Source organism: Lutra lutra, chromosome 16 (assembly GCF_902655055.1).
Source record: "Lutra lutra chromosome 16, mLutLut1.2, whole genome shotgun sequence".
Classification (NCBI taxonomy): domain Eukaryota; kingdom Metazoa; phylum Chordata; class Mammalia; order Carnivora; family Mustelidae; genus Lutra; species Lutra lutra.
The window spans coordinates 13,277,581-13,482,273 of record NC_062293.1 but is presented as its reverse complement, the minus strand read 5'-3'; the positions used below and the strand labels follow the sequence as shown (position 1 = coordinate 13,482,273).

General features: G+C 41.8%; 2 protein-coding genes across 2 annotated transcripts; one reads left to right on the top strand and one right to left on the bottom strand.

Moving 5' to 3' along the window:
• Positions 1-3,033: 3,033 nt before the first annotated feature.
• HELZ (helicase with zinc finger) lies at positions 3,034-172,452 on the top strand. Its single transcript, XM_047706136.1, is given in 39 exon segments — positions 3,034-3,130; positions 4,490-4,545; positions 5,505-5,597; positions 9,576-9,632; positions 31,996-32,222; positions 34,768-34,804; positions 46,797-46,921; positions 48,984-49,040; positions 54,973-55,024; positions 56,627-56,702; positions 58,791-58,989; positions 59,439-59,546; positions 60,595-60,892; positions 68,771-69,038; positions 81,318-81,651; positions 82,533-82,663; positions 88,653-88,832; positions 89,378-89,482; positions 95,666-95,844; positions 98,663-98,781; positions 99,935-100,080; positions 101,773-101,920; positions 105,632-105,815; positions 110,682-110,910; positions 118,511-118,715; positions 125,435-125,486; positions 126,239-126,429; positions 128,227-128,434; positions 134,816-134,895; positions 139,402-139,972; positions 140,388-140,395; positions 140,397-140,453; positions 140,456-140,631; positions 141,853-141,986; positions 141,989-142,018; positions 142,021-142,212; positions 142,215-142,366; positions 159,580-159,832; positions 165,751-172,452. Coding segments are annotated over 35 exon segments (5,829 nt in total). The 5' UTR covers positions 3,034-3,130; positions 4,490-4,545; positions 5,505-5,597; positions 9,576-9,632; positions 31,996-32,012; the 3' UTR covers positions 166,086-172,452.
• Positions 172,453-182,746: 10,294 nt separating this feature from the next.
• On the bottom strand, positions 182,747-194,347 carry CACNG1 (calcium voltage-gated channel auxiliary subunit gamma 1). The gene is made up of 4 exons (XM_047708268.1): positions 193,935-194,347; positions 184,942-185,016; positions 183,847-183,984; positions 182,747-183,513 (listed from the first exon to the last, which is right to left on the bottom strand). Exons 1-4 carry the CDS (start codon positions 194,167-194,169, stop codon positions 183,287-183,289), a joined length of 675 nt encoding a protein of 224 aa, XP_047564224.1. The 5' UTR covers positions 194,170-194,347; the 3' UTR covers positions 182,747-183,286.
• Positions 194,348-204,693: the final 10,346 nt, after the last annotated feature.

Here is a 204,693-nt window from a genome sequence, read left to right as displayed (position 1 = left end):
CAGAATGGCCTCAAAGGATGGAAGGCAGGGCCCTCAGCCCCTCATTCCATGCTTCAGCACTTTCACCACCACTGCCCTGCTCTGATAAATGTCTGCTCATTCAGGGGTACCTGGCTGGCTCAGTTGGTAGAGTGTGACTCCTGATCTTGGGGTCATGAGTTTGAGCCCCATGATGGGGGCAGAGGTTACTTAAAAAAAAAAAAACAACTTTAAAAAAATGTGTTGTCATTCATTCAGCATCTTATATAAGTGCCAGGCCCTTGTCTAGACACTGAGGGGACAAGCGAGATGAGGCCTGTGTCCTTGGGGAGCTTATACTCTAATGGGGTTGGAGCCCACAACAGACAGACATGATCATTTCTAATGCGGGTAAGAGAACAGTGAGTGACCTCTTTTGGTTAAGAGGATCAGGAAAGTCCTCTTGGAGGAGGTGACCTTGACTGGGAGCTGGAAAGATGATGCTTGTGAGATGCAGGGCGACCAGGTTCTCAATGGAAGGAAGTTTGGGGTGCTGCAGGGGAAGACAAGGCCAGCGTGCTAGATCACGGCAAGGGAGGGAGAGAGGCCGGACCTCCCCGCTCCTTACCCAAGAGTGTGTAGGCCACAGTGAGGGATTTGGATCTTCTTCCAGTTGTGAATGGGCCACCTCTGATGGGGTTAAGCAGAAGACTCCAGCATTAACATTTCAGACATGTGCCACGGGGTTGGTCAGAGGGAGAATGGATTGCAGGGGGCAGAGCGGAAGCAGGGAGAAGAGCGAGGAGGGTACCTAGTTCAGGCAGTGGGTCATGTCTTGTACAAGGATGGACCAGAAGGCACCCTGGAGGAGATGAATGGGCTGGCAGTTACACAGTGTGAACTTCTCTGGGTCAAGGCCTCTGCGAGGCAAGAAAACGTACGTACTAAAGAACCCTTGGGGAGGCCTAGTTCTTGGCCGCTCGAGCCTGCCCCCCATTCAGTGGGTAACTACAGACAACTAAGACCACACACCTAAAATGCCCTGTAAGGACAGAGCAACCATTACGTAAGTACATAAGGATGTCGCCAGTGCACAAGGAGAACGGGGAAATGAACAACTAGGATGCCCTGTGAAAAGGACACTTTGGAACCTTCTTTAGATGGGAGGAGCAGCCCATGTTTCAGGGGGCAGCAACAGAGGTCCTCTGAGTCCCCTCCCTCTAGTGCACAGGTCCTGCGTGGCTACATGTGCTGGAAGCTAAGAACCTGGCTCCAGGCTCTGGGTTTCCCAAGTGCAGAGAAGCGGGTGACTCAAGGGAGGTCCCTCCCCAGCATGCCTAGTTCTGTGCAGGCTAGGAGTGACTCATTACCTTGTTCCCTCCCTCAAAGCTAACCCTGGGCCAGTCCCTTAATGAGTCTACACCTCACTCTACTCCTCCGGTCTGCGGGGACAATTGCCTGGTGGATTTTTTTTTTTTTTTTTTTCCCTGCTCCCTGGGGGCAGGGCTCTGGTCAGCAACCATCCAGGTTCCTGGAGAGAAAGGCAGTGCAGAGGGACAAGTTGTCATAGGGTCTGGAGGGGAGCAGAACCTTAAGGATAGACCTAGGTCCCGGAAGAGGGGTGCTTTAATGCCCATGCATTCTTGTAATTTCAGAATCCTTAAACAACATTTAGTAGCGAACAGAGTTTCGCAAGCATTGATGTCCTAGAGGATTTTCTCTTGGACACCTCCTTGTAAAAGCTTGCTTGGAGGGAAGGCAACCAGAGCAGGCTCCCAGTCTGCAAAGCAGAGTACCAGAGTCCCTGGGAAGGGAGGGACCTGGGGGACTGACCAAGCGGCTCCAGGGGTCATGGGACCACTGCTGAGGGTGCGGGCGAGTGCTGTGCTCGCCCGGTGCAACCGAAAAGCCCGCGGCGGGTATCGGGGAGAGCTCTGCGCTTTGCAAAGGGCCCGCGGGAGGGAGCAGAGCGCCGGGCGGCGTGCGTGGACTGCGGGCTTGCTAGCCCCGCGTCTCTGCGCCCCCTACTTACAGGGTACCCCGTTGCAGACAGGCGACTCCGGGCGTCCCCCGACAACTCCCAGGCGGGAGTGGCGCGGATAATCCTCCCCTTGCCCAGCCCCTAAAGCTCGCCTTCCCGCCAGAATCCGGCAGGTAGACCCAGGTGGGCGCACCCTCCTCCCAGCCCCGCACCCTCTCCTCTCTCAGACTCTCCCAGGGCCCCGGCGCGCCTTCCCGTTCCCCTTCCCAGGATGCAGCAGCCTGAGCCCCCGAATTACCTGCCCCGGAAAGTCACAGTCCACATTCTGCCTGGAATGCGAACCGGTGGACTCTGCAGTGCCCAAAGCCACATTCCTAGGGGAGGGGCCTCCACCTAGAGGGTCGCGGATCCCGTTACCCGCGGAGGGGAGGAGCCAGCAGGAGGGCGATCAAATGGGTAAAAGTTGCATTTAGCTTGTTACTTCTTTCCCCAACCCCCAAACGCGCGTTGACGCCGGTTGACTCGGGGACAGTGTCCGCCCAGGTCCTGGAGCCCGACGGCCCCGGAACGCTTTGCCAGGGTAGAGGCACCTCTCCGCCCGCGGATGCGGGAGTCCGAGCGCCGACGGGTCTGCGGTGCTGCCCGGCTCCCGGGCCCTGCAGGCGACCCCCGGCTGCCCCGGGGCAGGGAGCCGGCCGCAGAAGCCCGCCGCCGGGCACTGAGGATCTAGAGCAATAACAGACGCATAAATGCGCATAAATAAATCAATGAGCAGCTCTCTGCTGCCAGCAGCAGGGAAACCTCGGGCTGATTAAATGCAGACGTGGGGTGTCTGCCAGGGCAGGAGGGCGGCGGGGCAAAGGGAACAGGCGTGGAGGCGAGGGGTGGGGGGAAGGGAACCCAGGGGCCGGAGCCAAGAGGAAAACCCAAAGCCACATTTTAAAAATGGGGGTGAATTTTAAATGCAAACAGCGCGGAGGAGGGGAGGGGGCCGGGCTGCAGGCGCCCGGGCCGGCCAGCCAGCCGGGGCAACTTTCCGGGCGGGAGGTGCGGCCGGAGGGGCGGCGCCGGCGGCGGGAGGCGGGAGTCGGGGGCCGAGGGGGGGAGTCACTTTAAAGGCTCTTTCTTACCCATAATGCTTTGTGGGGACGTTGACAAGTGGATCCAAGATGGCGTAGAAAGTAATGACAGGTAAGTCCTGACTTCCCCCTTCTCTGCTGCTGGGACCGCTCCGCGAGCTGCCGGAGCCCTCTGGGGAGGAGACCTGACTCCACTCCGGTCCCCGGGGCCCCGGGAGGGGCGGCCCTCGGACGGGCTGGGGACCCAGGCGGCCCGCGGCGGGGCCTGGGAAGCGGGGCTCTTCGAGGCGAGGCCCGGACGCTGGGGCTGTTTACAGCTTCTTCCCCTCCTCGGTCCCCTTCCCCTCCGCTGGGGGCCGCGGCGCCCGGGGCCCAGGCGGTGGAAGGGGCTTTGCAGACCCCGACCGCGGGCCTGCGGGAGGTTTCTCCAGCCGCGGGCACTCGGGAGCGGGGTTGGGGGGGGGTCGAGCCGCCCTGCAAGCTCCCCTTCTCCGGGTCGCGGCTGGGGGTGGGGAGGGTGCGGGCCTCCCACGCCCCGCCTGATCGCCCCCTCAGGGCTCGGACTTGCTGAGGTGGGGCGGGGGCCAAGGGTGGGCGTCAGCAAAAGTGGGTCAGGGGTGCGCCCCCTCTCTCCCCCGCCGGGGGCTGTTGCCAGAGCTTCACTTTTTCCCCCCTTTTCTCCGCCCCCTCCTCGGAAATTCTCATTGGCCCACAAGCGCATCAACAAAAATAAAAACAGACTATCTTTTTCTGGGAGATCTTTTAAGACTCCCCTTCTCTAGGGCCAGGGGACTGCAGTTTTATTTAGGGAACTTTGGTTCTTCTACCCCCAGATTATTTGAGCTTTCTGCACCCTCTTCTCTGAGGATCCTTCAGACAGGGTTGGAAGCCAGGGTCTTAGGGTTCTTGGATTGAGATCCTCAGGTTTTGTTTGAAACTCAGAATTGTTATTGCTTCTCTCTCGCAGCTTAGACTTTTCAGGCAAGTCGTTAATATAATGTGTATAACTCTAGGGACAGTGGATGCCGGGTGTGGGTGGGGGTGTGGGGTTGAGGCGGGGAGGAGTTGTCCTGGCTAGTTTGTTCTTAATTTTGCCCTCTCTAAAACTTATATTAATGAGGTTTCTTGTCCTTCATTTCTTTTCTTTTCTTTCTTTCTTTCTTTCTTTCTTTCTTTTTTTTTTTTTTTTTTTTGGTCTTTTTTGAAAGTAAGATCAGTCAGTGCTGAAAGAGATCGCTTTTTTAATGTTTTGGATCTTAAGAGCATTTTATAGTCTGTTCTTCCATCACACAGAAAGGAAATGTTTTTATTCGAAAGCAAAACAGTTCATTTACAGAACTGCATACTGTACCATTTTGGTAACTTTTTCCATTTGAAATTTAGAAGCCCTCTCACTTGGGGCTGATGAAGTATTTGCTACTGATTGTTATTGGTGTTGTACAGACACATTTTACTTTTCTGTTTGCCTCAGGAATTGGATGAAGTAATTGATCACTAAAGAACTACAGTGCTGGTGAGATGTGTAAGGTGAGACTGCAGTTAAGAATGATTTCCCTTTTTCCTTTCTTTATTTTAATCAATGCATAAGGGTGAGGCTGGGACTAAGTAATTTGATGGGACCGTCTTTATTTTCCAAGTATCTCAATCAGACATATGGGTCTGTGGGTAGGGCTAGCTTTAGAAAGGAAAAATGTGTCAAGCGTCCCAAACTTTTAAGTTTTTGCAATGGTGCTCAACCGTAGTGGAGCTCATCCAGAGCCGAATGTTATTTGCAGCTATCCTTGATCAGTATCTTCACTACCGGTAATTATATGTAAATTTCCTTGTGTAACTTTAATTGGATGTCTTAATTTCATATGTGTATTGGTGTCTATCACATACTCAATATTGAGTGTTAGTGATTGTTTATATGGATTTTCTATGTCCGAGTTACTGGGACTTGTTAAGAACACCCTTCCATTGGAAAGATTGATTATAGGCATCAGTCTTTCCTTTTCTTTTCTGAAAAAATGGAATAGTATTTGTTTTTCCCATAGTTATTTTGAAATAAGAATGATAGTGTTGAATTTTGTTTAATTGATTAGGGATAAGACGGATTTGTCATTCTTTTCTGGTCATGTGGTGTGGGGAATTGGAAGTGCTGCTTTAATCTAACTTCTAATGCTTTGGATTTGAAGGACATTATTGATAAAGTGTTAGTGTACAGTTAGTATTCTATAACGGGGAGGAGGAAGAGGTTTGCTGATTTTACATTTTTCACAAGCAATTTTCTCAGCTTTAAAAATATTATGATTTATTGAGAAAATGTAAAGTTACTAGGCCCGCTGCAGGGTGTGTGTGTGTGTGTGTGTGTGTGTGTGTGTGTGTGTGTGTGTTTTCCCGAACAGGTATGGGTAACCTTTGGATTTTGAAATCCTCTCACAAAATTTTCCTATTTATCGGAACATCTGATTAAGAAGAATATGCTGTGCTTTATTTTTTTCCAGATTGAGGCATTCTATTGACATTTGCCTTACCAAAAACAAAAAACAAAAAACAAAACTTGGGAGAGGAAAGTGGACGTAAATCAAGATCCTTTTGTAAGTGCATATGCCACATTTGCTTGTGTTTGAAACTTCAGTGCTTGTGTGTATTATATATTTTTATTTTTATTCTTGGCAGAGCAAATGTGGATTTTAAAATTTATTTATTTATTTCAGTGGCATATTCATGCCTTAGACCTTCCAATCAGAACCTTTTCTGTTTATTTATTTATTTATATTTACAGATTACTTTGTGGAAAGGAACCAGTGATCTGCTTCTTAGCCTATGGAGATGTTTATTTGTAGTCCAAAAATGAAATATTTAGAGGCATCTGCCTGGCTCAGTTGGAAGAGCATGAGATTCTTGATCTCTGGGTTGTGAGTTTGAGCTCCATGTTAGGTGTAGAGAATACTAAAAAAAATAAATAAAAACTTAAAAAAATTGAATATTTAGAAATTGGTAATCTCTTGTGGCTAGTGTTATTTGGGTTGAATTATGTCAAGATATTTTCCACATTTTTTGTGCGTGTAGACCATGTGAAGTATTAGTAGTCACTTGAAAATGAAGTTAGAGGTTGGTTATCAAACAAGTTTGTACAAAAGTATTCTAAAATAAGAAATACCATAGTATTAAAGGTTAGGGCTAGGTTGAAGACAGTGTCTTGTAGCCGAATAAAGACACAGCTTTTTTAGTCTATCCTTTTGGCTGAGAAGCTAGGACACTATTTTTAGGTAAGGCTGTAGTTTTGGGGCATTATTAAGTACCTCTCTGTCAGGTGGCAAACTTTGACTTTTGCCACTGTCAGGAAGATTTTTCATTTTCTAACATCAAAATTACTCAGTCCACATTGTAAAGGCAGCGTACATTTATGGACTGTCCAGTTTTTATTGAGGAGGGGTGTGATGCCAAAACAACAGGAGAGATCATTCCTACTTGCAGAGGGCCTTGTGTAGTTTAAAAATACATAGCATATTCATGAAAGGCTAAGAATATTGCAGAGGGATCTACAAATAAGTAGACCAGATCTTTTTTTTTTTTTTAAAGATTTTATTTATTTATTTGATATAAAGAGCAAGAGAGCACAAACAGGGGGAGCAACAGAGGGAGAGGGAAAAAGCAGGCTCCCACTGAGCAGGGAGCCTGATGTGGGGCTCCATCCCAAAACCCTGGGATTATGACCTGAGCGGAAGGTACAGGCTTAACCACCTGAGCTACCCAGGTGCCCCAGTAGACCAGGTCTTATACATGCATTTTTATTCCCTGTTTATGAGGTAGTCTTGGTATTAATATTCAATAAAAGTTAGTTTATAATTGTCAGACTGCATTTAACATTCAGATACTGGCTCAGCACAAGAAGTACGGTTCTTTGCCTGTTACTTCAGAATGCATAGAGGATTTTGGGTCAAGTATATCAACTTGTTGATAAACAAGATAGGGTGAGGAGCTACTTAAAAATTATAAGCAAATTGTTATGGTTATTTTCATAAACTTAGATAAGTGTACATTCAAATATAATTTGATTTCTAAGTAATAATTCGAAATGTTTTCTGGGAAAGAACTATGTTATATGTGGAGAATGTGGCCATACCAGCTTACAGTTCATTTAAATTGATGGGTGTAGTCAGGATTTATGTAGCATTGGCTAGAAGCAACGTAAAACATAGTGAACCACTTCAGGAGTGGCTGAAATAATACTTTTGAGTAATCCTGAATTCAACAGAGTTAATATTCCTCTTTTAAAAATAATACTGTAGATGTAACATGAAGACTTTTATATATATTAAATATATAAGTATGTATAATATAATTTTTTAAGGCTATCAGTTGTCTAAAACAAATTGAAAGTTTTTCAACATACTGCCAGATAGTCATACCAACTTGTTTACTTGTCTAAATTATACTGGGTCATTTTCTCTAAGAGCAGGAAGTTGTCTGGTAAAACCAGAGTTTGTATATTCATCTTGCTTTTGAGCCAAAAACCCCCTGATTCATCATTAGATCTTCAGAGAATGCATGGCATATTTTTTGACTGAACCATTCTAAAGTGTGAATGTTTGTGATTTTTTTGTTATTTCTGTGCCATATTTTAGGTGTTCTCAGCACATCTGAATTTGCCTTTTTCCTTTCTTCTGTGGAAATTCTCCTTGCGGTAAAAATATTCCTGTAAGGCGAGCTTCCTGTCACTAGGCAATATGTATAATTAATATAGTTTTAAACAATTTTTTTTTATTTTTAAAGATTTTATTTACTTATTTGAGAGAGAGTGAGAGAGATCACAGAGGGAGAGACAGAAGGGGAAGCCAACTCCCCGCTGAGCAGGGAGCCCAATGCAGGACTTGATCTCAGGATTCCAAGATCCTGACCTGACCTGAGCTGAAGATAGACACTCAACCAACTGAGACACCCAGGAGCCCCTTAAACAGTTGTGTGTGTGTGTGTGTGTGTTTAAGATTTTATTTATTTGACAGAGAGAGATCACAAGTAGGCAGAGGCAGGCAGAGAGAGAGGGGAAAGCAGGCTCCCTGCTGAGCAGAGAGCTCTATGTGGGACTCGATCCCAGAACCCTGAAATCATGACCTAAGCCAAAGGCAAGAGGCTTAACCCACTGAGCCACCCAGGCATCCCTAAACAGTTGTTTTTAATACAAAAACTGATGTATGCTATGGTAAACAAAATTGAACAGTACTTAAGTACATAAAATTAAAAATATTTATTATTTTTAAAGATTTTATTTATTTATTTGAGAGAGAGTGAGAGAGGGGAGGAGAAAGAGAGCATAAGGAGGGGGAGCGGCAGGCAGAGGGACTGAGCAGAGAACCCAGTGCGGGACTGGATCCTGGGATCCTGACCTGAGCTGAAGGCAGTGCTTGACCGGCTGAGCCACCCAGGTGTCCAGTAAAAAAAGATTAAAAAAATAAGACTTTGTTCTCCTTTCCCCATCTTTAGTTGTGTTCCTCTGAGCTGACCATTAGAAAACAGTTGGTGTCATTTGGCTTCTGGAGGGCCTCTCTGTTGTGGTGTACACTAGTATTAGTGAAAGCAGAGGGGGAAGTCAGGGAAGGCCTGGGCAGTGAACTAGTTCAGATGTTACACAGGGTCTATTCTGCTCCTATTTCCTACGATGTTAAGTAATATGATAATCTTAAACTGCCATCAGTTTAAGATAACTGTAATTGAGGGACTCCTGGGTGGCTCAGTGGTTAAAGCCTCTGCTTTCGGCTCAGGTCATGATCTCAGGGTCCTGGGATCAAGCCCCGAATCCGGCTCTGCTCAGCGGGGAGCCTGCTTCCCCCTCTCTCTCTGCCTTTCTCTCTGCCTACTTGTAATCTCTGTCTGTCAAATAAATAAATAAAATCTTAAAAAAAAAAAGATAACTGTAATTGAATTGTTAGTGAAACAGTTAATTCCATTGTCAGTTTGGTACAGGTTTGATTTGTTGATATTTTAATGAAATAAATATTTGATAATTGAATTCGTATAATCTTAGGGCTGGGGTAACAGTGGTAATTACTGTCTGTAGAATTTTATGATAAACTGCACAGTATGTTTACTATAGGCTTTTAATAACTCATTATCTCTCCTTTAATTCTCATAACAACCCTAAGAGAGTTGTTATTTCCGTTTTGCAGAGGAGGAAATTTAGGCCAAATGTGAGCTAGCTAACAAATGTCATAAAACTGGTAAGTTGTGGTGCTAGTGTTCTGTCTTGGAGAGCCTGTGCTCTTTCCATTGTAATGTATTCTGCTACTTCTGTCTGGTCTGTTTTATTTTCCACATGAGGAAATTTAGGCCTCCAGAAGTCAAGTGACTTTCCCAAGGTCACACAGCTAAGTAATAGCAACAATAAACCAAACTTCTATCTCTGGTCTCTTATCTCAGGACTTTTGGTCCAGCTGGCTATGCTACATTTTACTGAAATACTATGGACCAAAAGACCATATGCCGTGAATACTGGATACAAGTGCTTCAGAACTGATACATCAGCAGAGGTGTTTTCTACTATGTATTTAAAAGCTTCCTTTTCTCTCTTTCAGAAATTATAAAGAGCTCTGATGGGCTATTTGGGTGATCCCCAGTGCAGTGAACTGCAGGTGAGTAAGGTTTAGGAGAGCTTTATTGAAAACAAGACCTTGGTAATGCCTGAGAAGGCAACAGGAGAGGCTTAATCTAGAGGGTGATTCCGTCCAGAAAGAATAAGGTAGGGGTGGGGGGTGCCGGTGATGCTGAGCGTAGTGAGACAGAGAAAACCTGAGGATGCTGGTCCCTATGGATGGAATTGGCCACTCCTGGAACAGACGGGATGGATGACGATGAACAGAAGAGACTGTTTGCTGCTTTGTCAGAGTTTGTTTGGAGAGAAGTGAGGGCGGGTTAATCTTCCACTCGTGTTCTGCATGAGTAACCGCATAGGGGCTCATCCTATCTGCATATGATTGGATCTCGAGAGGCCCTTCAGTTTTTGTGTCAACATTCTGGAGTGGTAATCACCCTGTGCTCTGATGAACTTGGTTAAGTATGAATAGTTTGTTTACCCTGGTATCTGCTGCGTATGTATTGTCATGAATGATTGTATATATCTGCATTTTTGATACTGACTCTAGATACTGAGAACACAGCAATAGAAACAAAAGGTTAAACTTTTTCCCTAATGGTTATATTTATTAGTCCTTCGAAATTATTTATCTTTTGCTGAAATGCCCTTCTAAGAAAAGCAATTTAGTCTCTATTATTTCTGATTCACAGTAACTAATTTTTTTGGTCCATTATTGTATCTTGGTCTTTCATTATTAAACTTAGACAATGGTGATACTACAGAAAAAACAATGAGAAGACTTGCTTTAATATCATCCTTGTGGGACATCAGTGCTAAAAATTATGTTTTGATATGTTTTAATATTTAATAAAATGACTTGCCGTCCTGGCTTACGGACTCTGGCTGCATGAGACTCCTGAGACACGGCCAGCTGCTTTTTACCCAACTGCTTTGTAGTTAAAGTAACTTTTCTTTTTTCTTTTTAACTGTACCTTGGTCTCCTGGCCCTTAGTTCTTTGATTTGTCTGTGATTCCATACTGCTTTCTAATTCTGGTATAGTCCGCTACTCAGCAAGTTGGCTTTGAGAATCCCGGAAACCTTAATGTGACAGTACTATATACCTTCAGGGTTTATAATTGAATTTGGGCTTGGCTATTTGCTGATTGCTAAAGTAACACACAGTTGTAGGCATTCTTTGTTTTAGAGTTTATGTTTGTTTTGCATGATTTGGGAGTTCAAAACAGTTGAGGTGGTTTGTTGGCCTTGGAAAGCTGGGGGCTGAGGGTGTCATAAAGAGGTCATTGTGATAAGGAATGCATGAGAGTTCTCAGTTAAGGCCAAAACGAGCTGTAAAAGGGAGGGGTGAACCTCTTCTTGAGGCTCTATCAAGCTTGTATCATGGAACCCCTCTGTTTCCTCAATATGGTGGAACTTTCTTTTTCAAAAGTTCAGAAGAATAGGGCACCTGGGTGACTCAGTTGGTTGAGCGACTGCCTTCAGCTCAGGTTATGATCCTGGAGTCTGGGGATTGAGTCCCGCATCGGGACACCCCTGCTCAGCAAGGTGTCTGCTTCTCTCCCTCTGACCTTCCCCCCTCTGATGCTCATTCTCTCTCATTCTCTCTCTCTCTCTCTCAAATAAATAAATAAATAAATAAATAAAATCTTAAAAAAAATTTTCAGAAGAATACCTATTAAATAAATTGTTAAGATATTTAGATTATTACCCTAAAATAGTTGATTTTTTTGTTTTGGTTTCCATTAAAATACATAGTTTTATATGTAAGCATATATATGTATGTATGTATATACACATGTATATTTTTTACTCATGTTTAATTATGGTACATGTAATTTGAATTTTTTCTACTTACTAGATCATGGAATGTTTCCATGTTATAGGTGCCACAATTTTAATTTATATGCTTACTTTTTTTAAAAAAAGATTTATTTGTTTGAGAGACAGTGTGTGTACACATGTAGGTATGGGGAAGGGCAGAGGAGGAGGGAGAGGAGCAGACTCCCATTCATGTGAAGCCTGACCTGGGGCTCGATTGCACAGCCCGGAGTCACGAACCAAAATCAAGAGTCAGATGCTTAATCGACTGAGCCACCCAGGTGCCCCTATAGGAAAGGCTGCAAAATATTTCATCAAGTCATGCTCCCATAATTTACCTAGTTCTTTCAATGTTAGGTATTTATGTTGCTCCCTGGTTTTCACTTAATACTTTACGTTATTGTGGATACTACTGGTTTTATTTTTTTGACTCTTTATATTTCTGGGGTACATTTCTGAGTGTATTGTGTTAAATGGGATGAATGTTTTTATGGCTTTTTGTATATGTTGCCATACAGCTTTTCAAGAATGTTGTACCAGTTTTTACTTCTAACAGATACATGGATATACCTGTTTTACCATAGCTGGACAGAAATACAATTTTTCATAAAAAGTTTTTGCTCATTTAGTAGTGTAAAGTGGCATTGCATTTCTTTGTTCTGTAATGTTGAGTTTTACTTTGAGTCTCTTTGTGGTGCATTGTTTGTGCATATCCTCTGTTATTTTATGCACTATGGTGTTGATGTGAGCTCTGGATGGTAAGGCAAGTGTAGCCAGCTAATAAACCAGTGATTATTAAAAAGATAACCAGAACACATTCAGTGGAAACGTTCAAAGAGGTCTGGATGGTAAGTGATCTTGGAGATAGTGGTTGAAAGGGAACAGATGGGTTATTCTCACATTCAGTTCAGCAAATGTTTATTGGGTATCCACTGTGTACAGTGTGCTGTGTTGCGTCCTCTGAGTGCATCCAAGTTATCATTGCAGTGTGTACCTGGTTGAAGGAGGAAGCTACTTGAGAATGCTTGAGGGCCGGCCGAGATAGCTCAGTTGGGAGAGGGTTAGACTGGAGAATGCTTGAGACTTGACTGGTGGGGACTCTACTCTGGCTGTTGAAGGCCCTTTGTGACTGCTTGGAGGGTCGATTACGGCCTGGAACATCTTTAACTCATTCATTGGAGGCCACTGTGCCTTTGCACAGTCTTTGAGAAGCTCTCTTCTGAGGAATACAAAGATGAATAAGACGTATTTCCTACTGACAAGGAAAGAATTATCTAGTAGGGAGATTAAAGGCACCAGAAAATGAAAGGACTAATAGGTGCTAGAAAAGAGGTTCAGCCCCAGTGCTTAGTGGTTAAGTAGAGGGTGTTATACTGCCCCCTTGGGGAAATCAAGAAGCACTTCAACCGAAGAAGTGGTATTTAAATGGCATCACCTTGAAGATGAGAAGCGGAGGGAAGAAGAGGGCATTCTGGAGAGAAAGAGAGCTTGAGCAGAGGTGGGGGACTGGTGTCGGAAATGAGGTTGACCTCAGGAAACCGAATGTCCAAACCACTTGGACCCTGGGATGCATAGAGGAACATAGTAGATGTTGAGACTGCTAAGAGGTTGGGACTGAGTTTTGGAGGGTCTTAAGTGCCAGACTGAGGATGAGTAGGATGGATTGGCAGTGAGGAGAAATAGAGAGGGTTTTGTTTGTTTGTTTGTTTGTTTTTTAAAGATTTTACTTAGAGAGAGAGAGAGAGACAGAGCGCGCGAGAGAGCATGAGAGAGGGGAGGGTCAGACTTAACAGCTGAGTGGGGGGCCTGATGTGGGGCCCAATCCTGGGACTCCTGGGACTCCGGGATCCTGACCCAAGGCAAAGGCAGACGCTTAACTGACTGAGCCATCCAGGCGCCCAAGAGAGGGACTTTAGTTGTATTCATGGTAATAGTCCAAGTGAGGGGTGATGAGGGCCTGAATTGAATCTGTGGCCTTGGGTGCATTCAGGAGATATTTTGGAGGCTGAACAGAGAGACGTGGTGACTGATTAGGTAGGAGGGGAAGGGAACAGTCAATTCCATGTCTCAAGTCAGAGGTGATGTTGAGGTTTTCATGCTCGGGCTGCTGGCAGAATTAGGCATCAGGAATAGGGAAGTCAGGAGGAAGAACAGGTCTTAGGGGTTTGGGATAGAGGAAAGATGAATTTGGTTTTGTTTGTTGAGTCCAGGGAGTAAGGAGAAAGCTGAAATCAGAATTTTAATCTTAGAAGGAACAGAGGAGGAAGTTTGGGGCCCAGAGGTATTAGAGGAACCAGTGAGGTCTCATACTTAGTAAAGCCAAGCACGAATGAAGCTTCCTGATTCCCAGTCCGGTGTTCTCTTCCCTGCCTCTCATTGCAAAGTGCTGAAGGTTCTCATGTGGGGTGTTTTCCTCACACTGGGATGTGCTCAGTAGAAAGCTGGAAGTGGCAGAGTTTATGTTGCAGAATGAGGACTTTATCTTTTAATTAGAAAAATTTTTTAAAAAAGATTTTATGTGTCAGAGGGAGCACAAGGGATGGGGAGGAGCAGAGGGAGTTGGGGAAGCAGACTTCTGGCTAAGCGCAGAGCCCCACATGGGGCCACCTGAGCCAAAGACAGACGTTTAACTGACTGAGCCACCCAGGCGCCCCTTAGTTAAAATTTTTTATTATGGAACCTTTCAACGGTTCCACACGAAGTGGAAAAAGAGTATAATCAGTCCCGCTGTACCCATTGCCCGACTTCAACAGTTGTTCGTGTTATGTCATCTGTTTCTTCCCTCCCCATCAGTTACTTTATTTTATTTTTTTTTTAAGATTTTATTTATTTATTTGACAGACAGAGATCACAAGCAGGCAGAGAGGCAGGCAGAGAGAGAGAGAGGAGGAAGCAGGCTCCCTGCGGAGCAGAGAGCCTGATGTGGGGCTCGATCCCAGGACCCTGGGATCATGACCTGAGCCAAAGGCAGAGGCTTTAACCCACTGAGCCACCCAGGCGCCCCCCATCAGTTACTTTAAAGTAAATGGGAAGATGAAGCTTGTTGGTGACCTTGAACTTGGTGCATTTGCAGGTAGGGAGAATTTGAATAGTTTCGTAGGGTATGTTTTGAGCTACGCGGGTATGGTCTAGAGGGAAATGAAGTAGGATTAACTTCCAGAATTCTGTTCTGCCTCAGATTTTGTGTTTTTGGGCAAATCACTTAAGTCTTTTGACTCTTGGTTTGTCTGTGATATGGAGATAAATGATATCAGCTTTGCAGAATCACTTGAGATAAGGTAGGTGTAAAAAAATTCCCAAAATACTCTATGAACTCTAAACTTTGAAGCTAAACTGATGCAGGTTTTAGTTGTCAGTAATAACAAAAAGGTAGTGCTGTTTAACTTTGGGATTCTCTGTTGCTGGCATAAAATTTATCTCATTCAACAAATTTTTATTTTTCAGCACATACTTATGTCAGGAACCTGGGGCTTCAACAGGATGAATATGAGCTCATATTCCCATGGAATGAGCTCCCATGGAGCTCATATTCTAGATTTGTGAGCTAATGCTTTTTTTTTTTTTAAGATTTTATTTATTTATTTGACAGAGAGAGACACAGCAAGAGTGGGAGAGGGAGAAGCAGGCTCCCCGCTGAGCAGGGAGTCCTATTCGGGGCTCTATCCCAGGGGTCTGGGATCATGACCTGAGCCGTAGGCAGATGCTCAGTGACTGAGCCATCCAGGCGTCCTGTGAGCTAATGCTTTTATTATAGTGGGCCAGGCACTGTTCTGAGTACTTTTTTTTTTTTTAAAGATGTCACTTTTTTTTTTTTTTAAAGATTTTATTTATTTGACAGAGAGAGAGAGATCACAAGTAGGCAGAGAGGCAGGCAGAGAGAGAGAGAGAGGGAAGCAGGCTCCCTGCTGAGCAGAGAGTCCGATGCGGGGCTCGATCCCAGGACCCTGAGATCATGACCTGAGCCGAAGGCAGAGGCTTTAATCACTGAGCCACCCAGGCGCCCCAGTTGTAGTCTTTCATAGGAAAATATTTTTCCTCCTAACTTATCATAGGCTTGATATTATCACTTTTCTTGGTTTCTTTGGATACAAATGACTGACTCAATGGAAAGAAGTTATTTTTCTGCTGACACTTGGGCAGAATCCCTTCTTCAGTGAATCCCCTTCTTAGAATTCTCTTTTGCCTTTTCCTCCACTTCCCCTCCCTTATCCCTGAAAATTCTCTTCTCTGATCCGTCCTCTCCGTTATTCCCAGTTCTCACTCACCACTGTGCTGTCCTTACTAGTCTCATCAGCTCCCCTGTCCTGAGAGAGTCTCTGCTTTTTGCCTTTGCCTTCTCCTCCCTAGCCTGCCTCTAGCCAACTGCTCTAGACTTGGACCCATGTTTTGGCTTTTCTGAATTTATTTAGTGGGACTAATTTTCCACCTTTGGATTTGGCTCTGAGCTCTCAGTTCTTCAGTGGTGGGGCATACTGGGAAATGGGCAGTAAGGAGTCCTTAAGTTTGCATCTGGATTAGGATATGGGCCTCAGTGCTTATAAGGAGGGTATCAAGACTTGTGTGTTTGTTTTCTGTAGAAATTTTGGCTATATAGGCATAAAATTACCATGTTAGCCATACAGGTCAGTGGCCGGAGGTACATTCACGTTGTTGTGGGACTGTCCCCACCATCCGTCTCCAAAACTCTTTCATTGCCCCAAACTGAAACTCTGTACCCATTAAACAGCAACTCTCCATTTCCCTCTCCTTCAAGCCCCTGGCAAACCAGCATTCTACTTTATCTCGCAAATTTGGGTATTCTAGGTCCCTCATGTAAGTACAGTCAGACATTGTTCTTTTGTGTCTGCCTCTTCACTTAGCATAATGTCTTCAAGGTTCACCTATATTGTAGCATATGTCAGCATTTCCTTGCTTTCTGAGGCTAAATAATATGCCATTTTATGTAAACGGCACATTTTTAATCCATTCTTTTTTTTTTTTTTTTAAAGATTTTATTTATTTATTTGAGAGAGAGGGCATGAGCAGGGGAGAGGGAGAAGCAGTCTCCCTGCTGAGCAGGGAATCCCACCCTGGCTCAATCCCAGGACCCTGGGATCAGGACCTGAGCTGAAGGCAGAAGCTTAATGGACTGAGCCACCCAGGCGCTCCTCCATTCATTTGTTAATTGACACTTGGGTTGCTTCCACCTTTTGGCGGATGTGAATAATGCTGCTATGAACATGGATATGCAAGTATTTGTTTGAGTCCCTGCTTTTAGTTCTTTTGGGAATTAACCCAGAAGTGGAATTGCTGGGTCCTGTGGTAATTCTGTTTTTAATTTGTTGAGGAATCACCATACTGTTTTCCATAGTAGTAGCATCATTTTATGTGCCACTAGCAATGTGTTTCTCCACATCCTCACCAACACTTGTTATTTTCTGGGCTTTTTCTTTTTTTCTTTTTTTTTTTTTTTTTTAAGATTTTATTTATTTATTTGACAGACAGAGATCACAAGTAGGCAGAGAGGCAGGCAGAGAGAGAGAGAGAGGAAGGGAAGCAGGCTCCCTGCTGAGCAGAGAGCCCGATGCGATGCGGGGCTCTGGGGCTCGATCCCAGGACACTGGGATCATGACCCGAGCCAAAGGCAGCGGCTTTAACCCACTGAGCCACCCGGGCGCCCCTGGGCTTTTTCTTTTTGAGAGAGAGAGAGTGCATGTGCGAGTGAGATGGGGGCAGGGGTGGGGGTAGAGGGGTAGAGGGAGAGAGAATCTCAAGCAGGCTCCACACCCAGAGTCCACCTTGGAGTTGATCTCACACCCTGAGATCATTTCCTGAGCTGAAACCAATAGTTGGATGCTTAACTGACCTAACCACCCAGGTGCCCCTGGATTAGTTTGGGTTTCAAATCACTTTTTTTAAGTTAAAGAAAACCATTAGTTTAATTTATTTTATGGAAATGTTTATGCGTATAGGAAAGTTGAAAGACAAGTATAGTCAACACTCAGTTGTTAGCATTTGCCATAATTTACTTTCTCTCAATAGAGTTTTTTTTTTTTTTTCCCCCCAGAGCCAGTTGAAAGTTAGTGGCAGACATGTTGGATGGTCCTTCATTCATATGGGGTTGAATTGTGCAGCTCCATTTATACGTGGAGTGTTTACAGTAGAGTAAACGTATTCTCTGTCCCTTCTTCTTCTTCCTTCTTTTTTTTTTTTTTTTAAAGACTTTATTTATTTATTTCACAGACAGAGATCACAAGTAGGCAGAGAAAGAGGAAGGGAGAGACGGGAAAGCAGGCTCCCCGCTGAGCAGAGAGCCCGATGATCACGACCTGAGCCAAAGGCAGAGGCTTTAACCCACTGAGCCACCCAGGCTCCCCCTTCTTCTTCTTTTTTTAAAAAGATTTATTTATTTAAGTAATCTCTACACCCAACATAGAGCTTGAGATCAAGACTTGCATGCTCTACTTGACTGAGCCAGCCAGTTGTCCCCTCTTGTGATTCTATTTTTTTTTTTTAAAGATTTTATTTATTTATTTGACAGAGAGAGATACACAGCGGGGGAGTGGGAGAGGGAGAAGCAGGCTTTCCCCCTGAGCAGGGAACCTGATGTGGGGCTTCATCCCAGGACCCTGGGATCATGATCTGAGCCAAAGGTAGCTGCCTAACGGCTGAGCCACCCAGGCGCCCCTCTTGTGATTCTTTTATTTATTTTTTTATTTTTGAAAAGATTTTATTTATTTATTTATTTGGCAAAGAGAGAGAGAGAGAGTGTGTACACAAGCAGGCAGAGAGGCAGGCAGAGGTGGAGAGAGAAGCAGACTCCCTGCCAAGCAAGGAGCCTGATGTGGGACTTGATCCTACGACCCTGGGATCATGACCTGAGCCGAAGGCAGCGGCTTAACTGACTGAGCCACCCAGGCGCCCCACTTGTGATTCTTTTAATAATATTCTCTTTTCTCTAGTTTACTTAATTCTAAGAGTACACTATATAACATACAAAGTATGGATTAATTGACTGTTAGCAGTAAGACTTCTGGTCAGCAGTAGGTTATTAGTAGTTAGGTTTTTGGGGAGTCAGAGTTATACACAGATTTTTGACTTCATGGGGGTCAGCAACCTGAGGGTCAACTGTATCTCTTAAGTATGAGGACATTTTTCTTCATAAACATAATATCATTATCACACCTAAGAATTCAGTAATACTAACGGTTATACTATCAGATATCAAGTTTATAGATGTTTTCCCATTTGTCCCCCAAATGTATTTTATTTCTTTAGGTTACTATGTCTCTTTAGTTTTTTTTTTTTTTAAATTTTATTTATTTATTTGAGAGAGCATGTGAGAGCTGGGGGAGGGGCAGAGAGAGAGAGAGAGAGAAACCCAAGCAGAGCTTGGAGCCTGTTGGAGGGGATGATCCCAGGACCCTGAGATCATGACCTGAGCTGAAACCAAGAGTGAGACACTTAACTGACCATGCCAGCCAGGCACTCGTTTAGTTTTTTAAAAATCTAGAATAGTTACCCCTCCCCTTTTTGTTTTTCACAACAGTGAAGCATGGTACAGTGTTGGTGACATAGTGGTCAGCTTAGCTGCCTCCATGACAGTGAAGCGTGTTGCTTGTTGAAAAATGCAGCTGAATAGAAAAATCCATAATGCACCAGAGATACCCACTTCATTAATTTTTTACTTTATTGTTATTATTATTTTAAGATTTTATTTATTGGGGCACCTGAATGGCTCAGTGGGTTAAAGCCTCTGCCTTCTGCTCAGGTCATGATCTCAGGGTCCTGGGATAGAGCCTGCATCAGGCTCTCTGCTTGGTGGGGAGCCTGCTTCCCCCCCTCTCTCTGCCTACTTGTGATTTCTCTCTGTCAAATAAATAAATAAAGTCTTTAAAAAAAACAAGATTTTATTTATTAATTTGACAGAGAGAGACACAGTGACAGAGGGAACACAAGCAAGGGGAATAGGAGAGGGAGAAGCAAGCTTCCTGCCGAGCAGAGAGCCCGATGTGGAGCTTGATCCCAGGGTCATGGGACCATGACCCGAACCGAAGGCAGACGCTTAACGACTGAGACCCAGGTGCCCTCACTTAACTAATTTTTAAAATAAACTTTAAATTTTGGAATAATTTTAGATTGACAGCAAAGTTGTAAATGTAGGCCAGAGTTCTCATGTACTCTACCCAGTTTTTCCCATTGTTTTTTTTTAATTGTTTTTTTAGTTTATACTTGAGTGGAGATTGCTGCTTATCTAAAATCAAGGTAAATATTCTAATTCACAGTCACTGTTCCTGTTGTTTCTCTTTTGCAAGTCAAAATTTTCCTAAGAGGTAGTTCTCCCATTGTTAATATCTTATATTTCTATGGTACATTCGTCAAATCTAAGAAACCTTCATTGGAACATTAGTGTTAATTAATAACCAGATTTTATTTGGATTTTCCTAGAGTTTTTCCACTAAAACCCTTTTTCTGTTCAAAGATCTATCCAGGATCCATGTCGAACATAGTTTTCATGTTTCCTGGGCTATGACCGTTTTTCAGAGTTTCATTGTTGAAGAGTCCTGGTCTTTCCTTCTTTCTCCTCTCTCTCCCTCCCACCTTCCTCCCTTCTCCTTCCCTCCCTTCATTCCTTTCTTCTTTCTTTCTTTCTTTCTTTTTTTTTTTTTTTGAAGATTTATTTATTTGAGAGAGAGCGAGCACCAGGGGTGGGGGAGAGGAGAGGAAGAAAAAGAATCCCTAGCCAGCTCCACGCTGGGCACAGAGCCCTTCGAGGGGCTCCATCTCAGGACTCAGGTCAGGACCTGAGCCAAAGCCAAGAGTCCAACACTTAACTGACTGCGCCACCCAGGCCTTGGTTGGGCATTTCATAGAGGGTTGCAGAGTTTGGGTTTGTCTGATAGTTTTCCTCCTGGTTAGACTGGAGTTAAGGGTTTTGGGAAAGAAGGTAGTCACTTTTGATATATTGTGTCATATCTGGGCTTTTTCTTTTCTTTTCTTTTTAAAGATTTTATTTATTTATTTGACAGACGGAGATCACAAGTAGGCAGAGGCAGGCAGAGAGAGAGGGAGGGAAGCAGGCTCCCCGCTGAGCAGAGAGCCTGATGCGGGGCTCGATCCCAGGACCCTGGGACCATGACCTGAGCCGAAGGCAGAGGCTTAACCCACTGAGCCACCCAGGCGCCCCGGCTTTTTTTTTTCTTTTTAAAGATTTTCTTTATTTGAGAGAGAGAGAGAATAAGAGCGAGCGAGCACGAGGCAGGGAGGTCAGAGGGAGAAGTGGCTCCCTGCTCGGCTGGATACCGGGACTGGATGCCGGGACTCCAGGATCATGACCTGAGTGGAAGGCAGTCGCTCAAGCAACTGAGCCAACCAGGCGCCCCATATCTTGGCTTTTTATATAACCTATTCAATACATGTTTTATAAAATGGGATTATATGCTGTATTATTTTATAATCTCCTTTTTTTTTTTTTTTTACTTACCAAAACTTTTTTTCTTAGATATGGGAGTAGGAAACTCTGTACTGAGTTTCAATCATCGACTTGAAAATGCAGTTTTAGAACATAGACTGTTGGTAAATTAGAGACAGCTTTTAAGAAGGATGATGGTGGTGGTGGTGGTGGTGGTGGTATCATTTTGTTTTAATTATGCAGTTGGCTTTTTTTAAATTGATTTATGTTTTGTTTAAAAAGCTCAACTGTTTGGGATTATGATGTGTTTACAAGTCTCCACAGGTAATCTAAAAGGGAAAATAAAGAAATACAAAGAATAGAAAATGTTTTTAGTAAAATTTTCTTGGTAAGCAGAGAACTTTTCTCGAAAGTCAGTCTTTTGATTTGATTGCTTCATAAATATGGGATTTAAAATATATGCATTTTTATTGATTAGTAAGCATGTTAGATGATTTGGGAGGAGGCTCAAACTTTTTAAGAAATAATTTGGAATTATTGAAAGAAGTCTGTCTCCAGAATTGCTGGTAGTTCTGAAATATGGGTCAGGAGTGCCCTGGGTGACTCAGTTAGTTAAGCGACTGCCATTAGCTTAGGTCACAGTCCCGGAGTCCTGGGATCGAGCCCCGCATTGGGCTCTGTGCTCAGCGGGTAGCCTGCTTCTCCCTGCTCCTGTCCTCTCTTCCTCTCTATCGCTTTCTTGCTCTCTCCAATAAATAAATTAAATCTTTTTTTTTTTTTTTAGATTTTATTTATTTATTTGACAGACAGCGATCACAAGTAGGCAGAGAGAGAGGCAGACGGAGAGGAGGAAGCAGGCTCCCCGCTGAGCAGAGAGCCCGATGCGGGGCTCGATCCCAGGATTCTGGGATCATGACGCAAGCTGAAGGCAGAGGCTTTAACCCACTGAGCCACCCAAATGCCCCAATAAATTAAATCTTAAAAAAAAAAATATGGGTCAGGAAAAGTCAAACTAATAGATGGGAAAAAACCCCTCAAATTTAGCTGTTGATACAACTTTTAAAATTTAGTTTTTTGGGGGGCGCCTGGGTGGCTCAGTGGGTTAAAGCCTCTGCCTTCAGCTCGGGTCATGGTCCCGGTGTCCTGGGATTGGACCCCGCATCCGGCTTTCTGCTCAGCGGGGAGCCTGCTTCCTCCTCTCTCTCTCTGCCTGCCTCTCTGCCTACTTGTGATCTCTGTCAAATAAATAAAAAAAATCTTAAAAAAAAGATTTTATTTATTTTTTTGTTTTTATCATTTTAGTTACTAAGACAGATGGTAGAAGGTCCATTAGGATGTTTCTTTTACGTATTTAAAACATTTTGCTTTGCTATATTGAATTCCATGCATTCTGGAATTTAGGAAAATTTACCTCTTCATGAAAGAGATTACTCAAAATGGAATACGATTGATAATCTTAGTTTCTAGTTTTCTTCTCAATAGGCTTAGTCTCCCTTCTAATGCTTCTTGCATACTCAGAGATTTTATGAGTTTTAGAGAAAAATGCAAGTCTGGGTGAATATTAAATACAGTACAATGAATAAAACTTTCTTTACTTTGCAGAATATTTTGCTTATGTATCCCATAGAACCATGGCAGATTCCAGTTTTGGATAAAAACAGATAAATTTAAAGATAATATAACATTCCTCTTTATGACTTGGAATTCTAATGAGTACTGAATTTGGTACAGGACAGTTCAGTTCTTGGAATGCTTGGCATTCAGGTTATTTTAGGCCATCTCTTTGGGAAATTCAATTAAAGCATTTATTGAATGGCTTTAGTGAATTGAATGGTTGTCTTGGGGATATCAATGATATAAAATATGACCCTATTTATAAGATGGTTGTGTGGGCAGCCAAAGCATCTTATATATTTAATTCAAAATAATAGATGATTAAGAGGCGAAATCCTTCTATAAGAAGTAGTGCTGGTTTAGGAGGGAGAACATTTTAGAGAAGTTAAGTCTGGGAGCATTCATTTAAAGCCGAGTAGGAGTTAGGTTCAGAGAGAGAGGGAAAGGACATTCAGGCGGTGGGAAGGGGCACTGTCAGAGACTCAGAAGCTTGACTGTCCTTCAGGCATGGTGAGAAAATTAGGCTCTAGCCAGGCCGTGGGTGGCCTGGAGGTCTAGTAGTGAGCATGGACACTAATTTATCAGCATTTCAGAACCACCGTGCCACCCCTGGAGTAATGGTTCCGAACTTTTTGTTCCCCAAGGAAGCATAACGCACTTCTGCTGGCGTCACTGTCTCCCCACAGCTGGGCTGCTGGGTCTGGAGAAGGGGAGATGCTCTCATATGCTTTCCTCAATCCAAGGGGCTAGGTCATATGGGTTATTTTAATAATGTATCAATCTGGCTTTTCTTCTCTTGTCACAATACATTTACTTTCCAGTAGAGTCTTGTTTTCAGAGTAATAGAGTTTCTCCTGGGAAAATAACAATGCATGAGGCAGATTAAAGGCAAATTATTGACTTCGTAAAAAAAAGTGAATCTCTAATTTTTTCCTAGCAGTTTTTCCTTTGTTTAAATTTTTGTTCTGTAAGAAAAAAAATTTTTTTTTTGTTTTGTTAGTCGTGTAAAGAAACGTATTTTATTGTATGCATCTTTCAAGTTTTCCTATGGTTTTATTGCTCATATAGCTTAATAAATTAAGGCCAACTTGGAGTCTAATCGAGACCTGATTGTATGGCTGTTTGTGATTTCTGTCAGAGTAGATAGATAGTGATGATGTTCAGCACAGCTCATCAGTCTTCTCAGATCTCGACAGATCTTGACAAATGCAGTCCGATTCATTCTACCCAAGTTACCTATGAGGAAGATATATTTTTTTGTTTCCCATTTGATGGGAACAAATGTATAAGACAGAGATACAGAAATCCTCTTCAGTTGAGATTGAAGAAATTTTATTTACTACTATTTCCTGCTGTTTGCTCACAGTTGATTTTTCTTCTTTGAAGTCTGTTTGTAATCAAATAAGCTTTAGCTCTTTTGAAGTAAAAGAGGAACATAACTACATTAACAAGAAAAGTTAATTTAAGGAAGATAACTGATTTTTTTTTTTTTTTTCAGTAAAGCACATTTCATGACTTGATTTCATGGTCGGATGGTTATACTCATACAGTTACAGAACAAAGTCCACAGTGGGGAAAGAATGATGCTTTTAAAAATCACTTTCCTTTTTATCATCTGTTACTGAAAATGTCTTAATCCAGGCCTGTCTCCCTACCACCTTTGTGGTGCACTGTTGATTTCATTTTTCTTCCATTATTTACTTTTGGTCCTGGACAAAGTACCTGGCGATAACGGAATTCTTCATAAGTATCCTATTTGGTGTCAAGTGAGCTCAATGAGTGCTCCGTTTGGAGACTTTCTTTCTGAGCCTCCGTTTTTGCCTCTGAAACATACATGGATGGAAAGGGAAATGTGTGTAGGTTTTCCATTTATTAACAACACTATCCTTCCGTATCTGTTTCTTTACAGTTTTTAAAAAACATGTTAATTGTGACATTGCGATTCATATTTTAAAAGTAATTTTAAAATTTTACTTTTAAATCATCATACTGTAAAAGTGGCTTTTTTCTTTTGGTAAGAAAATTTTTTCAATTTAATACATGTCTAGTTTGTGCAGCTATCCCCACAGTCTGGATATACCCTATTATCATCCCAAAAAACTCCCTCATGCTCTCCTTGTGTAATTATCCATCCCCATCCCATAACCCCTGCAACCACTGACCTTTTTCCAGCCCTATAGTTTTGGCTTTTTGAAAATATAATACAAATGGAATCAAACAGTATTAAACTTTTGAGACTGGGCTCTTTTACTCTGTCTTTCAGATTCATCTAAGGTATTATATATATTACAAACTTATTCTTTTTTTTATTGCTGAGTAGTTTTCTATCGTCACTCATTAAGGGACATTTAGATTGTTTCCAGTTTTTAGCAGTTATGAAGGGAGCTACTATAAACATCTGTGTACAGATTTTTGTGTGAACATAGCGTTTTCATTTCTCCAGGGTAGCTGTCTGTGGGGAGAGGGGATTGCTGGGTCATATAGTGAGTATATGTTTAACTTTTTAAGAAACTGCCAATCCTTTTTCTGGAGTGGCTGTACCATTTTATATTCCCACTAGCAGGGTATGAGAGTTCTGGTATTCCACATCACTGATTATATCAATATTTGGAATGTAGTCATTCTTATAGGTATCTAGTAGTAGTGCCTAATCATGGTTTTTTTTTTTTTTTTTTTTTTTTTTTTTTTTTTTAAAGATTTTATTTATTTATTTGATAGAGAGAAATCACAAGTAGGCAGAGAGGCAGGCAGAGAGAGAGGAGGAAGCAGGCTCCCTGCTGAGCAGAGAGCCCGATGTGGGGCTCGAACCCAGGACCTGGGATCATGACCTGAGCCGAAGGCAGCGGCTTTAACCCACTGAGCCACCCAGGCGCCCCCCTAATCATGGTTTTAATTTGCATTTCTCTGGTGACAAAAGCCATTGAACATCTTTTCATGTGCTAATTTGCCATCATCATATTTTTGTGGAGTGCGTGTGGAAATTTTTTATCCAGCTTTTAATTTGGTTATTTTCCTATTATTGAGTTTTGAGAATTCTATGTCTGGATACAAATCCTTTTCCAGATATGTGATTTGCAAAAAATTTTCTCAGTCTTTAGCTTTCTCTTCATTCCTTTAACGTGGGCTTTTAGAGGACAGAAATGTTTAATTTTGATTAGGTCTAATTTATCATTTTTTTTCCTTTTTTTTTTTGGATTGTACTAAGAGTGATAGATTTTAAAACAAGTTTCTTTCCTATAAAGGTAGTGAAAACTAATTTAGTGTTAGGAATGGTCTCATAAAGTTGACTTTGTGGAAGGTGCAAATGTTATCATTTTACGGAAAGGTGGTGTTAATTAAAATACTCTGTAGTCTTAGGGACATCTGTGACTTTTGCTTAACCAAAAGAGTTGATTGGCTTAGATTTGGGAGGATTTTCCTACTTTCTTTTCAATGGTAATGATACTTTTATGATGCAGAACTATGTAGGAAATCAGTCATTAAGACTGTGAAGATATTTTACATTCACATTTAATATTTTTGGAAGTGCCTGGGTTTGAGTTTCCACTCTTGAAAAGCATGGGAACCTCCATTGTGGGTTCAGAGTCAGTGTCCTGGCTAAAAGCATGAACTGGGTCATACTGTCTGAATTTGAATCCTGCCTCTGTTGTTTACGGTATAACTGTGGGTAAGTAACTTTTCTGTGCTTCAGTTTCCTTCTCTGTAAATGAGATTGGAAAAATAATAATATCTACCTTGTAAGGTCATTATGGGGATTAAATTAGATTATGTAGCTCATTTTCAACAACATCCATCACACAGTAAGCGTTCAGTAAATGGTTCTTATTATTGCCAAAGTAGCTTTATGGTGAAGTCATTTAAACACGTTTTAGAATTATATTTTCACCAGGCAGAATAACCAAATATCACACCTTTTTTTCCTCTTTACACTTACTGTTATTAGTAATCAATAACTGTGGCCAGTGCTATTAGCAATCATGTGTGTAGATACTGTTTTATGAGACAATTACCAGCTCCTTCTGTCTTTCACTTCCTGTAAAGTACTAATTAGATGTACACATACATCAGTTAGTTCCAACTGCCTGAAGCATCAACCTGAACTGTCTTAAACTAGAAAGAAATTTCTTGGCTCACCTAACTGCAAAGTTCAGGCATAGCTAGAAGGAGTCAGGCTCAAGTAATTAATCAGGACCCAGTTTCTCCCCATGAATCAACTCTGCCTTTTTCTGTGTAAACTTCAGTTGTAGGCACTATATGGAAGAAAAATGGCTGCAGCATATTCATCCCCTGGAGCCTCAGATTTTAGGTTCAGCAGGAAAGAACACTTGTCTCTTTCCCAGAAGCCTTAGCAAAAGTCTCATGTCTCATTGGTTCTGATGGGGTCACATGTCTTACCCTGAGCCAATCTTGGTGTTTGGGGCTGTGAGGCTTGGATTGGCCAGTCATGGTCACATGACAGCCTTAGCTTCCTTGGTGCAGTCAACTCTTCAGGAGCCGCATGGATGACAGTAGGGGAGAGGTGAATTCTCAGAGGGAGAGTACAGGCTCCTATTACCAGGAAGAGGAATGGGTGCTGGGTGGCCAAACAACTAATGATATTAGTCTCTTTTATAGGTCAGCAGCGGATTGCAGGAGTTCATGGATTTGGATTGGAACCTTGGTTTCTGATTCCCGCTTTCTTGCCTGTGAAGTTACATACTCTCAAGCCCATGTTCCCCACAGGGGTCAGAGTTTGTAGAAAATTAGTGTTTTATGTTCTTTTTATGCAACTTGAATGTTTTCCTTTTTTAAGATTTTATTTATTTATTTGACAGAGATCACAAGTCGGCAGAGAGGGGAAGCAGGCTCCCTGCTGAGCAGAGAGCCTGATGTGGGGCCTGATCCCAGGACCCTGAGGTCACGACCAGGCAGAGGCTTAACCCACTGAGCTACCCAGGTGCCCCGCAACTTGAATGTTTTTAACAGGAAGAGAAGAATCAAGGCTGGTAGAGGGTAGCTCTCACAATAGGCAGATGTGGTGCTTCTTCCTGTATTGATGTGATTCATGGGACTCAGCTCCTTTTCCCTGGACCTCCCTGTCCCCATGGGAGAGGTTCTCCTAGAGCCAGCTTGGTCAGTGTCTGCACTTGGATAAGGCCGTTCTGGCCAGGCAGCAGATCGTGTGCTATTGATGAGGCTGTGTCTGTATCCCAGACAAGAGGGTCTGTCCCCCACAGTGAGGTGTAGCTGGGTGCTGGCCTCCTTTAGGAGAAGTAGTTCCAAATCTCTTCATACTTATTTTCTATAGTCCATTTTAGCATTGTCTGTGACATTGTCTCACTTTGACTGGCAGTTTTTATTTTATGTTTGAGAAAGCACTTCATCTTTAGCAGCATGTGTAGCAAGGTCATGCTGTTTTCTGAAAAACCAGAGGAAACAGTTGAATAAGACCTGCTTCGTCCTGATCCACTCTACAGCCAAGTACCTCTAGGAGGTTCAGGAAGGACTTAGGCAGAAACTAATGATCAGGACCTGATTAATGAAGGTATTTGTGGTAGAAACTTTCACATCCTCTTCTGAGGTTGGCAATTGAACCTAATGAATCAGATGTTAACTCTTTAAGTCATTGAGCCACAAAACTTCTGCCTCTAATCTCTACTTACATGTTAATGTTACTGAGATTTCCCTGGTGAAAATGTTTGGTGGCTAATGTTGGTAGGAGTCTTTGTGATCTCCCTTTGTAGTCCCTTTTAGGGGTTATCTCGTCTAAATCAGTGACATACAAACTAACTTACTTCTCCAAAGGCTGTTCTTCCATAGTCATTATCAGTTTATTGAGATGGATAAAAGGGATGAAAATAATACCTCTGTTAACAGTAAGTAAAGTAGTTACGTAGAGTGCTGTTTTGTTTTCTATAAATACATTATTGTATGTTGAGATCAGTGCAGTGATTCTACTTTATTTAAATTGAAAACTGGAATTTTATTTTATTTATTTAATTTAAAAAAAGATTATTTATTTGTTTATTTCACAGACAGGGATCACAAGTAGGCAGAGAGGCAGGCAGAGAGAGAAGAAGGGAAGCAGGCTCCCTGCTGAGCAGAGAGCCCCATGTGGGGCTCGATCCCAGGACCCTGGGATCATGACCTGAGCCGAAGGCAGAGGCTTTAACCCACTGAGCCACCCAGGCGCCCCGAAAACTTGGAATTTTAGGGAAATAACAATAGCTGGCACTTAACTGAGCACATACTGTGCCAGCTATTCTTATAAGTGTTCTATACGTATTATTTTACCTAATCCTGCACTAACCATAGCAGGTAGGCATCAGTTGTTTTGCCATGTTAGAGGTAAGTTGAGATACAGGAGGTTAAGTCACTTGCCCCAGGCCATGCAGCTGATGAGTGTCTGAGTGACAGAGTGACAGGACTGATGGTGAGTGAGGGGGTTGGTTAGCGACGGGGGCTGGTGGGTTTTGAATGCAAATCCTCTGGCTCAGCCTGTGCTCTGGATCACTGTGCTGCATTCTTTTCCTAAGAAAGATCTTTTTACTTCTTTTTGTAGTATTTTCTAGATGTGGGCTGAGAGTTTTATAGGAAGGATTTGCTCATTCTGGGGCCTCTGCCCCAGAACGATAACTGTGGTTTATCTATTTATTGTTGCTCTTTTCTGACAAGCAGACACTATATGCTTGTTTGTGTCAGTAGTTCTCAATCAGGAATGATTTTACTCCCCAGGGGACATTTGCTCCTGTCTGGAGACCCTTTTAGTTGTCATAAGGTGGAAGATACTAGTGGCATCTAGTGGGCAGAGGCCAGAGATGCCATTACACATCTTAACAAAGCACAAGGCGGTCTCCAGAAACAAAGAACTATTCGGGCCATAGTGTCAGTAGCATTAACTGAGGTCTGTATAGTAAGTTAGTGGTTATCTTGTCATGCCATTCTTATGCTTAAGGGGCAAAGTCACTGTAGTAATATAGAAATCATTATTTTTGGTTTTTGTTTGGTAATTGATTTTATCCAAATTAATGCATGCTTGTATAAGGGGCATGAATACCAACTATATCCTACATATTTCAGCTCCTCTAAGTCAAACTGGGTCTTGTGGTCCATTGAAGGAGGCCTGAGGTAGTTGAAAGGGAGGCAGTGTAGAGACTGAGGACACAGTACTTTAAATATCTATTGGATTATTTATTTATTTAAAGATTTAATTATTTATCTTAGAGAGAGAGGAGGAGAGGGAGAGAGGGAATCCTCAAGCAGATTCCCTGCTGAGTATAGAGCCGGACTTGGGGCTTGATTTCATGATGCTGAGATCATGACCTGAGCTGAAATCAAGAGTTGGACACTCAACCGACCAAGCCACCCGGGCGACCTTATTTGTTGGATTATCTTGTGTAATTCACAACAAATACGGGTGGTTTTTTTTTTTTTTTTTTTTTTTTTTGTGGTTCTTGGTAAAAGTTAGTTTGTTAAATGTAAACATTTAAAATATCCTGTAATTTTTAAACCATGCTTTGGTATTTTTTTACTTAAAATTTCAAATGGAGCAAAGTAGAGAATATTGTATCCCATGTGCATACCAGCCATTTTAACAAATGTTAACAGAGGCTGAAGTCCTTTTTGACTCTTTCTTGGTCCATTCCTCGGAAATTTCTACATTTTTTGACATACAGGTATCTCGAAGTTGAAGGGGCCCGGACCTCTGTGATGTCTGTCCCCCTGCCTCACTCGCTGCACCACTGTGTTTTGGGGACCCATCGGCAGGTGTCTCCCCTTGGCTTTCGCTGCTGCGCTGAGGCAGCATGTGGCCGAGGAACAGCTGGGAGAGCGTGGGGCCAGTGGTCATCAAAGCCGGAGAGGCCAGCTGGGCAGGAGCATACACGTGTGGGCTGGAGAGAGACAAGCGGGACAGAGAAGTCCCTGGGGCCACTTGGTAAGGTGGAAGGTGGGGAGGAGCAGGAGAGCGAGTAAGGGGGGAGCAGGCAAGAACAGCAATCTCCATGCTCCACGGAGCTGGCGGCGAGAGGTCAGCAAGACTCACCCTTGGAAACAGTATCGTGATTGTCAGGTCACAGGATTTTAGGTCTTGTCTGCCTGGCTTTTGTGCTCTTTTGTGCTCTTGGCGTGCATGTGGTCCAGCCAGGGAGAGGTTGCACTTGAACCCTCAGTCTGTCTTCCTTGGACTGCCTCCTAGTGATCCCTTATTCATGGCAGTGCCTGCTCGTTCTTCACATGACTTCTATACGAGAGAGTCCTTCCTTCCTTAATTATTTTTATTTTTATTTTTAAAGATTTATTTAGTTGAGGGGGTAGCCAGAGAGAGAGAGGGAGGGAATGAGCCTTAAGCAGGCTCTGCACTCAGTGCGGAGCCTGACACGGGGCTTGATCTCACGACCCTGAAATTACAAGCTGAGTCGAAACCAAGAGCTGGGCACTTAACTGTGCCACCCAGGCGCCCCAGATTCTTTCCTTATTTAAAAATCTGTCATGCCCCATCGCCTGTGGAATAAAGCTCTCACTTCTTGTGGCACGAGGTCATTCATCTCTCCTCTTCCTCTTTCCCTGACGCAGCTGGAGTTTAAATCACATAGTTTCTTCTCTAGTCATTTCACTCGAACTCTTCTCTCTGAAAAGCCCACATACACTTTTCCTATCATCTCTGTGTGGTGAACTTCTGTTCACCTTTTGAGGCCAGCTCATGCTTTTCGGCAGATGGAATAAGTCTTTCTTGTAATTGTTCATTTGTGCTTTGCTGCTCTTGCTAGAATCACAGTTTCTTGAAAGCAGTGATGCCATACTCCCATCCCTGACTTCAGTGCTCTGAGCACGGGGCTTGGCCTCAGGAAATCCTTGTTGAATTGAATTAATCAGCAGTTCAAACTTGGACTTTAGCCATTTTTTTATGTTGGTGGGGAAAATCCTGCTTGGTAGAGATTTTGATGCTCTGCAGTCACAGTCACAGAATTACAAGACTGAAATCGGGAGGTTTGGATTATGAAACATTTCTGTGCCTTCTGGCTAAAAAAAAAAAAAAAAAAAAAGCCTTCATGGTTTGTTGCCCTCTGTAGTATTCAAAGTCATGTTTCATTTATACATTTGCCTCATGTATACATTTGATGCATTGTTTGTATGATACGGACTTATGGTTGACATTTTGCTTGGATCTTGGTAAAGACTTCGTAAAATATAAAAGAAAAGTACAGATTTTGTGGTATCAGTCACCAGTGCTCAGCTGCAGCTTGATCAGAAGGCGGATTCAGAGTAACTACTTAGATAATTAAACCAGTGGAGGTAGGAATGAGGTTACAATTTACTAAGATTTTATTTCTTTTTAATTTTTATTTTTTTTTAAATAAAAAAAATTTTTTTAAAGGTTTTTATTTATTTGACAGAGAGAGAGAGAGCACACAAGCAGTGGGAGCTGCAGGCAGAGGAAGAGGGAGAAGCAGGCTCCCCGCCGATCCGGTAGCCCGACGTGGGGCTCGATCCCGGGACCACAACCTGAGCCAAAAGCAGACGGCCAACCGACTGAGCCCCCCAGGCACCCCTTTTAGTAAGATTTTAAAACCTTCTCTGACTTGTTCTTTCTTCCTGTAGGATTTTGTCCCTGAGTCATGGAAGACAGAAGAGCTGAGAAGTCATGTGAACAAGCGTGTGAATCACTTAAGAGGCAGGACTATGAAATGACCCTCAAGCACTGCACAGAGGCCCTCCTTTCTCTTGGCCAGTACTCCATGGCCGACTTCCCAGGGCCATGTCCACTGGAGATAGAAAGCATCAAAATCGAGAGTCTTCTTTACAGAATTGCCTCATTTTTGCAACTGGTGAGTAAACACTGTTGATAAGCCAGTTACGAACCATGTAAAAGGGACTTTTTCACCGAGTGGGGACAATTGTGGGTCATACTCACCTAATTTGGGGCTGAGGAGGTGAGTGACCTGGCTAGTGATTGCTGAATATGTTTAATTGCAACAGCAGTTTTTAAGCCTTTAACATTGTACTACTGTGTAACATTTTGGATTATTCACTCATTCAGCAAATATTTATTGAGTGTATACTATGTGCTGGACACTGGTCTAGGTACTTAGTATACATTGATGAAAAACAGAAAGATCTTCATGGTAATTTTTGTATTGGGGGACAGACAATAAACAACAGATATTATATGCAGGTAGAGACTTTAGATTATTAGAAGGTAGCACTCTGCTTGAAAAAAAAAAGATGGACAGGGCAAGGGTGATTGTGGATACTAGAGTTAGGGACAGGTTGCAATTTTAAATTGAGTGGTCAAGGTTGGTTTCACTGATGAGGTGATGTGAAGGAGGTAGGGGAGTGAGCCTTGTCAAAATCTGGAGGAAGAGCATTACAGGCAGAGGAAATAGTCCGTGCAAAGATCCTGAGGCAGAAGCCTGACTGGCATGTTTGAGAAATAGCTAGGAGGCCAGTGTGCTGGAGAAAAGTATATAATGGGGAGAGGGTAACAGAGCTAGATCTTGTGGGGCCCTATAAGAACCCCTATAAGGACCTGTTTTTCTCCTACTTAAGACAGGGAGCTCTTGTGGTTTTTTAATTTTTTGTTTTTTTATTTTTAGATTTTATTTATTTGTCAGAGGGAGGAGCACTAGCATGGGGAGTGACAGCAGGCCCCTCACTGAGCAAGGAGCCTGATGTGGGACTCTATTCCAGGGCCCTGGGATTGTGACCTGAGCCAAAAGCAGATGCTTAAGTGACTGAGCCACCCAGAAGTCTCTCTTGTGGGGTTTTGATTAGAGGAGTGGTATGATCTGATTTGGCAGGAATTCTTTGGCGTTTGTTTTGAGAATAGGCTATAGAGGGGTAAGTGTAGAGGCAGGAGGACCAGTTTAGAGGCTGTTGGAATAATCCCGGTCAGAGATGATAGTGACTCAGACAAAATGGTGGCAGTGGATTGAGAAGTGCTTTGGTTGTGGTTCTGAGATGAAGATAGAGCTAGTAAGATTTCTTAATACATGAATGGAGGGAGTGAGAGAAAGGGAGCAGACACAGATTCCTTACCTCAGTGTTGTTTTGTCTGAGCAATTGGAAAGTGGGTTTTCTTCAATTGCGATGACAAGGCTGAAGATGGGGAGCAAGTTTTGCTGGGGAAGATGGGAGCTCAGTTTTGGACCTACTGAGTCGGAGATGTCATTTAGATATGTAGCTAGAGATGTTGAGTAAGCAGTCAAATATGCAGGTGTGGATTTTGGCAGGGAGGTTTGGGTCAAAGACACTAACTTAAGAGTTGGTGGCCAGTGAGTAATATGTATGTAAAGTCTGGAGCCTGGGTGAGATCACCAAGGGAATGAGTGTACACAGAGAAGAGGAGAGGACTGAGGACTTAGGTCTACAGTGTTAGGAGGTTGGGGAGAAGAGGAGGGACCAGCAGAGCAGCCTGAAGGGTAACCCTTGGTGGAAGGGGAAGCTAAGGGAGGATGGTGTCCGGTAGCCATGTGAGGAAAGTGGATCCAAGTGAGGGAGTGTTGAACAGTGTCAGTTGCTGTGGATCGAGTAGTGAGAGTTGAGAGTTGGCTGGGATGTGACAGTGTATCTGAATGGGAACATGGAAATGTCGTTTGTGTCTAACTGGATACGGTTCAGGTCACTGGAGACCTCCATGAGAGTAGCTTCCATGGAATGGTGGGTGAACGTCTGACTAAAGAAAGTTTAAGACCGAGTCATGGGGAAGGACTTGCAATACATGAGTAAGACAGTTCTTGAGTTTTGTCCCAAAGGGGCACAAAAAGTGGGAGTGGTAGCTGGTGGGAGACGTGAAGTCAAGAGAAGATTTTTTTTTTAAAAGGTGGGTTGAAATAGCACTGTTTGTTTCTAGGACTGAACCAACAGAAAGCAAAAAAGCCAGTGATGTAGGAGAAATAGAGAGCTTGCCGGAGTGATGTTCCTTGAGTGGGCCATAGAGCAGGTATGCGCAAGTGGAATGATAGGCTCGAGAAAGGAGACCTGGATGGCTTGTCTGGTGACAGAGGGAAGGCAGAGTGTGCTGGGAAGCAGGAAGACCTGGTGTGACAGTTCATGGAAGTTCTCGTCTCATGGCTTTGGTTTTCTCAGTGAAGACTTTAGCTGAGGGTGATCATGAAGGTGGAGGTTCTGGTGATGTGGAGCTAGAGAAAGTGAGAAGTCGGAGTGAGTAAATGGACGGGGAAGTGCATTATAACGTTTATTTGTAGAGTGCTATGTAAACCTCAGAGAGCACATGACTTGTTTTGCTCTGTGAATGGTACGTTTGAAACATTAATAATTAAACTTTGAAACAAAGCTGAGCTTTTTTGGATAAAACCTGTGTTAAGCAGCCCTTGAACTACTTAATTTTATCTTGTATCTTTTATTTTGCAGAAAAACTATGGGCAAGCTGATGAAGATTGTAGGCATGGTATGTTTAAAATGGGACTGCTTTCTACTTTGAGAATTTTGAGTTACTTAAATTGAGCATTGTTTGAGATTTGATTTTTTATATGCTAATTTCAAGAGAGATTATAATATTTTAATACTCCACCTTACTGTGGTGCCTACTAATTCTGGATGACAATATCCTTGCCTTGATGGGTATACACTCAAACATTGTTCCTAGTCATGAGTGGGAACATTGATAGTGTCCTTTTCAAGTTTGTGTATTTTCAGTCAATAAGAGCCAAATTTTAAAACTGTTAACACACATCAATTAAATGTTAAGCTTGAATAAATTGAAATGCTTGCCTGTCCTTCCTAAATGTGTTTTTCCCTTCAGTAGAAAATTTCCCTTAGAGAGGAGAGACTAAGTAGGGTGCTCCTTGTGTTTTTTTCCTGTTTTCTTTGGGCAAGAAATTAATTAAAAAGATTCTTACTCTTCAGGTACTCATAGAATAGGAATCCTTTTCTTCGTAAGTGCTGCCAGTTCACTGGAGTGAATCGAGGAGTGAGTGGGAGAAGGGGTTGAGCCTACATGCTCACACACCCTTGGTGGGATTTTTTGCACAGCTCAGTGATTTGAGTAATGTAATGTTTCAGTTATCCAGAATTTGGGGGAGGGGGTGCTGAGTTAAACGGGAGTTAAGCTTTTTATTATGCTTTTGTATCAGAAGTTTTAAAAGTATTAACTGTTTTTGTTGTAAACTTGAAAGAACTATCTTACTCCTTTGGCATGTTGGATATAATTTAACCATTCATTTAAGAATGTGAACCTCCTTTAATAAAGTCTTTACTACCTGTGGACATTTAAAGTTACCAACAAGCCAGATAATAAGAAGTCAAATAACAGAGGACTATGAAGAAGGGAACCCTATCTCTCCCCTTTTTACCCCATCTGAAGAGGTCGTTGTTACTAGTTTGCTCTATCTTTAGTACTTTTCTCTATAGTGACAAACATAAATACTTAAATAATGTAGATACGGGTTTTCCTTTAAAAATTAAAAAAGATGGGGCGCCTGGGTGGCTCAGTGGGTTAAGCCGCTGCCTTCGGCTCGGGTCATGATCTCAGGGTCCTGGGATCGAGCCCCGCATCGGGCTCTCTGCTCAACGGGGAGCCTGCTTCCTCCTCTCTCTGCCTGCCTCTCTGCCTGCTTGTGATCTCTCTCTGTCAAATAAATAAATAAAATCTTTAAAAAAAAAAAAAATTCTCCCATTGGTGGGCGTTCAGCTGGTCCTAGTTTTCTAGGTTGTTCATTATAATTCATCCTGTAATGAACATATATTCTTTCTTACTGTTGTTTGTTTCTGTAGGATAGTCTTAAAAGTTGAATGTCTGGGTGAAGGAGGTTTTTTTTTTTTTAAAGACGAATTTAGGGGTACCTGGCTGGCTTAGTGGGTTAAGCATCTGCCTTCGGCTCAGGTCATGATCCCAGGGTCCTGGGATCGAGCCCCGTGTCCTGGGATAGAGCCCCAAGTCCTGGGATCGAGCCCTGCATTGGGCTCCCCGCTCAGTGGGGAGTCTGCTTCTCCCTCTCTGTCTGCCTGCTGCTCCCCCTACTTGTGCTCGTCTCTCAGACAAATAAATTAAAAAAAAAAAACAAACCTCCAAAAAAAGGAGGTACATTTATTTTTAGAGAGAGTGAGAGAGGGAGGTTGGGGGGGTGGGGGGTGGGTAGGGGCTGGGGTAGAGGGAGAGGGACAGAGAGTCTCAAACAGAGTTTCTGTTGAGTGTGGAGCCTGCCCTGAGATCGTGACCTGAGCCAAAATCAAGGGTTGGGCACTTAACTGACTTCGCCACCCAGGCGCCTCTGGGTGAAGGAGTTTTAAAAGTTGGATATCTGGAGATGCCTGGGTGGCTCAGTTGGTTGGGCGACTGCCTTCAGCTCAGGTCATGATCCTGGAGTTCCAGGATCGAGTCCCACATCGGACTCCTGGCTCCGTGGGGAGTCTGCTTCTCTCTCTGATCTTCTCCTCACTCATGCTCTCTCTCACTGTCTCTCTCTCAAATAAATAAATAAAATCTTTTAAAAAAAATTGGATATCTGGGTTAAAATTACATGCTTATAGTTTTTTATTTTTTTTATTTTTTAAAGATTTTATTTAATTATTTGACAGTGACAGAGAGAGAGAGAGAGAAGAGGAGAGAGGAGAGAGAGAGAGCACAGGCAGGGGAGCAGTAGAAGCAGGCTCCCTGCTGAGAAGGGAGCCTGACACAGGGCTCGATCCCAGGACCCTGGGACCATGACCTGAGTGGAAGGCAGCCGCTTACCCCACTGAGCCACCCAGGTGTCCCAATATATGCTAAGAGTTTTAACAGACATTGTCAGATTTGTTTCTGATGCACACATGCTGCAGCAGTATCTGAGAATGCCTGTGCTCATGACCTCAGTAACACTGGAACCCATCAGTCTTGACATTCTGCTAGTCTCATGTGTTAAAAACAGAGCCTCTTTAATTTTTACTCCCTTGAGTAGTGAGGTTGGTACAGTCTTCTCATTTTGGAGGCATACAAAGTCCCAGAAGGTTAAATGACTTCTGAAAAATCACAGAAGAGTAATTGCTGTTAATGAAGGAGCATATGGGAAATTTTTCTGTTGTTTTACTTAGCATTTTGAAGTTAGATACTATTTTACAACTACTGAATTCCTAAAATTAAATGTTTAGCCAGGAAACATGGATATGTTTATTACCTATGTCGTGATGATAGTAACATGTGTGGACATATGTGCTATTGCCAAATTTATACATTAACTATATGCAGTGTTTTGTATACCAATTACGATTACAATTATATGCAGTGTTTTGTATACCTCAATAATGTTGGGGGGAAAAAGTATAACTGATGTCTAGGATAAAGTTGTAATGAAATGAGTATACTCTTGTGTTCGTGGAGTGTGAGGGAGAACGCAGCTTGGTAATATGTTGATACCTTTGACCCACTAATCTCATTTCTGGGATGCTATCCCAAGTAAATAATCCAAAAGAAGGAAGAAATTGTGTGTGGAATGGTGTTCATTGCAGTGCTGTGTGTGAAAGTAAAAAAATCGGTTGGCTTCCAGTAAGGGAGGACATCTTTAATTAAATTCTGTGCATTCCTTGTTACCATTTAGGTGATATGGAAGAACATGGAAAATGCTTACTTTCATGTAAAAGCAGTATATATAAAGTTGTTTATTTGAAACAGATACTTGGGAATATTGGCCAAGTTTATATATATGTATTGCTAGTTGTAGAGTTCTGCTATTAGATGAATTTTTTTTTTTTTCCTTTTCAACTTTTGGTAATCTTACTTAAGAGAAAATACCATGGTTAGGCAGTGAGTTAGTAATAAAAAGCAAGTTAAGAATCTCAGGCTGGGGCATCTGGGTGGCTCAGTTGGTTGAGTGGCTGCCTTCAGCTCGGGTCATGGTCCTGGAGTCCCGGGATCAAGTTCCGCATCGGATTCCCTGCTTGGCAGGGGGTGTGCTTCTCCCTCTGACCTTACCCCTCTCATGCTCGCTCTCTCTCATTCTCTCTCTCTCTCTCTCAAATAAGTAAATAAAATCTTAAAGAAAAGAAAAAATCCCAGTCTGTTAGGTATTACACAGCTTTGTAATGCTGGAGAGCTCTGGACTAGCTCCTGTCCTACTGGCCCCAACCCTATGTTTCCCTTTTCTATACCGTATTGTGTTGATGTCTGTTCCCTTCCTGTCAGGCTGTCAGTTTGCATTCCTTGCAACTCTCAACATGCCTCATTGTAACTACCTTTTCCCTCTTTTCTGTTTGCTGCTTTGACTTTTGGATTTCACTTTCTCAGGCAGTTAGGAAATCAGCCAGCCAGTCTTTGTTACAGAATTTAAAAATATTAAAAGTTTTTTGTTATGAAGAAATTAAAATATTTTCCTATAGGAAAATAGATGTTTTAATGAACATTTGTATTTTCAAAACTTAAATTGTAAGATTTTACCATGTTAATTTTTTTCTGAGATATTTGAAAATAATGACAGACATCATATTTACCCCCAAATATGTTAGTATCATCTCCAAAAGTAAGGCCATAATTGTATAATCACAATTTTATTATTAACCAAATAAAATTGACAGTGATTCTCTAATATTACCTTAAGCCCAGTCTATAATCACATTTACTTGGGTTGTTCCCGAAATGTTTTTTATGGCTGATTTTTTTTCAAGCCAGAAATTAATTAGAATCATAAAATATAAAGTTGAAATTTTACTTCAAACTTTTTTTTTTTTTAAGATTTTATTTATTTATTTGACAGAGAGAGATCACAAGTAGACAGAGAGGCAAGCAGAGAGAGAGAGGAGGAAGCAGGCTCCCTGCTGAGCAGAGAGCCCGATGCGGGACTTGATCCCAGGACCCTGAGATCATGACCTGAGCCGAAGGCAGCGGCTTAACCCACTGAGCCACCCAGGCGCCCCTGAAATTTTACTTCAAAAAGAGTAAATAGACTCTGAGTAAGGACATGAGGGTATCTTAAAAATTAACTACCTAGGCTTTGAATTCATGGACCTTAGTTCGGAGTTTGGTGTTGTGCTGCAGAGAGTGACAGTTGCCACCGTTGTGAGCACTGGCTAAATGAGGTAGGCAAGTCTGTTTTCCTTATCTGAACATAAGTTGTATTTGGTGTAACAGGATGCCTGTGAAATATTGATTATATAGGAAACTTACAGTTTTTACATTAACAAAATAGAATAACACTGTATTTTAACTAACTGGAATTAAAATTAAGACTTAAAAAGAACCAAAATAGGGACGCCTGGGTGGCTCAGTTGGTTAAGCCACTGCCTTTGGCTCAGGTCATGATCCCAGGGTCCTGGGATTGAGTCCCGCATTGGGCTCCTTGTCTAGCAGGGAGCCTGCTTCTGTCTCTGCCTCTGCCTGCCACTCTGCCTGCTTGTGCTCTCTCTCTGACAAATAAATAAATAAAATCTTAAAAAAAAAAATAAAAAGAACCAAAATAGAATGAGATAAATGGCAAAAGTGAAATCAAAAGAAAATATTATCAACCAAAATTATGCTACAAATTCAGTCATCATAAACATCAATGAATGTTTTTCATAAGGTTGCCAGATTTTTAAACCCTAGCTGAGAATGTTATTATTGTTTTTTAAGTACTCCCTATATCCAGTGTGGGGCTCAAACTGGCAACTGTGAGATCAAGATTTGCCTGCTCTACCGACTGAGCCAGCCAGGTGCCTGGTTATTAACTTTTTTTTAATTGATGTGGAGTTGACGCACAGTATTATGTTAGTTTCACGTATATATAGCATAGCGATTCAACAGATCTGTATTGTGCTGACCACAAGTGTAGCCCCCATCTGTCACCATACAACGCTATTAGAGTTCCATTGGCAATATTCCCTATGCTGTACCTTTATCCCCATAACTTATTCATTCCATAGCTGGAAAGCTGTAGTGTCGCTCCCATACCCCTTTACCTGTTTTGCCCATTGCCTCTCACCCCCCAACCCTCTGGCAACCATCAGTTTATACTCTGTATTTATGGATCTGTTTCTGCTTTTGTTTATTTGTTTTTATTTATTTATTCATTTATTGATTTATTTTTAAAGATTTTATTTATTTTTTTGACAGAGAGAGACACAGTGAGAGAGGGAACACAAGCAGGGGAGTGGGAGAGGGAGAAGCAGGCTTCCCGCCGAGCAGAGAGCCTGATGGGAGGCTGGATCCCAGGACTCTGGGATCATGACCTGAACCGAAGGCAGCCGCTTAATGTGTGAGCCACCCAGGCACCCCTTGTTTTGTTTTTTAGATTCCACATATAAGTGAAATCATATGGTGTTTGTCTTTCTATGATTCATTTCACTTAGCATAATGCCGTCTGGGTCCATCCACGTTGGCACAAATGGCAAGCTCTCATTCTTTCTTTTTTTTTTTTTTTTTAAAGATTTTATTTATTTATTTGACAGAGAGAGTGAGCACAGGCAGATAGAGTGGCAGGCAGAGGCAGAGGGAGAAGCAGGCCCCCCACCGAGCAAGGAGCCCGATGCGGGACTTGATCCCAGGAGGCTGGGATCACGACCTGAGCCGAAGGCAGCTGCCCAACCAACTGAGCCACCCAGGTGTCCTGCTCTCATTCTTTCTTATGGCCGAGTAATATTCCATTGTGTGTGTGTGTTTGCGTGAGTTTGTATGGTGTGCGCACACGGCATCTTTTTTTTTTTTTAATATTTTATTTATTTTAGAATGAGAGAGCACATGCGAATGAGAGAGGAGAGAGGGGCAGAAGGAGAGAAAGAGAGAAAGAATCTTGATGCGGGGCTCAATCTCATGACCCTGAAATCAGGACCTGAGCTGAAATCAAGTCAGACACTTAACTGACTGAGCTGCCTAGGTGCCCTTGTTCTACATCATCATCACCACCATTGTCATCATCATCATCTTTTTTTTTTTTTTTTTTTAAGATTTTATTTATTTGAGGGCGTCTGGGTGGCTCAGTGGGTTAAGCCACTGCCTTTGGCTCGGGTCGTGATCTCAGGGTCCTGGGATCGAGTCCCACATCGGGCTCTCTGCTCAGCAGGAAGCCTGCTTCCCTCTCTCTCTCTCTCTCTCTCTGCCTGCCTCTCCGTCTACTTGTGATCTCTCTCTGTCAAATAAATAAATAAAATCTTTAAAAAAAAAAAGATTTTATTTATTTGAGAGAGAGAACAAGTGGAGGAGAGAAAGGCAGAGGCAGAGGGAGACGCAGGTTCCCCACTGAGCAGGGAGTCCAGCACGGGGCCCGACCTGAGGATCCTGAGATCATGACTTGAGCCAAAGCCAGATGCCCAACCAGCTGAGCCACCCAGGCATCTCTGTACTGCATTGTCTTAATCTTTTTTTTTTAAAGATTTTATGTATTTGATAGAAAAAGCGCAAGCAGGGGGAACGGCAGGCAGGGGGAGAGGGAGAAGCAGACTCCCTGATGATCAGGTATCCCAGTGTGGGGCTCAATCTTAGGACCCTGAGATCATCACCCGAGCTGAAGGCAGTTGCTTAACCCACTGAGCCACCCAGGCGCCCCTGCATCTACTTAATCTATTTTTATAGATTCGGCTGCTTCCGTATCTTGGCTATTGTAAAGAATGCTGCAATAAACATAGGAGTGCATTTTTTCAAATTAGTGTTTTTGTTTTCTTTGGGTAAATAGTCAGTAGTGGAATTACTGGATTGTTTGGTATTTCTTAATTTTTAAAAAAATGATCTTATTTATTTGTCAGTCAGAGTACGCATGCATGTGTGCACAAGCAGAGGGAGCGGCATGTAGAAGGAGAAGCGGGCTCCACACCAAGCAGGGAGCCCAGTGCAGGACTCGATCCCAGGACCCAGGATCATGATCTGAGCTGAAGGCAGTGGCTTAACCAGCTGAGCCACCCCGGCGTCCCTAGTTCTTATTTTTTGAGAAACCTCCACAGTGTTTCCTACAGTGGCTGCACTGATCTGCATTTCTACCAACAGTGCACAAGGTTTCCTTTTCCTCCACATCCTCATCAACATTTACTATTTTTTGTCTTTTTGATTGTAGCCGTTCTCATAAGTATGAGGTGGTATTTCACTGCAGTTTTGATTTGCATTTCCGTGATGATTAGTGATGTTGAACATCTTTTCATGTGTCTGTTGCCCATCTTTATGTCTTCTTTGGAAAAATGTCTATTCAGGTCCTCTGCCCATTTTTTATTTTATTTATTTTATTTTTATTTTTTTTTAAAGATTTTGTTTATTTTTTTGTCAGAGAAAGAGAGACAGAGAGAGTGCACAACCAGGGGGAGAGTCAGGCAGAGGGAGAAGCAGGCTCTCCACTGAGCAAGAAACCTGATGCAGGACTCAATCCCAGAACCCTTGGATCATGACCTGAGCTGAAGGCAGATGCTTAACTGACTGAGCCACCCAGGCGCCCCCTCTGCCCATATTTTAATCAAATTGTTTATTTTCTTGGTGTTGAGTTATATAAGTTCTTCTTATATTTTGGGTATCAACCCCTTTTTGGGCATATTATTTGCAAATATCTTCTCCCATTGTAGTTTGCCTTTTTGTTTTGTTGATGGTTTCCCTTGCTGCAAAAGCTTTTTATCTTGGTGTAGTCCCAGTAGTTTATTTTTACTTCTGTTTCCCTTTCTTGAGGAGGCATATCTGGAAAAATGTTGCTAAGGCCAGTGTCAAAGAGATTACTGCCTGTGTTTTCTTCCAAAAGTTTTGTGGTTTCAATTCTTGCATTTAGGTACTTAATCCGTTTTGAGTTTATTTTTGTGTCTTGTGCGAGAAACTGGTCCAGTTTCGTTCTCGTGCATGTAGCTGTCCAGTTTTCCCGACACCATTTATTGAAGAGACTGTGTTTTTCCCATTGTATATTCTTGTCTCCTTTGTTGTAGATTGAAAATTTTGGGAAAATACTTGATTAGGCTTAGCTTTTCTTTCTTTTTTTAAGATTTATTTATTTATTTTATATATATAGAGAGAGAGAGCGTGCGGGGAAGTAGGGGCAGAGGGAGAGAATCCTCAATTAAACTCCTTGCTGAGCACAGAGCCTGACTCAGGATTCAGTCCCAGGACACTGAGATCATGACCTGAGCTGAAACCCAGAGTTGTACACCCAACTGACTGAGCCATCAAGTTGCCCCAGCTTAGCTTTTCAATGAAAGATTTTAGAGATAACTAAGGACTTGTTGAAAGAAATCTTCTACTATAGTGTTGTGACTGAAAAGATACAGTTAGACTCAACATTTATTGTATTTAAGCCTTATTTTAAATCACCTTTCTCATTGCATGTAATTCTTTACAAGTAAAAGGAATTACATTTTAATTTTTGATTGTCTCCTTTTGACAGCCAGAGGCTATCGGACTCTAAGAGAGGCTATTTTGTTGAAATAGTTGAATGAATATTCCTTAAATATTACACATTTCAAGTAAGACATATACAAGAACTGAAGAATGAGAAGGGATGGAGACCTGACTATGTATAGTAACAGAGGTGAGGTGTTAGGTCTCCTCCTTAGTAACTCCCAGTAGGCAGGAAGGAGTTGTTCAGTTTGGGAATACTTGTGTGCTCACAGTAAAATCTCACAGAGTTGGTGGGAAAAGAATTTTTCTGCAAGGCATTGTAACATATTTACAGTGCTTGAGATTAGATTATATTTTTAGTGTCCTCTCTTTCGGCAAGTTCATTATTTGAGCTAAGGCAAGTTTAATAATACACAAGGCTATACTTTATTTTCTTTCAGGTTTTTTCAAGATATTACAGATAATGACTGACTAGATTGGTAATATCGCAGTTTAATTTTGTTACATGATGCAATAGCAGGAGAGCTTTTTATCTATAATTGTTGAGTATTTTTTGGTGATAATTCTTCATGTGGGATCCTGTAAGACAAACGCAATTGCATTTTAGGGCAACAGTTGGCAAAAAGTAAATCAGTACTGATTTTTGTCTAAAAGAGGGAAAGAGAGAAAAAGAAACATAATTTTGACAAATATTGAGGCCTTTAGACATCAGTATAATGCAGGAACTTTTGCAGAATGGAATTTGGCAAATACCTTGTACAAAACCAAAGATCTGCGAAAGGTGTTTGTAACTATGGTGTGATTTAATACTCTTTAAACATGACACAATTTCCTGATTTTGAAATATTCTTAGATTTTGTTTGTTTGTTTGTTTCCCTGAAACATTCTTTAATGCTTGAAAACTGGTTTCTTAATAGTGCAATTACTGAAAAGGAATTAGAGTATTTCCTTAGCAGTTCTCAACACTGCTGTATGATTTTTAGAAGGGGAAGGTAACATGCTGGGAACTTCTGTGATGAGACTGTGCTAGATACTTTACATATGTAATTAACACAATTAATCTTTACCACAACCTTCCTAGGTAGCTTCTGTCCCTTCCATTTTATAGGGGAGGAAGCAGTCTTAGCCGAAGTAAGTAGTCTAGCCCTTAGTAGGACTATTGTTTCTTCTTCAAAGCATTTTGTTATTCGATCCTTACAACAAATTTATGTGTGTTTCTGTTTTACAGATGACCGCACTGAGGGCCAGAGAGATAAAGTAATTTGCCAAAGGTCATATTTGAATAGTTTTAGGAATAGTAAGAGCCGAGGGAGATGTGGGCTTACTAGGGAATTTTATAAGATGTTCAAGACATTCTTAATGATACTGTGCTGGAGTTAATCACTTACTGGAATTATCTGGGGACATTGAGTAGATCCGTTATGTGGATGGAGTGAGACAACAGGTTGGCCCAAACTAAAACTAATTGAATAAAACCGTCTTAAATACAGAGAGACTGCAACTTTCAATTCAGTAATCTGCTTCAATAGGGGATATATACATAAAGATGTTTATTGCATTGTTAGTTTCGATAGTTAAAAATTGGGATCATTCTGGAGCCAGGGAGTAGTTAAGTAAATTGATGTACATACTTGATGGAACACCATATGGGCAATAAGATGAGAAACGTAAATACTCTGAGAATCATGGAAGATACTGAATGTGTTGAGGGGAAAATAAAGCAGAATACAAACTATTACATTTATATCAGTTACAGTCATGTAAAAATTACACAGATATTGATAAAAATTGGAAGCGAAAATGAATAAGTGAAGACAGTCTGTTTAGTTGAGTGATGAACTTATAGGGAGTTTTTAGGTAGAATTTTATTAGTGTTCCTGTAATGTTATTTGTGTAATGGAAACATTGAACAACATAACAAAAGGATGTGTTCAGTACAACCAAAATAAATACATTATGAACAGACTCAGTGGACTTTAAATATGCAGTATATTATACTGATATTTAAACATTTCCTTGGAAATAATTAGAAAAAAATGGGGGGCGCTGGGTGGCTCAGTGGGTTAAAGCCTCTGCCTTCGGCTCAGGTCATGATCGCAGCGTCCTGGATCTCTGCTCAGTGGGGAGCCTGCTTCCTCCTCTCTCTCCCTGCCTGCCTCTCTGCCTACTTGTGATCACTGTCTGTCAAATAAGTAAATAAAATCTTAAAAAAAAAAGGAATTTCCAAAATATTTTCTTTCAGCAAGTTACTTTCTTGCAAAGGAAGCTAAAGTGTGTTCAAACTAAAAATAGAATCTTGGACTTAGCAGTGAAGAGGAAGATACAGATTGTTTTACTAGTTGAGCCATTAGCAGTTGCTGTGAGAAATCATCTCAAATGACATGGCATAAAAATGAGGATATTCTGTATTGTTAGAAATGTGTGCTCCTGTGATTGTATTAAATCTGCAAACACATGCAGACAATTAGGTCAGCATTTTCTGTGGCCATGTGACAATTTGGTTCTTAGTTAATCTTGCTGGTTTTGATAAAAGCTAATTCTTAGCTTAGGAATACCACATGTGGAGATTTGCAGTTTCTGTTCTTACACATTTTAATGGCACTAGATCTCTCGTGTCACTGTTAAAAATGTGGAAACTTTATTCAGAAAATATCGGCGTTTTCATAGCCCTCACTTACCCAGGAATTACAGGCTGAATGGTGTTTTACACTGGAGAGAGAGGTTTTTTTTAAAGATTTTATTTATTTATTTGACATACAGAGATCACAAGTAGGCAGAGAGGCAGGCGGGGGGGGGCGCGGGGAGGGGGGGAACAGGCTGAGCAGAGAACCTGATGCGGGCTCGATCCCAGGACTCTGGGCTTGTGACCCAAGCCGAAGGCAGAGGCTTAACCCACTGAGCCACCCGGGTGCCCCACGGAGAGAGAGGTTTAAGATGAACTCATGTTCCCTGTGACTTTGATGTGATCCTACCTGGCTATAGGTCGTGGTGGGTTAGATATGTGGATTGACCCATGTTTCTTCTTGTCTTCGCGCATATCTTGGACAGAACTAAAACGTCACAGCTTTCTACCAGTACTTGGAGTTCATTCTTTTAGCACATAAGAATTCATCTTTGTGATAGTGTGCTAATGTTATTATCAAGACAAAAATGTGTATTGAACGTTACATGCTTGATGCTGGCTATTGTTTCCTAACAGTGCTGGGAGAAGGCCTGGCCAAGGGAGATGGGGCCTTTCAGGCAGTGCTCTGCTGTATGCAGCTGAAAGGAAAGCTTCAACTGGTATCCAGCATTCTTGCCAAGTCACTGACAGGAGAGTCCCTGGTACGTTGACGAGCTCTAATTCTGAATGTGTGAAAATGGATTCGTTCATGTGACTCCTTAAGCATATTGTGGGGGAGAAGTAATTAAGTTTGCATTTTTTCTCTTGCTTCCTCCTATTAGAAATCAAAATTCATGAGTATCTTCAGATACTCATTTCTCTTCAACAAACTGATGTTTAATCATTGGGTTCTTATGGTGTGTGATAATATATATATAAGAATAGCATGTACTTTTTAAAGCTTTGAACGTATAGGATAACTAAATGATTTTCTTTAAAGATGTCATTTTATTAGAAGCTGGGAATATTTTGGGGTTTTAATTAATTAATGATTTTTTTTGATGAGTAAAGCAATAGAAGTTTATTAAGTGAAGATATAGAAAAAGCTCTCAAGAGTGAGAGGAGTCCTAGGATGGTCGCCCTATTTATTTATTTAAAAAAGATTTTATTTATTTATTTGACAGAGAGATAGAAAGCACAAGTAGGCAGAGAGGCAGGTAGTGGATGAGGGAGAGCAGGCTCTTCGATGAGCAGGGAGTCCAATGCAGGGCTTGATCCCAGGACCCTAGAGTAACGACCTGAACCAAAGGTAGCCGCTTAACGGACTGAGCCACCCAGGTGCCTCTGATTGCTCTATTTAATTGATTTTTTTAAAAAATATTTTATTTATTTATTTGTCATAGAGAGAGAAGCGAGAGTGAGCACAGGCAGAGGCAGAGGGAGAAGCAGGCTCGCTGCCAAGCAAGGAGCCCGATGTGGGACTCGATCCCAGGACGCTGGGATCATGACCTGAGCCGAAGGCAGCTGCTTAACCAACTGAGCCACCCAGGCGTCCCTATTTAATTGATTTTATAAGCAAGCTCTAGACCCATTGTGGTGCTTGAACTCAACAATCCCGAGATCAGAGTTGTGTGCTCTACCAACTGAGCCAGCCAGGTGTAGTCCTTATTTTGGGCTTTACTTATTTATTTATTATTATTTAGTTGAGAAAGAGAGAGAGGGAGAGAACAGGAGAAAGCGGGGTGGGGGTAGTGGGGAGGAGTAGAAAGAGAAGCACACTCCACGCTGAGCAGGGATCCTAACGTGGGGCTCGATCTCAGGACCCTGGGATCGTGACCTGAGCTGAAGGCAAACACTTAACTGACTGCGCCACCCAGGCGCACCGATAGTTTTGGGTTTTATTTATTTATTTAGGGTTTTTTTTTTTTTAATTTTTAAAGATTTTATTTATTTATTTGACAGAGAGAGAAATCACAAGTAGACAGAGAGGCAGACAGAGAAAGAGAGGGGGAAGCGGGCTCCCTGCTGAGCAGAGAGCCCAATTCGGGGCTTGATCCCAGGACTTTGAGATCATGACCTTAGCTGAAGGCAGTGGCTTAACCTACTGAGCCACCCTGGTGCCCCTAGTTTTGGGTTTAAAAAAAAATTTTTTTTTATTATTTATTTGACAGAGATCACAAGTAGGCAGAGAAGCAGGCAGAGAGAGAGGAGGAAGCAGGCTCCCTGCTGAGCAGAGAGCCCGATGTAGGGCTCCATCCCAGGACCCTGGGATCATGACCTGAGCCGAAGGCAGAGGCTTTAACCCACTGAGCCACCCAGGTGCCCCTAGTTTTGGGTTTTAAAATGCTCCTGTGGACTGAGCATTTTAATCATACAATATGATTGTATAGGGTTCTTAAAATTGTAAGGGTTTCTTATAGTTGTGCTTACACTATACAATCTACAATCTGCTGATTGTATAGTGTTCTTACAATTTCTTAAAATTTATTTTTCACTTTGCATATCCGATCTTGCTCTTCAGTGACACCTTTTGTGAATATTTTATTGAATTGATTTTAAACTCTTATACAAGGTGAATAAAATGTTTTAGGCCACACTGTATATTTTGTCCTGTTAGCTTTTTAAACTTTTCTTACAGATAGATTAGCTTTATTATCACCATTAATGATAGTGGGATGGGAGGTGAGGACAGCATTGTCATTTTACAGATAAACCTTAGGAACAGTGGAGGAGTTGAGTTATGCCCCTTAGAACTAATACACTAACTGGTTTTTCCCTTTTCAGAATGGGATGGTAACAAAAGATTTGACAAGACTAAAAACACTTCTCACAGAAACAGAGGTAAGACTATTTCAGTGGATCTCTTTGGAAAGAGTTTAACTCAGTCTGGCTATAGTAAGTGTTCTGTATTGAAACGGAAAATCTTTCGTCATCAGCCAAGAAAGCAAGGCTATTACGGTGGGGTAGTGGAATTTCCTGGCCTTCTTTTCCATCATGGTCCCATCCCAGGAACTTTGCTTCTTCTCATGTATCCCCTGCACCCCAGGTCTTTTGTTCCTAATTCTTTTTAGTGGTCTCTGGCCAATAAGTGGAAAGATGATTGGGAAATTTTAGTGTTTAACTACATCTGGCTGTTAGAAAATACTGTCATTAAAAATGAGATAACCCTCAAGCCTTCTTTCTAAAGCAACTAAAGAGGTCTGTGATCGAAGGACCATTTTTAGGGAATGGAGTTTAGGAGATGGAAATAATGTGTATCAGGGTAACTGGTGAACAGAAACGTGCTCTGGTGAAGCACTTTAAGGGCACGTAGAAGGCCAGGGGACAGCAGTGGCATGGAACAGGCCCAAAGCTTTGTAAGTTTCAAATTTCTATTCCTCATAGAGGCATTGAAAGTATTTTTATTTAGATGTTGCTTTTTATTTCATTTATTTATTTATAAAAAGATTTTATTTATTTATTTGACACAGAGAGACATAGTGAGAGAGGGAACACAGGCAGGGTGAGTGAGAGAGGGAGAAGCAGGTTTCCCCCTGAGCAGGGAGCCCGACACAGGGCTTGATCCCAAGGACCCTGAGATTATGACCTGAGCCAAAGGCAGATGCTTAATGACAGAGCCTCCCAGGCACCACTAGATGTCACTTTTTAAATTTTTTTTAATATTTTATTCATTTATTCGACACAGATATCACAAGTAGGCAGAGAGGCAGGCAGAGAGAGAGAAAGGGGGAAGCAGGCTCCCCGGTGAGCAGAGAGCCCGATGTGGGGCTCCATCCCAGCAACCTGGGATCATGACCCGAGCCTAAGGAAGAGGCCCAACCTATTGAGCCACCCAGGCGCCCCTAGATGTCACTTTTTATTTTATTTATTTATTATTTTTTTTTAAAGATTTTATTTATTTATTTGACAGACAGAGATCACAAGTAGGCAGAGAGGCAGGCAGAGAGAGAGAGAGGAAGGGAAGCAGGCTCCCCGCTGAGCAGAGAGCTCGATGCGGGGCTCGATCCCAGGACCCTGGGATCATGACCTGAGCTGAAGGCAGTGGCTTTAACCCACTGAGCCACCCAGGCGCCCCTAGATGTCACTTTTTAAAAAACAGCCATTTCTGTCAGCTTTTATTATAAATGGAAGCCATGTAAAGTGATTGGTTTATTTATTTCTTTTTTTTCTTTTTCTTTTTTTTTTTGAGAGAGTACAGGAGGCGGTGGGAGGAAGGGCAGAGAGAGGGAGAGAGAGAATCTTTTTTTTAAGATTTTGTTTATTTATTTGACAGACAGACAGTAGGCAGAGAGGCAGGTGGGAGCAGGGGAAGCAGGCTTCCTGCCGAGTAGAGAGCCCGATTCGGGGCTCGATCCCAGGACCCCGAGATCATGACCTGAGCCGAAGGCAGAGGCTTTAATCCACTGAGCCATCCAGGCGCCCCGAGAATCTTTTTCTTTTAAAGATTTATTTATTTATTTATTTATTTGAGGGAGTTGGTGCATGCATGTGTATGCGGGGAAGGGCAGAGGGAGAGAATCTTCAAGTAGCCTCCCTGCTGAGTGCAGAGCTGGACTCGGGGCTTGATCTTACAGCCCTGAGATCATGACCTGAGCCAAAACCAAGAGCTGGATGCCAGGTGCCTCTGATTGGCTTACTTATTAAGGAAACTGGCACCACATAGGCCCTATGTGCGGTGCTGGGAATATAGCACTGACCAAGACACCCATAGTTTGGGAGGTTAAAGTCTTGGGGAAGAGAGAGATAACAAATAAATTGGACAACTATAGGTATAATTCACATTGAGTAAAGTTGGTATGAGGGGACAAAAATAAGCTTTCTGTGATGGAAACTATAACTGGATTGGGTGGTCAGAGGCTGAGATAGCTAAGCAAAGAACTGAGGGGTAAGAAGGTGCTAGTCCCTTGGGGCGCCTGGGTGGCTCAGTGGGTTAAAGCCACTGCCTTCAGCTCAGGTCATGATCCCAGGGTCCTGGGATCGAGCCCCGCATCGGGCTCTCTGCTCAGCGGGGAGCCTGCTTCCCTTCCTCTCTCTCTGCCTGCCTCTCTGCCTACTTGTCATCTCTGTCAAATAAATAAATAAACTCTTTAAAAAAAAAAAAAGGTGCCAGTCCCATAGTGAGTGAGAGGGAGGATGCTCCACGTGGTGCAGAGAAAGAACAGAGGCCCAGGCGTAGACTGTGACCTCCTGTGGATTGCTTTCCCATTCTAAATCTAATAATATGTGTCACATACTGACAAACGTTAAGCAAAGAAGACAGTCATCATGAATTGCATGAGCTGGATGAAGATACTGTTTGTTTTGCTGCAATTATAGAGGCTTTAAACAAATGTTATTTTCTTTGTCTTACTATAAATTGAGTATCAGTAAGCTCTAATTAACTTCAGAGCCATTTCCTTTCTTGTATATACGCAGTCTTTTTAATTTCTGAGGCTTAGAGGAGGACTGATAAATTTAGATTTTCAACATGGAATGTAAAATAAGATGACTTTTCATTTCATTAAAATTTTTGGCTGGCTTCTTTTTTATTGCCTTAATCGAATTATCAGCTTTACATCTGATAATCACACACAGAGATATATATTACGTATTTATATAAAAATTTTAATTTTTAATATTTATAATGCTCTCACATGTAAGGCCTCAAGTATCACTTGACTCCTATTTTATAACTGTACTTTTGGGAGAAGTGACTTAAGTTTTGTTTATAATTAACTTTTCTCTGTAACCAACAGTATTTTTTTGGCTAGTGAACTCATATTATTAAAAAAAAAATCCGTCTAGAAAAAGCTAACAAACAATGAAACCCTTATTATTGCACATGACGTATTAAAAAATTTAGAAACAATTTGTTTTAAAGATTGAACTGAGCTGGCGTTTAAGTGCTAGGGGATAAGGATAAAGACATGAACTCAAGGCTAACTAATGGAAACAAAACCTGAATATAAAGATTTAAAATATCAAATTAATAGATCTGTTGGTAAATTTATAGACATTCTAGCAATATGAAATTTGGCCGCTTTTCGTGAAGGTGTCAGTACAAATTAAAGATCGATCATAAACTAATTGATATTGCCTTTCTGTCTTGGGGTCTGAACATATAAAAAGGTGTTTAAAAAAAACCCCAAAACACAGTACTTTGGAACCTAAAAGCCATGGTGGCTAAATCCTAAGCCTGGGCCAAGCTTCTCATTCTTACGAGCCCTTGTGGGGTGGATGTGCTGTTCTCCAAACCTGTGAGCTGCGGTGTCCGCACAGGCGCGCCTACTCTCTTGTACATCACTGCAGATGCTGATCCGTGAAGCATGCCATGTCGTCTTCCCTTCTACCTGTTCTCAATGCTTTTAGCTTTGTCCTAGGACTGAAATATTTTATTCCTGTTTTTTTCTTGCATATCGGGTGAATTTATTTTGATAAAATTTTGACTTTTTAAAAAGTTTATTTATGTAATCTCTGCCCCTAACGTGGGGCTCAAACTCACAACCCCAAGATTGAGAGCCGCATACTACCATTGACTGAGCCAGCTAGATGCCCCTATTTTGATAAATATTTTAGAGGAGGTACTTTAAATTCACACATGAAGTGAGCTTTTAGCTTTTATATTTATAAATTTGATGAAGATGAAATGTAATTTTTTTACAAGATTTATTTATTAGGGCGAGGAGAGGGGTAGAGGGAGAGGGAGAGAAAAACTTAAGAAGGAGACTCCATGCTGAGCAGGGAGCCTGATGTGGGGCTCAGTCTCATGATCCTGAGATCATGACCTGAGCTGAATGTAAGAGTTGAACACTTAACTGACTGCCACCCAGGCTCCCCTGAGATCATATTTTAAAGGCTGGTGTGGGACCTATGGCACTTACACCTTGCTTGTAGAATTTAAAGAGATTTTTAAAAATGTGTCTTTTTTGTGAGCATAGCACCCTGGTAATGTAAACAATTACTCTTGATTTAGCTTACGTATTCTTTTTTTTTTTTTTAAGATTTTTATTTATTTATTTGACAGACAGAGATCACAAGCAGGCAGAGAGGCAGGCAGAGAGAGAGAGAGAGAGGAAGGGAAGCAGGCTCCCCACCGAGCAGAGAGCCCGATGTGGGGCTTGATCCCAGGACCCTGAGATCATGACCTGAGCTGAAGGCAGAGGCTTTAACCCACTGAGCCACCCAGGCGCCCCTAGCTTATGTATTCTTATAGTCAGTCCTCATTTTCCAGAAAGAATGGGTTGTCTTTAAACATTTTTAGTAAGTAGTTGGAGAATCAGGAGGCATCTTCCTATAGAAACAGTATTAATGGTGATTTAGTTCCAGCTCAGCATGAGAAGTCCAGTTAATTAATGATGTATTAATTATAGTGATATTATTGTTTCAGTTATACCCAATTAGCATTTAGACATTATCTCTACAGTATAGACATTCCAAATTTCATTTGGGATACTGTATTCTCTGATTCAGTTCCACGTTTACTGAGCTCCTGTGCTATTCAAGGTTCTCTGGGTTTTGAGAAGCTGAGGTATCTGTGAAAAACAAATCTGGTGGGCCAGTTGGAGATGCACATAGCTACTGTACCCATGGGGCAGGCTGCCTGTGGTCAGTAAGTGTGGCAGTGGAAATATAAGCAGGGAGAAGAGAGATTAACAGTCTGTGGGGAGACCAGGAAGACAGGAGATTAAAGGATGGGGGTGCTAGGTAAAGACCCAGAGGTGACTTGGTACAGGGTAGCATGGTAGTCACTTGGTTCAGGGACAGATGAGAGCCTTGGCCAGGATAGTGGCAGCGGGAGTAAAGAGTATGAGATAGGAGGGACATTCTAGACCTCGTTGGGCAAGATTTAGAGAATACTCAGGAGTAGGACAGAAGAGGGAGAGTTCAAGATGGCTTTCAGAATTTTAGTCTTGCTCTCTTTGGGAGTATTAACGCGAGATAAGGAGCATGAGAAGGACGATGAGATTTGGGATAAAGATGATGAATTTAATTTTGGACATATTTGTTTGAAGTGCATGGATGATCATCTCTCCATCCACCATCCCATCCTGGATGCATTTACTGGGCACCCATTATGTGCCTGGTCCTCTGTGAGCCGTGGGAATGTGGCAAGGGAGTCAGGCTGTTGGCAGTGGATCTGTGCGTGGCTGACAGTGATCCGGTGTATAAAACGCTGTTGGGTGTTAAGAAAAGTAAGAAAAAGTGCTGTGGCTGGCACTCAGGTGAAATGGGAGGTGTAAAGTTTAGAGTAAAATTAGAGCCAAAGGAGTAGATTGGGGATTTATGTGCACCAAGGGGACTTGAGTCAAGAAAACCAGGGAGTCAGAGTGAGTGGGTCCTCAGCTCCATCATGGGAGAGGGGCTTATCCCAGAGCGAGGGGGACTGGCAGGATATGCTCCAGGCCCCACAGTGGTGGCATTGCACTCGGTGCAGGAGAAAGGCACCTCTCTGGCTGGTCATTCTCTAGATGTTAGGAAGAGGAGAGTGAAATGAGTAAACGAATGGAGGCGCGACTCCGTGGACTTTATCGTTTACTATCAGGTAATTTTCATATAGGGAATCTCTATCCGTTTCCTTCATGAAGGCCACATAAGTACCTGCTTTCTGTATTTAAACATACTTTAACATAGAGCAGAGATGGATGCAAAAAATACTGTTTAAAATATTAATGTGTATTAAAATTTCGAAGTATTCAAGCTCAGCCTTAAAAAAAATGTTGAAAACATCCAAGTTTAATTCAACATCAACTGGTTATTTCTTATTATAAAAACATTTTCATTTGGAAAATTTCAGACAGCCACTAGTAACGTCCTGTCTGGATATCACGTGGAAGACTTGGAAGGGGGTAAGTACCACATTCTGTGTTACTTCTGCTAGCTGTAATTGCTGACGCCGCTTTGTTCTTGGTTATTGGGAGGACGTTTGCTGAGTTACAGTACATATAAGTGGAGGTTTGGAGAGAACGTACAAATTTAATTTCAAGAAGTAGGTGTAGATGAAAGCATTTTTTTCCACTGGCCCCTTCTCATAGCATAATGGAGTCAGGGAGGTAGGAAGTATCCTTTTCCTGCCTCCATGTAGCTCAGTGTAAGTAAACCTCATCGTTAGCAATGTCAAGTTGCTACATTCTCCATGTAGTGGGGAGTCTTTATCTTGTTCTGTCCCAGGGTAGTCCGATTACTATTTTTTGGAAGTCCTGATCTGTTAGCTAAGTTGTTCCTGCCACAGTTAAAATCCATGACCTCCTCTTCTCTTGCCAGAGGAAAGGAAAGAGGGACCAACATTCATTGAGTGCTTGCTGGATACTGTGTACCATGGTAGCAGCTTTCACAAAAACATGTGTTGGCTTCTCCATCTTTTTGATAAGTGATGAAACTGATGTTTATTAAGGTTTAGTAGTTTTTCCAGTCGCACAGCTGGAAAGGGATGAGACATGGCTTTAAACTCATCCTGGCTGAATATCTTTTTTTGGGGTGGGGGTGGGGGTGGTAGCACATGATTTGTGAGGAAATAGAGAATGGCTGTGAGGTCCTTGAAAACTTGGTGCTGCTCAACCTTTGTTGCTCTAGCCTTTTCTTTTTTTTTTTTTTTAAAGATTTTATTTATTTATTTGACAGAGAGAGAGAGATCACAAGTAGACAGAGAGGCAGGCAGAGAGAGAGAGGAGGAAGCAGGCTCCCCGCTGAGCAGAGAGCCCGATGCGGGACTCGATCCCAGGACCCTGAGATCATGACCTGAGCCGAAGGCAGCGGCTTAACCCACTGAGCCACCCAGGCACCCCTAGCCTTTTCTTTCTTAAGCCTTGTTTTCTTTGGTTTATTTGGAACTTTTACCTAAACGAATCAAAGCTCATTGTATTCAGAAGTAAACAAATGTTATTTTTCTTTTAGCTCTTATGTCAGAATTCAGTGTTTTGAACCTTATGTCAATTGTAAAAAAGGATTGATTACTTGATACAATGACATGTGCCAGACAAATCCTAAGGAACATGGGTAATAATTTGGAACTTTTCACTCAATATGCAGTATTGAATTTGTTCTACATAATTTCCTTCCAGGTTATGATAAGTTCCTCATTCCTGAAATCATTCTAATAGAGACACATTTTATACTTAAGAAATGACAAACATGCCAGCATTGCCCCCTTTAGTTGTTAGGGAAGAGACTGCATTGGAAATATATCCACCAGTTGCTAGGATGGAGTCAGGGTCATCGACCCGATTTAGTTGCTGGGTAACTACTTCAGTAATGTCTGAGTTTCCTGTGGTTAATTGAATTTAACTCATTTGATTGGTAGATTACTTTTTTGATAGAGGCAAGTATGTCATGTCCTTTTTACATCATCTAGGATGATGTGTGTGGAGGGTTTATAGTATTTCTTACACATTAAAATATCAGAATTATTAGCAAGCCTCAAATGATAAGACTATATCCTGATTACTCTCTAGGATCTTGTAATGGTTGGCATTTCCGCCCACCACCTAGGGGAATCACAAGCAGCGAGGAATATACTTTGTGTAAAAGGTAACGTGAATTTTTTTTTTAAACCAATGACATGTCTTTATTCAAAGGATAGATAATTTTCCTTCACTTTCTGAAGAGTAGTAATTCCAAGTTAAAGAAGATGATCTGTGAAGGAAGAAGTATAATGATTGAGTAAAATGGTTTACTTTCAACTTGAAACAGAAGCCATAATAAATGGTCATTATCATTAAATAAAAGTCAAGGCCATATCAGGGAGCCTTCTTTTAATTACAAACAACAGTGATCTAAATTGGGATTGTTAAGACTTTGTGTAGAAGTCTTTTATAATACCAGTTGAATTATTATGACTGAATTTAGTTCTGGTCTCTTATTTATGTGAAATGTACTTCTAACTTATAGTGATTGAATTGAAATTATATAACTTGAAGTAGAGCATAAAATAGATGAAGAAATGTTAAATTATTTTAATAACTTTTCTAAAAAAAGAAAATCTATTATCTTCATGTTGTCCTTATATATAATTTGTGAGTAATTTCTATTTGAAGGGCTAACCTTTCAAAAGTCAATCATTGTTAAGCTGGAAAGAATTATTAAAAAGTCACATTCTGAAAGGTGCACTTCAGTTCTTTCTATAAGAAGTAGTAGTGAGGGATTTTCCATGTAAATTCTCATTACTGTAGGTTGTTTTTGATAATGAAGGAAATTGCATATATAGTTTTGGTGATTGAATAGTCAAGGTCAGATAGGATTTTATAGTAGAAATAAAGAAACTAAGTAGTAAATTTCAAAAATCCTGGTGGCATCATGTTGTAGTAGAGGTGGAATGGAGTCCTATGCAGAGGAAATGTGAGAACATTTATAGGCCAGTAAGAATATCAAACCTTTAGTATTTAAAGAAATAACTTAAAACAAAGCAGTAGAAAAACAAAGAAATATTTGGCTCATTAAGACGTACTTAAGAGAAACACGTGATTTTCTGAATGTGTCTTAGAAAGCATAAAAGAACTTAATAAGTAGTATAATTTAAGTTCCAGTACTTTGTATCATTAAGAAAAGCTTTAAATACAGTCATATTTTCAAATAGGATGAACCATTTGATAATTTACATTGTACTGTGGTTTGTTTTATATTTCTTACTGTCCATATTTTTTCAGTTGAAAAAAAATATATAAAATATAATAGTTCTCATCTCTATTTTGCTACTTATAGTTTAATTTTCATCTTTTTGTTCAGAAGATCTTTAATTTTTTGATGTTTCAGTTGTTTGAAAACTGGCTAAGCCCATAATTTTGTAGGACACTTAAAACTTAAAAAAATGAACTAAGTTTTGCATTTTTATCTGTTTTGACCACTGAATTTTCAGTTGAATATTCTGAGTCATAAACACCGAGAAACCATTAACTCTGTCCTTTAATATGAACATTTAGGAATTTACCATTGAAGAATTTAATCTGACTATTAAATTAATTGTGATTCTAATATAGAACTTTTATTCTTAATTTATTTAAAACTTCAAGCAAATGGATATAGTCCAGTATTTTCAATGAAATATAGGCGATAGTAATATAGAAAAGAGTAAAGGCATTACATTTGAAGGTGAAAAGTAGAAGCCTTAATATGATAATTTAATGCTATAGTAACATTTTTTTTTTTTCAGAATGAAATTCTAGTGTGTAGAGAATTGTCTTTAGGTGATACCATTTTGAGAAGTAGGGCACACCTGTGTTTGATGCATTGTTCCACTTGATGTCAGTGTTGCTTTAGGAAAATTCTGTTCTAAGAAGAATTGTCCAAATAGAGTTGTTACATCATGAAGGAGAAAGCTACCTTTTCGATGCCGGTTTTGTGGGCGAGGGGTGGTTATGATTGATTATGTTTTGCTTTAGCATCCCCGTATTCCAAAAAAAGAAGTCGCTGAGTATGGAAAGTTGCTGTAGTGATTAACTGTTATAAATGTACTTGAAACCTCTTCTTCCTCCTCTGTGCAAGTCAGTGTGATAAATATGGCCTTTCAGGAGATGAAGTTTTGTTTTTGTTATTGAAGAGTCGGAGGGCAAATGCTGGAAGTTTATCTTTTAAATGGTCCAACAAAGTATATGATAAAACAGTCTTTCCTATTCTACTTAGATTTTTAGAGCAAGGAATCTGTAGGTATGGTGCGCAGTGTACTTCAGCACATTCCCAGGAAGAACTAGCAGAATGGCAGAAAAGATATGCTTCACGCTTGATAAAATTGAAACAGCAAAATGAGAATAAACAGCTCTCAGGCAGTTACATGGAAACCTTGATAGAAAAGTGGATGAATTCATTATCTCCTGAGAAAGTGGTGAGGAAAATAAACTGCATTTTGTTTGTTTGTTTGTTTGTTTTAAATGATGACCTTGTTTGAGTCTTGACTTTATTTTGTGCTATTTTGGTTTATTTCCTTATCCTCTGTATGAAGAACTTGATTCTTGATAAAGTGTTTTTGTAGCAAAAGTAGACCCTTTTGCTAAAATAAAGAGCAGAACTAAGCCATTTGTTTGTGGAGATTTGCAGGTATTACGTTAATCTTCATTCAGGGAGTGTTTACTGCCGTTTTCTTGTTATTAATTTTCTTATGTCTTGTCTAAGCTTTGTTGTATTTTGTTCTTATAAAATTAATGTATAAAAAGCATCTTACTTTGTAAACAGTTCCATCAACATCTTTACCGTTGATAGTTATTTACCATGCCAAAAGTTTTTGTTTGTGCTTTGGGGACTAAAAATATAACATTAATTGCTCTCTATTTTCAGCTTAGTGAATGTATAGAAGGAGTAAAAGTAGAGCATAATCCTGATCTGTCAGTCACTGTCAACACCAAAAAGTCTCACCAGACATGGACCTTTGCTCTTACTTGTAAGGTATGAATTTTGTGCTAATTAGAGAATGTAATTTTTTTTTTTCGATTTTCTTGAGGCTTTTTGTGACCTTTAAATCTCTGTGTTAGAGCACTGAAAATGTTTTAATCTAAGTACATCTTAAGTAGGTTCTGTATTGTGCTAAAGTATATCTCTGTACTTTGGTCATTAAAGGTATAATATTTTTAGGTTTTGAGATAAAAATCTTTATAGATATTTAGATGTTTGCTAATTTACTAATTTGATAAAGTGGTCTTTGATATATTGTCTTCCAAAGTTGGAACATAGGATGGGGTTCATGGCTTATAATTAACTATTTACAAATTGAATTGTTTAATCTGGCAGTTCTAAGATATTTCAACAGTCACAGCTTGTTTTTATATTTGATGAAGTCACAGATTCTGTAATAATGTGGTCTTAATATGAGACATTTTCTGCAGTGCTTCCTGTCTTGAATATAATATTAAAAGTTTAAGAATGAAGCAGAGTCAAACTTTTCTGTGAATGTGTGCAGTGGAAAAGTTCTGCGTACCTTTTGGTGGCATTTCTTCCACTGTGGCTTCTGCATCTTGGGATGAACAATCTGGGAACATTTAGCTTTGGCCTTGAACCCAATCCAGTGCCTTCAGAGGTGACTGCCCTCTTATGAAGACTTCCTACTTGAAGTGAGATAAAACTTTTTTAGGCCAAAGGTATGGAAAGTTGGAGTGATCTAACCAGGTGATAGAGCTTTTGCCACAAAGAAAGACGAGCATATCCTAGAAAGAGCAGGGAGGCTAGAGATGTAGCATAAATATATCATTTTTAAAAATTTCAGCTTTACTGAGTTATAAATGACATCATAAATATATAATTTTAACAACTGATTTTTTTTTAACCATTCTCATTTTTTTCTTAAATGGCTTATAAACACAATTTGTATTTTTAACATAGTCTCTTAGAAGCATGGGAAAGTAAAAGTCCCTTATGGAAATATTTTCATTGAAGAGCCCAAGTACAGCTGGATTTTTCACCCCCTTGTACTCAATGAATTATTTTAACTTCCTTGTAGCCTGCAAGAATGCTGTATCGTGTAGCATTGCTTTATGATGCTCATCGTCCTCATTTTAGTATCATTGCAATATCTGCCGGAGATAGTACTACCCAGGTATCACAAGAAGTCCCAGAAAACTGTCAAGAATGGATAGGAGGAAAGATGGCCCAAAATGGATTAGATCATTACGTGTATAAAGTCGGGATAGCATTTAACACAGAAATATTTGGAACTTTTCGCCAAACCATAGTTTTCGACTTTGGATTGGAACCAGTACTCATGCAAAGAGTAATGATTGATGCAGCTTCTACAGAAGGTAATATTTAGACTTTTTTCCCCTGATATGATGTATTAAAAGGCACTATAATGGCAGTATTAAAAGATATGTATTGGCCCCTAAATATTCCATGGATAGAGAGAGAATAATAAGGAAAAAGATCCCAAAGCAATCGACTCATTTACTGTGTAATGGGATTAGAATGGTTCACATTATGCCCTGTTCGCTCTACAGTCATCAGGCAAACTTGCTTTGAGCTTCCTTAAATTTTTATGAGTAGATGATCAGGTCTGTTTTGGTCTACTAGCTTTGTTTTTAAGGTGAGATGATTTTAGCACCATAAAACCTTTCAGTATTAATTTGGGTAGGCCGTTATTTCAGTGGTAATCGTGAGTACACCTCCAATGTCTGTTTGCATGTCTGACTGAGTCTCCAGTTAACTTTGCTGACTTTAGTACGGTATCTTTGAATGAAAAGCCCTCAATAGAAGATTTCATAGGTTAGTTTTGTATATTCGCTGGTAAAGGAGGCCATGGTGCCTTTAGTAGGATCTGCTCTGTGTTCCTGGGAAGAGTTCCCTGCTTTCAACATGTAAACACCTACAGAAGATGATAATTACTTTGTACATAGTTACATTACTGCCTATTCCTAAGTTTTATGCCAAGCTCCAACGCGACAAGGGAAAGGGCACATTTCCCTGCATTTCTTTGGCTTTTGGTTAGATTATAGGTGCTTTTTTTTTTTTTTAATGAATACTAAATATTTATTTAACAAACACTTCATGTGATACTTTGTATTACGTTGACCATAACCGTATTGTGGAGGGTGTTTTTTGCTATGTACCACTATGTCCCATTTATGAGAACCTAGAAGTTTTGTTCATGAGCAAATGCTAGGATTTTATTTTTTGGACACAATGAGCAGGTGGAACTAGTTCTGTCTCCTTTCCTTCAGCTGCTGGTAAGGTTAAAGGAACATTTGGGCCCAGATTGAACAATTAGGCATTACCTTCTAGTGTGTGCTAATATTACCCAGACTTATTTCAACCTCACTCAAACCTTATTTCAACCTCACTCAAACCTTATTTCTTACTTATTTTGATCCCTTATACCTGTTTTTATTCTGTTGTATTGTGTTTTTCATCCTCTCAGTACCCTTTGGAATCAGAGTAGCCAAACAGTTGACAAACTACGAATATTTAACTTATGTTTGTTAGTATAGGAGCTCTTTGGCAATTTTTTTCTGCAGAAAGTCAGATAGTCTTTTAGATGTTTCCAGGCAGATGGTGTCTGTTGTAACTACTCTGCTCTGCACCTGTAGATGATATGGAAGCAATGGGCATGACTGTGCTCCAATAAAACTTTATTTTCAAAAATGACAGCAGGCTGGAGTTACCTTGCATGCTGTGGTTTGCCTACCCTGTGCTAGGGCATTGCTTTTAGAGACTAGAACTTGAGAACTATTAGAAAGCACCCTTTTAAAATCATGAAGAGAGACTAACACTCATTTCCCGCTTTCCAGTGTAACTCTCAGGACGTTCTTGGCTTCCATGTGCGTTGTATTAGAAAAGTTGGCTTTTAGATTGGTGTTTTGTAACTCATGATTCATTTTCCTATAGAAAGAAGTTTGTGTTGTCAAGAGTCTGTATCTTGTTAATGAAAGCCTATGTAGTAAATAATATGTTACATGATTGCTTTAAAAAGTAAGAGAAAATGATACTATTAAGGCAGATGAGGGAAGGGGGTGATGATGAGGATTTCAGGGCACCCTCATGGGCTGGAGAGATTCAGGGTACTTTGACTACTTTTGCCTCAGGCATGTGGTAGTTTTCTAGTTTGAGAAAAAGAGCAGTGAACAGACTTCAGAGTCAAATAGAATAGGATCTGAATCTTGATTTTTTCATTACTTTTGTGACCCTGGGCAGGGTGCTTGACATTCCTGAGCTTCATGTGGAAACCTCTATTAAGTGGGCCTAGAACATTCTATCTTAGAGGATCACCGTGAGACGGAAAATAAACTTTGTACAGTATCTGATACACAATAGGCATTCAGTAAATGGTAGCTGTTGATTTTATCATGAGCCATGATTAGGATAATTCCTTGCTTGTAAGTAGAATGAAAAAAGTAGGAAGAGAGAAGGAGAATTCTTTTAGCAAAGGGAGGCCTGGGGCTAGGGTGCATGCAGAGGAGGGGCTGAGAAGCCTGAAGACCTGAGCCCTTTAAACCATGGCACCTGTGGATCTTGGCAAGAGAATACAAGAGAAGTTTGTGGAAGAGAAGTTGTCCATGATGACCCATGTTTTGAGTGTGGGAGTTTCATTTCTTTGGTTTCTAATATATCAGTTTGAAAATTTAATGAATTTGAGGCACTTGGGTGGTTCAGTGGGTTAAGTTTCTGACTTCAGCTTGGGTCATGATCTCGGCGACCCGGGATGGAGTCCTGCATCAGGCTCCTTGCTCAGCGGGGAGTTTACTCTGCCCCTCCCTCTGCCCCTCTTCCCACCTCCCTGCTTGTGCTCTCTGCTCTCTTTTTCTCTCTCAAATAAATAAGCAAAATATTTTAAAAAAAGAAAACCTAATGATTTTATATTTTATACAGATATGGTAGAAGGAATTAATACAGTCAAGGATATCCTCCCATTTGGAACTAATATGATGCCTTACCCCCTTTTTGTGATAGTTCTTTATATCCTTTTAGTGACCACTTTGCAGTTTGTTATCTTTGCTTATTTCTTCAAACAAGGTTTTGCTTCTAAGTAGTTACATCATAGAAAATAATTGAAAAAAATTAAACATTTTCTTGAACTAATTCGGAAACAAAATAGTTTCACATAGTGAAATTTGTACTTCAAGGCCAGGAAAAATAATTATTACAAGAAGACAATTCTATAGAATGTACAAAATGTATTTTCTGATAGGAGATTTTGAACATTATAGACAGAAAAACTTAAATTTAGGTTTAGGCAAGCTAGGCGACGTTTGGGCTGATGTTTCTGGTCATTACTGACATTAGCTGACCTGTTGTGGTAATTTTTAGTTTTTTGGTGTTTTCCCTACTCTTTTTTTTTTTTTTTAATTTATTTTTTATTTTAGAGAGGGAGTGTGATCTAGAGCACAGGTTTGAGTGGGTGGGGGCAAAGGGAAAGGGAGAGAGAATCTCAAGCAGATTCCCTGCTGAGTGTGGAGCCCACTGGGGGCTCGATCTCACAACCTTGAGATCAGCACTTGAACCAAAACCCAACAGTTGGATGCTTAACCGACTGAGCCACCCAAGCGTCCCATTTTTTAAAGTATAATTTTCATGATACCTATTTCTTTACTTTATTTTTTATTTTAGGTAGGTTCCACACCTACTGTGGGGCTTGAACTCACAGTCCTGAGATTAAGAGTCATAGGCTCTACTGATGAAGCCAGCCAGGCACCCCTGTTTTGATAATATCTAAAGCATCCAAACCTTTTCTGTTAGTAGGCCATGTTTTAGTTGTAAATGACAGTTCTGCAAACTGCTCAGGTAATAGGTATTACTTTAACTTTGCTTTTTTCCAGTGCGTTTTCCAGTTTTCCCCAGTGCTTTTTCCTTGTTGGGGAAAGGTTCAGGTTAGGCTTAGGTTCAGCAAGAGAAACTGTATGCACTAAAGAATTACTGTGGTTTAAAGACATGCCTCTCAGAAATACGTGACAGGAGACCATTTACAAAAGAAAGAAGTTAGTGAGTTGTCCCCTTGCTTAGAAAACGAACTGCATTATACACTTTATCCTATGACTTTGAGTAATGGAAAATTTTTGCTTGGCAAAATTGATTTGGAATTCTGCTTTGAATATGTGGAAATTACATGTTGAAAATTGATTCTTATGTTTAAATTTGAAAACTTGGTAGTACACATTTCTCTCCTTTGAGTCTAGCAGTGAATGTTAATATTTACATTAAAATTTAGTATGACTTAAAAATTGTCTCCAAATGCCAAAGTTGGTGGTAAATTAAGGGCAGGTTATATATAGATGTATCTCTGTCAATATCGATATAGATGCTGATAGTATGAAAAGTCATAGAAAAATAGATTAAAAAAAAACTGTACTTGTCAATAGAAGATAAATATTGAATAGAAGCATGTAAAAAGTAATGAGGTACTCCTGTGCTGTTATTTTGCTGTTTTAACTTTTTATTTGACTTAAGAGATGGAAGGTAGGGACAGACAATATGGGTAAGCTAAGAGATGCTAATCTTGTTTCTATGTAGCAATTTTTGGGAAAGGAATGTTACTGAAATGGATAGCTGAAACTATGGTTTGGGATTACTTTCAGATTTGTAATTTTTTTGTTACTTTGGGCAGTTAAGACTTGTAAAGGCATGACCAAAATGTTTCCTAAGGAAGAGTGCTTACTTCCGATTTCAGAATTGAGAATCATTTCATCTCATTCTCTTTAATTCCTAATTAAGTAGAGCTATTCTGAATATATTCTGTATTTACATGCATTTATTTATCGCACGCTGTTTCTACGTCCACCCTTGTGCTAGGTGCGTAGGACATTGGATTTTTTTTTTTTTTCTCCTGACTTTTTCTTGTCTACTCTCCAGGTTCTGTTAAGGATAGTTTTCAAGTCTGCTATACTATATTCTTCAAGAGAAAACTAAACCAACCCTTTGGATGCTTTGTTAGAATAGTAACTATGTGGCTGAATGAGGAGGGCACTGCTGTTCTCAGTCAGCAGGACCAGGGAAGTTGGGAAGCGTGTCTTGTGTCCACTTAGGCATTCCAAGCTTGAATTCTGTTTGTGGAAGTAGCAACTCTTCCCTTATGTTATCTTCAAAAAATTAGGTATATTCTAATTATCTTTAACTTTTTCTTCTGAATTTCTCTTAAAGTATGTTTATAGCTTCTGCCTACCATATCTCAGGGTAACAGGTCCTACAGGTTTATAATTCTGTCAGATTTGCTTTGGGATTTATTACTGGAGGAGTTGGTTAGTAAGTCAGTGTTAAGCTCTCCATACATGGTTTTCGGAGTATTGATCCTTAGCCTGTCCACTTGTCTTCTTGGCAGAGTGTTTTTCATGTTAGCCTCATCTAGGTTGAAGAAAAGTGCTTTCTAGGGATGGACTGGCCCAGCGGCCCCCGGTAGCACATATGCGTGGTTCAGATGTTGGCGGTTGCTGCTGTGTGCGAAGGTGTGGCTGCGGCGAGGCCCGGTTGTAATGTTACCCATGGGGAACCTCCTCTCCCTCCACTAGTTGCAAAGGGGCTTTTAAGGGGTGCCTGGGTGGCTCAGTCAGTTAAGCATCCGACTCTTGATTTTGGCTCAGATCATGATCTCTCGGGGTGGTGGGATCGAGCCCTGCATCACGCTCAGTGCCCAGCGGGGAGTCTGCTTGAGATTCTCTCTCTCCCCCCCCTTCCCCTGCTCTCTCTCTCTCCCTCTTCTCCCTTTCCCTTTCTTTCTGTCCCTTTTTTTCCTCTCTAAAATAAATAAATCTTTAAGAAAAAAAGTCTTTGAACAGGGACTCTTAAGACCTAACAACTTTTAAGGACTGGAACTTAGGTGGGTGTTTGAAAAGGCCTAATAAATTGCTTCTTAAAAGTCAGAGGATTGGAGGCAGAAAAGCTTGTCTCAGTTCAGAAGAAGTAGGGAAAGAGCAGTAGCTTTGGCAAAATATGTCCTTACTAGTTGCTGGCCACAGTTCGTTTTTGATGTCTGAGTTAATGACTGAGATCAGTAATTTGTGGACTTTTTGATGTTGGCACACATGGATGTTTTTCATGGTTCTTCTTTCTGTTCCTTGAACCCTCCCCTCTCCTGTGGTATATTTATAGTCACTTAAAAATAAATTTAACATTGTTTGGGAATTGTTTTGAAATTGTGCTACCCGCTGGAGACACGAATTTTAATAATTTCATAAAAACAGGGCGGAAATCATGGCACTGTCTAGGTAAGATGAGAAAAACAAACACTGTTTCTTATGCCACTTTTCCCTGAAAGACTGAGTACTTGTAGTCCAGAGTAGAATGACTGTCTGTGTAATTTGCTTTGCATACTAAATAGGTGACACAAAAATGTTTTTAAAAGGAAAGCTCAATTATTTTCGGTTTCTTATTATCCCAGTTACTTAAAATTAAAAATCGGTTAGAAATAATTAGTGGCTTTTTAAAGAATATGAATGAACATAATGTTGATCAAGGCATGGTCTGATTCAATTTCTTATTTAAAATAAAATTATGAAATACAATTGCCCTATCTCCAAATAGTGGACATCCTTTTATTACCTATTACAGTGATTCTTTGAGAGTGTATGGAGTTTAGTTTTTATTTTTAAAGAGCTGTTTTTTTGGTTTGTCATACTGTACCATTGCTGTTTCTCTTGACTTTTGAATTAAGGAAAATAAATTTTTATGTGCATCCTTGTTTTTTGACAATGATTATCATCTGATTTTTAGTGGTAGTATAATCTCTTTTAGAAATGTTGGCATTTGTGTAGCTTAAATATTTTTTGTACCTATGATTTAACGAACGAAAGGGCAGGGCCCACATTTTGGATGATTTAGGAAGAAAATATGGTTAGTTTACTTTATGAAACTTCTACTTTTGAAGCTATTGCAAAAACACCATCCTCATCTCATCCAGTGTATTGTAAGAATGCAGGCCATCCTAAAACTTGATGATTATAGTTGTATTTATTTTATCCTTTGAGAAATATTTAAAAGTGGCATCTAGAAATACCTTTTCAAGGAGCAAAGGCAAGAAATTAGGTCCTTTACATTTGAATCTTTACTAAGATATTAGGATAAACTTTTCTAGTATTGAGAAATGTCTTTTGGATGATTATGCTTAATATGTTTGTAGTTTATATATAACATTTTAATATAGGAAAATCTCTCACTAAGCTGTACATGGCAATTATGCCTTGTTCTCTCATTGCAAAGATAGTACAGGGTAACATTTTTGTGTTTTGAAGACCAGCTGATGTTTCTTTAAATTTCTTATTATATCTTCCCCAGTTTTAACCTCATTTGTGAAGCCATCTTTTCAATTATGTTACATTAAAACTGGATCTCAGCCTAATGAGTCAGTCAGGCAACTTTTTTTTCCCCTTTTAGTTACGTTTCATATTTACAGGGATATGTATGTTCCACCAAGTAGAAAATGTCATACGCACTGCAGTCAGACCGTGCCTGCCCAGTGCTCAGAATCTATGTTACGATAAATTTCACCCTGTGCTGGGACTGTGCTATGGTTTTTTTCCCAGAGATGTCAGAATTTGAACAGTCCTTCATTTTGACATTGTGTCCTACTTAACGGTATAATGTAACTGAGGCTAAACTGAATTTTTCTGAAATGGCATTTGAATGGTACATCGTCTCATCTTTTAATGAGGAATTAGCAGTACTTTTACATGAATATTTCCTAAAAGATATTTGTTTGTCGTAAGTTGACTTTCAGAGAGTTTCACTGTGCTTTACTACACAAGAAAAGACACAGTTTCTGATCTTGTCTTGCTGTCATGGGCAGGTATTGGTAGTAGGAAGGGAAAAGTGATTTGTCACCTGATAGATTTTATCTCAGGAGGAATTTATCCTGCAGTTCAGATTACTGTTGACTGTCAGTGAATTTCTAAATGTTAATCTGTATTTTCAATATGTTAATGACTTTTTTTTCTTGTTACATTCTATCCTAATGTTAAAGAAAAAAGGTGGTTTTTTCTTTTTTTTTTTTTTACATGGGTTCCTATTTATGTTATTTTGTTAAGCTAGACAAAAGATTTCTGATACGGGGAAGATTCTCTGTCAAATGAGTTTTTGTATTGTTCTGTTTTTAAGAATTATGAGCTCTAGCATATAAAATGCTCCTACCAAAATGTGTAATGTATTATTTGGGAATTTTAATGTTGTGTTCCTTTATAAATGTGTTTTTTGTTTCCATTTAGATCTTGAATACCTGATGCAGGCAAAACAACAGCTAGTAACCACAGCTAAGCGTTGGGATTCTTCTTCTAAGACTATTATAGATTTTGAACCCAATGAAACTACTGATTTGGAGAAGAGCCTTCTTATCAGATACCAAATTCCTCTCTCTGCTGACCAGCTCTTTACCCAGTCCGTTTTAGACAAATCGTTGACCAAGACCAACTATCAGTCACGGCTGCATGACCTTCTTTATATTGAGGAGATAGCCCAGTATAAAGAAGTCAGCAAGTAAGTTACTTTAGAAGCACTTTTTTTCAAAAGAAACCCCTCCCCATTCGATGGTATTTTTTATTTTTAAAATGGAGATGTGCCTAAGTGAGGAGAGGTAGTAACAGTTGTTATTCAATAGCTGTTGTTTAGTGCTGTGTCCTGTTCGTCTCGGCCTCCCTGGTGCACAGTATATAGTTCATTTCTGCAAGACTGCCATGTGCTGGGATGCAAACATACGGTTCCTGCTGCACAGGAGCTTTCTGTTAATGGTAGTCAGAGTGTGTGCTCGGTAAATATTTGTTGAATAAATGTACAAAAACTGAAAGAGACTACATATTTTGGAATGTAATTTTACGAATGAAATGATTGGGGATACCTGGGCGGCTCAGTATGTTGGGCTTCTGCCTTGGGCTCGGGTAATAATCCCAAAGTCTTGGGATTGAGTTCCGCATCAGGCTCCTTAGGAGCTCATCGGGGAATCTGCTTCTCTCTCTCTCTCTGCCCCTCTTCCTGCTTGTGCTCACTCTTACTCTCTTTCTCTCCCTCTCAAGTAAATAAATAAAATATTTTTTAAAAAAAAGAACGAAGGACGCCTGGGTGGCTCAGTCGGTTAGGCCGCTGCCTTCGGTTTGGGTCATGATCCCAGAATGTTAGGATCGAGTTCCGGGTCCGGCTCCTTGCTTGGCAGGGAGTCTGCTTCTCTCCGCCTCTGCCTGCCACTCTGCCTACTTGTGATCTCTCTCTGTCAAATAAATAAATCTTTAAAAAAAAAAAAAAAAGAAAACGAAATGAATTAAATCTTCAGGAAAACTATTTGTTAATAGTAAAATACCTTTTGAGACACTTATAAATGCTTTAACATACTTTACATTTTATCCATATGCCACAGGTGGAGACCGAGGGTAAATCCAAGAGCTTATTTGAGGGACACCTGGGTGGCTCAGTCGGTTAAGCGGCTGTCTTCGGCTTAGGTCATGATCCCGGAGTACTGGGATTGAGCCCTATGTCAGGCTCTCCGCTCAGTGGGGAGCCTGCTTCTCCCTCTCCCTCTGGCTTGTGCACTCTTCCATGCTCACTTGCTTGCTCTCTCTCAAATGAATAAATAAAATCTTAAAACAGAACAACAAAAAACCCAAAAGCTTATTTGAGTCATTATAGGAGAAGTAATCTTAGCAATGAAATTTTGGGGCACCTGCGTGGCTCACTTGGTTAAGCATCTGACTCTTGATTTTGGCTCTCGGCATGGTCTTGGAGCTGTGAGAGCAAGCCTTGCATTGGGCTCTGCACTCAGTGTAGAGTTGGCTTGAGATGCTCTCCCTCTGCACTCCCCACCTCCTGCTCTTGGATGCGTGCTCGCTTTCTCATAAATAAATAAAATAAATTTTAAAAGATTAAAAAAATGAAAGTTTGAGTGAAGGAAGATATATTAATGAAGTCATTTGGTAGTAGCATTCCACTTTTTCAATAAAATGGAAGTAAGCCTTAAATACTGAACCATAGTTATGAGACATAAATATATATATTTTTAAATTTATTTTTATTATTTGACAGAGATCACAAGTAGGCAGAGAGGCAGGCAGAGGGGGAGGAGGAAGCAGGCTCTCCACTGAGCAGAGAGCCCGATGCAGGGCTTGATCCCAGGACCCCGAGATCATGACAGAGCTGAAGGCAGAGGCTTAACCCATGGAGCCACCCAGGCGCCCCAAGACATAAATGTATTTTTTATAAGTAGTTTTCTCTTTAGGTATAGCCTAACCGACCTATTTTTTTCCCAAGATGTCTTATTTTGGTACCTTATCATTAATATTATTAATAGATACTGAACACTCATTAAGGAATATATTCAGAGAAAGAAAAGTAAAAAAATACCTGTGTTACTCTATTTATAGATCTAGCTTTTGGAACATATCTAATTTGAAATTAAATACTTGTAAAATTTACAATGTTATATAGAATATATTTTTCATTACTCTTAAGACTTCAAATTATGGCCACTGATGGTCTCTTACAAGACTTTTATTAACAGTGTCCATGTACAGTTCTAATGAAATAGTCATACTAAATAACGAGGACCAGGCAACCTTCTCGGGTCCCCTCCCTCCTCAGGAGCTTTGTACTATCACTTTGCTATCGCTCAATAAACCTTGAAAAAAAAAAATAACAAGGACAGTGGCTTGTATCATGTATATTCACATTATTAATAGCATATATGTTATTTACATGGTCATAGGTTCCTTTTCCTCAGTAAAGAAAACATTGATTAAAAAATTGTGAATAGGGGCGTCTGGGTGGCTCAGTGGGTTAAAGCCTCTGCCTTCGGCTCAGGTCATGATCCCAGGGTCCTGGGATCGAGCCCCGCATCGGGCTCTCTGCTCAGCCGGAAGCCTGCTTCCTCCTCTCTCTCTCTCTGCCTGCCTCACTGCCTACTGGTGATCTCTGTCTGTCAAATAAATAAACAAAATCTTTAAAAAAAAAAATAAAATAAAAAATAAAAAATAAAAAAATTGTGAATATTGGGATGAAATGGAGTTTAAAAGCTTACCAGAATCTTAAGAGACTATTCTGGAGTACCATATTAGAAATTCAGAAAACATTGTGTGTTAACTTACACTTGTTTAAATGTAACAAATAAATATTGTTTGTTCAGGTTTAAAAATTATTCCATATATGTTACCTCAGAACTTATAACTAAAGATCAATAAGCTTATGGATTATTACCTTAAAAATAATTTTTTAAAAATGGAAATTTGGGATATCTGGGTGGCTTAGTGGCTTAAGCGTAGGACTCTTGATTTCAGCTCAGGTCATGATCTCGCTCATTAGTTGGAGCCCCCTGTTGGGCTTTATGCTGGGCATGGCGTCTGCTGGAGGTTCTTTCTCTCCCTCTGCACTGCCCCCCGCACTTGCTCTTGTGCTCTCTCCCTCTCTTAAAAAAAAAAAAAAAGAAATTTGAACAGATACAAGAATGAACCCTACAAAATTGTGGACATCAGATTCTGATTAAGAAACTAAGTGGATGAAAGTTCACTCTAAGAGTGCCTTATAAGGGCTTTTTGGGGGCCCATATAAGGGACATCTAGGTGGCTCAGTCAGTTGAGCGTTTACTCTTGGTTTGGGCGGGTTGTGGTCTCAGGGTCATTGGGTCGAGACCTGTGTCAGGCTCTGTGCTGAGTGTGGAGACAGCTTGAGTTCTCTCTCCCCCCTGCTTGCTCGCTCTCTCAAATTATTAAGTAAAATCTTCAAAAAAAAAAAAAAAAAAAAAGCCCATATAAGAGGGGTTTGGAAATACCTGCATACATGCAACGTGAAATGAACACCTGTGGCAGACTCAAGTTGGTATATTTCTGGAGAATGTTTTTTGGGCAGTTTATATTAAAGGTCTTTAAAAGGTTTGAACCTTTTAGTGTAGTAATTCTACTTCTGAGGAATCATCCTGAAGAAAGAATCGGAGGTGAAGTTAAAGATGCCTGTACGTAATTGTCTTTCAAAGAGTAGTGAAAATAAGTAAATTATGATATCACCATATAATCCAGTGTTCTATGACTACAGTTGTTCCCCCTCATCCGTGGTTTCCCTTTCCGTGGTTTCAGTTGCCTGAGATCAACTGTGGTCCAGAAGCATATGCTGCTTCTTGAGATCTGTCATCAGAGGGTCAGTGACAGCTTAATGCTACGTCACTAGGCTTTTGTCATTGACCTTACTTCATCTCATCACCCAGGCATGTCATCATCTCACATGATCACAGAAAGTGTGAGTACAGTACAGTAAGATATTTTGAGAGAGAGAGACACCCCACATTCACATGGCTTTTTTTTTTATAGTATATTGTTATACTTGTTTTATTATTGTTAACCTCTTTTTGTACCAATGTATTAAACTTTATCATGGGTATGAATGGTTAGGAAAAAACAAAGTATAAATAGGGTTTGGCACTATTCATGGTGGGTCTTGGATCATATCCCATGCAGATATTGGGGGGACTACTGTATTGAAATTATGTTCTTGAAGAATTTTCAGAACAGTAAAGATGCTGATGATACGATTAAAGGGAAAATATGCTAGTTATGAAAGCATCAACTGTAATTCTAATTTTGTATGAGTGTATATACATATGAACATATTTGTATATAAAAATATTAGAAAGAGTTAAGCATTATGTGTTGATGAAATGAGTAATTTCTATGTTTTTTTTTTTTTTTGGTCTGTTTTTTAAAGATTTTGTTTATTTGTCAGAGAGCACACATGCGCATGAGAGAGACAAGCACGGGGGAGGGGCAGAGAGAGAGGGAGAAGCAGGCTGAGCAGGGACCCCAATTTGGGATCCGATCCCAGGATCCTAGGATCAAGATCTGTCCTGAAGGCAGGTGCTTAACCGACTGAGCCACCCAAGGGTCCCTTTTTTATGTTCTTTTTTTTTTTTTTAAAGATTTTATTTATTTATTTGACAGAGATCACAAGTAGGCAGAGAGGCAGGCAGAGAGAGAGGAGGAAGCAGGCTCCCCGCTGAGCAGAGAGCCCGATGCAGGGCTCCATCCCAGGACCCTGGGATCATGACCTGAGCCGAAAGCAGAGGCTTAACCCACTGAGCCACACAGTTGCCCCCCTTTTTATGTTCTAATGTGGTTTTCTCTATTTTTGAAATGTTGTATAATGACCACATGTTACTATTATAATAAGAAAAAGCAAACGAAGAAATAGAAGGTTAGGATATTATCAGTTGCAGTACTTGGTGATTCAGGTATAAAATTGCCCTTAGAGATGAAAAGAAGTAGTAAGGAACATCTGAGCTTTCTCTCTCTCTTTTTTTTTTAATCTTTAAAATTAGGTCTTTAAAATAGTTACTGATTCAAATAGGGATGTTTACAAATTGAATATAAGTCTATAGGATCACTTTTTATATTTATGCTAACTACACAAGAGTTAGAAGGATCTTAAAGATGGAAATGAGGGGACTCCTGGGTGGCTCAGTGGGTTAAGCCTCTGCCTTCGGCTCAGGTCATGGTCTCAGGATCCTGGGATTGAACCCCGCATTGGTCTCCCTGCTCAGCAGGGAGCCTGCTCTCCCCCACCCCGCCTGCTGTTCTGCCTACTTGTGATCTCTCTCTGTCAAATAAATAAATAAAATCTTTCATTAAAGATGGAAATGAGAATATATTGCTACATGTCTAATGTGACAAGTAGATAGTACTATATTAGAGAATTTGAAAATTTCCAGTGGTTCTCTCACCCAGAGAGGAGACCCCCTGGATGTGAAGACTGGTAAATTAAACTTCTGAATTTGACAGGCTTGTAAAATTTTGGGAAGTACAGCATAGAGTTTGTGTACATACCAAGAAGAAAATCGTCTTAGTTATTAGATGGAGTTCACAGAGGGTGTCTGTAAGCAGATGGACGAGGGACAAATAGCTATAAACTGAAGGATTTTGAAAAATTGTTGATGAAGTTTTATATATACTTAAAAGAATTGTATTTTCTGTTTTTTCCTTCTTTCCCCTTTGAACTTAATATATTAATTTTATTGTTGCCTTGAATTTAATTCACATTTGATTGTTAATTCTTTAAGCACAAATAACATGAAAGATGTATTTAAAAAATGAATTTGAGGGACTCTCTATGCAGCTACTAAACTATTTTAGCAAACTTTTTCTGTAAAGGTCCAGCAAGTAAATATTAAAGGCTCTACGGACTTGGTATAGTCCTTCTTGCATAGCTTCTTTGTTTTGTCTTGTTTTATTTCTTGTTTTTGTAAAAACTGTTCTTAGTTAAGGTCTATACAGAACAGGCTGAAGGTTGGATTTGGTCCTCGGGCCGTCTGATTGGATCCTTTTACTTGTCTGTTTCATCAATACCAGTCATCAAAGCAAACCCATGTCACCATTAGAATGGTGAAGAATGTTTTGCTGTGGATTGAGACTCAGTTTAAAGCCAGAAGACAGTGGCTTGGGTAAACGGAGTCGTCCCTCTAAATGACTCGGATGTGTATTGACAGTAGTAATGTATTCTGTATGCAATGGAATATGCTTCTTTGAGATGTAGTGAGAGTTAGCCATGATTAATAGGCTATTTCCTAAGATCAAGAGAATGTATTGGTCATTTGTGAACTTTGACAATTAAAAAAAAAGATTTTATTTATTTATTTGACACACACAGAGAGAGCATGAGCTGGGGTGGGGGAAGAGGGACAAAGGGAGAGGGAGAAACAGGCTCCCAGCTGAGCAGAGACCCCCCCAATGTAAGGCCTGATCCCAGGATGCTGGGATCATGACCTGAGCCAAAGGCAGACACTTAAACTGACTGAGCCACCCAGGTGCCTCAGAACTTTGACAATTGAAGCAGAATATTGCTCATCATGAAAGTAATGTCAAGGTTTTTACATCTTAATTGTAAAGTTTGGATTATATTTTTACATGGTTACCCTTAGCATTCCTTCCTTGAATATGGGATTGAATGAAGCCTCTCAAGATTAGACAGAATAGGGGCTCCTGGGTGGCTCAGTGGGTTAAAGCCTCTGCCTTCGGCTCAGGTCATGATCCCAGGGTAATGGGATCAAGCCCTGCCTCGGGCTCTCTGCTCCGTGGGGAGCCTGCTTCCTCCTCTCTGCCTGCCTCTCTGCCTACTTGTGATCTCTGCCTGTCAAATAAATAAATAAAATCTTAAAAAAAAAAAAAGACAGAATATATTTTGGCTTGAGTTTGGATGTAGTAATCAAGTTTATCTTTTTATTTTTTTTACTTTAAAGAAAGGGATGATTTTTTAAAGCGGTCTGGAAATTAAGATTTCTTTTTATGTTAAGTTCTAGTGTGAGATGTGTGGGGGTGGTAAAGACAATACTGAATTTCATTTAAGTTTTAGAAAATGCCCTTCAGTTCTTTCAAGATTAAGAAAAAAAAAAGTATTTCTCTTGTCTTCAGCGACATGTTGATATGCATTCAATTATGATTCTACCTTGAAGTGAAAGCTATCTGATTCTTAGATGCACATTTTCAAAAGAAATTGACTCTTGGCTGAAGCTGTTGTGTCCATTAAACTGTGTAGCGGTGTGCCTAATCAGGTTTCCGTGGCTTCTCGGTGCTGACAGCTGGCATGACAGGCCTGGTGTGTGGATGTACATTTCGTCATTAAGATGGGTGAGGCGAGGTCTCTGTTGGGTCTGCCTGAGTTCTATTGCTCTGCCTCAGTAAATCCAGGTATTGGCTTATTACCTTGGTTGATTTTTGTTATCATTCATTTAGTCAGAAATTGTGTGAAGTGAAATTCTGTATATAGCTTTGAAAGTCTTTTAAAGTTATACTCGAGAGATATAACTGTTGCTAAGATTGATAGAGCCATATTTCTTTTAGCTGATATTAAATTGGTCCAAATTTGCTTGGCTGCTATTCTGCTGTTTCCCAAAATGTTAGGAATTATATAAGCTTTAAGGTTGATTTCAAAACGTGGCAAGCAGTAATAGAAAGATGGTTTTTCTTTTTATTAAGAAATATCTCTGTTAATTGTACAATATATTTTGTATTCTAGGTATTTCTGAGTTATTAAATCTTAAAAATATATATGTTGTTTTAAATACTTAAGATATCTTACTAATACAGTTTATTTTTAGGCTGTTAATCTTCTTGAAAATTAAATATTACTAGCTGTAACTTCTACCAGAAATTATATTATGTCTGTATCTTGAACATATGATGTATCTTCTGGGAGAAAGCTCTATTTCTTAGTACTTTTATTTTCTAGTGCCTCTACCTTAGGAGTTTTGTTGTAAGGTACAACTAAATGTCATAAGAGGATTCTGTTACTGCTTTAAGACTGAGGTGAATTTTTCATGCTTGCTAAATTGTGATCAGGTGTTTTGGGATGGCAGATTCTAAAACAGATGCAATAGAAAAATTTTAATATATTGCCTTAGTTGAGAAAATATTATACAATTTCTAGAATTTGTTGGGGAATAGTATAAAGTAGTCAAAATAGAAATATGTTGCCTGAAAAAAATCAGGTTATTATGAAAATGTAAAAGTAATTCAATGAACAAATTTTTTTGAGTATTCAAAGTGTTAGATTCTAGACTGGCCACTGCTGATTCTAAGGCAAACACACTATGTTTCTTTCTTCCTCAAAAGTTTGTAATCCATGAAACAAATATAACACTGTATGTTAACTAACTGGAATTAAAATAAACTTAGAATAAGTTATCCAGTGAGGGAGACAGACCTATAAATATAGGGTTGTAATACAGTGTAATAAGCACTTCAATAGAGGAAAGCACGAAGGTCCCACAGGAGAGCATCTGCCCCACAGTAGTGGGGAGAAGGAGGATAGTCAAGTCAAGGAGGGAATCAAGTCGGCTTTTGGGAATAAGGTGGTGTTTAAGCTGAAAAAAATTTTTTTTTAAGATTTTATTTACTTTAGAGAGGAAGTGTGAGAGAGTGCTCTCCTGTGCGCATGTTGGGGTATGGGTAGTGGGAGAGAATCTCAAGCAGCCTCCCTGCTGAGCAGGGAGCCCGATGTGGGGCTCTGTCTTATAACCCATGAGTTTTTGACCTTAGCCAAAACCAAGAGTCTGACCCTCAACTTACTGAGCCACCAGGGTGCCCCTTTAGGCTGAATTTAAGACAAAATAAACAAAAATAAAACAAAAAAAAACCAGGTAAAATTGTCAGATGAAGAATACAAAGGTATGTTAAGGTTCTTACATCTTAATTGTTGGAAGGAACAGGATATGAGAATAAGAGGATAGAATTTTGGGGGAAATTGCAAGTTGGTCATCATCGCTGTAATGGAGGGCTCATGTTGGGTTGGGTGGGGTGGTGAGAGAAAGCTGTTTAAGCCTTACCCTTAGAGCCAGAGGAAGCTGCTTATCTTCAGACTTAAATTTTGCGAAGATCCTCTGGTGGTGGTATGAAGTATAGATTTGAAACAAGAAGTCATGTTAGGAGTTTGTTACGGTTATCCATGTTCAGAATGTTAAGATGCAGAGGAATTAGGAGGAGGAGGAACCAGCAGGAGGGCTTGGTGAATGTATGATGGGGGATTGAAGGATGGTGACAGACACAGGTCAAGGATAACATGGTTTCTGTCTTGAGCACCTAGGTTGATGAGAGTGCTGTTGCCTAAGATATATAATACATGGAAAGACTAGTTTGGGGTGACAGAAGGGGACGTCAGATCGTGACTGTGTTTTGCTTATACTGAGTTTGAAGAGCATATAAGCGAAGGTGTCTGTTTGATGGTTGGGTTTACAGCCCTGAGCTGAGAGATCTAGGAGGTTGACCTCACCTGATGAGAACCTACAGAGTAAGAAGAGGGCAGGGTGGACTTTTAGCAGGTGGCCAGTGCTTGGGTGGAGGATGGAGGAACTCCTAGAAAGGTAAGAATAATACTAGAGAGTATGACTTTTGGGAAGTCAATAGAAGAGGGAGTTTCAAGAAGTAGAAAGTGGTTGCAAAGTTAAAAAAAATTAAAATTAAAAAATTGTATATCAACTTTAGCAGCAAAGAGACCATTTCTTCTTTTCTTTTCTTTTTTTTTTTTTTTTAAGATTTTATTTATTTGACAGAGATCTCAAGTAGGCAGAGAGGCAGGCAGAGAGAGAGGGGGAAGCAGGCTCTCCGCTGAGCAGAGAGCCCGATGTGGAGCTCGATCCCAGGACCCTGAGATCATGACCTGAGCTGAAGGCAGAAGCTTAACTCACTGAGCCACCCAGGCGCCCCTCTTCTTTTCTTTTTAAAGATTGTGTTCACTTGAGAGAGAGCGAGCGAGTGAGCCTGCACGCACTCACAGGGGGAGGGGCAGAGAGAGAGGGAGAAGCAGACTCCCTGCTGAGCAGGGAGGCGGAAGCCGGCCTTGATCCTAAGACCCTGGGATCATGACCTGAGTTGAAGGCAGATGCTTAATCAACTGAGCCACCCAGGCGCCCCCAAAGAGACCATTTCTGAATGAAGAATGCACTATAAGAAATTTCTTTCCTCTCTGAAAACGTTTAATGACCGTAAATCTCATATATGTGGAGTAAAGGAAAGTAAAAATTTAACTGTATTTGAAAAAGTGTGAATAAGCCATGGGCTCCTGTTCTTTTTAAAAGCATATGTTGTATTACCAAAAAAAAAAAAAAAAAGGGCAGGTCAATACAGATTATATGTAAACTGGGGAGTGTAATATACTTTTATTTTCTTTTTATGTGACTCTTAGTGCACGTTCCAGTCTTTAAATTTAGAGTCAAATGTAACTAGATAACATACAAACTGTATTTCTTTAAATTATCATCCTACTTTTCTGTTTTGGATCTAGGAAAATATGCACAGAAAATGAGAAAAATATAACATGATTTTTTAATAATTCCACACACATGGCAAATACTGCTAGAATTCATTTAATCCTCATTAGAGCTGGATCATTAAATACTAACTTTAGTATATACTTATACATGTTTTTGGAGTTTAAGTGTTCTGTTTTTAGGTTACTAATGGAACTTGTAAGCTCTTATTATTTATTATAGGCATAAGTAGCTATTCAGATATGTTATATTACTTAAAGATTTCTGTAACAATATTTCTCTATTCTTATACTTTTCTACTTTATTTTTTTACTTTTTACTTTTCTAACTTAAAGTATAAAAATGGACATTCAACATTTTAATATGGTGTTTTTCTTTTCTTCTTTTTAAATATTTTATTTATTCATTTGAGAGAGAAAAAAAAATGAGGGTGGGGAGAGAGGCACGGGGAGAAGGAGAAGCAGACTCCCTGCTGAGCAGGGAGCCCAATGTGGGATCTATTGCAGGACCTTGAGATTGTGGCGTGAACTGAAGGCAGACACTTAACTGAGCTACACAGGTGCCCCTTAATATGGTGTTTTAATTAGATTTGTTTTCCTAATATTGTAAGCAGATGTTTTCTTTTTTTTTTAAATTTAATTTATTTATTTGACAGAGAGATAGAGATGACAAGTAAGCAGACAGAGGGAGAGAGAGAAACAAGCTCCCTGCTGGGCAAGGAGCCCGATGTAGGGCTCGATCCCAGGACCCTGAGACCATGACCTGAGCTAAAGGCAGAGGCTTAACCCACTGAGTCACCCAGGCAACTCCAGATGTTTTCATTAAGAAAACTTAGAGTGTTTTAAAAAAGTTTTTTTTCCTTAAGAATTTGTAAGATATTCTTAGCATCATGCATACAAAAGAAGATTTGAAAAGAAGACAGTTCAGTAGTACCATTTAAAAGTAGCCTTTTTCCACAAATGGATATTTAAATTTTAAAAGAACTTAATTTTTTTCATTCACATAATTTGAAATCTTCTGAAGAAAAAGTAGAAAATGTTACCTTTCCTCTTTAACTGCTTTGTCTTCTCTCTGCGGCACCGTTTCAGAATGGCAAAGGAGAGAGCTGTTAGTTTAAATCTTTCTTCCACCTCCTATTTCTTGACCAGGTAGCTCAATTCTCTGTACTTGTTTGTCACACACATTCTTTCTCACACTCATGGGTACACACGGGAGTGGAAGTGAGTGCACCGGCCATTGCCTGACAAGCTAGCTCTTAACTTTGTTTTCTGTAATTCCGCAAGGGATCTGTCTCAGTGGAGTCATGAACAAAAGTTTATTCTGGATGTTATTCGTTAACAGCATTGAAAGAAAAATTTCACAGTTTGAATCTTTTGTGTACTTGAAAAGCCTCAGTTTAATGAAGGTCCGTTTTAGTTTCAATGCTGTGTTTCCGTCTGGCTTTAGGGGATTTTGAAGTTTTAATGGTTCCAGGGAGTGTTCAAGCAGACTTCTGAATTAATTAACATGTGATAACATTTCATTTTATTAAAATACCATACTTAGCTTTATTTTAAATGTTTAAGTTTTATTTTATTTTTTTAAGATTTTTATTAGAGAGAGAGTGAACGAGAGAGCACGACTGGGGGGCGAGGCAAAGGGAGAAGCAGCCTCCTCACTAAACAGGGAGCCACATGCAGGGCTCGATCCCAGGACTCTGGGATCATGACCCAGGCCGAAGGCAGATGCTTTAACCGACTGAGCCACCCAGGTGTCCCTTAAATGTTCAGGTTTTAAAAATGTTTGTTTTCTTCAGCTCAACTAAGTAAATGCCTTTATGTAACTTAGATGAAAGTTTTTTGACTTAAAAAAAGTTTTGTTGTTTCCAGCTTGGATTAATGGCAGAAAGGTAATATATGGTTTGTAGCTCAATGGAATGGAATTGATGGAGTTTTAAGTTTTTGTACATTTAAATTTGATTTATTTTGTTCTGCTCTTCCAGTTTTTTTGTTTTGATGTAAAACATTCAGACTCGTTTTCTACTTTTGATTTAGGTTCAACCTTAAAGTGCAGTTGCAGATTCTAGCAAGTTTCATGCTCACTGGAGTTTCTGGAGGTGCAAAGTATGCTCAGAATGGACAACTTTTTGGTCGCTTTAAGCTTACTGAAACACTTTCTGAAGATACTTTGGCTGGACGGCTGGTGATGACCAAAGTCAATGCTGTTTATTTATTACCAGTCCCTAAAGAGAAGTTAGTACAGACCCAGGGAACCAAAGAGAAGGTTTATGAAGCTACTATTGAAGAAAAAACAAAAGAATATATATTTTTAAGGATATCCAGGGAATGCTGTGAAGAACTTAATCTTCGGCCTGATTATGACACACAGGTGTGTTCTGAAGTGAGGTAACTTAATTATGGTTGTCTGTAATGTCCTTGTCAGCTGATAGAATTCTGGTTTGATTTTCCACCTTCTGTTCTAACCAGAAATGCAGTTGATTTTGAGGTGTTATAGAGGTGGGTGGAGAATTAGACCTCTGGTAACTCTTGGAGAAAACCAGTTTGGTAATTAAGTAACATCTACAATGTTTCAGTCTTACATGAGGCCAAACTTTCTGATGAGAATTTTAAATCAGCAATAGAAGAACAGATTAAAGGAAACTAAGCCACATTCAGGGACAGTTCTCATTGGAGGTTGTATCTGCTTATGTTCTCCTCTCTTTGTGGTTTCTGTGTGTTCACTCTGCCATATTTAACTGGAGAGCCAATCTTCTTTAAAATTTTATTTATTTTTATTTTTCTTTTTAAACATAAAATTTGGTGATTGTTATTTATTCATAGTAAATTGATACAGTGTCCTGGGCCTGATTTTTTTTTTTAACCACTTAAGAGATAATATCTAAGATGTTCTACGGATTTCATCAAATATAGTATTCATAGGAATATGGTGGAACAAGATAACCTTTATTTAGATATTAAGTGACTCATAAGTACTTCATTTTCTTTAGATGTTAAATAAGGTTAATAATGATATATACATCACTGGTACTAGTAAGTGGATAATTTATGTAAAGTGCATATTACAGTGCCTGACAGTAAGTAAACAAAGCAAATATTAGCCATAATAATTCTTATTAAAATAACATTGCACTTAAGAGAATCTCTAAACTTGGCTTCCCTAAAAGGTTATCTCCACAAAAATTTTTAGCAAGCTGCAAGCATTGGTGTTTGCATTCATGCATTTAAAAAAAAAATTATTTTGTGTTTCAGGTTGAACTTCAGTTTCAATTAAATCGATTACCCCTCTGTGAAATGCATTATGCGCTAGACAGGATCAAGGACAACGGGGTTTTGTTTCCAGACACCACTATGACTCCAACCATACCTTGGAGTCCTAACAGGTACAGAAAAGGAGATGTCTCACTAGAAGTGAAATTGAATTTCTGTATCAAATAATGCCAATATAGTTTTTAAAGCAAATTTGCCATACTCTCCAGGAGCCGTGTATTAGTAGAGAAAGGGGAGTGAAAAAGCCCTTGAAAGGAAACATTAGAGTTTCATCATGTACTTTCTTCACTTTTCCTCAGAGTCTAAATGAGTTCTCTTGCTCTTCTCAACAACCTTAATTTGATAGAATGCCAAGCGATTCAGGAATATTTCTGAGTATAAATTGAATGGGAAAATTAGGATCTTTTAAAAGTGGTTCAAACAGTTCATTTAAAATGATTTTTATCATAGATAATATTTCAGAAACTGCTCTCAGGTTAAGGGTTGTATAAATATTTTCCTGCTTCAATTCACTTTGGCACATCTTTGTAAGGGTCTTTATAAGGGTACTTCTGATTTGTTTCTAGACTAACCCTGACGGCTGTATGACTGCATCTTTCTTCTCGTCCTTTTCCCTGAGTTTTTATCTTCTTGACCCCTGCTGCTGCCCTGCTCTTTCCACCTTTTATTCCTTTCTTTTTTTAATCTCAGTGCCTCTCCACAATAGAAGGTTATTTATTTATCACTTGTGTCACTCCAGTCATGGTCGGGTGGCCCTGCTCCACCACTGATGGAGGCCCTGGTATCTTCAGTAAGTGGTTTCCATGGTTTCACCCCGTGTGTTGACATCCAGCTGGCAGGCAGGGGAAGAATGACCACAGGGGATCACGTAGGAAAGTTTTATGGGCCAGGCCTAGAGGTGGCCTATAGCTCTTCCCCTCACATTCTATTTCTTTCGGTTCTAAAAACAGAACAAAGCACAAGATGCCTTACAACAGAAAACCCAAATCATTTCTCCCTTGTTTCACTTACCCTTAACTATCTTTTTTGCATTCTTCATTTTATTGCCAAAATTCACAAGCAGGAGTAGTTTATGTATTTCCACTGTTCTTTATACTCATCCTGTGATCTCCGTTTTCCACTTCCTCACTGTCCTGGAAGTAATCAGTGATCTATAATTGTAAAACTCCAGTCTTCTCAGTTCCCATTTGGTTCGCTTTCTCTGTACCTTTTCTCCTCCTTCCGTTCTTACAGCCAGTGTATAATTTAGAGCCGGACTACGTAAGGAACCTTATAGTCAGTCGGTCTCCTGTCCTGTAGTCTGTCTCCGTTCTCTGGTCCATCCCACATATTTCTGCCACAGTTAGTTTGCTAAAATAATCATTTCATTTCAGTGGTTACATATCTCTGAGGGTGTCTCCTTGATATGTGGAGAGTCCGAGCGGGCGAATGCCGTCCTCTTGTTATGTGGTCCTATTAACAGGGCTTTTCAGCCGTAGCTTCAGATTTCTTCTATCTTTTTCTACTTGACACCCCCCTTTTCCCCTCTAAATCCCCATGCTCTAGCCATATTGAGTTACCATGAAGTTTCTTTAATTGGCCCTACACTTAATTTTTTCTTTCTTTCTTTCTTTCTTTCTTTTTTTTTTTTTAAGATTTTATTTATTTGACAGAGAGAGACAGAGTGAGAGAGGGAACACAAGTAGGGGGGAGTGGGAGAGGGAGAAGCAGGCTACCTGTAGAGCTGGGAGCCCAGTGTGGGGCCCGATCCCAGAACCCTGGGATCATGACCGGAGCCAAAGGCAGATGCTTAATGACTGAGCCACCCATGCACCCCAGTTTCTTATAAATTTTTAAAAAATTGTGGTAAAATTTACATAATGCAAAACTGACCTTCTAAACCCCTTTTTAAGTATATAGTTGAGTAGTGTTAAGTATATTCACATTGTCATGCAGTCATTCCCCAGAGCCTTCTTGTCTAGCAAAACTGACACTGTCTACCCATCAAGCTCAGAGTTTCCCCCTCCCGCCATTTTTATCTATAAGTGATTTTCTTTCCCTGAAATAATCTTTGCCCAGTGTTATCTGTTGATCCACCTGTCCTTTAAGATTCAGTCCAGCTCAACTGCTCTCTCCTTCAAGGAGATAAGCCTGACCCTTCCATTTTCATTTTTCCAAGAAAAATATCTTGAGTACCTTCTGTGGGCTAGATTTAGTTAGTTTTGTGCTTTCAAGCACAATTATTCTCATTTTATTTAAATATTTATTTAAATATAAATATATTTATTATTCTCCCTTATTATTTTTGTCACTTGCGTACATTTTTCCAGTTTTTGTTACACTCTGAGGTCTTTGAAGGAAGAGACCACGTCTCATTTATCTGTCAGTCCTCAACCGGGCCTTACACATTATTAATGTATGACATGTTCAGCTGACTTAGAGTTTCAAGTTTAAAGAAGGAAATTAAGATTTCAAATGTGAGAGCATACCAGTAAACTTTTCGGCATGTACTTGATATGTTTACTTCTCAAAATTATATTGTACATAACGGTATATTCAAGTACAACTGACTGCAAGGGTTAACTGCAGAAGTAACTAAGAAAATGTCAAGTATCAGAAAACGTCTGAGCAGGAAGAGATTCCATACCACTGCAATTTAAATAGTAACTAAAGGTGTCTGAGTGGGGGAATATACTGAGAAACCATTAGCCGTATAAAGTTTTTTTGGGGATAAGGTGGAATACAGATAGATAAATGAGCATGTGGTCTGTAAACTAATTATAAAAATGCATTAGACCAGGGGAAAAAAAGGACTCTGAATTAGTGTGATTCAGGGTTTAAGTAATTTTTATTCAGAATGAGCTTGAAGAGACTATGTTATTTTATTTTAAAGATTTTTATTTATTTATTTGAGAGTGAGAGAGTGAGCACTAGTGGGGGTGGGCAGAGGGAGAAGCACATTCCCCGCTGGGCATCAAGCCTGATGTGGGGCTTGATCCCAGGACCCCGGGACCATGACCTGAGCCGGAGACAGACATTTCCCCGACTGAGCCACCCAGCCGCCCTGAGACTGTTATTTTAAACTGTGAAAATCGAGATGGGTCTTACTGGCACATGTATTCTAAGTCATCTTCCCTCTGTGGAGCAGGTGGCACACTAAAGACAACTTGTGCTCATTGGCCCTCCTCATTCATGACCAGAAACTGTAGAGGTGACCAGCATTGATGGTTTCTGATCTGCTCTGAAGCATTTATTTATACTGAAGCAGTTGATAAGTAGAGTGGGCTGTATAAATAAAGAGATAATATATTTAGAGCTGTACCTATAAATTCGTCATGAATGTCTTAGATCGATACTTTTATATATAACTTACTATTTGTCTCATTTATAAGTTCATTGAAGTCACCACATTTGAAGAATTAGAGCATGTTTTTAAAAGTTTTGTTTGTTTTTGTAAGTGTGTATTGGTCAAGTAATATGTCATTTTTTCTGGAGTCCTCAGTGAACGTGGTAATAGAAACTAATGTTAATTGAGCACTAACTGCTCAATTATTTTTCTAAACAGCTTTTCTTTTCTTTTTTTTTCTTTTAAAGATTTTATTTATTTATTTGACAGAGAGAGATCACAAGTAGACGGAGAGGCAGGCAGAGAGAGAGAGGGAAGCAGGCTCCCTTCTGAGCAGAGAGCCCGATGCGGGACTCGATCCCAGGACCCCGAGATCATGACCTGAGCCGAAGGCAGCGGCCCAACCCACTGAGCCACCCAGGCGCCCCTAAACAGCTTTTCTAAACAGCACCTCATTTGATCCTAGAAAGACCATCTGATACACAAGTCATTATCCCCATGTATAGGTAAAGGAGCCACTGGGGTCAGGTATGGATGCAAGTAACAGTTTACTGAACTAACTGTGGCTTAAACAAGTAGAGATGGACGCCCAGAGGTAGGTAGGTGGTCCAGGACTTGCAGGGGCTCCACAGTACCACCTAGGACTGAGGTCTCCCCTGCTCTCCACCTTAGAGCATACTGATTTTCTTCATGCTGGTTTTCTTCCTGACGTCTGGTACCTCTTGATTATAAGAGGGTGGCAGCAGTTTTGTTTACTAGGATGTCTTTCCAGCCAGGTGAAGGAGGAATGTAGAGGAGCAAGAAGGGCTTCCTCCTAGTGAGGCTTTGTTTGTGTTTTATTGAGTCAGGGAAGAAGCCCTTCAGAGGGGCCTTTTCCTTTAAGCTCATTGACCAGAGTTGGAGCTCCAGCAGAGGAGGGAGGGCAATGGAGTGTTTTAGCTGTCTAGGCTCAGTAGCAGAGGAATCGTTCCACGGTTTTCCACATATATTAGATCTAGATTTAGCGATTACCTAAAGTAATTTCCTCTTTTACAGAAAGTGGAACATTGCGAGGTGCTGGCAGAATTATGAATAAATAGGCTGTCTAATGATGAGAGATTCTTTGAAGTCAAAAGCTTGATCTTTAGTCAATGGTTTCCAGGAAATCTAGTGCCATTGGTCAGAGTTCTTTTGTTTTTTACTTAAAAATTTTAAGTTTTGAAAAAATTAATGGCGTGTTTATATAGTCAAAGTTTATTTTCTAAAGTTTTACATTTCCTCAGAGACTTCCGTTTGTTTGAAATTATCTGTCCGAATATAGCATTAGTTACACTTTTTTAAAACTGAAAGTCTTAAGATTTTCCAGGAATAACTGGTTTCTGATTACTGTAGAGTACAGCCTCGGAGAGAAGGAATTTTCCCATCCAAACTGCGTCTTGCAGGAGTATTTGTAGGCAGTTTGAATGTAAATTTTCTAAGCATCTCTTTACACACCCTTCCTATTTTGGTTTACATCCCTATCATTTTTACCATAGTTGTTGCAATATTTAGTATTTTAATTGTAGCTGTGGAAAAGAATGCTGTTGATTCTCCACTTGGTTTGATCTCTTGTAGCATCTGCTATCCATTTAAATCCTCGAAACTTAGCCAAGTCATAGAAGGGACACTCGTAAGATAGATCCCATTACAGCAACCATTTGTGCTACTGTGACAGGTGTTCTCTACCCTGAAAAATAGGACATAAGTACATTATGTGTATGGGGGAAATAATAGAAAACATTCCTTATTGTTTGACTTTTGATACCTTTTTAAAAAATATTTTTTATTTGTTTATTTTGAGAGAGAGAGAGAGAGAGAGACAGAGTGAGAGAGAGCATGAGAGGGGAGGTCAGAGGGAGAAGCAGACTCCCCATGGAGCTGGGAGCCCGATGTGGGACTCGATCCCAGGGCTCTGGGACCATGACCTGAGCCGAAGGCAGTTGCTTAACCAACTGAGCCACCCAGGCGCCTGATACCTTTTTTTTTAAAAAAAGATTTTATTTATTTATTTGAGAGGGAGAGAGAGAGAGAAACAGAGATAGTGAGAGAGCATGAGCAGGGAGGAGAGGGAGAAATGGGCTCCCTGCTGAGCAGGGATGCTGCCTTGGGGTTAGATCCCAGGGCCCTGGGATCATGACCTGAGCTGAAGGCAGATGCTTACCCAACTGAGCCACCCAGGCATTTGTCCCTCTTTGATATCTTTTTTTTTTTTAAACTGCCTTTTTCTGAATTAAGAGCTTTGTAAACCTTTAATAATCTCTTAACTAGGGACATATAGGTTTCTTCTTTGCCTCTTGTTTTAAATTTCACTAAAGAGAGCTTTCAATGGACTAGAATTTGAAATTTGGTTTGTCTCCCTTTTGCATTTTACTTGCTCTGCAAAGAAACTCATACTTCTTTATTACCAGAAAAAAAGTTTCCTGATCTTTTTATGTAACAGGCAAATTAAATTTTTGAGACATTGCCATTACTATTCATAGACTTGGTAGCAGCTAGACTAGAAGTGTGTGTGCTTTCTTTAGTTATCACAATCTTTTTGCACTTGGAATCGGACAAAGTAATTAAAGTGAGTTTTGATCAACATAGTGAAGCACCCCGTACCGACTCTGTCGGGTATATTTCTGAAAGGAAGTTTGAGAATAAACTTTTGTTTTTGTAGGTGCTTTGCTTCTTCAGTATTTTTAATGGTTCAATAAAATTTAGGCTTGTGTTTTTTTTGTAAGATGCATGTGTTTACAATAAATTTTTATTTTCTGTAGACAATGGGATGAGCAGTTGGATCCTCGGCTAAATGCAAAACAGAAAGAGGCTGTCCTGGCCATTACAACTCCACTTTCAATACAGCTGCCTCCTGTTCTCATCATTGGACCCTATGGGACAGGCAAAACATTCACTCTAGCTCAGGCTGTCAAGCACATACTCCAGCAGCAGGAGACGAGGTGAGGCGGTGGTATGTGTGCTCCGATTTCATCATTAGGCCACAACCTCTGTCCTTGTTGTGAGTACAAAGCTAAGGCTAGCAAGACCATATTAATTCAGCTTGGAAAAATTAAAACAACAACAACAACAACAAAAAAACAACAAAGGAAAAGAAAAAGACCCACACCAAAACCCCAAAGGACTAAAATTTGAATTCTTTTAAAACATACTGTTTTTAAAAATTGGCAACATAGAAAATGACAGCTTTTAAATAGCCATCTGAACTCCCAAGTCTGCTAAGGAATTGTGATATACGTTGGAGCCGAGAGACTTGGGTGCATAAAGTTCTGTGTGTTAGATTTAAAAGTAATTTGGGGAAACTTGTTTTCTTTATAGCTTAGAGAGTAGTAGTTTCCTGAAAACATCATTGAATAATATGTTGGAGATTGATGAGTAGGTTGAGGGAAATGTTTGATATTAAGATGGCCACTGCTTTTGTTTGGTATTATACTGCTTGAGTAGTTTTGTGTTTTATCATTCTTTTTATTTGCACCATTTATTTCAGCAGGATCCTCATTTGCACCCATTCTAATAGTGCTGCTGACCTCTACATAAAGGATTATTTACATCCATATGTAGAAGCAGGCAATCCCCAGGCAAGACCTCTCAGGTATTTTTTAAGGCTTATTATGTATCTGTGTCATACTTTATTATTCTTAAGAAAAGGTGTCTTTAAAGATTTTAGTAACTTGGAGAACACAAAATCTTTAACTGTATATTGGCATTTGGAGGTGATGCCTTTTGAAGCAGTCATTTAAAATTAAGGAAAAATTTAAAAAATCTTTGACCATTCATTTCTTAAACATTAAGTAAAGAGAAAGACATCCTTTTTTAAGTTTTGTATGTAAAAATGTTGTTACAATCTGAGCAAATTTTGATGTGTACCTCTAAGAGCTACTATGATGAAATAATATAAAAATGATTTGCTTAAATCAAATCTAATTGAAATTCCAGCATATTTTGCATGGCAGAGTAGTCATGCAGTAGATATAAAATTTTGACTGTGATCATGCAGGTAATTTCATAGAAGTTACACTTTAGAGAAGCATGAAATATTGAAATGATTTCTGCAACAAAATGTAATTCACTGCTATTTACAACTTTTTGCTATCATATAAGAGACGAAGTGTCAAAGAAAAGTTTACGTTGATATAGAAAGGTCGTTTTAAGTGTATATGGATATGAAATGTACCTAAATACGGATTGTGGGGGAATAAAATCCTTTTCTTCAGAAAACAATAAAGAATCATTAAATGGTTGTTTATACACCATTTGCTTTCATTGTTATATGAATTAATGTTTGGTTTTGCCATTTTACAAACTAATGTCATGCCCTGTGTTGTTTGAATACAATTATTGCTTACAAATTAATTTCTAACCACACTTTTGAATCATAATCCACTAACTTTTTATTTCTAGTTGAGTCCAGGCATGGAAAAGTGAGATTATGCCATTTAATTCTTAATAACCACAACCAAAGCCATTTGAATGATTTTACAATTGCATTAAAAAGAACAATAAAGAAAAAGGTGGTGTGGTCTGCTAACACAGGTTTTTATGCCATACTTTGTTTCCATTCTGGAAGATAATTCAGAGCAGAAATAATTGTTTCAAGTAGAATCCAGTTGTATTTAATAAGAAAATATCACATATATACAATCACTATAAATGAAAATGTGGTATTTATCACTGGATAAGTTCATCAGTGACTAGTGTGCTTCAGATTCTGATCTTTTTTAGTCGTAAGTAAAAACTCAACAACTAGTAGCAGTTTTGCTATGCGTGTTCTTACTTTGGTGGAGGTGTTTCGTTTGCTTTTATTGTGTGTGTTTCTGTCTGTGTATGTGTCTGTTATGTAGGAACTGTGACAACCTCAGTTACCATGGTGTACGTGGGCTTGGAAGCAATGGAGTAGCCCCCTCGCATCTTGATTGACCTAGGATATAGGTCATTTGATATTTGGGGCTGAAGAGCTGTTGTTGATTAACATCTGCCATGTGACTAGCATTATGTTTAACTTTCCCCACGTAAAATTATGTTTTGACGGTTATAATCTATCTAGATGTGTAGAATAAGTTATGTCTCAGTAGGGTATATGTGTAGCTGTAGTGGCCCAGACACAGAAACTGGCTCTTTAGCAGAAAATCTCACCTCTCTGTAAGTCTCAAGGGTGGTTCAGTCAAAAAGCTTGGAAAGTACTTAAATTTCTAGTTATTGCATTTAGTAAATGGAATAAAATAAGAAGAGGGTTGACTTTTTCTAAATCTTTTCATTTTGTGGTCCTATATTTTCACCATGGTTTTTCTCTTTGGGAATGGTGTTAACTTGTAAATGTATTTCCTAGGAGGATGGTGCATTGAATTCTTAAAATTTGTTAGTACCATCTGTTATTACATTAATTCATATTAATTTGTGATTATCCTGATGGACAACAAACATGAAAGATATGAGAGATGGGATAGAGGAAATTAGCATGGCTGAGCACTCTGGGGAGATTAGCTTTATCTGTTCCAGGATACAGGGGAAGGAACACAAGGGGGCACTAAGTGTCTGCGTGTGACTTTGAAGATTTGCTGTGTCTGTGGTGTAAGGTGGTTGAAATTTGCCTTCTGCATCGTGTAGTCTAGAGTGGGCCATGGTAGATGCCATAACATGTGAAAATGGTCATAAGTATTAAATAGTTTAATACAGTACATATGTTTAAATATTCACGTTTACAGTTGAAATGTATAAAATTATATTACTTGCTGGGAGTTGAGCTTAAAATATTTGGGGATGGAGATTTTAGAAACCATTTTAGATTATATTTTATTTGGCTTTTACCTCTTATTTCATCAGAATTGGTAGACCTTAATTTGGACAAGAGAGGAAAACACGGTTTCTGTGTAGGGTTCTGAAGATCAGTATCTGGTTCTGAAAGAATTATTACCTAGTAGATAGATGTTATCCATGGAGAGAGTCTATAGTTACTGCTTTCTGGACAAATAGAAGGTATTTGTTGTTTTATACAGATCTTCAGAGTAATAGATTTTATTCTGGAATCAGGTGTTTCTGATTCTGTAGTATCTTGTGTAGTAACATTTTGGAAGGGTTGTTTATTGTTTATGAATTCAGTACATGAATAAAATTTCAGTGAATTAAAATTATGTATTACCAGACAATCTCCTACTTTAACAGTCATAATTCATGTGGGATCTGTGGATAGTTTGTTCCTAGAAATATATAAATTACTTAGTTGGTGTCACATTTAATACTATGAGCTTGAAGGTGTCACTTGTCACTGTTCTCCAGTTTTGAAAAATGTTAGTTGTGTTTCAAACAATCTTATAGATAGTGTCTACCTTAAATGTTGCACAGAATGAAAGCACAAAGAAAGTACTTAAACTTTTTGAAGTCAGCACCAGAATATTCTTTTTTTTTTTAATATTTTATTTATTTATTTGAGAGAGAGGCAGTGAGAGAGAGCATGAGCGAGGAGAAGGTCAGAGGGAGAAGCAGACTCCCCGTGGAGCTGGGAGCCCAATGCGGGACTCGATCCCGGGACTCCGGGATCATGACCTGAGCCGAAAGCAGTCGTCCAACCAACTGAGCCACCCAGGCGTCCCTATTTACTTTTAAGGAAATATATTCTTAACAGTCAAACTTTGTCTTCTTACTAGTTTCAGCTTGAGGTGGTTTTCCAAGGTAATTGTAAAAAAAAGTCAGTAGTGAGACTTAGAACTTCTATTTTTATTTTTTCTTTGAGTAGAAAGTGGTGCTTGGCATTAGAATTGATGAGTAATTTGAAAAACCATTTTTCCAGTTTTATAATGTGAAATGTTCATTTAGGAAAGTATGGAAAATACAGAAAGGAACAAGGAAGAAAATAAAATTATAATCTAACCACACAGAGATAAATACCACTAACATTTTAGAGTTTAGTTTCTAGTAATTTCTTGTTTTAAATGCACATACTTTGGTTAATATTTATGGAATCATAATTTATAAATGATTTTTTCAGATAATTTGTAAAATGAGATTTTTCATTTATTTTTTTTAAGATTTTTTAAAAATTTCTTTATTTAACAGAGAGAGAGATCACAGCTAGGCAGAGAGGCAGGCAGAGAGAGAGGGGGGAAGCAGGCTCCCTGCTGAGCAGAGAGCCCTATGTGGGGCTCGATCCCAGGACCCTGAACCTGAGCCAAAGGCAGAGGCTTAACCCACTGAGCTACCCAGGCGTCCCAAGATTTTTCATTTATTTTAAAGTAAATTCCACTTTGCTGATCTGATTAAACATTTTTTTATTAAAACCTAAAACTCTTCTATTATTTATGTTTTATTAAATAATATTTTTATTATTTATTTGTTTACTTAAAAGATTTTATTTATTTGAGAAAAAGAGAGTATGAGCAGGGGGAGAGGTTGGGGGAGAAGGAGAAGCAGGCTCTCTGCTGAGCAAGGAGCCTGATGTGGCCCCTGGAATCATGACCCAGGCCAAAGGCAGATGCTTAACTGACTGAGCCACCCAGGTGCCCCCATTTTTGCATCTTTTAGAAGTGATATTGGTTACTTCTATCAAGTTTACAGTCCTTCCTATCAGAGTAATGCTTTTAAAAGATATTTCTTGACTTTTCTTATTTATATTTAGGTATATTTATTAAATACTTCTTTTATTGCTTTGCTGAAAAGTAATAATCAGTTTTAAGTGTTTCATGAGAGGTGAGAACACATTTTAGAAGATCATGAGATTCGGTTTTATGCATATTACATTTGAGCTGCTTTTGAAATATCCTGAAGGAGACAAATGTTAAATAAAAAGTTGATGTGCATCTTGGAGATGATGAGGTCTTGGCTGGAGAGAGAAAAAACGTGAGAGTCAAGAGTATTGGTGGTGATTGAAGCCATGGGCCCGGCTGAGATGGGGTGGGAGAGAACAGAGCCCGAGAAAAGGAGTGCGATGAGTCAGCCGCGGGCACCCTGATCTAGAGAGGAAGAATGAAGGCAAGGAGCGGCTGAGTCCTGGGAGCCGAGGGCAGAGAGTGTGGCCCGCAGGGAGCAACAGCAGAGCTGGGTGCTGCTAGTGGTCAAGCACCATGATGGGCCTAGAGAATAACCAAAAGATTTAGTAACACGGATGTTTGTATCCCTTGACTGGAGCCCGTGCTCTCCTGAGTTCTTTCTTATTTTGACTGCTTCTTGCCAGTTTCCTTTACTGTTTGCCTCTTCTTTTCCCTGCCTCTAGATGCTGGGGGTAACCATCAGTCATTCTCCCAGCTGGTTTCTTTTTTATCTACACTTACTCTCCAGCTGAGCGCGTCTAGTCCCTCGGCTTAAATATTATCCCAGCTGTACGTCTCTTGTCCCAGACATTCTCCTGAGCTTCAGGCTTACATACCCTGCTTATTGAATAGCCCACGTGGACGTCTGCTACTGAATTCGTCCACAACTGGGTTCTGCTCTCACTTCAAATCCGTTCCTCGCTTTCGCCATCTCCGCAAACACCACTGTCATTCATCTAGTTTCAAAGGCACAGAATCCTCCTTTCTCTTAAATTGCACATCTGGTTCACTAAATCCTGTCAGCATTACTCTCTACATGTGTAGTGAATCCAGCCATTTTCACATCTTTGCTGTTACCGCCCTGATCCAAACTGTCATTTTTTTCTTGTCCAGACCGTTGTAACAGCCTCCTAACTGTTCTCCCTGCTTCTCTCCCCTGCCCCTGTCCAAGTCAGTTGTGCGTTGCAGCCAGCTTGTAGTGGCTTGTGGGACCCAGTCATGTGCATGTCTTCCCAAGTTCATGTTCGGTGACATCATGTTGGTAGCTTGAAATTGGCCATGGTAGTGGATTTTATACCACGGAACTCAGCAAACACTACGGATCAGCACCACCCCTACCCTCGTTGAAGCTGGTCGTTCAACATTTACCAACACACCACTGTCCAGCCCTCCCCCACCCCCTCCCCAAACTATATATTCTGTCCAGAGAAACAAGTGGTCCTTTATCAACGTAAGAGCATGTGACCACCCTGTCAGAGCTCTCTGATGGCTTTCCATTAAAATCAGAGTAAATCAAAGCCTTTATGAAAACTTGGAAACCATGTGATTTGTCTCTGTGCCGGAGCATAGCAGACACCCAGTATATCTTTGTTGTACTGAGTGAGTGGGTGGATGGATGGATGCCTTGTTTCTATACCATTTTAGTAGTCTGTCGCATGAGGCCTATTGCAGTTAATGGAAAGATGCTCTTAAGATTTTTTGATTGTCCAAAGTTTAAATTTATTTTTAAATCTCCCTTAGATAATATAGATAAACCTCCTTTAGATTTAAACATGGGTGTAAGAATATATTCTGAAGTGAAATGCAGATAACTTTTAAGTTTCTGTTGTAGGTGTGCAATTCACTATTTTTTACTAGCATAGGTAATTACAATATTAAATGTATTTTTGTAAGAATATTCTGGAAAAAAACTAATGCCCAAATGAGAATGTTTTGAACTTAAAAAACTATAGTGTTTATGAAACTGTTGGTCATTATGTTGTAAGATTGATCTGAACACTTAAAAATAATTAGATATTTATTTTATGATAGTGCATATGCTCTCTGTTTGAATCGTTTTTGGTAGGGCATAGTCACATACATTTATATGTAATATACAGTTGTATGTTAAATTCTAACTCAGTAGAGTGTTAATGGTTACCAGATTTATTTGTTAATTTCCAGATATGGTAGTCTTAACACAATAATGTTAATTTTTTGATTATGCTGGTAAGATGTTAATAAATATAAATAGGAAATATTATCTTCTTTTATAGGGTATATTTCAGAAATCGCTGGGTAAAGACTGTCCACCCAGTTGTGCATCAGTACTGTTTGATCTCAAGCGCACATTCCACCTTTCAGATGCCACAGAAAGAAGATATTCTTAAACACCGAGTGGTTGTTGTTACATTGAATACTTCCCAGTACCTCTGTCAGTTGGACCTTGAACCTGGTATGCTGACTCAAGACACAGATAGGGTGTCTCTGAATGCATAGGGCTTCTGCATTCAGTTTAGACCAGGGGTTGGCAAACTATATAGTCTGTGGGCCAAATCTGGCCTGTTGTCTGTTTTTATAAATAAAGTTTTATTGGAACACAGCCATGCCCATTTATTTACCTATTTTTTATGTATGGGTGCCTTTGTGCCACAGTAGCTGAGTTGAGTAGATGCAGCAGAGATTATATGGCCAACAAAACCTAAAATATATACTGTTTGGCCTTTTACCAAAAAAAAAAAACAAAAACCACCAACAAAGTCAACCCCTAGTTTAGACGTTTGAGTGACCACTATTCTGTTTGTTCTCTTATCAGATGGTATTTACTTACTATTGGCCATGTGAAAAATTCAAATTTGGATAGTATGTGTTTTTTTTTTTTTAACAATTTTTTCAAGTTTTTGTTTTAAAATGCTGTGTGTTATACAGTGTAGAGACAGCAATCATGATAGGTTTTTCAGACATGCTATGAAGATTATTATATTTAAGTACAGTATCTATAAAATCAAACTAATATTATATGAAGTACAGATAGAAGATGACAAGTAATTCTGATAAATGTGGCAGAACTTAACCATCAAAAAGTGGTACCACTTTAAGGTATTTGCTTTGGAAGAATATTCATTTATTACTGCCATATTATAATGGTTAACATTGCTCAACACTTTTTTGCTCTCTCCTTTTGGAATTGCTTTCAGAGCCAGTGACAGATTCTTTTGAACTTTGCAGTCCCTGGAAGGTAGATACTGTTCTCTTCACCTTGAATTCCTGGCATCTGGCCCAGGGTATAGACACCTGGAGGCCCTTGATAAACCTCTCTTTATCTTAAATGAATGAATGGTGGCCAAACTTTCTTTTTTGAGGGTAGATTTAATTTTAGAAGAGCTTCAAAATCTTTCTGAGCCATGTCTGGTAAATAAGGTAGGTGATCAAACTGAGCAGTGCCATTAGGGGTAAAAAAAAAAAAAAAAAAGGAGAGAGACGTGCCTCTCATGTAATGAGACTTATTTTCTTGTGCATACAGCTCATAGCTGGCTGGTGAGGGCAGTTACAAAAGCAGAGTTTCAAAAATGTTTTGAACAGTGACTGCATCATTGGAGTGAGTTCTATTTCCTCCCAACTGACTTCTTTGAATGGAACAACACTTATTTGAAATGTAAATTTTGGTATGTTTACTTAACAATCAGTCTCATTACTTCATGGTTATAATCTGCCTTTTTGCCGCTTAGATGAAATTCCCAAACCTCCTAAACAGTATACTTTTGTGGGAAAGTGAAGAATGGCTTTGAAGAGTCAGAATATGGAAGAATACTTGGAAGTTGCCCATGTGCTTTGTTCTGGGCTTACTTATATTTGATTTCATTTAATTCTCGTATCAGCCCTGTGGAGGGAGGGTTCTTTGGCAGAAGAGAAAACCAAGGCTCAGGCTAAATCAGTTTGATTAATTCAAGTTCCCTGTGCTAGCTTAAGTGATAGCTGTAACAGTTTCATGATATATCCAGTTTCATGATTCAAGCCTAGCTCTATTTAATTAAAATGTCATCTAATGGAAACAGTAGTTTTCAGGTAATTAGTTTTGTAGAACGAAAAGCACAAAGTCCCCTTAACAGGGAGAAAAAATGCACAATGTTTGGGCCACTGTCAGGAAATAAACAAGTTGTTGATACTTACACTATTAACCATAGCCATAACCATTTGTCTGAATGGATGATGATGGTGGTCATTACTGCCGGTCAGTTAAGACTTAGAAGATTCCCAACCTAAAAACAAGTTGCATAAAAAATGGTTTGGAACTTGCTGATATTCGTAGAAATAGGGATAGAAATGGAGGTTTGGTTCTTGAGCCTCCTCACAGGAGACTCATCAGTCCAGAGAGTTTTATAACTGTCATTCTGTTGAGAAACTACTTCGTTCTTTTGCTATGCTAGTAAAAAGAAGGCCCCTTTCTTCCTCACTCTGTGTATTGGCAGCCGGGGAGAACTTTTTCCTTCTCCATATTGAGACCGTGGGATTTTTGCCTCTTTCCCCCACTTAGGGCAAAAGGACTTCCTCCTCCCTCTGTACACAGAATCCTGTGCCCCAGTGCGAGTGGCCGGAGCACTCAGGATGTGGGGCGCCTCTTCCTCTAGATGGTTGGCTTCTGTCTGTGCCTTTTTGCACGCTGGTAATTTTGTTTTTCAGCCAGGGTAGGCTCTTAGACAACTAATTTTATAGACACACCAGGCACACACAAAACCCCCTAACTAATCAGATGAGTGAATCTGCTCATCGACAGTCCCTTTGTTTCAGTCAAGGTTGGATTATAACTTTCTCCCTTATATTAGATTTCAGGTATGATTTTCATTAATATTTAATATGCACAATAAAGCTCAAGTTACTTATAAACTGCCATTGTTTTATTTTTGATATTTCACCACACAAATAATGAAAGGACTATCAGTGTTTAGTTGCTGGCCCTTCTTTTTGCTGCAAAGCTGCTATCTTGTACTTGAAACATCTTTTTTATGTGTACTCAGTCCGCTCTTCGTCCGGGGGCCCTTAGCACCAGATGCCATTTCATATCTATTAGTGGGTAGAATAGTTATTTCTTTCCATCTCTGTTCTTTACATAATGATTTAAGTTAATGATTTTCTAAATTGGGGATGGGCATTAAAAGTACTCCTAACTCTGAAATCAGCACACTGAACTCTTTCCTTAGCAGAAAAGGAAAGAGGTACTGCTGCCTTTATTGCCGCTGTGAGATGCTTTACTGTGTTTATACTGTACTTTGTAGGGTTTTTTACACACATTCTATTAGATGAAGCTGCCCAGGCCATGGAGTGTGAAACCATTATGCCTCTAGCATTAGCAACTAAAAACACTCGGATTGTCTTGGCTGGTGACCACATGCAGGTATGCGCCCTCTGAGTCGTCGTATCGAAGGAGCTACTAATTATGTTTTAATGTTTAATATTCTGTTTTCTAAAACGTCGTACGAAATTGTGCCATGTATTACAGTATAAGTACTTTAAATATTTCTGTGATAATAATGAAAAATATTGCCTTTTCTGAAGGAAAATTACTATCCCACTGTTTTTTTCCTTCTTTGGGTAGAGAGTGGAATGAGTGAGTCTGTCAGTGTTATATGTCATGTTTTTAATTTGAAGACCAGCTTTCTAAGTGTGAATATTTGATTTTTACTTTTCTTTAGAAAATAAATTTAAGTTGACCTCCCTACAGTTCCCCAGTTCTTGTCCCTAATGTTTGTTTTCACGAAGGGTTGATTTTTTTTTTTGCCATCATGGGAAGCAGTGTACTTAATTCAAAATAATATCCCACATCTCAAAGAATGTGTCTGAGTTTATGGATTTCAATACGCACGTAAGGAAAGAGAAATAGAATTTTTCTGTTAATCTTTGTTTTACAGAGTTGCAGTTTGAAGTTCTCTCTTCTGCTCTAATCGAGGTTGAACCTATATAGTATTGTAGCTCTGACAACATCAGGAAAGAGTTGAATGTAGAGGAGGAAATGCTGTTTATGTTTCTTTGCCAAGAGCAGTTTAATTTTGTTCTCTAGTCATCAAAAGTATGATCAAGAATGGCTCCTTATACTTTATGAGATAAAAAGCATTATTTTACTGATTATTCCATTCAAGTTTTGAATCACAGGCTGTATATCCTTCCAGCAAACCCTTTTAGATAGTCGATCAGTTTTAGTGAGATAAGTAAGTGCCTCATTGCCTCAGTGGTGCAGTGGGGTTGCATCTCTGAAAGTCACTGAAGTAATAGCTATTTACTATGTTGGGGGAGCCCTTCGTTAACCTATGGGTGGAAACTCTGTGCTGTGTCGATATACTGAAATGAAAAGTTAGAAATTTTAGCCCAGTTCTTTATGGTAGTAAAATTGTTCAGAGAAAGTATTTTCGATTCTGCTCATTCCAGCTTTCGGCATGTTGAGATTTAGTACATCAGAGGTTTCAGCATAGTGGATTTTTTTTAATAAGTAGGTTAAAAAAGTGCTACTTGCATATTTAGTTAAATTTTCTCTGTATGTTTGTCTGTTACAGCTCAGTCCTTTTGTTTACAGCGAGTTTGCCAGGGAGAGAAACCTTCATGTTTCATTACTTGATCGACTCTATGAGCATTACCCTGCTGAGTTTCCGTGTAGGATCCTCCTCTGTGAGAACTACCGCTCCCATGAAGCTATCATCAAGTAGGTGTGCTCCTCGTGTATCACACTTCCTGCAGTCTCGGGGGAGGGAGCTCACTGTGGCACTGGAAACGAGGGACAGGCTATTCCCAGCACAGTTACACGGTGTCCCTGACATTGCAAGTTCCATGAAATTTTACTTCTGAAAAAGAGTGCCTCAGAGGTCAGCTGTCATGTTCCACAAAGTAGGGCAATCCTGGAACCTAAAATTTTAGGTTCTACCAGTTAGGAGGTTTTTCTGTGACTAAATATGTAAGATGTATGTAAAACTATATGATGTAATGAACAAATGTATTGACAGAAACGTAGTAGTTTCTTTATGTCCGGCCGTGTTATACAGGGCCTTTGTTTTAAAAGTAAGAAGGGAGGAGGCAAGCAAGGAAGGAAAACCTGTGAAACTTAGTTACGAAGTTTTTAAAGGTTTCTATTAAATACAGTATGCATTTATAAAAATAAAAATATCATAAGTGATAGCTCAATGAGCAGTCACGAATTGAATAAAGCTTTGTAACCCAACCTCCAGATTAAGAAACAGAACATTAGGGGCGCCTGGGTGGCTCAGTGGGTTGGGCCGCTGCCTTCGGCTCAGGTCATGATCCCGGGTCCTGGGTTCGAGCCCCGCATTGGGCTTTCTGCTCAGCAGGGAGCCTGCTTCCTCCTCTCTCTCTGTCTGCCTCTCTGCCTACTTGTGATTTCTCTCTGTCAAATAAATAAATAAAATCTTTAAAAAAAAAAAAAAGAAAGAAACAGAACATTAGCAGCACTCTAGAAAGCCCCTTTTGCTCCTTTCCGGTCACTGCCTCACCAGAAACTTAAGAGTTTTTTTTAAAGGTTGTTTTTTTTTTTTTTAAAGATTTTATTGATTTATTTGACAGAGAGAGATCACAAGTAAGCAGAGGGGCAGGCAGAGAGAGGAGGAAGCGGGCTCCCCGCTGAGCAGAGAGCCCGATGTGGGGCTCGATCCCAGGACCCTGGGATCATGACCTGAGCCGAAGGCAGAGGCTCTAACCCACTGAGCCACCCGGGCACCCGAGTTTTTTAAAGTTTAATATAATTTAATAATATTGATGATGTTAGTCAGTGAAAATTGTTTTTAGGTTTCTCTGAAAACAATAGGGTAGGTATAAAAATAAATTTAGATTTAACTGTGACTTTTATCAATCTCTCAAAATGGAGTCTCTTGTTGCCGGTCATTGGCTGTAGTCAGTAATGAATCAAGTACTTAGTATTTTCATCTGTAGAAAGTATTCTTTTTGCAGCTGAAGACTTCAATATCCTTTGGGTGTGTGTATTTCAGTGTCTATATATCTTTGCGTTTGCATGTATAAGTAAATGTCCCATATAAATAAAAATATGTGTTAACCAAGAAAATAGCTAGTAATTTCCACATAGAGCAAGATCTCATCTCGTATTGAACTACTGTCATTTCTTCCTTTTCTTTCTATATTCTGGCTTCATACCTGACCAGATTCATTTAGCAGGGGTATACCAGGAGCCTACCCTGTTGTTATTGCTGTGGTTAATTTTGGGGACAGTCTTGCCCTCAAAGGTGTTAGATGTTTGAATTAAAATCAATCAAGGACATAAAGCAGCATTATTAGAGTTGACTGATAATTTTTTTTTTCTTATGGGTGAAGTTAATTTTGATGATAAATCACTGTCTGTTTACTTATTTATTTTGGTCTTTTTTGGCAGTTACACCTCTGAGCTCTTCTATGAGGGCAAATTGATGGCCAGTGGAAAGCAACCAGCACACAAGGATTTCTACCCACTAACTTTCTTTACAGCACGAGGGGAAGATGTACAAGAAAAAAACAGCACAGCTTTTTATAATAATGCAGAGGTACCTTAGTTTTTTGAAGATTGTTGACATTTTCACATTCACATGGTCTGTTCTTGTTGAGTGTTTATTTATAATTTTGGGTTGTCATTCTGTTGTATGTCATTTACATGAAAATAGTATGTAAAGTTTATTCTTTTTGTATTATATTTATTTGTTAAGATGAATCTTCTGTGGAAACAAAAACTGATTTACATTTTGATTACATTTGATTTACATGTCTTTCTTTTTTAAGATTTTATTATTATTTTTTATTTATTTGACAGAGAGAGAGAGAGAGAGTGTGTGTGTGTACACAAGCAGGCAGAGCATCAGGCAGAGGGAGAAGCGGGCTCCCCACCGAGCAGAGAGCTCGATGTGGGGCTCTATCCCAGGACCCTGGGATCATGGCCTTAGCTGAAGGCAGATGCTTAGCTGACTGAGCCACCCAGGCACCCCTTGGTTTACATTTCTTTCTTTTTTTTTTTTTTTTAAGATTTTTTATTTATTTATTAGACAGAGATCACAAGCAGGCAGAGAGGGAGGCAGAGAGAGAGAGAGAGAATGGGAAGCAGACTCTCTGCTGAGCAGAGAGCCTGATGCGGGGCTTGATTCCAGGACCCTGGAATCATGACCTGAGCCCAAGGCAGAGGCTTTAACCCACTGAGCCACCCAGGAGCCCCTGGTTTACATTTCTTATGACAAAATACAAAATACATGACTTCGTTTAGAAGAAAAGCCAATATTATTTTCATAGATTATTATTGTTAGCTAACTAAAATAGACTGTATTTCATAGTACATACTCAAATGAGTTACCATTTTATTTTATTTTTTTTAAAGATTTTATTTATTTATTTGATAGAGAGAGATCACAAGTAGACGGAGAGGCAGGCAGAGAGAGAGAGAGAAGGAAGCAGGCTTCTTGCTGAGCAGAGAGCCCGATGTGGGACTCGATCCCAGGACCCTGAGATCATGAACCAAGCCGAAGGCAGCGTCTTAACCCACTGAGCCACCCAGGCGCCCCATGAGTTACCATTTTAAATGAGACTTGAATTGCAGAATCCTGTGCTCCAGATAGATTATACAGGCCCAGTTGACTGTTCCTAAGCCATTATGTTCTGTAACTTGTATGGTTCTCTTAGTTTCTGACTTTTTTTAAGTTTAGAGAGAATGTGGGTAATATGGTCAGATCAGGCAGCAGACAAAAACCTGTGAAGTCTTTAAGGGTTAGCAGGCCAGAGTCTCTGGGGTTAGGTTCTGGCTGTCACAGGGAGTGGAGTTCTGGACTTCAGGAAACCCAGAGGAGGGGGTATGGTAGGTTGGTAATTAGAGGAATGGGTCTTGATCTGGATCTCCATTTCCCTTTCTTCTCTTGAGTCCCATGCTTTGCTCATCTTATTTACAAAGACATGCATCTTATTATGTAACAGTAATTCATCTTTCCTTTTAAAAATTGATCAGAGGTCTATAGTTAGAAGGCAGTACAAGAAAATCAACTGCTATTAACTGTTCAATACAGGTCTTCTGTGGCTTGGAGCTGTGGAAAACGGGATCTGATGCTCACCAGCTGCCCAAACCACCTGGAGTAACTGTTTCAGCCCAAGTAGCTAGGGGAGGTCAGAAGTGCCTCTCAGCTACTGAGACAGCCTTTCTGTAGGAGCTGTGCGGGGGTGTGTGCATCCAGAGTTGGAATGCCCTGGCCTCCCTCTTCTGACTGAGTTTCTGTACACTTTGTTGAATAAATGTTTCTCAATTTCTTGTAAAGTCTTTGATCAGTCTCCAGAGACTGATTGCTGATTTTGCCCAGCTTAATAGATGTCTGTCTGGGAGAGAAGTTTCCCCAACCTTCTATGTCACCATTCCAAGTCTGTGTATTTTGACTTCAGTTTTAGGCATCTCTTCACAGAGGGATGAGGTAGAGAAGTGGTCCTGTATTGCTTAGTGGTAGGAACTCTGTGTGTGTGTTTGGGTGGGGTGAGCAGTAGAGGTGTCTCCCCAACTTTGATCCACCCCCATATTTAACCAAGTGGGTGAAAATAGTTTTTTCTTATTCTTTATTGCAGTAGACTCTGGCCCACCTTTCTTGTTCTTTATCTTGACAGCGCCATGCCTTCAGTCCAGCTTACTCTTCAGAACCCTTGGACAGTCTATATGTCTGAAGCACTTCATGTTAAATAATAACAACAGTGGGGAGACCCTAGCCTATACCGCTGTAATTCATTGAGTTTATATCTGGCAGTGAGAACTGAATCCTAGCTAATAATCCTCAAGTTCTTAAAAGGAATAAAAATACTGTCAAATTTTTATTAAGTATATTTAACACTGTAAATATAAGTACATATTTTTAACAAATATTAAATAATGTTATTTAAACAAATTTAAAAGACTTTATTCTCAGGGCACCTCAGTGGCTTAGTCGGTTGAGCGTCTGACTTTTTTGGTTTTGACTCAGGGCTTGATCTCAGGGTTGTGAGATTGAGCCCCACATTGGGCCCTAGGCATAGTCTACATGAAATTCTTTCCCTCTTCTCCCCTTCCCCTCTGCTTCTCCCTCTGCTCGCCTGTATACACTCTCTCTCAAATAAATTAATAAATAAAATCTTAAAAATGAAACGAAACAACTTTCTTCTCTATGCCCCTAGAGTCTTGCCTAACCCTCTATTGAGCTAGCTGTTCCTAAACACACACACGGAATATATATGGAATCTGTTTTCTTTTTTCTTTTCTTTCTTTTTTTTTTTTTTTTAAATATTTTATTTATTTATTCAACAGAGAGAGAGATCACAAGTAGGCAGAGAGGCAGGCAGAGAGAGAGAGAGAGGAGGGGAAGCAGGCTTCCCGCTGAGCAGAGAGCCCGATGCGGGGCTCGATCCCAGGACCCTGGGATCATGACCTGAGCCGAAGGCAGATGCTTAACCCCTGAGCCACCCAGGCGCCCCTGGAATCTGTTTTCTAAATATACAGCAATCACTCAGCAGGCAAGGAACATGTTTTATTAATCTTTGTGTCCCCCACTGTGCCAAGCATTGAAACTTTGATCAGTTCATTGTATTAAAATAGATAAAATAAATTCAGTTAGGTAAAATATGGTGTTACTTTATTATAAGGTTAATGATATAGCTTGAGCTAACTTGTACTACCAGAAGGCAGTGAATTGTGGAAGTGTCTCTCCAGTCCAGATTTATCTGAGTCCCAGCTGTGGTTTGGTGTTAGCTCTTGGCTGCTTTGCTTAGTTTGTATCAACGGGGGAGGGCGACTGTTCTAGATCTTGTACTGCTGAGACTTCATGGTGGCACTGACTCTTGGAATCTTTCAGCTGGCTGTTCATTTCACTGGCCTGGTACGGACTGAATGGACTGAGAAATCGTGGGAATGTGGGGAATGGCTTCCCTGACTCCCTAGATGGGGCTGCCAGTTGCATGGCCCTGTCCCAGTCCTCCTCTCTACCTAGGAAATTGAAACTGCCCCCATTTAAGAATGGAGGCTGACTGAAGGGTGAGGGCCAATAGCCCATTACATTGTTTCTGATATTCATGTTTTCACTGGGTGCATTTTACTTGGGTAGAATTTTACTCTTTGAAATGTACATAGAATTTTTCTCCTCGTGTTCATTCCAGCAAAGCATTACTTCTATTTAGAGGACGTTTTTGAATGACATTTGCTAAAATGGCATCCTTCCTACATCTGTTTCAGTTATCATATCTTTAATATGCATATGTGTGTTTGTTTAAAGGTATTCGAAGTGGTGGAACGTGTGGAAGAGTTGAGAAGGAAGTGGCCAGTAGCGTGGGGGAAGTTGGATGATGGCAGTATTGGTGTGGTCACTCCATATGCTGATCAAGTGTTCAGGATACGTGCTGAACTTCGAAAAAAGAGATTATCTGATGTTAATGTAGAAAGGGTGCTAAATGTTCAAGGTATGTATTAATTGAAATGAATTAACATATTCAGATGCTTAAATCTTAAAGTGTGTACACATTTAATTTTTAATTCTCCAGATCTTTTTTTGGACAAGCAGTTGTGTATTCATTTCATACCAAGTTCTTTAATGCCAAATTTGGCAATTAAAGGTCAAGCTCATTTACATGTTTATTAAGTTTTTATATCCAGATGAAAGAAGTAGGAACAAATGGATTTTTTTTTTAAAGATTTTATGTATTTATTTGACAGACAGAGATCACAAATAGGCAGAGAGGCAGGCAGAGAGAGAGGAAGGGAAGCAGGCTCCCTACCGAGCAGAGAGCCCGATGCGGGACTTGATCCTAGGACCCTGAGATCATGATCTGAGCCGAAGTCAGAAGCTTAACCCATTGAGCCACCCAGCGCCCTGGAACAAATGGATTTTTTCAGTGATCATAATGGTGTGAATGCTACACACTACATCTGTGTGCAGTAGTTATAATCATAGTAGTGTATAACACCTACCGTCAGCATACTCTATCTGAAGAGTAATTTGTTCATAAAGGTTTTTAAAAACTTGTACCTATCAAGCATATTCTGTTTAAATGCATTTTTTTTTTTTTTAAGATTTTATTTATTTGTCAGAGAGAGAGGGAGAGAGAGCAAGCACAGGCAGACAGAATGGCAGGCAGAGGCAGAGGGAGAAGCAGGCTCCTGCTAAGCAAGGAGCCCGATGCGGGACTCAATCCCAGGACGCTGGAATCATGACCTGAGCCGAAGGCAGCTGCTTAACCAACTGAGCCACCCAGGCGTCCCTGTTTAAATGCATTTTTAAAGACACAGTTTGTTTTTTAACCTATAGACGTTCCTAAATGAATAGTTACCAGCAGCTCATTTAAATTGCCTTCATGTAATTAGTTGCTATAGAGTTTGTACTTTTATTTTTTTATAATTTTTTTTAAAAGATTTTATTTATTAGCAGGGGCGGGCAGGGGTGGAGGGAGATGGACAAGCAGACTCCCTAATGAGTGTGGAGACCAATGTGGGTCTCAGTTCCAGGACCTGAGATCATGACCTGAGCTGAGGTCAGATGCTTAACTGACTGAGTCACCCAGGCACCCCGAGTTTGTGCTTTTAAATATATGAAGCAACATAATCACATGAGTGCTGGAAAAGTTCAGTACAATTACAGTTTTAGGTTTCTCAGGAATGTGCAATAGTAAGAGCAATGCAGTTTTAGATTATGGGGACAAAATAGTTCCACTGTACCATGTATTGTTCGGATCCCTCAGACTTTGGGCATTTGTTTCATTATTTATTTACATTTTAGTTAACATATAATGTAATACTGGTTTCAGGAGTCAAATTCAGTGATTCATCACTTACATGCAACACCCACTGCTTATGACAACAAGTGCCCTCCTTCATACCCATCACCCGTCTAGCCCATCCCCCACCCATCTCCCTCCATCAGCCCTCAGTTTGTTCTCTGTCATTAAGAGTCTCTTATGGTTTGTTTCCCCTTCCCCCCACCTTCCCATATGTTTACCTGTTTTGTTTCTTAGATTCCACATGGCATTTGTCTTTCTGTGATAGACTTATTTCCCTTAGCGTGATACATTCTGGTTCCATCCACGTCATTGCAAATTGCAAGATTTCATTCATTTTTTTTTTTTAAAGATTTTATTTATTTATTTGACAGACAGAGATCACAAGTAGGTAGAGAGGCAGGCAGAGAGAGAGAGAGAGAGGAAAGCAGGCTCCCCGCTGAGCAGAGAGCCCGATGCGGGACTCGATCCCAGGACCCTGAGATCATGACCTGAGCCGAAGGCAGCGGCTTAACCCACTGAGCCACCCAGGCGCCCCTCAAGATTTCATTCTTTTGGATGGCTGAGTAATGTTCTGGTGTGTGTGTTTGTGTGTGTGTGTGTGTGTGTGTGTACGCGTGTGTGCATGCGTGGACATCCGTGTGTGTACACCACATCTTTATCCATTCATCAGTTGATGGGCATTTGGGCTCTCTCTAGTTTGGCTGTTGTTGATAATGCTACGGTAAACACGGGGTGCATATACCCCTTGGAATCTGTATTTTTGTATCCTTTGGGTAAATACCTACTAGTGCAATTGCAGATTGTAAGTTAATTCAATTTTATTTTTTTGAGGAACCGCTGACTGCTCTCCAGAGTGGCTGTGTCAGTTTGCATTCCCACCAATGTTCAAGAGGGTTCCCCTTTCTCCACATTCTCGCGAATACCTGTTGTTCCTTGTGTTGTTAATTTTAGTCATTCTGACAGGTGTGAGATACATGGTTTTGATTTTTTTTTTTTTTTAAGATTTTGTTTATCTATTTTAGAGAGAGAGTGTGCACACATGAGTGGGGAAGAGGGACAGAGCGGGAAGGAGAGGGAAAGGAAGAGAATCTTGAATAGCCTCTGTGCTGAGCATGGAGCCCAGGGTGCAGCTCAGTTCCAAGACCCTGAGATCATGACCTGTGCTGAAACCAAGAGTTTGGTTTCTCGCTTACGACCGAGCTACCCTGGTTGCCCATCATTGCGGTTTTGATTTGTATTTCCCTGATGATGAATGATGTTGAGCATCTTTTCATGTGTCTGTTTGTTGAAGAAACTGTCTTTTTTCCATTGGATATTCTGTCCTGCCTTGTTGAAGATTAGTGGACCATATAGTTTTGGGTTCATTTCTGGGTTTTCTGTTTTGTTCCATTGATCTGTGTGTCTGTTTTGTGCCAGGACCATACTGTCTTAATGACTACAGCTTTGTGATACAGCTTGAAATCCAGAATAGTGAAGCCTCCAGTTTTGTTTTTCTTTTTCAGAATTGCTTTGGCTATTTGGGGTCTTTCGTGGTTCCATGCAAATTTTAGGGTTATTTGTTCTAGGTCTGTGAAAAATGCTGGTAGCATTTTGATAGGGATTGTATTAAATATGTAGATTATTTGGGGGGTAGTATAGACATTTTAACAATGTTTGTTCTTCCAGTCCATGAGCATGGAATGCTTTTCCATTTCTTTGTGGCTTCTTCAATTTTTTTCATAAGATTTCTGTAGTTTTTAGAGTACAGATCTTTTACCTCTTTAGTTAGGTTTATTCCCATATATCTTAGTTTTTGCTGCAATTGCAAATGGGATCGATTTTTTATTTCTTTTTCTGCTGCTTCATTTTTGGTATATAGAAATGCAACAGATATCTGCACTTTGATTTTATATCCTGCGACTTTGCTGAATTCATTTATTAGTTCTAGCAATTTTTTGGTGATATCTTTCAGGTTTCCTGCATTGAGTATCATGTCTGCAAATAGTGAAAGTTTGACTTTGTCTATCCAATTTGGATGCCTTCTTTTTTTTTTTTTTTTTTTTTTGGTCTGATTAAGGCCAAGACTTCCCGTATTATGTTAAATAGTAATGGTAAGAGTGGACCTTTGGGCATTTATTTATTTATTTATTAAAGGATTTTATTTATTTATTTGACAGAGAGAGATCACAACTAGGCAGAGAGGCAGGCAGAGACAGAGGAAGGGAAGCAGGCTCCCTGCCGAGCAGAGAGCCCAATGTGGGGCTTGATCCCAGGACCCTGAGATCATGACCTGAGCCGAAGGCAGAGGCTTTAACCCACTGAGCCACCCAGGCGCCCCTGGGCATGCATTTAGAAGGAATATTACCAGTAAGGTAGGAAGCACCCAGAGGAGACCTGGGATAGGTAATGCATGATCTAAAAACTGCCACATGGGACGAGTCAGAAATGATTGAAAGAACCTGGGTTGTTTGGCTAGAGAAGACTGAAGATTGATATTAAAACTGTATTCAGAAATGTATAGATTTGTCACAGAATGAGGGAATGATTTGTTACTATAAGAAAGACCATAAGCAAAAATGTTGTGCAAACTAGATTCTCAGTAAGCCTTCCTTATGGAATCAGCTGTGTTTGCCTTGGTTAGCAAGAAGGCTGGATGACCCTGCTTCAAGGAAGGGGCCTTGTATGGAGTGGGACCTTAGATGAGATAATCATTAAGTCTGGTTCCAGAAATATTTTTAAAAGTTTAATAAGATTTATCATTCTAATCATTTTTATGTGTTCATTCGGAAAGTAGCTCTCCAGTTCAAAAATACAAAATGCCACTGTTCATTGGCATTAAGGATATTAACCTCATTGTGCAGCCATCACCACCATCTGTCTCCAGAACTCCTTTCATTTTGTGAAACTGAAACTCTGTACCCGTTATACGATAACTCCCTGTAACACTTCCCTCCACCCCCTAGCCTCTTGCAACCACCATTCTGCTTTCTCTCTATGAATTTGACTACTCTAGGTACTTTTTAGAAGTGTGGTCCTGTGGCATTTGTTCTTTTGTGACTGGCTTATTTTATTTAGTGTAATGTCTTCAGGGTTCATCCGTGCTGTAGCATGTCAGAATGTCCTTCCTTTTTAAGGCTGAATGATATTCCATGGTATGTATACACTATATTTTGTTTATCCACTTATCTGTCAATGGACACTTGGGTTGTTTCTACCTTTTGCCCCCGTGACTAATGCTATTACGAACATGGATATATAAATATGTTTGAGATCCTGCTTTCAGTTCTTTTGGGTAAATGCCCAGAAATGGAATTGCTGGATCCTGTGTTAATTCTATGCTTCATTTTAATTCTGTGTTTTAGTTTTATGTTAATTGTTTTAGGAGCCGCCACACTAATTTCTGGAGTCTTTGGCATACCGTTTGCCATTCCCACCTGCAGGACACAGGAGTTTGTTTTTCCACATCCTCACTGACACTTGTTACTTAGCAATAACATTTAAAAACTGAAATGCTTTTATTATATCAGTGGTTCAAAGTAATCTTAAGTCTTTCATTCATTTATTTTTTTATAGGAAAACAGTTCAGAGTTTTGTTTCTTAGCACAGTGCGTACAAGGCATACTTGTAAACATAAACAGACACCGATTAAGAAGAAAGAGCAGCTGCTGGAAGATTCCACGGAGGATTTAGATTATGGTTTTCTCTCTAACTACAAACTTCTCAATACTGCCATCACAAGAGCACAATCCCTGGTTGCTGTGGTGGGCGATCCCATTGCTCTGTGCTCTATTGGAAGATGCAGGTAATTCTGTGTTACTAAGATATTAAAGGGGAAATGTACAGTAATTTGCATCCCTATATATATATATACTTATTTATATGACCTCTGGCTAATTAAAATCGGGTTCAGTCACCTGATATCCAGTGGGAACACAAAAATATATTGTTTTGGGTTCATTCATTATGTTCGTAATTATGTATTCTTTCATTCAGTCATCACGCAGCAGGTATTTCCCGAGTGCCTGCTATGTTCTAAGTGCCTTTCTAGCCACTAAGAATGTATCAGTGACAGAAATGGATAAAAATCTCTGCCTTTGTGGGCTTTATGTTTTATTGGGGAAAAGAGGAAGACTGAGAATAAACAGAATAAGAATACTGTAGTCTTGTACGTGGTAAGTTCAGTGAAAGAGAAATAGAACATAAAGGAGAATTAGGAGTGATGGGGGTGCAGTGGGCTGCTTTGTGATTTATGGAGTGTGGTCAGAGCGTCCCTCACTGAGAAGCTGGCTTTGAAGTGAAGGAGTGAGCTATGCTGATATCTGGGTAAAAGTGTTCCAGGAAGAGGGAACAGCTTGTGCAAGGGTCCTGAGGTGGTTTTGTGTGTATGTATATCTTTGATGGAGATTGAATTTTATATTGATATTATTTCATTTTTTTCCCCTTCATTATTGTGTGAGCTTGTTTTTGGTGAATTTCCTTCTCTACTTACTTTCTCTCAGGGCTTCTCAGTGTAAATGATTCTTGGTGTTTGGTTAATCCAAGGTTCTTAAAATTAAGGAGGTTAGGAGTGGTTATTACTTGTGTTTGGATAGTGTTGCTAGTATTCCTATATTTTTTACTAAAGTGTAGTTAAAATATCAAAATAAAAAATTACTCTTTATACACTTTATTTATTTTATTTATTTACACCAGGTAATAGGAATTGGTCTTTATAGTGTTGAAACTTATGTTACCATTAACAAAAAACAGTTGAACAGAAATTTATAGCCTATATTATTTATGGAAAAGAAATACAGTAGGGATTACTTAAAGTTGTAGAAGTATTCTGGACCTGTTAAAGTGAATTCAGATAGTAGAAAGCAATGTAGACAGTCCCAAATATGCCTTGGGTCATTATTTCTTTTTGATAGTTAGAATTAAAGTAGACAGAGCTGTTAAGAAGTGGCATAAACCACCTTTTCTATTGCAATATAGATATGGCAGCATTTTATTGTCTGTTTTCCTGTTTCAGCAGGAAGAAGAATTCTATGGGGAAAGGAAACAACTGGGACCTTTAATAATAATCTGCATGTATTAGAGTTTAAGACTCCAGAAGAAGTTACTATACTTTATAGGGGAAATCCATTAACAAAGGAATCAAGCAGTTTTAATTTATGGTTAGGTTATAAAAGATAACCTTTTATTTAAAAAAAAATCTGCAGGACTCCTGGGTGGCTCAGTTGGTTAAGCGACTGCCTTCATGGTCATGGTCTCAGGGTACTGGGATCAAGTCCCATATGGGGCTCCCTGCTCAGTGGGGAGCCTGCTTCTTCCTCTGTCTCTGCCCCTCCTTCCCGCTTATGCGCGCTCTCTCTCTGACAAATAAATAAATAAAATATTAAAAAAAATAATTTAAAAATATCCACAAAACTTGAGTGGTCCATGACTTATTTATGCATAGCTAAACAGTCCTGTTGTAAAATCTCTCTCTCTCTCTTTTTTTTTTTTTTAAAGATTTTATCATTTATTTGAGAGAGAGAGAAAGAGAGGCAGAGGGAAAAGCAGTCTCCCCACTGAGCAGGGAGCCCGATGCAGGGTTCGATTTCAGGACACCAACATCATGATCAGACGCTTAGTCAGCTGAGCCACCCAGGCACCCCCAAAATATCTTTAATTTCATACTTAAAAGATTTCTGTTCATTTTTAGCCACTAATGATGAAAAGTTGGGGAAGGGACTGTATTAATTCCAAGTTACAAATGAATAAAACTAGTTGTAATAATTTAGCTTTTCTCCTAAGAATTTTAGGAGTAACTTTAGTTACTTTATAATACATTGAAAGCATATTTGGTTAGAATATTGCTGTGATATTTACCATTTTGTTTATCATTAGAAAAATGTGAGAATACATATACTTTAGAATTTAATAGATTAGAATTTGGTTAGAATTTAATAGATTAAAACACATATAAAATAGGACAACTTATTAAAAAAAACCTAGCAAAAAAAAAAAAAAAACCAAATTAGAAACTATTGGGGGAATAAGTAGATATAACAATAGCCTTGAGCCAGATTTGTTTTAGACTTCTTTTATAAATAATGTCAAACATTTGTCAATGTGAATATTATTTTTTCAAAAATGATTATCCCTTTTGTAGAGTTGTATTATTCTCTGAATTCCATGAGATCAGCATTTTTCACCCCTTCTCTGACATAAATTGTTATTTTCTCAGAGCAGTTAGGTGAATAATTCTGAGGCCATGCTGTCAGAATTATCTAGGGCTAATTTTTAACTTGTAGCCAGGCCTATTGGTTGCTTATTTCTTACTATACAGCGGAGTGTAAGAGGTTAACTGTATTACGTAGGGAGAAAAAAACCACGTGACGTATAGCTAATTTGGAATGCTGGTTATCTGTGTTATTTGGTCAGTTTAATCACGGCTTTAATCCAAGAGCTGATAGTTGAAGTGTATGGGCATTTGTGCTTTAATCTTTTAAATTTCATTAGAAATTAATTTAATCTCATAATACCAGTAAACTTGGGGGTCATACATGATTTTTTTTTTCCCAAAGCTTTCAGCTTTTCACCATTAAGTATGATGTCAGCTGTGGACTTGTTGTATATGGCCTTTATTATTTTTTTTTTTTTAAGATTTTTATTTATTTGAGAGAAAGAGTGAAGGAGAGCACGAGAGCGGGGTGAGGGGCAGAGAGAGAAGCCGATCCCCCACTGAGCAGGCTGCCCAATGCGGATTTGCGGGGCTTGATCCTAGGACTCTGGGGTCATGACCTGTGCCGAAGGCCCAACTGACTGAGCCACCCAGGTGTCCCTACATGTGTGATTCTTAGGCACTGTAGTAACAGAGGAATGAATTCTTTGTAGTTTGAGTTAATCAGCCACGGCCCCTGTGTCCCATTCAGTATTTGTGAAAAACTAATATATTTCCAAATATTGATTAAATTTTCAAGGAATAATTATGGTAATATAGTATACCAGTGTAGATGGCAACCGTTAGGGGGCCTGGGTGGCTCAGTGGGTTAAGCTTCTGCCTTCGGCTCAGGTCATGATCCCAGGGTGCTCAAGTCCTGCATCGGGCTGTCTGCTCAGGGGGGAGCCTGCCCCTGCCCCCGCCCCGCCTTCTCTCTCTGCCTGCCTGCCTTCTATCTACTTGTGATCTCTGTCTGTCAAATAAATAAATAAAAAATCTTTAGAAGGCAACCATTACATAATCTTTTTGTTGTATTTTTTTCTTTAAGATTTTATTTATTTATTTGACAGAGAGATAGCACAAGCAAGCAGAGTGGCAGGCAGAGGGAGAGGGAGAAGCAGGCTCTCTGCTGAGCAGGGAGCCGGATGTGGGACTTGATCCCAGAACTCTGGGATCATGACCCGAGCTGAAGGCAGCCGCTTAACCGACTGAGCCACCCAGGCACCCCTTTTTTGTTGTATTTTTAAATAGAATTTATCTATTAACCTAAAGTGAATGTAGTGACCTTCCTCTTCCCCAGCTCACCAAGTCAACGAATAGTAGCTGCTGTTTACTGACAGCTTTCTCTTGCCAGGTGCTTGGTTAAGTGCTCTGCACACTTAGCCTTATTCAGTCATCCCAACAACCCTGCAATGTGTGAATTTTATTTGCATTTTAAATGGGCTGCGTGATTCAAAGAGTTTAAATTACCGCCCAAGGTCATTTACCTATTAAATGGTTCACTCAAACAGATGTCACACCGACTTCAAAACCCAAACTCTTCTCTCTGGCTTACCCTGCCTTTCCCAGGAACCGAAGAAAATGCTTGTATAAATCTACAGCGAGTGGGGAGGGTCAGGAGGAGTCAAACATTTCTCCAAACCAGTGTGTTTGGAGGAGGTCTTCCTGTGAACTGGATTTCTTCATTAGCAAATTCCATTTACTGAGTGAGATAAAATCGTATTTCAGATGTATATATATGTGTATGTATACATTTGCACTCTCTATAACTTAGGATGCCCGGTGATTTTTCACTGTTTTATCGGTGATCTTAGAAGCAAGGTTAGCATAAAAACAAAACCAAACTTTGTTCATGTGGTAATTAAAATTAAGGTTACCTTCTTTGAAATACTTGTAATTATATTACAATGTAGAAACATACTTGGGTTCTTTAGTTCAAATAGTTGTCATAATAATATGTGAAAATTTTAGGGATGGCCTCAGAATTAGTGCACCCTATAAATAACCATAGTGGTGAAGTCTTCTCATTCTGAATGTAGTTGAAGTTCTTAAGTGATCTGTGTGTTCAGAATTGCCTCATAATGCCATACATAGTATTTAATAAAGTATTGTGGAGTTCAAGGGCTATGAGCCTACATGAAGAGGGAAAAGAAAAAAAATAAATTTTTAAAGATTTTTTTTTTTATTTATCTGACAGAGAAAGAGAGGGAGAGAGGGAACACAAGCAAGGGAAGTGGGAGAGGGAGGAAGAGGCTTCCTGCTGGGCAAGAAGGGAGCCCGAGGTGGGGCTTGCTGGATCCCAGGACCCTGGGATCACCACCTGAGCCGAAGGCAGATGCCCGATGACCCAGGAGCCCCAAGAAGAGGAAAATTTTCAACTTTAAGAATTTTTGAAGGAAGGGCGCCTGGGTGGCTCAGTGGGTTAAAGCCTTTGCCTTTAGCTCAGGTCATGATCCCAGGGTTCTGGGATCAAGACCCACATCGGGCTCTCTGCTCAACGTGGGGTGGGGGGAGCCTGCTTTCCTCACACTCTGTCTCTGCCTGCCTCTCTGCCTACTTGTGATCTCTGTCTGTCAAATAGATAAATAAAATCTTTAAAAAAATTTTTTTTGAAGGTAAAAATACATTTCTCTGAAAATTTAAAAGTGAGAAAGTGTAATAATAATACTGTTGGTGCCTTATTTTACACATGTGGAAATTGAGCTACAGAGAGAGATTAAGTTATTGAATTGCCTGAAGTTACACAGCTGAATGACAGAGCCATGACCAAAACCCCAGAGCGGAGTTCTGGAATCCATGTGCTTGACCGATTCCCCATACCAGTGGGTCATTCAAAGGATAAGTGAGATTTAAAATAGAGATTTCAGGTTACTTTCGGAACTTGTTTAACTTGATTAACTTACTGTGTTTATTGTTCTGAAATGGTGTCCATTAGCTCTAAGCCTGTGTCTTTGAGATCCCTGACATCTTGTAGACAAAGACTGTCACTGAGCTACTAGCTTCTCTTGAACTGTGGGGTTGTTTGAAGGTTCTGCTTAATTAACTCCGTGTAACTTCAGCTCTTGTTCAAGTGCAGCTGAGGTCAGTGAGGCCGGTATAGGAGCAGGGTATGGAATTTTAAAAGGAGCTTGAACATAGAACAACTTCTATGCTGGAAATGAAAATCCATTATAAAAAATTGGTATTAAAAACTTAGAGTAAAAATTGCTCTGTCTTAAATTTCAACCCAAATATGAAATGCCATTTTATGAAATTGATACTTTATCAATTAGACCAAAGAAACTTCTTCTGAATGTAGCATGTAGAATCATGTTGATAAATATTCACACAGTTGAATATTGTGGCTTTATTTAAATCAAAAGGGCAGAAAAGTTTATGGATTTTAGCTCCTGAGTGCTATATTAAAGGTAATCCAGGGTACCTAGGTGGCTCAGTTGGTTAAGTATCTGCCTTTGGCTTAGGTCATGATTTCAGGGTCCTGGAATTGAGCCCTGCTTCCCCCTCTCCTTATGCAGCTCCCCCTGCTTGTGCTCTCTTTCACACACTCTATCTCTTTCAAATAAATAAATAAAAAATAAAAAGATAGTTCTTCTTTAGCTTATCAGACTGTGAGAAAAAAGCCTTGATTCCTTCAGAAGGGTTCTTTTTTCCCCCTAAGGTCACATACATTTATGTATGTATGTATGTATGTATGTATGTATGTATGTATGTATGTATTGGGGAGGGAGAGAGAGAGAGCAGGGAGGAGCAGAATGGGAGGGAGGGGGCAAGCAGTCTCTGCACTGAGCCTGGAGCTTGTCGTGGGGCTCCATCTCATGATCCCAAGATCATGACCCTGAGATCTTGACCTGAGCTGAAACCAAGATTCAGCTTAACCAGCTCAGCCACCCAGGCACCCCCAGAAGGGTTCTTAATAAAAATAGAGGTTACTAGTGTGCATTTCTTAGCAACACATACTTCCTGTAGCTGAATGACTATCTTGTTAGCCTTTATGTCTTATTGTCAGAAATGCCTATTTAACATTTTGTAATACTTGTTGTTGACATATAGACCTCAAATTTCTTCTGGATCCATTTCTTAAACTCATCTTTAAAAAAGTATAAAAGACTATGTAAGAGAAACATAGTTCAAAATTAAACCCTGCAAAGTTTTATGAATATATGAATAACCCAATTCCCACTCATATACTAACTTTTATAATATAAACCTTTTCATTTATGCTTCTTGAAGCCATCTTGATTACTTCTTGTCCACTTGGACACAAGGATACCAACTTGAGAAGAAACCATATCATATATCTTTTATAGTGTAATAAAACATTATTTGAACCTCATGTTAAAGATAGGTATGCATATTTATAATAGTCATTTAAAATTTTTAAAAATTTTTCTTTTGTAATATGTATTTAATTTTTTTGATATTTAGAGATCAGTTTCCAAACCTGTAGGAAAACAGCTATCCAACAGTAACAAGGTTTTGAATTTTTTTTCCCTTTACTATTTATCAATTTGATTAGGAAATGAATAATCAACATTAAAATTCACATCCATCTTCCTGCATTTTTCATAATTACTTTAACTCTCTTAGTCAATTAATGTTCTATGTTCTGCTTGTGACAAGGCATCTGTTTAAGTAAGAGAAAAATATAGGAATAGCTAGTTATTTCTTAAGTATCTTCCATGAGGATTATCTACTTTGTGGTTCAGATTTATGTCATGTCATGAGTTGGCTTTTCTTAGTCATCTAGCACCAGGTTCCTTTGGCCCCATAATTCGAATTAGTCTGATTTATATATGTGTCTATATTTGTGTGTGTCTATAACGTATATGTGAGTATGTCGTAAGTACAAATCATCTGTAAAATGAGGTAGCCTCAGTTTTGAAATCCTTACTTATTATGTAGATATCAAAACTGTCATTTTAGATTAGTGTGGATAATTGAGCATTGACCACATTACTTGCATTGGTCAGGCAAAATTAATTGAGAGCATAATTTGTATTTTCCACAATATTTGACTTGACTGTAGTTTCAGAATCGAATTTCTGGAGCCTTGTGATCTGGTAGAAAGATTACACCTGAATCATCGTCAGGTGAATGTTGATCTGAGGATTTGGGGTGGGAAGAGGGAATTTGAAACTATCTTTAGTTGCTTATGTTCGTTTCTGTGATTTTATCCACTGAAATTTTAAACTGATCTTCTAAATCTTTTCTGTAGGAAATTTTGGGAACGGTTTATTGCCCTGTGTCATGAAAATAATAGCCTACACGGAATCACTTTTGAACAGATCAAAGCTCAGCTAGAGGCTTTAGAACTCAAGAAGACGTATGTGTTGAATCCACTGGCGCCTGAATTTATCCCCCGGGCTCTACGACTGCAGCATTCAGGAAATACCAACAAACTGCAGCAGTCACCCCCCAAGGTAAAGCCTGCTATCGGAGTCGAAGAGGGTAGAGGGAGAGAACAGCACAGAACGGCCCAAGGTTCACTGGGCTGCAGTTTCTTCAAGTATTGGAAACGAAGGTTACATTGGGTGGCAAGCAGTCTCTTCAAGGAGCTTGTCTAGTTTGGATACGCACGTGAGAATACAGTGTGGTGTGTAGCCATGCTCAATGTCATAATCATCCTCAAAAAAGTTTCCAAGTACCTGATTGCTTTTGTGTCCTTTGTATAATACCTTCCCGTCCTCTCTGCTGATAGGTGTTTATTTAGCATGATGTGAATACAACAAAGCAGTTTAAAAGACTGTTAACACTCATTAAAAGGAGCCCTCAGAGCGTATTATTACAAGAAATAATATTACATAATAGTGTTTGTCAAAAACAGTTCTAACCTGTGTTGATCAATTCATTTCAAGTAATATTTGACCCAGTGAGAAAATTTGGTTGACTTCTTGAAGATTAATTGACTTGACCTATATTTGTTGTGTAGGAAGTAGTCCAATCAGGAGTTGAGGTGGGTCACTCAGGGCCATGTCTACTTTTGAACCAGTTATTTTGGGCAGGGACAGCTGCTGTGTTTGCTACAGTGCCTGAAAAAAATAGGCTTGCATTTACCATCTAGAAAAGAAAGTTATGAAAATGGCATGTTTAGTATCTGCTCTGGTTTTTTTGGTGTGTTTGTAGTCATCAGTGTGGTATGAAATTTACTGACAGGAATGAAGTAAAAGAACGTGTCAGTTTGGGGCTTCATTTTAAAAATGTAAAACCTGATGTGTGAACGATAATTAATGGTTTAATATCTTGAAAATCTTTGAGCTAAATAGGTATTAAGCTGAGAAGAGAACTACTTCTGTGTTAATATACCATTGTATGTTATTAAATAAAAATGGTCCGAATGTGCAGTCATGTTTTACAGATTTGGGATTTCTAGGGGATTAAACATCTTGTATAAATGAATCTTCTAGATTTCTAAACCTTTAAAATATTAATTAATAATCAACTTATTTATCAGATAGTTAAGTTGCTTCTCTGTGCCAGCTGCTGGGGTAGGTGTTAGAGAAGCATAGGGGAGCACATGAGGCCCCCTGAGTCCTTCGCGGCAGATGTTGGAGGGTGATGGTCAGAGGAGGCAGGTGGATTCAAGGCAGTTTCCACCACAGAGTTCTTATTCAGCAGTCCACTGAATAGAGGGGGATAGTGCTAGACTGAGGAGACATTTCAGAAACTAGGATATAAAAGCTCCATCAGGGCAGAGATCTTTGCCTGCATTACTTACTGCGCTTGCCTCTGTGCCTAGAACAACACTTGGCTCATCACAGGTGCTTCAAAGTATTTTTTTTAGATGAATGAATGAAGCTTAAGAAAGAGCTTATACAAAAGGTCAGAGGTGTGAGAGAGCGGGCTCTGCAGGGACCAGCGAGGAGTTTAGGGTGTATGGGGAGTGGGGAATCCAGGTAGAAATTTTTATATTTTACTGTTTTTTTTTTTTTTAAATTAAAATATTGTAAAATAATTATATCCTTTGCACATCCTTAACTACAATAGAGTAAACTCTTCTTACGGACTTGGGAATGGAAGCATCAGTTTACCTACGATAGGTCAGCCAGATTCAAGCCAGGGTACAGACGTGGGCTGATTGCAAGCAAGATCCTGCAGTTTGCTCTGTTTTCCTTGTAAAGGTGAACTAAATATAATATGTTCAATCCACTTGCTTTTCCAAAACCATAAACTTCCTGAAGGCAGGAATCCAGTTCTGTATACTTTTTATGGCCCCTAATGCCTTGCCCCACACGTTGCATATAGTGGCTGCTCAGTAAATATTTGATAAGTGAGTAATGCTTATGATGCATCCAGGAAAGTGTAGTGTGGTTCCCCCCCCCCCCCGCCACTTTTTGTGGCTTTTCTCTTTTAATAAGAGGATTGTGTAATTAAAGGTCAAAGCAGCCATCGCCCTGATTTGATTTTTTTTTACTTTTTAGAAAATACTCTTCAATGATGCCACAGATACTGTCTGTTGTTTCTGTCACTAACACAGTGGTTCATCAAATTATTTATACACCTGGCTATTTAAAAATATTGATTATTTATAGCATGTCTGAGAATAATCAGTAATGTTAAATAACTGAGGTGTAGTGAGCAAGAGGTTGTTTTTGTTACTTTATCTCCTTCTCTCCCCAGGATTTTATTTTACTTCCATTAAATTGTTTTGAGGTTTGCATTTGTACTAGAGTCCTGTTTTATTTCACTTTCTGTTGTAGGAAGTTTCAAACATAATCGTAAGTAGAATAGTATAATGAATTCTCTCTCCTTTAGGGTTTTTTTTTTAAGATTTTATTATTTGAGAGAGTAAGTGCACATGAGTGTGACCATTAATGGGGGGAGGAGCAGAGGGACAAGCAGACTCCCCGCTAAGCACGGAGCCCAACTCGGGGCTCAGGCCCAGGACCCTGAGGTTATGACCTGAGCCAAAACCAAGAGTCAGATGCTCAACCTGCTGAGGCACCCGGGTGGCCCTCTGTCATCTAGGTTTGCTAATTACCAACTTAAACTTATCTCATCCCCCCACCAGATCTACACTGGAAAATTTTGAAACAGATTCCAGATATTTTATTTCATGTGCTAGAGTCTTTTGATGAATGGAGATATACTTCATTGTTAGAAAAGGGTGCTATTTGTGAAAATGTGATACTAAACCATACCATTTCCTCTTAAGTTTTCCTTAATGTATAGCTTTTAACACAGTTCTGTGCATAAGAAATATTAAAAATTAGTATTGTTGGTGTTAGACTACGATTTAAGTCCCAGTCGGATTTCCTGGAGATGCAGTCGTCAGAAGCCTGGCCGATAGTTGAAAGTTGTCCGGACGTGCTTGCTCTGGGTTGTGTTTGGCGACAAAACATGGTCCGAGCTGTTTAGCAGTCACATAACTTTATGCTAAGAGGTCTGTTCTGTGGCAGTGTTATTTAGCAAAGGTCCAGAATGTTTGGGCTCCAGGAGCCGCTCGTCTGAGCTCGCCCTTTCTTGCCTTCCTCTCTGCAGGCATCATTTATTGCCAGGAGTCTGCAGAATGAGCACAGAGAAAAGCAATTTGCCTGTTTTCATCCCACTTACTCTGAGGGCATTTGCTGGGAGCAGCATTTGGAAGCTTTGCTAAAATTTGCTAAAATAGATTCGTTTGCACACGCTCTGAAAACCAGTCGGAGCATAGATAACACTCAGAAACGGATTCTCTGAAAAGACCGTAGCATTATTTTATAGATTCTAGTTGGGAGTTGTTTTCATCATCCGTCCCTAGCTGCTCACTGTCCAGACATCAGAAAACATGTCATTCTGTGTACGTCAGTAGCCTCAGTGCCCAGCCAGGGGTGGACGTGTGGTGGCCCTCATTAACATTCGTTGAATGCATACATGGAAAACGATGTGTAAAAAAAGAAACATTTGACTTAACAATGGTGGAGTAAAAAGTCCGTATGAACTATGTTGACACGAGCTGTATTTGCTTATAAAAATCCTGACATTCTACTAAAGGTACACAGACTTTATTATTGGAATTATCACTGTGGAATGACTTTCATACATAGTTAGTGCTAACCCTCCTGCTACGTTAATATTTGTTTATAAGCTACCAAACACCATGTGATTCTTCTATGGACCAGGTATACTTACTGCCCTACAGCTGCGTGCTGAGTCAAAGAGTCCGAGGAAAGTTTCTCCTGCACTGAACCGTACAGAGTGCTGAATTATACTTGTAGAGGTGCATATCTTTATCCATGATAGGCCTAAGTTGCTTTTTAAGGTAGCTTATCCTCCAACCCTGAGTGCTGATGCATATTGTCTGGCCTGCTTCCAGCTTCACAGTGCAGGATTAACTTAGACTGTGGTTATTCTTTGTGTTGGTTTCCTCTTGTGGCTGCAACAAATTAGCACAAACTTAGTGACTTAAAACAACACAAATGTTTTATCTCACATTTCTTTGGGCCACATGTCCATGCTGCCTTGGTTGGTTTCTTTTTTTTTTTTAAAAGATTTTACTTATTTATTTGATAGAGAGAGATCACAAGTAGGCGAAGAGGCAGGGAGAGAGAGTGAGAGGGAAGCAGGCTCCCTGCCGAGCAGAGAGCCCGATGTGGGGCTCGATCCCAGGACCCTGGGATCATGACCTGAGCCGAAGGCAGCAGCTTAACCCACTGAGCCACCCAGGCACCCCCTTGGTTGGTTTCTTGATGTTGGGTCTCGAAAGGCCAGGATCAAGCAAGATGTGGGCTGACTGGCCCCTTAACTGGAGGCTCTGGGAAGATTCTGCTTCAGAGTTCATGAAGAATCTAGTTTCTTGTGGTTGCAGGACCAACGTCCTTATTTCCTTGCCTCTGGAGCATTCTGAGCTTCTGGAGCCTTCTCTCCCATTCTTGGATTTGGCCCTTGTCTCAGAGTCACCAACGATGTATTAAATCCTTCTTTGCCTTGGAATCTCTGACTTCCTCTTTTTGCCACATCTGTCTGATTCCAGCTGGGGAAACTTTTCTGCTTTTAGGGCTCATGTGATTAGAGTGGGTCCACCCAGATAATCTAGGAAAATCTCCTTATTTCAAATACAGCACTTAATTATATCTGCCGCATAACATGGCACAGTCATGGATTCCAGGGATCAGGGTGTGGATGTCTCTGGGGTGCTGCTCGTACCACACTCTGACTGCATCACTGTTTTCTCTGCATGCTGCACAGTCACCCCTGCTTGATGGTTCATTAGAGGCTAAGAAATCTAAATGGTGTACTACCCTTTTGGAACAGTCTTATCTCCTTTCTTCTGTCCGTGTATGTGCCCCAACTGCTCTTGATGTCACTTCTGATTGCTTCTGCTTCTGATCTTCTCACTTACCCCTGCCGACTCTGCTGCCTGCCATGCTCACCTTTTCGTGGTTTCTTCTTTCTTCTGCCCTGCTTTTCTTACTGCTCCTTTATTCCTCAGAAGTTTGTTTTTTCTAGCTAGTGCCGATCACTGGGAACATTCTCCGGATTAATGGACCAACTGTGATTCTTAATGGACTGACTGTGATTCTTTTTTGAGTGTTTCTTTCTGACTCTCTAAGAGTTGGAGCTTCGTTGCCCTTGTCCCCTCATAACGAGCTTACCTGACCACATGCCTTTAATGTTTAGTGCTGACCTGAATAATTAACACTGCCGACAGATTGGGAGATAAATGAAGTGTCACTGTACTTTTTGCTTTGGTCAGGAAGAAATTTCTTTTCCTGTTGTAGATGTTATCCACCCCCCAGATGTTAGGTACAGATAACAGATTTGTATCTGTCTAAGGGTAAGTTGTATAACATGCTACTTGTGTTGTATCATGGCTTTGTGTGTTACATGTAGCCAATAGAATGAGAAAATTTTTTAAATCCAGAAATTCAGAACCATTGTCTCTTCAAATACTGTTTCTGCCCTAAAGTCATCCCATTTAATGGTACATGAGTCTAGCATTGCTTATTTAATAAATCTTCGGATGCTGGACATTTAGGTTGTTAACATTTAACACACATATAAACAATGCTGTGGTGAACATCTGTGCCCAAATCCAGTATTATTTCATTTGGATAAATTCCTGAAAGTGCAATTATTGGGTTAAAGCGTGTGTACATTTTTGATGCTTCTGGTAATGTTGGCAAATTGCTTTCTAGAACATTTGTACGCTCTCTTAAGCAAATTGTGCCAGTGTCTTTTCCTGTTCCTTCAGTAAATTTTGCACTTGAAGTTGCCATGAATCCTGCTCTAAATACCTTAAGTCCCAAACCCATGTTTATGTTCACATGGTTGTTTTAAAGGTTTTCATCCTCAGGAATTGAAGACTGATTTTTTTCCCTTGAAAAGCAACTTTTCTTTTTTAAAAAGATTGTTTATTTATTTATTTGACCAAGAGAGACACAGCGGGAGAGGAAACACAGGCAGGGGGAGTGGGAGAGGGAGAAGCAGGCTTCCTGCACAGCAGGGAGCCCAACGCGGGGCTTGATCCCAGGACACTGGGAACGTGACCTGAGCTAAAGGCAGACACCCAACTACGGAGCCACCTAGGCGTCATTAATAGCAACTTTTCATTTCATCATTTAATTAATAGAAAATTTGTAGAGAAGCTGTAAAGGAGTAGAATTTAGTTTCAGTCACATTGATTGCTTATTTCTTTTTATTTAAAAAATAAACATTATTTATTTATTCATTATTATTCACTTAAACAAAGAATTTTAGATACCCTTAATTTGAAAGCTGAGAAAATTAGAGGCCTAGCACCATGACTTAATATTTATTTATTCACTTTTAAAAATATTTTATTTATTAAAAAAAAATATTTTATTTATTTATTTGAGAGAGTATAAGTGGGAAGGGGGGCAGAGGGAGGTGGAGAAGCAGACTCCCCACTGAGTAGGAAGCCTTCATGGAGGTCGATCCCAGGATCCTGAGGTCATGACCTGAGCCAAAAGCAGACACTTAACTGACTAAACCATGCAGGCACCCCCATGACTTAATAGTTTAAAAGAAAGTTGGCTCAAAGCAGTCTAGTGGTTATTAATTACAGACTCGCAATCTTTGAGTTTTAACTGCTGCTGTATATATTTAATTTGCATAGGATTAGGAAAGTGGTTACTGTTCTCTTAATATTAAATGTGTTTAAATTATTATAATTATTATAATTCTGGTTTTTTTTTCTGTAAAGGGGAAAAGTCTCCATCATACCCAGAATGATCATTTCCAGAACGATGGAATTGGTAAGTGGAAAATTAGCCCTGTGATAACTTGCTTACCCCCAAACTTCATCACTAGAAAGAATAGGATGGGGAGAGGGACACACACATACACACACACACAAACACACACACACATATACTTTGGAACTCACTGAACTCTTTTATTCCACACAATAAATTCAACACAATGTAAATTCTTTGTTATGCCGTTCCTGAAAACATGTGATTTGTACCTAGAAGTTTGAGGAAAAACATTTAAGCCTATGCAACAAAAGTTTCTGGAACATATTTATATTCTCCAAATGTTGGGTCATTGAAATTTCAAGATGGAGTTTATTTAAACAATTTAAAATGTTATGGAAGTATGCTTTTAAAATAATAATTGCTTAACCTTCATTTTGTTTGTGGCTATATTACAGTTGTAAGCCAAAACTTGTTGTGAAGGGTTGCATATATTTTTCTAGTCTTAGAAGAATGTTTCCCTGAGCGTGTATGGTTTTCTTGAAAGACATACCTCTAGCTTCTTGGAAGACATTTACAATTATACTAGTTTACAAAAGGAATACTTTGTATATCTCAAGCTCATTTTAGGGAACCTTGTAAAATGGTAATTTTTTTAATATGCTTTATTTTTCCATGTTGGTATTTCCTCGATTATCAGATATCTTATGGCAAACCTGGGAAATGTATTTTGCCATTGGTGATTTAAATTATTCTTGTCTAGAGAAATGTGTACAACTACTGAGTGCATTCTCTCTCTGTTTATATTTCAGTTCAGCCCAATCCTTCTGTACTTATTGGCAATCCTATTAGAGCATATACTCCTCCACCCCCTCTTGGACCTCACCCAAATTTGGGGAAATCTCCAAGCCCTGTTCAAAGAATAGATCCTCACACTGGGACAAGTATTCTTTACGTACCTGCTGTCTATGGAGGGAATGTAGTTATGTCGGTGCCTTTACCTGTAAGTGGACGTTTGAGATACTTTCTATTGAATAAAATAAAATAGGCTTCACTAAATTAGTGACTATCCCGAATCGTGTTCTACCTTTTTTAAAAAAGTTTTTTCAGTACCTGTAGGCTTTTAAAGCAGCTCATTCTTTAACCATCAGAGTTTGAAATGACCAAAGAAATATGAATTGTTGCTTATAGTTTGTTACTAGATTGCCGGTGGCTATGAAGAAATCTGTTAATTGGCTATTTTGATTGAAAAGCCTTTGTATTCTTTTAAAATATTTTTACTAGGAAAATTGAGCTGGAAGTTAACAGAGCTAGTAAATTGGTCTCTTGTTTTATACAGTGATGCTTTATTTTATCTTTTACTTTTTTATTCTTACATAATTCACTAATCCTTCCTAAGAAATAATAGTTTTTCGGAGGAGGCAAAGAAGCTTGGGTTAGTCTAGCTCTCTGGATCTGAATTTATCTGAGAAATTTCCCTCCTTATGAAATCTTATTGGTACTTAAAACCATTATTAAATCCTTTCTAAGACAACAGGTATGTAGAGGGCTTCCAGCTTATGAATGGATAATGGAAACCCATTTTTATTCCTTTAAGATTCTTTAATATTTTGGTAATTTTGTTAGTTTGCTAATATAATAACATTTCTAAGTTCAGGAATTTTAGCCTAGAAAACATATCTTTCGTTTAAGGCAATTGTTGTAATTTCAGGCAGAGGTGACTATTGCCAAAGATTTTTGGCACTCCCTCCCCACTAAAATGGAAAAATGCCATGCCATGATGTAAACCTTTCTCAGCCATATTGATCACAATAGTTTACAATTACAGCAGCCAGTGGGAGTAACTGTCAGTAAGAAATACGTAATTCATGCCCACTCCCCATAGACCTTCAATTTTAGCTGACTTATTTCTTCCCAGACAGCCTGGCAACATTATATCATTTGCTTTAAATAGTAAGTCCCTTAGGATTTATATTTCATTTTACTAGGTCAGGAGGCTTTTATTATAGAAGATTTTTTTAAGAGTCTGCATGTAACAGTTATACTACTGTAAGATGGGGCAGTAGCTTAGATGTCATTGTTTCTCCTTTTGCATTAGCGTGCAGAGATTATATGTTTAGATACACCTAAAGAAATGTTCTATTTCTGTGGTTTAAGGGAAGAGGAATTAATCAAAAGCATTAATTAAACTAACAGACTGTTGGAATTTTGCCTACAACAAATGAACATGAAATGATTGGGTTATTCCTGTAAAGTGGAATATGTATGTTATGTATTATGTGTATTCTGTATTTTGTGTCAAGACACTTTAGACTAAATTCTAAATTCGTTCTGAAGTTTTCCCTTGTTCTTTCATTTAGTCTATTAAACTATGTAACTATGTGGTTATAATTTAAAAGGTGATTTTCTTGGTAATCTATGGCATGTATACATTCATACTGAGGAGAAATGATTCAGGATAATAAAATGATTTAACGTGTCAAGGAATAATTATCAATTTTAAGCCTTCAGTTTCTTCCAAATGTGAAAGATGATCCATTTTCCCTACACCCTAAAGAATCAGGGAGCCAATTTTTTTTTTTTTTTTTTTTTTAAGAAGCCAGTTTTTGACCAGTTAAGATGTGGTAGTAATTCTGCCAATTGCTACAATTAGCATTGACTTTGTAGTTCTTCATTTTGATAAAATTGACATCTGTGTGTGTGTGTGTGTGTGTTTGCTTTTCCCTAATCACCAGCACTGTGGCAGCTTGCCTTTCAGAATGTACTTAATGTGGTTATTGTATTTCTTGTAATAACCTAGGTACCATGGACAGGGTACCAGGGCAGATTTGCAGTCGATCCTCGGATCCTTACACACCAGGCAGCGATGGCCTACAATATGAACCTCTTACAGACACACGGACGGGGGTCTCCCATACCGTATGGCCTTGGGCACCATCCACCTGTCAGCATAGGGCAGCCGCAAAACCAGCATCAGGAGAAGGAGCAACATGAGCCAAGTCGAAATGGTGAGCTGCTTCGCTCTTCTCATGGTCCCAAATTGATCATATGTCTGCTTGTATCAACGTACAAAGTTCTTTTAACAGTATAATTAAAAAAAAAAAAAAATTATTTATTTATTTATTTATTTATTTATTTATTTAGAAAAAGCATGGGGAGGGTCAGAGAGAGAGGGAAAGAATCTCAAGCAGACTTCCTGATGAGCATGGAGCCCAACACAGGGCTCGCTCTCACGACCCTGAGACGGTGACCTGGGCCGAAACCAAGAGTCAGTTGCTCAGCTGGACTGAGCCACCCAGGTGCCCAGTATCTCGAGTGTTTTAAATGATAGTTACTCACAATTGAGATGGAAAGTCCTCTCCTGTTAAACATTTTTATTGACTCCATTACTTTTGTGCTGTACTAGACACGAATGCTACTCTTGATTTAAAGTAGTCCTTATGTAAAGCACAGTCCCATGTCTATTTGAATTATAAATAAGGAAAAATTACCCAGTCTGTTTTTTAAAGTCAGGTTGATTGAGGTATAATTTATATACAGTAAAATCCAGTTTTAAAATGTACAGTTGATGTGTTTTGACAAGTAGAGAGAGTTGTTCACCACCACCAGCATCAAGATACAGGATATTTACGTAACAGAATGTTCCCTCATATCCCTTTGTTGTCTGCCTCCTTCTCCAAGCCCCAGCCCTGGACAGCCACTAATTGTAGTTTTGTCTTTAGTATGTCATGTAAATGGAATCATAGAGCATATAGTTTTGTGTGTCCAGCTTCATTCACTTAATGCTTTTGAGATTCATTCATGTTGTCTGTGTCAGTAGTTTGTTCCTTTCACGGTTGGTTAGTATTCTGTTATGTGGATGCACCACAGTGCTTTTATCTACCCATCCGCTGATGGGCAATTAGTTATTTCTAATTTTTGGCTCTTATGGATAAAGCTGCTATGAACACATGTGTGCACATATGGTTTTCATTTCTCTTGGGTGTATACCCAGGAATAAGATTGCTAATATGTATTGTAACTTTATAAGACACTGCCATGCTGTTTTCCAAAGCGGCTAGTCCATTTTTCATCTCAGCTAGTAATGTATGAGATTTCTAGCTGTTCCACATTCTCATCAGCACTTGGTGGTGTCAGTCTTTTTAATTTTACCCTTGCTAGTGGGTATCTGATAGTATCTGATCATAGTATTAGTTTGCATGTTCCTAATGACTAATAATGTTGAATATCTTTTCATTGGGCTTATTTGCCCTCTCTCATGAAGTGTCTCATGAAGTAGATCTCTCATTCGTATTTTTGCTCACCTTTTTTATTAGTTTGTTTTATAAAGTTGTAAGAGTTCTTTATACCTTCTGGACACAAATCTTTAATTAGGTACATGTTTTGAAAATACTTTCTCCCAGGATATGGCTTGCCTTTTCATTAGCAGTATCTTTCCAAGAGTATAAGTATAACTGATAAAATTCAGTTGATCCATTTTTTTTTCTTCTTCGAGTCATGTTTTTGGTGTGGTGTCTAAATTTCTTTGATCTCTGTTTTGTTTTGTTTTGTTTTCCCTAAAAGTTTCATAGTTTTAGCTCTGCTCTCACTTAGGTCCATTTTGAGTTAAGTTTTATATGGTGTGAGGTAAGAATTGAGGCTTTTGTTTTGGCTTTTGTTTCTGTAAGTGTGTGTATATATGTATATACAGCACCATTTGTTGAAAACACTGTCCTTCCTCCGCTAAACGCGGTGGCTTTGTTGAAAATCATTTGACCACATATATTAAGTCTCTGTTCTGTTGTGTTGATATGCGTGTTTATGTGTATGCCAGATGTGCTGTCTTGATTCCTGTAGCTTTATGAAAGCCTTGACAGCAGGTACTATGAGTTTTCTAGCTGTGTCCCTTTCCAAAACTCTCTTCCAGCCGCTTTGCATTTCCACATACATTTTAGAATCAGCTTCTCAGTTTCTACAAATAACCCTCCTGGGATTTTGATTTGGGACTGTGTTGACCTGTAGATCAGTTTAGGGAGGATTGACATCTTAACAGTATTGAGCCTTTTTTTTTTTTTTTCTTCAAGTTTTTGGTATAAGACTCTTGCACATACTTTGTTAGAGTGAAAGCTTAAATTAATATAGGTATTTAGTGTTATAGTTTTCCTCCTTAGTAGTGTATCCCACAAATTCTGATCTATTTTCATCAGTTGTGTACACTTTCTGATTTCACTTGAAATTAGGTCCATGGGATATTTAGAAAGGGGAGTTTGTTTCCAGTTACTAGGGATCATCTAAGAACTTTTATGTTATTGATTTCTACATTAATTCCATTGTGATAAGAAAACATATTTTGTATGACTCAAACTCTTATTTAGTGAGATTTGTTTTATGGCCCATAATTTGGTGTATCTTTGCAAATGTTCCATGTTTACTTGAGAAGAATGGAGTGCTCTGTAAATGTTACTTAGGTCAAGTTGATTGATAGAATTGTGTAGATCTACTATATTCTTGCTGATTTTCTGTCTGCTTTTTATTTTATTTTATTTTTTTAAACATTTTATTTATTTATTTGAGAGGAGAGACAGACAGTGAGAGAGAGCATGAGCGAGGAGAAGGTCAGAGGGAGAAGCAGACTCCCCGTGGAGCTGGGAGCCTGATGCGGGACTCGATCCCAGGACTCCAGGATCATGACCTGAGCTGAAGGCAGTCGCTTAACCAACTGAGCCACCCAGGCGCCCTCTGTCTGCTTTTTAAAAAATATGTATGAGAGGAGAATATTGAAATCTCCAAGGACAGTTGGCATTTGTCTCTTTTTCCTTTAAGTCTTGCTTGATTAATTTTGCAGTTCTCTTATTAGGAGCATCAACATTTAGGATTATATGCTCTTGATTAATTAACTCTTGTGATTTTGGAATGACCTCCTTTATCCCTGGTAATAGTCTTTGCTCTGTGATCTACTTTGCTTAATATCTAATGTAATCACTTTAACTTTCTTTTGACTAGTGATGGCAAATGGTATATCATTTTTGACCTTTTTTCTCTTTCCTTTCTTTTTTTTACCTATTACTTTTAATCTCTTTGTGTCTTTATATTTAAAGTGCATTTCTTGGGGCACCTGGGTGGCTTAGTTGATTAAACTTCTGACTCTTCCTTTTGGCTCAGGTCATGATCTCAGGGTCATGGGATTGAGCCCGGCTTCAGGCTCTGCACTCAGTTCAGAGCCTGCTTGAGATTAGGATTTTTTCCCTCTCCTTGCCTCTTCTCTCATGCATGCTCAGTCTCTCTCAAATACATAAAATCATTAAAGTGCATTTATTTTATTTTATTTATTTTTTTTAAAAGATTTACTTATTTGAGAGAGAGAGAGAGAGGTTGGGTGGGGCGAGGAGAGAGAGAGAGAGAGAGAGAATCCTAAGCAGACTCCCATCTGAGCGTGGAGCCCTATGTGGGGCTTGGTCCCACGATCCTGAGATTCTGAGATAATGACCTGAGCCAAAACCAAGAGTTGAGTGCTCAGCCCACAGAGCCGCCCAGGTGTCCCTACAGTGCGTTTATTTTCGATGGCATATGGTTGGCTGTTAGTCCAATGTAACGATCTCTGTCTTTTAATTGGGGTGTTTAGACCATTTGTACTGTATGTGATTACATAGTTAGCCTTGATTTTATCATCTTGCTATCTATTTTTAATTTGTCCAATCTGTTTCTTATTTCTCCTTGACTTTTTTCCTGCCTTCTTTTGGATTAGTTGAATATTTTGTTTATTCCACTTTATCTCCTTTTTTGGATTATTAGCTATAACCCTTTATTATTTTAGTATTTGCTTTAGAGTTCATAGTATACATCTTTAACTTCTCACAGTGTAATTTATATTCTTTCTGCTGTATATTTTACCACTTCATGTACAGGAAAAGAACCTTATAATATTTCAGTTTTTCCTCTCCTGGCTTCTATGATATTATTGTCATCATGCCTTTTACTTTTACGTATAAGCCCAACATTGTTATTATTTTTATTTAAATGGCCAAGTATCTTTTTAAAGAGATTTAAAGAACAGTAATTTTTTGTATCTATCCATGTAGGTAGCATTTCTGGTAATCTTTATTTTTTTTCTGTATATTCATGTTTTCATTTGATAGAATTTTCCTTATGCCTGAAGGGCTTTTCTTAACATTCCTTTTTCTTCATGCCTCTTGAGTTTGGGGTTTTGTAGAACTTCTTAGATCTGTGGATTTATAGTTTTCATCAAGTTTGGAAAATTTTGATCTTTATTTCTTAAGATATTTTGTGTCTCGGGGTGCCTGGGTGGCTCAGTGGGTTAAGCCGCTGCCTTCGGCTCAGGTCATGATCTCGGAGTCCTGGGATCGAGCCCCGCATCGGGCTTTCTGCTCTCTCGGGGAGCCTGTTTCCTCCTCTCTCTTTGCCTGCCTCTCTGCCTGCTTGTGATCTCTCTGTCAAAAAAAAAAAAAAAAAAAAAAAAAGATATTTTGTGTCACACCTCCTCTTGGCTTCTTCAGGAATTCCAACTACCCAAATATTAGGCTGATTAAAGTTTCCCCACAGTTTGTGGATGCACTTTCCTTTTTTTTCTCTTTCTTTTTCTTTTTTCTTTCTGTGTGGTTTCTGTTGCATATGCCTCAAGATCACTAAGTTTTTATTCTACAGTGTCTAATCTGCTAGTTCCATCCAGTGTATATCTCAGACATTGTAGTTTTCATTTCTTGAATTTTAGTAGTAAGCATATTCTGGCATGAAAATTCATTTTATAAATTTCTAGTGGCTTTTCTAAGTGAGTGATGTATGTATGTATGTATGTATGTATATATTTATAAGTAGACTCCATGCCCAGTGTGGAGTCCCATGCAGGGCTTGAACTCATGATCCTGAGATCAAGACCTGAACTGATAACAAGAGTTGGATAGTTAACCGACTGAGCCACCCAGGTGCCCCATAAAGTTTTTTTTTTTTAATTAAGATTTTATTTATTTATTTGACAGAGGGAGACACAGTGAGAGAGGGAACACAAGCAGGGGGAGTGGAAGAGGGAGAAGCAGGCTTCCCACTGAGCAGGGAGCCTGACGCAGGCTCGATCCCAGGACCCCGGGATCATGAGCCGAAGGCAGATGCCCAACGACTGAGCCCCACCCAGGCGCTCTTGCCCATAAAAGTGTTTTTAACCAAGAACTCAAATCAGGGAGTTTTTTCCAAGGAATTTAAAATATCCAGCAGTTAATTCTTACAGATTAAAATCCTTTTACATATGTGGGGCGCCTGGGTGGCTGTCGGTTAAGCATCGACTTGATTACGGCTCAGGTCTTGATCTCAGGATCATGGGATTGAACCTTGTATCAGGCTCCGTGCTCAGCTCACCGTCTACTTCAGTTCCTCTCCCTGTGCCCCTCCCCTTGCTCGCTCGCTCTCTCTGTCTCTCTCAAGTAAATAAATAAAATCTTAAAAAAAGAAAAATAAGATCCTTTCACATGTATGAAAGAGCATTATTTAATCCTATTATAATTGTGATTCTTAAAAAAATCTTCAGAGAAAGACCATTATCATATGATCTCCCTGATATGAGCAATTTGAGAGGCAAAGTAGGGGTTTTGGGGGGTAGGGAAGGAAAAAAAACAAGATGGGATCGGGAGGGAGACAAGTCATACTGTTAATCTTACTCTTAATTAAGAGACTCTTAATCTCACAAAATAAACTGAGGGTTGCCAGGGGGAGGTGAGTAGGGAGAGGGTGGTTGGTTGGGTTATGGATATTGTGGAGGGTATGTGCTCTGGTGAGTGCTGTGAAGTGTGTAAACCTGCGATTCATAGACCTGTACCCCTGGGGCAAATAATACATTATATGTTAATAAAAAAAAAATAGAAAAAAAATCTTAATTTGCTTCCTTTACTATTTATCATCCACTTGTATTTAATTTGCTCTCTATTACTTTTAAGAAGTATAACAACATTCCTTTCAGAATATCTGTTCATTTAGATTCCTTTGTTCAATTGGGTTGGCATATTATTTGGATTTTGCTTAATTGCATTTGTGAATAGCCAAAGCATTGAGCCTATATTCAACAGGCAAGAAGCCAGTGCCTTTTGTGCATCTAGTTTAAGAAAACAAGGTTCCAAACTCCTGGAGAATGGACAGTTATCTTTGAAGTTATTTCATGTTATAAGGTTATTCCTTTATTTGCGCTTTTGTTTTGACAATGAGGTTTGCTTTAATTATAAATTTCTTTCTTGCAGGGAAACTGCAACTCTGAAACTTTAGAAAAAGCAAATCCCAAGCAGTAGTATAAATCGAAGTAATGGGTGAAAAATGTTCAAAATATTCTGCTTCTGTCTAATAACTGTTAGTCATTGGAAATGTAACATCCATTGGAAAGAATTTATAAGAATTTTAAAATATTTTCTTAGGTAAAAGTGATACAAATAATCCTGGACCTGAAATTAATAAGATTCGAACACCAGAGAAAAAGCCTACAGAATCAAAACAGGTATGCTGCTTAACGTTTGGTGAATGCATTGTCCTAATGGATTTAGTCTGATTGATCACCTTGGAATCTTAATGTTTTAAAGAAAAATTTCTATCTTTTTATGTGTGTCTTTTATGTTTATTGTTTCATGAGGATCTGGTGGGTTGTGTCAAGCCTCTCTCCATTCACCTTTTCTTTGTGGCTACGTTATCTAATTTATTTATACCATTTATTTATTTATTTATTTAATAATTTGTTTATTTAATGCTTTATTTATTAATTTATTTATACCTTCCTCAGATTGTGTTATTCAGTGATAGACTTGAATTTAGAGCCTTCCCGTGTCAAAGTACTAAGTGAAGACACAGCTTGCAGATGTGTCATTGAAAATAATCTCAGCATGCGAAGAGCTGTTACAGTGAAGAAGGAAGACTTCACTTCCTTAAGTAGCTTTAGCTTATCTTGTCCTCTCAGTACATCTGCTGTGTAACTCCTTAACTTTTTTAATTGAAGTATAGTCGACACACAACGTTACATTCATTTCAGGTGTACAACATAGCGATTCACTGAGTCTGTATGTTCTGCTTACTCTTCACAGTGTAATTACCATCTGTCACTGTACAACGCTATTACAGTACCACTGATTATATTCCCTATGCTGTATCTTTTACCCCCGTGACTTATTCATGTCATCACTAATCCTAAACTCTTCACCCACCCATTCTTCTACTCTCCTTGCTCTGTGCTTGTGAATGCATTAGGGACAATCAAATCATTGGTTGAATTAGTGCCACTGGAAACCTCTAAGATTTTATTTATTTGAGAGAGAGAAAGAGAGAGAGCGAGAGAGCACGCAAGTGGAGTGAGGGGAAGAGAAAGGCAGACTCCCAGCTGAACAGGGAGCCTGATGCGGGGCTCAGTCCTGGGACTGTGGGATCATGACCCGAGCTGAAGCAGATGCTTAACCGACTGAGCCATCCAGGTTCCCCTCTGGTGGCCAACTCTTAGGAACCCACTTAAGCTGTAGTCTTACTTGTCTTTTCTGCGGTATTTGTTACTATTTCCCGCTTCTTTCTTCTTGACCATCTTGTTTCTTTTGGTTTCTTTGACATGCATTTCTGCTTTTCACAACTCTAACATGACCTGTCTCTTTTCTAAGTTCCTGCCCGCCCCCATCCCATCTGTCCCTAGTCCTTATGTTGGGGTTTCCCAGGGTTCTGTCACTGTCCTACACCTCTCTGCACTCTATGATTCCTCACTATAAACTAGGTCAATTCCATGGTTTTAAATCTCTGCTGCATGATAATGACTTCCAAATCCGCATTTCCAACTTCAGCTGGCTTTAAGCTACGGTTCTCTATGTTCAGTGACTTATGTCCCATCAGCAGCTCTGACTCACGGTTTCTACAACTGAGAAGACTTAGTGCCTGCCGGAGGAGTACAAATGAGGCAGCCAGTGGCACTTCCTGCAGAGTCCGAGCGGAGCTGCCGTGCCAGTGGAGGTTCTGTGTGTGTGGAAAGGGACACAGGGAGAGAACAGGCGGCAGGGAGGATGCTGGGGCAGCCCTTGTGGTCGGAGGTAGCGCAGGACGCAGTCTCCCACAGGAGCCTTGGGTGCCATGAGAGCAACTGAAGCCCAGGTAGCCAAGTGTCGCTTGTGTCCTTGTTTTAAAATTTCTCATATGATCTTTCCCTGTTCAGGAACTAGGCAACCTGATAGACGTATTTGATTTTCTTTCCATGCTGATGCTTTGTCAGAGGGCCTCGGGGCAAGCCACTTCCTAGCTCTCCTTGACTCAGTGCCTCAGTATTGAGAGGGAAGTGATGGAGGATAATGTAATTCTGGTAGTAATCTAATTCTCAGGCTCCTTCAGCCGGTACAGTCCTCTTAGTACAGTCCTGCTTAGCCCACTGTAGTAGCGTTAGAGCAGCACGGTGTGTTTATTTATTTATTATTATTATTTTTAAGATTTTGTTCATTAGAGAGAGAGGCAGAGAGCACACAGGGGGAAGAGCCAAGGAAGAGGGACAAGCAGACTCTGTGCTGAGCACAGAGCCTAACGTGGGCTGGGTCCCATGACCTGAGATTACGACCTAAGCCAAAACAAAGAGTCAGATGCCCAACTGGTTGAGCGACTCAGGCGCCCCGAGTATCAGTCTTTTTATTTTCTTTTTAAAGATTTATTTACTTATTTTAGAGGGGGGGGAGGGACAGAAGGAGAGGGACAAGCAGGCTCCCGGATGAGTGGGGAGCCCAAGTAGGGGCTGGCTCCCGGGAACCTGAAATCGTGACCTGAACTGAAATCAGGAGTTGGCGGCTTAACCGACTGAGCCACTCAGGTGCCCCCCGAGTAGCACAGTCTTGATTTAAGCTTCTGTGATCGGCCTAGCTTCTGGTCCATGTCAGAATCAGAAGTGAAGGAGGCAGCTTATCCACAAACAACCTTGACATCTAATCACGATCTCCCCCATGTGATCTGAGTAAGCTTTTCAACAGTATCTTATAGAAGGATGCATATCCCAGCTAAACATAGCATCAGTCATCAAAAAGATGAAGATTTATGGGGGACAACGTTTGTTTGTAAAGAACCTTAAGTAGGTTCTGAAACTTTTTTTTTTCTTATTTTGTAGATAAAGCTTAATGATTTAATATATGAAGTTCAAATCTCGGCTCATTGTAGATGGTTAATGACAACTCATTATTAAAGACCTCCATATTTATAATGTCACTGTGGGTAACAGGCTCTGAGACATTCAGAGAGCAGGCACTGCAGCTGCTCGGGAAGACTGGGATGGAACTGTCGTTCTTCTCATTTCATTTTCTAGACAATTTCTACACACCAAGTCATCTTAAGGACCTTATAGGCCAAATTCAGTGGCAGTCCATGGGAGCTAGTGATGAGAGATGAAAAGGCACAGGAGGCATGATGGGCTCATCTCAGCCATTGGTGTGATCGCTTGGTTGCCAGGGGCACCTCAGGGGCAATTCAGGAACAAGCTGCTTGTTCTGGGTTCTTGACAGTGGTCAGTTCCGTGTTTAGTTTGAGAGCCTTTGGTGAGGCAAGTCCTCTGCAGTCCCCAGTGACGATTTTCCACACTGAAACTTAGAAGGAGATTGATATACCAAAGCAGCTCATTGAGTGTTTGGACAGAGATGGGAAAGAAAAATTGCTTCTTTCCACCTTATATTTCAGTTTTCACATTGTCACCACTTACGATCAAACTTGGATTTTGGAGGGATGACAGCACTTCCTAGCTTACAAATCTTTGGTAGCTTACCACAGTTTACATACAGGATTAAAAATGTTTATTCTCAGCACTGAATCATTCAGGGTCTTGTGTAATTGGGCTCTAGCAGTTTTATCTGATGTCAGGAAGGGGAAAACTCACATCTTAACAACTGAAGCTGTAGCTCTGTGTGTACACAAAGCTTCTCGTGCTCCTTAAATCCTCCATATTTTTCTCCTTCCCCCTCTCCTTGGTTAAGCTGTTACCTTTAACTAGAATGTCCTTCCCTCATGGGTAAACTCCAGCTCTTTGTGCAAGACTCAATTCAAACGCCATAGCCTTTGTGACGCCCCCCTCTCATTGTCTCAGGCACTAGGGTCTCCGATCACATCCTTCTGTGAACGCCTCTAATTTTGTGTTTACTTGTGGCTATCCTCTACTGGACTCCAAGCCTGGGCTTTGCAAAGTTTTCCTGCAAAAGGCCAGATACTACATCTTCAGGCTTTGTGGCCGTACGGTTTTTTGTGGCGGTCTCAGCTCTGCCACTGCGGAGAGAAAGCGGCCATAGACTGTACGTCAGCGAATGGGGGTGGCTGTGTTCCAGTAAAACTTTCACTGCAGAAATCTGGTGGGCCGGAAATGGCCTGGGGCCCATCATGTGCCAGCCTTTGCTGTAAGCTCTTGTGGGTACAAACTGAGTCCTCTTACTGCCTTCTTAATCTCCAGCACAAGGTCGAGTGCCCTGGGTAGACGCTAAGTAAATGTTTGTTGAAAGAATAAATGTCCGCACCAAACGGCAAGAGGTGATAATCAAACTGGTTATACAGGCGCGGTGAGAAAGTGCTCGTTTGTTCGCTGCACGTTGTTTAAATTGAGACAAGTATTTTTTAAAATTAATATAGATATATTTGGAGAGATGTATAAAAATAATAAAATGGGAAGGAAAGGACACATTTGAATGATTTATATCAGAAGGAGATAAATGATTATCTTTCCAAGGAAGAAAGTGTCAAATTAAAAATAATGTTTTTAAAAGAATGGAAGTGGATATGTTAATAAGACGGCAATATCTCTTCTTATGACTCAAGTATAATATGCTTTTTTTTTCCCTGTTTCATCTTATCTAATTTAAAAAATATTTATTCCCTCACTTGATTGTCAGAAGGTGATTGGGCCCCTGCTCTGAGCTGTGACTGGTAACAATCTATCCTACCCTGTAGATGTGCTAGGGGTGGAAAGGTGGAGAGCCACAGGACCCAGATCTTCCATAGTTAAGAAAGACTTCTTATTTTTTTCTAGATCGATTTGGAATCAAATCCACAGAACAGAAGTCCTGAGTCGCGTCCTGGTGTTGTTTATCCCAATACCAAATTTCATCGCAAAGATAATCTCAACCCGAGACACATAAATCTTCCTCTCCCGGCTCCCCACGCACAGTATGCCATCCCCAGTCGTCATTTTCATCCCCTTCCCCAGCTACCCAGACCACCGTTTCCGATTCCACAGCAGCACGCCCTGTTAAATCAGCAGCAGAGTAATTTGCCTGAACAACCAAATCAGATGCCACCCCAGCCAAATCAGGTAGTCCCGCCACCAAATCCGCTGAACCAGCTGACTCCGCAGCCGCCTCCTCAGCTTTCTCCTGCCTATCAGGCAGGACCCAACAGCGCTTTCTTTAATAGCGCCGTGTCTCACCGCCCGCAGTCCCCACCCGCAGAGGCTGTGATCCCCGAGCAGCAGCCGCCTCCCATGCTGCAGGAAGGCCATGGTCCTCTGCGAGCCATCGCACAGCCCGGCCCCCTCCTTCCGTCACATCTGAGTAACTTCACTGATGAGAACCCCCCAGGATTGCCTGTAGGGGAGGCTTTAGGTAAGTTCTCCTGTCACTGCGGGACGTGACAAAGTCAGAGATTATTTCCTAAATTACATGTACTGTGCAATATAATTTGGGTCAGGAGTGATCAGTTCTTCAAACAGTGGCAGCAAAAATCAGTCGCGTAGTTGTAACAGGCAGAACCTTGTTCCAAGCGCTGTTTGCTATCCAGCTTCCAGGTGATGCCAGTCTCCATGATCAGGTAGCTAAGGAAGAGAACCATCGCCACCATTACCGTGACCTTAGTTATGGGCAAATTTAGGAATACTGCTTCTCCAGAACCCAAATGATGGGCATTTCTTTGTCTCTGTGAAGAAAATCTGGTTGTAAAAACACTTGAGTAACTTGAAACCCCAAATGAACCCGAAACCCCAAGGGCAGAAAATTTAAACTCTTCCCAAATATCTTGCAGATCGTATTGCACGGGAGTGTAGCTCTAGAAACACTAAGGCAGCAGCAACGTGCGGTTCAGCAGTGGATACTGAGCATCACGCATATCTCAGTCAGGGCAGTATTCCGTACCCGCACCATCACCGCCCGCATCCTCACCTCCAGCACCTTCCTCAGACGCCCATCGGATTGCATCAGCCCCCAGTGAGAGCAGAGTGGAAGCTCCCCAGCGGTGCCGAAGATGAAGCAGAAACCACAGACTCCAGGTACTTCCGCAGAGTAAACATAGCCTCGGAAGCATGGCCCACGCCCCCTCCCCCCACACGCCGTGTTCCTCCTTGGGTGTCGTCCTTTTAGCCTCAAGTTGGGATATTGTCCCAAAGATGCTGGATGCTGGCCTTCTAGGCACATGGTACACAGTTCTAATGATTGACTCCAAAAGATAGAGAATCGTTTAGAAGTAACTGGGGCAATGCTGGGTATGGACAGTTTGTTGTGGATTGAACATAATGTGGTGCCTTGCTTTGTGGCTCTCCTGAGAAGACTATACCATTGCTGTATGTTTTTCCTACTCAGTAGTCATACAAGAAATGAATGGATACAGAAGTAAGTTAGTGATTGAAAGTTAAAAATGAGAAGTTTGTCATCAGTTTTTTTCCCCTGCCTGCACAGAATTCTGTCTTCTTTTAACTGTAAACGTTTATGAGTGTTCAGTCCTTATTCCAAACTTGTTTTTATGGCCAGTGTCATGTGACTGCAGTGAAGTGTTTCCTGATCCCTCTGAACAAGGCCCACCACGATGGTGACTTTTCGTAACTGCCAGTTATCAAAGACATGTAGACACAAGGACAGTTTTTTTTTTTTTTTTAGATTTATTTATTTATTTGAAAGAGAATGAGAGAGAGAGCGCAACAGAGGTGGGGAGTGGCAGAGGGAGAAGCAGACTTTCTGCTGAGCCGGGAGCCTGATGTGGGACTCAATCCAGGACCCCAGGATCATGACCTGAGCCAAAGGTGGTTGCTTAACCGACTGAAGCCACCCAGGTGCCTGAGAACAAGGACAGTTTTTAATGCCAAGGGAAAAGAAAGAAATCAGGTACTTGGACATATTTAGTGCCTCCCAATCAGCATCTATTGCCCGTAATGATTGCTTTTTTTTTTTGAAGACTTTATTATTTGAAAAGAGAGAGAGCCCACATGTGCAAGCGAGGGGGAGAAGCAGAGGGAGAGGGACAAGCAGACTCCACACTGAGCGTGGAGCCCAACATGGGGCTTGATCCTGAGATTCTGAGCCAAAACCAGGAAAGAGTCTGACCAAATGAGCCACCCAGCTGCCCCTGATGCTCACTTTTGAGATTAATTAATGTTAATTCTAATGAAGTATTATGATTTGTCTGTAAAATTAACTGTGTAGTGACTAAAGCTCTTCTTGATGTGACAGAGCTTTTTTGTTTTCTTTTCCTCATATTTCATCGTCTCTTTATGTAGGTTTCAAGACTTAATCAGAGAACTGTCTAATCGTGATCAAAGTGAAACACGGGAACTAGCTGAAATGCCACCACCTCAATCAAGACTTTTGCAATATAGACAAATTCAGACTAGGAGCCCACCAGCAGTCCCATCTCCCCATCCAGCACAGACCACAGTAGCCACTTTCTAACTTTAATGACAACAGCAGAGACATTGAAGTAGCCAACAACCCAGCATTTCCACAGCGCCTACCGCCCCAGATATTCAGCTCGCCTTTCTCGTTGCCATCTGAACACCTTGCCCCTCCTCCCTTGAAATACCTGGCACCTGACGGAGCATGGACTTTTGCTAACTTACAACAGAATCACCTAATGGGGCCGGGTTTCCCTATGGCCTACCTCCATTGCCGCACAGGCCACCGCAAAACCCTTTTGTACAAATACAGAATCATCAACATGCTATTGGTCAAGAGCCATTTCACCCATTGTCATCTCGAACAGTATCTTCTTCTTCGCTCCCTAGCTTAGAAGAGGTAAATGTCTTTCTTTTCCTTTTTTTCCTTTTGGGATTAAATTTTTGTGAAAAGTAATCGTATATATTGATTTGATGAGAATGGTGAACAGGTCTTACTGAATTTAATAGTCTTTTCAAGATAACCTTTTCTTGGAATTTATTTTAATCTCTCCTCTTATTGTGGTATTTCAGGCTTTGTAGAATCATCATTATTGTTGAAACATGCCCCTTAGATTCTTTTGTTGCTGTTTTAGAACATTCAACATCTGATTGACCTGAAGAGGCAGCTTTTGTTCGGTCTAATCTAGGCAAATGGATTCTGGTGATTCGTTTTTTTTCCTTAAGTTACATTTTTTCAGTTATAAATGTATTAATAAGCCTCAAGTAGACGCTGGCTTTTTCAGCCAGGGGTGAATTCTTAGGGCGGTTGCTTCTCCTGGCACTCACTCTGGTGTTTCTCACTTAGCCTGGGGCAGTTGAGACGTGTTAGTACTGATTCCTGAGTGTCAGAATGGGCCGTGTATTTAACGTGGAATCCACTCTGCTCAATTAGGCATTTTAAGATAAACTGGATTTTTATCTTAAAATAAGTATTTCTAGGGAGCATCTATATGGACCTTCACTGATATGAAAATCTTAGTAATCCCAGGTATAAAACTTCCAAAATGGTACCACTGATGTAGACTATAAACATGTTGTCTAGCTGGTCCCCTTAAGTTTGCAGTGATTAAAGAGGAGAATGTAGAAAGCTGGTTGTGGTCCTTATCAATCGCAGATGTCTTCTTATTAAAATAGGGTAAACATTTACAACTTTGATACGTGAAAGATACCTTTTTGGCATCAGCTTCATTTTGGCTGTTCCTCGTTGATTTCTAAAGGCTTTAAAAAGAATTCTTGTGTTTTGCAGATTTTTCTGCTGTACCTGCTGATTAAAAAGTCAGTTTTTTTTTTTTTTTAAAGATTTTATTTATTTATTTGACAGAGAGAAATCACAAGTAAGCAGAGAGGCAGGCAGAGAGAGAGGAGGAAGCAGGCTCCCTGCTGAGCAGAAAGCCCGATGCGGGGCTCGAACCCAGGACCTGGGATCATGACCTGAGCCGAAGGCAGCGGGTTAACCCACTGAGCCACTCAGGCGCCCCCAAAGTCAGGTTTTGATAGGGATGGTTCTGTATCTTATTTGTGGAGTTTTGGAGGTAATTTGTTCAAGTAGTTCCAGTAGGCATTGTTTGGCTCATCTGGTTTAAGAACTGTCATGCAAACAACTTACCTGCCATCTTAGGCTCCTAATACAAATTGTAAGCATAAAATGAATTGGTATCTGGATATATGTATTGTGGGGATCTAGAAATTTGGAACCATACTTTTAAGATTTGACACATATCGACATTTCAAGTATAACAGAGGGACCTTAACAGCTAAGTGGTAATGTAATTTTCATTTAGATGGTGTTTTCTGTATTTCCTGTGTAGTTATTTCTGATAAAATTCATATAACAATAACTTCCCATTTCGACCATTTTAAGGTACTATTTAGTGGGTTTTAATATATATACAATGTCGTGTAGCCACGCTCCAATTCCAGAGCATTGTTGTCACCCAGAGAGAAACCTGTAACTGTTAAGTAGTTGCTCCTAATCCTCCCTGCCTCCCATCCCTAGCAACTAATAATCTACTGTCTGTCTGTATGGAGACATTTTATATAACTGGAATCATCCAAAATGTGGCCTTCTGAGTCTGGCTTTTTCCTTTAGCATGTTTTTGAAGCTCATGCCCATTGTAGCACGTGTCAGTACTTCATTCCTTTTCATGCCTGAGTTCTATTCCACTGATGGATTTACCACCATTTGTTTATCTCTTCATCAATTGATGGATATTTGATTTGTTTGTTATTTTGCTATATGAGTAGTGCTACGAACAAGTTTTTGTGTGAAAGCATATTTTTTGTTCTCTTATTTATGTACCTGGAATTCCTGGGTGTCTGGTAACTCTGTGTTTGAGGAGCTGTCAGGCTGTTTTCCACAGGGCCTTGTACCATTTTTTACATTCCCAGTAGTGATGTATGAGGATTCCAGTATCTCCTTTTTAAAAAAAAATGATAGCCATTTAGTGGGTGTATAGTGGTATCTCTGTGGCTCTGATATGCATTTCTCTAAGGACTAATGATGCTGAGCGTCATCGTATGCGTATCTTCTTTGCAGAAATGTCCATTCAAATCCTTTACCCGTTTAAAAAAAATGGTGGTTGCCTTTTTGTTACAGAGCTTTGTAAGAGGTTCTAAATACATTCTGGGTACTTGATTCTTATACACATAAGATTTGCCATATTTTCTCCTTCGGTAGCTTGTCTTTTCACCTTCTTAATAGTATCCTTTGATGCACAAAGTTTTTAATTTGGGAAAGTCAATGTATCTGTTTCTTTTCATTGTTGCTGTTCTTGTTACTGTGGTTTTGATGTCAGACCTGAGAAATTGTTGCTAATCCAAAGTCATGGAGATGTATGTCTACCTTCCTCAATTTCATAGTTTTAGTTTTTACATTGAGTTCTTTGACCCTTTTGAGTAGTTTCTTGTGTGTTACATAAGGTGATGACAATCCATTATTTTGCATGTTGGTTATCCAGTTTTCTCAGCACCAGTTATCAAAAGCCTTTTTGTCCATGAATGGTCATGGCAACCTTGTCAAAAATCAGTTAACCATAGATGTATGGGATATACTTGTAGGCTTTCAGTTTGTTCATTATTGTCGATGTCCTTATCTCTACTGCACTATCTTGTATACTGTATCTTTGTAGTGAGTTTTGTATTTGGAAGTATGGTTTTGTACTTTGTTCTTTTCCAAGATTGTTTTGACTGTTCTGGGTCTCTTGAATTTCTATATGAAATTTAGGATCAGTGTGTGAATTCTGCCCAAAAAAACCCCCCAAAACCAGCTGGAATTTTAAGAGAGATTGCTTTAAATCTGTAGATTAAGTTGAAGACTGTTGTCATCTTAACAACATTAAGCCTTCTGGTACCTGAACATGGGATATCTTTACATTTATTTAGGTCCTTTAAAATTTTTCTTTAACAGCATTTTGTAATTGTCCAAGTATAAGTCTCACACTTCTATCCTGAGGTAGTTTACTCTTTTAACTGCAATTGTAAACAGAATTGTTCTCTTAATTTCATTTTTGGATTGTTCATTACTAGTGTACAGAAATACAATTATATATTATTATATATCTGCAATTTGCTGAACTGTTAATTAGCTCTAATAGATTTTTTGTGGATACCTTGGGATTTTTTTTTTCGTATAGAAGAAAATGTTGTCTGCAAATATATCTTTGTTCTTCCTTTCTAATCTGATTGTGTTTTCTTTTTCTTGTCTAATTGCCCTGGCCAGAACTCTAGTATAATGTTTAAGGCACTTATTTGGTAAATTAGAGAAAAGCAAGTATTTGGTAAATTAGAGAAAAGCAAGTATATTCTCCAACCATAATGGAATGAAATCAGAAATCAAAAACACAAGGAAGTTTGAAAAATTTTCAAATTTCCTTGTGTTTTTGATTTCTGATTTCATTCCATTGTGGTTGGAGAATATAGTTTCTGTAATTTTAATCTATTAAAATTTATTGAGATTTGTTTTGTGGTCCAACATACTGTCTTTCCCGGAGAATGTTTCAGGTGCATTGGAAGAGCGTGAGTATTTTGTTCTTGTTGGTTGGAATGTTCTGTAGTTGTGTTAGGTCTGTTTGGTTTATATTTTTCAAATTTTCCGTTTGCTTTGGATCTCTCTCTGTCTAGGTTTTATATCTACGACTGAAGGTAGGGTGTTGAACTCTCTCAACTACTAATGTTGAATCTTCTGTTTCTCCCTTTCAGTTCTGTCAGTTTATGCTTCGTGTATACTGGGGCTCTGTGGTTAGGTTTATACATGTTTATAATTGTTAGGTCTTCTTGACGGATTGGTGTTGTTATCGTTACATGATTTCCTTTCTGTCTTACAACAGTTTTTGTCTTGAGTATGTTTTTTTCAGATGTTCGTGTAGCCCCCACAGCTCTTTTTTGCTTCAGTTTGCATGTGATCTCTTTTCTCATTCTTTTGTTTTGGATTTTGTTGTCATTTGTTTAGTGACTTTTCTGATCTAATATAAAAAAATAATTGTAATTAATTAAAAATTCCCGAACCAATTATATATTTATTTTTTATTTTTATTATTTTTTTAAAGATTTTATTTATTGGGGTGCCTGAGGGGCTCAGTGGGTTAAAGCCTCTGCCTTTGTCTCAGGTCATGATCCTCAGATCCTGGGATCGAGCCCACATCACGCCCTCTGCAGAGAGCCTGTTTCTCTCCTCTCTCTCCCCCTACCTGCCTTTCTGCCTACTTGTGATCTCTGTCTGTCAAATAAATAAATAAAATATTTGCGGGGGTGGGGGTGGAGGCAGGCTCCCTGCTGAGCAGAGAGCCCGATGCGGGGCTCGATCCTAGGACCCTGGGATCATGACCCGAGCCAAAGGCAGAGGCTTTAACCCACTGAGCCACCCAGGCGCCCCCTGAACTAATTTTTTAAAGTTTGTGGTTGTCATGTGTCACCTCTGAAGTCTTTATGCTGTTAGCTTCATGGTCAACTAATCATCACGCAGAGATGCCCTTAAATGCCCAGGACTAAAAACACGGCCCAGTTTTTGCAGAAGCGTCTGAGTGTGCATTTGGGCGCAGCCTCCACACTCAGCCAGGCAGTTTACATCTTCGCCTTAGTCCTAGCTTCCTGCCTCTGCAGAGCCTCCAGATCAGCCAGAGGTAGGAACTTTTCAGGTCTTTTCTGAGCAGGTACACAGCATGTGTGTGGCCTTTTAGATTCCCAGGAATGTGTCAGAGCTCCTGAAAGCCCTTTCAAGCATCTCATTCCTCGCCTTTCCTCCGAAGCTTTTGGTTAGTCTGCTGTTCAGTCCAGCTGTTAGTCCTTTGTGTCAGGCCGCTGTGGCTAACACCTTTGCCTATGAATGTTTTTGATGCGGCCCTCTTAGCGCTGGTGGAGTTCTCAGACAAGACAGGGCAAGGGTTTTTGAGCCAGTCTTCCAGGTCACAGGTCACAACAAATAATTACACGTCTTTGAGGAATGAAGTCTGTTCTGCACCCTCTGGTCCTGGTGCTGGAAATGCCAGGTCTTACTTATATTCAAGGCCACCATTGAGCTGGAGGGAAGGGTTTGGGACCAGGCTAAGTTAAAATACCAGAGAGCTCACTATACTTACTGAATTTTCCATTTTTCTTGATGAACTGTTCTCTTGGTTGCTGTGAACTTTAATTTATCGAATTTAAGAAAGTTGACGGTGACAGCGTTGCCAATTTTTTCATTGCTTTATGGAGCGATGGGCTTTGGAATTACTTACCTCCACCATTTGTACCGATACCTCTTGTGATTTTTTTTAAGAAAGATTTTTATTTATTTGTGAGAGAAAGAAAGCATGTACACACAAGCACTGGGGAGGGGCAGAGGGAAAAGGAGAAGCAGACTCCCTGCTGAGCAGGGAGCCCCATGTGGGGCTTGATTGCGGGACCCTGAGATCATGACCTGAGCTGAAGGCAGTGACTTAACTGGCTGAGTTAAGTGCCCCCTGGCTGAGCCACCCAGGGGCCCGTCTTGTGATGATATTTATTTAACTTGCCAAATGAGTTCATCATATGTGGGGGGAACAATGTGCCAAAGGCTTTATAGGGTTCTATAAAGATTTGTACTTTACCGTATAATACTCAATACCGAATAATGTACTTTAATCTTTGATGTATTTAAGTATTACTTAGTTTTGGAATTTAAGTTCTTTTTACCTTCAGGCTCTTAACATTTGATACTACTGTTGAGCTGTGTGTGAGTAAGTACCTTCAGTTGTCACTGGGTCCTTAGAGTAAAATTACTTTTGCAGAACTATTTGGTCACCTTTATTTTGATGCCTAAGGTTCTCTTAATGATGACTAACTTGGAACACTGAAAAAGAATACCTTGACAAGGAAAATATTATTTCTACCATATTGCAGATTTTGACATTTTTCAAGTGCATTGCGATAACTTTTGTGTGTTATGTGGTACAAAATGATTTTGCATGAATCATCTCGCAGAATGAGTAGTTTATATGTTTGGTGTTTATTTCTGGCCTTTTAAAATAATTTCTTATATTAACAATGTAGAAAAATGTCTTATTTCCTTCTGTACTGTGAATTCTTTTATTGCTAGAAACCTTGATCGATTAATCTTATGTGAGATGAAAACATCTAGATGTTAGCTAAACAGTTAACTTGAACAGAGGTGGTTTTTCACATTCTGTTTCATTAGTATTTTCTTTTTTATAATAATTTCCATTTTCTTTTGACAAAGTACATGGTCAGCATGGAAAATGTAGCAACTAGAGATATTATATCTAATTTACTATTCAAAGATAGCTACTGTAACATTGGACTTTTCATAGCATTCATAGAGATGAACATGCGATTTCATAACATTCATAAAAATGAACATTAGGTGATTATTTGTTGAAACATTGTTGAAACAATTTTTTCCCTTAATTTCTGTGCTCAGTTTTATTACCCCATCAAGCCTTTCTTTCAGGCCAGGGTGCTTACATGGGATCTTGATCCTATTCTGTAATATTTTTTGCTACTTAAAATTTTTAGAGTATTCTCATCTAGGTGTTTCTGTCTTAAATGCAGTAGGTTTTCTTCCCTAGCTTGAATGCAGCCAAAGCCCTGGCCCTCAGCCAGGCTGGGGCACTGTAGTCTGGCAGTGGTGCCAGCACCCTCTCCCACTTCTAGTTCTTTCTGATGATGGGATAAAGAAGGGAACAGAGGGCAGAGGTGCCACCCTTACCCTGGGCCAGGTAACAGACGTTCCTGATTGGAAATAAGTGATCAGTTGCTCCAGTTTGATTTCAAATTTCAGTATAAATTGGGATTATGATTTAATGTTTCTCTAAATATTTAGCCAGTTGTCTTCATACTCGTTAAATTACTGCATTGTCACTAAAGAGAATAGTAGCTTTCTTATCCAATACTAATTCTTTTATAATAGCACAGTATCATGTTTGCATTTCAGCTAACCGCTGTGGGGGTGGGGAGAGACGGAATGTAAAGAGAAACAATAGAAGATAATTCTTGGCTTCCGAGCTTGCAAGGGTTCAGTTTCTCATAATTTTGGCATGATTCACAATTTTTCAAGGGTAATTTTTTCTATATGAGATCTCCTACTTTGTATGACAACTTTATAACTTAACTTCTGATTAGGACACTCTTCTTCAGTATACACTCAGATCTGTTTCCAGACTTTCAGTTTTTCTCCTCATCTAGCTATATTTATTTTTCTGTACCAGAATTGAACTCTTTTAATTTTTGAGGCTTTGCAGTATTCTAATTTGATAGTGTAAAGTCTCTCTTACTGCGTTGTTTTTTCCCCCCTTCCGTGGTGGGCAGAAGAACGGAGTTATTTGTTGGTTTTTCTACCATAACTCTTTGTGAACTCTTCCTCCCCCCACACATTTACCCCCCACACCCAAAGAAAAACCTCTCTTGGGTTGTTCTTTTATGTTTGTTTGTTTTTAATTACATCAAACGTGTAGCTTTAAATTAGGGGATATTTTGTCTTTACAGATTTCTTAAACCTCTCATTTAGGAATTGGTACAATCTTCAGTATTTTAATTCCCCCCCCTACCTCTTTCCCTCCCTTCCTTTTTTATTTTCTGAGTGTTCCATTGTAAAATTCAGTAGCAGCTTCATTCCTGGGTAAATTTACATTGATTGTTCCTTGTTTTTTATTATGAGTGGAATCTTTTTTTTTCCCCATTCTACTTTCCAGTTACTTTATCTTGAGAGACAAATCCTCATTCTTCTTAAGCGGGCATAGTTTTACCACATTAAAAACTTCCATTTAACATAGAACCAGCAGTACTGATCCTGGTACAGAACAAATGTTGCCAGGTAGGATGTGCCTCACCGTGAAATAGTGTGGTTAAAAGTGCTTATGAGGGGCGCCTGGGTGGCTCAGTGGGTTAAGCCTCTGCCTTTGGCTCGGGTCATGATCTCAGGGTCCTGGGATCGAGTCCCACATCGGGCTCTCTGCTCAGCAGGGAGCCTGCTTCTCCTCTTCTCTCTCTGTCTGTCTCTCTGCCTACTGTGATCTCTGTCTGTCAAATAAATAAATAAAATCTTTAAAAAAAAAAGTGCTTATGAGGAATGCGTGGAAAATTCTCTTTTAAAAGCTTTGCTGGAAAACTCTCAGAATTTGAAACCGCATGCTTTTGTGTTTCAGCGGTGGTATTGTTGTGATGGCCTTCAGATGAGAATGGATGCTTGTAAGTCGCTCACCTTGACCAGCGTTCAGTCAGTTGCATTTACCGATGCCATCTGAGACATGACATGTGGGCCCCTGTGATGAATCTGCTTTGAAACATCTCTTGTCTTCTGTGTTGGTTTTTGAACAAAGACACCTTTGACTCATCTATTAGTTTTCATTTTTTCCTTCAAAGAGCTCTGGTTTTGAAGTTAGTTGGTAATTTTGATTTTGGTGTTGTCTGATTACCCCACACCTCCACGTTCCCTTCTCTGGCGCAAAGTCTTGTACAAATGTGGCTTAAAGATTATATTCTTGGCTGATGGACATTCTGCCTGTTCTGACTTTAGAAGTGGGTGAGGACAGCTTGTGACCTACGTTGTGTAACCAGGTGGTAATAGAGCCATCTTCTTAGAGGGATCATTAATGTATGGTATCTAATAAGCCACCTGATGCACATAACAGAGACAGTTAATCAACAGATTAATAAATTAGACCTCTATTCACGCTTAAATTATCAAAGCTAATCATTTAAATGAGAAGTTCTATTTTAATGAACGTTCCTGGCACCATAGTTAATGACACTTGGAATTTTCACTAGAGCATTTAGTTCTTCCTTAGTGATTAGCTTTGATAGTATAATTCTAAATAGAGCACTAATTAACTTAGTTGTGACCTTTCCCCCAGTTATCTATTTATACATATACTTTTGAGATTTTAGCATTATATTTTGATATTTAGAAAGATCTATATTAGCCCCAGCCTTATTAGAAAATGACGATCATTTGTTTAGCAACATAACGGTTTCACAGCTTAGCGTCAAGAATATAAACACAAATGCACATGGAGTTGATACTGAACCGAGAAGCAAGGGTCTCTGACAGAATAAAATGAGCCTTTAAGCAATAAATAATGCAATTATTTAGACCCAAGAACTCTAAAATGAAACTAGAGTGTTGGACATTGGTTGGGCTGCCGTCTAAAGGTAAAGGAATAATCTGATTGGCAGGAGACAGACGTAGAAGGAAGAGTGTCTTCATGAAAGAAACTGAGAACGGTGCAGAACAACAGGAACAAAATGTGGTCAAGAAATAAGGACGAAGGGAGGGAAAGTATGGTTTATATCTTTAATTAGCCCACAGGGCTGAAGTATAGGTGGAAATCCAAATGACATTTTCTGTTGGAATTTTTTTTCTTTTTCCCCAGACAAGGAAGCTTTCTCTGAAATTTATAGCTGTGGGTCCTTGTCTTTCAATGTAAATTTCATAGAAATTTCCCTCTGTGAGGGAAAAAAATTGAAATTTTAAACTCATTGCCCAGAATGCATTTTATTGTAGTCAGTTAGCATGCTGTATAGTTTTTGGATTTAAATAACTTAAATACGCTTGTATGTGGTATCACATTTGAATTACTTTAGCAGATAGAGCATATTTTTGATGGTTGTTAAAGTTGTTGATGGATTATGTTTGGACTTTTTTTTTAAAGATTTTATTTATTTATTTGACAGAGGGTATTTATTTCACAGTATTATTTCACAAGTAGGGAGAGAGAGGCAGAGAGAGAGGAAGGGAAGCAGGCTCCCTGCCTAGCAGAGAACCCCATGTGGGGCTCGATCCCAGGACCGTGGGATCATGACCTGAGCCGAAGGCAGAGACTTTTTTTTTTAATTTTTATTTTTAAAGATTTTTATTTATTTATTTGACAGACAGAGATCACAAGTAGGCAGAGAGGCAGGCAGAGAGAGAGAGGAGGTGAAGCAGGCTCCCCGCTGAGCAGAGAGTCCAATGTGGGGCTCGATCCCAAGGCCCTGGGATCATGACCCAAGCCGAAGGCAGAGGCTTTAACCCACTGAGCCACCCAGGCGCCCCTGGACATTTTTTTTTTTTTAAGATTTTATTTATTTATGACAGAGAAAGGTAGTGAGAGAAGGAACACAAGCAAGGGGGGTAGCTGGAGAGGGAGAAGTGGGCTCCACTCTGAGCAGGGACCCCAATATGGGGCTTGATTGCAGGATCCTAGAATCATGACCCGAGAGGAAGGCAGACGTTTAACCGACTAAGCCACGCAGGCACCCCTATGTTTGGACATTTTAATAAAAAAGAGTTAAGGAGCACCTGGGTGACTTAGTCAGTTGGGCGTCCAACTCTTGATCTCAGCTCGGGTCTTGATCTCAGGGTTTTAAGTTCAAGCCCCACATTGGGCTTCACTCTGGGCATGGAGCCTACTTTAAAAAAGAGTTACAATATATTCTCATTGAGAAGGACTCTGATTTATTGAAGACTCTTTTCAAAAACAGAACTTTGAAAGTAGTTGAGGCCTTGAAGAGCATTTATTCTCACTCCTTTTTAAAGGAGACCGAGGCACCAAGATATCGAGGGACTTGCAGCTTAAGCAGTTTTACTAATTAAAGCAGATCTGAGACTCCAGACTCCCAGGCCTCTTCTGCTTCACACTGTTCTTCAGCTTTTTATGCCATGAGTTAGGTGTCTTCCTGGAAAACAATAAGTGATTGCAATTACATGAGGTAGATATGTGGGTGGGGCAGGGAGTACCACATTATGTTCCTGGGACCAAAAAATGAAATCTTCGGCTCTATGAGGTTTTCCTTTTCGGTGGGGAGGATGGGAGGAGGGATGGTTCATTTTAGAATTCTTGATTTTTCCCCCCCTCAAATTCTTGATTCTTAAAAGCTGTCTGGTTCCAGCTGCTAAATGTTTGACTGCTTAAATGATTTATTCAGAAATCTCAAATACCAGAAAATTAACTATGAGAAATGTACTATGCTTCTCAATCTTCTTCTTCTTTTTTTTTTTAAAGAAAGGGAGTGATGGTAGGGGGAGGGGCAGAGGGAGACAGAGAGAATTTTTTTTTTAATATTTTATTTATTTGAGAGAGAGAGAGAGCGAGCGAGCGACGGGAGGAGGGAGAGGGACAGGCGGACTCTGAGTTGAGTGCAGAGCCTGACACAGGGCTGGATCCCATGACCCTGAGATCATGACCTGTGCTGAAATCCAGAGTTGGATGCTTAACTGACTGAGCCACCCAGGCGCCCCCATTTCTCAGTGTTCTTTAAATGTAAAACAAAAATTCTCTGGCATTATCTTGTTTTTTAAAGCTAGGAAACTTGCTTAATTATGATAATTATGGTTCTTCAGAGAAAATACAAATAGTTAGGAGTTAAAGGTAAACTTCTGTGGATATTTATTTCCTGCCTAAGCTGACACTTCTCACTGTAGGAGGCGTTGCAGTCTGTGACGGATAACTTAACTGTTTCATATTCAAGAAGAGTAAACAAGAGCCAGATAGATTCAAGGTAGCTCAAAATGTCACAGCAGCAAATCTGACATTTCTCTCTCAGATGCAATATTGCATTCATTCTAGTATCTCCTCTATTACCTTGTGTTTGGATGTAGGAAAATAATATCGCTTGGTGGGAAGATACTATTTGCAAATTTTAAGTGCCTTCGCCTGTGAGCTGCTTCTGACGGTACTTTTCTTTATTTAAAACTAAGTTGGTGTTAATGCACTTTGCTACAAAGTCACATTCATTTCAGTATACCTTTCTTTTAAGAAAAACAGTAACAAAACCCAGAGATAAATGTACCACGGTTTGAAAAATTAAGATAAATTTTGCTTCTATTGTTATGATTGAATCTTATAAACCTAATGTTGACATTAAAGTTGTTTTTAAAGTTATGCTTAGATAATGCATTTTATTTTAAAAATAATTCCTTTAAAATGACATGAAAGGAATAATGAAGAATGTCAGTTGTCTGGACAAGGGAATGCTGGTGGCTTGGATTATGACGTAGCCGTGGAAATGTGAGATGTAAATTCAGTCAAGATCTATTTGTAGTTAAAACCTACAGGAATGGGGCACCTGGGTGTCTCAGTCGTTAAGCATCTGCCTTTGGCTCAGGTCATGATCCCAGGGTCCTGGGTTTGAGCCCTGCGTCGGGCTCCCTGCTCAGTGGGGAGCCTGCTTCTCCCTCTCCCTCTGCTGCTCTGCCTGCTTGTGCGCTCTCGCTTTCTCTGTCAAACAAATAAATAAAATCTTACCAAAAAAAAAAAAAACAAAACCAAACCTACAGGAATTGCAGATGGGTTAGATATTATTTAAGATGAAATGAAATAAAATAATCTGTTTCTTATTTCTACTAGCCACATTTCAATTGCTCAGTAGCCACAGGTGGCTAGAGGTCGGCTTATTGAACAGTGAGGGTACAGAACATCTCCATCATCACAGAAAGGTCTTACAGACAGCAGTGCTCTAGAGAAAGACTCATATCCTTCAGCTCTTTGAAATTGTCTTACATTATATTTTTGATAATGTTCTATCATCTCTCTTCTCTGTGTCTCTTTCTAAAGCATTTGTTAGACCTCCTGGACTCTCCATATCTTTTTTGGTCCTGTCATATTTTGGTATCTTTGTATTTTTTTCTTACTTTCTGAAAGATTTTTTTAAAATTTAATTTTATCTACAAACCCTCCTATTGCATTTTATATTTGAGCCCACAAATGTTTTAATTTCCAGGAGTTCTTTATTCTCAAGCTTTTCCTTTTTCATAATGTCTTACTTTTGTTTTTATAAACGTAATGCCTTTTTCGAGGAAACCAGTTGAGGGTTTGTTGTTATTGTCTTACTTTAGAATTTTAGTAAGAACTAAAATAATATTTCAAAAATATTTTTAAAACATCAATGTTACTTTTTTTCCTCTGGGCCTCCCTTTTCTTCTGTTTGTTTACCTATGACCATCTTTTGTGCTGGAAACTCTCCTTAAATGTCTAGTAACCTTCAATTGTCTATGTCACTAACGAGCAACTTGGGAGTTTTGTTCGTGTCTCAGGACTTACTGCCTGGCAGGCTTTTCCCTGGGGATCTTTTAATGCTTGAATTCCTTTGGTGGTTGGGGGAATGCAGAGTGAGACCAGCTGTTCAGCTGCACAGACTTTCATTTAACATTCTCCCGCCCCCAATTTTATCCCTTCACTTTTCATGGTAGCTGGTGTTTCTGAGGCTTGAGCCTCTGTGGAATTCTGCAGGGTGAATTGGTTCTTATCTTAGTTTGTGGCTCTAACTCCATGCTTCTTTCATAGATACTGTTCCTCCATTGAGTCTCCATATAGCCCAGAAATTGTGTCCTTTATTAATGCTGGTCATTTGGTCCTGATTGTTGTGGGTCTTTTATATTAGTTTATTATTATTTTAGTGGAGTCTTGGGCCAGTCTCCCCCACTAACTGGGAATCATGCCTTTTTAAAAAAATACTGTTTTATAATTCATCAAGTCCTTTTTTTTTAAAAAGATTTTAAGATATTACCCCCCCAAAAAACCCCCACAAAGCCACATACATATAATATAATATAATATCTGTGATGTATAAAAGCTCTTAGCAAACTAAAAATAGAAATTCCTCAACCTGTTAAAGAGCACCTGTAAAAATCCTACAGCTACCATATTTAATGGCAGAGATTGAATACTTTCTCTCTAAGACTAGGAGCAAGATAAAATTTCCACTCTGAACACTCCTATTCAACATTATACTGGAAATCTTAGCCAAAGCAGTATGGCAAGAAAAAGAAATCGAAGGCATGGGGATTGGAAAGGAAGACATAAAACTCTCCCTATTCAAAGATGATAGGATTATCAATGTAGGAAAGCCCAAGGAATCTATCCAGAAAACAAACCAACAAGAATCCTCTACTAATATGAATATAACAAGGTTTCAGGATATAAGATCAACACACACAAATGAATCTCATTTCTATATACTAGCAATGTATAATTGGAAACCAAAATGTACAAGTCAATACCATTTACAATAGCTTAAAGAAAAATGAAATACTTAGATATAAATCTAACAAAAACTGTACAAATCTGATGCTGAAAACTACAGAACTGCTAAAATGTAGTTTATTTGGTATATGAACCAATTTTTTCACTTGTCATCAAAATTTCTCTGCCTTTACTCAGATTCCTTTGAGGACAGATTCGAAAGTAGCAAATCATATTTTCATGCATTACCTTCATCTATGTGTACCAGCAGACTTTTTAAAAACAATTTCAAGTTTTGGTTCCTTTTCTGACAGAAAGGATCAATCATATTTATGATGTGATTTGAAATTGAATTTCGTATTTCATCTGCACATTCATCTTTGTCAATAGCTGCTTAGGAACTCTTATAATAAGTATGTTACACAGTACTTCCACAGTTCCTGCTGTGCATGTCAACTGTGTGATTTTTTTTGGATTTCAGTTGAATGATACAAATAATACACATTTTCTGAAAAGCTTAATTGAGTATTGTCTCCTTTCATTTCAGCTTTCCCTCGCTTTCTGATTTTTAGTTTTCCTCATTTAAGCTTTGCGGTTTATGTGTATCTGTTCATCGTAAAAAGATATTTTGTTTCTACTACCAGCATACATACGCTTAGTATTTAATGCAAAAAGGCTTATAAAGCTAATGCCTGAAATTTATATAAGTTTATTTAGTGTTCAGTATCACCAGGGTATTTGATTATCATAACCTGTTCTTTCTGAGGCCTTAACAGATGTTAGTTTTGTATTTTCATATTCACATGTAAAGACTTTAGAATGTGATTCCTGGCAGATCGTGACTGGGCTTATTACTAAATACTCAGGGCATAGTGATACAAAGAAACACTTTATTTTGATTCTAGGAGCTGATGATCTTGGTAACAACCCTTGATAAAGAAGACACATTGCACAGGCTACTGTTATCAGTCATTCAGGGATTACCTAGCCCTAGAGAAAGTGAAGCAGTTTAGGAGGGTTGGTTATTCTACTGAACATCATAATTTAATCATAATTTAATCATCAAATATGCTGATTAAATTCACAGGTGGCAGTTATATTCTAGAAAACTGGAATCACATTCAGAGTGATCTTGATCACTGAAAACATTCTTTTAAAGCAGAGCAAAATTAAAGGTGAATTTCGATATTATACTTAAGGACAGAAGAGCAATAAAGATATACGAAAAAAAGAACTAGCCAGATGGAAGGATAACTCTTGCCTTCGTCATCCAGTAACTAAAGTTTAGAAATGAAGAAACAAACTCATCATTTAATAGTGAGAAAATTGCTCTCCTCCTGTCCTTTCTGCCTTCTGAACAAGGGCAGACAGTCCAAGCCCATTCCCTCCTCCTGCCTTATATCCTAGTGATTCATCTGGGATGACTTTACCCTCACAGCGCTTATATCCAGTGTCTTCCATTTAGTTGGCTTGAGAATATCAGTTTGCTGCTCTTTTATATTCCCAGCAAACATCCTGTGATCACTGTGCTAATTCATCTCTCTTCTCTCTCCTTTGTAATCTAATCTCCTGTTCCTGATTTCCAATTACTGCTAACAACAGTGGCAAAAGACAGATTCCTCAGAACCATAGTGATCACAAACTGAATAATACATGTTACAGTTGGGGAGGCGGGAGAGGAGTGCGATAGTCCGTCAGTCTCATTCCATCATTTAAGATCTACACGGGGCCTTATCTTTATATGTTTATTAAAACACTTGTATGACAACAAACCCTGTGCCAGGAACAGTGCTTAATGCTGTGCATGCTGAACTTATTTAGTTCTTACCACAGTCCTAAGAGGTAGGTCCGGTGGGTAACGAAGCTCCGTTTACAGACGAAGTTCCCAGGAGGTCGGGCCACTTGCCCATGTGACAGTGCTGGCTGGTAAAACGCATCCTGAAGTCTAACAGTCTGGCTCCAGACTGAGGCTGCATACCTCACCGCCCCTCATGCTGTCTTGCCACCAAGACAGAGGCGGAGTGTTGGTCACAGCAGCGAGGCAGGAGGGAATTGGAGAGTCTGTGGGCAACGGTAAAAAAATCTTGAAATGGCTGGCTGATGGCTCTTGTTGAGAGCATTAAAGGGATCTGGGCTGTGCAGTTTAGCGAGGAGTAAACACAAGGAGTTAGTTAGTTGGGTTTCAAATGTATAAAGGATGTTTTTTTTGAGAGAGAAAGAGAGGCCAAGAGCACAAGTGGGAGAAAAGGGAAAGAAATTGTCTCCTCCATTGCGGGGCTTGATCTCATGACCCCAAGATCATGACCTGAGCTGAAACCAAGAGTCAGATGCTTAACTGACTGAGCTACCTAGGTGCCCTAAAGGAATTTTGAAAGAAAGATTCTATTTATTTACTGGAGAGAGAGAGAGAGAGAGAGATTGCACATGCGCACACACATGAGCAGAAGGGAGGGGCAGAGGGGGAGGGAGAAGTGTGGCCCAAGACGGGGCTGGATCCCAGGACCCTGAGATCATGACCTGAGCTGAAGGCAGACGCTTAACCGACTGAGCCACCTAGGTGTGCCTCTTAAGGAATTTTTTGAAGAAAATAATGTTCTGTGTCAGTTGAAGACTATATGTGAAAGGATGTGCAGAGAGTGAGCCCAATCAGGAGCGCTTCATGTGCGGTTGGGGGAGTCATGTCTTGCCATCAAATCTAAGGAATACTAAATCGGGAGGCTGTGAAGGTTTGGCAGTGGAGAGAAGTCGAGAATGGGTTACTGTTCAGGGCGGCTGTGGTTCAGTTGACTGTGATATAGTTTAATTTGAGCCAATACCTTTCTTCGTTCTTAATCTAATGTTACCTAAGATGGCAATAGAGTTTTAGAACCAAAGACAGGTAGTTGAGCTCTGTATCTTACAGATAAGGAAACAGAAAGTAGACGTGTGTTGTCATAGGACTGCCTGCTAAGGGCCAGAACTGAGTTTTGAACCCAGGTCTCCTGAACACTGTGTCCAGAGCTCAGGCTGCTTTTCCGGGCCAGGTGGTAGGGAGGGGGTCATCGTCACAGAGGACAGTATTTTGAGCATTGCTGTTTAATACAGTGCGATTGCTGTGTACCGAAGGGGGGAGGGGGTGTAGGTTTCACTGATTTACGAAATGCCCTTTTTCTTTGTGTAGTATGAACCCAGAGGACCTGGTCGGCCCTTGTACCAAAGAAGAATCTCATCTAGCTCAGTCCAGCCTTGTTCTGAAGAAGTAAGCACTCCTCAAGACAGTCTTGCTCAGTGTAAAGAGCTTCAGGACCATAATAACCAATCTTCTTTCAACTTTTCATCCCCGGAATCCTGGGTAAACACCACCTCATCTACCCCCTATCAGAACATTCCGTGTAATGGATCCAGCAGGACAGCTCAGCCCAGAGAGTTGATCGGTAAGATGGAGTTGGTGGGTTCTTCAAACCACAGTTGTAACTGTCCGCTCCCGGATACTGGAGTCCTTCTTCCGCTCCTCCGGCCCCTGTTGACATTATTGTCTTGGGATAATTTTGGATGCTCATAGCCCATGGGTGTGTCTCAGGCATACAGTGTTAATTTAATTCAGCACTACGTTGAGTCCATGTTTATGCTCTGGAAGGGGAGTAGATCTATCTCTGGGAGCTCATCACTTTGATCATTTTGACCTGTGGATGAATGAAAGAAGTCGTGGAATTTAAACTGTATTTCTAAATAGAGTCACCTTTGCTTGGGAGAAGTTTGTTTTTTGGCTTTTGATCAACTCCCCCCCCACCCTAGCCTCTCCCCAGGATTGGGGTGGGAGGAGTTTGTTGGGTCAGCATCAGTTTTTAAGGATTTATTGTCAATAAAGTCCTTGACAGTTTGCTACACAGTAGAGTTTGGCCAGGAGAGAAACTAATAAAGTCCAACATTTTGAGATCTAGAAATCTTGTGTTTATTCCTTGTATTCTGATGGACTGAGAAATCCGAGACTAAAGAGGGGGAAGAAAGAAAGACATAGAAAGGCATTGGAATGGCCCTATACTGTATAGTTCAGTGAAGTCTGAAGTCTTTAGCCTTGAATGCAAGTAAATGCACTTTTATCTTCCCTCTTTTTTTTTTTTTAATATTAAATGTGAGGAAACAAATGGTATTATTTGAGTTCTCCAACCTGTAGCCTTCTCTTTGTAGGCTGTAGACATTGATTTTTGCGAATAAGTCTGTGATCTCTGTTGGATGATTTTCTGCCCTGGTGGCATCAACCTTTGTATTTGAATTTAATTTTGTTCATCTTTAGAATGTGAATCTACTGTTTCTGTAACTGGCCCATTTTTGAGTATGTGCCATGTAAGCATATTTTTAGAACAATAGACATAGTAGGACAAAAGCATTAGAAAGATTTTGGTTTTGTTTCCTGGCAAGAGACATTGTTGTCATTTTAATTTTTAAACGTTCATGAATACCTACAATGTATATAAGCAGCTGCGTTTTTGCTGAGGTTCCTTTATCATTTTAAAGGTGTGACATACATTCGCTCATATTATCATACCTGAATTTCTTGAGAAACATCTCAATTACAAATCAGTGATAAGGGCTTTTTAATTTTAGTTGTTTTGTTTATTATCATTTATTTTTAAATTATAATTTAGTTTTTATTTTTAAATTATTTTTAGTTTAAAAAATTTAAATTTAAATTCAGTTTATTCAACATGTACTGTATTATTAGTTTCAAGGGTAGAGTTCAGTGATTCAGCACTTGCACAGAACACCCAGTGTTCATTACATGTCGTGCCCTCTTTAATACCCGTCACCCGGTTACCCCATCCCCCACCCCTCTCGCAACCCTCAGTTTATTTCCTAGAGTTAAGAGCCTCTTGTGGTGTGCTTCCCTCTCTGTTCTTCTCTTATTTTATTTCTCCTTCCCTTCCCCTGTGTTCATCTGTTCTGTTTCTTAAATCCCACTTATGAGTGAAATCACATGGTATGTGTCTTCCTCTGACTGACTTACTTCAGTTAGGATAATACATTCTAGTTCTGTCCGTGTCATTGCAAACAGCAAGATCTCATTCTTTTTGATGGGTGAGTAATTATTATAATTTATTTTAAAGACAACATCCTTTCTCTCTCTTTTTTTTTTTCTTTCCACCTTAAATTGTAGGGTAAGTTTTGGCCCAAACCAGTAAAAACCTGACTTGAACTGATAAGGAAGAAAGTTTTTAAATAACTGTCCAAAGCACATGTCATTTTATGGGGTCCTTTCCACAAATACAGTGTTATTATTTTGTCATAACTAGCAGACAAATTGTAGTATTCTTTACCTGAAAGTAACAGTTAAGTGTTAAAAAAATGAACTCAAGACCACGAGTTTCCTGAAGCACAACTTCCTGTCCATTAGTATTTATTTATTTATTTATTCCTTTTTAGAGGAATGCAGCCTTAGGGGGATATCAGAGGGAAAATAGTCCCCGTGCGGGCAACTTCTTTCTGAAGTTTGAGACTTATTCAGTTAAAGAAAACTGTTCATATCGAATTGGTTTGGTATTTAAAAGTGGTCATTGTGTCTGATGTGGTCATATTTTCTCCACACTTGAAAGCCTGAGAGCAGAGAATTATATCTTTGACTTTTCTGAACTTTGGAGTTCCTGTTTTGTCACTGATCACACGTCCCACTCTTGGAGAGTATCTGCCGAGGAAGAAGATAATCAGATAGGTTTTGTGTGCTTCAGGAGCTGGGGTCGTAGGCAGGCTGGTCACACTGCTCAGCCTTTATACCCAGAGGTGTCCCCCCCCCACCCCCGCCCCAGGGACGCTGCATACTTCATCAGACATTCTCTAGTGATGTTTGGGTGAAAATGTAAGATTAGCTAGAGATCTGCACTTTGAAAAAGATCATTGGGTGTCAGATTAGTGATGCTGTTAAAGCACAGTTTCTCTTCTTTGGAGAATGTGTGATAAGTCACATTAATAGAGATCTCAGATTTGTGGTTCATTAAGTGTATAGGCATTAGGTGAAACTGCCTCTGGGCTTATTTTATAAGTATTAATTATTTAGTTGAAAACATTTTATACTCTAATTATATTGTCACGAAAATGAGAGCATGGTTAAATAAATCTTAGTGAATAAGAACAGTAAGTTTTTGAACAACCAATAAAATATGTTATAGTAGCTAGTACAGGCCACTGTTATAGTGAAATGTTTGGCTTTTTTTTTTTTTTAATGTTTCAGGTTTTTATTTAAATTTTAGTTAACATACAGTGTAATACTTGGTTTAGGAGTAGAATTTAGTGATTCATCATGAAATGTTTGTTAAACTAATGCTCTTAAAAGTAATTGTTTTACAAAATCCGTGATATCATCAATGGACAAGTGAGAAATGTTCTAAAAATATGTTAGGTGGCTTAAGCTAATTTTTAAAAAAGATTTTATTTATTTATTTGACAGAGAGAGACACAGCGAGAGAGGGAACACAAGCAGAGGGAATGGGAGAGGGAGAAGCAGGCTTCCTGCTGAGCAGGGAGCCCAATGCGGGGCTCAATCCCAGGACCCTGCGGTCATGATCTGAGCCAAAGGCAAACGCTTAACAACTAAGCCACCCAGGCACCCCTTAAACTAATTTTTTAAAAAAGATTTTATCAATTTATTTGACAAAGAGAGCACAAGTAGGCAGAAAGGCAGGCAGAAGGAGAGGGGGAAACAGGCTCCCTACCAAGCAGAGAGCCTGATGCGGGACTTGATTCCAGGACCCTGAGACCATGACCTGAGCCAAAGGCAGAGGTTGAACCCACTGAGCCACCCAGGCGCCCCTTAAACTAATTTTTAAAAAGATGTTATTTATTGGGGTGGGGGTAGAGTGAGAGAGAGCATGAGCAGTGGAGGGAGAGGGTGAAGCCGACTTCCTTACTGAACAGGGAGCCTGATGTGGGACTTGATCCTAGAACTCTGAGATCATGACCTGGGCCAAAGGCAGACTCTTAACCAACCGCCTGAGCCACCCAGGTGTCCCTAAACTAATTTTGGACAATGTTATGAATTTTTAAAAAACATTCTATTTATTTATTTGTTTTTAAAGAGAGAGAGAACACAACCTTGCAAGCAAAGGGCAGGTAGAGGGAAAGGGAGAGAATCTCAAAACTCGAGCTGAGCATGGAGCCCAATGTGGGGCTCTATCCCATGACTCTGAAATCATGACCTGAGCCAAAATCAAGACTCAGATGCTTAACGAATTGAGCCACATAGGTGCCCCTAAACAAATTCATTAATTTCTTAAGTTTTAAGGTAGTACTATGAAATTAGCATGTTGATTCAATGAAATGCTAAAACTAAAAAATGTATTTTCACTTTACCATCTCAGTGCACAAATAGATAAATAATAAACATAGGGAAAAGAATCCATAAATATCTGTTCAAAAGACATGCAAATTAGAGCTACAACAAGATATTTATTTATAAAATAGGCTAAGACTGAAAACAAAAAACAAAAAACCACCAGTGTTGTGACGGGGTAGGGAAATGGGCAAGCATTGTTGGCAGAGTGTATGTAGGCATATCTGTCTGGGGGGACGTTTGGCTGTAGTTAATGAAAGCTGTAATTATGTATATACCTTGGAACTCAGGCATTATACTTCTAGGGGTTTATCGTAAGGAAATAGTCATGAATATTTAGAAATATTTGCTTATAATATCACAGTATTATCACAGTATTTAAAGGTGTGAAAAGTTGAATATAATCCAAATTTCTAAAAGCCAAAGGTTACCTAAATAACTTATGAAATATCTGTGTTATATGATGTCTTTAGGAAGAAGCACACCAGGTTAAGGCTTATCTCTGGTAGAGGAGAAGGTGAATGACTTATTTTCCTCTTTGACTTTTTCTGTAGTTTCCAAATTATCCTCAGTGAATATGTATAATCCAGTACAGTGTTAGTGAAGAGGGGCAGCATTTGCCACCCTCAAGTAGGGCTTTTTGGCGTTAACGATTATTTTAGGCTGATTATTTTTAAGAAACTATAGACACAGAAGCTCTGAAAACGGGGTGAGAGTTACCATTTTGTAAGAGAGATGTACATTTACAAGGGAAATCTCTATTTGTAAGAGTATCTCCCTTTCTGTACCAGGAAGAGGAGGAGGATTCTAAATTTCTGGAAAGTATACCTGGAGAAAACAACAGCTGACCCTTTAACTTAACCCTGCATAACAACTTTTCCCCTTGTTCACTGGGCCTTTCCTGGTAACCTTGCATAACTGCCCTCTACCCCCAACATCTTTTGCCTTTAGCTGGAGATGTTATTTTAGTTGCTGGGTTGGGCCATTTCAGGGAGTTATTCAAGTTTCCTGGCTCTCCCTCAGTATATAGAAGGTGTACATGTTTATTAAACTTTTGTTTGTTTTTCTCCTGTTAATCTGTCTTAATATAGGGGGTGTCTCAGCTAAGAACCTACAAGAGTAGAGGGAAAATTATTTTCCTCCCCCTACTTTAGTTAAACCTTTAAAATATTGAAAAAAGCCGTGTTTAAAAAACAGGTCTTGGTTTAGTGGACAATAAAATTAGGGAAGAGTGGAGTCGAATCTTAAAGGATGTTAAGAATCAGGCAAATTACCTACAGGAAATGTGAAGAAAAATTTATAGCCATTTTTCCTCCACCATATTCTGTGTTTACTTATATATTATAAGAAAAGAGGGCATTCTTAAGAAATGGAATCCAGGGACTCCTGGATGGCTTAGTCGGTTAAGCCTCTGCCTTCAGCTCAGGTCATGATCCCAGAGTCCTGGGATGGAGTCCCGAATTGGGCTTCTTGTTTGGCGGGGAGCCTGCTTCCCTCTCCACCTCTGCCTGCCTCTCTGCCTGCTTGTGTACTCTCTCTCTCTCTTTCTCTCTGACAAATAAATAAATGAATGAATAAATAAATAAATAAAATCTTTACGAAATGAAATCCAGTGTTACTCTTACTTAAGTTAATCATAAGAGCTGTTTGATCAGAAGTCCACATATATAGATCCTTTCTGTTTAAGAAAGAACATGTATGTTCTCATTTTCAAAGTTGAGCAGTTACTATAATAAATATCACAGTGTGTACATGTAAAACAGATTTTTGAAGCAAACCTTCGGCTTTGACCTCTAGTTTTTATATGTTAGCTATTCTTGTTTACGTAGTTAATTCTTTTGCAAGTGTAATTAATGATTTGATTAGATGTGCTGTGATTTCAACATTCTGTGGCAGAAGTGGTCCGTCCTCGTGGCTATACTGTCACTGAGTTCCTGGAGATGAGAACCAGTTGTGACACCGTGAGCCGACGAGATGCACGGATGTTGCTGGGCGTGCCCTCAAATCCTCATTACTGTTCTCTGCTTTTAGTTCCACCCAAGACCGTCAAACCCCCTGAGGATCAGCTGAAGTCTGAGAACCTCGAGGTGTCCAGTTCCTTCAACTATAATGTGCTGCAGCATCTCGGCCAGTTCCCCCCTCTCATGCCCAACAAGCAGATCGTGGAGTCGGCCAACAGCAGTAGCCAGCAGAGCTCTGGGGGCAGCAAGCCCGCCATGTCTTATGCCAGTGCTTTGCGGGCCCCTCCCAAGCCCAGGCCCCAGCCTGAGCAGGCCAAGAAGAGTAGCGACCCTCTGTCTCTGTTCCAGGAACTTAGCCTGGGGAGCTCATCAGGCAGCAATGGCTTTTACTCCTATTTTAAATAATCACTTTTTTTTCCCCTCAAGGGAGAATGTTTTAATTTCTGTTTGTATCAGTAGAATTAAGATAGTTGGACTTCATCTATAGATGCACAGTTCCCTTTGTTTTAATATTAAATATGTTCTCACTTACTTGCTTTGCTGCTAGACTTGCGACTAATTTTTTAAAAGTCTATTCCATTATTTTGCATTTTTGACGTGAGTCTTTTGACAGCTTTTATGTAGAATAAAAAATATTTTTAAATTTGTGTATTGTTACATATGTTTGCATCAAGCTAGCAGCTAAGAGGTTAATTGTGCAACTATAAAAAAAAAAGAAAAAAAACTTTGTCTAAAATGTATTTAAAAAGAAAAAAAATTGTAAGTAGCATTTACATTTATTCAATAATATTACCATATGCTGGGTTTCTGTACCAGAAATGGCCAGTTGATGTACAAATGTATGTTATTTTTGCTTAAATTCATTTAAAATTTTTTAAAATAAAGGGGCAGCATCTTCTAAATACTTTAAGTTTTATCAGCTTTTTTTTTTTTTTTTTTTTTTTTTGGTGACAAGATGCTGCATTCTAAAACTTTTATAGTTTTAGACTATGTATGATGTGCTGTTGTAATCTCCATCCACTGTAGGATAGAGTTAAAGGCATTCTTTGCAGGTGTATTTTGTATGCCACTGTTTTTTGTAACATGAAAAAACATTGGCATATTTAGTTATTTTTTGGACAAGCTATACTTCAAGCTTGTTTTTAACGTTAATTTGATAGTGTGTGTGTGTTTTTTTTTTTAAACAAATCATGAAGCTGAAAAATTTTTAGGATTGTTGGTGCTTAGTAGACTTGATAACTATTTTAAAAATGCGTGAATTTAGTAAAATCCTTTTTTTCTCACTATGCATGTGTAAATGTTTGTAATCTGGCTTCCCCCCCTCTCCAGTGGTATAAAGAATTGTACCGCTTTAAGGTTTGTTTTTTTTTTTTCCCTCCAGTAAAAATTTTGGTACCTTATTTGATGTTTACATTAAAATGTGACATTATATATGGCAATTCCAATATTTTGCTAACTGTTTTGTTTGAGGACATCATTAAAAAGAAATATAATGTTTGTCCAAAATGTATCAAAATTCATCAAAATCTGGGGCAAAAAACTACCCTTGTTTTTCATGTCTTTTGATTCTCATAAAATAACCCCACTGAACTTGTATAAAAACATAAAATTTAAATAGCTATCTTAATTATCCTACAGTCTAAAAATTGTTTTGAATGAACTTTGGTAAAATCCAAAGGAAAACATTTACCCTCTTGAAACTTGTGGTCTTGTAACACATTTGAAACAATGCATGTCCTTATTGTTTTCCTGATTTGGTAGTACTACTTTTCTACTTCAGAGATATCTTGAAACTACAATATAACTTTTTTTTTTTAAAATAAGATAAGGTTGGAAAACATTGCTAATGAACCAATGGATCCCGATGATCCTTTCCAAAATAGTTTTTTGGAGGACTACTTTGAATAGGCCATCCTGTATTCACAGTACATTTTTAAAATGGGGTTGAAAAGGACCAGGAGTACAGAAAACTCCTTGCATCTCTTCTGGGTCTGGAGTTCAGTTGCTGGCGGCCAGCTACAGCGCCCCCCCCCCCCCATCATCCTCAGACAGTTTAGGAGAAGAGAATGCCTTGAGTTCAAGGTTAGCGAGTCTGCAGGACAAACAAAGAGCACCTCCATTCTTCCGATCTGTCCTTCTGCTCAGAGTGGGTGCCCGTCATTTGCCTGTGGCTTTCCGTCAGGGGCCACGAGTCCTCGTGTGAGGCAGCAGATGGAGACGTGTCGACTGCAGACGTGTTAATGGTTAGTATAAATCACGGTTGGAAAACAGAGTCGGCAAGTTCCAGCACCACAGTTTTCTCTGGCTGATGTCAGACCGCCGCATTGACCTAGGTCAGATTTTGCTCGAGATAACTTTAGTCACAAGAAAAGAAGAAAATGTTTCGCCACATAGCTATGTATTTCCGATTCTCTGACGAAACTCAAGACTAGCCCAAACGAAGATTAGATCTCCCTGATGTGAGGATGTCTGTGAGAAATCGTTTTTTTCAATGGTGATGATTTTCTCTCCCCCCCAACCCCCCAGCAGAAATGTTTGGGAGCGTTTGAGAATAGGAAGACAGAACTGGCACACGTCAGGGCTTTCAGATAATCCTTTGCTGTGGAGTGATTGCCTGATTTTCGGTTTTCCGTTCTTGAACCTTTAAAAAGCATCAGTTTGAAATTATTTGTATTTATAGTTAACGAGGTCAAGGGCATATCCCACCGCTTTACATAAATACACCGACACTGGAAGCTTTGGATAAGGAAGCTGCGAAGTCGTTGTGGCAGCCTTGTTTCAGCAGTTATTTCCAAAAACACTAGAGATAATAGCTGCTTATCCGTCCCCTGTCTGCTGTGTCCAAGTGGCCCTCATTTCCTTACTGTTCCTGCAGCCAGTCAAGGATTCGGATATCGTTTTCATCTACTACCTTTTTAGATTCTGCCTCGAGTGCGTGTTCTAGCACACCTGCCCTTCCTCAGCTTCACTTAATGCCATCTTCCCAACCATAAATAATGGTTCTGAGCAAGTCTTACTGCAGGAATCACTAAATTTCTCTTGCAATGAGGCGTGACTTCTGAGGGCCGTTCATGCTGTCTGGGTATTACTTAGGTAGTATTAGCCAGTACCCACAAAGCAGAGTTAGAAACAACTTATGTGCTGGGTTCAACCTTAGAGTTGAGATGGAACTTTTTTTTTTTTTTTTTTAAAGAAACCTTGATGTTAACACTTGGATGATACCAACTATTACCAGCTTCCTTTTCTTCCAGAATAGATTTCTTTTCAGTGAAGTTAATTGTTCACACGATGTCTTTCTACTTCTTTGTTCTTCATATCACTCTGAGGTTTTCCTTTTTCTTGCCAGAATCTTTTTTTTTTTCATCTCACTTTTTCAGTGCTACTTGAGATTTTCTTTTTTTTTTTTTTTTACCTTAAAGAAATTCTTTTGGGTGATAGCACTTGTAGAGTATCTATGTTCAAGATTTTTCTCCTGATCTAAAAATGAATTTTTGTTAAGGTTAGAAGAAAGAAACTCATTCAGTGTAACGTGGGTGTTTTCTGGTGTGTTTTTAAAAGGGGTTTTGGCTGCCAATTTGGCACACACTTTGCCAAATTGTTTTAGCAGAGCTTTGTTTTTGATTAATCAGTAGTTAATTATTGACCATTTAAACTAACATGACCTTAATTTTCCTTTCCTCAGACAGATAGGCTTTCTATGCAGGTCATTTTGCATATATGAAATAACAAACTGCTTTGTGTGATTTTTTTTTGTGAGAGATTCTAGAATAAGTTCAGGTTCAGTGTAAACATCAGTTGGTCTTTTCAGTTCAAAGAATTGCAGAATAAGTAAAATAAGCAGAATTCCCACTGAATAAGCATTACCTAATTAAACATAGCAATCTCCAAGACCCATTTGCGAAAATAGTTTCTTTGTTTATGGAGGCATTGAAATTGCTGAGAAAGCTAACTGAATTTCCTCACTTTGAGATAATTAATATATGGTATTATCTTGCTCTAGTGTAGTTACCTGACATGTTTAATATTTTTCATGTATATACATCTTAAGAGCAAAACTGTAAACATAGAAGAATGTATCTCTAGCCACCTTGGCTAGAGAGAGCCACCCTTGCCTGAGAGCCAGGGGTGTGAAAAAACTGTTTCAAGTTAAACTTTAGATATCAGCTGTTGTTCTTAAGAAAATTAGATTTACTGAAATAGTCATTTAAAAAGACACACCGGTTAGATAGCATTGTTTCATATCAGAGTTGTCTCTGAAAAGGGAGTCCCAGAAAAAGTATAAAAATACAAGATTAAAACTTTAAATATATTGAGACATACAGATTGCTGCCTTAAAATGTAATTTAGGCTACATCCGTTGGTTTTTTTTTTTCCTTCTAGCTCCACAAAGGTAGTAATTTGTCCTTTATGATTAACCAGACATCATTTCTTATGAGCCATCCCCCACCCCGCCCCCGCCAACAATACAAAAACCCTTAATTTCTACCACCACCCTCCGTGTCTGCCTAAATCTTGGAATTAAATGTGTTAACCTGATTTTCCTCTCCCCTCTTTGCCATCTGATCCACAAACTACCCAGCAATTAGGAATAATGGCTAATGTTCTATGATTTCTTGTTCAAAATATCACGTAGCGATGTCCATCATATTATAAAGATACGGTCATGAAAGAGTACGTGGCATGCTCGTCTTCAGAGTTCTCATATATTGGGCGTCTTGCCTTTCCCTTCTACTTGAAGTTGGGTATTTATTTGCTGAGATTTCACTGTAAAGCTGCTAAATTCACACTTAACTACTTTCATACATCTGTTCAATTAGCAATCGCAAGACCATTGTTAAAAGGAGTGAATCTTACTAACGTTTAACATTCTTATAAGACACGTTCAGAAAATGTATTGTTAACTACTTTAAACTAGAATATCAAACATTAAAAATAAGACATTTTTAATGTAACATTTGAAATTTTTGAAATGATGGAAAAAATATCTAATTTGGAATAAACTTCAAGGAAACAGTCACAGGAGTTTCTAAATTTTTTTGAAGGGAGAGATCTGATAGAAGAATCTAGACTTAGTAATGTAAGCTGCGGTTAAACCCCAAACCCAGTTATATAGTTGTCTGAAGCTTCTAAAACTGGAGCGTGAAGGAAACCCAGAGACATTCATACACGTATAGTTTCAGCAATCAGTATTAGACCAGACTTTATTTGCAATTTGTTCAACAGAGAGATTTTATTTTGATACAAATATTAAGCATAAAGCATAGTAAGTTTTAAATATAATTCTATGAGTTCATTAAACGATATTATGGAACTTTCATTATGTTCTTGGGGTGTCTTTTTAGCTATTTCTGCACCTCATATAGGAGGCCTCTTCTGTATTCCGTTTTGTATACTAGCATGTGACTGCCTGCCTTAGAACTATGTCTAGGAGGGGAAATCGATATTACTTTAAAAAATACTTGGTTTTTGCAAATAAATTTTTTCATTAATACCTTTTTTGATACTTGAGAAGTGTAGGGGATGGAAGGGGTAGCCAATGACATAGCTTTAACACAGAAGTCCACCAGTAGTATCTGTTTAAAGATCTGTCTTATTTTAAGATTCTAGAAGCTCGAGAAGGGAGGAGCAGTGGTTCTCAAACTTCAGCTAGCATCGGAGTTACCTGGGATCTTGCTGAAACACAGACAGATGGCTGGGCCCTGGCCTGCAGTTTCTGATCCCAGGCTGAAGCCTCATCATTTGCACTTGCAACAAGTTCTCAGGTGACGCTGATGCTGCTGGTCCAGGACCCACACTTTGAGAACTGCTGGTCTAGAGAAAATCCGATGGTCTTTCTAACCGTGCATGTCTTTGCTCAGTGTAAACAACTTACCATGTGAGAAGGTTTTAGCAGTTATGATGTCATGAGTGGAACATTCATGGAGAAAGATCTCTGTGGAGTGACGAGAGCCTCTGGGTTGGCCGCCGCCATCCCTCCCCCGCATCGCCCACCCCCAATACAGTCTGTGCTACTCTCCTGCGTTAGGGTGCAGGAGCTCGTTCATTTCTAGGCCGAGATTGGTTTTGTGTACCCTGCAGCCTGGGCTTTGTTCTAGAAGCTGTGCATCTGTTTGGTGGGCTTAGCGTTGGTCTTGGTCCCTACACGTGGAGATGAGAATTGTGAAAGGGAGCCATCCGAGTGTCACGGTACAGGAGGCCCGGTCCTAGGATGGCAGTGATGTGGAGCATTAAAAACAATAAGTAATCCCCAAATAATGTGTTTGTGGTTTTTACAGCTTTTGGGGGGGGGGTGTGGGCTGTGGGGCTTCGAAGGCAAAGGATTTGCTTTTCAAATGATGCGTTTCTCAGGTTAACAAAGTTACGCTGGATTCCCTGCCAGCAAGCATTAGGGGAGCCTGAAGTGTTGTAGATGGCAGAAAATTGGTGATTGTCTCTGATTCCTTCCCTACTTAAAACAAATCTACATATGTTTGCAACAACAGTCTGGGGGGATCCACACCGACGAAGCAGGAGTTATTCATAAACCATAGGTGCGTATGTATGAGCAAGGTATTTTTGAGCAAGAAACTGAGAAAGTCTTTGGATATTTAAAAAATTTCTATATTATTGTCGTTGGTAATGTTCCCCCCAGACTGCAGCTTGAGGGGTATTGGGCTCTGACTCTGGCTTTTAGTTTGGCTTTGAATTTACTGAGATACTAGAAGGAGAAAAAAAAGTACTTCAAAAGCAATAGAGTTCTAGAATGACTTAGGTGTAGAAGTACCCATGATAAGCATCAGAGAATGCACAGCTTTGGAATTCTTCAACCACAGCACTTCCTCCTTGAAAGGCTTGATTACCCTTCCGCGGGAATTGTGTCCACGTTCAGCACAGTTTCCTTTGTCCGTGTCCAGCCCACAGGAAGCTCTGGCTGATTCACATTTGGCTTTGCATGATGCCGTGTATGCAAAGACCTCTCTCTTCCCAGGTTGAAGTCCCAACCTGTGGGTTCCACCTGAGAATGTTTCTCAGTCCTCCCCTCCCGTCCAGAGGAAGGGTCTTGGATTTCCAAAGATCCAGACCGTGCCTACTTCCTGTCGGTCCGTGTATAGGACACTGTACTGTAGCCGCTTTTTCTGTGCCCATCATCTGACCTGATTCTTTGGAACCCATGAAGGTACTGGTTACATGTAGTAGTTGTATCCTAGGTAAATATGGTGATGAAAATACCTCTCCTCTAAATTATAAAGGTAATGGGTTTTGCATTTTGGAATGGGTCCTGTTATTAGTGACAGGTTTGTGTGTGTGTGTTTAATGCTTCAGAAAATACAGTTCTTATCTGAACTTTGTTTAGCTAATGTCATACAATCAGTTACTTAGCAAATCCATACGGGGTCTTACTTTGGGAAGTCTTCCAGAGGGAGGCTTCATAAAACTGAGGTGGTCTGTCTAAGGCTCTCCCCAGGCCTGTTTGTGCAGCCATCTAATAATCTTAATTTCTGGCAAAATTACAATGATTATTCTAATACTTAAAGAGTTTATCCTTTAAAGTGAAAATGACTTTGTACCATAAAGTAGCCCCAAAGGCACTCTCCAGGGTCTTTATTTTCTTCCTTTTTGCGGGGGGAGGGTCATTTTCTTTTCTTTTTTTTTTAACCTGGTTTCGGAATTACTTTATCCACTTTGGTTCCTTCGAACAACTTTTCCGTTTTGGGGTGGGGGGCGCGGGCTCTACACTTCTTACATTGTGATCACGTCTCAGTGGGGTTCGTTTGTCTTAAAAGATTCATGGTAACAAAACATATTTTACTGCTACAACTAAAATGTATTTATAATAAAATGCCTTTTTAATAATTTGGAGATTGGTTTATTGCGTGCAAACCACAATTCCCTGCTTTCTTTTACTTTCAGGATCCAAGGTCTGCCAGAAGTTAGGCACAGCACCTTGACCTCACTCATGATACTAGCCATGAAACTAGCCACAGTAACAGCTCAGTGTTCATTTGTAAAATTCGAACCAGTTTCTGGAAACCTGTGACTTGACTTAAATCTCTTGAACCTCAGCGGTAGCAAAGGCCTGTCATATTTACGAGGGCCTAAGGTGTGACCTGCCAGTGGGCAATGACAAAATGTACCGGTCTCAAGAGAAGTTGCCATTCAACGCAGATCTGAGGAACCGGGAAGAGTCACCAAGGTCGCTTGTTAATGGTGGGTTTGTGCAGCCCAGAGTTAACTACAGTTAACTGTTCGCATCCATATATGATATGGATGTGATACTAATACATGACAGAGTGGTGTGACAAGCACTGATCCCAACTATCCCCCGAACCCCCAAATGCTGGCTGTGCAGAAAATCACCCTGAGTCAGGGTCTTCTTTTTCGCTGGGGGGAATAACTCTTTGCATCGGCCGTGATGCGATGTTGAGAAGCATTAGCAGGTCACAGAACGTTGTGGGCCCTGGCTGTTTTATTTTTAACATCCTATTAGTGTGGCACCATAAATCTAAGTTGACTACACTGTGCTTGGAGTTTGTAAAAGTAAGTGGAGAGGACTCTCAGCCTCTCCGAAGGACAATGTATAATCCTTACTCATTGCAGCAAATCAGTTTTTAAGCTGGGTATCTTGCTTTCTTTGAGTTGCACTGATACGACATGACATAAATCATCTCTGGATTTTGGAAAGAGAAACACTTCTTTACATATAAATCAAATGGATTTGGAGGACTCCCCGAGCGGCTGTCTGCTCTCGTTGAGGTAAGCCGGGCCCCGTCTTCAGTGGGAAAACACAAATAAGACCCCCAGGTGTTAATCCCTGTGTCACTTCGGTGCTCTATGGATATTGGCCTGAGAATGAGATTAGTGTGAAAGTTTGCGGGAACATACAGTTTCATGAACACTGCATGGTGGGAACATGGCATAGGGAGAGCAGGTCAAGCACAGAGATGGGAAGGAAGTTGGCTTAGCGGAGGGTCCGTGCTGGGTGCAGGGTTGTCTGTGTGCACTTGGCTTGGTTGAACTGAAGCGTCCAAACACCCACGTGGGTGGTTCTAAGCGGCTCTAGGTCCCTTGGTCTGAAATGGACTTTGCTGCTTGGCCCACAGAGCATCCTCCAAACGAAACAACCCCCTGGTGGACGGAAGTCCTTTTCTTCCGGTTTGAGAACCCCGTCCTGCCCCAGTGCGTCCTGCCCACCGCAGCCAGACTCACTTCTCTGAAGCAGACCCATTCGTGGTGCTCTTTTAATGACAAGCCCTCGGTGGTCTGCCGTGACATCCTGAATTTATTAATTGGATTTTGGAGGCACCTCCCCACCCCCACCTCGTCCTCCAGGCACCGCATACGGCAGACCAAATCAGACCACTTGCCATTCCCCCCCTCACCCCCCGGGAGGAGCCCCTGGCATCCTTGCCTCTGTACTTTGGAGCATGCCTTCGGCACTCCTGCCTCTAACCCCAGTTCCCCTTTGGGGCACTCTGCTTGCTCAAGACTCTGCAAACTCCAGCAGTTGGAATTAGCCCCCATTTCTCGCTGCATGCGATCGAGCCTTCCACTTCTGCTATCCCAGTGTGTGCTTCACAGGCAGGGGGGTGTGAGTTTGTGGGTGACAGAGACAGTGTCCTGTGACCTCTCCACCTTCAGGCCGTATGCCTTTGACATAGCAGGCCCTCGAGCACTTGCAGAACTAGCCGGCTCACGGGCTTTGATCCGAGAGGAACTTCAAGACGCTCCCCTCTGCACTGATGTCCTCTGCCAATGCAGCGCGGCCCGATGACAGCTGGGCGGGAGTGATGGCCCGGGGTGCCGGAGGAATGAGCTGTCCTGCGCGGTGATGTCTCCACCCACCCCACACAGCTCCCAGAGCAGTGACAAAGCAACAGCATTCACCAGTATTTGGTGTCTTAGCAGGTATGACTGTCAGAACCCTTCCTTTGACAACTTCACCACGGTCGTGTCAGTTTTAATGGATGCTGCCTGCTGCCTGCTTTAGCTTGTCCGAGTCCGTTGGTGCACACCTGCCCTGCAGAGCTGGGGAAAGTGATGAAAGTCCGAAGCCAGCTGTGGCTGGTTGTAAATCCACAGAGGGAGGTAATTAAATTGAACAGAAGCTACAGCTTGCAAAATCCATGGCATTATCCCACTCTTAGCTCATTAAAACCGCTGCCCTGCAAATTGATTTGAGCCACTGTTTCGGGAAACCGTGATGCCAATCCCCGGCAAGAACGTGGCTCGGGTGAGGTGCTTGGAGGAGTCAACAAAGGATTCTGGAAGGTGGGCGTGGCTGCCAGGCTCTGGGCTCCCCGGCAAAGCAAAGGGGAGGAGAAGGTGGTGTGTCTGCCCTTTGGTCGCAATCTTGAGGCATCTGGCTGTGAGCGGAGTGCCTGGCAATTTGGAGACCTCGCAAGGGGAACGCGGACATGTTCTAATTAGTCTTTAGGGTCTTGTCCCCTTTGTGTGTGAAAGAACCGAAAGGGAGCCGGGAGGGAAGGGGCCGAAGTCAGGGAGTGGGTGGCTTTGTGCTGCTCCCCCAAACCCACCTGCTGCTCAGGCTTTCATCCGTGTTTTTACAAAGCTGAACGGGAGTGGGTGCTCTCGGCGGAGGCGCTTCTAAGGGAAGGTTTTGAGGGTTCAAATCCTTTTAGCTTCCTGACCGGGCTGAAAGCCGGTTACATAACCCGAGACAAAAGTAACGAGGAATGGCTGGAAGGTGGGTAAGCCCACGGGCTTTCTCTGATGACTCAGACCTCCTCGGGGTGACCCTGGAGGCCTGTGAGGGCCCACATCATCCCCCTGGGCCGCTGCTGCTAACAGGGTAGAAGAGAAAACTATTCTGGGTGGGGGGGATGTGTGTGATCCAGTGTAATTACAAGTAGTTTTGAGCCTTTCAGTCAAGCGCTTCTGGAAACTGGTCTGTTCTCCGGGCTGCCGGCTGCAGTGCTCTGGCCCCGACGTCCCCCTCCACTTGGAGCCCCGCGCGCCAGCCGCTCCGGCTGCGGGCACCCGAGGCCTGGGGACCAGAGCTCTGCCAGGCCCTCTCCCACCTCGAGAGGCTCCCTGAGGCCTCCCTGCCCGTCTTCCTCCGCGGCCTCCCGGCTCTTGTCTCGCTCACCAGCGCAGCCCGGGGAGGCACCGAGCACGGTCTACGGGGCACTATGCGGAGGGTTTGGAGGGAGGACGGCTGTGGGGGAGGTTCTAGCTGCTGGGATCATTCCGAAGAAAGTAGAGCCCTGCCCTTCAAAGAGTTTCTAACCTGCCAAGGCACGCAGACACGGCAAATTGCTCGGAATGGGGTAAGTCGTGGGACCGTGAGTGAGCACAGGGTCAAGGGCCCAAGAAGGAGGGAAGCATGAATTTTTCATGAGGGGCTGGAGAACATGCCACCTTGTGATGTCTGAGCGGGGCCCTGCGGAGTAAGTAGGCCTTTAGCAGGTTCAGGAAAGGGGCGGGCCCTGTGCCTTCCGGCCCCAACCCCCCTGCTCTTCAGTGTTAAATCCTCCACCGTGAACCGTCAGCTCCGGAAGGACGGGACCGGGCACGATCCCTCCTTCCCGCTGGCACGCAACGGTGATGTCGGGGGCGCAGACGGAATCTGGTCCCCCAAAGATGTCCGCATCCGAATCCTCACGCCCGGAGACCCCCTGCCCTCCTCCTAACCCCTGGGACCTGGAACTTTTTGTGAAAGTAAGGGACTTGGCCAATGTGATTTAAGTTAAGGATCTTGAGATGGGGAGATTATCTTGGATTATTTGGACGGGCCCAGGGGGAGCACAAAGGTCCTAATTAGAGGCAGGCAGCGGGGGCCAAAGTCAGAGAAGCAGATGTGAAAGCAGAAGCAGGGGTCGGAATGACGCACACACCAGGGAAGGGAGGCGGCCTCTAGGAGCTGGACGTCCCACCGGGACTGCCCAAAGCAGCCAGCCCTGCCAGCACCTTGGTTTGGGCCGTGTAAGAGTCATTTCTGACTTCTGCCCCCAGATCTGTAAGAGAATAAATGTGTTATTTTTAGCCATTGAGTTTGTGTGGTTTGTTACAGCATCAGAAGGAAATGGAGATGGTCTGGAAGCGCATACTCGGTTAAGCAAAGGACATCGCTTATGTGAGAGATGGGGACGGCCGGGTGTGTCTGGAAAAGTCTCCCTTGGTGGCCAGTGCTAAGGACCCAGGGTGGCAGAGCCTGGCCTCAGGCGGCCCGGGCGGCGGCTAGGGAGCAAGACAAGGGTGTGGACTTGGGAGTCGTTTCAGGAGGAGGGTCTGTGAAGCGGGCTTGGTGAGTAAGCCGGGAGTCTGTCCCGTGAGCAAGCCGGGAGTCTGTCCGAGGAACGACAGCAGTTCGCGGCTTGGGCAGATGGGTAGGCAAGACGCCACCCAACGAAAGCAACAAAAAATGAAGGGGAGGCTTGGGTAAGAAGTGAGAGGTTGGGTCTGGACATCTGTGTCTGGGGTGCTCTGGAGGGTCTGGGGTACAGAAGGAGGCACAGGCCGGGATGGGCTCCCAGGGCCGGACAAAGAGTGACATTTCTCAGCCACTGTCACGTGGGATGAGGAGGCTGAAGATGGGAGACTTGGAAACCCGCAAGTGTAAGGGGTGGGTGGGAAGAGCAGGAACCCTGTAAAGAAAAAGAGGGCAAAGAGAAAAATACGGGGAATTTCTAGAAGGAGCAGAGGCTCAAAGTACAAAATGCTACTGCAGGAGCCATGCCTTGTGTGGGGATGAATTTATGGCCTTAGTGGCTGCAAACGGGTGACACCATGAAATGTGGGCAAGAGGGGGCTGTAGGCAGCTGCATCCCTACCTGAACAGCAGCCATCAGTGTAATGATATGTTCCACGTTGCGGGTTTCTTAGTCCTTGCCTCTGCTTCAGATCTTTTCTGAAAATGGGCAGGGTATAAATTAGAAATGAATTTGTAAATAAAATATTTGATCCAAATGGGACAGGCCACACTGGCAGGGGAAATATTGCTGCAGTATGATGTGGTTAAAATCCAACTTTATTGGGGCAGTCAGGAAAAATAGAGGGACACCCGGGTCCTTGAAAGTTTTAGTCTCAAGGAGGGATTAGTAAGAGCCAGACCGCTTGGTCAGGACCTTCTATGAGTTAGCCAAAGAGAGGGTGAGATGTCTCCCCTCCCCTGCCCCGGTTACTGGACAGAGGTCAGGCGAGGACTGACTGGTAAAGGGTCCTGCTTAGACATTAGCAAAGCAGCAGCCTCGCATCAGTTTTCTCTTGTGTACATGGGGACGGTTGTGGCTACTTTTCCCCTGTGATGCCACACCCCACAAGCATGACAGTAGGACAAAGCAATAATTTGGATCCTGTCTTCATGTAAAGCCTCTGTATTGTATTCATCATGGATATTTTCCAATAGTTTTTTTATTCCTTTCCTTTTTTTTTTTTTAAATTAACATAATGTGTTATTTGCTTCAGGGGTACAGGTCTGTGACTCATCAGGGTTACACAATTCACAGCACTGCAATAGTTTTGATTTAGGAAATGTCACACTTGGTAGATATCTAGAAGAATTGCAAAGAGAGTCATGAAGACACACTTGAATGCCCATGTTCACAGCAGCATTATTCACAAGAGCCAGAAGGTGGCAGCCCCCAAGTGTCCATTAGTGAATGAATGGATCAGCAAAACGTGGTAGAATCAGCCATACGATGGAATACTACTCAGCCTTGAAGAGGAAAGAGATTCTGATACAGACTCCGCGTGGATGAACCTGGAGGATGCTAAGTGAGATAAACCAGACAGAAAAGGACAAATACTGTATGATTTCACTGGAGTAGCCAACTTCATAGAGACAGAAAGGAGAATGGTGGTTACCCCAGGCTTGGAGATGGGGAGCGGGGAGTTGGTTAGTGGGGGTAGAGTTTCAGTTCAGGATGATGGAGAGTTCTGGAGATGGGTCGCATGACAATGTAAATGTGCTTAACGTTACTGACCTGCACACTTAGAGGTGGTTAAGATGGTGGGGGGAGCACCTGTCAGTCGAGCGTCCGACTCTTGGTTTTAGCTCAGGTCGTGATCTTAGGGTTGTGAGATGGAGCCCCGTGTCGGGCTCCCCTCCCAGTGCAGAGTCTCCCTTTACCCCTCCTCACCACTCTTTCTATCTCAAGCAAATGAGTCTTAAAAACAAAACAAAACAAAACAAAACAAAAGAAAAACGGTTAAGATGGTACATGTTATGCTTTGTGTATTTTACCACAGTTAAAAAAAGAAATCTCACACGCAAATGTTTCTTGATAACCAAATGGCTAGTCCTGGGTCCTCAGGAAATCCAGTGAATTCTAAAGAGCCAAGAGAGTGAAGGTGTGTGAGACCTCGATCCGGTGGCCGTGACATGCACACAACCCAAGCGAGGGGGCAAAAGCCCTGTGTGATAGCTTAGCTTGGGGGTCCTCAGAGCGTGGTCTGACTGTACCCCAGGGGGTGCCTGGCATCCCGAGCCGGACCCAATCGGAGGAAGATGGACCGACTGCCCCTTGTGGACCGACCCCCTTCCTGGCAAGCGTAGGTCAGTGGGCCGGGGAGAGAAGCCCGTTTTCCTTCCTTGGTTTGGTGGATCCTGCTTCTCTTTTGGCATCGGGCTCTGTTTTGCCTTATTGTGGCATATTTCTCCCCACGGCAGAAGCTGGAGCAGATGCGATCACGCGTGAGTCTCTGCCAGCTTCCCTCGGATGCTTTTGTGTGCAAAGCAGTTTCGGGCGCACCTAGGAAACTCTCGAAGGAGTTCAAGTCCTGGGAAACCAAACGTAATCTGTTCGGCTGGTATTCCACTCAGAGGGGGTCTGTGGTGCCGAAAACACAGGCGCCCACATAAGGGTGTAAAATGCACACCGATGATAACACAGACTTCCAAAATGGAGTTTGTGGGATGAGGTCATCTGTCTTCCTTCCTACTCCTAAACTGTGGCCCCAACTCCCTGGCTGGCCCAGACTTGCGTTTTCCCGTTCTCTTACCTGCAGCATGTTTGCTCTCGGGTTCTGTCTCTGCCTCTTTGGGACAGTGAACGCCGGCGGCTGTAGGGCCACGTGGGGCCGTGCAGTGTCCTCCAGGACTCACCTGCCCCACCCCTCTTCTCTGCAGGTCCCGGCTTTGGCTTCCTGACATTTTGTCACCCTGCTCTCTTTGATCCTTTTGCTTTCACAATCATGTGCCAGCCATTTGCACCGCCCATGGCTGCAGAGAAGGCTGAAGGCTGGGCTGTGCTCTCTGTCCCCCAGGCTCCTGGGCCAGCCCCGAAAGCCCAGCCCAAAGCCCTGAGACAACAGGGAGGCATCTGGATAAGCCCTACCACGAGACCCGCCAGATGTCCCCAGACTCATGCTTCTTCCTTTATTTATTTTTTAAAAGGTTTATTTATTTATTTGACAGAGAGATCACAAGTAAGCAGAGAGGCAGGCAGAGAGAAAGGAGGAAGCAGGCTCTCCGCTGAGCAGAGAGCCCGATGCAGGGCTCGATCTCAGGATCCTGGGATCATGACCTGAGACAAACCAAGGCAGACGCTCAACCAAGAGAGCCTCCCAGGCATCCTTGAGTGACTTTTTCCTTGACAGTTCCAATAAAACTTTATTATACAGACACTGAAATGGAAGGACCCTGGGATCATGACCTGAGCTGAAGGCAGAGGCTTTAACCCACTGAGCCACCCAGGCGCTCCTAGCTTCTTCCTTTTAAATTGTTCTAAGAACAAATGGGTCTCTTGGCTCTCCCATCACCGATGGGAACAGCGAGAGGTGAATTAGCTGACTGACGAGTGTACGGTTACTCCAGAAAAGGGTTCAGCAAACTGTTTCCAGAAAGGTTCAGGTAGTGTGAGCCAGACGGCTTGTCACGGTTTATACCGGATTCTTCCCTATTGCAAGAGTTTATTACTGATTAAGCCCTTACCACTTGAGTGACTTGTTTTTTCTTTTCTTTTTTAAAAGAAGATTTCATTTGTTTATTCATGAGAAACAGAGAGGGACAGAGAGAGACAGAGGGGCACAGGGAGAAACAGGCTTCCGGCTGAGCAGGGAGCCCGACGCGGGGTTCGATCCCAGGATTCTGGGATCATGACCTGAGGCAAACCAAGCTAGACGCTCAACCTAGAGGCTCAATAGAGCCTCCCAGGCATCCTTGAGCAATTTTTTTCCTTGACAGTTCCAATAAAACTTTATTATACGGCCAATGAAATGGAAGTACTTTCCAAATATCATAAAATATTCTTTTGATTTTTTTTTAAAGATATTATTTACTTGACAGAGAGATCACAAGTAGGCAGAGAGGCAGGCAGAGAGAGGGGGAAGAGAGCCCGATATGGGACTGGATTCCAGGACCCTGAGATCATGACCTCAGCCGAAGGCAGAGGCTTAACCCACTGAGCCACCCAGGCGCCCCCTCTTCTTTTGATTTTTAAAAACCATTTAAAATTGTAAAAACCCTTCTTAGTTTGCAGACTATATCACAGCTGGTGGCAGGCCAGGTGTGGCCCTGCCGGCCAAGTTTGCCACCCCTGCTGTAGAGGAAGGAGGGCTCCCCAGGACTGCTGGTGCATGTTCAAGGCAAGGAGCACGGGGATCCCCTCTGCCATCTGTGTCTGACTTACCATTTCTGAGGGTTGGGTGAATAGGATGGGGTTTGGAAGGTAGAAAGTGTAAATTGTGACACTCCGGGGGACCCTAGGTGTCTAACTGCTAAGCCCTGCTTCCTGACGTTCATGGCAACAAAAATCCAGCATCTGAAATCAGACCCGGGTAATGCCGCCGCTGGAGTGCTGTGTTAGCATGCTGGGGCTCTGTAAATAACCCCTCCTTATTTTTAACACCCTTGCCTAGTCAGATGGTCTCTGGTTTCTCCCAAAGAAAATCCCAGGGCCCAGCGATCCCAGCTGGAATTCAGAACCTCTAAGTCTTATTGGTAAACAAGACCCCGTTATCCCGTCATCCCCCCCCTCCCCATCATCCACATGCTTCCCTACAAAAGTAGGGAACAACGCCGGGGGGGGGGACATGCTTTTCTTCCCACTTCAGGGTCATGGGGCCCCTGGGCCATCTAAGGTCAGGAATCCAACCAAGCAATTTGTATGCAAGGTGCAAGGAAAAAGTAAGTTTTCAAAGAGCTTTTATTTCAAACATAGTCAGACTATACCCAGTTAAAAAATGCTCCTCAGGTGTCTTGGAAACCAAGGAGGGAACGTTCAGTTCACTGGAAAGGGTGTCTTGTCCCAGAGAAGGAGGGAGGGGCTGGCTATTTACACAGGCAACACCGGGACGGGCAAATGAGCACAGGGCGTCCCTATAGGGCTCAGGGAGGACACCTGGACCCTGCTTATCAAAGACAGCTGGCTCAACGAGGCCCACGGGCAGCTCCAGGGCAAGGTGGGTCCTCACCAGACACCTGTGCACCTGCCAGCCCCGCGGTCTCCCTCCCACCCTGGGCAGGTGTGGATCATGTCCACTTTCTGGATTCCCAGGGGAGCCTGTCACAGCCCAGAGAAGGGCTCAGAGACAGAAGCAGCAGTGGACGTCGTGGGGTGGGTGGGAGGGGGGACAGGGAAAGCTCCGCCTCCTCTCTAGAACGTTCTGGGCCAGGCTCTGGCTTCCCGAGGGGAAAGCACCAAGGCGGGGCTGGGGCTCCAGGAGGGCTAGTGCTCGGGCTCGGCGTCCATGCACGACTCCCAGGGGTTCTGGGGCATTCGAGGCAAGGAGAGGAGCAGGAGGGCCAGGCCGCCGAGGAAGAGGAGGACGAAGGCGGAGCAGGCGCAGGCGAAGGACCAGGAGTAGTAGTACTCGATCCACACGGTGTGCTCGCTGTCGATCATGCGCTTCACCGACTGCCGCGTCACCTCCACCGACACGAAGATGCACAGGCCTGGGGCGGAGCGGGACCTTCAGGGCCGGTGCCGAGAGCGCCCGGGGCGGAGCTCGGGGCCGGAGCCTGCGCAGCCGCCCGGGTCCCCGTCCGCCGCGCAGCCCGCGCGCGAGCCGCATCTCGATCCTTCCCGTCGGTGCTGGCGACCCGCCTGGCTCTCGGCGCCGCCCCACCCTCCGATTCCCGCGCGGAGCGCACAGGCGGCCCGGATCGGCGTCCCCGGGGGGGGGGGGGGGGGGGGCGGCGGCTGCGGCCCCGGCCGGCTCCCCACCCCCAGGTGGCCGCAGAGCCGGCGGCCGCGCTCCCTCGCCCGGGCCGGGGCCCCCGCGCTACCTGCGAAGGCGTAGAACATGGACGCGGGCCTCAGCAGGTAATCCCGCTTCTTCCGGAAGGACAGCAGCGCGCACGTGGTCCCCATGATGATGAAGCCCAGGCTGAAGACGGCGATGGCGGCGGCCGAGATGCTGTACTCTGCGGGACAGGGGCGGGCGCGGCACCGCGGCTCAGCGGCGGCCTCTCGGCGGCCGGACGGCTGGTGCCACGCGTCCTTGTGCCCATGGCTCTGGGGAGCACACTGAGGGTCCGCGACGAAACCCCTCACTCAGAGTCACACAGCGGGGGCAACAGGACCCCCTTCCCACTCCCGGGGTGCGGGTGGTGGCGAAGCTACATGTTCCCCCTCGGTGGCGGACAGAGGCCTGGCAGCAGGCGGCGGGAGGGGTGGGGGCACGTGGCCGCAGACCTTTCTGGAACACAAAGCTTCCTGGGAGCCAGGGAGCCTCGGGGGGGGGAGGGTGGTCTGCCCTGGGACCCCTAGCAGCCGCGCAGGTGTGGTTTGTTGCAGGGCCCTGCGTGTGATCGTGTGTGTGTGCGTGCGCGTGCGTGTGCGCGCGCGCCGCTTGTGTAGAGACTGCCCGAGCGGGCGTGCTCGTGTGTGCACGGGCACGCGAGGCTCTCTCCGGGCCGGCGTGTGCGCGCTGCGTGCCCACACTGTGTGCAGGGCCCGCGCCGGTGCGGAGAAGGCCCCCGCGGCACACGCGCTCCGAGACCCCTGGGCCGCTCCCCGGATTCCCCCCATGGGGCGGGGGACAGGCAGGCGACGGAGGGAATCAGCTCCCTGCGGGCTCTGATCCGCCCTGAAGACCAGCACCGGCCGCTGGAGTCCTGTTCCATTTCCCGGTCACTCCGGCCTCCCCCGGGCCCCGGCAGGAAGACGACTGCGGGGACCTTCCAGGAAACGTCACCTTCCAGGGCCCCTCCGGATGGCGGGCCACCCGGGTTGTGCTCCCAGAGCGCAGAGCGTCAGGCTCAGCCGCTTTTCCTCGCAAGCAGCGAAGACAGGGCTTTTGGGCCAAATGACTTTGTGGCTCAGCAGTCTGTCCCGGAGGTTCTCTTCCTGACCCTCCCTGCTTTCGCCCACCCACTCACCTTTCTGAGTAGTGACTTCGAAGATCTCCGAGGTCTTGCCTGGGCTAAAATGCCTGAAGTAGGAACAGTTTTTCTCTGCGAAGGAGGGAGACAGCCTGTGAGTTGAGCCAGAGGGCCTGCAGACCTGCCAGAGGCTCCACCAAGAGAGGGTGAGTGTGATATCACCCCCCGCCAGGGGCCCTCCTCACCCTAAACCCCGAATCTGAGCCAAAACAAACATCTTTATCCACCCTTACACCAAAATTTCAGTAGGATAAGGGGGTTTCGTAAGAGGCTAGGAGATCTTCAGGAAGTAAAGGCTGACCCAGTCGAGAGGGCACAGAGTACTGTGGGTAGTGAGTCCCCATTAGGCAGATGGATAACTGGGGCTCAGGAACACGTTTTTTTGGGGAGTACCAGCAACAAAGAGCCAAATGGTGGTTCTCACCTGGGCCTTGTTGGGCAAGGTCTGGAGACCCATTTGGAGTCACAACTCGCAGGGGTAACTTGGCATGTAGAAGATAGAGGCCAGGAAGACTGCTAATCACCCTGCAACTTCAGGACAGCCCCTCACAGCATAGAATTAACTGGCCTCAGTCTATCAGTAGGGCTGAGGTTGAGAAAGCCTGATGACACCAACATCTAGGGCTGTCTTTCCTAAGGATATCCGGGCCCATCCTGATGCACTGGGTGTGACTGTGAAGCAAGTGATGTTTTTCAAAAGCTTTCCAGAAGATTCTGATGCTCACCCAGTTTGGAAAGCCCTGCCCCAGGTCTCTTAAAATGCTCCACAGAGAGCTTTTCTGAGTGGACCAACGGATGGATTTGGGTGGAGGGAAGGGAACTTCCATTCAATTCCATTCCATTGCCAAATGTGAGCGACCATTATGTCATTTCATCAGACTCTTGACACCTGTGGTCAGACACAACCTCCCTTGGCAGGTGCATGTTCTAGCTGATTAGTGTCAAAAAAGCTATAGAAGATCTGTGAACAGCAGTACCAAAAATCTGGATTTGATGGGGCCCAGAGGAAGGACTCAGAACAAAGAGATTCGTGCTGGTTTTAAACCCAATTTCAGGCATAATTTCTCTTCCATTTTTCTCCCTTAATTTCTCTTGTAACTTGACATCAAAGGATATTCATACTGCTTATGGAGTACAGTTTAATATCCTTGACTCTGTTTTTAGGAAGCAGGTGAATGGTTATCTTAAAAATATATATTATTTTATGTTTCTTTAAAAAAAATTAAATTGGGTTGCTTTTTATTTGTGTGAAGCCCTCCATTGATTTCTTCTTCCTGTGGGTCCACGACGCTCAGTAGAAAACACCTCCACTCCTCGTTTAGATGGCCTCTAGGTTGTGCTTTCATTTCTTCACTTTCAGGCTATATTTAAATTATCCTGAGATGATTATTGATGTTGAGTGTCCTTTGGAAAGTTACCAGAGGTGTTGCCAAATCATAGCTTTCATTGGTCTGCAGGCTTTCTTCTATGTGACCTAAGTCATCTTATTGCCACTTAAGCCTATGGCCTCCCAGTCCTCCCTTCCCCCAGTGTCAGGGTTGCTTCTCCTCCCATGATGGAGAAGGAAATGACCCTTGGAGATGAGCCAGATTTAGCAGCAGTAAATATTCTGCGAGGTAAACAGCCATCTCTCTGAGCTTCTATATTTAAATCACTTTCCTTTTGAGCAGAGTTACCTAGGGTGTCTGAATGCCGGCAGTGATGTCAGATTAATGCTGTTCTTTTCTCTCTCACAGCTTCCGGTGCTATTTTAAAACATAATGCAACTCTCTTCTATTCGTTAGATTATTAGCTCTAGATTCTTTTAAATCACTGCTTCAGAATGGCTCGTGCTCTGTCGTAAGTCGCCATGTGTGTCTCCCTCTGGACAAAGGACCATTTCTGTTTCATTCTTTAAGGGCCAATTTCAGTTGTCATTGAAAACCCTCTGAAAAGAATTGACTGGATTCAAGTGTATTTCACGGTCAGCTGCCTCCCTGACTACTCACAATCCGGGAGTTAAAAGCTTTTGGAGCCGAGGGCCGTGAGATGAAGGCCCCTCAGAGCCCGACCAAAGCATGGAGCTATTGGGCAGCTCCGGGCTGCTGGGCCGCTGTCACCGAGGGAGTGTTTGTGTTATCAGCCTCCCCCCAACCCCAGACCGGTGGCAGGCTCCAGCCTGACAGACCACCGTGTGCATGAAAACCGTCTTAGCTCGGGTCATAGTGGGATGCTGTATGTCTGAGGAAGCCTCCTGTGGATTTTCTGGGGGAGATTTTCCCCTTCATTGACCCAGGGACACTCCTACGTCCTCTCCTCCCCTATTACATGATATCACGTTGTGTGGAATAGGAGACACCCAATTGGAGGGATTCCCACACCAGGCATCTGGAAGGTTCTGCTGCTCTCTGATCGGGCTGAGCTTAGGGCACGAGAATGGTTGGGCCAACCCTGTCCCCTCTCTTGAACTTAGCACGTGAGCTAGGCCAGCGTCTTCTGCCCTGAACCTGGGGGTAACATCAGCTCGAGGGCCCCATGGCTGCCCATGGAAGACCACAAGCCCCTTCATGGTCCCTGATGACCCCAGCAGGGGTTGGGGGACACGTTAGACCCAGGTGCCATTCCAGACACTTCCAGCACCAACAAGATGCTCATTCAGGAAAAATCAAGCAGGGCATCTGCCTGTGTCACTGAAGGTTGCGCAGGGTCCTGCTGAGGTGGGCAGACCTCGCTTCTGCCCCTTTGTCTGCAGGGTTCTGTGTACGCTGGGCATCGAGAGCAGCTTGACAAGGAAGGACACCAGAGACGGGCCCAGTGTGGGCCGCTTAGTCACAGGTGAGGGGCTTGGAGGAGAAGGGGCAGTGGCGGCTCTCTGACAACTGTGTAGGTCCTGAGTCTTACTGCTTCTGCCTTTCTGATGTCCTTCCGGGCCTTTCCCGAGCTTCCGTCAGAGCTGCATAAAGCTCAGGGCTTTGAGCTTGGTCTTCATGGATGATAGCCCCTTCGCTGGGGGCATTCAAAGAAGCAAATGCTTTGGATCAAGTCAGCGAAGATACCAATGTCAGGGTGATGATCTCGGCTAATAATCAGGAAGCTGGAAGTTCCTCCGGCCTCCTTTGTCTCTGCAAATGGCCCAAACAAACTCTAATGTTTGTATTTCTATTTTTTGGTATTCCAGAAATGTCTGTCATACACCATCATAAGACTCAGTGGTCTAAAAATTTAAGTGGGTTATTCCTTAAAAAATATGGTGAACTCAGGGCACGTGGGTGGCTCAGTTGAGTGTCCAGCTCTTGGTTTCAGCTCAGGTCGTGATCTTGGGGTCATGAGACTGAACGCCATGTCCGGCTCTGCACTGGGCTTGGAGTCTGCTTAAGGCTCTCGCTCTCCCTCTGCCCCTCCCCTCTGCTCTCTCTCTAATCAACAAAAATAAATCTTTAAAAATAATATGGTGAATTCATCTATTAAGCTTGGCTGTGGTTGGAGAGTCCTTGCTAAGCAAGCATTCTGGTTAGGGAATGATTACACACAACTATATCTAACTGTCCATTTGAAACAACAACAACAAAAGGCATGTTTGACTCTAACCTGAACTTGAGTTAATGCAGATTTCCTCTGATAGTTGGGATAACTTCTGTGATTAAGGGGTACTTCTGGGTTATCACTGAGAATGTATCAGTGTACCCAGTGCTGGTTGATGCAGACTTTAATATCTTAAAAAAAAAAATACCTTGTTGGTTGACATAAAACTAAGGGAACTAGTGACTTAAGCATTGGAAAAAAAAAATAGTTCACTTACTTGTTACTTGCATCAATGCCAGGGCTGTCTTCACCCTTTTTTGTAAAAGTAGTTCTTGGTGCTCCCGACAGTGGTTTCTCTGTGCTCTGTCTTCCCTTACCACTCGGATTGAGAAATTTTGTCCAGTGGGTTGAAGAAATCCCCAAGACCCAAGCCCAGAAGGTCAGAGCATTGCTGTTCTACTGGGGAGGGGGAACGTCTGGTTATGGCCTGGGTCTCTAGCATGGACTCACGTGGATGGGAAAGGGAGTCCCTGAAATTCTTGATGCTCTTTGCTATGGCTCTAGTTCCTGCACCAGGTACTGGAGGAGAGGACAGGCCATATGGGAAGTGGGGTACTGGGGCAGTCTGCTATCTTAGCCTGGAGAGACAGAGCCTGAGAGAAACAGCATTCTGCCCAACCCAAAGGCAGGGGCTATCCCCTCTGGGGTGATTCACTTGGGCTTTCAGACAGACAGCCTCTCCTGACAATGGGGGAAGGCCCTCCTCTTACTCTGAAGGTGTTAGAATTAACCTCAGATGTCGATCTTTGCATGACAGTTCTTCTAAAGCTCTTTGGGTCGGTGGGAAAAACCAAATGAGACAATTTATGTCCTCAGAGCTTCCAGCGTTCTGTGGCTCAGTGGGACCTTGGAAAGTCTCCTCTATGGAACCAGCTCCCAGTTGAGCTTCTTTCAAACCATGTCATGTCAAAAGTTGGCCTCCTAAGCGTTTGCCTGGATTGGCAGCTTTTAGGAGTTTTGTTCCTACGTACCGTGGGGTGTATTGTATGGCAGTGGGCTGGAGAGACAAGGGGCTCTGGATTTGAGACCTGGGTGTTGAACTTGTGACAAGGTTAGCTTTGGGAAGGCCACTCTGAGCCTCAGCTTTCGCACATGTAGAATGAGAACCACCTGAAGAATGTGAGCCTCCTTACTGGGCTGTTGGGAAGTAGTCTAATGTAGTGAGCAAGAAGGAGAATTTTAGGGGCATGAACTCTAGCTGCTCTGCCATGGTAATTGTGTGACCCCAGTCAAATGACTCAATCTCTCTGTGCCTCATTTTGTTTATCTGTGAGGTGGGATGATGATAATAGTACAGGCCTCATAGAGAATTTTGTGAGGATTAGTTGAGTGCATCTTTATTTCTCTTTGTCATCCCACTGCCTTCTGGCCTCCATGGTTTCTGGAAAAACATCAGCTGTAAATTCTACCTTAATAAGATCCCTCGTATGTGATGAGTCATTTCTTGCTGCTTCCAAGATTCTGGGTCTTTATCTTTTAACAGTTTTGATCATGATGCCTCTAGGTGTGGATTTATCCTACTAGAATGTGTTAAGTGCCACGGATTTATAGATCAATATTTTTCATGAAATTTTGAAACTTTTCAGCCGTTATTGTTCTGCTTTTCTGCTTCCTGCTGCTTTCTCTCGCCCTTCCTTCTGGGACCACCATTATGCATATATTGCTCATTTGATACTATCCCGCAGGTCTCTGAGGCTCTGTTCATTTTTCTTCCTTTTTTCCTGTCTATTCCTCACACTAGCTAATCACAATCGATCGATCTTCAAGTTCACTTATTCTTTTTTGCACCTGCTCAGATCTGTGTTTGAAACCTTCTAGTGGATTTTCCATTTCAATTATTATAGTTCTCAATTCCAGAATTTCTATTAGGTACTTTTGTTTATTTTCTTGTGTGTATGTCTGTTCTTTTTTAAAGATTTATTTATTTATTAGAGAGAGAGAGCGCACAATTAGGAGGGACAGAGGGAGCGGGAGAGTGAATCTCAAGCAGACTCTGTGTTGAGCGTGGAGCCCAATGTGGGGCTTGATCTCATGACCCTGATAACATGACCTGAGCTGAAACCAAGAGTTGGACACTTAACCAACCACCCAGGCACCCCAAAGTATTTTTTAAGTGACTCCATGCCCAGGGCAGAGTGCAACATGGGGCTTGAACTCACGCTATTATATCCTGTTACAGTAATTTCTATCTCTTTATTGATAATTTCTATTATGAGACATCATTCTCATCTTTTGTTGTTTAGACTTTTCCTTAGTTCTTTGAATGTATTCTGATTTAAAGTCTGTAGGTCCAATATCTGGGCTTTCTTAAGGATCTGTTGATTGGTTTTATCCCCTTTATGTATGGGCCATACTGTCTTACTTCTTTGCATGTCTTGTGATTTTTTTTAACTTAAAATTTAAATTTAAAGCTGGAATATTTAAACAATATGATGAGCCACTCTGGAAATCAGAGTCCCACCTTTCCCTAGGGCTTGTTCTTGTTAGAGTTTGCTACTGTTTGTTGAGCGACTTAATTAATTTCGTAAAGTCTGTTTCCTTTGTCATGCTGGACCACTGAAATCTCTGCTCAGGTAGTTTGGGAACCAGATCACATTTTGTAAAATGCTTGGAATGAATCCATCTCCCAGTCTTTACTGAGGGGCTCTGTGCTAAACAGAGAGCTAAGCACTCCACTCAGCAGCGTATATTTCTGCCTTAGCTTGCACTATCTGCTTGCCCACAGCCTCAAGATCAGCCCAAGGTGAGAGCTTAGGACCTTCTCAGGCCTTTCCTTGTACACCATACAGCACGCTTACGCACAAGGCCTTCTAAATTCTCTGGAACATGTTGGAGCTTCTCAAAGCCACCTATGGACATCTCATTCTCTAGCTTTTTTGGTTAGCCTCCTCTTTGCCCTAACTGTTGTATAACGCCTCAGGAAGCAATGTTAAACAGCTATTAAACAATTAAACATTTGTTTAATTAACAGTATTAAACAATTGTTTCTAATTGTTTTTGACAAATGCTCCCTGAGTAAAAAAGATTGTTTCCACTGAGTGAGCTCAGCGTCAGGGCAAATAAAGACAGCTTTGCAAGGGGGAGACTTCCAGGGAACCCCCAGACAGATCAAATAATGACAGTTCTCCAGGAATGAGGCTTTGAAAGGGCTCCAGCTCCATCTGTCCCCTTTGGGGACTACCAAGCTGCTAAACTTTCAGTGTTTGCAGGCTGTTGGTTTTCAAGCCTATGCCAGAGTTGGGGAGTGGGGAGCAGGAATAGTGCAAGTTTAAGTATCACAGAACTCCCCGTTCTTACTGAAATTCATCTATTTTTCTCAAAGAAGCACTCGCTGGATTACTGCAAGACTGGTTAATTTCCAGCGTTCTGAAAGAGTATTTTCTGACCAGTTTTGCCAGAGTTCTTGTTTTTATGGAGAAGAGGGTTTTTGGAGATTCTTACTCTGCCATTTCTTCTGATGTCATTCAAAGTTAAAACACAGAAGGCACTGAAAACAGTATTTGGCAGATGGTGCTAGATTGGCGTTTGTGGTGATTACTGCCGTGAATAATAATCGAGAGAACATGTATGAACCCTCTTCCTCCCTCCAGCAGAGAGTAATCTCCCAGAGCACAGGGAAAGTGGGTGGGGAAGGAAAAAAGTGTCCATCTGCAGAGAAAGGAGAGGGGAGAAGGGAGGAACATACTTCAGAAGCTTGTCGTGGGGAGGGGGCAGGTAGGGCAGGGCTCACAAGTGTGGGAGGGAGGATTCACTCTGGACCAGGGCAAGAAGGCATAGAGAGGGACTCCGGTCAGGCTCAAGGCCAAACCATGCCTGCTGGTCCTCTGCAGCTAACCTCTTGCTTGTTAGTCTCTTCCTTGTACGGGCTTGCCTCGGCTCCCTGCTCATCTGCTCTATAAACTCTCCAGATTTTAAAAGGCAGGTGCTTCTGAGGACAGGTGGACTGGACCGGAGCAGTGCCTCCCCATGCATGGGCCGGCAAGACCCTGCCCTGCCCTGCCCTGCCCTACCCTACCCATGGGAATTGGCTGAGTGATGCGTCTGTTTACGAGTGTGCTCGGCCTCGGCTGAAAGCGTGGGCATGGGAGCTATGCGGATACCCTTCAAGCACATGTCCATGTCCGTTAAAGCTCTCGGCCCCGGGACTCGGTGTTTCTAAGACAGCTGGGTATTTACGAGGCTTCTGCGTATCTTAGGGGGAAATGAGCAAGCCTGGAGTTTTCTAGAGCCAGCAAGAGGGAAAGGAGGAGGAAAAAGACAAGTGGAGGAATGGGGTTTGGGCTCCTTTGTCCCACACACAGACTGCGAGATCTCCGGGGACTTAGCTCTGACTTCCTCGGAAGGCAGACTTCAAGGAACACCCAGTCTGATCTCAGGGGGAATGATTCTGAAAATCAGGTGGGTCCCGGTACTTAGGCTGGTCCACTGCCGCCTTACAGTGACATCTGGGAGCCCTGGAAGGGACTTGATGTCGCTGAGCCCAAGCCCTGTGTTTTACAGGAGGCAGCAGAGGCCGCAATGGGCTTTGTTGACCCTGGAGTCACTGGGGGGCCGTGGGCAATGCGTGACGGAGCCCAGACCTCCGATTCTCCACGCAGGGCTCTTTCCACAGCACAGGCTCTGTCTGCTATGAACGTGGGGGGCTCCCCATTTGCAGAATTGTCTGGTCACCCTCACACCAGGTGTTCCTGACAAGGAGCCCACCTTTGACGTGTCGTTCAGTCCCATGGTGGGTGGGACAGGAATTGAAGAACACACTTAAAATTGAGCAGCAGCTATGCTTCCCAGCCCCGAAGGGGTCTGAGCTCAGAGAATGCACTGGAATGATGGTTCGGACAAAAAGCAGGTTTAGGAGCAGGTCCTGCTACAGAGGTGTGGCCTCTGCAGTCAGGCGAGAGCCCCCACCTGGCTGCAGCCTTCACCGTGGCCATCCTGAAACTCTCAAGAACAATCCCGGGGAGCCCCACGTTTCCACTGTGCGCCCCACCGTATGCACTTTGTGGCCGATCCAGCCTGGGGGCTGCGGAACGCACGAGCCCGCCCCAGGTCCCTCCGGCCACTTAGCCTGTCCGTGCAGGGAGAGAGCGGACGAGAGGCCCCCACGGGGGCCAGAAGCCTCTCGTCTGGCAGAGCCACGGAGTCTTTCCTGAGCCTCTGGTCCCACCTGCACAGCCCTGTGCTCGGGGCGGAAAGCCGGAGGCCTCCACGGTACAGAAAGGGCTCGAGGCCAACGGCCTCAGTTTACAGACCAGCTCTGGCCCCCAGTACAACACACACAGTTCCGATCCTCCTCCCCGGGCACAGAGGGCTGGGTGGTGTTGCTGTCCCGAGGCAGGGGGACCTGCCCTCTCTCCCACTGGCAGCTTTCCCAGGGTGGGGGTGGTGAGGAAGGGCCGGGCGGGGACGGGATCAGAGAGTGGGTACGTTACCCCCAGGCAGGGTGATGGGTCCGCAGGTCTTGTCGGTGCTGTCAGTCATGACAATACGCTTGGTGCAAATCCGCCAGAGGCCGAAGTGGGCCGCCTCGCAGGTGGCATTGTGGTGTTTCACCTCGGGGCTCAGCACGGCCCAGTGGTCGGTCACCACGGCCACCATGGCCAGCACGATGCCCACCAGGATGCAGAAGAGGGTGGCGCGGACCTTCAGCGCTTTGGTCTGGGACATTGCAGTGGTGGAGGAGTGGGTGCCCTGGGCACGGTCTGGTGGCAGTGTCTCCTGGGCAGGTGGCAGCCGGGCTGGGGAGGTGGCAGCGAAGACTGAGTCAGGGGTAGAAGCTAAGTTTAGTGCATCCGGCTGAGCCAGAGGGGCTGGCCTCGGGGCTGAGGGACACCAGACGGGGCCGAGCAGCTGCCCAGACGTGTCAGGGGCCTGAGCGAGGCTTCTATTAATGCGCACCTCAGGCATGTCACCAAGGATAGCTTGTCCTCAGGTTTCAGGGCTTTCTTTCCCTCTTGGGACCTAAAATACCTGGAGGGGCCAGGAGAGAAGGCTCTAGATAGTGACTTGAGACCTCCACAGTCGGCAGCCCAGGACACCTGAGTTGGAGGCAGTGAGGGGTAGGCCACAGGGACACTAGGTGTGTGGGGATCTGCTTGCTTTGGGCTCCAGGAGGAGGCGGCCCTGCTGGGTGGGGGCAGGGGACCCTGGGGTTCACTGGTGCCACAGTCTGGTGGGCGATCACACTGGACAGGCCAGTCACCAGTGGGGGCGGGTGTGAGTGGGTCTTTGTCCTGGAGGCTTGGGGGACTCAGGAGCCTGCCGAAGGACATCTTGGGGATCCCCTACCAGAATGTCTGGAGCCCTAGTAGGTCCCCAGACTGCAGGAAGATTTCTGGTGGTTCCTGGACCTGGCATTACCCAGCACCGTGCCCAGTGTGGGAATGCTCTTTCCTTTTCTTTCTTGCCTGCTTTTTTTTTTTTTTTTTTTAAAGATTTTATTTACTTTTTGCGAGAGAGAGAAAAGGAGTGCACAGTGGAGCAGGCTGGGGCAAAAGGAGAGGAAGAAACAGGCTCCCCACTGAGCCAGGAGCCTAACACAAGGGACTCGATCCCAGGACCCTGAGATCATGTCCCAGGACCCTGAGATCATGACCCAAGCCGAAGGCAGATGCTTAACCCACTGAGCCACCCAGGCACCCCTGCTTTTTCCTTCTCAGTTCTCCTCCCATACCTCCAACTGGGTCCGGAAGGAAAACAGGCGGGTGGGGGGCAGTCACCGCTCACCCTTCATGGTGCAGACCAGCCTCCCCATCCAGGTGCTAAATCTGCCAGAGCTCCTCCCTCATCCTTCTGCATCCCTGCCCTCCCTCTCTCCCTGCCCCCTGCCTCTGTCTCCCCCGCCCCCCAACCTCCTGGCCTCAGTGAGGGGCAGGCTTGTGCAGCATGGGGAGTCCCGAGTCCTCCAACCCAGGGAGCAGAGCATTAAAGATGGATGGCCCCTTCCTCTTGACGTGGCCTTTGTGTGTAAACCTGCCCCATGTGGGCAGCTCCAGGGGTTGCAGGCGAGTAGAGTCATCCTCCCCACCCCCCAGCCCCGTTTCCTAAAACTCCTCCAAACAGACCGCGTCTGCTCATTGAGGCTGCTGCCAGGCTGCCCGTGCTGCTCTCCAGAACCTTGCTGGGCTGGTGGTTGCTGGCGTTTGCTGGGAGGCGGGGCTGGGGGACAACCGCACCTGCTGCAGGGGCCCTCCCCTTCCCAGGGCATGGAGGGAGGACAGCGTTCTGGGGAACCAGCCTGTGGGGGAGGGGGGCTGGGGGGAGGAGTGGGGTGGAGTGGCCAGCCATGGATCAGAGCCTGCTCTGCCTCGCTGGGCTCTTCAACCTCCCTAAGCTGCCTTCCTGCATCTTAAATGCTGGCTGGGGAGCTGGCAAGCATCGGGGATAATGCTCTTTACCAGCTTAGCCTGTGCTAGGTGCTGTGGGCAGAATCATGTCCCCCCTCAATTCAGATGTTGAAGCCCGTACCCCGTACCCCGAGGTGAGGCTATTTGGAGGTGGGGCCCTTTGGGAGGTGGTTAGATGAGATGAGGGCCTGGGAATGGGGCCCCATGATGGGATTAGTGTCCTTAAAGGAAAAGATACCAGACAGCTTGTTCTGTCTTTCTGCCACGGGAGGACTCAGGGCGGCGAAACCCAGGAGGAGGGCTCTCACCAGAACCCAAGCGGGCTGGCACCCGGATCTAAGACTTCCAGCCTTCCAGGAGAAGGTACATTTCTGTTGTTTAAGTCATTCTATAGTATTTTGTTATCTGAGCTAACAGAGTAGGCTGTCGTGGATGGCTGGTGATCTTACTATTACTTACAGCCCACAGATGGATTAGCTTTCTCCGACGGGCGATAAGCTTCTGGAGGGTAGAGACAATGAGGCTCTATCACATTCTCATTCTGGGTGCCCTCAGAGAACACCCCCAGATTTGAGCCCAGGGTGGAAATTCATGTACGTTTGTTGAATGACTGATGGATGGCTGGGTGGACAGATGAACTGAAAGAAGGGGATAGAAACTCAAATAATTTATCCCACCAGACAATCCAGAGGACATTTCTATGTTGTTTGAGGCCATAGAGACCTTAACAGTGGCACCTGGGGCAGACCCAGACAGCTTGGACCAATGGCTAATTTGCCTCAAGATGCAGAGGGACACCCTGGGAGGGCATCATCATTACCCCTGCGGTCAAGTTCAAAAGGAAGCAGCCTCGTGAGATCCAACATTTTCTACAATCTTTAGATACGCCACACTCAGCAAAATGGGGGTTGTCTATATTTTACTCATCCAGATGAACCAGTTCTCATTTGTCCCAAATGACTGCTCTTTTCCCAAGAAGGACCAAACATAACTAGGGGAAGGAAGGAAAGATCTCCCAGAGGTGGACCTCATTTGGAGTTGGGGCCAGGGCACACCTGGGAGGGGGCCGAATAAGTCTTCCCCGGCAATGTGCTGATCTAATTTTGAGCTCAGCCTTAATTAGGCTGCACCAGGGCCTTGGGCATTTGGTTTTAAGATACTATAAAAAAGCACGGCGCCACCCGATTGGTCCAACCTCTTTACACCACTTCATCTGCCTCCCTGCACTGTTCAGTTCAGACCCTCTGTTGCATCAGGCTTGCTGCCCCCAATTACATGCTATGATCCCAGGGGACCAGGAGTTCTTCCATCTTTGAGGCCCAGGATGGTGCCATGCTGACCTCTGCTTCTGTCATCATGTCTCCTTTGAGATGCTAACTCCCTCTTGCCCTTAGATGGACCCTTGTGATGACACTGGGCCCACCCAGCTAATCCAGGAACAGCTCCCCATCTCAAGACCCTTACTTTAATCATGCCTGCCACGTAAAGTGACACATTCGCAGGTTCCAGGAATTAGGACTTGGACATCCTTGGAGGCCTTGGAGGTCGCTTTCTCTGTACACGCGTGTTGGTTTACAATCTGCTTCACTTTCTCTGGAATCACCTTGCAGCTCGGGTGCAGGAGAAGATGGGAGGTGAGATTAGGAGGCTTGGGGTCTTCAAGGGGGAAAAGCTAGAGGGAAAAGGGACCAAGGGAATGGAGGGCATTGGCAAGGATGACTTTGAATGGTAACTCTTGATGGCCCTGCCACCAGGAAGGCTGATGCATTGGGAGACTATGGAGTGAGCGGTCAAGGCCCTTGGAGGCTTGGAGAACAGGTAGAGTGGTGGTGAGGGAGGGAAGGCGTGGAGCACTGGCCGCTGTGGTCAGAGAGGAGGACGATGTCCCAGGAGGCGGGGCGGGGGGAGGGGACAGTCATGGTGCTGCCAAGATCCAGGTTAGAGACAAAGGTCTTCGGATGCACGAAGGAAGGAGAACTGTGAGACCAGGGAGTTGAGGTGGCCAGCCTACGGATGTTGATGGTGACCAGTGTTGATGGTGATGCAGTGAAGAGGTGACGCTTCTGGAGAATGTGAAGGAGTGGCCAGGAAGGTGTTAGAGAGATGACAGTGAGGAGAAGGGACTCGGGGGCCCACCCCAGGCCCTCAGAGAAGGCTTTTCCCCAGGAAGGTGGAGGAATAATGATCTGGAGGCATCAGCATCTCCCACACTCCCCTCTCTTGCTGTTGCAAGTCCAAGGACATGAGTTCATAACCTTCTCTGACCACAGACTTCTGTTCCTGAGGTTGTACCAGAGGTTTTGTTAGAAGCTGCAAGTTTAAAAATATCTGTGTCAGGTGTGTGGGCCCCATCTCCCTCTGGACCCTAAGGTCCCTTGGATTCCCTTTCTTCCTTTGTATCCCCACCTCTCTCGGGACTGAGTATGGGGCTGAGCAGCCAAGAAAGTCATGTTGGGAACCTGGGCAGGGAATCCCAGCAGGAGAAGGGACAGCTTTCACCAGGAGGATGGAGTGGGGGGCAGAGGGGGGTTTGGGGGAGGGGGAAGGCATGTGCTTAGGAGAGAGGATCATTTCATGTGTCCCAGGAGGTGGAGCTGTGGGGAGTTCCAGAGGGCATGGTCGAGACAGAGGATGGAAAGAAGCCTGGAACCAAGCAGGGTACCCAAGAGATGGGGGTGAGGGGAGGGGAGATTTCATTTTCTGAAAAAATGGCCACGGAAGTATTTTTGTGCCCACGTGTTCTTTAGCACCTTGTCAAAAGCGTAGATGTTCTTCTCTCCTTCAGCTTAAGTGGGCTTTTGACTGTCTTCACCCTTAAAGGGCAGTGGAAGTGACTTCTGAGACTTCCAGCTTTCTCTCTTGCTCTGGGGACACTGGCCCTTGGACCCAGCCACTGTGGCTGTGAGGGACCTCAGGCCACACAGAGAAGCCACGTGCAGATATTCAGGCTGAAAACTGCAGCTAAAATCTTTGCCAATAGCTAGCATCAAGTGCGAGACATATGAGCAAATAAGCTTCCAGATGATTCCAGCCCCCGGCCATCGAGTCTTCCAGAAAAGGCCCCAGACACAGTGGAGCAGAGATGAGCCATTGCGATCCTCTCTCTGTCGAGCAGAGATAAGAATCCATGACCATATTTCATGGTTGTTTAACCGCCCCTCAGTTCTGGTGTAATTTGTTACGCGGCCCTGCTAACCGATCTGCTCCGAGAGAGAGGAAGGAATTGCATTCAGCCTGGCTGAGGATGGCTTAATGTGAGGTCTGGTGGAATGAAGCAGCCTCAGCCTTTCAAGAGGAACTTGGCATAAAGCTGGGGAGGGGAGGCTGTTATCCCCCCAGCCCAGACATCCAGGTGTGCGTAGAGACGAGATCCTGAGTGTCTCTCGGGGTGCGCAAGGAGTCTGACCTTTGCCTCTTCATCCAGGGCAAAGCTGAGGCAGATGTTTATAGGGAAAAGTCGCCAGATTGTAGCCAAATGCACCCTGAGGATCCCAGCACTGTGGCCCCATTCAGATGTCCTCTAAGGTCTAGGGAGCAAATTAGCCGTGTCCAGCAGTAGGACATGAGTCAGATAAATGACATCTCTGTTTGATGCAGCCGTTAGAGACTGAGGTTTCGAGGAATATTTAAAGACACGGGGAGGGACACCTGGGTGGCTCAGTGGGTTAAGCATCTGACTCTTTTTTTTTTTTTTTTTAAGAATTTATTTATTTATTTCACAGACAGAGATCACAAGTCAGACAGAGATCACAAGTAGGCAGAGAGGCAGGTGGGGGCGGGGGGAAGCAGGCCCCCGGTTGAGCAGAGAGCCCGATGCGGGGCTCGATCCCAGGACCCTGGGATCATGACCTGAGCCAAAGGCAGAGGCTTTAACCCACTGAGCTACCCAGGCGCCCCTGACTCTTGGTTTTGATGCAGGTCGTGATCTCAGGGCTGTGGGATGGATAGAGCCCTGTGTGGAGCCTCGGCTGGATTCTGTGCCCAGTGGGGCATCTGCTTGAGATTCTCTCTCTCCCTCTGTCTCTCCCCTCACTTGCACCCATGCGCGCTCTCTCTCTTTCCAAAATAAACAAACAAATCTTTAAAAAAAAAAAAAAAAGACCCGGGATGATTCCCATGATGCGAAACAGTGAATAGAGACAGCATATTAAGCCTCACCCCAACATGCCTTGGGGTGCACTGTATTTTTCAGATTTTTAAAGGTAAAAAGGAATGCTCTTAGGATTTGGAAAGCATAGTTATTTGTTTTAAAAAGGACCTAGCTCTTTGCAGTTTAATTTGTGGTTCCTGGAGATCCCACAGGGGTTCGTGTGATAAGACAACTTATCAGGGGACAAAAGTCAGGAAGGAGGTCCTTCCAAGGTCCCCGTCCTGCGTTGTAAGCACAGGGAAAAGCACTTTTAACCCTCTGCCACGGCAGACTTCTGTTCCTGAGGTTGTACTGGTGATTTTGTTGGAAGCCGCAATTTTAAAAATATCCGTATCAGGTGTTATTGGGCTCCATCTCCCCCTTTGGATTCTATGTCCCCGAGCGCCTCTCCTACCCTCAGTCCCTCACCCCACCCCTCATGTCCAGGGCCGGGCAGCCAGGGTGCTATATTAGGAACCAGTGCAGGGAGCTGAAGTCATGTGCTGGCTCTGAGCTCCCTGCGGGGAAGCTCCCCTCCCCCAGCTCTACCCTCCCCTTCCCGTGCCCCAGGCCTCACCTCTGTGCCAGCCTCACGCTAGGACCCCAGACCTTCTCGTGCAGCCCGGGGGCACCCATAAGTGGTCAGGCCTGGACTCTTGCAGCCGACATGGCCTGTGAGGAACTGGGAAGGCCCCGGTAAGTGTTGGGGGCCTGCAGAAGCTGCAAAGAGGGCAGGAGCCCTGTGGCAGCCGTGCCAGTGGTGGTCTGGAGAGCGCTGAAGGCGGGAAATGAATGGGCTTCCGCCGGAGAAGCAGCTGCGGCAAGAACCCGCTCTCTGGGGGCTGGATCGGGTGGATGACAGGTGTCTCCCAAACCAAGGTGCAGTGGGCACGGCACCCTACGGGCCTGGCTCCCAGAGAACCACCTCCAAGGGCTGTTCTAGAACAGTCCACCTGGAGGATCTCCTTGTGTGCTGTCAGTCAACAAACAGTCGTGAAAGCTCACTCTGAATGCTCCTTACTGAGCTGGGGTATTTATGAACGTTTCCCCATTGGCTGAAGTTTTATTCATTCTCCCAATAACCCTGGGAGGGAAGGGCTCCCTCTTCATCTCACCCAAGAGGAGGGAATGGGGGCTCCGAGATGTTGGGGGCCTTGCCCAGGGCTGCCTGCTGGTGAGTCGGTCTTTCTGGCTCCCGGCCCGGTCCCTGCAGTTGCTGGGTGGACGCAGGCCGGGAAGGGTTCTGCAGCTGTTCCCTCCCAGCCTCAAGCTAGGCTAGGCTTGTGCTCTGGGGGCCTGTTTGGTTGGATTCCATCAGCCTTTTCTGCCTGAAACCCAAGCACCCCCACCCCACCCCAGACAGGTGGCCGTTTTCCCATTTCCTTCTGTTACAACCTGACTGTTCCCCGAAACTGCTGGCTCATAAGTGAAGAGGGAAAAGGCAAAACTCAGAAAGTGTCGCAGGGAACGGAACCCTAGAAATAAATGAATGAGTTTTCCTAATATGTCCACAGCATTGAGGCACGAGTGTGACTCAGCCCCAGGGACCTCGCCGCCTGTCTCCCTCACTGTGGAACCAGGCCCGTGCATGGTTTTGGGCATCGACACTTTGGACCGGGTCATTCCTGGTGGGTGGGATGAAGGTGTGGTATGTTGAGTGCCATCCCTAGCCTCCACACACTAGATGCCAGGACCACCACCCTCTTCCAAGTTGTGACAGCCAAGAACGTCTCTAGACACAAGTGTCCCTTGGAGACCAAAATCACCCCTGCTTGAGAACCACTGGGCTCGTGGCCTCTCCCTTTCATGAGTGTTGTGAACATCTTCAAAAAGGATTTTTCCTTCCTCTTTTTCTTCCTTGAGTCCCTCCTTCCCTCTTCGGGCTTATTTCCTCTCCTAGGATGAAGACATCATCAAATGAGAGGGTTCCTACAGTACCCATCCCTCCTGCTGGGCACGATGTCCAGGATTCTGTGGTTCTTCTCTGGGTCAAGGCGCAAACTCAGGCCTATTCCTCCAAACTCCGGGAGAAGGGAGCCTGGGCCCATTTTACAGATGGGGCACCTGGGGCAGGGAAGAGGCCAGGCGTCCCACTGGTGTTGAAGGAGGGCTCAGGCCACACAGAGGTGGATGCAGTCCCAAAGTCAGTGTCAAGGGGGCATTCCCCCAAAGACTGGTGGTCGGGGAGGCAAAAGAGGGAGGAACTGAAGGACATAGACCAGGGAGCTGGGACTGGCCAGCTGCTCCCCTCACCGGTTTCCTCTCTCCCCCCGGGCTGGACTACATTTCCCATGTTCCCTTGCTCTTAGAGATGTGACTGTGTTATTGAATTCCGGCCAACGGCACATGAGCAGAAGGGAAAGTCACAGCTTCCTGGTCCATTAAGCGTCCCGGCAAGTCTCCCCTATTCCCAAGATCACCTGCCCTCTGTCTTCTCCTTCGGGCTGCTGGATGTTGATGTCAGGGTGACGTTGGAAGCCTAGGGTGAAGATGAATGAACCTCCACAGGATGGACTTTACCTCTGAAGGCCCCACCCTGCCCCGTGGGTGGGACTGGCCATGAGTGAGAAGGAAACTTCTGTTGCATTAAGCCATTCTACGATGGGGGCCGGGGGAGTTCTGGTTATGCTGGTGGTCTGCTCTCTGTGATGCAAGTGGAGGGAAGAATGGGGGGCCGTTGTTGGGTCGGTTCTTGAATGCTGCAAATTAGGGGGGCCGAGTTTTGAGTTGGCAGAAAGCTGTGACCACGTGAGCCCCATGTTGGAGGCATCGCATCCAGAGACCGCCGCGGGATTCCACCAGAATGGCTGCAAAGCTCATGCTGAGCCAGAGTTTCCTGAGGGCTAAGAATAAATTGGAGGCAGGGACATTTTGGCTCGTGGGGCTTGTGCTGGGGAGCATTGGCCCAGCCTGGCAGAGCCATCGGCCTGAAGCTTGTCAGGGGCCCAGTCGGTGGGGGTGGGAGGTCGAATGCCCCTGGCCCCGGGACCTGGTGGCTTGTCCGGGACCTCCATCTCCCCACGTACCTATGTCAGGCAGGAGGACGGAGGGTCAGAAAGCCAGGGTTGAAAGATAGGACCTGCTGGGAGTGGTTTCTGTAGCCATCGGATTGGGGACAGGGCACCCTTGCCCTCCCTTTGCTGGGACCAGGGTGAGAAAGGTCTTCTTGAAGCTCAGAGTTTAGTGCTTCTGGGTTCCAGGAGGAGCAGCAAAGCCTGGGGCTCTAGGAGGAAAACCCGCAGTCTGGGTCCTGGAGGACAGGAGAAGATATACTTGGATGTTGAAAGCCCCGTGGGCTGCCGCTCGGGTAGAACTGGGTTGGGGACCCCAATCATCCCCTCGTCACGGCTCCCAAGAGGGAAGGGCTGACAACCCGCCAGTGCTGGTCTGTGAGGGTGAAGGTGCCGGGTTACAGCGGGTGTCTGCTGTGACCAGACGGAAACTGTGACAGTATGTCATCGTTGCTCTGATCAGAGGGGTCACACCATCCCTCTCTCTTACCCTGACCTCACTCCTCCTCAGTGGCTGGGGGTAGTGGTGGTTAGCTGCTGGGCCTGAGATTAGGTGGCCTGGTCCCATGTGGCCTCCTGTCTGGCTTCACCAGTCATTTTGGTACTAGGCCCTCCTTTATTTCTTAAATCATTTCAGTATGTGGAGGGCAAAGGAGGCTGGATGCCTTAGAAACGCAGTCGGGCAGCATAGGGCCCTTGAGGCTATGGTTCCATCTGTCTGGCCACCGCGCTGCAGAGTCCTGAAGACAGATCAGGCTTGCTCGGCTGCCTGGATGCCCCCACTGCTGCCCCAGGGCGGCCCGTCCACCTTCCAGCCCAGCCGTGAAAAGGCGCCTGGCCGGCACCGCCCAGCAGTCTGAAACCAGGTTAAAGCCGGAGAAACCCACCTTGACCGGCACAGAATCTGCCCTCCCTCCCCCTTCTCCGGGAGGCCCCACTGTGTCCCCCATACTCAGGGAGACACTATTTGCTCTAAGTGCCCACCAAGACTTGAGGGGAGCTCTATCCACCCTTCCCCCCACCCCCACAGCAAGAAGAGAACATTTTAAAAATGTTTTTATTTAATTAAAAAAAAGACAGAACTAACAACCCCAAACCAGTAGTAGGTACAGGATTCACAGGTGCTTAACTGACGAAACACACAGGGGCTGGTTGGAGAGGGCCGTGGGGCGGGAGGGGGCGCGCATGGGCCACTGCGTCCGGCCCTGGACGCAAGGTCTCAGACCGACAGGTGGCAGGGAGCCGGCTCCGCACACGTCCCCGGGCACCCTCGGCTGAGAGGCGGTGAGCAGGAGGGGTGACCGGGGCCGAGGGGCCGGGAGCCCTGGGGGCATGGTGGGGAGCAAACCAATGAAGACCAGGGGCACTGAGGTGGTCCTGCTCCCTGCTCTTCTGTCCTCCTTTGTTGCCTCTTTTCTACACTTTCCTGGTCCCTAGAGCGGGCCCCACGGTCTCTGCCTGGGACTGGGCAAGAGGTAGGATTCATTGGAACACAGCTTTCTCCGTGAAATGATAGAAACCACCAGGGCAGCGGGTGTGAAGGTGGAGAAGAGCACGGCTGCCCGGCTTTGGGAAGGGACAGAAGAGCCTGGGGACCTCGCTGGGGGATGGGCTCCCAGATTTTGCCCCCTTCCTTCGAGTCTGGTGCGATGGTGTCCTAGATGGGGGGCGGGGGCAGGCTGCCGAGGGCAGTCGGGGGTAGGGG

What these genes read in the sequence shown, in the direction of transcription:
- CACNG1 (XM_047708268.1), bottom strand. Translation starts at nt 194,169, where the DNA reads ATGTCCCAGACCAAAGCGCTGAAGGTCCGCGCCACCCTCTTCTGCATC. An exon ending in ACCCATCACCCTGCCTGGGG is followed by an intron (nt 185,017 to 193,934) that starts GTAACGTACCCA and finishes CCTCCTTCGCAG; the next exon opens with AGAAAAACTGTTCCTACTTC. An exon ending in CGAAGTCACTACTCAGAAAG is followed by an intron (nt 183,985 to 184,941) that starts GTGAGTGGGTGG and finishes CCTGTCCCGCAG; the next exon opens with AGTACAGCATCTCGGCCGCC.